The sequence below is a fragment of the Calliopsis andreniformis genome, chromosome 3 (genome assembly GCF_051401765.1).
Source record: "Calliopsis andreniformis isolate RMS-2024a chromosome 3, iyCalAndr_principal, whole genome shotgun sequence".
NCBI classification, from domain to species: domain Eukaryota; kingdom Metazoa; phylum Arthropoda; class Insecta; order Hymenoptera; family Andrenidae; genus Calliopsis; species Calliopsis andreniformis.
This window is the reverse complement of record NC_135064.1, coordinates 15,409,469-15,626,408: the sequence shown is the minus strand read 5'-3', so window position 1 is coordinate 15,626,408 and position 216,940 is coordinate 15,409,469. Positions and strand designations below refer to the sequence as shown.

Sequence of the window (216,940 nt, the reverse complement as noted above, 5' to 3'; positions counted from 1 at the left end):
AAATGGGACGACATAATGACACATCAAGGAAATTAGTAACTCATCTCACCTACATAAAATTTGTGTTCATAATCATGTCATTGATATATTTTGTATAACTTTATTTAAGGATTGAAAATCTATCATACTTATGAATTCTACTTTAAATAACAGTAGACTAAAAAAAGTTGCTTTTCTATTTCTATTCCATATTTTTTTTAATTGACACGATATGTAAATAATTTTATTCAATTTTGCAAATAGTTTACTTCGTCTCTATAGACTCCATAAATGAAGCAATTTCGATCATGTTTTTATATTGCAAAAAGATACACACGTGTATTTTACATTGCCCAACTAACGTTATCAGAATGCATTAAATTAGAAGGTCGTCACCGTGTACACGTTGTTTACTACCATTGGTACTGGTCCATCGAATTGCTACGCGGTTACCTCGATTCCGCCAGTGCAATAGGATCGGCTGGCACTTTTTCCTCCATCGATATAAGCTACCAGACCGGTAACAGTCTCTCCTTCTCGTAGGGTGTAAACAGGGCCTATGACGAGCCAGCAACCAGAGGGAAGAGGGGGTGTGCGGTAGCGCGGGCGAGAGTGTCAGTTAAGGACTGTTGTCTAGCAATGTGTACGTTGCCTTATCAGCGATGGGAGCAATACTCTTTTGTTCCATAGTAACTATTTAGAAATTAGATCGATCATTTCACTGGTGGCTTAATCTTGCAAAGCGTTTCAAGTAAACTATTATCTAGACTGTAAATGATCAAAATTCTTTTATTGCTAAATACTTCCTAGATAGCATACGTCTTGAAGACGTCTATTTTATGTCCATTTTCTGCTTGAACGTCTCAGGACATAATTTGAACGTTTTAAAAACATTCGATAACGTACCTCTTAAAGATTTACGAAATTTTGTTTATGTCTTAAAGACACACTATTTTTTGTCTGACCGTTCCATGAATATCTTTGAAGACGTTTTTTGGTCATTTTTAGAACTTTACTGGATGCCTTTAAGACGTTTTTAAGACGCTTTGTTCTGCATGGATGTGAAAAAATTTCAAACCTACTTCTGAAAAGTTTTTCAGTCTGTTTCGCATTAAAAATCGATATCAGAATATTTAGAAACATCGTCCACAAAAAGATACAATATTTTTTCTATCTTTTTCTATTATTGTTTTCTGAAATATAATATTGTTACAGAATATATGTTACCATGAAACCACGTCCGTGAGGAGGGACATCTATGAAGTCCCTTGCACATTAAGAATCGCCATGGGTTCGACCCCATCGCTAAGCGGCGTACATGTGTGCACGCGCTCCCTCGCGCGAGGTGGATCGAGCCTAAGGGTGGCAGAGTGGTAGGGATGACGGCGGCTGGAAGGGAGAACGGTGGAGGGTCAAAAAATGTGTAGGTGCGCGCGCAGCCGCTTTGTCTCTGTTGGTTGCGCACGGCGGTGGGGGGCTAGACGGACCACGAGGGGCCACAGGGGTCCGTGAGCGGACCATGGCGGACCAAAGGCGACTGCATCGTTTCAGTCGGCCGCTGAACCCGCGCGCCGTAAGGTAGCTCGTGTGTGTACCTCGTGCTCCGTTCTCTTCAATTCCGTCACGTTAACGTTCCTCCCCTTTTTTTTTCCGCTACCGACAGCAGAATCACGCGTGTGAGGTTTTTCTATTCGCCAGCTGTCCGTCCGCGTACCTGCCGAAGGTGAACGGGACCGAGGGAAACGTCGAGACGAGTCACTCCCGGAGGAACGTTCTGACACACGCACACACAGGACCAACGGGGCGACACGTTTGCTGGATTTCTTTTGGTGTACGTCTCCCTAGATTGTTTTCGTGCGCGGCCGTAACGCCGACGTGAAGTTCTTCTGCATGGTAAGTACATAGAGCACTTAACAGAGTCGTTGCGTTTCTCGCCGTTTCTATTCCACCGGTTCGCTCTCCCGCGGTGTCGCGAATCCTCGCTCCGCGAAGGAGCCGCTTATTCGGCTCCTTCGTTTCTCTTTCTCTCGTTCCGCTCCCGAGGATGCCTCGTCCGCGCGCGGAAAATTGATTTCGGCGGTCGCTAACGAGGCCTGTTCGTAAGAAAGGGAACGAAACCAGGCAAGGTTTTTCACACGTGTGCGGCGAGCACTCGCAGCTTCGCGGTACAGTGACGCAACGAGGAGGGAGAAAGACGAAGGCTTTTCGTTCTCGCGTCGAAAGGGACATTTCGCGCGAGATAACGAGACTTCACGTGTTTCCGGTCGCCAATTCGCTGTAATACCGTACGAGAACCGCTGGATGCAACGCGCGGGATGCTGTTGGGAAATATCGTCGCTTAACAGCGCCTTTGTACGCGTTCCCTTTCTGTCGACTCTTTCTTCGCTCGTTTTATTACTTTGGTATCACTTTCGAACACGTGAGACGAAAGCAGGTCAGTTTTGCGCCACAAGAGCGCGCGGGGAGAACAATTAGTGGCATCTGGCATACGAGACGATAAATAGAATGTAATGTGTAATTTGCCAGAGGAAGGGAAAGAATTCTGCTCGGGTAACCGCGGCTCGCGGGAACAGGGTGTTGCACTGAATTATGCCATGGAAAGAAGGGATCATTTTCGAAACGAGTTTTATTGAATGGCGAAGGGTTTTAATTTTTATGGGTTGTGCGTGAATGCGTGTGCGAGAGTGTGGAGCTTTAAGATGAGTACCTCGCACGTGTTGAGGGACGTGCAATTGGTGCACGTGTGTGTACAACACTGGTAGTCCTTTCAGCATCATGAACGTTCGAAATTGTGCGTAATTACACGGGGTAATTGCAAGTTAGCTGGCATTATGTCCGAGGTGCGTTTTCAATGCAAGGCATGCTTGCTACTATGTGATCGCTATAGTTGAGTTGTTCGTATCTTTTATGTGGTATTATAGACAGTTTTTGTGATTAAACGGAGTAGGGCAATTTTTCAAGGGGACGACAGTTTAATCCTTTCGTGACTGAATGACTTCTTTTGAGTATCTTTTATTTTAATGTTTTTTGTTAATTAGGCTTCCAATGTTATATTAGATATCATAGCACAAAAAAAGCGAGACGTATATGTCTCATTAGTTATGAAAGGTTTAAAATTTTATGTGACCGTTGGATGAATTAAATTGTCAGGAGTTTGAAGTTTTATTTAAGATTCATTTTAGATACTAGTATTTGCAAGCTTATTTGTGTATTGTGACTTTATAATATAATAGACAAGAATTAGATTTAAATTTCCATTTTTTTTTAGTCACGATTTCATCAAAAACGTAATCTAAACCTAACTTGGATGAAATTTAGATTTAAACTAGTCATTAGATTTGACATAAGCACAAGTTACAGTTTATTCCATCCAAACCTGCATGTGGACAAGAAATGAAAAATTAATATTTTTCGATAGAACCACTAATGTGAAAATCGAATAAAATCATACATTAGACTCTATTCTTAAACAGAACATTCTCTTTCAACGAAACATCCTACAATTAGTTATCCTTATAGGAGAAACTACACGATTAAGCATAAAAGCATACTGTCGCTTTGATAAAGTAATTGTGGTTGTCCAAGAAATATAATGACATGATTGCCACGATTTTTTCCGCGTTCGTTCCGTCTATTTTCTAGTATCTTGCTAATTTCACAGTGTAATTGACTGGACAGGAGATGTTTCGATAAAACTATTTTGCAGCAGTCTCGTAGCCTGAAACTCCTAGTTGTATGCCTTCAGAGTGTGAAGCTAGTTTTATCGCGGTTAGACTGTTTCCCTTTTTTTAAGGGGTCATGATGAAGAGTCGAAAGTCGAGGTACAGAAAAGAGTAAAAAAACTGATAAACAGACGGAGATTCTGAAACACGTAGTCATTTTTGAAATAAAGTAATGAGATATCGTTAAAATAAAGAACGTTCATTATGGATGAGTGAATTCCTGTATATTAACTCTTTACAATAATTTACTATATTTTTATCGGGCGCTTAATGAAGTTTTGGTATTTGTAAATTGCGATCATGGCTCTCCAATTTTCAACGATACGCGTAGAAATATATTATTTGAGATAGTTACGAAGCGAGGAATAATGAAGGGGAGTTTCAGAGTTGGTGAATAATTCAAGAGAATTTATAGGGAATATGAAATATATGCTTTAGATTTAATATGATAATACACTGAACATGCAATAATATATTATTGTGAAATATTGATATTCAAGTTAATTGAACTCATGTGTAATTATTTTAAACAAAGGATCTGAGAGTTTAATCAAGAATTGAATAAGACTGAAAATACTCATAAAAAGAAACAATTTGTGACTTCATTTTTTATTTAGATGCGCTTAAATGTCTTTATCTACTGCTATTCACCTATTCATTTAAAGATAATAATTGTTCGATGCAAAAGAAAATAACCGATAGACTTCAGTTGACGACACTTTATTTCCCATGCTTCACTATGAATTTCTTTCAAATAAAAATGCTAGTGGGTGAAGATAGATACAGTAGTACTTACCTTAGAAACAATGTCATTTGCAATACTTTCACCCTTTTCGCTCGAGTACTATTCTGGTTAGAGGGTTAGCCTGGTGGGGAAGAGTGTTTCTAAATTTGATCAAACTTTACTCTTGAACGTAGACAGCATCTCAGAGGTCTCAGTGTTTCGGAGTTTGATCTCAGGGCCAGCCGCGTACGCCAACCCTCAAGTTGTGCCAACTCTAACACTAGTGTCGCAGTACGACAATCGATCTCAGCTGGAACACATACACCGAACGCATTTTTAGGTCTCGTTAATCTTTACTGTCGCATCTGGCAGATCGCTAAATTTATTAGCCCCCTGGAAGTCATAATAACATCATTAATTAAAAACTACTTATCTCTGGAAACAAATGAACAACATACGTATATCAATAAAGCTTTGAAAGCTCATAACCCAATATCCTAATATTGGTACGAGTTGGTTATTGCAAACTTGGATAATTGATAAATGCAAGTATGAGAGGGTTAAAAAATTATTTTAATATATTTTTTTTAAGTTTTCGGTATATTAATAAATTCGGTACCTATTTGAAATATTATTGTTTCGGAAGGTCAATGAACGTAGTGCAATTGCGATTGTGACGTTCTTCTTTAGTACAGCGATACATGTTTCATTGGCAGACGTTACTCTGTATGTATTTCTGAACTCTTATCTTCGGAAGATAAATTCAAAAGGCTCGTTAGATGGTTACTCATCTTTCTTCCGAGTTCTCCGTGCTTCTAGGTTCGTTACACGGTAGGGTTATAAAAGGGCGACTGTTTGTACTGATGACCTCATTTTTCTTGATCCCAAGTTTTACGACTTTCCGTGTTTTCCTGGGTACACAAGATACACGGAGAATTATGATCGCCACGGTGTTTGACGATTGTTCATGGCGATAAAAGGCAAAGTCAGTGTTTATACTCGTTATCGATTGACCCTTAACAAATCGAAGAATTCAGACGTTCTTGTAGACCATTTTTGTAGACATTCTCTATTATTTTCGATGTACTGAATAGAATCTCTTCAAAATTTTTCAGTAATAGTAGCTAAAGTATTTTCTTAGTAAAAAATTTGAATTTTTTATTTAAATTTAATTTAAACTGAACGTTTCATCTTTGGGTTCAAGTTCAGCTCAGTTGCAAGCGGAAGTATATGAAACCGAAGCAGATCCTGAAATACTGCTTCATCTATTCACAGAACCTATTACGTTTTAAAAAAGCTTACCTTCACGAACTCGTTTTTCAACTTTTAACTTCACGTCGCGACGTGTCCTCCTTTTTTCTTTACTTTTTAAACTCTGCAACATTTTTACGAAAATAAGTTGCATTCAACGACGCAACACGAGGCTAGATGGTAAATCTTCGAAACCAGTCTTAAATCTCGATCGTCCCACGTGTCTGCATGTGTGCACGTTTTCTTGGACCAGGCCTGGAAACTAAGTAGTGACAAAAAGTAAAAGGAATTGGCTGATGGGCGCACTGATATAAAAAGTTGCTTTTAGAATTAATTGCATTTGATTTACCCAGTTGATAGGAAATATACTCTTGGATTTTTCTGCTGTAAAGTTCCTGTTCTTCCGAAAGAGTTTATAAATCTTTGTGTTTCTAGTCTAACTGTAAATGTAGCTATCATATCTGATACAAGTTTAATTCCATAATGGGTCTAATCTGTCTCACCTTTTATGCAGATTTTGCATACTTCTTTTGTTGGCCTCTAAAGGAGAATGGTTTCAAATGCAGGCACACAAAGAGCGATCAGATAAAACTGAAAAAGAGTCAACTGCCAAGATACTTGGCGTTCAAGAGAAAACAAATGGGGAAAGTCGACGAGGCCGTTCCATCTCGGATTTGTCAAGCGAGAATACACTCGGTCCTCACATTCAGCTTTGTGTGGGTCCTTAATTGACCATATTTTTAACCTCACCGTGTCTGGCTCGCAGCGATAATTTTTTCTTTCATTCTCTCCAGTTAGTTTGCATTTCTGTCTTCTCGCCGTGAAATTTGCTACGTGGCTCGAGCGTTTCAATCCGTAATTAAGCATGAAATAACAATTGAAAGAGGGAGGAGGATAGTGCATCAGTGTATATAGAAACGCATATATTTGAACTTTTTAGTACTTCCTGCGAGTAATTGTTGCCTTTATAATTTTTATTAACAATTTTAATTATTTGTTCAAGTATTTTCAATTGCTGAACTTATGAGAATTATTGTATATAAAAATTGCTACATTCGAAAAGAAAATTAATTTTATAGTTAATCTACTATTTATAAATATTTGGAGAATGAAAAGAATTTGTTTTTTTAATTGAATCATATATTAGGCTTTCATCTAAACTTAGATTAGGCCCAGAAAAAATGTTTAAAGAGATGGGGATTTGGTAGTAAAGGATTTTGAAGTTCGCATCCTGTTAGTACAAGTGTTTAGACAATTTTGAGATTAGTTTACCTTCAAGAAAGTAAACTTATGTTTCCCGGAAGGATGGATGAATCATGTGTCGAGGGAATAGGGCAGCCGTGAGAAGAGTATCTTGACCTGTTTAATATTTATGTTCACCTACATTAGAATTCGGGGTACTATGGACATGTGTGGAATGTAGACCCTATTGTTTCTTGTCCGTCATACTGTGGACAGTTGTAGAGTACCTATATAAATAATTTCCTCATACAATTTACAGGCTATTCAAACAGCGCCCATATTCCCCACACACTCATATTACTCTAAATGCTTTAAACAGATTAATCGGAACTCGAAATCCAACTACATACATGTAATCACCAAATCAGCTAGCAATCTATCAAATTGCCCAGTAATATTCAATATCTAATTAGTAATAAAGATTCAATATAATAATACCTAAAATATAATTAATCTTTTCCGATTCTAGTTCCGACTCGATTTGATACTACAAATGGAAAAATTCAAAAATTGTATTGCAAAGTGTTAATTTTTCCAGATACAGACAAAAAATTACATTTTACTAGGAGTTACAGTATTCATGTCACCGAATAACGACTTTAAAATAAGAGTAACACAAAATTACAATTTTGAATCAACAGTGGTACACAAATTACATCACTGTGACCGAAAAAATCAGTCAATTTGCCTTTAAATTCACAAATCTCGTTTTGCATCTCGCGCAATCACGCCAGCCATTTCTCTCTCGAAATTCTCGAATCCCAGTCTCCCCAGGGAAATTGGCCCGCCAAATAGCACTTTCGCTAATCAACCGTTGGATGAAATAAAAGTACCTATCTTAGCGTCGCCAATTAAGTAAGACCCTGTTCCATGTGCGTCCCACGCACACCTGCATCCCTTCGGTCCCCTGTTATCGATTGCGTGCCTCTGACGTCACATGGTGGCAGCGGCGGGCACAGAGCTCCCTTATGGTTTATCGGTGACCGGTCGTGTACGCGTTTATACGTCTCGTTACCTTGTACCCTCGCAACAGGAATCAGAACAGGATCGACGTGTCTCGGGTAGGCGGAGGGGCAGGGACGTGGAAACGGGCAGAGCGGGATATTGTCGAGGCGTAACAGATCAGAGTGAAAGTTGAGGCACGACTCGGGGAGCTGGCTCTCCGCCGTGTTTCTCTTTCTTTCCACGGATTCCGGGCACGAAGAAGAGGCCCCGGGAATCACGAGACGATCGGGCCCCGCGGCACGTTTTTTCGTGCCTTTGACTTCCATCGATGCAACGATTACACGATTATATCATTCCCTCGCCACGTTACTCTTGAAAAGGAAAACTCCTCTTTCTCTGCCCCCTCTTCTCCACCCTCTCAGCTTCCATCGCCGCTCTTCTGCCCCCTTTACGTCTCTCTTTCTCTCGTGACCCCTTTGCATTTTTCCCCTCCTGCAACCAGTTGCATCCTTTCGTCACGATCCGTGCTGACATCCCCATCGAGCGAGTTGCGTGCACTTCCGACCAACCGGTCAACCACTCCACGCCACTTACGCACTTAGGCCCGACGAAAGGGTCCTCACGCGTGTGTTTCACCGTCTATTTTTATCCCGACTCCCGCGTATATATCTCGTCAGTTCGATACCATTTCGTTCCACGAGGAGGCCATCATCGTGGCTCGAGAACGTACAGTGGACCTTCTTTGACTAGATCAGCCTAAAAGTGTGTCTTTGCTGACTTTGCTCTCTTTTATACGCTGGTATAAGTGGAACCTTTGCGACGCGAGGAATATTGGAACAGTCTCTAGATGTGGATAAATAAACGCTTTTTCGCGTTTTGAGGGGATCTGAGGTTGAGGAGTTGTTTGAGTTTATTAGAATGACGATTTTGGGTTTGGTTCCTTTTCGTAGGTTGTGTAGTGTTCTTGTACTTATGAATATTTATCGCGAAATTCCTTGTCGATGAAATGAGATATCCCGCTGATAATGTAGATATGGGATTCTTCGAACTAAGTGAATTAATTTTTGAAGAGGTTTATTAATTAATCATTTATGGTGATTTCCTTGTAGGATGTATTTTCTAAATAGACCTAAGTGTTGTAGAGGGAAATTCGAAAAGTGAAAGGATAGTATCTTTCTGTTGAGTGATTTGTTTCTAGCAAATACAGTTTTTTTATTTGTTTTTTATTTAGTAATGAAAATATTAATCGTCACGCCTTGTCAATCTTCAAAATACAGGAACAAAGCAGATTTCTCGAAATGAAGAACAAAGACCTGACCGAATAATGTTTCTTCTCCTGCTCTGAATGAATCAGACAAATCTTCTGTCGGAAGTGCACGTTGCTTAATGGAGCATCGAGGTCTGCAACGAAGTATTTAATTGCTGAATCAGAAATCGGACAGCTGTTGGGTCTGATGAGTCACGATGACTATATTCAGATTTGACAGTGACACGGCAGTGCGTGGTCTCTCCTATGCCAAATCCAACATAGTACGTAGGTCGTTGAGCAAAAAGGACATGATTTATTCGAGCGCTTGGAGACATCGCGGATTTCGAGTTCTGTTTAAACAGGTGCGGCGTCGATGACAGGATTGCCATTGAAAAATTTGTTTTTGAATCGAAAATTCTCAACTGAACAGATTTTGAATGAATTAAATCACCTCGACGAATATGTTTCCATTTTTATGTAAAGAGTGAAGCCAAAAGAAGAGTTGAGAAAAACATGTTTTTACTTTTTAAATAGAGCTTGTTTTCTCATTCTCAAGTGGGAGAGATAGTCACTGGTTGTAGATTGAATAAGTAGAGTGACTCACGGATTCGACGGCGTAAATTTAAAAGAATAACTAAAATAAGAATCACTGTTGTCTTTATCTTTTCTGTCATGTTTATCTTTGGTGTTTAACTATTATCTAGCTTTCTTAGCTTTATTGTGAAGGAAAGTACAAATAGAAAACGGTCCATTTATATATTTGGTTTAGGTTCATAGATGAACTTTGAAGTAATATATCATTTTTAACTTCAGTATTATCGGTAATCTACTTTAACATTTTTATTAAATATTAAAAATAAAAAGTAATGAGAGAAATAGCAAACTTCGGACATTGCTGATTTATAGACCTAGGTCAACCACACACAGGCACTATCTCTATTTACATAAGCATCGTGTATGCTTCAATTATTTCCCCTCACTACACAGTCATTAACCTTAGCATACAAAGCACTATAATAATAATAATCGAGGTTCCTTACTCTCCATGAGGATATAATAGCCAAACAAGAATAGCTTATAGTCTATTTAACCTTGGAATATATGCATGGTTGCCTCATAATCTCAGACACAAATTTCCAGGTTTTCTTACACTTCAAAAATAAAATTTAGCTTCAAATTTCATGTCCTCATTGACTTCAGTATTTCTAATCCTAAAGTCTCCACTTTGGCATTTGAACCACTATGTACTTTTTCACAGTTTCACGTTGACTATCGCAATAGAAACGAAAGAAACATGGATATATCGGACAGCTGGCTAAGGCTAGGTAGATTTGTGTCTTTTCAAATGCTGGGTCATTCTCTCAGGACGTATACATATATCAACACGCCGAGCGCAGTAAAAGGGACAAGAAACAGGGCAGTACTTGCGAAGTCTTTGTCACTGGTTCAACCAGCGGCCAATGTTTGTTTTACAAAAGTGCCCATAAGTGGTTGCGCTGCTGAACGAAACAATGGTTGGTATTCGGAACGTACATTTATTTAAATCACGGAGAGCAAGTGTTGCTCCTTGCGAACTGAGTGCGCAGCGAAGAGGTTAAATATATCTGGCCTGGCCTAACCGTGCCTTCTATCCTCATTCCTTTCGAATGCCCAGCCTGGGCTGACTCGAAATCGATTCAAGTGCGGTTCTCCAGTTTTGGACTCCGAAATCTTTCGGTACTGAAGGATAAGTGGTAACTGTACTACTGAATGACCGTTTTAGGGGTTTGTCAAACTTTCTTTTCGGCAAGTCGGTAAGCACCTGGGACTGCCCTTTGGTCAAGTTGTTCTACTGAACTCAGTTTCAAGATTCTTTTATTGAAGTTGGAGTGATACAGAAGTAGATAATAATATTGGGAACTTTTTAACATTTTTCAGTTCTGTTGCATCGTTTTCAATACATCTATACATACATTATTTCTAGATCTTGCGTTATGATTGTTACATTTTTTTATAGACACAATTATTTTTTGTAGTTTCTGTGCCACTTATCCCCATCTGATAAAATATCTAAATGAAGAGTGAATATTCCAACAGCTTAAATATTAGTAATATCTAGATTTTCAAAATTGATGAGAAATCAATTAATAGAAATAATAGTTCCCTTTCATCCCCTTGCAAATATCCAAACACAAACCAACTCTCCTATCAACAATCATCGAATAAACGAAAGTGTTTAATTTACACCATACACGCTGTAATTGAATATTAAACTATAAAGTCTCGAACGTCGTCGGGTGCGTTAACAGAGGTTCGTAAATAAGATCGGCACTTATTTAATCAGTGTCTCTAGCGTTCACAGCGAGCGGAGCATCTTCCGTGTTAAAATATTTAGGCTGAAGATTACGCGCGATATTTTCACCCCCGAGCAATAAACTAAACTACGCGGTGAGGCCGTTAGCGAAACACAACGTATAATGGCCGGTAAATTGGCTCTGATGTACGGCGCGATCGACACAGCCGACTCGTCGTGCTCGTTTCATTTGCAATCTCGACTCGCCTTTGTCTCAATTCGGACGAGGGATCGAACGAGAAACACTTTCAGACGGATTGGTTCGCTGTCGAGGAAATAGGGCCACCGATCGCGGGGATATCGCTCGAATTCAGTAGCGTTCACGGATAAATTGCGAGTTATTAATAAGACGTTGATACTTCAGTGTTCTGTGCAGACTGCTTTTAGACCAGTGGATGAAAGCTTTGATCCTTTGGCTGGAGGATCTCGCGCAAAATATGTAACTTCTTCTTTGAAGACTATTGGTAATCTAAAAAGGCGGTGGTGCTATCTTGAGCTTCTATGGTAGACTTCTACTGTACGGTATCTTTTAGCCCTGAGAAGGCGAGTGGTCATTTTGACCAATAATAGAGTTTCTATTGCAAAGTATTTCTGAGGAAGAATTATATATAAAAATGTAGTTTGAAATTCATGTACATAAAACGGTTTGCGCAATGATGCTCTACTCTACATGTATCAACTTGCGTCAGTATTAACGACCCACAGTTAATAACTTCAGAGTTACCTCAGACATGTTCTCATGTAGCAAGAATACTGCAATCGTTCCTCAGATACGAAAGATTTTCTTCTAAAAGAGCTTTATCTCGTGAAGTCACGTTTTACTAATAAAACTTGCTCGCGAGTTTTCCACTCGTTGATAAGCGTTGACCATGTCTTTCCGTGATTTTTCCTGCCGCTGTTAGCATAATCAATCCATCATGGAATATCCGCGGCGAGGTCAAGAAACACCCTATATTTGCATCGACGCCGCTCGCGATAGATAGTGCGTATTAATGGTTTGACGGTCGTGTTCTAAGAACAACATTTCTCGTAGGTATAAGTATAACGTGAGCGTGGATTTACGAAAAAATGGCAACGAGATGTGCACCGCGGGGCGAATGAGTGGGAGGTGGGTGCAGACGGTAGTGGGTTGATTGCGCGCGTGCACGATGCGGGAAGAAAAAAAAAAGGCAATACGAAAGTGCAAGTCGTTTGCGTAACGCAATGTGTTACTTAAGGCGACGCTCACACCGCCGATTAAAACGGCGACGTTGGGTTTGTATACCGTTGTAAACTGACGTTAGCGTGGACCCTGATAACAGTCGGCCTCATTGATTAACGCTGCAGATAGTGCGTCTGAGCAGTGAATAGAATCCAGAATACGGCACGCGTGTGTGAGAAAAATGGCAGATGTTGGAATGGAGAAATAGAGATAATCTAATCTGGTGTTTATCTGCGTTAAGTGTTTTTAAATGATTGTTATTGGGGATGAACTACTGGTGCAGTAGAATTAAAAATTTCCTGTACCATTAATTCTTAGAAAAATTAGTCGTCAGATTGGAGATTTATTGAATTCATCTAAGTGTTTTAGTATGAGATATGTAAGTAATAATTCTGAAAGTCAGTGAGACTAAGTTGATAATTCAACATTTTTTAGAAGTGCTATGATTCTGTTTCCAGTGTTTTGTTTATAGTCATTTGTGGGAAATATGACCTGATGTAATATAGAAGAAATATTCATAGCAACTATTACCATTATTTTGTGTCCTCAATTTACTTGGGAACAGTATTCACATATTCTAAAAGATGCTTAGCGTTAACACTGAAAAAAATCAAATTAGCCTCGATTCCTCACGGTTATATTTACTCACCAAACGTGATAAAAGTCATGTAAAATGTGCGTAGATATGTATCCTCTTCCAATGCAAACGAGTTAAAAGTGCGTGAAAAGCATTTTATTAACTGCTCCATTCTGATGCGTGTGTTAACCATCATCATAAACTGGGAACATTATCCTGCAGACGCGTAAAGTAGGTTCACGGTGCATACGCGAGAGAAGCGAATTTCCCATCGGTACAGGTAGAAGTTTTTCGATAAAACAGTACACCAGACATCCCTAACGGTGTATGTCCAAGGCTGAAAGAAGTCCTCGCTGCGCTGAGTATCGTTTTACGACATAATTTTATCGAGCACGTCCAGGGAAGGACGACGATTTTTCGATTGGTATCGCTTACTTCCCACGATTCCCAACTCCTTGCGCGACAGGCGCGATATCTTTATTCTGAGGTTGAAAGGACAGATAGGAGGCCAAATAAGTGCACGGCCTGTTTCTAGAGACAGCGAGGAGAGAAGCAGTTGAACTGTTGAACTCTACTGGAAAGCTTATTCTTAAATCGTTTTAAGTTCGTATTTAGGGAAATGGGGATTACGTATTACAAAGCTGCTTGTGGTACGTTAACGTGTTGCTTGTTAAGCTACTGTAATTTCTTTTCTTTATTTGAGTCTTTGTTAGAAATTTCATAAATTTACATTTAAATTTACATTACATTTTACATTTATTCTAAATATAAAAAATTAAGCCTCAGTAAAATTTTAAAAACTTGAAAAAATAGAGTTAATCACTTTGTCCTCTGAGTGACTCAATTTTGTCAAATTATATTATTACCATCAAATAAGACAATCTTCGAAGCATCCTCCTCAACAATAAAATTCCTTCAGGCACTGTCAAAAAGTGACTAGTTTCAGCTTCTTATTTATCGAATACGAAGCACTTAGAAAACAATCTACCCAATTCCCTCCAAATCTATTACGCTCAACCGTGTCTCATCTCGTCGTCAGATGAGCTGTCAGCGCGCACGCCATCCAAGCTTTTCACGAGAGCCTTTCGGTGGGTTCGTCAGCCTCTTTCTTGAAATGTAGTTTCGAATCCACCGAGTCGCGGGCGAGATTTTAAATCACGGCGTTGTCAGAAGCGCGTGAGTCATCGTGGCAGCGGCGGAGCTCTACCTCTGCTGGTTACCGTTAACTTTTAGCACTGATGACGCCGTCGTATCCACCAACACGTGAGAAAACATTCTTTCCTTTATGTCGAGCACTGGGTACGGCGTTAATTGCGGACATTCGCTAATAGCGTCCGGGCACTGCGGCTTATTTGTTGTAACGCGTGTAATTAAATCGACTACGGGTTCGTGGATGATTCAATCGGATGGGTCGGGGAAACCAAGTTAGGGAAAACGCCGCGTGCCTCGAGTGAATTGCGCTTCGCGGTTTACGCGAAAGTGAAATTCGCCTGGTTGTTGGTTAATTGATGGATAATTGTGCAGCATTAATTAGAGGGACTGTTATCGCGAAAGGTACAGCTTGTGTTTCTTGATTGTGTAATTATAAAGTGTTTCTCCTGATTCTCGAGGAAGTAGAAAAGTTACGATTGCACAACAGGTGTCATAGATGAAAATCTACGACTGTTTTCTTCAATTTTGTGCTATTCAAATTGGCAAACAAATTATATTATTTCGGTAGAATAACTTTGTAACAATTCTTTAGTACAATATATTTAAAATTATATATAGTATTATTCAGTAATAATATTAATTTTTATTGCGATAATCAACAGCAAAATTTTAAAGTTAATTCTTCTCTCAACTCAACTCTAATTGCACAAGAAGATTTCATAAAAATAATTTCTATAAATCCTATGTCTGTGATCGAGTTTTTAAAAAATGTGATATAGGTCATTTTGCCTAATAGCCACATGTACATTTTAAATCGTTGGATAAATCGATATAAACGATTCCAAGGACAATGACATTCTCCGTAAGGAAGTAGCCCCCATCTTGCAGGTTGAATCCATTCCACGCACCATTGCCAGGAAGAATAACGCGCGTATTGACAATCGTCGAGGCTACTGGCAAGCCAGGCGAACCGCGTGGGACGTGACGCTCATAGAGGTAATTGAACGCGTGTCGCGAGGCGAGATGAGCCGTTACAAGGATCGTTGCAGATCAGTCATCCTTGGAGAACTGTCTCTCTGTCTGGCAGCCAGTCGACTGGATGTTCAACAACGAGGACGTTACGCGTGGAGAAGTATCGTGTGTCACCAGGATGACAGTGAATGAAACCGGAGGAAATTACGCGATCGTTTCACTTTCGCACACGGAAGCTGATTACTCGAGACATCGCGACGATTGACAATTATAAACGTGTGCCCCCTTTCGGTTATCGATTCCGAATGCAATGAAACCTCGACGCTGCTGGGGTAATTGGGAACTGAATATCTACTACATTGGTCATGATAGATTTATTGTTAGAGGGAAATAATTTTAACGCAATTTTAGTGCTATCTTTACGTTACATCTTTGCATAATATTTGTCTATATTAAGACCTATGTTACATTTTAAAAAAATTCGAGTTAAGGCCTTCATTGGGATCTAGAATATATCATTTATCTTTCGAGTGTATTATATAAAGGGCATTAAAAGAACTTTGTCACTCAAAAATAAGGGTTGAAGAAGACACCCATCCATAAGACTGTATTGAAGTTGAAAACTTAGAACTCCATATCTCGAAGACCAAAGTACGTGATTGAAGTAATTCTATTTTACAACAGCAGTATGGTTCAACCTCCCTATCAAAGTTATTGCATTCGGTAATTTCATTAACTTGAGTGATCCAGTGGAATAATCCTGAAATGTTCCAATTTTTTACAACTCTCGGTACGTCTATCTGTACAATCCAATCTTCCACATGATCTGTCAGACCCATCCCATACCTCATTCTTGATAACAGTAACAACGGTAACGTCTGAACCGCAGCTTTATCGCGATCGTAAACCCTGCGGGCCATTAATACGCGGGAAACGATTTTTGCGAGCGACGCTTTGGAAATTATTCTCGCGGATTTATTGTTGCGCGCAGGGAACAGGGAGCGTGGGGGATGAGAGCGGATTTATAATAATTACAAGCATGCGAAGAAGCTCGAACGCCCACACGCGTGTGCGTGTGCAGCGCTCGGTGCATCCTGCAACACGTGCACCACGATGCACCACCGCAAGACGCCTCTGATTAATGCGCGTTCCTCGCGGATCTTTTCTTTTTCCCTGTGCCCGGCGATCTTCTCGGTTCCCTCTCCTTTTTTTCTTCTCTTCGTGCCACGATTTTACGTTACGACGTCCAGCAGGGGGACCCGTGGATCGACAACAGGATAGTCTCTGTGTATCTGTGTAATTAATATCGCGTTTGTACTACGTGCGAATAATTTCTTTATTTCATAATGTATCCTGGCGCGCTCGTGGACCATTATGTAATCCGGCTGCGTGTGTGTCCAGAGATAACGCGTGTAAAATTTATTTCATGACCAGATACATTATTTGTGGGTTGAATTTTCACCGCTTTCGTGTCATTTCGTACAGCTTGCGCGTCGTTGAGAAATGTTTTTAAAAGCTTTCTCCTTTGTGTTGTAGGAAGAGTGATTTCGATCTTCGTGTACTCTGAACTGGACCTGGGATATTTGAAATGATTTGTTATTCGAATATTTTTGTAGCATTTGAATTGTATAATTTTGAATATTTAAATTGTACCGTCAAATTCGATTTGTGTTTTGTTTCTAACAATCTGAGTGTAACATTGGACATTCATTAATGTTACAGAAGTTAGGAAGAGAGAGTATGTTAAAGTCGTTTGACTTTATCTTCGTGTTAGAAGTAATTTTGTGTTTCGTTGTGTTGCAACTCGTTCGTTCGTTTGAGTTTTATTTAGGAGACAAAGCAGCTGATAATCGTAGGGACTTATTTCGGAGGGTGTCGCCCTTCCCTTTGAGCAGCTCCAATTCATTTCAGTTTAAATTCCAGTCGCAGGTCAGAGTTCAGTCGATTACAGTCCCTTTGATCACCGCGTCTACTGCGGAAAACGTTCTCACGAAACTGGTTCTCTGTGTATCTCGCACGCTAGCCTCCATTTTGGTCCCTTCTCAGGCACGCTGCGCTAGTTAACCCAATTTACCCCAATGAAAGGATAATATATATTTTTTACGCACTAATGAGCGCACCGATGCCGCGACGTTGCGTTAAACTCGCGTGCCACGCTTTGATTGCTAATCACCACTTCGAAGGGAACTTTTTTGCATTTTAGTTTCGCCAATACACTGTGGAATCACGGAGAGAAACATGGAGAAAAGAAATGTGACTTGTATGTTTCTCGTAACTGCTAGTCTACTCTTTATCGTCTATCTCGAAAGCTAGTGCTCAAAATTCGATCATTATTTGTGCACATGGAGTGGTCTTGAGAGCACTACCAAGAGAGAAAACACTGTTATTTTTTTCCAAGGGAAAGTTGAATAAAATCTAGCTTATTACAATTAAAAATATATCTAGTATTTGTAAATGGAATAATATACTCTTAACTTTCAATTGCACTTTAGATTTTATTAGTATACACAGAGAGATTTTGTTTACCATCAAAATTACTTACAATTTACTTTAGTTTCTAGGGTTATATCATCAAAATACTTCTGAGATAAAAAATAACGTTATCCTTACATATTCCATTGGAAAGCAGTCTTTCTCTATAGTCAGTTCCTTGTATTCTTTAAAAATTATGGTTCACAACACCTGGCTGCAACTGTTACCCAAATTCTCAAAGAGAACCTCCTGAAAGTGCTACCTGGCATGTTCTATTAAAATATGACATTACCTTCCTTAATTTACCACCAGAAGTATCTGTCAGGTAGTAATTACGATGGCACGTATGTACCTGTTCCTCAAGCACGCGCGTCGGACACCGGATGTTTACAGAGTTCAAACATATGCTGGGTAGAAATTTGTCTCTTGATTAAGGAAACTCGGAACTTTACAGAGTTGTACATAAATTTTCAAATTGGTATTTCAAATTCTACTTGTACGTATGTTCTCTTAGCTAAACATGATTTGTAGATGGTTTAGCAGAATTTGTACACAGGGAATTATACATACCTCTAGGAAGAAATATTTCATAGCTGTCTCAAGGGCTAGTTGGTAATCCCAACGAATCGTCTCTAGAACGAATTTGACAAGGAAATTAGAAAGTCAAAGTTAAAATGCAGGAAATATCTACGCTTGACTTTACAAAGGCAACTGCATATGTCATTTCGGAAATTACGTGAGCTTATTAAGAGATTGCAAGAGATTCGTAAAGTAAATTTGATAAATATACTGGGTAAAACGAGTTAAATATTAGCTTATTTTCCCATAGTTTGTCGTCAACATTCCAACTAATCTTTTCACTATATGGCCTCATTTCACTTAGGAATTCCAATCATCTCTATCAAATAAGAGCAAAATTCTGAAACCATAAAAAGGATCCGTTAGAAGAATCAATCGACACGTGACCTCAACTCAAACAATATCTAACTCACAGTGCCATCAACCGTAAACCGTTGCGTGTTCCCATCAGCAATTGCACACAAGTATAACCAGAATAACCAGCATCTTGTTCCCGGTGAACGGTGCGTGAGGGTCCACCTAGGCTCCTCCGTCACAGGAGGAGCGGAAATATTTGACTTCTGCCCTCGCAGAGGCGTGCATACAGAGGCGATCTCCTCCTCTGGCGCACGATACGGTGTGTTCATCGTGCGGGCTCTGTCGAGCGCGCACGTAACATACGGACGAACAAATACGTTCAGGAACACAGGTATATCGGGGGCCCTCGCACCAGGCTGGCGTCCGTGGTCCCGGATGGCACGGTGGCTGGACCAAGCGAGCGGAGCGGGCACGCACGTACCTGCGGGTCGCACGTGTTGTGTGTTGGGACTTGACTTATGTGTGCAGCAGCTGCGTGGCTGCAGTGTCATTGACATCAGCGCGCGCGCGGCGCACACTAGTTTCCACGAGGCGAGCTCACTCGCTCACGGTGAAGAAACCCAGTGGGTCTTGTCCTCGTACCGATCGTACATAACACGCGAGGACGATTATAACCGGGACCAGCACGCCAACCAGCCCCGTGTGTGATGTTCGCTGTTCGCGCGAACGAAGGATTCCTCCCCTTCTCCCTCGGCCCCAGCCACCGCTCCTTAGGACACCGCGAGTCCTGCGTGGCGAATTAAGCCCATTACGGCCGGTGACAAAAATGAGAAATAAGGCACACCGAAGGCTCCCTCGCGATGCATATTCAAAGGGATGCGTTCGTTCGAGCGTGCGCGGAGGCCGCATCTTCGATAGCGAAGTCGAAGATGCTTGTCGGGGGATCGTTGAGTTCAGATCCGTTGCGTGTGATGCTTGCGAGGGTTGATGGTATGGTTGAGTATTTTTTAGGGAACTTGGACTTGATATTTTCGTCTGGAGGGATGGTTATGTTGTTAGATGTAGTATACCGTAGGAAGTAGAGAGGTGCTTGGTTGAGAGAAATTAAAGTGAGCTTAAAAGATTTTGAAATTTCAATATTTGGATATTTGAGAATGTATATCTTTTTTATATTTTACCAAAGAGGTGTTGTGTTATTTAGATGCACTAACTCAGTGCCTACCCAGGTCATAAAGCGGACTAACGGGAGTAGTATATTATAGATGAGTAGGTTTAATAGTCCTTGAATATCTAGTAACTGAAAAGCTACTGATTATCGTGATCCCCGATTGAAGGGAGTTAGCGCGATGGATGATGAAGCGCAGGACTGTCGCTCGTGCTCCAAATTGTGCTCATGTGTTCCTTAAACGTATGTAATAAGAGGGTTGTCCTTCCTATAAAATAAGAGTGAATTACAATTTAGAATGTAATCCAGCTGATACATCGTAATGGCAAGATCATGCGGCCGCGGAGTGCATTTTCGCGAAGAGCCGGAAACGCGCGACCGATTTCGCGAGAATTTCAAGTAGCTCGACCCCCGTCGCTCGTTCAGGATTTGAGGATTTACAGACAGTAATTTTTCAAGTTGTTCCACCGTGTTACTCTTGCGGTCGCGTCCTCTCTTGCTTGCTCGAAAGTCAGTTGCATCTAGTCGCTTCTAACGCCTCTTGAGAGCCTCCTTCGGGCTCCTTCAGCATCTCTCTTCTCTTCACCTTCACTCCAGCCTGTCTTTTTTCCTTCCTCCTCCCTCTCACTTCGCATCTATCATGCCGTCTGTCTTCTTCCACCTGAGCCCCTCTTCTATCCTCTACCATCACTCTCTCCGTTCCCTGATCTTTCTCCCTTCACCTTTCTCTCTGCTCGTTCGACTAGTGGCTCCCATCCACCTCTCCCGTTGCTCGTTCCTATTTCTGCCTTTCCTTTTTCCCCGTCTTCCTCCTTCTGACTCTCACCTCGACTCCTTTCAGCGCAACCCTCTTCGTCCATCGCAGCGACACTCCGCTCTTCCCTCATCCAACGGGTCTTCCTCTTATTCTTATTCTTACGCGGACCCTCATCTTCCTCCTTCCTTCGTCGTCCCTCTCCTAACCTTGCTCCTGTTTTATCCTCTCCCTCCGCGGGGTTGTGTCCCTTCCCCTCTCGCCTCCCCGATCCACTATCCTTTTTCCAAGTCTATTCCCATTCGCCAACGGCGGCGCGGCGGCAGCACTGCCGGAACTGGTCCATCGAGGAAAGATTCTCTGAAGAGGCAGCCAACACCAGCAACGGCGATGCCAGCGGCTGCCGCTGTTGCTGCCGCTGTTGCTGCCGCGTTGACCTGCGACTCGACTTTAATCTTGTCGGGTGCACTCTGGATTCCAGTCGCTCTAGGGGCCCTCCCTTCGCGACGGCACGCCTGATTTCGCCAATTTGGCTGGATTTAGGAAAGAAAGGGAAATTAGCGAGCTCGGAGCTCTCTTTTGAGGGTTTTTTTATTCTGGTTGTGAGGTTTCAAATTAAGCGGGGACTCATGTGTGGGTATCTTGGTTTTGGTGCTCTTGTAAAGACGTTGGCAAAGGTAAATTAAATTGTGGTTAGAAAAAGTGGGAGGTCCAAGTACACTCGGATGAGCGACTATTTAAAATGATCAGTATTCATGAATGTTGTATAGTTTATTAGTCATCAAGCTAGGTATTCGATACTGGAAGAATTAGGTATCAGGGTTTAAGAATATGTAAGAAGCTAATAAAGATCAAACAAAACAGGTGTTAACATGTCCCAAAAACTATTTTTCACATTTTCACTAATCGTTTAAGATTTGATATGTAAATACATCTTAGCAATCCGAAAAATATATTTAACAACAGTATGCATTAGAGTTAACAGTACTTTGCATTGAATTTAAATCCATTTCCATTAAATTAATTAATTGTTTAGACTATTTAGCATTCAGATTAAATTCGACCGCGGCACAACGACCTCTCGATGCAACAGAAACTCGAGTCTCTCTCAGCGATAAAAAATGACTCGGAACACTTTGAGTCCTGCCGCTGCCACCCGCTACAAATGACCAAACGTTAAAAATCTCGGTGAAAGTGCGAGTCAACGAAGAAAGGGCGTTCATCTACGGTTTCTTGTCGAAGCTGCCGTAGTCGTTAGCTCAGCCGAAGGTTAAAGCCTGTCGTTTCATAATTGACTTAATTGGGTAGGATAATGCGGCGGCCGATGGGGATCAGAGACCAGAGGGAGCCGCGTCAGGTTGCGTCTTAGCGCGGGACGCCTGAAATCGCGACGTCTCCGGACATGGTTATTCGTTTGAAAATTGTAGAACCGGTTCCTCGTCGCTTCTTCCTCCGCGTCGAAACTTATATTGAATTCTGTGATACCGTATTGCTGGACGGGCCAATGGCATCGTGTCTTTGTCCAACGAGAGGCCATTCGCCTGGTCGGCGATGAAGAGGAGAAGACAGGTCATTGTTGGCATCGTCGACCGATTTCGAGATGCCGTTCCGATTACGCGCAGCCAAGCAGGCCGTGATGAGAGTCTAATAAAAGGAATTTTTGGCGGGACATCGGTCGCTGGTATGTTGTTCGATACGTGTTGAAAGAGTGACAAGCCAAGAAAATTTGGACGCGTAGAGATATAGTGAAATCGTATGATTAAGTGGATGTCGAAAAGTTACCTTTCAAATATTGGAGCAGGTATTATATTATCGAAGACAGAGTTTATAATACTGTACATGTCCCATGAGAAGTCGCCTGGAAAGTATTGCCCCTAATGTATTCTCATGACTTTTCGTGAGACACGTATAGTACTTCGTTGGATGGCTGAAAAAAGAGCCAGAGAGACTGTACCTACATAGTTTATGGTTTAATAATTTATCTGTTAAAAATTATTTAATTAGTTATTGAGACATTTATTTTGTGCTAACTTAAGGGAAATCGTAAAGCAATGTGTTTTTCCTTATTTTATTGAAGCATAACTAATGTTCTTCAATATAAGAGTAATTAAAGTAACTAAAGGGTCGCATAAATTACTCTCTTCGACTAACTTCCAACTCGCACATCTCTCTTAACTGAAAGGGTCAACAGCCAGGAGCGTGAAAATCGCAGAGAATCATTGAGCGTTTGAGATCCGCAACAAAAGTGCACTCTCGATAGGGGATTTCGCTAGACGTGTCATCTCGTTGCTTTCGGCTCACTCGTCACTGGCATCAATTACACCATCATTAACAGGCTTCAGGTATAATTATGAGTCTGCATATCAAACGATAATGCGCAAAAAAGAAAGTGCACGTATCCTTCGCGCGATATTTATAGTAGTAATCACCAGTCAGACTATTGCACCTGACGACCGACATCGAACACACTAACAGGCTATTAAGCCGCATTCGACGAACCAGTAGGAAAGTGCGCATGAGCGTAAAGCGTCGCGATGCGATTTCTGTCGCTCGAAACACGAAGGAAAAACGTATTAGTTGTATTACGTACGTAATGTGTATTTATAATACATAATATAATTTACAAATTTTCAGCTAACTTTTCACCTAACCCAGACCTGACCTAATTTCAACTTCGAGTGTCCGAACATTACGAACTTTTAGGTACCGATCCGATCCAGTGATTGTCTTATCGAACTCGAATCTTGGATACCCGTAATTTAGGGTACCAGCACACCTCTAAATAGTATTTCTTAAATAGTTCCTATTTCTCAGTCTTAATTTTGGACACAGCCAATTGTTTTCGAACTACCATACTTTAGTATTGCCAGAGAAGAGTGTTTCCACGATTTTCATTTCACCTGATTGTAACCTTCTATATTCACTCGTATGGACTCGCCTGCACGCACGTACGCATTCACGTTCACGCATGTTCTGCCGCGTAAATACTATCCTCGTGTTGGCGCGGTAGTGGTACAGCTGCTACCACGACACACTGATATTTCGAATGAATTTACGGAAAATATCGCGACAGAGTCCATTAGTTTCGCTGTTCGAACCTGGACATTACGATTCTGAAATTGCACACCCAGCGAATAACGCTAAATCTTGGGGGAGGTTTTTCCAACGGTGGATGGCGTGTGGATGTAGTCGCTAGGCCCATGGAATGATGGGACGAGCAAAAGAAAGGAATATTGATGAGCCCTCCGTGGAAAAGCCATTCGACGAATGTGTTTGTAATTGGCGGATCGCCGTTTAAGACCGCGAGAAAAATGTCGAGCCTTGTGTACGTCTTCGTTAGGTGGTTTCGAGAACTGCCGCTGCCAGCCACCTTTACCACCTTGCCATTCGTCGCTTGACGCGTAAATGCTCAAGCAATTAACGTTGTTTAGCTTTTACGGTGATTGTTCTCGTTTCATAAAAATACCTGAGGAGAGAACATATAAATTCTAGGATTTATATTTATCTATGTGCATAAAGTTTCGAGAGGAATACAATGCCAACATGACTCTGAATTAGATATCAAACTATAGGAGTAGGTACCCAAACCTGTAGAGTTTACCACCGAGGTTATTCTCACATTTTCTATAAAAGGCTGCTCCTGGATAATTTATGTACGATCCGCTTTCCCTTCTTGCGTTACTTCTCCTAATTGATTTTGAAAGTATTGTTCTCTAATTAATAGCCTTACTTTAATACAGCAAATCTGGCGTTACTCGCCGATTATGATCTCTTTTTACTTACTTTTCAAATAGATCCAGATTGTTCAGTTCGACGGCTGGCCCTCTAAATTGTTTTTCGTGAGGATTGTCGATGGGTCACTGATCGTGATTTTTCTCGAGGTTGGCGTAAAACTGAACATGATTATGCGCCGACGGAAATAACTGTCTACGTTAACTAGAACCGCGTATAAAATTCTTGCCTAAACCTGCCGCAGGGTAACACAGCCCTTCCACATTTTTTCCCATTATTCTGACTGTGTTACTTCCTATTCGAGGCACACATTTTCAGACAGCTCGCATTTATATCTTGCAGACTTCTGGTATGTTCATTAAATCTCAATTGAGCTCGGATGGAGTTACAATAGTAGGACCTTCTTTTTTTTTTACAAAGTTTTTAAATAAAACGTGTTTTTAAAAGCTTATAAATATGTATGTTTGGTAATTTTATCTTTATTTGTTTGTAAGCAATGTTTTGAAATATGAATTGATTTGTCATATTGTTTTTATATTATTTTGGAAGGTACTTTCGTTAGATTATTTTTTCGTAATACACAAATGGTTTCTGTAATTGTAAAAACATCCTATAAAATATACATACGTTGCTATGAATCATGAAACCGTAGCTAATGTTAGGAGTTTCCAATTTTTTCATGAAAATTAAATCGTCGAACCTGTGATAATTTTAGGCTTTTGCAAGTTCCAAGGTTTATCGCATCTTTGCGTATACACACGTTTTACTACGTTTCTTAATGGATCCGAAAAAGGGTCCCTGGCCCAAGAAGAGATGCGTTCTTGGTTTACGACGACACGGGAATTTCAAGGGATGTTTACTGCATGATGTCTGCTCCGAAGGCAGTCGTAAAATTTTGCTATAGCGTTTTAATTATTAATAAGTTGAAGTAACTAACTCGAGGAGTTCGATACTGTCTTTTTATGAATGATCAAGAAACTGCAATTCCACTTTGACGTGGAATGATCCATCGACTATTTAAAGGATGGTAGGATGCTGAGGCAATTCAGATTCAGACAAGGGCTCTGTCGTTGGCTATTTAAAGTACAAGTCAAACAATGGAAGTTCTGGAGGGATCAACTTCAAGCTTTCAAGATGTTCGGAAGGTTTCATTATTGTCCAACTTCTGAAGTCAATTTATACTTTATCTTTAATATCGTCGAAAATGGATTTTTATATAGGGTGGTTTTAGAAGCTGGGACAAGGTGCATTTCATTTTTAAAGGAAATGCACTCTGAAATACAATTCTCTTACTTGATAAGTTGTTACTTTGTGAAACTTTTTATCTGTACATTTCGAAGGAGAACTATATTCTGCTGACAGAAACATTCGTATGGCGAATACAAGTGTCCAATATTGTATTTGCAACATTTTATTTGTGGACATACATTCATGTTCTTGTACATGTATATTTTTATTAGTGAATTCGGTCTCGGAAAGAACCAGATTATCGAGTAAGGTACCTGTTAGGGCCGGGTTTACGATGCAAACACAGGAATGTGCTGTTTCTGAAATCAAAGTATCTCGTAAAATGTTCGCTCTTCAGTGCCTTGATACTTTAACGCGGAGATTTAGTGGAGGTATTGATTTGTATAAAGAAATTACATGTTTCAATTTCGAAGAAAAGAAAGAAATGCATTTGCACTTTGCAAATGCCATATTCCATCTGGCAATTTAGCTCAATATTTAACAAAAGACAACGATCCTTAGAATTGACACAATTTCTGATTAAAATTGCTATTAATTTATTAATATATTAAAACACCATAAAACTTTGTTGAGAAACGACTAATACTGTTTCCAAATGATACCTTTAACAGAAGATTTCTCCTTGAAAATCTTGCCATTTCGTTCACTCAGCCTCTGGCTCCAATTCCAACTCCACCCTCTAAACGTGTCAATACGAGGGGAAGCCTCTGAAAGACAGTATGTATACAAGACCGTGGCGTTACTCAAATTTCGGAAGCAGGTGGTTAAAACGTTTTGAACTTGGTAAGAGAATCTTGCTTCTCGTTCACTTAACCAACAGTCCACACACAAAGGCTTCTGGCCAGATTCGTCGGGGTTCATTTTGCCTGGTCTTCAATCTCTTTAAGCGCGTCCCACAACTCCAGACGTTCTTCATATTTTTCTTCTTACAAGGGCTTCTTCGTTGGTCACTTGGCCATTAATAACGCTCATTGGAAATCACATCATGCTCGAGTTATTTAAAAAGTATCGCCTTGACATAGAAAAAACGTGGCAACAATATTATCGGGACAACGTTGTAAACAGCCACGGTATTGTCTGCTACAGTGTCCCACATGTTCGTTTTACCGCGAACGATAAGTGATAATGAAAGAGAAAAGAAGAAGAGGATCGGGAATCGTAACTTCAAGGATTCTGTCGTGTGCTTTGACATTTAATAAATTGTCTCTGAAGAAAGTTGTGGAATTTAATGTTCAATAAAAGTTGAGTTACCGTGGATATCAGGTTAGGTCAAAGACAGAGTGAGATTAGTTTTAGATAATTCATAGTATTTAGAATTAGTAAAACTTTTTCTTGTATTGAAATTAAGAAACTTCTACATTTGAATGTTCGATTATGACTATGCGAGAATTTGAAGATTTTAAAATTTGAATATTTGGAAATTTGAAAAGTTACAGTTTCAAAAATTCAAACATTTAGAAATTCAAAAATTTGAAAAATTACAATTTCAAAAATTCAAATATTTGAAAATTCAAATATTTGAAAATTCAAAAATTTGAAAAATTACGATTTCAAAAATTCAAACGTTTGAAAATTCGAAAATTAAGAATTTTTAAAATTCTTCTGTGAATTATTACTTATAAAAGAATCATGAGAACAGAATATTTCTTTGTCTTCTTGGCCTAACAAGTAACCGCGCGACTAAAGACGGAGAATTCGAGAGAGAATGCGATGGTAGATACAATCGTCGATTTTTATCGTGTCCCGAGAGCCCAGGATACCTCACAGAAATTTCAGAGTTAGTTTCATCCTAATTAACGGTAGTCAAGGAGACTGAACCTCTCGGTCTGGTTACTACAGTGGCCTATTTTAATGATCAGTACTGTTCACTTTCCATTTCAAGGACTTCGAAGTCATTTATCTAGAAATTAAGGACAGGGATTTACTATTCACTTACTAAATGCAATAATAGTTGAAACGATAGTTTACGATCCTTTTTTACTACAAAGTGCATTCTTCTTCATCTTACAAGTATGTCCACCTTCTTTGGACTACTAACTACTTCATACAACACTCCAAAGCAAGATCCTCTTAGATACCATAACAAATTCTCAAAGAACTAAAAACCTGAGAGAATTTGCTTAAGAAGAATATTCCTCAATAATATCCCACAATCTCCAATAACGCAACTCTGAAAAAAACTCATTCAAATCTATCCAAGCGATTCAAGAACACCCTCCATAATCGACCTTGAAGTTAGTCGGTCGGATTCCAAGCACAGCGTCCAGGACGGTCAGTTGCCAAAGCCAGGCGGCGCGATCTATAACCGATCAGAGGCTGGGAACGCGAAGACTGAACTGTCCGTGTTTAAAGGAAAGGGTACACTATACCGTGCACGAAGGTCAACTCCCATGGAGCGAAGTCGACCAACGTTACCTCTGCGTCTGCGGTTACACGCGAGACGCAGATGTCGTGGTATAAAGCGTTTTAAACCGTCACGTACCGAGACCGATTCTAAAGTAAGGTCGTCATCGTCGTTGTCGATGGTTTTATTATTTCCCTCGGTGGTGTGGTATTAATGATACCGGCAGACACAGTACACCCGTGGCGCGTTAAAAATACAAAGTGTCTCGGATCAGACGCAAAGTATCGGCGGCGCACCATGGACGATGATCGATGACCCGCGCACTGTAATTTCGAAGTGAAGCAGAATTACCTATGACTTAACGATATTGCAGCGAAGACACGCCGAGGCGAGCGTATATTTAGCCATCGGACCAGTTTGCTGGACTTGCTCGTAATTTGAGCTTGTTTCGCACCCGCCGCGATTTTACGTTTTGTCACGTAATTATTATTGATTAATGAAGATTATACGCGTGCGCCCGCGGCGGTGCCCGAAAGAGCGGACAGGCCGTGATCCAAGGCCCATGGGGACCTCTTCCGTCAGTTTCGGTCGCCGGCTGAATAACGCCGATTATGTAAGTCGCCGCGGCTGGCTGACGCGCGTGGATGCTAGAGATTGAAAGTTCCTTGCGCGAGGTCAGTGAAAGAAAAGCCATTGATACCTTTCACCAGCCATTGACACGCTCGCGTCAGATGCCGCGCGGTCGTCGGATTGACATTACGTATGTTGCTGTATGTAGGCTGATCGAGAATAGAAGCGAAGAATGTAGGAGCGCGTGCTTATGAAGATAGACGGAAGAGGCTTGGGCAACTTTGGGCTGAGTAGGCCTGTTCTGTTCGAGTGATTTGTGATTTCTTCGACGTTTCACTTTTATCGTTCTCTTTTATTTGATATCGAGTTGGGAATTGTGCTTGATGGTTTGGTGAAAGTTGTACTGTTGATGTTACATTAGTTAATGTTTCTTTGCATACATTTCAAGAAAAACATGTAACTGGATGGAGGGAGAGAATAATACGAGTTCTCTGCAACAGTGAATATAGATGATTAATCGTGGGTACACGTGTAAAGACCATAGGGGAAGAACTTGATGAGTCCATTTTTATCGATCTTTTTTTTTTGTGATATCTGCTAGCTAAAAGAGGGTATTATTTGTCAGAGTTGAAAAGATGGAAATCTGACAGGTTCCAATAAGGTATACAAATTATTTTCCTAATGGATATAACTTAACAAGCGAATGTGAAACAGGAGAATAATTTTATAAATCAACAAGGAACTCAAAGTTATTAAATAGTTTCTTATAATTTTGTTGAAGAACGTTGTCTACACTGTTGTAAAATTACTCTCCTACAATATTTGGAAAATATGACTTATCAAGTTCTACCCCTGTGATCTTCACATGGAAACTAATTTATTTGCTAAAGTAAACCTCTAAAGGTTTTGATAATTCCTGCAGTCTTATGTTAAAGTCATGTTCATCTACACATTTTCAACTATCTGCTTGAACTTGGGAAATCCTCAAAAGTACTTGATTCTAAAAGCCTGAAGGAATATTTGTCGCTTAATCCACGAAGCTGATAACGCGAGGAGGGATTAGGTATGCAGATTGTGGGCGACAATATGAGCAACGACCAGTTCTATCCTGGCAATTCACTGTGGTGGAAAAGAAAGTGCCATCTAGCCTTAGAGGCGGTTGCTTAAAAATAAAACCGCAGAGGGAAGGCCGTTGACACTGAAGTGTGACGAATCCGTGAATGTTGAGAACTGGCAACCTTGAATTCTGACAAAGTGCGAGAGTGAGTTCGTCGCTCTTCGCGAATTTAAATCCAGCCAAGTAGACAACGGCAACTTCTGAGCCACTTGCTGCTTCCTGGATGTATTCGCAATGAAAGTTCTGCAGGCCCAGTTGATTAAAATAATACTATGTAGGTAATGCAAAAGGAGGAAAAGTGGCTGATAACTAAGAGTTGAGACTAGGGATTGACAAAAGAGATTGAAGGATTAGGATAGGAAAAGGGATAAAGGAACTATATGTAGATGTGCCTGGTTTTATTATTTAGTTTTTCTAGAAATTAATTTGTTTAAAGATGTGAAGATTTGAATTTTCGAATTCTTGAATTTTTGATTATTTGTGTATTTCAAAATTTCAAATTTTATACATATATTTATACCTAGGGATGAAAATCACAACTATACTCAGGTTCCCCTATACTTTCTCCTTCTTCTCCCTTGTCCGTATTTCATAGCTCCATTACTTATCATGTAGTTTCAGCGATCACATTATATTTCCTCTATTCTATGTGTCTTTCTGAAACTAAGTAATCGTTTAACATTCAACATGTGTGATTCACAACTCCGCGGCGCGCGATCACTTAATGCTAAAGTATGTTAATGGAGTGCGTTTCGTGCTCCTACGCTGTTGGCAGATTAGAGATGAATTGCTGTAATATGCTCTATTATGGTTCACGTACGTTTTCTATGGTCAGGCAGGCATGGTCTCTAAGCTGACACAATTTCTAACACGATAATCGTTCTTAAAGTTGTATTTACTTTAAGACGTAACCGCGTGTTCCTGCATTCCTCCTCATAACGCAGCCTTCCTCGGAAATTGTATTACGAGAGCCTGTGTCCACCTGATCCATCATCATTCTGCTCTATTTATTGCTGTAACGAGATTCTACGAAATAAATGGTTCTTGACTTTATGATACGATTCGTGCTGTAATTGAACATCTCTGGCGTATTTAATTTGTAGAATATTTTCACTGTTCTGGAAACCTACTACGCTCTTTGATTCATGCTAATTGGAATCACCGCTTGACGGGTTTGTAGCAAACAGTAGATGCTCGACAAGTTTTCATTTTATCATTTCAGAGGGATTGCCTAATGACAATTCGATTGAGCAAAGGACTGGTTCTAGTATGACATTCTGTACCAATTTATTCATATTTGACGCATATTTTACAACTGAAATAAATTTCCTCAGGAAAACAGCCTCCTGACGTGTTGACTAACAGATTTGGAACTTCTACCATTTCTCAAGACTTATCAGATTTTTCTTTGTGATTCCAATTTTGTGTAAAGTGATCTATAATGAATGATCTCATCAATTCTGTATTGTATATTTCTTCCAATAGTCTCCCTTATGAATTCTACCTTCTCGTTGCCAACTATTATTTAATTTATACTAGTCATCGTTCCCTAAATAGGATTACTCATACATGGATGACTCAGCAATCAAAGTGTCAACGAAGGAGTCAGATCGATGTGACTCGAAAAGCACTCGGTTCACCAGAGTACATTTTGCCATAAAGGTATCTCAACCAAATGGAACGTCAATATCCGATATTCCCATGCGCATAATGGCTCAATAAATCCGAGATAGTTCGAAGCTTATTGGGTAACGATTCTTGATCCTCGGCTGTCTGCGTTTGTTTTCATCTGGCGAACGGGGTTTCACAAGGCGGTGATCTATTAATAACCGGATACTATATCCTGACATTATCTAAACGGGATCATCGTCCGAGTTCTCTTCATATGAATGATGTCAACGACGGGTCCGCTATTGTACGTTCAAATTGGCGCGGTTCAATTATAGTTGCTACCGCGACTCGAAGCAGGTGATGTATTTACGGCGGAAAGTTTTGCAATTGGTCTTTATATAAAATGACCGTATGCTGCGACTTATGCAATGTATACCGCCTGACGTAATCGAATTTATCAGTAGGACGACTTATCCGAATCGAAATTCGGGTTGGGCAACCTTAGGCACGTTTCACAATGAATCCACGATCGATCTCTGCGCTCTGGAAAGCGCATAAAGTCTGTTTACCGTGTTCTGTAATAGATTCTTAGCCGAACTTCCATTGTCAGACCAGCCCAGTGTTCCAAGATTTTCTTATCGAAGGTTACCGCTCTGACTATGTACGGCCAACTCAAACGATTCTGGCCGCATCGACATTTCCTATCTCCCTTTCTCCCTTATTTAATGGCTCCTGTGTGAGAAAGAAATAGAAAGTATCAATGCAGCCAGACTCTTCTGAGCTAGGTGTGCATACTGACAAGTTAATGTGAGATCTTTGATACATATCTACGTTTACTTATAATATTGTTTAGAAGTATTGAAAGGATCTGATCGAAGCAAAGATTGTATCTCTTCGTGTTTCTACGCAATGGTAGTAAATTATATAAAAAAAGGAGGATATTGAGTCTGATAGAATCTACTACTTCTAGTGTCCATATATTATTTCACATAGATAATAATGTAATCCATAGTTGCATATATGTTTTAGGGAATTGTCTGTCTGCTATGAGTTAACTTCATTTCCTTCTACGCCTCACTTAAAGGCTTGCTAAAGGCAAACTGTGATGAGATTGTATCGTTGGTAAATCACGGTGAAGGGTGCAAATTTTGAATAAATTTCAGCGACATTGTTGCGGAGTCCAGCACGAGGGCACGAATTAAATCATACGAGAATGATCGCCTATTTGCTGCGATGGATTTTATTAAATAGCCTTTATGTTTATGGTCGCAATTATACGGGACGGCTTGCATCCTCCGGCGACCAATCACGGCGCAACTAGCGCCCGGAGCACAACAACCTGGATCTTTCGGATAAAAAGCAGATACCGTTCTATAAATCATTCATCGACTGTGTATTAGACCGTTGCTTTACCGCAACGCTCGTTCTCTCATACATAAATATGAAGATCTCCTTTTTCCCCCTCTTGTTCGACAGTCACAGCCGAACTCTCGCACACTTTTCTATCGATTTTTCGGAGCTCGCCAGTGAAAGTAACGACGATCCATCCATCGATACGCATCGCTCCGAGGATTCTCGAACGTCGACATGCTTCGTCTACACTTGGCTGATGTCAACTTTGTTCGAGATTTCGACAAGTTTTCTTTGGAAACGCGCTTCTGCTCCTACTTCGATGTGAAAGCGTTATAACTAGGAGATATCTCGATTGCAGGGAAATTTTTATTCCGGTTCGTTAAACAGTTGAAGTAAACGGCTGTTTGTCTCGTTCTTTGATGCTTTTATTCTGATTACAAATTGAGAAATAGACGCAGTTTTTTGTGTAATTTGTTGCTCGAGTAAATTCTACTTACTTTGAATTTTAATTCTATGGAAGTAATATAAGACGTAATACTACTTGAAAATTATTTGAAGAGAAATAACACTAATTATTATTACAGATAAAATGTATGTAAGAAGTTGTAAATAGTAAATGATATTCAATTTTGTATTAACAAAAATTATCACTGTGTACTTGTACACTTGACTCCTGGTTACTTTATAGACTCACACAGACTAAATCCACTAGAAATAGTTTCAACAGATAAACCTGTTTGTAGTATCTGATTTTTCATCAAAATAATACAGCATCTTTTGTTTCGCGGAGACCTGTCTGCATCAATAATCCCTGATTTCATCTTCCTTCATCAAGAAGAGGAAACATTGTAACCAAATATGATCCAGCACCCTCAGAATCTATCGATCAAATATTACCCGCCCATTTACGAGCGGATATTTCATACGCGTCCACGGTAGGGTATCGTGCAGGGTATCGCGCTTGTCTCGCGTTGTTTGAATCTCCTTAGCCCGAGCGATCGCTGGTTCAACGGCGATCCATAAAGTATCGACGGGAATCTCGGGCGTATCGCCGCTGAAATTTGTAATCTCGCAACACGCGGGCAAGGTACGCGCGTTCGGAAACTCCGCAATTACTTGGCCGAGATACACGCCGGTTAGCTGCGGGGTTAATTGTGCGATCGAGATAAATATCGCGATCCTATCGGGAAACGATTAAGCCCAAAGAGACCTTAAGCTTTTTCCGTGATACGCGATCTCGCTGGCCAATGCCCAGTTATATTCCTCCCAGTTCTTGCTTTCTTCTTCTCTCCCTCCCCTCTGTCGATCTATTCAGCAACACCGACGTTTGTTGGCCGATTCTCCTTTTCCCTCCTTCGGCTCGTTTAAGAATTCACGGCGCGTGCTGCTCGCGCAGTCACGAAGGAACAGTTTCTTCGACACAATGACCAGCAGGTCTGCGCTCGTATTTTCAGCACGACGAGGGGGGGAGCCAGACAAACGACGGAAAAAGGAAGGGCGAGAGAAACAAGGGGTGAGAAATAGAGTTAGGGGGATCCTAGGGGACCGAGGGAAGAAATAAAATGTTGAGGAAAACCCGCGGCGATGCCCAGGGGAGGGGAAGATGAGAAATGCACTTGGGGACGAAGATAGAGAGGGATGCTGGGTGAGGGAGAGAGGATGGGGAAGAGGAAGGCGAGGAAGGATTTAACTGAGCACATTTGGCTAATCGAGGCTGAAGGCGTTTTTAGATGAGACACTTTGGTGGTTTTGTTAGCTGGAGATATAATTACCTGTTTCGTGTCTATTAATGTTTTCTCTTCGTTTAGACTCTAAGCCTTAGAGGGTTTTGTTTTAGACAGGTGGCACATGTCAGAATGTTTTGGCTACTATTTAGCATGGATTTAGGTGGTTGGTTCGTCAAGGTGTGGGGCTTGAAATACATGTATGCTATTACTGCATATGTGTCAGTTTTAATTAATAATAAATTCGCATCGTTCTTAGCATGGTGTCCTACTATCTTTTTTTGTCCAAGATGCATCAGTCTTGTTTGAGAATACTACTTGATGCTTTTATAGAAACCCCATTGTATTATTATTAAAATTAATTTACTTCTAAACTCTTATGAATATCTAAATAACTAATACATACAGAGATACAATTCAATTTATTCTTATCGCATATGTACAGTAAGTTAACGTAAAAATGCATATTTTGATCAGTAACAAATTCTTATACAAAAAGCATTCAATATTAAAGTCATCTTTCATGTCAAATTGAATAATGCACGAAAGTTAATCTTCCAATGCATAGTCTACGGTGTCCTTTGACTATCTTCCATGACAGTCAGCTTATTTTTCTCAGTCGGTCGGAAACTTCATGCCAAATGCGCAATGTGACTCTAATGTCACAGACTGTCGCAGTGACAAGCTGGTGACGCGTCCCATTCGAAAAGGCTCTAACGCGATACAAGCAAATAGAAAATCGTCCCCCTAATGAAATGCGACAGTGATGTACAGGGCGGAAAATTAAAAGAAGCGCCGCGTGAAGCGGCACGGTTTCAGCTCGTTTTAGATGCGTTCCACTCGCGTGCTCGACGCAAAGGAATGCAGATGCGCCTTTACGAAATTTTCGTTATTTATAACCTGGCGTGTACTCTGCCATCCTTTCGTTGTGCACAATGAAGCTGCGCGCGGTGTAACGACCCAAAGGTGCTCGAGAACAGAAATTTTGAAGTTGTGGAACAGTCAAGGCCATTAATGAAAACGTAGTGTTGGGTCAAGAGCTTTAGACGAAAGGTCGGTGAAAGAATGATTTGCATCTTGCTCAGAGATCCATGAAGATCTTTTCAAAATGAACACCATTAGTTGGCTTTCGAGAAACTTTTAATTACATCAAGCGTGAAGAAAAGGTACAACTTGTTCGAACGTTGAGTCAGTATTGGTGTCCTAACAAAGGTGGATGCATCATCAAGTAAATCGATTTTGCTAAAAAAATTCTGACCCTTCTAATCTGTAGAGATTAAAGATGAAATATTCTTCTGTATCTTTAGCTCAAGTTTCGCTTTTGTTTAACTTTTCATCTAATTCATAACTTCAAGTTTTCTTTATCTGAAGCACAACTCTCTAAGCGAAATTTACTTAGGCTCAGGTCATTTACTTAGACTTGGCTCAGTTAAGTTCGAACGATAAGTCGAGCTTCAGTCAGTGATTTGTTAGGATGTTGATCCCTGTGGAACAAGACTATGGAAGTTCACGTAGTTGCGACGAGCTTCGAACGTTCTGGCCTAACTTGTACTTTAAATGGAGTGGTGTTCGCATTCATTGAAGCGTAGTTATCTTGGAGGGAAACTCCCCTGATACTGGGTATACGTATGGACATGTACGAGCTGCATGTCCTGTCTTAATGCTATTCAACATGAAGTAGATTAAAAGTTCCCCCTGTTGAATAATCCCCCAAGTGAATGAATCTTTTTATAGTCTGGCAGCCGCGGAAACCGACGTCGTAATTACTTCTTCTGATAAAACCCATTGAAGTTCGAAACTGTATTTCTTTATATTACATTATTTTTATTTCTAAAATAGACTAGTGGAAGGAATTGAAGAGTGTAGGGTACTACACAGTAGTTTTCAATTGCAGAAATCTCCTCGTACATCTAAAATCTAAACAATCAAATCGCAAAGCGCATACATCAAAAGTGCATTGCGAAAAGGTCGACGGAAAGGTTAATATCGGTATCACGTGGATAATCATTGTTTCCTTCGTGGGCCATTTCGACTGACGTAACGGTTGTAACGACTCTCGAGGAATACTCGGAGCAGCGCTCGAAATGATACCGAGAGTATGAAACGTGCAGACGTGACTAACGCTGTTTCATTAACGTGGCATGGCGGGGGTCCTTTCTTTTCTCTCACGCTGCCAGTTGATATAGTAATTCCTGGCCGATACCACGATGGGACGTGGGAGTTGCAAAGGAAAGGGCGTCGTTCTGCACATTGTTGCAACTGTCTCTATTCACTTTGCCGAGCATGGAGTTCTTATTTAAATTCTTTTTTGTAAATCATGATATCGTTTCTGTGGATTAGGCAGGTTTAGTCCCTTGAAAACAAGTTCTTCCTTAGTGGATGCAGTTCATAGTCAATCATATTTTCTGTAGAGTTTCATGTTCTATTGAAAATCTGACTCAACGTAGATTTAGTACATTATTTACATAGTAACTTCTTCTGCACTGGTTCAATGCATATTGCCAATATTTTCAGAAATATTTCTGTATGTCAAAATGAAAGGAAAATTAAGAATGTTGAAATTGCGTTTGAGGCTTCCTTTTCAAATTATTAGTCATTGAGAAAACACCTAAACATCAGTAGAATGAGTTCCAAGCCAGACGCATCGAAATCAGTAGTATCAGTTCCAAGTCAGACGCACGGAAATTAGTAGAATCAATCCCAAGTCAGACACAGCGAAATCAGTAGAAGTTCCAAGTCGGATATAGGAAAATCAGTAGAGAGTAGATCTCAAGCCAGACACAACTCTCGCGCATTTTAGTATTCCTTTTAATCACTTTTTAACATTTTTGTCACCTCTTATCGAACACTCTGTCTATTCATTGATACCATCAGTGTTAGTCGAAATAATAAAAAACGAAGATATTTCTTCGACTTTTTCTTTACTTTTACATTTGATATAGATAAATAGTAATTTCTGGTCGATACCGCGATGAGACGTGGGAGTCAGGCGAGGAACGGGCGTCGTCCTGCACGCCGCTACGACTATCCCTATCCAGTCGTTGGGCAGTCATGGGTCAGTGAATCTCAGTTCCTAGTCACGAATCTGAATACCGGTGGGCGTGAGCTCCTTTGAGCGAGCTTGCGTTTTACGCGATAGCAGGAAGCTCTACGGAGCGATACGCGCGCGTACCGAGCAAAATCATGGGGCGCAACAAGTTTTTCCGCGATTACGATAGCTCAGCTCTGGTCTCCACTCACTTCCTTTTTTATTGAACGCGTGTTTAATCGCCGCGAGCGTTCATATCGCCAGCGTAAAAAGCATTTTTAATACGTCTTCCTTTATAGAGGAAGTTTAAATAGGGTACAGCAACTTCATTAGACTTTTTTCCAAGGTTTACTCGTTGTGTCTGTTCTGTGTGAGAATGTCCAGGGGAGGAAACGTTGAATCTTTATGGTATTAGAGGAAATTGGATTCGAAGAGAGCCAGGGTTTATTGCCTTTGATAATCGAGCGGATGGGACGTGTTTTGTGTGTTGGTATTGGGAAGTATTACTTAACAGAAGATGAAACATTAAAAATTTTAAATATAGAACGTTCTTATAAACTGAATTGCCTGAACGTGTGAGGATACAGGGAAATAGAGTGGAATAGTGTATTACGAATTAAAATATTCTTCAATGAAAGTGGCTTAAGATTCTAGGGACTTAGCAAGAGACTTATACCTGCAATCTTGGGACAGTTTCATTACCAAATCGCAATATTTACAGTTTTCTAGTTAATTAACATGATTTAATCACGAAAGTCTCGAAATTTTTCTTATTTCGCAAATTTCACAGAATCGGTTTTTAAGTGATTGTTAAAGGTGCCTATTTGTTATTTGGTTATTATAATTCACTACAAACAAATTATGTTCATAAAAACAGAATCTACTCTGATAGGGACCCATAAAAGCGTATCATTTTTCATCCATTTTATAGTTATCTGGCATTTAATACTCATTATGCTTGGTTTAGTTTCCATTTCACACATATTACACAACCCCCGAAGCCAAACAGTGCCTTTTTTTGCACTGGACCAGTAGTTGCTTCCGAGTTCGATTCTACCATGTGGTTAGAACCAATTATAATTAGGGTCTTCTGTAAAATGCATACATCCATTCTGCACGCAACAGTCTCTTCGAGTTCGCTGCCGACCCGTGTAAAATCTCGACGTTTATGCTTGTAAAAATAATACATCAAGTTGCAGTTTATCGGACATTTGTGTGTTTTTAATAGTGCACCAATGTAGGAGTTCGATGACTGTCGATACCATAGGAAAAGTGATGTACCGAGGTGCTCAGTTATCATTACTATTTTTTGATCAGCGGGCGAAATTATTCGTGGAGTGATAGGCAATTTCGATTTTGGAAAATTATAATAATCAAAAATTTGAACATTTGAGAATTAAGAAAAAAATAGATCTCTCAACTGTTGTGAATTACAAGGCAGTTTCTATAAATTTGAAAGTAGACACCACACAATGTAAGTTTACTTCATGTTCGAAGAATATTATTAGAAATCTAAAATTTGTTTCTTACTACAATAACAAAGAATTACATTTATGCTCTATACATGTATAATGGAGCTCTATATACACGTACAGTTAATATGTAATAGACTTCCCACTGTGGAACAATACGCAATCAAGATTTATAAATCTTCGTTGCATTATCTTATCCCTTTTTCTAAAACTTTTACCTACCATTTCTGATAAATTCGCGCTAAAAGCATAAACTGTTTCTCCGAATTCACAACAATAATTATCTGCTTATCTACCGTGAAGAGAACAGTAATGAAAATCCATTAATGTAATAAATTGTCTGTAAGGGTCGTTAGTTTCTGTAGAAAGGGTTACGATTTTCATCCTTGAAGTACTGAACAGTATAAGTACACGTAGGAAATGAATAGTCATAAATCAGTGTTTTATTCTTGCAAGTAGTACACTTTACATACTTGCAATTAAGTATTTACGTTTTAATTAGATAGTACTTCAAAGACGCCAGCAGTAACTAGCAGAAAATAAATTTTAACATAAAACACATATTAGAATCACTTAAAGTTTGAACATAAATATCCACTTACTATCACTGCACACAATTTCTATGAAATCCATTTCATGTTTTCCCCAGCTCTGTTAGCTCAAGCATCACCGCTCATTTTCCTGGCGTGTCTCCCAAAGCGTGAAGGAAACATCGCCAGCTTTAACAGCATTTTTTACCCGATTTCACAAGCTCGCGAGCGGCGAATCCCCCGTGCCCCCCGCGATGGGTAAACAGGGGGCAAAATTATTCTCGATCTCGTTACGGATCTGCATGATTCGCGTAACGGGCGCTCTCGCCAGCATGGAAAACTCTCGGGAAAGACCACTTGGCCAAGGTAGCAGCTCGAAGGGAAAGATTCTGATATTAGATTCGAGTCGCTCGCCGTGCTCGTTAGATACGGCATACGCAAGCTGCGTGTCTCCTCCTTGGATTCCGCCTCAGCGCTCGCCTACCTTCTGTGTCACCGATCCTAATGACTCCTGCAGCTTCACCCCGCCGTCATTTGAAATTTAAATGAAATATCTTCGCCGCTACCGGCTAGCCATTCGAGAAATTTGTAGTAATGTACGGTAGCGGATAGTCTGGCAAATAATAGTCTCGAGAGTAGGGTAATGGAAATATGAGTAGTTCTACTTTTTACACGAACATACTCTGTACTGTTTACCATTGCAAAATGTATGAGGAAGTATGTCGAATTTCACGGTACTGTTTTTATTGTGATTTCATTACGAAAAATGATTAATATCTAGTATACAAAAAATTTACAACCCTTCAAATATTAAAAATTGAAATAAAAACTGTGATCTCACTATTTCACCTGAGAGTACATTTACGACCTGAATTTAGGTTTTATTTTTCTCTGAAGAACACGTATCTAGTATTACATAAGAAATTAACAAATAGTTAAAGAACTAATAAGCATGTTAGATCACTATTCCTACAGCGATTTTTAATGGACTGATCGATCAACTTATTCAATCAAAAGTAGACGAATGCATTATTTCTAGTTGAATGATTAGGAATCGTTTCAACCTAATTGAAATTATGTTTACTAGAACAGCTTTGATCGATTAAAGACTAATCAATTCGGTTGCCCGATCAAAAGTTGCCTAATGTATACACACCTGTAATGAGTTAATCGCTCGATGCTCGGCACATTGAGTGCACGCGTTAAAAAGTGTTATCACTGGGCATCGATGTCGTCTAATAGGGTCGTTTACCTTAGCGAATAAATTCGCTGCCCCGACAGCGTTCGAGAGGTCGTGAAACAAAGGAAACACGCGATACATCACGGAAGTGCTTAAACATCGCGAGTATCCTGTTATGGGGGTACGCGGTGCGTGTCCCCTCTTTCTTCGTAATCCACGTGTCACGGCCGCCGCGCGGCGAGCCTTCGCCATCCTTCAACGGCGATTTCCCTCGCAGCGTGTTTCAGCAATAATGGAAAACGCGTTTTTTCTCTCCCTGGCTAATAGTCCCCGCGTAGGTACTTTCGGCGCGTGTAATGTTCACGTTACCTTTGAACGGTCTATTATAGTAATATCGGTAATTCAATAGGATGGAGGCATAAAGTCACAAGTAAATTGAATGCCGGTGCCGCGTGGGACTCGGGGGATCCTAATTATGTCGTACATTCCAATGTCAAGTATAGCCAGGACACCAGTCGATGGAACCGATTAATTTTTCAAATTGCGAAAGCGGTTGGATAACACGCCTCGCTCCCTTTCTCTCTCTCTCTTCCTCTCTCGATCTCTGTTCCTGCGCTGATCGTTCGCGTAATACGTTGGCGTTCTTCAGCTGGCAAACGACTGCATAATTTTTACTCCCTCGCGGTTAATATCCTTTTTCAAATGGTTTTTCGTCGCGGCGAAACCTCGGGGATAGTAATCTCGCTGGACTCTCGGGTCACGCTCGACCAGTTTCACCTCTTAGATACCTAGCCCAGACTGTACTGATATAATACTCGCCACTCTTCCATCCCAGACGGGGCTTCATAACCTCTGTAACCAGCATAACCACCATGACCATCGCGCGCTAGCGAGGACTTGTGTGGGGAGTCGGTTTCGTATTATATAACACATAGACGAGGCGGCGAGCAGGTACGAGCCGCGTCCAAAGTGGCGTATTGCGAGAGCAGGTGTTGCACCCGAGGATGTATCATCATGGGCTATCTCTGGGGAAATTTTGCCGGGACATCGAACGTGAATCTCGACTCCATGGTCTAAACTGTATCATTAACACTTTGCCTCCGATCTTGACTATGCTGAGTTAATAGCGTGTGGGCCTTTTGGAGTGGTTTTGTGGTGAACAGAGTGATTTTTTACTGTGGGTCTTGTATTGTTGATGAGATGCTGGATGGAATTTTTGGAGCATAGATAATTATTGGTTTATGAAATTATTGTTATTCAGTGTTTAACTTTCTTGGGAGTGGATTTGTTAAAGCTGAGAGAAATTGATTAAATTCTGTTTGAATTATATCAAATGTGTTGCCGAAAAAGATGGTGAATTTATATGTTAAGAAAGAATCGAAAAATCGAAAAATTAGGTGCTTTTTGTTGTGGAAAATTGACTTTGAATTTTAGACGAATATACGTCCAGCGAAGTACGAAATTTCATTTTAGGCGGTGGAGAGGTATCAGAGCCGATGCGAATGCTGCTTTGTAGTAGATAGAGTCAGTGGTCAGACTGTGTTCCTACTTCGTGTACTCCCCAAGCGCCTGAAATTGGACCTCGGTATATTTGTGCTCAGACAAAATTCAAACTCAATTTTCTTGAAAAGGAAGTACGGTATCGAAAAATTTTATTCTATCATTGCAACTTATTCCTTTATATAACGTTACCACTTTTCCACTATCACCACCGATTCTCGAGCACTTCGTATTTAATAAATGTGTCGAAATTTCTTATTTCCTCGATGAAGAAATTCGGGGTCAAGAATCCGTGGTTGAAGAAAATAATTAACCTCAATAGCTTTCACAATTAATATCCAGAATGCATATGCACGAATCTATGAGTCACTCTACAAATCACACCTGATTTTTCTATGTTCAACTACATTTAAGACTAACTAATATATAATTACACCATCATCCGCAAGCATCAAATCTCCTTAACACTCCACTAAAATATATTTTCACTCCCGTACAAATCCCCACTCTCCCATTCAATTAGTACACGAAAGAACAAAAGTTGCACTCCGATCGGCACCAATAAAGTCCGAAGACGGTTCCATCGTAGCCGATACGGGGAACCTCCGTATAAATCTGTGGTGTAATGTGGATCCGGAATGGAAAAAGGGCGGTTGTTGGCAAGTGTACTGGGATCGTATCGCAGTGAGCACGACGAACTGAGAAAAGGGACGATGGTTAAATCGAGGGAGAAAGGGGGGGACGATGGAAAAGGTAGGGAAAAGGGGAAAGGACAGGGACGAGGGGAAACGAAGCGAGAGACAGAGGAGGAATAAAATGGTGGAGCGTACACCCCGGGCGGAAACTGGTAAAGACTCCTACGCGACAACGTGGACAAGACCAGGGTTCACAATATATCGCACCTTCCAACGAGATAGCGCATAAGGCGCTATTTCACGTATACGAATGCCCGCGGTGCACTTAGCGCGGCGCGGGAACGGGTTCGAACACCGCCTAACACCCACGCCTTTGGTTCACTCACCGAGCCTTATGCAGTAACGCTATCCTTGCGCTCTCCCCGAAGTATCCTCCTGGGACCTCGGCTGCTCGGTGCGCGCACTACACCTTTAGAGATTCCCTATCTGCCCCCATGGAAATTCGAATTCCGTGTATTACCGAGCCATTTACCGGCGAATGATATTTTAATTCCGAATCGATAGGATCTGGCGACAGTCGGCCTGTGGCTCTTCTTTGAATCGTGACCGTGCTCCCTGTCTCGTTCCCAGCCTGAACGCTTTTGTCCCTCCTTTTTGGCGGGTCAGGTGACGTACGATGGTACACGAAGTTTCGGGGTATATGAAGGTTTATAGTTACTTAAAGTTTGCTTCATAGCGAGAGTGGAATTTGTGCATTCTGTGATTTTAATGTCTTCCATGGGATTAATTTTGATTTATGAATGGAGCCGACTTTGGAGCAGGTTAGTTGAGAGGATAGAAAATACAGATATTGGTTACTTTCATTCGACTAAGATAGTAGCCTTGAAACGTCCCCGACTCGTTTATCTACATCACAGCACATACCTTCGCTTTCTTTTAGTTTCTGGTGGACTTTCTCGACCTGACCCACTCACGGATGAAGCTGTATTGCTCCCAATGAAAGTTGGTAATAGAGTATTTATAATAGTTGGTAATGAATATTTAACTTACTTGGCTTGGATTGGTCTGTGCAGCAGAGTCGGACATGTTGCTTCGCGTTGGAGCGATCAATTGCGAAACAGCACTTAGATCACCCGGTATGTAACGATAGTCATGATCCTAAGTACAGTGATGGTCGGCTGTACACAGGCTTATAAGTGGAAGAGTAGGTGCACCACACGGACGCGTAGGCCAGCGTGCGAGGACGAAGCTCGCATGACGGCAATGACCCAGGACTGGCCTTGCGTTTCTTTCATCTTTCCGCCTTCTCCGAATTACATTCGATTAAACCGTCACGTTGAGACGTGTCCCGCTATAAACCCACTATATTCTGGAACTGGTAGAGCAATCTAACCGGTCATCCTGCTCGTACATACCTTCTACACAAAATCACTACAGGAAATCGTTTTATTGTGAAAATGTTTTCATTAGACTGCGAAGGCTGAGATTAGGAACTATTCCATGCGTTCTAATGTTAATAGAACAAGTATGAGGTCTGAAAATAAAGAGTGTCCTACTGAAAGAGAAATTCCTATTGCTTGTATAGAGGGTGATTCACTATTACAGAACACTTTGTGGCATTTATCAGATGTTTATTGGAGAGTCGTGGGGAAGAACTGAAGGGACATTTTTTATTTTTGTGTAGTTATTTGTGAAGCTGTTCTGAGATGTTTGTTGGTACGTACGTAACTTGTAATGGAGTAGCTGAAGGGACATTCGTGACTCACGTGAGCTTTCAATGAGGATTTAATAATAATAAAAGTATTCCTTCTATCTTCTCCTATTACTCTTATTATCTCGATTTTTATTTCTGAATTACCTTGTAGACATCAAAGTAGCATCTATCAGATATGAGCATTAGTCGAGCAAATAGTTATCTGAGATAATTACTTAAACGCATTCTCTTGGATATAATTTAATAATAAATAATAATGCATATGCATTCATAGAATGTATATTACAAAATTATTCAAACAATGAATGTACAGAGAACTACAATCAAGATTCATCCAAGTTATTTCAAACAAATATTCATGTAGATTTCTATCTATTGAATATTTTATTCCAATAAAATTGTGTTCGCTTCTAGCATTTAGTATATGGAGTATAATAATATTGCTCACACGGATTTCTGGTAATAAGTAATACGGTATGTGTTCGAGGACTGACGCCAGGAGAGGTAATTGCAAACGGTAGAAGAAACAGCGGAATAGGCCGTCAGTCTCCCTTATTGTCGTGTTATGAATTACAGTTTAATGGAGCCTAGTGCAAAGCACCGTTTCCCTCTAAAGGATTAGCTAAATGAACCGCTACCTGAGGGTCCTCGGGTCAAGTAGATACTGATCTCGATTTATGACTCGTATAACAAACCGCTGTGACAGATCGCAAAAGAAGATTGCGTGTACACCGACTACTCGGTGCTGTCGGTGCGCTCGTACAATAGCCTACTAATTATCCACATACTCAAGTCGCTGATCTAAAATTGCAGCAAAAAAAGCGTCGACGAAAACCGCTCCCCCTGTAGTCGCGTTTCATACCCAAGGCGCAGGGCACTCAGAATACAAAGTTACAATACGCTAATATTACAATCGCAGGGAAATCATCGAACAAAGGTATCCGCAGCGTAGGTCCCATTAGAAACGAAAACCACAAAGCAACCTCGCGTGTTGTGCCAGCTCTGAATACATTTGTTTATGGCTGGCCAAAGGATTCGGTGCGCCAAGGTAGTTTTATTTCAGTCTACACTTCGCCCCGAAGTGGACCCTGCATGCTCTCTTTCGCATTCATCCGAGTCCTCGTGCCACTTCGTCCAGGGGGAAAAGGAACCATTGCAATTATGCACGGAACAATGATCGGAAACTCGAATGTGGCGATTGAAGGGATCTATTAACGCAGGACAATGCGCTTGGATGTTGTTTCACCCTTTTATTGCCGAGCAGGCTTTTGTCTCGATCGCTGTAAACGAGAACGACGTCTACTCGCGAGGTTAGATTAATATTAATCGATGAAAATCTGCAGTTGGCCGAGTGGCCAGGCCTGAACGATTTAACTGTGAGCAATTTGCGGCGGCGAGGTCGACGAAGCCTTCGATCCCGCTTAAACGTTTCTCGGCCACTGAATGGACGCTACCGTCGCTGGTGTCGCGTTCGCTGTTGCCTCGGTGAGCGTGGGCTGTCTGACTAGGCAGACAATGGCCAATCTATTCTTGCCGCGCTCTCTCGCGAGGTTGCAAAGAATTGTCAGTTTTGTAACTTGCTCCTTTCCGGCGAATTAGTAGGCGACGTCATTTCTATTTCTATTTCGAGGCTCTGGCTATGATAGGCACAATAATTCGGACATTTATCGACGAGCCCAACAAACAATTCGTGATTTGTTTATGGTGACTTATAGGTGACTATGGTCGTTCCTTTAGTCTTGACAGTCGTTTCTTTGGAGGATAAAACGATTCTACACGTGGAATACTTACGTGCTGTTCTGGGATAAATGGTTGCTATCAATAGTAGATTGACAGTTTAGTGCTGGGTGATAATAAATAGCGACAGGTGGTTATTTATTACAGAAGATTAATATTTATGGATAATCTAGTCGCTAATTTAGTTTCCAATTTTAGCTAATAATGCATTTACTGAAATCCTTGTATGTCGCCTTCGATGAGAACATTCAAAGGAAGAATTACTGTGAGCTGGGAAATGGTTTCTAATCCTTTCGATACTTATTTTCAATTTTAATAATTATGAAAAAGTAATACTAAATTTGTTACTAGTAGCGTTCATATCTTTTAAGGAAGAAGCTGCTAGATACAGTTGCACGCAAAATAGGAAATTCGAATGTGGGAAACCGTGGAAGAAAATTGCACGAGACTAATGGTAAACGAGTGGCGATGTTAAAGATGCATAGGCATAGGCTCGTATTGGTCTTCGTGAATTTCTCACCGACGACGCGTTTCTTCGTAGGAGCATATAAAACCGGCAGAAACGGCAAGAATTCTTGCGTATATCTGGTCTGCCCACGCCTCTCATCCGCGCACACCTGTGATGCGTTTTCTCTCGATACAGTATCGTGGGATACAGGAAACTCAAAGAGCTAACAAAATTATTGGCTAATATTTAAGCAGGTATATCTTTACTAACGTGCACCAATCAGTTGACTGCTTAAAAAAGAAACGAATAACAGATTACTAAATGATGATTTTCTTCGGAGGAGAGAGAGTTGCGTCTCATAAATTATATCTATGGGTTTCGTTTGGAATATCATCATAATTCATTTATCAATTTCTCAAGTGCAAGTTTCGACCAACCTCTTTCCAAGTTTACTGTGGTAATCCATTGGAGAACCTAGACTGTTATTTTTGTTTACAAGTTTATTTTTGCTTATTTTTGTTTATTTTGTTTACGAAGTTTTCTTTATTTCGTTGATACTGCTATCTATAATCAAATTACAAGCAATTTACCGGAAACAAAAACCGTCTTTAAGTATCAAAGCGATTAAGCCATGTAATTCCTACTGCATCGATATTAAAGTTCCACCACTTTTATATCTGAGGTTCTTATATTTCCTTTAAACAATGATTTCTCATTTTACAAGGCCCGCAATATCTACCTCCATTACAAGACTAAGGATGCACTCATACAATTACACGCCCAGCGATTGCTTATTACCTATTTAAATCTTCCGTGTCCACAGATCATTGATCCTTGCCCGCAGTTTTTAATTAACGGTTTAATTTCACCGTAATTTCTCCATGCGAGGATCGGCGTATAATAAACGTACTTCCCAATGGTATAACTCTTTTCCAGGTACATTAACAATTTTCTCCCTAGTCAGATCGCGGAATGACAGTCGAGTTCCGCGGTATCGAACGACCCGAAAAAGTCGCGTCGACGTCGCAGCACGCGGGACTCGTTACCCCAAGCGTGGGAGGACACCAGTTGATCAGAATGACTGAGCATTAGAGTGCTTATCCAGTCGGCAATCGTTACTCGGACAAAACGAATCGCCAACTGCTACTTCGGTTATTTAACTGGCCGTCTTCCTCACGCAGATTATTAAGGTCAACGTTTCGTTCTTGTTAGCCTGCTACTCCGTTTCTGACACATCATCGTTCGATTATCTCGGATTGCCGCTTCTAATCGCTATGCTGCTCTATATAATTACGCACTAGACGTTTGTGTCGATAATTCGTGGTATTTTGAAGTCTTGAGTGCTGGTGTAAAACGCGGAAGCGTGACTGCCGGGAATTAATATTGATCCTTAATTACTTGACCATGGGCGTCCTTTATAATGTTAGGTTGAGGCTAATGAGAGTAACTTAATGTAGGATTGGATGTGGTTAGCAGAAGTTCAGGGTATCGCCTTGGTGGGAAGCTTTCTAAGTTCATGGGCAGGGTTCAGCTGTGATTATCATGAACAGTGTCCTTGTATAATTGAGGTCTTGATGAAGGGCTTCTTTCGTTGAAAGTTGATTGTATGGTTTGTCGTGATGGGTGATGGATGATTCGATTGATTTACTTCATTTAGTGAGAGACTTAGGTGATTTGGGTCTCGAAGGGGGCATTAGTGGACGTTTAAGAGACTATTGAAGACTTTCGTTTGGCTTGGGGTGTTCTAGTTTTAGCACATGTATGTTACATATTTTACAGTATTTTCAGTGGCATGAATATTAGTGGATGACTGACAAATATTAATTGTTTACTTAGGAAACATTGTTAGTCCAGAGCGCTAGTCACTAGCAACCCCAATGTCAATTAACGTTTCAATAAGAAAACCGACTGACATAACATGTAGAAGTCACATAACGTGCTAGTTGGAAGTTCGTTATACAATTTTAAGTACCTGTATAATTTGGTATACCAATTTCCATCAAATTAGAAAGCACTTTTATCACAGCTGAAAGTGGCTTCAGTACAAATAGCATCAAAATTAACATTTCTTTCTAACAAACAAGTATACTCATACTAAAAGAATAAGTGAACAAACACTTCAACGCAGAATATCGTTTACAATCCCTGCAGTAAATTCCCACATTCCAAAGTATCAAGTCTAATCACGTACTAATTAAATCAGTTGTCTGATTCCAGATAGAAACCCATTCTTTTCTTTCAAATATCATAAATATTGCATCTACCTATTCATCAAAGCAACACTTTCCCCCGAAAGCAACACGAAAGATGACTAGTCCCTTTCATTCAGCAGATTACGACGCGTGTGAATCGCGTATTACGTCGAGGCGTCCCAGGTAACAGAACTTTCATTCCAGACGCGAACATAAATTATTTCGTCCTTTCCTATCCTCGCTTCCTCGCGCTGATGGACAGTTTTCACCGTCGCGACGAGGTCAATAATCACGACTCCCATTGGTGATCGTATGCTTGCGCTTGAATCGGCGGCGATATAATTAACACGGCAATCAGTAACAAAGGATCGGCATGCGAGCGCGCACCGCGCTAATGATCGTCGATGCTGGATCAACGGCGCGCCAGCAATTAATGATTGTAATTTATATAGTACCTAATTATATAAAAGTTCACGCTTTCTTTACCCGCGGCACGCGTCGTTTCTCTCGTTCTCTTTCGCTCTCTTCGCCGCTGCCCTCGCGTGCTACGCTCGCGCGATCTTCGTCTAACAAGCTCCACTTTCCTGTCCCTGCTTGTCGTCCCTTCGGCCGTTCCAGGCCTCTGCTGCTTTCTTTTTCGCCGTGCCCACCTCGGGAGCCGTACGTATAATTGGCTCCTTACGTTTACCGAACGGCGTATTTGGGCTTGGTTGCGTGTTCGCCAGCGCCGCTTTAAAAGTATCCCGCGGAATATCGCGACGATGCATCATTATCGGGCGAAAGGCAGACGCTGCGTCCAGGTCCAGGATGCGACGATCCCTTTGAACGTAACCAGCTGTATCGTGGATCGTGTATTGGAGATACGTGTTCCCCGATACTTCTTTTTCTATTCCTTTCCCTCTGTTAAAGATATTCAGATAGGGAACGTATACATATTCTGATTCATTTCTGGAGGGATATTACATGTATGAAAGCCTTCAGAAAATTGTGATGTTGTTAGAGGATTTGAAGGTATAGATCCTGCTTCGTGTTTGATGTTTGACAAATGGAGATTTAGGTTGGTGCAGTTGTAGATATTATTTATGATAATTAGTTATCTCCAATAACCTGATTTCTACTCGTAAGATTTGTAATAACCTGATATCTTCTATCTTAAACTTCAATTCTATTTTCATCCTGCAAAAATATTTCACTTTTCTTAAGACTCTACATACACTTTAAATTAGAAGAATAGAAGCTATGTACCATTCCTAGCAGTATATTTAGAAGTACTCAGCCAAAATGAAAACATGCAATCCAACCACTAATTATCCAATTCATGCGCTTAAGTAAACATAATATTAATTCAGGAAGGACTACTGGGAAACGACAGTGTAATCAGGAAACGTTAAAACGCGCTTGGTTCCATAGACGCTAAGAGCGGCTGCGACTACCGTCAGCAATAAAGTTGATACAATGTTTGTAGCCACAAGAAGGATATAAACAACCGTGTGTATCTAAAACCTAAGATGGAAGAAAAAGGTCCTGCGGTAATCGGAGACATCCGAAGGATTTTGCCTCGTTACGGGAAAGGCGAAGCCTCTTCCTCCTTCGCAATCAAGATCCATCCTCATTTGCGTCGTCCGGTTTGCCCGACAACGCAGATGGGAACAGGGGAAAAATGCAGGTCCTCGCTGGTTTCTCTGCGTAACTCTACGCTCGTCGCGTGGGTGTACGCAACTGGAAGGTACACGCTTCGTCCCCTAAGCCTGTGTGCGTGCACCTACTCGACGACCCTTGAAGATGGCGCGTCGAAGAAAACGGCGTAACGCGGATCCTCCTGTTCGCCTCGCGAACTGGATTTGACAAGGTGCACGTTGTCACTTTGTCACCCGTCTTACGTTACGCGTTGCATTCAACGAGCGCACATTGTGTCACGATAAAACTCGAGAAACGTACTGTGACGACCGTCGGGTTTTTTGCTGCTTGGCGACTGTGACAACAGTGAAAGCTTCTGTTGCATTTCGTTCAACGTGAGTATTGTTTCTCGTACACTATTATGAGATTATATGGCCAAACAGTTTGCTAGATATTAATAAAATTGGAGTTGGCACTCAGTTCTTGAAAAATTGAAGGTTTGAGAACTTAAAAATTTTAAATCTATTGTATTTCTATTTTCAAGTTTTCTAACGTTCAAGTATTTGAGTTTCAAAATTTCCAGTTATTCGAATTTTCAAATTTTCAAATTATCAAATTTCAAATTTCATTCTGTTCACGGACCATCCGCGAGTTTGCATTCATCCCATTGGAGATTTCGTTCAGTTGATTCATGAGAGAAAGCAGCTCGCTTCAACGCGATTACTGCGAGCACTCGTCAGCATGGATCGCGTCACTGCGTTCACTTTCGGTTCATTAAAGGATCCCTCATCAGTTCGATGGTCGCAGGCAACAAAACGATCGCAATTCGGTAATCTGGATTATAGACCAAAGAATACATCGTTGCAAATTCATCGTTGCGATATTGGTATCGCGCGATAATTGTTACTCCTTCATTTTCGCTGAGCGCTCGGCTCGATCTCATCGCGCGATAGCGCCCGCTTAAGCACAACGCGTACAACGAGCCTGAAAATTAGAGTAGGTTATAACCGCGAATTTTCGGTTAACTATCGGTTGCGTGTAACGCGGCGTATATGTATGACGCTCCAGATAGTCACCGATCATGAAGCGTAACATTATGGACCATGTTCGCGCTGGGAATATTTTAGAAACTTTGAATAAGATGGACGATGTTCTTGCGGTGAACGGGATTCGTGATATTCTCTGCTTTCAATCGCGAACATTTTCAATGAATACTGCAGCTCATTGAGGGTAGTAATTGGTTAATAAGCGACATGCGAAAGCAGAAGTTTTAAAAATACTTTTTGTGGCTTTTAATCAACTTGGCTTTTGCAACGAGTCAGATTTGCGGTAAGTGGCTTAAAGTGAAATCAAGTGGGCACGTAATTCGGTATACATATATTTTGTTTATGCCTACACTTATATCGTATTTAAAGCAATAACCTTGTTATTGTTTTTCTCATATTTTGGGATTATTTTCTCATTTCTTTCTCGCTCCCATTTTAGGTGATATAAAAGAGAATTACTTGTTTTCACTTTAGAAGTTCGGTTATGAGCTTACTATGATATACTAGAGATATAGGTATTATAAATTTATTGAACTGGGATTGTTCTATGTAAATTGTGATTATTCTATTCGGTATTGTGTAAAATTTACTGGATTAGCCTCTCCATAATTAATAGAAAAAGTTTCTGTCATTTCGTTGAAAAGGGGTATTGCGTGTATTGTTAAATTTGCTTTAATGCGACTGATATTCGCGATCGATACTTGGAGTTTGCCATCTACATACATATAATTCCGGGAATTGGTAACTGGCGTGTTGTTTAGAAACTACTTTAATGGCCGCATGGAATTTACTTAATGAGTTCACTATTGCTGTGAATAGTTCGTGCTTCTAATTACCATTTTGAAAGTTGATTAACAAAATTGAAGTATACATAATATTCAATTATAGAATAACAGCAAGTGCGTTCAATCTTGAATATTTTTAATGAATTACAAGTGAAATTCAATTTCTCTAATTTCTACGTTCTGAATTCTTCATCCATTAAATTAATTTTTGCAACCAGGCACAACCTCATATATCTGAAAATAATTAAGGGTAATTTATCTCACCTTTCTACTCACGGCGTGCCATTCTATTGTTTTCATGTTTTGCACATAAATGAAATAATTAAACTTTTACGAGTCAACTCTACAACCTAACCGACCTAATATATCTCTAATAATTTATTTTATGATAGATATCAAAGTTTTCAAAAGCAATACATTTTCATAAGAATTCTATATTGAAACTTCTAACACAGAAACTTTTAAATATAGAATTCACTAGCTTAGAGCACCGATTTAATTGTCTATCATATTTGTTTTTCAAATAAACATTATTTCCTCGAGTTCTGATATTTCTAAACACGATTATTTCAATTACTTCAGTAAAAATGTAGAATTTAATTATCGCTACTACTACTACTAACCTACCTTCTCGTATAAAGCAAACCCTAAAATACTCCAAGCTTACGCTCAACCAAAACCCACCATCCTCCCCATTCACAAAACTCGAGCCAACCTTCGATCGGTCTGCGGGTTCCACGCTGCTCTCATGCAAGCCTGGAAGCGAATCTCGCTGATACATCGGCCAGGCACGTGACAGACACGTGCATACCCAGGACGTAAGCTCGTATCGATTTCGTGAACAGCAATTATTTTCTTCTTTTGTCGGGGACGTTTACCCCTGTGCCCCGTTGGGTGGGCGCCGCGAAGGGGATGCACAGCGAATGGTGTAGAAGGAGGAAGGGCGTCGAGGTCAAAGTACCTTCAGCGGTGAAAATCCATTAGCGAGCGTGGATGTAATACGCGAAATGAAAAATATTCGCGTAATTGCACTGTAATTATATTATTGCATGCTGTCCTCGAGGGTGTCGAACCTAAGGGTGACGACATTGCCCGCTGGCTGTCGATCGATGCCGGAATAGGCAGCGATGCGCGCGTCGAGGAAATTGTGCAGCAACGCCGTGTAATTACTCGGCCGAGGTGCAGATCGGCCATTCGATTCAGGCATTCATCGATTAAGAATGTACGACAAATTGGATAGTGTAAATACACGCGCCCGTCTGTATCATCAGTCCGCCTGGGACGCCTCATCGCGTTAATCGGGCCGATTCCTATCGAGGCTCGAAATTACGAGCTACTCGGTTGTTCGACGACCGATTACTACGTTTGATAAGACCGCAGCGCGAATGAGTAGAGCGTATGAGCATAGAAAAAGCGAGCACCGATGCGCCAGAGAAAATTGAAAAGCTTCCGTAATCCGAGGCGATTCGAGGGATCCCTTTCACCTGGCAATTAAACAGGAAACAGACGGAAGTTGTGGATTCCGTTTTTATCTCTCTTTCTTGCGTTGCTCGTTGCTACTTAAGTCGGTGCATTTAAGTAATCAGACTATTAGTCATGGATCTTTTATACCCACCTGGATGGCTCATTATTTATGCTGTAATTTCGCGCTTCATGGTAGCCCTTTGATTGCCTAACATGTGTTGCTCAGTGCACGTGGAAATTAACCAGGAACAGCAGCGTGATTCGCGGGCAATTTGGAATAGACCCCCTGGCTGGGTCTGGATGTTGAGGGCGCGTATAATCCCGCAGAATTAAAAGTTTCACTCTCGAGTAATTAGTTGCTCGGCGTTGCGTTAGCCACGTTAACGGGCCAGAGATGAAACGTGTGCCGAGTCATCGTCCCAGCCTCCCCAAGACCTTTCCCACACTGCTATCACGGCATTGTTTTGTTCCGCGGCCTATCGGCGTGGTTTCTTTTTCAGTTGGGCGAATTAATGGGAACTGGGATAATAAGATTCAACAGCTTCGACCGTTGCCTGCGGACGAACATTATCCATGATATAGAGGACGACCAACACAATGGTAAATTCCGTGAACGTATTACCTATCCTTTGTACAATCTCCCGTTGATACGATCGCGCATACTATTCACGGATTCGTCGGATGTAGCACTGCCTCCTCTTGTCGATAGGTATCTATCGACGAACGTTATCCACGATCGTCTCAATAGATATTAATAGGTGGATTCTATACTTGTAGATGAGTTTCTGGCTATTTTTGAGGGGTCAGTGACACTAATTGTTGATTATTGTTGTATATTTTCGGATATTGTTTAATTGTTAGGTTCAAGAGTATTACTTTCGTGAAAATTGTGAATGCTACACAGCATTCAAATTTTCAAAATTGTTGCTATTCAAATATTTGAATATTGAAATAATCAAATATTCAAATTTTCAAACTTTCAAATTTTCAAATATTACTGAACTTTCCAAGTATTTGAATATTTAAATTTTCAAATATTCAAATCCTTAAATTGACTAATTTTAAGATTCAAGGTTTCAATTTTATTTATTAGATATCAATTAGTTTCAATATTAGATTCCAATTACTAGAACAAACTCCTTAGAGGTCCTTTCATATCCTGACTCGCAATACGTACTCATAATCAGCACCTCTATACTCTGTAACTTGAAAAACGTTGCATATTGATTCCACCAGCTTAGCCATTAGAACTCTCAAATTCCATCGTAGCGGAGAATTCCCTAAAATATTCAAAAGAGAAAACGTTTCCTTACACGTGGCCCGTCCTCACATAACATATTAAAACAACCCACCCTGTGCCCGCGCGCAGAAGACAATCAATCGGGTTCTCAGAGAGTTTCGCATCGCGTGACCGTGGCGAACGTCTGCCTCGGCGCAACGAGAAATGTCCTAGTCCATAGATCTTCCTCGAACGATGTCTCTTTAATTCAGCCTTCTACCAGCCGATTACGGGTTTCCCTCTTCGCCACGGGCTCCGTGCATCGTTGTCTACCCGTTCGACTAGCAATCGTCTGTTACCGCTTCCCGTACTACCTACTCTTATTGTTCCTAATTACCTCGGCATACCGGCGACCAATTATCGTTTGGTCGGAAGTTTCGAGCCGAAGCGGGTACTCTCGGCGTAATACACGAGATCCTCGCATGGTACGACCGGTCTTCCAGCCCTTGGTCGCAATATAATGCCTCGGCTCAACTCGCCCGACGGGGCAGCGTGAATGTTTCATTAGCGAAGGCAGAGATATAACTTATGCCGCTGTCGGACACGGAATGGCTCGTTCCGCCGTGCTCGATCGACCATCGACGAAAATTGTCAGGGCTCGCGACAAAGTGGACGACGGGCTCGATGGGTCTGCGACGTGGACTATGCCTGGCTGAACGAAAGCAACCAGCGACCGTGTTCCGCGGCGCAAATGGAATCGAACGGGCCTGAACGTTGAACTAGAAAATGCAGTTTTCTCGCTGCGACCCCACCCTTCCTCGATGGAATTGAAGTCGATACTGGTCTTGTGTCTTCTCTCCCGTCTTGCTTCGATGAAACTGCCTGCGCATTTCTAATTATCGAGGGAAACTTTGAGGAGAGATTCTGCTCGTTCTGCCTCTCAACGCGACCATGTACGGTGGCGGAGAGAAGAAAGTCGAAAGTGAACAAAGCGTTGCTACTTACGATTAATGAGAAGGAATTATACGGGGTGGTCAACAGGTGTTAGAAATTTTAATAGATGATTCTGCTTGTTAAAATAGGATGTAAATCTAGAATGATGAAATTGTGTTTAGGGTTTCGTTTGGGAGTTATTTATTGGTGCAAGAACATCTTAACTGCACGTGGACCGTGTCTGTCTCGAAACTTATTCTACTGCCGATGTGTACTAATCAGGTCAGGCACAGCGAAGATAGTAGAATAAGCTCGAAGTCAGACACGTTTTACGAAGCTTGAAACGTAATTTCGTCTATCTTCATTTTCCTTTAATTTATCATATACAATCCTCCTTTCAAATTATTGACACATGGAATGTGTAGAAAAGTGTTGAAATTATTTTACATTAATAAATGGTATAATCGACAGTCTACAGGAATTCGAACTGAAATGAACATGCTTGATTATGTGTCTAAGTGTACAGAATATAAAGAAACTATAGTTCTACTACAGAAGGAAATGTAGAAATTATTTAAAATACTTATCTTAGAAAAATCCCCCCAAAAATTCCCTATTTGCTACGAAACACAGATCTACAGACAGAGTGATTTCAACTGAACTTATCCTTCAAAAAGGAATTACCCATCACCAGGGCTGTAGCCCAAAATTTTTCTACGAAGTGGCTCTTCCGTGAGTAATCGAATCGCGTGGCGCTTTGTGGCTGCAGCTGCAATTGGATTTATCCGTGAAAGTAAGAGGAAATAAATTGCAGGCGTGCGCGCGTGTTCGTGGTGTAATCCCGTTGCACAGGAACCTCCTCGGTTTGCCGCGCATTTTCCTTAGTCGCGTTCACGTAACAGCCCGTCGTCGCCTTTCAAAATTAATCAGTCCCCAGACGGACGCGAAGGAAGAGCTTTCAAATTTCTTTCGCAACGAATCTTGAGCAAGGGAGTGCGAACGAAGCGGGCGAGTGGAGGCGCCCGTGCGCGTTTATTATACATACTAGGCGTACAATTAGTCACGGACCCAAGATTCTGGCCAATTACGTTAACCAAGTTGACGGGACGTATCCAGAGCGCGAATACGAGACTACGTTTGCATGGGTCGTCGTTGATATATTAGAGACGCTACTGATTATTATTGATGAGGGATCAACGGGATGGCTTATGCGTACATATAGGGGTGGATTTGGTACTATGTATCGAGAACGCAGTAATATGGTTAGGAGGGAGAAATTACAGGGGAATCTTGATTAATTGGGTCTCAATTACTCGCAGATTGGTTCATTCAGAGTTACTGTTATCTATTTGGTAAAATTATAATAAGAATAAGGTAAATGTCTCAGTACCTGGACACTTAAGATGTCAAATGTCCTAGTAATTGGACAATCTTTTTAGTTATTTTTATGCACTTCGAGATACTTGAAATGCACTAGTTAAATATACTATTTCATGATAAAATTTTTTTAGTTCAATTCAGTTTTAAATTTCGCTTCACTAAATTCCTGAATATTTTCTTTCATACAAAAAGAAATATAATTAAATTTGAAGAGTATTACAATAATTGCAATGAATTTTGTAGGATTGAAGTTTAGTAGGCTTCTCGAAGTCTGCGGTGCGTTACAATAACCGCCTTTATCGTTCACAGAAATGCCAGCTGGTAGTTCCTTCAACTCGCCGTTCGTGCGCGAACAATGCCAAAAGAGTTTCAAGAACCGCGTATAAGGCGATCGACGCGCATATGCATGAGACATCGTGTAGACATCCGTTGCTCGAAAAGCACCACGCTCCTCTTTCTTCTTTTCCTTTCAATTGCCTTGGAAGATCCTCCCCGACATACCGCAGCTCACGCGAAAACGTATGTCCCTATATTTTATCGGACTTACGCGCAGTGATAGGGAATGAAGTACCGAAGGTAATGATATACAACCTTGAGGGCAGGTGCTTAATGATTTAGGAGGTATTTAATGTTAAAAATATTGCATTGGCAGATTAATGAGTGGCATGGTTGATAAAGTGTTTGCCAGTAGAATATTTCTTTGTTGCATTAAGGTGGTCAACGAATTTTTGTTTTTCTATTATTATTAGTAATGATGAGTGATTTGTAGTTCCATGTTAGAGTGTTGTGTCTCTTCTTTTCTCGAATAATATTGGTCTGAGTTATAAATAAATTTCGATGCAGGGGTCTAGTTGACAAATTGCCTAAAAGTTGGCAAGAAGTTGTTAACAATAACGGCGAATCAATTTTATTTCAGAGTGGAACTTATTTATGGTTGAGATCGATAGAATTCTGATGATCCATGAAGCTATATTCTCTGACAATGTGTATTATTTTTGCGGAAGAATTCTATTATCTGTATTCTATTAACTCCAACTTAACATCTTAACTGAAAACTCCAAAAGTATTGACTGCAGAGAGACGTAAATTTCAGGCTCTGGTTCTCAAAGTGTTAAGAGTAAACTACTCAAATTAAATGAATATTCCTTTGAAACCTGTCCACAAATCAGAATAAAGTTTATGAACGCTCGTTTCGCGTCAGCGTTTGCCTCGTTCCATACGTTTTCATGCAATGAATGCTATACGGTTCTGCGATTTCCAGGATGATCCGCATCGCGTTGAAAAAATCCGGTCAAGTCGGCGGATTAATTAAACGCTGCCTTCCGTTTTGCCGAGCAAAACTTGACGAGTTTACGGAATTTCGCCGACTGGAAATAGAGTGAACGAGGGACAGAGAGTGGGGCGTTTTTCCATTTAAACGCTGCCAGTTAATGACTGCATTAGCATTGCAAGCAAGGTTCGCTCAGGACTACGTACCGTCCCGAACGAACGTCGTTCGGCGTCGAACCGCAGGAAGTGGTGGCTTCAGACGAGATCGAAGAAGGGAGAAACGCGATTCCACGTTTTCCTAAGCCGCGCGAAGCGAATCGAGGGGCTTTCCTTCGCGATTCAATGAAGTGTTCGCACGCAGACCGAGCGTGTGCGCTTTATTGAAAATATCCAGCGCAAGGACGAAGAGATTGCTCGTTTCTCCGCGTGTTGAAATCCCCCTCCTGCGAAAGAACACACTGAGGCAATAATAGCTCGCGCTGGTACCGAGCTCGTAGAAAGTATAGGCCTCGTATCGGCGTCTAATTGGTATCGTACAAACACGAATTAAAATAAACGTCTTTTTCTCTCTGCCTCTCTGTCTCTTTTTTATTCCTAAGCGGCTGGATCCGCTGTTATCCCATTAGGTGTCATTATTGTTGCAATAGCGCGATCGATTTCGCAATAACGCAGCGAACTTTTATCCGCGCGAACGGCCTTGCCTTTTTACATTAGCATAGGCCGTCGCTGCGTGTAGGTGTCACTTACTTTCCTGCCTTGAAAAACCTTTCACTGTTTTGCACCTACATAGACAGCTGGCAGACAGCCGCGTGCCGGTGCCATAAAGTCAGAGAAATCTTGGGGAGCCGTGTGACTCGTTCCATGTAGTCGTTGCGTTCAATAGATTCCATTTCGTTGGGCTAGAGTGCGGCTGGAACAGAATTGTCTTTTCTTTGGGACACTCGAATGAAAAATAGCTGGCGCGAATAGCTAGGAAATGCAGCATGTCCTTGTTATAGCTTCGTTGTTTCTTTCGCAATAGTTTCAAGTTATTTAACTCGGGCTGAATGATACCTGCATTTAAGTGGACCCAGATCTGGTATATTGCCTTCCCGAAGTATAGCGATATCATAAAACGATCAGGGTTTTAAGTTCTTTCTGTCTAAAGGCTCAAGAACGTACTAGTTCTTTGGAGCAGCGTTGTCCAAACGTGGGCTCGCGAGACCCATGGGGTCTAAGAAAGTAAATGTCGCCCAGTAAGATACAACCCTAAACTAACTACCAGAGATTATATTCGTCGTTAGTATAATTGTTTTGGGGGGTACTATATCTACTACCTACGTGGATACTTGATTCGTTATCACTATGAGTACCTACTACCTACTACCTACTACCTACTATTTGAGATCCACTTTCTATGGAAGTTCTCTCACAATTGTGTTGGACTAGAAGACAATTTTGGGTTTGGGTAAAACCGGTAATAACGATCAACTGTTTCAGTCAACTTGCAAATCGTACGAAATTATCCCATCACAGGATTATCTACGGATGATATAGCGTCACGTCGATTCACATCTCCGTGATTGAACAGGTACGGTTCGTTTGCTAGAGATGGGACGGTCGAAGATGATGTGCGAGCGATAGAAAGCTAGACGATGTCAGTCGTCTATGACAGTGAAGAATTTATAGTCTTATGTTGATTAGTGGAATAGAAACCAAGTTTCAATAAACTCCATACCTTTGTGCCTATTATTTTCTCGTTGGTTTTATATTATCTGTAAAATATCACTACTTTCCATTGGACTGTATTGTTTCATCTCATTCTGGAAGCTCATGGAAAAGAAAGAAAATATTCACAGAATTTTAATATTATACATCACTTAATAAAGGGATTGTTAGCTTGACATATCATCTTTGGTCATTTCAAACGTCACCAAGTATTACAACGTAACCGTACCGACGAATCTACTAATACATGGACCCGCCTACAGTCGAGGGAATTTTAATTAGCTTTCGAGATGCCCCCTCGACAACCATCTCGATAGAGCACGAGAACTCGACATCCGCTCAATGTGTCTTCCCTTCAGAATCCGCTCAGAAAAAGGCCACGAAGTTCAATGAAGCACGAAAGTTACGAGCGCGCTTCCCTCGCTTTTTAAATGGGCCTCTCAAGAACGATGCGAGACCTCGCATCGCGTAGTTAAACGAGCGGTTTTGAGCGGTCACCAGACTATCCTTGCGACTGTTAATCACGTTAAATGCGGCCCAGACTCTGCTAATTAGGAAATAATTATGTGTACGGATTAATATCCCGAACCCGTAGATATACCCCTGACCTCACCCCTCTTACCTGACGTTTATTTATGACTTTTGGTTTCTAGTTTCTGTTCTTATTCCCCCAGTGCTTCTTTTTAATGCTGCCAGTCTTAAGTTGAAAAGCATGGAAGTATCGCTGTGAGCTATCTCGAAATGCTCACTCCATACGCATCATACTTGTCAACGATATTTGTCATTGTAGTTTACATGAAGTCTACTGAGATACATATAATTCATTGAAAATTTGTATAGTACTATGTTACGAGAAATTATGTTATACGCAGTAGTCTAATTTTCATATCTTGATCGGTATCTGGAATAATTACAATTTTTCGAAAGTTTTATAGCTTTGTCTAACTTTGATGGTCTCGGAAGATAAACAGTTTCTTTCTTAATTGGTTCCTTAAAGCAAAACTTAAAGTCTAGTTTCTTAAATTTGTTAAATTAATGGCCACACTTTAACTCACTCTTAAAAACGTTTAAAAGTCGAACATTTACTTATCGTTAAGTATGACATAAAAGATGAAAGATTAAATAATGGTACTTAGAAGGCAAAACTATGTTAGAATAATGTTAGTTTAAAACTATGTTAGATTAAAATCCTATGTTGTTATCATCATAGATAATCGATGTATAAAAACAGAGAGACCTCAAAGTCAAGCAAGGCCATAAAACGCATTTCTTAAAAAAATATGTAACATAAAACCGTGTCGTACAAAAAACATTTGAAATTCAATTAACCATAAAACCACATCAGACGTGATTTTCGTACAATCGCATGCATTAGAAGGAATCGTAAATTTCTCAAGAGAATCTCAGTAGACATCCAGGTGCTGGCCTCAGGCATCGGCCGCAGAACGACCTTCATCCTTCACCGATCTCCAGCAAATCGCTCGGTGTCCCTCGCTCCGCTCTTTTTCTTTCACCTCCACTCTTTCTTCCACCCTTGACGCCACGTACATTTCATATTTCACAACGAGGAGACCCCCTCTGGCTTGCCCTGAACTACCACCCCGCCTCCCCACGTCGTCAGCCATTTAATTTTTCACGGTCGTGCTTCGTCGCTTCGATTCGTTGTAGCCGTTTTCTTTTGAGTTGCTCGCCCCTATCCTGTTCCTACTTTCTGTTCCAGATTTCGTACGAACCGTCGTTGTACGGTACGAAAGGCACCGAGAGCGACGAGGATGTAGCCGAAGGCAGGCTGCCGCCGTCTATTCACGTGAGTCGTCGATCAAGAATGCGCACGAAAGCACAGCCAACGTCGAACAGGGAAATCAGTATCACTGAACGAGCTTACCGTCGCTTGTTATCGAGAAAGAAGCCGACAGAGGTCACTGCCACAGTAATGACAAGCTAAACCTTCGATTCCGTCCCCGAGCCGTCCATCGAATCGCTTTAGCGAGCCTCGCTCTCTCTACTCGAGATCAAAGACTGTGTATCAAAGAAGAAAAGATGTTGGGCGTGAGTCAGCCGGGAAATCCGCCCTCGAGCTTGCGACACTCGGCGAGCTTCTCCTGCCTGCAGCGTAGCACCGCCAGCGAGGGACACCGAACCAGAACCTCGACGCTGCTGCAGCAGCCGAGCCTGCAGCTCAGCACCAGCCACCATCAGTACTCTGGTCAATCGTCCCTCCTGCAACAATCGACCAACAGCGTCCAGCACCGCGTCGAGGCGTTGGAGGCGATCCAGGACAGCAACGACTACGGTTTCGTCAAGATCAGGCCCCGTCTGCGTAGCACGAACGCGACTCTGTACCACGAGGAGGAAGTGGCCGCGCAGAAGAGCGCGCTATGGGATCGCGACGCCTCGGCATTCAGCGATCGCGAGTGCGACACGAACTTTAGAGACTGCTCGCTGAAGGTGAAGGACCGCGAGCACTCGCCCAAAGGCTCGACGAAGAACCAGAACCCTCTGAGGGGCGCCCTGATACTCTTCACGTCGACGTCGTCCTGGTGGAAGGCCAGGCAACGAGAGGATCAGCTGAGCGCATCCACGGAACGAGCGCTGACTTCGACCACCTCGTCCGAGCGAAAGTGGTCGAGCACCTCGATGGCGTCACCGTCGAACGAAAGAAAGTGGCCGACGGTGACCTCGCCCACGAACGACCGGAAGTGGTCCGTGGGCAACAGCGCCCTGACGTCTCCGGGGAACGAGAGGAAGTGGACCAGATCCTCCGTGTCTTCGAGCTCGACGGGGCAGCAAGACAGGAAGTGGCGGTCTCTCGGTGCCCTGCTAAGGGCTCCCACGACCAGTGGTTCGCACGCTGTTCATCACTCGCTGTCTCACAATATGAGCGTTTCCATGATCGAGGGCGAGCACTTCCGCGAGGAGCTTCGAGGATCTAGTTACAAATCGACGCGTTACCAGCAGCCAACGTCCTACTCCGCTAGAGTGTCCAGAGTCAGTAGAGACGTGTACAGGGAGAACGGGGAGTTTAGTCAGACGGGCAGGTCGAAGGTCAGTCGTAGGTTGTATCAAGACGGCGCGGAGTCGACCGATAGGGAGGTCGAGGAGAGACATGTTCCGACTAGACATCAGTTCGACGAGGAGTGCAGAGGTAGAACGAATCGAGAGAGCATCTGTAAGGCTGAACACACTGCCAGCGAGACGCGAGCTACGTCTATTAGGTCTAGCAGAGCGCAGAGCTTTTATCTTCTGGATGATTTCCTGCGGCCTCAACCGCAGCAGAACAAGTGCATGCTGAACGTTTATTTGTCACCCTCCCACTCGAAGTCTGATCACGGAAGATCAGTGGCGGAGGTGAAGCAAGCGTCGCAGGGGAATGTCACCAATATTACACCGCCGCGACGTCATAACTCCAGCTCGGATAGCCTCGAGGTGGCGACCAGCCCTCTTCCGCCGCCTGTGCCGCCACCGCCACCCCAGGTCACCGCCCGGGACAGAGACAGGAGCGAGAATTTCAAGGAAAAGGACGTGTGCCCATGCAAAATGTGCTGGACCAATATGCAACAGAGATCTTTCGTAGACGAGGTAAGTCCTCCGAGAGAGGAATACTTCCAATGGGATAACGTGTATCTTTTTCGCATTTCTTTTTGCCCACGGTGGGCTTCATGCGCAGTCTGTTGTAAAATATTAATGAAGCCCTTTGGGTCGTGCAGGTTCTTAGGAAAATGAAACTGAACCTTTGTTCCTTGGTTCAGATTTATACTACGGGGATTTTTACGGTGATAGTTATAGGTGACGAGTTTTAACAGTTAAACTCTAAAGATTATGAATTTTTCAAATATTCAACTTCTCAAACGTTTCAATGCTAAATATTAAATATTAAGTATTTTCATTTCTATTTCAACTTTCAAAACGTTTCTATTTGTTTCAATTTGTGGATTCCATTTCCTCGAACAGAATATATTGTACGTTAATTTATTTCATTACGAAGGGATGGGAATACTCACAAATTCTTATCTTATTTTATTGTACTGTATATTGTGACTCTTATCATTATTGAAGTAAAGCTCGACGAAGTTCGTTGAGATTACATTTTCAGGGGCCGAAACGTCGGTATAGAAGTAGCGGAATAAATTGAGATCGCTTGTATCGTGTAGTTATAGGAAAATTTCTCTGAGGGAATTCCCTAGGTAGCTCGAAATATGTAGCCAATAAATCAGGCGATGCATGCTTATGCTTTTCAATTTTACTTCAGCCAACAAACTTGTTTTCTACACCGCTGCATTTGCATTATAAAAGTCGATTTATCGATACTTTGTGCATTTTACGTGGAATATTTTGCTATTATATTTTGCAAATTCTGTTGTTACATAGAAAAAATATACATATATTATTAGATATAAATATAAATAGCGCGTGAAGATAAATAGATGATTGAATCCATAGAAAATCCATAGAAAATAATTTAGTTAAATTTCTATTTTTTGACGAATTATGGTAGTGTAGCAAACTTGTTGGTACGGTCAATACCATAACAGAGAATGTTCTATATTCATAGCCGCAGTAGACGCAACTGGGTATCGATCTAGCCCCGACTTTTGACTTATAGCTCGTGAACGTCTATAAAAATGTCTCTACAGTAAGCTATTTAACATAACCGAAGCGAAATATTTACGTCAGTCGTACAAAAAAAAATTAGAAATATTTCCAACTATTCGACATTTCTAACATTAGGTACTTATTCGAAACAATCACAGTTCACTTGTCATTAAAATATTTTTCCTAATTTTAAAGGATAGTTTTACACCTAAATATTAAATTAGCTGCAGTTAATCATAAATACCTAATATCTTTCACGAAATATCACTCGTCACTATATCGTGGAGTTTAAAATAATAATAAAAAGTAGAAAGCAACGGTGTGACAAAAATCACCGATGCAACACCATGACACAAAGATTGTTTGTTGGGTTCAACGAGTTCACACGCTCGTCGAGTCACCCGACCGATAGTGGCAGTTCACTTATTGTCAGAGATAAGTAACAGCACGTGCTGACGGCCTCGTGTCCAATAATGGGGTTGATCCACCGTTGGTAATTTTCGCTAACTCAATTTGAAGGTGGTAGAATGTGCGATCACAATCAGGCGCGGGTATACATATCGCGGAATCGAGCGTGGGACGATGGGTATTAAATTTCTAGATCGATGCAAATAGAATTCGCTTGTCTGACACACATTGATTTCTTAATCAGAGGAAATTGATTGCTAGACGTTTCATTGAGTGAAAGTTTTGGGGGAGATTGATACCTGCTGTGTATGTTCATAGACAGCTGAATGTAAAAGATGATAAAAATTGGAAAACTGTTTTTTCGTTTCGTGTTTGTAGTTTAATCATTTTTAAACTATTAGGATTGATAGGAGTGAGATCTTGTTAAAAGATGGTTCTTAGATTCATTTCATTTTAGTCTTGCTGTTCCTGTTTTTCTGTACAACAGCCTAGTGGGAACATACTTTCTCAATTCCTGTTACCAGAGGAAAATGTATTATATGCTACTACTTTTCATCCCTCAAGTGGGCTCCATTTCTCTTCCCTGTTTTGGAGTTTCTGTGTTAAGTATACAGTTCTGACAAATCGTCTATCCTTGACATGAGGATCCTATTATTAAACCCTCAAAGGCGTTCCCCACTTTCAGTGTAGGCTCTTAAGATTACAAAAACAGGGGAGATTTTCGTAGTACAGCTTGTTTGTACAATACAGTAGTATTCAATTTTATGCAAAGTACTAATTATCAGTTTCAGTCTTAGAGTCCCAAATTTTCAAATAATTAGTAAAATATTCCAAATTTTAAGTTTATAAATTATCGAATATTCAAGTCTTCAGACATCAAAATCGTTATAATTTTATCAAAATCTCGACACTACTCTATAGTAAGCGTAGTACCGACATCAGCACTTGTGGAAAACCCTGTAGTATAAAGGGAGGAAAGTGACTCATCGTAGGCAGCAGCAGAGGGACCATATTTCGACCGACTCGGGGTTCGCTGTATCAAATATTTGAATTAGGTTGCCGCCCCTGACCCCTTATTTCGCTGGTCGCGCGTTGTATCGAACGAAGCCCGTTATTCTTGGGACGCAGAAGGGTACAGAGTGCCGAAGGAAGTCGTATTTCTATCCTTCCAGTATCTCCTCTATTATTAGCAACCGCTGCAACGGCGGTAGACGGTTCGACTGGATTTCCGTTCGATTTTAAACACTGCCGTATCCTCGTGGCCGCAGGCTCTCTCTTCTCAGCCTGTTTCTAGGCTCGTAGCCTCGGCCTTATTGCGGATTTTCAGCACGTAGGCTCGCGGTAGCGCGATTTTCGCTCGGCGCATCGAACTCGTGCGACGAATTTACACGGGAGCCTCGCCGCGACATAAATTCTACGTCCTATACTCTTCCATCGTGGTGGGAACCTCCTCTGGAACGCACAATATTGCGGTATATCGATCCGTGCTCGCTGGAAGCAAATTAGGGACTCTTGAGGCATGTTTGTTGAAAGTTCTACTAGCATCTTATGTGTTAAATTGGTTCCGCGAGAACAGTTGAGGATTGTAGGGGAAACAAAGGAGTTTCGTTGAGTAGAAGTGCTGCTTGCGAGATGGTGATAGAGCATGCGACGGGTGATTCATTTGAAATTTTATATACTTGCGTGACTAATGTCTTTTGTTGAGTAGCTGAATGTCATGACTAAGTTCAGTTTGGGAATTTTAGAGTTTCAGAAGAAAATTTTTGTTTTGGGCAAAGCGATCAGTAGATTATGTTCTACATATATACACGGTCTAGTTGATTGTTGAATTTGTTCTTTAGCATATTAGGAAGCATATAGCAGTTATATAGCAGAAGTTTATTACTTTTTTTAGCCTAAATGTTATCCCAGAAAGTGAAACTTGAAGAACCTATTCCTAATTACTACTTCTAGGTACAGATATTTTGTAACTGAATATCCCTGCTTATAATACTTCCTCATAGGCTTCCAGCTCCAATCGTGAGTCTCACTTTTCCAAATCATTCTCCATTTGACAACCTTCATTACAACACCATAGTTCTTCAAGATATATTTACGATTTCCCAGTAAATTCGCAATAGCTCCAACGTTCACAGTCTACTGACCCACATGTGATCAAACTGTGAATAAATTTTTAGTGACAGCATATCCTTTTCATTCTCTACTTCATTTAACAGTTTTAATAACTATATAAAACTTGCATCACTTTTCTAAATATAAAACTGAATTGGTTCGCTTTTAACGCGCTGTGAATGCGTCTAAGTCCCATTCAAAACACCAAAACTCAATTCACCTTTAATACCCCTGTGATCCAAGCTCTAAATCAGTTCCAAATTCAGGAAAATATCCTAATATTCGTCTCCCCGCGGAATAAAATTTATCCCAACATCCATTCAATGCACAGAAGCTCCGCACAGAGGCCTCAGCGTTGCACCTATCCATTACACTGTTGGCGCTCGCCATTCAAAATGTCCCGCTTGATATTTTTATCCCCGCGATATTTCGAGCAGTTCGTTGCACGAAACGGTGTCTGTTTACGAACTGTGTCGCAGATTTTCCCGCTCATCGGCCACGAAGATCTAAATCACTGGGCAACCGTGTCTACTCGCTCAACCCCTCAGGCATGGGATCCATACATAACATATACATTAAACTTTTGCCACTTAGCCGACTGCCATACGTCACAGACAGTTTTCTGTCCTGTCGACTGGAGTCCATACACCGCAGGTTTTGCATAATTGGTTCCTCAGAGTACACACACTAACGCAAAATTCTTGGAGAATCTAGACTGTAGAGCTCGTCTTTTGAGCAAGTATTGAAATTGAGAGAGTAAGGTAAATGCCCCAATACCTGGACACTTAAGATGTCAAATGTTTCAGCACGTGGACAAACTTTTTAGCTATTTTTATATATTATCAGTCACATGAAATGCACTTCAGTAGCTGAATCTATTATTTTAGGACACTATTTTTGTTCTTTTATTAAGTACATTAGAAATCAAGCTCAAAATGAAATGAAATTAGCATTTGAGTCTCGGTACGGAGACATGGCTAGCTACTGGGACACTTACCTTACACAAAAAATTTGTGGTCTGTCCACGAAAAATCAGCTCCAGCCGATAAGACTGGAGAGTATCCAGTGTTTACCGCTTATTTGAGAGGTTAATGAGACAAGACGCTCCGCGACGATCGTTCTTTTGTCTCGCAGCCCTTTGTTGCCTCCCGATTTTAGCGACGATGCGTAACTTCGACGGCTTCCCGCAATTCTTTCAGTCAGCTCCGTCGCTCGTTTTTCTTTATAATATCGAGGCGTCCTAGGTCAGGGACGCGTAACCTACGCATCCGGTTTGGATGGCGCGCGATTCCTCTGTGCGTCGGGGAGCACGTAGACCGCGGCTAATACTAACGTCTGCCACGGCAAATTGCCGCCGTTTCTTTCGCTACTAGTCGAGAATGTGGCGTTAAATTCGTGGGATTTCAGGTTTTCAAGAACTATGCGATGCTCGACGCGTCCTCCTGAACACGCGTGCGGCGGCGGTTCTCTGAAGTCGCATAAATTCTGTCGCTCGATTAAATGCTTTTGTATCTTGGGAACCCTTAGGAACGCTCGTTTGCAGAACACGCATTGTGATTCAGCTGTTTATTCGAATCTGTCGAAAGAGCTTTATTGTGCAGTGAGGGTTTTGAAGCTTGAAGTTTAAAACTTGTTGAGAAGTGGTTGGTAGGTAGGTAGTAATTCAGTTAGTAGGATTAACTAGAAGTGTTTAGAATTATGCTATTATCGACTTGGAGAAGTTAAAATTGATTGTCGATCACCTTCTAATTATGACTGCACGCGAAATGTGGGAATAGGAAATAAAAATTTCTAATTGGGATGTTTGGAAGAAGCTTGAAAAAGAAAGCGAGGAAAAGAGAGTAAGGAGTCCGCAATCTCTTAGTACCAACTCAATAGCATCTTCAATTTTCCTCGTTCCTCAAAGGAAGACCGTTCCTATCGAAACGGAGCAAACTGGATCGTCCTTCACCCGTGTTATCTTCCCCTCGGCTCCGCCAGGGCATCCGTGATTTCCGTCGACCTTAATCTATAAATACGTCCTTAAAAGATTCAATTATCTCGCCATCTATTCCCGACGAGCTTCTTTTCGCACGTGCATGAACGATGTTTCGCCTGTCACGATGATCAGCCTGGAAGAGCGATCGGGTCCTCGCGAATCCCGAGATCGCGTTTACACTATCTCGCGGTCCCTCCATCTGCGATGCATTATCGTTGATTTCTCGTTTGCTGAGCAATCGCCTTGCCTCGGTGTATTTTTATTCGACGCCGATATCGCGCGTCCTGGCAACGTCCGCGAAAAGAACACGATCCAGCCTTTCTGATCGCGGTTACTCGCGGGCGGACACGAGCAGGCAGACGACGGACCTTTTATTCTGTAGAGCCGCGGGGGGAACGTGCGTTTGAAGCGCGACGTGTAACATTTGACGACCCGGTTGGTCGACTCACGATGACGTGCAAAAGTCCGCGACAGCCCCGAGGGGATGCCTGCAAGTGCAACCGCGGCGAAAAGAACGCATCAGGTATGCGGCAGTCGCGCGTCAAAAACATTCGCCGGATGCAAGAGGCGGGAGGGTATTTTAATGCGCAATCGAAAATAAACGGCGAATAGAGTGGTGAAACCTGCGCTATCACCGTGTCGTTTTTCTGTCTCCTAACTAGGGATGAGATCGAGTTCAGTAGTACAGGCTGCTCGAAGTCGAGTCGATTTCAGTAGGTGCTGTATAAGCAGTACACATATTCGAGCTTGTGGGATAGGAATTGTTTTACATAGAATATATTTGATAGATTAAGTATACTTGCAAGATACTTGGTTTACATTTCCAAATTTTAAACTTTTGAAATCTTCAAATTTTGAAATATTCAAATTTTCGAATATTTAAATCTTCGAATTTTCAAATTTTCAAATCTTCAAATTTTTCAATTTTTTGAATATTTAAAGTTTCAAATATTAAAATACTTTTCTAATAACCATATATTCCAATATCTATTTTCTAGAGGGTGTCAGCGGCATTAAATTTTCAAAATACTACATCACTAAAAAAGTACCTTTACCTTTATCGTTGTTCAAAGTACTCTTTATGAAGTGTTTCAAACAATCTCACACCTAGTCACCTATCTCAACACCTAATACGTTTCTCTTCTTTACTTTCTCACGTATCTGTACCGTACTTTTCAAGTTCAGATTCATCACTGTAATGACACGTTTCGATGAGGGATATTTATTCAGCGCTCGACCGCAGCGGCTGATACGACGTTTCCCATTGAACTCGAAATTCAATCGTAAATCCACGCGGGACCAAAAATCCTCTTGGCGATCCTGCGGGTGATCGTCTGTCTCTATTGTAGTATTGCAGCGAATCAACTGTCACCGGTATTGTAACGAAGTCGATGGGTCCCGTCTTGTCTCCTGTAAAAATTCCCACATCGTACAAAAGGGAACGTTGTTGCCAGTCACTCGGTGGAGAGTGATGCGTCTTTTCAATCGATCCCGCATCTCGGAGTCTATCCCGTCCCTTTCAGTCAGGGAGATGTACGCGCGTTGTCCGCAGTCTAAGTAATCCCTCGCCACCCAGCGCATATATCAAAACATAATATCTTCATGTAGGAGCTATCTCGTCCGTGATTTCTCTGCGCGCCGGCTGCACGCGAAGGGAAACACGCCGCGGGAGCACGTAAGATATCACTGTGAAGTATGAATAGTCCTGGGCAAGGGACGATCGTTTCTTGGAAAATTATTGAGAACAATCTCGCGAGGTGCAGAGTGCTTTTTAATCGACAAGTAAAGATGATTCCTCTGTGGATGTTTCTTAGAGAAGGGTGTTTGAGAATTGATAAGGGAGAGATTCGCATGAAATATGCGATTGGTTTTCTAGGAAGAATTTAAGTGGTTAATTGTTAGGTGAAAATAATTTTTTTATTAGAAAGATTTAATACTTAGTAGTCTGATTGAATGTAAAATCGAGTTTAGAGTTGAAATGGACTTAAAGTTAAAATTGAATGGGATATTTATATGTTTTAAAATATTAAGTTTCTATGTGGTATTTAATTGTATGTATTACCAACTTTGTATTTGGTATGTAAGTATCCAATTTTAAGTTCAATTTTAATTTTGAGTACCTACTATGATGTAAATTATACCTTTCTTGACTACACAAATAGTGTATATGTATATGTACTTTATATGTACATGAAATATAGAGTTTGAAAATATGTCTATCGCAGCTGTTCCTCTTCAGGAAGTGATTCAGTTAACAGCTTAATCTTTAACCTCGCTTGCCTCTGACCAGTTCCTTTAAAGCTCTCATTGTTCACAATTTCCTGAAGTTTGCTGGCAGAATTTCCAATAACAGATTACAAAGCATTTAAGCTTCTGCAGATGGAGTTGTTTTTTCACCGTTTTGGCAGTAGTACTAAATTCAACTGCGAACATCCTGATTACTCATGATGTGGACCAGGAAATTTTCTCTTTCATTAGCTTCTCCAAGCACATGTGTCTTAACACATAAAACGTGCTCTGTCAATATACAATGGAACGGAACTCATATATCCATAGACGTGAAACGTTTAGTGCCGCGTTGTTTTTCCGAAATTACTAATCTCTCTGTTTTTACTGCCTTCAAATTCCAATTTCCCTCTTCGAAAATATCCACTTTTAGCAATCTTGAAAACTTAATAGCATAAAAACTTCGTCAACAGAGCCTTAAAAATTTTAGTTTCATGAATCACTCGCTTCATCTTTATCTCTTCAGAAAATGTCGTATCAGGAAGTATTACATATGACGGATCAATCTACAAAGACTAATCCCCTGTGATCTGAGGGAACGTGTTTACGAGGGTACTTCTGAAAAGAATTCCTTCACGAATGAGAATCATGAGTAGGTTTTGGAGCGTCCTGTAGGGCACAGGAGGAGACAGGGCCGTATAAGATAGAAGGCACGAGATAGACCCCTGACGGTGATATCTCGCGGCGAGATCTTCAAACCGGCCATGTCTGTCGTTGCGTCGAACCAGGGTGATTTATCATTATTGAAATACGGACCATTTGAGAGCCGTCGTTGCCCATTCTATGCTTCCGCACGCCTGTGCCACGTTTTACCATTTTAAAAGACCTGTGGTGGGGATGTCATTTTCATGTTATCCATCCTTACTGTATTATTATCGTTTCATTCACTTCGTTCTTACTTGGATCGTTTAATATTTAGTACTTTCTACTTTTATTGTTCTTCTCTTGCGTATCTTAAATTACAGAAGAGACTCCATTACGTGGTTTCTACTAACTGTAAAATTATTTATAGTGATAACTTTAATCTTTGTAATCCTTTTTTCATTGAGATCTCAACATCATCTGAGTACTGTAGGAGCTTGATTAATCAAGTCATAATAACTCATGTTACTTGATATGAAAATCTAACCTTCTTTGCAGATAGTAATAAAATTATACATTAGTAGAGAGTTGCAATTTTTAATCTAATACTAAATCAACTAATTGAAGTCCTATTGTATGTACTTTCACAAATCGAGCTATAATCGAGATTTAGCTCTAAGTGAAAGTTCATTTAATAAATGGAATTACATTTTATGATCTTATATTTGTTCTTTAAAACAAACTAGAGTACTTACTTTACCATTAGCAATAATGAAAATACATAAGAAAGATGAATGAAGCAAGACATTCTATATTTATAATTATTAAAATTTATAGAATTTTGTGAAATGATCTTCCTTTGCAGAACGTTGTCATCTTAAACGAGGCATAAATTTTAATTACGAGACACAGCGTTTTTACCAAGCAAACAGATGGTGTTCCACCGCAAATACAATTTCGTTCAAACCGGATCTCCAGCACGTGGTGTGACATCCTGCCACAGGCGAGGTATAAGCCAGACTTATCGTCTTATCCGAGTTTATGTCACACGATCTAAAATTTCAATATTTCTGAAAATCACTGGTTCTAAAACATACAATAAGACTTAATATATATGATATAGAATACAATACGGCGTTATAGGTACATAGAGGAAGTTTGATCGATATTAAATATATTCGCGTTCGAAAGTTTCCACTCCAACTTCCTGGAAAGGGATGTTACCAAGAACTTGATGGTTTTTAAGATTTCGAAAGTTTCAGAAACGAGCGACCAGTGGGGCAATAAAAGTTTCTACTGCATATAAAATTTATTTCTGAAACTTGCACGCGTTTCTACATGCAAATTGGAGCAGTACAAAGTCGCAAATGAGTTTCTTATAACGATAGAATTTCTTCACCTGTGAAAGCTTCTACTTGCTCAATGAAGAAAGCCGAATGAATAGTAATCAGCCTTTATAAAATATTACAATATGAAAATCGTAAGCTGTCATTAAGTAATCTACTTATAGATTCTTCATTTCTGTCAAAATAAAAAGTTCCGTCAATCTAGTGGAAAGCAGGGTTAAAGCTATTTAAATGATGTATGTAACACTTGAATATTTTATAGATATCCACATGCTACAAATCGATTATATAAATTCAATCGTTAAATTACACTTGCAGAAAGCATTCAATCATTTTTACACATGGAGTATCATTAACATTCTCGATAGCAGTGTCTATACTTAAATTACTGAGGTCTCCAAGTATTCAAATACAGAAAGATCCAAGTAGTCCCTCGCTTTCAATAAAAACTTAACGCGAGACATTTGTGCAGTAAAATTCGCATGGTGGTCGCAATCGCGTAGTCGACACAGCAGTTGCGGGAAAGAAGTATCCTTTTAAGCCATTTTTTTTCTCTTTGAATTGCGGTTGCCGCGTTAATCATCTGATAAACGAGACTGGCCGAAGTTCCACTCGTTAAACCGCAGAGCCAGTGTCCTCCTCGTTAGACGTCGGAACCGCGGCGGCAAAAAGACATAAACGATTTCGGTGGTGGTCCAGCCACCAGTCCTGCCATGTTGCGTCAAGTATATTCAAAGTAGCCTCGAAAATTGCTACTATGTCACGGTCAGGCGAGGCTTGTGGTTAGACACCCGAAAACTCCCATTAGCGGTATTATTAATGTTCAGGCGACTACGCGTTCTCCCGATTTTCGTTCGACGATACGATCTTTCCAGGAACCCGCTTTGCGATTACGATCGACGCGAACCCGTGACGAATCTCATTATATCAGCTTCTGGAGATTTATTGAGCGACGTTGTTGGGCCGACTGATGAAGCGAAGGTAGAAATGTCTGCTATTCGCGATAAATATCAATTAAGTTGTAACGTTGACGTACGAACAAGCATTAAGGGCATTTAAAATATTTTACTCGTATTAATGGCAGGTGTATTTTTTTAATAGAATATTATATACTAATTAGTGTTTCTAACATGATTCGGCTGTGGTAGTATAGATCGGTTGTAAGATAATTCTGTATGAAGTATTCGATGAACATAATTTTGTGCTTTTTTCTTCTTACTTCAAGTACTTTGAAGAAACGTAGTATAGAATAGGGAAATTTGTGTGGTAAGATTGTGACTCTATTATTTTTTAAGGAGAGTAGGTAAACAGGATATCATTAACATCGTTGGTTCCTTTCCAAGGCGTACCCGACTTTATCCACTTTCTTTTCGCAACAGCAGGTGTAGCAGGTTTCTGTACCGACTCTCTAATATCGACTCACAGGTTTCTGCTTTACCAGCATTGCACTTAGCTTACTTGATCATCCGATAAGATGACACCACTAGTGAATTTTTCGAAACGATTTAGGGAGAACACTTTTCAAATAATTATAACAAAATTTATTAAGAATTTAAAAAATTGAGTTTTTGAATTAAATTCAAAGTTAAAGAATTGATTAATCTTCTAATAACAAATAAGATAGGAACATTCAGTTTACTTCTAAATTTATTCTCTATCAATTATTAGAATATGAGAGTTCGTGCAAGTAATAATAAAAAAATTAACATTGTTACATATTCTTCGTTAACAAATCCATTAATTACAACCTTGAATCTGGATTTCTCCTTTGTTCTCGTTCTACTGGCGCGATTATTAATCACGGTGCGCATCACATGCGAAAAAGAACAGAAGAATCGAACGTGGATCATATACGCTATCTAAATGGAAATCGTGCGAAAACATTCGAACAATTCGCAGATTATATTCGTCGCCTGCATGTTCGCGCAATTCCTCGCACGTGGTCGACGCGTGGAAAAAGGATGCTTTGTTTATATCCATGAAAAGAGTACTCAGCGTACACTCATGCAAATCACCAGGAATCCATCATAATAAATTTAAGTAGTATCCAAGCAATTAATTCAGGCAAAATAATTGAAAATTCGTCATATTCGTAGACCATAGATTAAAACGAAAATAAATATTAGAAATGTAAATGTTACAAGAATTATAAAGTTATGGTTGATGTTAATTGGGAATTCACTTCTTTTCCATATAACATTATGGAATTATTCTGATATTATTCTGATTTACCCTAAGTCTGAATATCTTATAACGCGATATGAATTAATCGTATTATAGGAGGCTTGACTGTATTTGACAAGGTAATCGAGCTCTATTTAAATAATCAAATCCACATTTAAATACAGTCATTTTCCTTAACAAAAGTATTAATAATTCTATTTTTAAATGATAATTAAACGCAATTGATGGTTCTTTATATTCTAATCTAAACAAAGTATCAGTATCACGTCTCTTAAAGTCGATTCACACAACGGCGTATCTTAATTATAATCGCAGACTGACGCATACCTGCATACACAAATTTTTTCCCTATCGATTCGTGTCAGCCAACACTATATAGAATATAGAGACTCATCGAACTATTTTCCGCACCCCTGATATCGTTGCCCGCGTCGCGTTATTACTGCCTCGGGGGAAACGTCGGATTTGGAACGTGTATCGAACCTATTTATCTCTTCAATTCTTCCTTCATTTTTCTTTATTGCTCCCAGTCGGCTCGAAGCGCTTAGACATCATGCACACGCGAAGCTTTTGTGCAAGTTCCCCGTGTCCTCCAACACGGATGCAATTTAATTAAGGCGTTCAGCTGGCAACCGCCGCTTATTTTCCGTGCGATTCGTTTTCAAGGTTCTTCAATCGATACGATACGTTCATGTCCAACGGTGGTTTACAACAAATTGTTGATGCTTTTGGAAAATGACAGGATTATAATCCAATTACGTGGATTAGAACCGAAGTTGTCATTCGGTCGTACTAGTGGCAATTAGATTTCTATCAGACCTTGATCTTGAGTTACGTACTCTTAAGATTCTGCGATGTTTTTTATCGGTACTAATACAATTTAGATATTGCACTGCAGATAACAGAGTCCTTTAAGGTTTGTCTGAAGTTACTACAATTTTGGAGTTCCGCAAAAGTCTTATCCCCGACATCCTCAGGGTAAATATTGATCGATCTGGTAAATATACTGAGTAGGTTCTCGAATTTACTTACCTGACACAGTGAAGCGTATCTTCAACCCCAGAAACCCATTTCACGGAGGGTTCGCCCCGTGTAGGGCAATGCATCGACATCCAATCAGGCAACGTCTTATTGTTAGAGAAAAGAGTCAATCGATGTTTCAGGAATCACGACGTGCCTTTCCCCTATACAGCCTAAGACAAACTCTTCCTCAACAAGAAGAGCTAATGAAATAAATTTTCGACCTCATCCAGAAGTTTCTCGATGTACCTCATTTTGTTTCTATCACTTATTTAGACGTACTCTCTTGTGATGGGAATTTCTCCTCTTAAATTCTTCCTCAGAAGAAGAACACATAGTTTACTGTATATAAATCACACTTTTCGTGAATCTTAAATTATTATTAAACCCAGATAATCGTATAAGGATAGAAAAAATTAAGACATTAGTAAATAGAATTCTTTAAAAATTCCTTTTTCACCAACCAATTACCCTTCACCTCAACAACCTCAATACTTCAATCTTTCTCAAAGACCTCAAACAATCACACCCCCGTGCAATCAGGAAACATAGAGAACACCACAGAAGCAGTAACTCCAATTACGTGGGAAATTGTCACGAGATGCTCCATTTCCACTCCTCCGCCGCTCAAAGAGGCGTCCGTGTCTCTCTTGTCAACCTGACAGACACAATATGTATCGACCTTTAATCGCGACCGAGAGCCACGCAGAGGCTGCGTTTCACACGCACGTGGAGGGGCGTCGAATATCAGGGGTGTGGGAGCGAGGGCGCGGGCGCACGTGAACGCAAGTTGCCGCGCCACTTAATCACATTGTCAGTCTATCCATTTGTATCGGGAATGCGGGTACAAGTACACAGTTCCTCAGGTGAGTATGTGGGTACTTGGGCACTGGTGAGATTTAGATTCTGGGTACAATTCGCTGTTGCGTCGGCGCCGCTCGACGCCTCACCCTCCTCCCCTTGTACCCTGCTTCCTCGCATGCTAAACACCGCGAACCCACACCCGGATTAACCGTAATGGAGATCCCCGTTGTAGGCGCGGATATTGTCCCCCGTCGGTTGTAAATTCGTGGAACGTTCTGTCTTTAGTTACGATATGCCTTCGCGTTAATTTTCGCGAGCGAAACGGAACGTGGGTGGCTCCGATCGCACCGTTCTGATTTCGAGCGTTCGCTCGGTCGTTTACCGCAGCCGCGGTGTATGGTTTCAGGCATTTTGTCAATTGTCCTCTGCGGGACTACAGGGTGATCAGTTTAACTGGAAACCCTCCGAGTGTTGGCTGCAGTTATTGTAAATGTTAGTAGAGATGGCTGGTACTGCTATCTGTGAATCACGAGTGATTCGATCGTGATCGTTCCCAATCATGGTGGTTTTTTAGAGTGACTCGTGGTTTTTCGTGATCGCTTCTGATTGGTGGAGAGCGTAACTATTCTTTGTACTTGACGTAAGATGTTGGAATTGTCAGTCTGAGTCATGGTTGTAGGAATATTCCTAAATGCATATATACAGTAACTTATATGTTTTATATTTATATATTTCAATCACGTTGAATATATGTATTTCAGATTATTTCACATGTAACATTTTGAATGTATAGAACTCTGTAAACTTATTGTGATTTTTCTCATAACGCTAACTAGTGTAGCATACAAACGAAAATTCGTTTGACACTTTATTTCAGAGTTATTAGTTACTGAGACAACGCCTAAAATTCGTAAATATGAAATGTGTCTGACTTGGAAGTTATTCTACTGCTGACGTGCAGTAGTCTAGTCAGACACAACGAAGTAAGGAGAATAAGTTCAAAGTAAGACATGTTTCTTGCGATTTTCAGGCATTTTTGTAACCATTAGTAATTTCGAAACGAAGTTTTAAATGCAATTTGAGCATTTTTGATTTTAGTTTTATTTTGTCATCTATAGAATCACTCCTTAAAATTTTTAACATCTATTGTCGAATACCTCGTATAGATGTAATACAGGTACTTGGCTACAAGTTGAAAGTAGGTAACGATTGTGGTTGAGCCCTCGTTTGTTAGTTATAAGTAATTATACACAAATGGGTAAAATCTGCGTGAAACTCGATAAATTAAATGGTCCAGTTCGACTATTGGAAAATCGCAATAAACAGATGAAGAACTTTTTTAACAAGTTAGAAAATACATAGGTAGTTAATCTTTGGAAATAAATTAGTTCACTCCGATAAAAAAAGAGGATTAGGTATTTATCGTGGGACACGTGTTTAAGCAACGTAAAAGCTAAATTATTGTAATCCTGCTCCAACCATTTCATTTTCGAAAACAGTTTAACTAATTTTCGTTTTTTCTATATAATCCAAATGTATTGCGAGAAAACGTTTCCTGCATGCTTGTGTGTAGTGTGCGCGGGGATTAGAATTCATCGAGGATAGGATTAACCGTCTAATTAGCTCGGAGATTAATACTTCAGGATTATCATAATAACGTGATTCCACGCAAAGTAATACTATCTCGGCTTTTCATCTTGCATTTTTATTTGCCACTCTAATAATCCGCTTAGGAGATGTGTAAAAATGCTTCTTGATGGCCATAAATCGACTGGAAGATTTCTTTTCATGTATGGAAGAAAAAGTGGGATACATTGCGAATCGTACAATTTGTCTTAGAAAGTTAAGAGTCGAGGGAATGTAATTAATTATTAGCTTTGAGAGATCTTTCACTGTGATTGAATTTTAAGCAGTGACAGTTTTGAATTCATATAGCTCGACGCAGTAGTTTAAAGCGCATCATTCTTAAATTAATAATTTAGAAATTATTATAATTACAAAAATTATATCAATTTATTATTACAATGGTCAATTAAGTAACAGTCATTTACCAATTGTTTAAGTTCCTTGACATCCATGTGAGTGGATTAGAGCAATTCGAATAAAGTTAGAGTGAATCGCAATGAGCTTCATTTGTACTAATACCAATTTGTAGCAAGACTTAATTTTCGATATAATTAATTAAAACTTGCTTAATATAACGAATTAAGAAGGAAAGAAATTGGACTCTGAGGCTTCAAAGAACTACATTTAATATTTTAACGAAACACAATTCAATCTTTTACCAAGATTCATACCCTACTTGGATCATTGGACGACGATGCATAAATTATATCACATTCGAGATGATCTAGCTCAGAAACGTTTCTGTCTCGCATGATAGTCGGAACCATTCTCTAGATTGGGCTAGGTCTACATAACGAGGTTCCTATTACGCGATGCATTTGTGCCTTATCCCTTGTACTCGAACACGTGGACGATACATACCTACATATGTACATGAGAGCGCAAATCATACTACAATGCACATATCGATTGATAGGCATTTGGTACATAGTGTGATGAATTCTTAATTAATATTTTTGTTCCAAAACTCTGATCATGTTACTTCAAATCGTATTAAATAGGTAATTTTCGTTTAAAAATGCTGTATCTCTTCCAAGTATATTACCGTAATTATAAGTTAGTTTCTACTTGTGTAAACTGAAATTTAGACTACCTCATAAGTTGAAAATTGTTACTTACTGTTTCTAGTGCGTTTGTTATTATGCAGCGCGATTCACCGTGGCTATTCCTCACACAGATAAGAGTTTAATGCATCAAAGTTTAGTTTGCCTTAGAATTCCAAGTGACCTGGTGAGATATCTAGCAGACGTGTCTCCCTTTCTAAATTACTTCTACCAAAATGTGTTTCTGCTCTTTCTCTAAAATTACCTTAAAATTATAAGTGATCAACCTTATCAAGTTGGCACTAGAACTATCAGAGTAGTGAAAATGACTCATACGAACATTACTTCAGCAAAATATGTACGTATTTTCCTCGTAAACCTATAATTTTGGCAGTACGACAAAAAGATACGTGACTTGCAGAAGAACCTCGACTATTCGGCTTAACACAAAAGTCACACTTGCAATATCCTATAGATAACTAATTTCATTATTTTCAGTAGACTACCATTAAACCACAATTCTTATTATCAGTAGACTACCATTAAACCACAATTCTTATTTTTATTGCCATTAACACAAATAACGTTTATTCTGCATAAAAGAGACTGCAACTAATTCAGTTCTAATTAATCGAGGTTCTATTATCCATTGATGTCGATACCTCTAGTTTCCTCAACATCGATCAGCATTTGGTTTCGGATTTCTCTTCACTAAAACTTGCTGATAAACCGCAGCGTAATAGGAACAATATCAACAACTTCACCATCAATAGTTCAAGGGAAATCTGTAAGACGTTGTCGACAACGGCCATTAGTTCAGCTACTAATTACTCTCTGGTAGTCAAGCAACATCGTTATCGGATTTCTTTTTATTACAGCGCAGTAGACACTCCGCTTTGCCTGCAAATGGAAAATGGGAATCAGAGAAGTCGGAGGCTGAAGTAAAATCGAGGCGATGAGCCTTCTCGTTCTTGACTGTTGCAAAAAGCAGTTTAATATTGTGAAAAGCGATTCGATCACTGGACAGAAAGGCGCGAGTTATTGTCAACTTCCAGATTCTGTTGATTCGACATGCTCTGCACGTGACAGTAAGCCAGTTGCTAATTACTGTACGATTTTTTACCTGACAGTGCTGGGTTAGAGTTACAGGACTTTTTGCTCGTTCACGACGATTAATAAAACGGAGTTGCAACCGCAAGTAAACCACCCACGATCGAACACTTTCTTTTTTTTTATGATCGATACTTGCATATAAAGTATGTTTAATATACCCGGATTTCATTTCGGGAAACCTGGATTTGCTTGGCGCGAATTAATGAAATATTCCATTTTATGACAAGTTAGTAGTGAGTAAGGATCAAATCAAAATCGTGATTTCCTATTTGATCCCACTAACTCTTCATTTGAATTTTGAAGTTTAATCTTTTTAAATTGTTGTAATAAAATTTGTCCTAAGTTCATGGTTCTATTCATACAAATTTATAAGAAAAAACACTGAAATTCTTCTTTAAACAAACGCAGATGCAATAAAAAAAATTGGAAGTTGAACACATAAATAATATTCAACTGCTTTTTAATTAATTCCTCTGCAGGAATAAAAGTCCTCGGATTTCTATAATTAGCTTCAACAAGTATTCAAAACTATCGATTTTAGAATTCTTCCTATTACAATTATGAGAGAGTTTATTCAAGCTAAAAATAATTTTTAATGAGAGGGAAAACGTGGATCTTCAGTGACCTACTTCATTTCTACTCTAGACTCTATATTACAACTATAATTTGTTCTTATATTACTACAAAATATCTGAACAATAAAAATCGACAAAACAGGAACCAGTGGGAAAGAAACAATCCTAGCTTGTCGTCGAATAATTTGTCTTCCCAATAGGCGACTGCAATAGCCAATTGGCAGCGGCTGTTCGTCCGCAACCTGTTTACCCATTATATCGATAACAGGGTGGCAGGCATTGTAAATTCATCTATGGCCGCAATATTCTTGGGTTTCGACCCCATATACTCGGCCTGGTCTTGTTTGCGATAATAATTACGAGGGTTGTGGCTGCAGTGGCAGGGCCACGGAGATGACGTCATTCATTTACGTTCTTCTGGCTGGATTCCAATTCACCGCTCGAATCTCATCGTCGCCGACATCGTTCGCGGTCCGGAAGGGCTCATTTATTCTCCGAGAGGCCTGCTACGAAAGGAGGTCCGTGGTTTAAAAACATTAGCCGTGGGAGCGATCATTCAGCGCGTACCTGGAAAGTCTCGTGACAAACTTTCCTCGAATTTTACCAACTTTTCGTATTTATCGCGAACTATTTCTCTAGGAACTGCCAAGTGTCATTTATATGCATTTTTGTAGGTGTAACTATGGTTAGATGTATAGTAGTTTTTGAAAATGTAAAATACTACAAACCAAACCCATATAATATTCCTATATGTTTCATATTCGTACTTCATATGATAATATTTTACATTTCAAAGATTATAATATTTTTAAATAACTTCATATTGTAGGGTTTACTTGAAAACTCTTTGTCAGATGTAGTAGTTTAGAATTTTCACAATCTATTTCTATTTTCCTAGGAATTCAAAAGGATTTTAATTGAAGAGCTTCTTAGGTTTTTAGATTCTTAGATTCAAAAATAGGTTGTAGAGTTAATCTTTTTATAAGTTACATTTTTGTGTTGTTTTAGTTTAATATTTCTAATTTCTCTTCTTATGCACTAATCGTTCAGAACAAAATGTATGATATTAGAGAAATAGAACTTTTTATAACTAAAATTGTAAATTTCGATTTATATAGAAACAATCTTTTTTTAGACGTTGAAGTACTTTACATGAACTAAAATTACTTTGTAGTGGTTCAATATTTGAAGCGAAACTTCTCACTGTTCCTTCAAACTTCAACTGAATGCTTAATGAATGCGCTGCAGTTTTTGCCAACACAGCGAGACATTTTGTGCCAGTCGCAATCTTCAGCTACAGATTCCCTCTCAGTCAGCTTCCAAGGCAGATTTTGTTCGCAGTTTTACTGCTATATGGTTTAATGAGAATTTTAAAGGGAATGCTTGGAGAACGTGTGGGTGGTAATGGCGTAAATGTAATCTAACTTCGTTTGATCGTTCCTGGCTGCAGAGCGATTCGAAAAGAGAAGAACACGTTGGTGGTCCATTGCAGCGTGAAGTTCATAGTTCGCAATTAACGCCGAAAGGTCTATATGCCTTCGCGAGAATAAATCATCTTTAGTAATGTAATTGATTCTGGGTAAAAATAATAGCGGTAGAATTTGTTATTTATGCACCTTTATTTTAGCATAGCTTTTGATTTATTCCTGCAAGAGATTACAATAAAAAATACAAAAGTATAGTATAGCTAATGCAAGAGTATAATACGATATTTATTTCGTAAGACTTCACAGAAATACAACATGCGTAAAGAAATTTCACAAGTGTCCACAAAGGGCATACATACCACGAAGTAGAAATTCTCAACTCCTTTGAAAAGTTCACGGTAACACACGCCATCCTCCACAGAAGCACCGCGAACTTTCGCGACAGCTCTCAGCATCCAGGGAAAAGAAAATCACCCTCTTCTCTAAATCCTGTCGCACCAGAATATTGCATAAAATTCCGTTCTAAAACAGAGCCGCAGATATCGATTCCACGAATCATAATACATACCACGGTTCTCGTTACTCTAAACCTCTCTACTGCCTCAAACACCGACTACGCACACAAGCAACAAAGACACACGCATGCACAAAACTCACTCGGAAAAAGAGTTCAACGAAAGCAAGAGAAACAGCACTCCATCGACTTGGAGCTCTCCCCTTCGCCAGAAAAATCAATATCCCCAAAATCATTCGTCCACGATCCCACGTCCTCTTACATCGCCATCAGAACAGAACGCTATAACACGATTTCCCACGAGCCTCCCTGGGGAGCATCGTCGCGAGAGAAGCCCTCCCTTTAGCAGCCTTTACAGCACACAATTCCTCGACCATAGTAAAAGAAAGTCCACGGACTTACTATCCTAGCCGCCTCTGGCGCGTAGGTGTAGGCGCGTGGATGATCAGGTGAGGGTTGGAAGGCAGCTGGAAAGCTCCCCTGAACCCAACTTCCCCGAAGGGCGCGACGCCAGGGACGATCGGTGGCAGAAGAGAAGGAGGCACACAGGGGCCGCAGAAAGAAGTGGGAAGAGTCGCTGTAAGAGGGACGAAGGCAGCGAATCGGGTGGCGAAGTCGCGGACGGTCAGAGAAGGAAGGGTGCAAGCGGCGGAGTTGGGAGGGGAGGTGGTATCGTGGAGGGTGTAGAAGGACCTGCGCGCGAATTTCCCGCGTTCGCTCAACCTCATATTGATCCCACCCCAGTAACTCCCCGCATCCTACTATAGCAGCCTCGCTGTGGGGGTTGAAGCGATGGTGGAGGGGGTCGGCGGGGATGCTAGGTGGTGGGTGGTTGATCGGCGTATACACAGTACGAAGGAGGGAACGACGAGGAGAATCAGAGAATCGTGGACTACGGGTGGTCCAGCGCGTAGCCGTGGTGCTCTCGTCGAAACGCGTTACCGTGCGTCGCCGACGTGTCCCGATACGGTCGTGACCTCGTGATTGGTGTGCACCCTCTTCGACGGGACCCACGGTGATCCTTTACCCGGTGTCGGCGTCGATCCTCGTCGGGATCGACGGAAGCCTGCCGGGAGGCCTTACGCCGAGGACTCAAGAGGATAAAGGAAGACGTCGAGGGAGGAACAGAAGGTGTGAACAGTGGTGGTGGTGGTTGTTCTGGATTTAGCTTCTCGTTCGCTGTCGTCGGAACGGGATCGAGAGAACAGAACGGCGATAGATCACGTGAGATGCCTAGATCGCATTAGCCGCGCGCACTTTCTCCGTTCTCACGCGCGATCGATTACTGGCTAATAAAACGATCACGCGGGCCGATCTATCGGCGGCGTGGTACTCGCTCGCGATTCGGTCTACGTCGCGAACGAGGCAGGACCCTTTTCTAGCCTTGTGTTCGTCGCGCTACGTCCCTGAACCCTACTGTTCGTTATCGCTGCAGGCTGCAGACGAGGACGAGCCACCGCGTCGCGAGTCGCCGCGATGCACACGCTCTCCTCCGACTTCTTGCACGCGTTTTCGCGTAAGCATGCCGTGGCGAAGAGCCTCCTCGAGACTCGCGTGTGCGAGAAAGCCTGGCTTTTTCATTTCTCTGTTGTCCCTTGAAGCGTTTGCTAGTTCGTTGAATCCTGAGCGACGTACCACTGACGTCTTCGTCGCGGTGGTCTGGCTGCTGGGAGAAGCTAGGGCGTGCTCGACCAATCGAGATGTAATGCTAGCTTCCAGATACGTCGCTATGAGATTATAGATCTGAGATCGGGGAGTAGCCTGGTTGAAACGTTCGATGTGTGATGGGTGGATCCTTCGCAAATGTTTGCTTTGTGATTCTTACTCATGACTTGGAAATCTTCTGGAACGTTTCGGGAGACGATTCTGGGTTAAGAATATTCTCGAATGTAAATCTGCTGGTAAATCAGCAGGTAATTGGGGCGTTAGGGTTATGAGGATTCTTTGGAAGGTTTTGGAGTTGAACTGAGGGTATTAAGGTTCGTCATGGGACGAGGGTTGTGTTGGTGTGAAGCAGTAGAATTTATTTAGTTTAACGTTGGCAAACGTTCTGAGTATGGGTTGGGTAAAAACTGCAATATTTATTATTCGATAACTTTCTATCGATTATTATAACAAATTACCAAAGAAGAACATGTATACAAGTGATAATTTTTTGAAACTTCTAAAACTATATTATACATAGATAATATGAACACATGCATAATGGATTACAAGTAGATTTCTGTGGATTCTCTCAAATACCTAGGTGATTTCCTAACAACTGATATCTAAAGATTAATACCTTTATCTTACCTATTCACGATGAGACATAAATGTTTACAAACTTTAACACCTCAAGCTATACCTCTAACGTCTTTCAACCAATGAGCTTTCACCTTAGCCTCTGATGGAGTTTAATAGATCATTCTACTTACTCCGCTAATTATATAGCACGTAAATGAAATGAAAGAAGTTAGGATGATAAAACCTAAGATGAGATCGAAGTGACGGAGAAAGTTTTCTGATACGTGTAGGTATTTTAAAAGAAAATAGGTTGATATCAGGAGTTCGTAGGTCGTGTACATGGGAATGTTGGTTATACTTGATGCTCGTGATCAGACGAAACACGCAGACAATTGTAGTTTGCTATTGAACAGTTTTTTAACACGACTACATCTCTGACTCGTGTTATTCGCAGATAATTCTCGGAGAGAGTTTGATTCTGAAAACAGTGGAAGGTTATTGCACCAAAAGTATGCTTATCGCAGTACGATAACTTCCGACAATGTTAAGAATCGTTCTCGAAGAAGAAGCTTTACAGTATGGTAGGTTGATGGTTGAAACGTTACATTTCATGAATAGTTGAAAATGTCGAATGCAAAGTTGTCCTTTGAGATTGCAAAAGCATTTCCATTTCCTCGATAGAGTTGGTTGCTTCGAGCACCTGAATAAAAACGAGACATTTCTTTTAATCTTTGTGAGGGTGAATTTGAACGTACAGATACCACTTCAGAGGAAAGTTCAGAACATACAAATAAGTGGAAAAAATGATGAATACGCAAGGAGAGTTTTATAGGACAACTTTATCCTGTACTGAATAAAAACTCGAATTATAGTAATATAAACGATACTTCGTTAATTAAATTAAATTTAAATAGTAAGGAGATACTTCAATATTTGAATAAAGAAAAACTGAAAAGAAAACGATTATTCCACCTACGCATCATATAAGTATAAATGAAATCAGTTCCATAATCTTTTCTCTGTAGGGGTCTTCATTTCCTCATAATTTCCTCAGTATGAATAATAACGACGCTAGTAAAATTCTTTAGACTGTCAAAATTCACTAAATGTCCACAAAGTCGCAGCAAAGATTATCTAATGGACCGAGGAAAAACTTCCGAGCGATTTAGGAGGATGATATGTCGCGTGTTCGATTTAACGATCCATAATGCCATATAATGGGGATTGGTACGGTTTAGTTTGCTTCGTTGGCCACGTAAACTTTGCTATCCTCGCGTGATACGATCAGGAATAAAATGTTCGACAGTCACTTTCGATGTAACGTGGCCGCAGTATCAGCGCTCAGAAAGAGAGATACGAATATTCAGGCCCGATTTGTCAATTTGCCAGACGATATATCGCTCGCGATATCATTTCCTTCGCGTGCAACGAATTAGTTTAGGTGTCTCTGCTGTTCTATATTCTTAATCTCCAAAGAGGTGAAACTTGTCTGAGTAATGTAGATACGGAACTCTGAACGAATGAAGTTTAGATAGGTATATAACGTAGTCCAGTGACTATTGTTTAGTCAGATGTCTTTGAAAGTTTAGGAGATGGAGAAATGTTGTTTGAATAAAAGCTACACGGTTCTAAGGGATTTTTATGAAACAGATAATGGTTGTGTAGACTTAAGTGCTTTTAAAGGTAGAAGTTACTTTTACTTTTTGAAGTGAAACGAGATTCTTGAAGCATTACGAGTTGGGTCCTTGTACGTAGTTTGCTGCATGAGTCATTTTCAACCTTACAGATTTAAATTATCTTTCTGGTACACCTGGAATATTAAAATCCATAACAAATATTTCCCTTAGCAAACCTGTCTAACATATAGCCAAACGCTTTACTGCAGATACATAAAGTTTATAGCCAATTTCATGGACTCCGATGCGAGAAAAGATTTTGGTACATCTTCAATACCTCATTATATCGAAACTATCATCATAAATCATAACTATAGAATTAAACGAGATTTCTCCACTTATCTTTCGTCTAGGCTCTCATACTTCGTCGACTAGGATCCCCATCTCTCTTCAGATTCCACTGTCCCATGAAATCCCTCTGAAGCACTCTTGCAAGTAGTCTATACAAACGATAACGAATCCAACGAAACATTCATGCAGCTATCCCTTCCCAACTGCCTCCACTCGATCCAAAGTAGAAACCAATCTAACCCGAAGAAAGCGAGTCTCGATCGAGAAGTCATCGAAGTGCTTCTCGATCAACGTCATCGTGCCAAGTGTAGCAGGCAACTTTCGCGCGACCTCCCATCAATTAGGATCGCGAGAAAATGATTAATTGCATCCACAAAGTTTCGATATCGCATTATGGCTTAATACCCAGAATTGCGTGCGTGCCAGGGCAACCGAGGATTGTAATCCTCGTAAATAGGCTACGCGTAAAAGTTGTCAGACCGACTGTCGCGCGATAAGGCCAGCTGGTGGAGTTCGGTTCCTGTCCGCGCGAATGCTTGGCTATGACTCACAGACACCGCGAAAGAAAGCGTTCTCTCTCGTGATCCGTGGCTAGGAACGGTCAGCGGGGATAAAAGTATGACTCGAATGGGTCGATAGGGAACGGACGTGTCCAGGTATGCAGGAACGTGCGTCAGCCGCAAGATCGCGATAAATCATTAACCAGGCGTGTTTATCAGGCATGCTCGCGCAAATCTTGGCCTGCTGGCGAATTTGTGCCCCGCTGATTTCGATTGCCGATCGATCGGTCGTGACTCGCAACAGGCGACCTAACGATCCATCGCGATACTGCGGCTCGAGGAAGCGTGGCCGCGAGAACGTCAGGTGCTTTTTATTAATTGTTACCAAGGGGAACGATTGGCGATTAGTCTAGCTTTTATTCTTTGTGGCGTTGGTTTCGGTGTCGACTGGGGCAGGGTGCTTTGAATGTCATTTGTGCAGGCGAAGTTTCGGGCGCATTCTGATTCGGTTTGCGGGTTAATGGAGTTTCAGTGTTAAATGCGAGGTGTAGAGAGTGGTTTAAATGTAGAGTTGGGAAATTGTAGCTGATGATTCATTAGAAGTCAGTTGAGAATCTAATGATTGATTTTGTATGCGAGTAGGTCAGTTCTGCGAACGCCGAAATCAACTTTCAGATGTAGAAATCTAGTGACGTCAGCTATAGATGACTAACAAGTAGCAGTAGAGATGTTGGATGTTGCGCCACTTAGAGGGAATATTCAAATAATTTGTACTCTAGTACTAATTACCTATCGCTAGCATTAAAGATTTGTAGATAGGATTCAAAATTAAAAAATAGGTATTTTCTATACAAATCTGTACTTCTATTTCAATTACTGAAATTTACCCAAAGAGGATATCTTCATAATCAGTATAGAATCAATCGGTATAGAACACGATGCTTTCAGTATTTTTACGACAAGTAAATATGCTGACAGTAATTACACTCGAAATATACTTGTCAAAGGCAATAGCTGACTCAACGTTACATTTTGCACGCTTACTATACCACATGCTTCATTAATGGATAGCAGTGTTGTTCAATTGAACTGATTCTGACGCAAAATGATGGCTGATTAACTATGATCATAGACTGCAGGACAGTTACGAAATATAGTAATCAAACGATGAAAACCTTGAAACACAAACGCGATTGAAATTAAGCGGAAGCTCAAAATAAACAAAACAAAATTGATTAATACATACTTATAATCTGTTAATTAAACCGTGTCCATTACGTACTTCTAATTACAACTCCTTTTCTTCATTTTTGAACTCCACTTTGTTATTATCTCCGTATCACCGTCATTCCACTGCCAGCATGCGCGAATGAAAAGTATTATCATTGTAATTTGACCAATCACATAATTAGCGGTGTCTCTCAATACTCAACTTCATCAGAGAATCGTTAAGTTCATGGCCGATATTATCGTCGAGACTAACGTGGCCGCAAGGAAAAAGGTAATGCAAAACCACTGTGTTCGTAATGTCGTCCAATTTACGTGAAAGGGATGGTTATGTCATGAAAGTTGAAACATAAACCGACTGGTTCCCCGATGAGACACGTATCCTTGACGCGAGCCGCATTTTCGGTGTCCTCTTCGATTTCTTCCACCAGGCTCTACAGGTTGCGCAATGTAAATCAGGTCAACCTGCCTGTCCAATATCGAGGCTTTGTCCACTATAGGAACGAGTTGCTTCGTATCCATGCTATCTCTATTCTTCCTTGACATGCGCGCGCGATAATATACACGCGATGCACGGACACTCTTTCACAAATTGGTGCAATTTTAATAAAATGGAAGTTGACATTGGAGCGTTCAGATAGCGCGACATATGTACCTTTTTTTGTCCTTCTGAAGAGAATTTTTTGAATAGGATCTCAATCTCTTTGTCTTTACACCTAGGTAGTTTCGGTGAATATTATCTTTTATAGTTCACTGTGAAGTTTGATAGACGACTTTTTCTATTAAACTGTGATACTATGGTCACTGTTTAGATTTTAAAATTTCACTCAGTTTCACTGCAAAAGCAGTTAAAGTTCAAACCTAAAAATCCTCTTTCTTCCTGTTCTCATAAATGCAACTAACAAGTAGAATTTCTTTTCTCCTTTGCTTACCTACATAGCAAGAGACGAGAACGTAACACGGAAAATCCATGAAGAACCGCCTCGAATATCTCCCAACATCGACCATCGTTCTAGAAGCGTTGGCAACTTTTCATATTGCAATCTCCGCCTCGTGAGCTTAATATTTTTTATAGTACATCATACCGCGTTTGAAAAAGTCGCCTCTGTGCTCCACCTTGCCTCGAATATACTGCGTTCTATATACACTTTATGCATCTGCACTACGATTCTTTGAAATTTACGCGGATTCCATGCAATCCACTCACGTGTGGCACGAAACGCTACAATTCACCACGTTCGTGACGCGTTCCTAGTGTCCAACGATTTGTCATCGTTTCCTCTTCACCAACTGTCTGGTAATTCACCTCTGTGAAACGTGACACCTTGATAACGGCGGGGCGAAATTATCAGCTGCTTTACGACTCGTAGGAGCTACTTTCCTATTTCTTGAGAAAAACTCGCCGCTACGTGACGCGTCTCGTGTAAATCCTTCGAGGAGGCATTACCGCGCCCTCGCTCAGACGTTATTACGTCGTGGATAGATTGTGTGCGATTTATTATCGTCGAAGCGTTTGTAAGACAGCTACGACATCGTATTTCCGATAATTCGCGAAGTAGCTACGCGATAACTTTATCATACCTATTTACCGAATCGCTTTATTGGCTTGAACACGACATCCTCGTGAAATGTTTCATAAGGCCTCTAAGGTAAATGTCCTAATACCTAAATGCTTAAAATCCCAATATCCTAGTAAGTAAACAACTTAAAACTGTATGTCCCGGTACTTTAATTATGAGGTCCTAGAAACTGAGGATACTATATTTTATTACACTAGTTTTTATTTTTAATTAGGTTACCTTATATATTAGAATCGAAACCTAAAATTGAATAAAATTAACATTAGTGTTTAGGTATTGGAATATGTTTAACTACTGCGACATTTATCTTAGCTTGCCTGATCTGTGGGCCTTTGAACCGATTTCCTAGGAAACAAGAAAGGTGAAAGGGGATCGTTTCCTGCAACTCGTCAGACGTCCACGTGTGAGGAGATTTAATGCTAAGGGTCTTGGTCTCTTCTAGCCTCTCTGCTTATCCAGGCGAGGTGTTTTCCTTTCAGCTTGTTAGTAGTGCATTGTATGACTCGCTTTATGGTTATGACAGTGCTTCGAAGTTGGTTGATCGTAACGTAACACTTGAGAAAGACGATTGTGTCAATGAGGATTGTATTTACCCAGCACTTCGCGATCTACTCGACTGTGCCAGTTTTATTGGGTTCAGGAAATGAAGTGGAGGATTGGAATGTTCTATTATTCCTCCGTTCGTATATGTTATTCTATGTGAATTATTGTGTTAAGCATTTTATGCTGGTTTTGTATTGGAAAAACGTTGCGCGTGTAGCCTATGTCAAAGGTTAGTTTATCTGAGGATTTGAATGCTTGAAGGTTTACGTATTGAAGGAGGTATTTCAGTATTTAGAGAGTTGGAAAGTTTAAAATTTGAAGATTTCAAGATCTGAAAATTTGAAGACTTTAAAATCTGAAAATTTTCAAATTAGAATAAAATCCCAAATAAGTACTGAACCTACTAGCTCCTTGCGATCTACTGACGCAAGTTTCACAATTAACTCAACTTAAGGCGTGAAAGAGAAACAATTGCTTTTTATCTGAAATGAACAATTTTCGTGTCATTCCCGAGTTTTTTTTCTACCATCGTCCAATTTCTTCTCCTCGACCTACTCGAGACCCTAATCGTCGCTAGGCTCAGTTGTCTCCAGCAAGATTCGTTCGCCCGTTATCAACGGTGTCTGGATTGTGACCGAGTTTACCTTCACGATTTGCAGCACCATTTTCCTGGTCGGTTAATCTCGGTCGATTACTGACGCAAAAACGGCCACGAAGACAGAGACAGCAATGCACTTCTGACTCCAATTAATAGGGATTATTAAATCACAAATTGTGCAACTGGTCGAGAATAAAGGACAAAAGTTCATGTTACGCGTGAAGAGTCTCTGTCAGGTGGATCCACGTTTTTCCATATATTGCTGCGTCACTTCCAATTAAACTAAGATCCAAGTTAACCAAGTAGAGCAGCTAGTCTGATTATTTTACCAAAGATGTGAGGATTCTACTTCCCTCTCCAACGCACCTGTTGTTCAGATCAAGGATCCATCTTGACATTTTGGTTCCAATTCAAAGTTCATTTGTGTCGCACCATTAGTCAGAGATCTACATACGTTCTCTTCGCCTTTCGTGCCTCCTCAATAAATCAATGTGTCCTATAGACCACCTGTGATAAGGCATCTCTAGCAAACAGTTACAAACCTTTAAACTCTCTTTATTTCCCTGAAAATGCCTACGTCTAGTATCCCACAGTCCAGTCATGAATCACGATTTAAGTACTCAGTGACCCGCGAAAGATATACAACACAACCTGGCTTGTATATGTACAAGCATCCCAGGATTTCCCTAATCCAAAACGAGCGAAAAGAGGAGCACCGCGTAAAAGGAGTAATGAAATGTTGAAGCAGAGTTCGATTCAGACCGTTGCGCTCGCTGGTTATCCATTCAGACTAACGAGTGATCTCTAACTAGATCGATGCCAGATTACCGGTACTGTCTAAAGTGCAACTTCCCGAGTCTAAGCATAAACGCGCAGGTTGTGTGTCGGGGCGGAACGTCGTCTCCCAGATTGGCGGGATAAGAGAAAGAGGCTGTTCAGCTTCGTTATTACTCGATTATTGCTGTTGCTGGGCTAATCTCTTTGGTGACCCTGTAGCTTGCACTTAGCACTTAGGTGGATAATACTGTATGGCAATAAAAAGTGACCCTCATCTGGTAACCCCACTTAAGTTACTATAGACCACTCGCTCGACGGAGCATCGAGGAAGAAAGAGAAAGATAAAAGCGTACGCCCCATCGTTACGGACGAATAACCTCGACGATTGTTACCTCACCTTTTGGCATCTGACAGTGTGTAGAGAGGTTGATAGAAAACGTGAACTACCGTTGCCGACCTGTTTATCGATGTCTGTATAGCGCTGGATAAATGGCGTGCTGCGCGCACTTGGTCCTCAGTGGTATTGAATTAAGTAGAGCAATACTGTTTGAGGTAGACGAGCCTTTGGTAGGTGAAGCTGAAGGATTTGGGAAGTTCGATTATTGTGTTACAGTTGGGGAGGGGTTTCGTTGGTTTCTACGACTGGAATTGGTCCTGGAGGTATCGAATTGGTATTATTGATTTCTAGGCTGCAGAATGTTGGAGAAATATATAAGATTAAGTACTCATATAAATCTAGTAAACAACTATATGAGCGTATAAAATGAAATACGTGTCCACAAGCAATATTTGTATAGAATATTGCAATATATTCTCTTAATCTTATACAGTACAAAATATAACGTACGAATTTTTTTTTAACAAACTTTTAAAAAGATAATTTCATCAATTATTCCGACCAGCTAGTTGAGTTCAACAGATTTACAAAAATAATTACTCTAACAACTACTCCAGCATACGCTTCTCTTACTATACCTTACACTTTTACCTTTTAATTAATGTGGAATTATGAAAGATCCTACTGAAAAGAAGAACGGATGAAAAAGTAAGTTGCCTTAAGGTAAGCTAATTAGAAGTTTGACGAAAACGTAGCTGAAATGATACTTGACTTCATTAGCACAAGCTTCGATTGGTTTGCAACAATTTTCTTCATTCACTCGCTTTACTTACGATCTTTCTTTCTTTTCAACTTGGAGCTTGAAATTTTACGCTGTTATTTCACAGGACAATGCAATATTGTCATTCAACGTAATCCCACATTTAATAGTTATAATTCAATATTCAATATTCATAATATTCTCGCGTGAACACTCATCGTGCTAGAATTAAGCCACTTCAAAGTACGAGTTCGATCTCCATTAAAATAAAACAATATTTCCCGTGCATCATCAATACAAAGCATAAACGAAACAGTCAACCTAAAACATCAACGTTGGCATTTCCAATCGTTAATGCGATTATCTCCATTTTCTGCCCACGATGCGTTATCCCAATCGAATTAAACACATTACACAAGTTCATTCGCGCCTAAAAATTCATTCTCGCTATTCATCATTTGCTCCACGTCCCGAGCGCACAATACTCCCAGCATTAATCACCCACAGTGAAAGAAAATATCTTAACAATAACCAATAGAACGACAAGTGAATCCACACTTCTTCATTAATTAATTTCATCGCCGACTGCAACGAGTTATTATCATTCAATGCAAACAAAGGCCCATCCACGCTACGAATTTTCTCACTATTCAGCGAAACTGTTCAGAAACGCGTTGCAGCACGCAACGGAGCGTTCCCCATCATGAACCAAAAGAAAAATGCCCCAGTGATCCGTCCTCGCCACCTAGTTTCCATGCCCTTTAATTACCTCCAGCCAGAGGCAGCGCCATCAAGTAGTAAACTTGTCGTTAGTCCCGCGAGCAAGCTTTCACGCTCTCACATTTTCCTCTCGCGACGATACGCAGAGGTCGCGGCTCCACGCGCTGCGCCTAGTGTCATTGTCCAGCCCGCGGTTCAAGCCCCTTTGTTCGAGCTACTACTCGACGGCACTGTCCACCTTTAACGATCGGCTTCGTCATCGGGAACGTCCGACGCGCGCGATCCAAACGAGAGACGGCGTCGGGACCGCGCGATCGACTCAGTTCGAAGACAATGACGGACAGTGGGCGCGAACAATAACCGCGGCTGAGACCAGGAACACTCCAGGCGTCGCTTCCCGTGGGCGTCCTGGTCCCAGCCGGTTCCAAAGGCCTCGCGAAAACGGTTTAGGAACGCGGCTGAATCGCACAAAGGAGCCCGGAGGTGCGTTGTCCGTCCTTTCGAGGCCCAGACCCGTGCCCTTGGGATTCCTTTCACGAATACCTGCGCGCACCGTCGCTCCGGCTGCGCATAAAGCAAGATAAAGCTCCATAAAGCGGGTATAAAATTTTTCCGCCGCCGGCCAGCGAATAGGCGACCCGCGGAATAGGCGTTTTTAATTGCGCCCTCGTCGCGGTTGCGGCGGCCTGTGGGCTTCAAGGACGACCTGCCTCTGCCGGAGGAAACGCCTGGTGCCTGGGGGGGGAGAGGGGGATTCGGCAGATAATGTTTGCACCTGGACTTTTTGATTGAGATCCTTTTGCTTTGAGAGTTCGAAGAGGGCGTGGGAAGAGGCTGATGCAGCGCGTTGGTTTCTTCTTTTCTTTCGGGATGGCAGGAAAGCGGGGTACGCGACAGGTTTGGGTTAATGGAACTAATTCATTCTTTTCGTAGTGATTTGTTATACTCGGATGGGATACGTGAGTAGGATGTGTTTTTAGTAAGTTTATTCCTTGCATTGTGGTTAGTAGCGCTGTAGTGACATACTTACGTATGCAGTCAGTCATTAGGTCATTTCATAAGTATCTAGTGTTTTTCATGTTACATTCTGCTTTGACAGATTTTTTTGAATAAAGAATTGAGAAACTTTTTTAAGAATTAAATATTATTTTCCTTAATGATTCTTCATTTTATCAAACATGTACATTTATGAACACCATTAACCCAAGATCACTGAACATTCATAATCTATCTACTTTATAGTCTACCTTCTCTTACCTTAACTTTTAAGTTTTGCGCTTCAAAGTTAAAATTACGTGCATTAAGAAATTCATACCGAAAAAAGTTCTTTTTGATCACACAAAGTCCTGTTAAAAAGAATATCTCCAACACGCTGCACATAAAAAAGTGACGACCGCAAAGGGTTAATCCGTGAAGGACATTCACAGGCTTCATTAGCTCCACGTAGTTCCACATTGTGTATAACTCCACCTTTTTCGATCATCAACCATCTGAGCCGATTCCTCGAACTGCTGTTGCTTATTCATTGTTCGGGACACTGAGCGATTTCCGTTGCAACGCGGCAGGCTAGATCCACCCACAGATGCAAGGGGTCTCGGGTTTCAGTCGATCCTTCCTTTCCTTCCGAAAAAAAAAGCGTCAGCGGCGCACCGATGTCTGCCTCCTAGATGTTGTATGCAAATTTTCTGCCTTCTATCTGCGCCGGCGGACATCGGACGTATGAATCACGCCACGCTTCTCGACACGAGCGTCTCCAGTTGCAAACAGGAAACAACATCCGACGCCGCGTTCGAAATGATTAAAGCGCGGAGATTTTTGCATCGTCACCTGCATTTTCGTCGTCCTCTGTGTTATGACGCTGTCATGGACCCGGGTAATAAATATTCCTGCATTATTCCAGAGACCAGGATGCTGGTAATTTGTATTAAATTATGCTGCAGGCGAAAGGTGGCCACTCGAGGCCACTTTCGATCGTGAATCATGGCATTTAGAGTCTTGTCTTTTTCACTTGTCCCTCTTAAGAGCTGCGTTTTTTGTATTCTTAAGAATCTTCAAATAGGGTAGATAGAGAATTTAGTGACGGTGAGTATTAGTTCACGCTCTGAGTATAGTGGCTTAAAGGCTGACGTTGGTTTCAACTTGTCACATAGAAATGAGATGCTTCGTGCTGTTACACTTCATTCGAAGAACTAACATGCTTGATCTCCTTTTTGTAGATGTATGGTTTGAAGGAAGTGGTCAATCGTTTTATTTTAGGTGTCACTTGTGAATAAGGTCTTCCTTGACCTATTAGTCTACCGTTAACGTTGAAATTTTTGGCAACTATGAAATGTCATTTGACGTCGTTTGTATCGACTTTCGTAAATGTAAGATTGTGCAACATATTCTACGTCGAGGTGTTTTCGATTTTGTTTTAACTTTATCGTCTACTTAGCTAGGGTGTTTTTAGTTGAATTTTCATAGATTTTGCCTACTATTTGTTCACTTTTCGTGAATATAGAAAAATGTGGAATTGATGTAGTACAGTCATTCTGATTTCATTACTAACAATAATTCAGTGTATAAAATCTACCTAGTATTTCAATTTCATAGTTATATGGACGGTGAATAACATAACCTTAATAGTAAATGAGTGAAATTAAAATAATTCCACATTAGTTAAGGGTTAATCGCTACTTGATCATCAAGCCAACTACTCAAAGTATTTACATCTTTCACTCAAACTACCCTTCGCTTGGTATTTCATCTATTATTAGCATTTTCATCAAAGAAAATTCAGCTCCTCTAATATTGTCTTATCTCAGCAACCCAAGATTAAAGTCCTCTATTCCACTAGATACCTCGTTGTAAGACGTATCGTATTAATACAATCAATATCTCCCACGATCTCGCTACTAATCATCACCGCTTAATCGCGAGCATCGCTCAAGAACTATCTGCTTTGCTAGCTGCAACGTACAAAAGTATCGAATAATTGTTCAGTGCGTGTCTCATTGCTCTTAGGTTCCAAGGCCCAGGTGTAACGAACTCGAGGAACGCTAGCTTTCCATTTCATGCCAGCAACATCTTACCACCGTTCGAGCATAAACTCGTCTATCTTACGTACAACCCAAACGCGAGTAGAACGATAAAATACGTGCAGGCTTCCCGATAAATCTCAAAGATCGTTCGCCAACGTGTCACGAGACAGTCACGCGATCCTGTGCCAGAGAACTAACGACCACCACGACCGTCTGTGCCCCGTTAGCCATCCACGCCCGAGTTTTCATTGTCGCAGTCGCATGCAGCCTGCAAGGAAACGTAAACAAACCCCACAGGAAACCTCTATTATAATATGTAGTCTCGAATCGTTTACAGTCGAGGCGAGTCCCTGTTTCGTCTCCTTGCGAGGCTTCTCCACGTCACCCATTCTTACAGAAGCTAATCAGCGGTGTCCTGGATACCTCGAGCCACGACTCGTTCATCAGAATCAAAAGTGAGAAATCAAAATCGCCGCGAGTGAGAGGCAGCTGGGCGAACAATCAAATGGAAGACTCATCCTCCGCGGGAAGTCCGTGAGCAAGAGGGAATTACACGAGGAAGAGCGAAAAAAGTGGGAGACGCGTGCCAGAGGGGCGTAAAAATAGGACATTTTTGTGTGATGATTCGATGCTTGACGGAAGAGTGTCCAAGGGTCAAGCTATTTTTCTATGATTCCATCTCGCGGCTGAAAATATCCACGTGAAGAGCGCGGCGCCGTTTGGTAACAGGGGCCTGAGATAAAGGCTGAAAAACGAGACGGTAATTGCCTCAAATGGAAGAACTAGCGTTCTCACTCAGCGTCACCCGATATCCCGACGATAAGTCAGCGTACTGAGTGCTCCTTCGATTTTTTGACGGATCGGTGGTAGTCAGCCGTCCCAGCGTATCGGTCGATACGCCTCCTCAGAGGTCACGAGGCTGGATCGCTCTGTCGCGCGACATGGATGCCCTGGAATTGCAAGCGGCCCTGGTGAAGCTGGACCCGGCCACCACGGTGACGCCGATCGGCTCGAACGTGAAGATCGTACCGCCCCATCATCGCATCGCGTTCGCCGTCGACCTCGACGAGAACAACTTGACCCTGGACAACGCCCCGCAGAACGAGGAGAAGCCTAGCAGCGGGGCGACGGTGCAGGCTAGCGCTGGCAGGAAGCTGCACAGCAAATGCTCGGCGAACCTGACGGTGCCTGGCCACCAGAACCACCAGAACTCCCAGCAGATGGGGGTGTCGAAGTGCAACGTGGCTGAGGTCAGGTGACGCCAGCCTTGCTTCGACCTTATCTTTTATTACACTTACCCGCCTCACAGAAGCAGCAAGCATCTCGCTAAGCACCATTCTAAGGAGAAGAGACATAGATCTCATGTGGTGAGTCTGTGGATGTACCAGTGTTCGATGTATTATTTAGGTGGGAAAAGGGTGGGGGTTTAGCTGTTAACCGTAAGCTCGTCGATTCCGTGTATCCTTTTCGATAGGAGAAAACAGTAGCTTTATGGTATGGGCCTTTGAGAAAGTCCGTGGGAATCGATGGAACCGTGTGAATGTAATCGGGTTTATCGTTCAGTCTGAACGCCTAATTGTTTCGCGAGTTTGTGTCTGTGTATGTTGTGTTTGTGATCGCTTTGCAAGAGCATGCATGCACGTAGCGGGAACATTGTTAATGTTTCATAGTCTTGCGAATGACTTCGTATTCTTTTGGAAAGTTATCCTACGACGTCCTCGAGTCGCTAGTAAATCAGATGGTTCGATCGAAGTTTCGAGGACACGAGGATGAACCCAGTTCCTTTCTGAAAGGATATCGCCCAGCGAAATGCATTACACGTCACTCTACTGGCCCCTCATTAGTACCCATCAATATTTCAGCTTCATTCACTCTATCCAAATCAAAGCCTACTTCTGTGGAAGCAGACGCGTGAAAAATAGATACAGAAACTTGTACGCTTAATCCAGTGACCCAATTCAGTCAATTTACTTCGGACGTCGCTCAGAACGTGGCCAACTTTCCAAAATCGATACGTTCACCATCACGCTGATCGTTTTGCTAACTCAAGTAACACCCTAGCTACGAGACTTCTTCCATTTGAAGGGTACCTATACAGTTCGAATAACTACCGTGCGGAGATAAGAAGAGGTTTTGCGGAAGGAATACGGGTCTGATTGCTTCTAGCACAATTTCCTCTCCATGGCCCACCTTTTCTTGAATCGGATACACTAGTCTGTTCTTTTAGTGTGTATCCTATTTTCCATTGTGTATACGTATGAGATAAGAAATTTGTTACTGTAGCGATGCCTGTTTTAATGTTTCCAATCTGGGACCATATCTGAACACTTATCTGGGCAGGTAGCTTCTGAGAATTCGGTCAAGTGAGAGAAAAAAAATATCAAACTTCAGTATCGAAACATCTCTAAGAATTTCATTTATCTTAAATCTAGAGCACGTTGTTCACTCTAAGACCGCATTTTCAAGAATTGATGGGGATAGCAGCAGACGCTAAACTGAGCAAAAATCTAGTCTCCAAGAAGGACACCACTGAAATTAAATCAGTCAATTGAAGAACAGTACAAGTCCAGTATTAGCCATCATCAAAGTCTGGACCCTGGAGCCAAAGTGTTTTAATTTATTATGTCCCACAGAGAACACGTGAATTTAAAACACTCTGGCTCTGGGTTAAGTATATAAAGAGTCCAGATATGTGAAGTGCACAAAACTATACATTAGGATTATCTTTACAGACTATAATTACAGATTAGAAGTATCTTAGAATTTTTTTTTTGGACTAGTACTATTCTTCAACCTACCAATTCAATTTGTAGTTCAGTTGTCTTGCCTCTACGCCATTCAATAAGACTGTCCATCTCCGTACACTAGTTACTGTATCGTTGTTGGTATTCCATCATCCGAATCGGCCAATGGTGCAGTCTGACATATTCCACGCCTCTAGCCCCCATATAATTCAATGCACAAAGAGAGAAGCAGGTTTCATGACAGTACATACCGATGCATTCTGTCATCGCGCGCATTTGCACAGCCGACAGTACTGTCGGTGCCGCTTTAAACGCACCACCCAGTGCAGAGGCAGCCAGGCAGGCCTGCACTTGCTGCAAAGCAGCGCATAATGGGCCTATCGCGAGCCACTTACCTACTACGCCATCAGGCTATCGCTCGCAGCCACGGTGCGGACATTAATGGACGTATTTCCGGAACGACGTTGCCCTATAGGGTAAATGAAGCAACGTTGGGTGTCACTGTATTGTGACCTGGATTTCTTAAGGGCAACGTTTAACTATTTCTGAATGCGGCCTTTTGGGGGAGGGTCCTCTTTCCTTCGATATTTAGAGACGCTTGATGGTGACACTTATCTTGATGGAAAAACAATGTCTGTGCAATGTTTGTATACATACAAGTCGAGTGAAAGAAAAATTGGCGATTGAGGAAGTCATTCATGGAAACTCTTTGAATTTTGAAGGTGACGAATGTTTGAAAATTAAAATAAAAATAAATGAGAGGACTAAATATTTTCGAAGTACTAGAATTCTAATATTTAAAAACTAATGAATTGAAAAATTCGAAAGAATTAATGCTTAAAAATTTGAACACTTGAAAATTAAAAATTTGAAAGTCTGCAAACTTGGAAGTTCGGAGGTTTCAAAATTTAAAAGTTTGCAAGTTTGAAAGTTTAAAGATTTGAATATTTGAAAGTTCAAAGCTTGTAAGTTCAAAAGTTTGAGAATTTGAAATTTTGATTACCTTCTTGCCACGACAATATACCGATTCATCTTCTGTGTCCACACGCCACTGGCATCATTGATAGTGACTTTGTACATGTACTCAAACGCATCTTACACTCCTCTATAATAGTGCTTAAGATCACATTCGACCTATCAATAAGCTCTATTATCGTTGACAACACCCTTAGCATAAACCAGTCGATCACGTGCACTGCTGAGTTACATTTAGTCCCAAAGGATAACCCACTTAAGACGTCCATTGAGAGGAAGCTTTTGATGAGCTCGACGCTGAAAGTCGCAGCGGTGCATCTAGCCTGCAATTGAATTCATTCAACCGGTCGTCATATATAAAGGAATAGTAATTACCGCAGGGGAATGCAAACGTTATTGCTGATGATATTCTCTCATTGTCTTCTATAGACGGATCGATAAATTTTCCAACAATTATGACGCATGAAATGCTCGCCATTTTAGATTAAAATCACGGGAACTGCTGAATTATTAACGGTTTGTCTGTCACGTCATATTCGGTAGAAATTCAGTTTGGACCAGCTCAGTGGTTTGAGTTTGAAACGAAGTTATCTTTTATTTCGTTTCCTGTTCAGTTTACAATATTTCGTCTTTCACCAAATTTTCATTGAAAATTCTTTCTAATGCTTATACAATATTCAAATAATAATTATATTACATTATCGAAAGTTCAGTTCCTAACAATACTCTACAAGAAGCAGCATTATCTCTCATTAAACCTTTCACCCAATTTTCGTAATACTCTTTTACAACCCTGCTATTTATTAATATTTCAATTCAGGAAATCTGTGAATTTCGAATCGTCCTCGAGATCAACCTATGGCCGCGTGAAAAGGCACCAAGAAACGATCAGTTATCACGCGATACGCGTCGCATGAGCGTGTAGTAGCTCGCGTGAAATCAAAACCCAGTTCTGGTAGCTCACAAATATTGTTGCGTTCACTTTTGACAGGAGCACCGTTAAACCTTCGCCACGGCAGCGACCAGACGTGATTCATATCTATCCGACATTGAAGCATTGGCGTAACGTTATACTCTCATTCCGGGTGTACGCGCGTCTCGTGAAAACTGTTCACAAAAGTAGCATTGCCTCTAGCTGTCTACCTGTCCCCAGCTCTCATTTCTGTCTGCTGGAACAGAATCCACCAAGCGTGTTCCATTCGAACAACATTGAAATTTTAAACAGTCGTGGACAAATGATAGCACTCTGTTGGTTCGAGGTATCTACTTGGGTTTAAATGCATAAAAGAAGGTTGACTGCATTCTGTGGTATTGATATACAGGAAATATTTTTTGTGACAGGTAGAACCTTGGTTAACAGACAAAATCTGGAAGTGTACTTGTTTTGAGGTTTGATAGGGAGTTAGGTTATTGGATTCTCTGTTTTTGAGTTTTGTTTTGTCTAGGTAGACTGTGTATTGGTGTTATTAATGAAATTATTTTCCCTGTTTAATTTTGGTATTATGGTTTTATTAAAATCAGTACTTCGTAAATTGTTTCTTCATCAGGGACACTTATTCTACTGATAAGTAGAAACGCTCGTTATCTGGTCAGACGCGGTCAATATTTCACGACCTGGGTGGGTTTAGTTTTAGGCCTCAAATTGGGTCACAAATCCACCCTCGATAAAAAGGTAGCTTCAATGTCCATCACAATTACTCTAATATTTATCACAATCAAAGGTTATTGTAGAATAGAAAGTATTCATGATCTCAAAAACTCGTTAAAGAATTATCCTGCTTCTTTTTTTCAAGTTTAATGTACTTCCTACGCAAAGTGCAATCAATATATACAACACACAATTAGTGCCAAGGTTCTTCAATCGATACAAAACACCCGTGAACCTCATAACAAGCGCGTTCAGTCGAACAAGTTTGTCATGTGCCCCATCAGCGTCTACAAACAGGCACATTACGCTCAAATCGATTGAAAGTTACAAGTCAAGAATTGGATCAAGCTCACCCTCCCTCGAAGCACGTGTAGTACACGAAGAGACAATACGTCCTCATTGCTAGACATTTCCCGTGTACAGGCTAGTCAGATCGATAGCGTGGACCTGGTAACTCGGTCGTCGGCTTCCCCTACTGTCACCCTATCTACACAGCGGTCCTAAATGTGTTGTGCAATTAAGAAACGAATAAATTTGCCCGTTTATACGCATTCAATTACTACGGTTATATTTCCTTCAATCTTTTTGAAATACGAAGTCATCATGCAAGTGAATCATTCTGCAATCTGTAATGTGACTAGTTTGTTCAGTGAAAAATTTCTCAGTATTAAGGATATAAGTAAGTTAATTATTGTTGTATAGTTAGTAACTTCTTTGGTCCAAGTGTAATCACTTTTTTATGAGTGGAGTTATAGAGGAGATTAAAGATCGACTTAGCTTTTCTTTTGGCGAAGTTTGCTAATATTTCTCGTAAGAGGGTTTCCTCTTTAATTCTTCCTCACATTGATGAAGATGTTCACAATATATTGTTGAAGTTAATTTTCTACAAAGTGAAACATTCATGTTTAGATATACAAACTGTTTGGCGTCTTGAGAAATGATAGTCTAAGTGTGAACTATATATGAAACCACTTTGCCAGTGCAAATATGCGCGGATTTCTAATAACACACGTGCATGCGTGCCTTTATCTTCGTCTCTATCCTCGATGGAATGCAAATCGATCAGCCAGCCGTGGCGTATCGGCCGCAGCGTATGCGAATTTCTAATCACACTCGCACGAATACGCCTGCATCCAGTCGTTCCTTGGTTTCCTCGAGCATTGTTTGCAGCACCGAGTTTCACGTGTTTCAGTAGAATGTAGGAGTACGTATTGGCGTCTGGTCAGATGGTAGTCAGGGCAGATGTTCCCTCGAGCTACTGGCTGTCGTGAACGCGCATTTGTATGATCGTATTAGGCGTTTACGTGTGTGGCCTAGCGATTGGAAAGCTGTGAAGTCAAGTGGAGCGGATCGAAGAGTCTCAGAAGTTAGAGAAGTCGGATGTCAAGTTCTGATAGTCTAACAATCGAGGTCTGACATGTTAAATGACTTGTTTCAAGGCTGTGGGTCAGAGCTTGAAATGAAGGTTCTAAAGTCAAAGTAATGGTAAATGTAAAGTAGATATCTATTCATAGAGAGGTCAACGTTCAGTGTGGTTAAGTCAGCTCAGGTCAAGTGAATGTTAATGATTTTTACTAAAACAAGCGTATTCATAATTCTGAGCTTTCAATTATTAAAAATCTTGTGTTTTTAATATTTTTAACATACTTAAAAAATAAGGAACATTGTCATGGATATTTTTTAAACGATACAGAGCACAGAATTTTAAAATATGAACCACTTGATAGCATTACAATCTAGAAGAAAAATTACATAACTTGAAGCTCAATTAAAATGTATACTATAATAATTGTGTTATCGAATTTTCCAAGATCGATCACGTCGCCCACAGTCGGTCGGAGTTATTACCAAATACCACGAAGGAAATTCAGAGTTCTATATTCGAAGCCAGATGTCGGAAATCGACAACCACATTCCCGCTAATTTCCAAATTGTACTGACCACGAGACTTCATCGTGTGCTTAATGATCTTATACTTCATCTACAATACTATATCTCAATTTTCCAGTGAAGTCCCTTTAAAAATACAACATCGTTATTAATTCAGAATAAATGACCCTATTATCGCTATTAAAGAACATACCTCTATAAAATTCCTGGTAATCGAGTTCAGACCTAAATGAAATTCCACTTAAATGAAAATCTCGTGGAAAATGAGTAATTTCAGTAACAAGAACTTTGAAAACATGACAAGTTAATTCGCACGCCTCCACAAAGGGTAATCAGCCAATAGGGTCATTGTTGTAACCCTTCATGGATGAATGTCGAGTGGAAGCTTTGTAGGATCCTTGGACAAATTTAAATCGCATTCACGAACCATTTCCACGTTTATGCGAGTCACGGAGCGTAACGTGCACGCGCGTTTCTAACGCGTCCGTATTCCACGCGCAGAGAGTCCGCTTCTCCGTGTTATTTGTACCTCGCGACGCATGCGGAAATTACTGACCGCGTACGCGTTGGTGTCTGGATGTCAACGAATTTTGTGGCATTTGTGTGATGGTTCTGTCGGCACGGGGGTGTTTAACGTGCTTCTGTCAACTGAATTCTAATTGTTTTCTGTGCAAGAAGCAAGAGGAATTAAAAATATATAAATGGCGCAGATGAAAATAAGTATTCTGTGTCATTATATTACCCCTGTTATGTCTAGTGCAATAATAGAACATTATTTTATTCGTGTATTTGCTGGTGATAGTACCTTTTAGTGGCAGTGATTAAACAATATAAAAAATAGAAAAGGGGAAGAGCAGAATAGAAAAAAATGAATTTTTCAAGGAGGAGAAATGACAGAACTCTCTGAAAAATGAGAGTTTGTGTTACTAACTCTAAGGAAAGTTATTCAAGATTATTGGATAATAGTTTTGTAGCAAAATCTAATTTCATCTTTCAATTTGTGAAACTTCTTATTCCTATAATTCTGTGTATATTAATACCTACTATACATAAAACATTACTAATCTGAATATGACATTTCAGGCACAGTTCTACTATTAAAATTTCCATAGAAATATTATCAAACATCTCAACTGTATCAGATCACGTACTTTGCGCTTGGATGCACGTACCCTATCGTGATTTGAAAGTTTAATAATATTTTCGAGGCGCATTACGCAAACTATATTCATAGCTCATTCTTGCATTCACTCATAAACCCTTCAGCCCGTGTTCTTCATTTTCCAATGCCGCTTTGCCATCGTAACCACCCTCGTCGCGTGCGTGCTTTTTCCCGTAATTTCATTTCGCCCGCATTAGGGGATGCTGCAGCGATACACGCATGCAAATATGAACCGTGTATATAACCGCATAAATTTGACGGGATTCGCACGGCTCTATATTACCTTCGTACTTGTGCGCCCTGGCCACGTGCACGCAGGATACATCGTCGTCTATAAATTTCAGACAGCCTTTTTTCACGTTGCATTCGGGATAGAGGACGTCCCATAAATAAGTGCCATAAATCGGGATAGTATTTGTACATGATTATCGTTTATCTTATTTATTTCCTCTGGAATTATATCCCATGCTCGTTCGAATGTTCAGGCTCCACAAAGTATCCGAGGACAAGAAAATTCGATAGTTCCAAGTGCAGTTTAAAGGACGTAATGTGAACTGTTATGAAGGCAGAAATAGTCGTCTCAACGAGGGTAGGGTGAAGATACTGTTATGCATAGCAAAATGAAATACTCTTGTTTAAAAATAATAGTTTAGTGCTAGGAAACGTTTGCTAGATAGAAAATACGATTATAGTGTGTAGTATACATAATATTCATTAATGAGTAATTTCGTTTCTCATCCTGTCTATTAACTTAGGAGGAATTTCTTAAGGAAGCGATTATAGGATCTTTGGAGAGATAGAAGACTGCCATAGAAAGTAGTGATCAGTGCATGAGTAATTAAACATAATCTTAAGTACTTATTATCATAGGTACTGTTACATAAACTGAAGATGCAAGAGTACTTACAGAATAACCTGATATTATGGTGAAACCGAAATCAGTACTGGCATACACTAAATTAGTAAAATATGTATATGTATACAGAGATGACAGAGAAGTAGAACCAGCTTTCAAGTAGAAACGCCCAGTATCTGTCCAGACGCCCGAAATAACCTCATGAAATTCAGGTCACGAAAGTCTTCAATCTCACACACTTCACAGTGACTCAGAAATTTATCCCCAATAAATACACAACTCCAACATTACAAACTTGTTCCTTCGACAACTGATTAAAACTTTAAAATCACACAAATCATTTCCATTACATGAGACCCTTAAACTCCCCAAGTAACCGTGTCGAGGATGGAGCTCGTGACAGTTTCAGCAGGGGATGATCTTGAACTTTATAATAGCCAGTATATGTATCTCTCACGGGTGCACACGTGCGCTCGAAATCCATGTAACACCCCTCTTCGTTATCATTAAACTCGGCGGCGAAGCGACCCCCGTTGGTCCAGCACCCTCGTGCTTCGACACATGGCTGACACCCTCAAACGATGAAAAGGGCCCACCAACAGGGTCAGTCTTTTCAATTAAGGCTTGAACCGTGGCTTAACGAAGCTGAAAAAAAGCTGGACGAGAAAGCCAGGAGGTAAGGTATACGCGTGCTTACACGCCAGACTAAGATTTAAGCCGGCTCTGGGAGGGGGTGTGAGGATCTACTTAAGGGCTTCTGTTGCGACCGACGTAATATAGACGGGTGTGTTACACCTCGAGCCTGTGTGTTCATGTGTGTATACGTGGCTGAGTCTGGATCAATCGACTTAGGAGGTTTTGCCCTAGAAATTGGGTGAACGGATTAAAGGGGGATGCTGCGGTTCGATAAAGTCGCCATCGTGGATTATCGACTATGAATTCGTTACAAGGAATATTTATAGCTTGAATGCGGTGTTTTATAACTGTTTGGGCTAGTTTTAATGAGTTTAGAAGGGGACATTCATTGGCGATGTAGATCTACTTGGTTATTTAGATCCATTTGAATAGGTATAAAGAGACATAAATTTCTTTAGAAAGGATTATTAAATTGTATGTTCAAATTTTGACAATGTTTTATTTGTGTGAAAAATGAGGAAATTTGGAGCAAAAGAAACGTAGAAGCTGAAGTTGAGATACACACAAGAAGAAAATACAGCGCAGTAGCTTTCAGAATTAACTGGAGATTTGAAAATTTGGAAATTTTCAAATAAGTATTCAAATTTTCAAATTTTTAAATATTTAAAAATTTCCAAATTTTCAAATATTAAAAAATTTCCAAATTTTCAAACAAGTATTCAAATTTTCAAATTATCGAACTATTAAATATTTAGATTTTTGTGTTTGAATATTCAAATCTGAAAATCGTATTTATCGTAATATTGGTTCACTATTATGTACATCCGTTCACGATTATTTCCATCCCTCACTAAAATCGCTACGTTCGCAATTAACTTCCCATCGCGTTATGCCTCATCTTAACAACCAGTAGCCTCGAAGAACGCAGCGTGATTCAGATCAGTACCAGACGTGATCGATGAATCATTCCCAATAGCCGCGGCGATGTTTCATCCCACTTCCAAGATTGGCAGTTATTCAGAGACTGTAAATATCCACGTCCGGTTTTTACAATCCTCAGGATGTGCGTGATGGTAAATTCGATGGATGAAACGGTCTCACGCGAGTGGCCTGGCCGAAGAATGAAGCGAACCATAATTTCTCTTGCAATCTTGTTAAACATCCCCTTAGACGGTGCGACGAACGCTACTCGAGGTCCAAAGAACTGGAAAAATTTGATAGCGTTTATCGCGCGCGTGCACTCGCTCTAAGGCCCGAGACGAGGGGGAAAAGCAACCTGGAAACCTTGACCACGAGCCTCCTGCATCGACGGGGTTATATTTATTCGAGGAACGGAGAGCCAGCCTTCGAGAGGAGAAATTGGTATTAATAGATGGCTTGTTCGTAGACTTCGATTAATTTCAGATCTCTCTCATGATTTTCCAAGGCATCCGCGGAGAGCCATCCGACACGCGGGGATCGTGTATCTGACCCTTAATAAGGTAGTCCCCTAATGAATATTAATTATATCTTTGCCAGGCACGTACACACAGGCGATACCGCGACCTTACTTATCGCTGGATACACGTATCACTATAATTTGTCTCCAACGAGGACCGTTTGACGTTTAATGAGACGCTCGTGAAATATTTTAGCAGACCAGGTCGTTTGACTTTCACGTTCACGTTTTCTGCGCACGGTTGTCGATGAAGAAGGTACAATTACTCGAGAAAGAACGCGAGGAGTCTTTCATTTTGATCGAACTTTGTGGGTACACTTTCTGGCTACTGAGTTGTGAGTTGAAGAGTCAATCCTTCTTTTTAACTTGAGTTCTTGGCGATACTGTATTCAATTATAGAGAAACCTCATGTTGGTGTAGTATTTGGGGAAAGTCGTGTAGGTGAGTGTTTTGTGATTTTTATTGAGGATCGTGTATACAGTGTATTCAATGAGAATATATTCTATATCACAAAGATCTGTATCATTACATGTACTTATTTTGAAAATTATGAATGACTGTGATGGATTTTTCAGGGATACCAAAATTCACTTGCATATTTCTTGTACCACATCGTCGAAATACAGTAACCCTAACTTTACCCTAAATATTAGACACTAATTCTAATAGTACCTAGAAATAGCTAATATCTTATAGTGGTTTCCAATGAAATTTAATATTTTACCGTGCTTCGTTCATTTCTCCAATATTATCTGCATTGACCAGTTAAAAGAAGACACTATTTGCACAGTTAACACCAAACTTCAACAATATTAATATTTAACAACCAATAATATGTAACAAGACCCTCATTTTATTTTACGTTCAGTTTTCCCATCGTCCCCCAACATAATCGTCCTTTAAAAGTCCAGTTTCTTAATTATTGCCAGTTATACAGACAAGAATATCGTTTCTATCTTGAACCGAGTAGTTTCACGACAATATTTATTGAACCTCACGCAGCACTAGCATAACGCTGGAAAGCATTCCATTTATCAAGCAAATTACGCTCGTGTTGCGCGACACAGGTCGGCGTCGCTAATTCAAGAAAGTGATTTAGATTAGGCGGGCCATGAAATAACGTTTCAAGTCATACGGGGATCGTTTGGGGCGGCCCACGCGCCGCGATACGTTTACATCGAACACATAAAGAAGATTAAGCAAACAGGATTGCCCGAAGCCCGAAGTTTCAAGCTGACCACGTGTTGCAGTCCCATACGCGAATTAAGAACTCTGTTACAATTTTATTGGTCATCTATTGTACCAAAAAACAAATACATAGGGGATTTACTGAAGTTACTAAATAACGGTTCCATGAAGAGGGAAAACTGTGATAGGGAATGATAAAAGAATAAAATATTCGATCACCAAAATATAGGTTTGGGATACCTGATAGTGAGCAACCCTTTACATTCTTGTCATTTAGAGGGATGTTCGCTGTTCGCAGTACTATAGAGTTTAATGAAACTTGTAAGTATCTAGTAAGTTGTAAGTCACTTAATGTGAATACCATACAATATCAACCCTGCATTTAAATTCTAATAATAGTTCTACACTTCAATAGAAACTCAATTTTTATTCAGATTAATAAAAATTTGCTTATTCTCGTAAACATCATAGAGAAACAAGAATACACTTAAAATATTTTTTCGACGTTAGCTACTGCTCAAGTGACTTCAATTTTGTGTAGACCTATGTAGAGATCATAGAGAATGCTCAGCATTGAAACAGTTTATCGCGAGGTTCGAGTGCTTCCTGGCCTTCGAGGAATCGCGAGATAGTCAACTCGTCTGTCGTTCTCCTGCACGATCGAGGAACACGCGCACGTTTGAAGATCATGACCTCGCTCGAGACACTAATCCTCCTCGCGTGTCACGTGCTTGCGCTCGATTAATTTATCCGTGAATGTAAAAATAGAGCTTAGTGGGATTCGGTATTAAAGAATGTCAGGCGGAAGAGCATGTATAGGCTCTTTTGACGTCAACCAAATGCGACCGTTGTTTTTGGTCAATACAAGAGTGCTCACTGAAGTGCTTACCTTGAAATGAGACAAGGATTACTATTTAGATACTTGTAACTATGCACGTGAAACCCCTGAGACATGGGTCAGGGTTGGAAGGTCAAGCTTCTTGGAAATTCTTCCTAGATGATATTAGATTAGACTGCTTTTAGTATGAATTAGGAACTAGGGAAAGAAAGGAGGGAAAGTAGATGGGGAATCTGGAAATTGAAATTTAAAAATGTTAATACAGTAAATCTTCCTATAACGCGGTACTCTCGTAACACGGTTTTCATGTAACACGGAGCAAAAATTGCGACAGACCGTAATCTTAAAATCTATCTTTATTTTTATAATATGTCTTCATAATATGTACACTTCTATGATTAAAATTAATAGGGAATTCCCCTCTTTACCATATAACACGTTACGAATTATTCTAATTTAGACTACTCTGAATTTCTTATAACACGGTTTCCATATAACGCAATACGAATTAATCATGTTATAGGAGTGTCAATAGTATTTGAATATTGAAAAATTTTAACATTTGTCTACTACAAAATTTTAATATTCAAATATTTGAAAGCTTGAGTGCTCAAATATTTAAATATAAGAAAATTAAGAAGTTGGAATATTTCAAAATTCAAGTACTTGAAAATTTGAATATTGGAACATTAAAAAGTTTGAATATCTAAAGATTCAATTGCTTCAAAATCTGAATACTTAAATCAAAGATGAGTCGACTTAAATGCTGGAATATTCGAAAATCCTACTTAATGCTTGAATATTTTACTCAGTGTTCCGTTTCAAAGTTTGCACAGAATACAAGAATCGTACCAAGGTATCGTACTCGAGTTCGATCAAGACAGGGAGAAGGATCTCGTGCTGATACAGACACCGGATGTAGATACCTTCGTTGTGTTGCGCGGGCGTTCTCGAACGATGCTCTTCCAGAGTTCTTGCCGCAGACAAGGATACTGCGCAGATAGAACTCTGCGTCTGTTTCATACGTTTATTCCGTTCGTCGTTTAAATCCGTCGTATGATGCCCTCGACTCGCGACCGCATTTCCATGCAAATACTGTCGTACACCATGATCTGTATTCGCGAAGTTCGAACGGAACTTCGCTGGTTCTGCGGCGCAGGCGTCACTCCATGAGGAAAAATACGGGACGGAATAATTTTCAGGATACTGGTTATTTTTAAAACACGACCGCAAATACGTCCGTTTGAGGCGAACAGTTCCGAGCAAATAAGTGGAGGATGTCGGAAATTGATAAAAAGAGCGCACATTCTTGGGATTAAATGAAAGAGAAATTCTTATATCGTACTATTGTTACTGGATAGGAGGAACGTACTACAAGAGAGCTTATGTTGAGAGTGAATATGGGATCAATGATCAAAATTCATTTATAACGTAACTTCATTAAATTCCTATTATTCCAATAAAATGAAGAAAAAGCAATAAGATTCTGGAAAAAGCTTAATTTTGAAAAAATAAGCTTGGTTTAGGATTACTTGGAGGTACAGAATTATGAACTGGTATTAGAATAGGGTAATATATGTCTGTTTAGCAAATTTAAAAAAATCATGTTCCTGTAACATATATTTTTTTTCCAGAGTTTAATGTCACATTGTCTGCTAGGTCATTAGCGACTTCATTAGTGGCTCATATTCTTCTAAATAGATTGGTATCTTTTAGGAATTGTATGGTATCCTTGATGTGGTTCAGTGATGTTACTATTAAGATTGGGTTTAGCTTGTATTTTTCTCTATAAGTTTGATGCTTTCTCCACTCGAATAGAAGCTGGTTACTTATCAGTTTTACATTCCACGAATTGCAGTCTGGTGCTTCTATTTTTTTAGTATATGTTCATGTTCAAATTTGATATTAATACCATATAAGAAAAATGAATTTCCGTCAGGCTCTGATCGAAAATTCCTCAACTATTCAGTGCATTTCAAAATTTGTCAGTTTCCGAGTTCACAGTTCGGCCCGAATAAACACAGCTACAGCCCACTGAGCATCGTGGCTCCCACCCTCATCTTCCTTCCTCAGTGGGAGCAGAGTTATAAGAGCTGACGTTAGGGTGAAACTGCAGTCTGCGTTGGATAGGAAGCTGGCTGGTGCAAACAATAGTGTTCCGCCGCCGACTTGGCTGGAAATTATAATACGCGTGCACGCACCAGCCGGATGAGCGCAATATTTGACCGTGGCGATGCCAAGGCATATCGGCGAGCTGACGAGTATATACGCGTGAACGCGAGGCTTGCACGCGCTTCGTGCATCCGTCATCAGTGGCTGGCCGACCATCTGTCTCTAAAGGCGCGTGTGCACAGTGTATCGCGAAAAAATTCACTGCCCTTCTCATCCCCGTGACAATCCGTGGCACGAGGCGGAAGTTCTCGATACGAATCTGTGAAGAGTAGAACGTGGATGTTGGTCTTTGAATAATTTTGAAAATGAGGATTAGGTGAATTTTTATTGTAGCTGTAGTGCTGTCAGCGTGAAGCAGTATTGGGTTTTTGTTTAGTGTGTGGTGTGGGTTCTCGAGTGGATCAGTAGTCACTGACCGTGCGTGGTCAGACGGGGCTGAAGTAGAAAGGTGTGCGAATTGTTTGATGAAAGATCGAGGTTTAATATTTTAGTATTCTTGTAATTAATGTAATGTGTATCTTACTTTGTGTGTTTGGTAATTATATTTCTTGTCGAGAAGGAACATGTGCAGCTCTGTGAATCTAATTATTTGAACACATTTCTGATGTGATTCATTTTTTTGATCGATATTTAGAATTTTTTTTACCTACTTCAGATGTTGTAATATCTGTGTGTGTTTCTTTAGATTGATGAGTTCCTGATTTATTATAAAAATAATTGTTTTCTTTATAGTTTCTTTTACGGTTCAGTGCAATTTCCTACCATTGAAGTCCACTTTTTCTTTTCTTGCTTTTATCACATATTCCGTTATTCAATTATATGAGAAGGAATTGAACTCTAGGTAGGTTCAACTATTTGTGTAGGACTTTAGAGTCACTAACTGCTCATATCTCATGGTTATTTAAAACATTACGAGGCAGTATACGTCTCTACTTTGTCTGCACGCAGTAAATTGAAATAAACGTGTCATGTTTGAACAGCTTGCGCGATAAGCCGTCGCTAATGCTCGACACTTGATATTCCTGCTAATTTATTAACAGGAACGCTAGTTTCTACCCGATTCACAATGGAGTCAATACCTGGAACAGGGTGGAATTGTCTGCACCTTTATTTCTGTCCTTCCGAGATAACAATAGAAAATCGAAACTCTTGAGACTATCTTCATCCTCTAAACTTACGTCGAAATACTTGTTCCTTACGTTCGATCGCCCCAGAAATCCTGCGTTAAACACATCTTGACCTTTCTGAATATAATCTTCCATGATGTCGTTTGTATCTATAGATCCGAACTGTTGAACTTTGAATTCATTTCTCTTCAGAATAAGAACGAAGGATATGGCTAATTTAATACATCCTAAGTATGCGTAGTACCATTTAACCCATTTACATACTTCATAAATAATTTAACTAGCAATGTACTCGCTATAATAACATCTTACATTACTTTGAATATGGTATCATTCAGACATATTTGATCCATCAATTTCATCTTTGCAATGGGTTCAGAAGGAATAGTAAAATTCCTACAGAGATGTAGAATTCTCTTTACCTTAAGCTTCAAGAGTACCTCAGTACATATCTCATAACTCAAGAGAGAAGAACGTGAAAAAGAGATAGAAAGTGCTTTTTCTCGTTCGATTTTATTTTTTAGTTTGCAGTTCTTCGTCATGTAAAGGTCCCAGGCTACATTCAAATACCACCCAGTTCTATTTTATGCTTAAACGCGAGGGAATGCTATTAACGGGCAACATGCAGCGATTCCACCCTTATCCTGATCATCGTTCTCGCTCGAACAGCGAATTTAAAGGATATTTTTAATCTAGAACCGGTTGCATCAAAGGAAGAGTCGCTCCTTTTATTTTTCATTTCATTAGCTCACGCCTCGAAAGTAAAACCGAGGGATTTCAAGGTAAAGAGAGTCGGCTGGTTGCTCTTAAATCAGACTAGTTACTAGTTGCTCGGGCTAGTTACTCGCAGTTAATGGCTCGCAACGCGAAATTAACCGTGGCTTCGGCAACGAGATTGAATCGAATCGTTTGATGATTCCTCTAACGCGAATCATCTTCTGAGAATGAAACGGCTCCCGAGGTCGCTACGTCATCCAAGATTTTTACAATCCTCCTACTTCCAAGGGTATCTTGAAACCCTGCTGGTTAATTTTCGTGATATTGCGATTTGCGAATTTTTACTCTATTTTCTTGGGTTGGCTTGGAAACCTTGCAATTTTAACGCGATATATTTCTCTGCTTTAAAGGGAAAACGTAGATAGCTCTGTCATATGGTTTTTCTTGCTCTTAACTCTTGCAATAAGGATTTCTTTACTGTTTTATAAGGACTTTTGTTTTGATCTTAAATTCGTTTCAAAATCAAGTAAATATTTTCAAAATCTCCAGTTTCTTGAGCCTTCAAAACAAATGCTTTTTTATACAATTCTATTTGCATTTTATGTTTCCACATTTTTTATTTAAAATTCTGCAGTTCATTTAAATATGGTACTTGTAACGAAAGTACCCTTTAACCTCCGAACTGGCTCGGTTTTCAACCAAATGTGCATTCAGTAGTTGTACTTCAGATTCCATATTTAAACCCAAATAAAACCAAATTACCTCGTTTCGTTCACATATAATAAACTGGTAACTTAAATACAGACCTCTTTATAGGCAGAAAAATTAATTTGCCAGTAAATGATTTCACTTCCAATTAGTTTGAATTCTATTGAAAAAAAGACATCATCATAACCATTTGCCAAAAGCATTGACCTCGAACTCTTTTAAAAAAGTATTCTATCTGAAAATAAGCAAAACAAAGCAAAACAGTGTTTTCAAACTCCGGTCATTGTTCTCATTATGCTCAGAGCAAAATTCTGTGATTAGAAGGCAAAATTACCTACGTTCAATTTTCAAAAAATTCGTGTTAAGATCTTAATTAACATCTAGAGTATAGTCTATATTTTGTCTAGAAATAAAGGTTTAAGTTCAGTAACTGTAATTGACGTTCTTTGAACTTGTTCTTTCCCTAAATTACACATTAATTTATGCATTCCACGATGCACACCGTACCATACAGGGCAAATGTCAAGTAAATCGACAAACATGAGAAACAAGGAAGCTGTCGAAAGTACATGTCTCGTTTGGAAAATACATAACCAAATAACCAGTATCAATTTTTGCATGACAGCTTGAATTCAAACCACTTGAATCCAAGTAACTTGCCTTATGTAAACACAAAGTTGACATCAAGTTACTTAAATTCAAGTGGCTTGAATTCAAATAACGTGACTCACCTGAAGAAGGCGTTAGATCGTTTTGCCTTAGAACCACAGAATTCTGGTACAATTTATTACCTAGCCATTCTCGGTCGAAAGGTTAATGTCGCCCGACCCGTGGAACGCAGCGATACACATTTAGGAGTCCACGTCTCGGTTCTATTGTCGCTCGTCGTTCACCTGCGGAATATATTGGATTATGGCAGCGCGCTGGCTGTACCGCCTCGCAGCGTGGTTTAATTTAATAACGCGCGAGGGAGTCTTCCGCGGAATCGGGACATGCCAGTGCTGAGTCTGCCTTCCGATTGCGAGGAGATCGGTCCTCTCGGCGCGGCGAATCAAACGCCACGACCAGTCGGTCTCGTTCGCTTTTAAACGTTCCACGTTCTATCTCTAGCGCCGGTGAATGCTCTATCGATTACTCAATCGTTCGTACGGGAACTTCCGCTTGTAGTTTGTTTGGACAACATCATTACCCGAGATTCTTCGACTCCAATGATCGCGTGGATTCGAAAGTGTTAATCGAACGCTGTCTTTGATCGCTTTGGACGATACGCGAGTTTTTATCGTTCGTCGAACTTTGCTTCGATTGAATTTTTCTACTGTCGGTTGAATTGGACTACTGTGTCGCGGTAGAAAATCGACTTCGAAGAGTGGTACAGATTTTGGTGTCTGGAACTTCTCGGAGTACATTCAGCAAGCATGTCGACGTGCTCGTTGATGCCAGTGTCTCTTCAGGATATCCTGGTAAATATCATCTATCATTTCACGGAGAGCTTTTGGTGTAATATTAAGTGGGTGAAGGGAAATGTGAAATTGTGATCTGTATGAAATGTGTGAGTGGTTGGGGTGTGTCAAATGTGAGAATTAAGAGACAAAGAGTGCTTGGTTGGCGATGCTCGGTTACTCGAATTTCATGTTGAGTTATCATTTTGCGACAACGTTTTTACTCACATTATGGTGTCGAATATCGTAAAAAGCTGCGCTCACTTGTAGATGTATCGCTATACTTAGCTTTTTTACTTTGAAACATTTTTACTGAAAGGAAGTTAAAAATCTCCATCAGATGCTGCAGGTTTATTTGTGGTACTTATTTTATGAAAGTTTCTCTGTTTGTGTGGCTAACGTAAAACGAAAATGTTGGTTTGAAATCCCATTTCAAAGAGTCACTTTAAAATCTATTGAGTTGACTTTGTTGGGAATATACCCGCAAAAAGTAAATCGCCTCAAGGGACTCGATGGTAAACAGTTGTAAAGTTACGTTCGAAAAGAAAACAAACGAGAGGTTAAAGCACTCTGGTTTACTTTACTGAATTGGAGATATGTATAAAACGAAATGAGAAAATTGCTTACAACAAAGTCGTATTTGTTATTATTTTGCTAGCCATATTTAAAAATTAACTTCCTTCTTTTTAAAACATGTTTCAAACATTTATCTCGTTAATAAATATTCGAATTATATGTAAAATCCATTTCAATTTTTAATTCTTCAAACATAGAACTTCAACAAAAAAATCCTGAAAAATCTTTTATTTTGTTATAGAAACCTCTTCAGATTTCCAACTTTTGTATTTCTGTCTCGCCAATATGCATTCGTGTGAAAAATCGAACTGTACTCGCGACTCTGTAAGAGGAAATTGAAATCAATTTTTCGCCAATGTTTTTCTGTCCGAGTTGAAGCACTTCATCAATATATTTCACAAACTGTGAATGAAAGATTTTATATGAAGCGTGTCTGTCATCGGTTGTTATTTGATTTCAAGTAGTGCCTGCCAGTGAAAATTTTGCCTAGGCTATGTGTGCAATCCAAGAGAATAACGTTGATTTCGTGATAACAGCCGGTGCAAAGGAACTGCTATACAGTTTCAGATTGTTCACGCGAGGAAAAGTTCCGTGTAATTGATTTTACGATTTATTAAAGTTCCTCGAGTACAATGAAAATGCGACTTTTTACAAACGCTCGCTTTCGCCGACGTAACAGAATTAATTACATCAGTTTTATGAAAAACATGTGGAAATGTAGGACGTCCCAGTTTCGTAAGTTTTTTTTGTAACAGAACGACTGATTGAAATATTTGGATAACGTAATTAACAACCTAGTATGAAGATTCAACATATGCAAATATCAGAGGGGAAAATTAATGTCCTAATTTTCGGAATAGTTACGGAATATTCGAAATGTCAAACAATGCTCGAGTTAGTTGATTGTTTGATTTAATTCCAATATTAAAGCTTCGAATTTGGTATGTACAAAAATTATACGAATAGATCTAATTATTCGTAATACCAAAGCATTAGTGGAACTTTTTGTAGATTTGTGGAACTTAATACATTTGGTTACCAAAAGCAATATCCTGTTTCTAAGTTTTTAAGACAGATTTTGAAGTTAATAAAGAAAATAGAGTCCTTTGCTTAGTGTTACAAGAATGAAACGCCTGTGACAGTTTAAAACTTTTGAATATATGAAAATTTGAAAGTTTGAATATTTGAATATTTGAAAATTTGAATATTTGAAAATTTGAATATTTGAAAATTTGAATATTTGAAAATTTGAAAATTTGAATATTTGAAAATTTGAAAATTTGAATATTTGAAAATTTGAATATTTGAATATTTCAATATTTGAAAATTTATTATTTGAGTGAATATTCGAATATCTGAATACATTTACATTTATCTTCATCACAATTTCAATCTTACAAGTCTGTAAACCCTTAGATCTTATAGACCCTGAAGACCCTTAAATTTTCATCGAAGAAGTTTGAAAGCTAACTGAAGCACAAAATTCTCTAAAACTTCTCGTAGAACACCACTCACTACTCAAAGGGTTAAATATTGAACATTAGAGTACAACATACCTCGACAAGCAAAAGTATAAAGTAAAAGCGAGTCGAGGTTGACGACCAGCCACTTTAAAAGCACTTCATCCCTTCGTCAATTATTGATGTCTATCGATCATAGACTTACCCAGGAAAATTACTTCTTCTGGAATGAAGGTAAGCAGCCAGAAACGACATTGTCGATGGTGGAACGTGGGTCGAGACTCGACCAAGTTCCACGGAAAGTTGTAAGCTACTTAATTTCTGCTGGCCCGGTAAATTGCCATAAAACAGGCATGTATATGGGCGAAACGGCGCAGCATAACTCGCGTAGATAGCACTAGGCCCGCGACGTACTATAAGTGCTCGAGTCGCGAGCGTGGGATGAAAATAGGCGCTTACTTAAGGAGAATGTCTTTACCATTAACACCACCTGACATCGCGGCCTTGCTAATGCTAACGCTATCAGCGCCATTCGACGGGGATCGTTAACGTCATCAGACGATGGCAGTTTCATTCACCGATGACTGTATAGATAGCTATGCGACACACGATCGGTGTAAAGAGAACGCGAAAGAAGTAGCGTGAAATATTAGTAGCTACACTTGGCTGAAAAATGTCCAGTTGATACATACTACTACTGTTACTACTACAGGGACATTGCTTGTCTGACCAATCGTATGGAATGGCTAGTACCGGGGGTTGGATAGGTTGGAGAAGTTTTCCATGAGATTAGCAGTACTTTTAATCTAGATTAAATTAGAGTGAATTGATTAAAGTTGTGTGAGTAATCCACATAATTTCTGGGATTTTAGGGTAGGCTAATTCCTGATAAGAAAATGTAATTACTTTAAGAGAAAAGTATTATCTATTTTAAAGAGTATGTGATGCTTTTTACGGATTACTTAATTTTTAATTAAGTATTTCATAGTAACTTCCAGAATATTTACAGTATTCAGTCATGACTTGAAGTATTTTTAATCTATTTTTTGGTCACATTCCTAAATCATTTGTAAGCCCTTTATTATATAAAGTGTGGTATAGAAATCGTCTAATATCGTTTCAGGATAACAAAAGACTGTAATTATTGTATTCTATATCACAACGTGGTCTGTGTCAATCCAAAGTTGTACTGGAATTCTATTGTCCCACTCTTTCCCACCGCCGCTTCTGCGAAATGTTCCATAAAATTGAAGCACAATTCCAGAGAGTAACTCAGCATGTAAAAATAGTAAAAAAGTCGACACCAACGTTTGTCTCAGACGACCTTGTCTGTGAATTACAACCATTTTTGCGCTTCAACAATTCTCGTTTGAAACGGAGCGAATCGTAACTAATTCCAGTGAAACGTCTACGCGTTTCCGTGTGTCTCATCGGAAGATGTTCCTATTTACATATAAACGCTTTCATAATACTCTGTGAGTCATTTCAATCGATTCCATCTATGGAAGTGAAACGTATTGAAAGTTTTTAATGTCGCTTTCCGCAAAGACAGGCAGAATAGAAGATACAATAGAAGAAATGTTGTAACTGAGAACGAGAAACGAGGTTAATTGGAGCGAACCTGCACGTGAGTTTTCACGTTATATTTACCAACTGATTTCACGTTACATGGCACGATCTCTGTGTGCACAGTGAATTAATAAAATTACCGCGTGGTCGTGCGTGTGCATTGTAACCCGAAATCGGATCAATTCAGGGATTAATTTGCTTAAACCCCGCGTCTGGTGGTCCACTCGTCGACTGGCCTTTCTGGAAATGTGCAGTAACTTCCCACGTAATAATGTAGAGGTTTAACCCCATGAATTAAATCCTCTTAAAACTGGCTGCAACTGTGGATACTCTAAGGATGAAATCTGTTTTGTTGCTTTATCCTCTATAGTACTTTGTTCTTAGCACAGCGTTGAGATTATAAAGTTTCGTAGAAACAATCGTAGTTGGGTACTATACATATATTTTCACCGCATATAGGAGGATTCATTAATGATACACCAGAGAAAAAGAAGTCTATATATAACGCGGTGCAGTTTTCTAAACTTCTGGTTCCTGAGAAACTTTACTATTTTTTAAATTTATAAAGTGATTATGTTAGACAGTTTTGATCTAGATGCAGAAAGTAAAAGCATAAAAGCTACCTTGAACACATAGTACAATAAAGTAATTCAGTAAGTTATAGGTATATCTCTCTTGTTTCTTTTAAGATGCAGAATTTATTTTCTAGTAAAAATATTCCAGTAGAATTCAGATAATAAGTTAACAATAGTCTAATAAAATTTCAAAAATTATACATTAAAAGGACACTAGCTTCGAAGTGAATCCTAGACTGATTAGTAGGTTCCACAGTATGCAAATAACTCCAACCCACAAAACTCGTTACACATTTCACTCCATAAAACCTCCCAAAATCCTTCTTTAAACCGCACCAAAGAACACCTGGAATTGCAGCTCTTGCACGTGTCGCAACCTCAATAAAGCCCCAGTTCCACTTAATCTCTCGAATTACGCTTCCACGAATTACGTTTCGAGGTGCCTGTGATTAGTCGCGATTCTCGCAAACGCATTTCACTTTCGACTCACACAGATGACCATGGAAAACAGGAAAATAGGAAAATAAATAATATAACAGCCTGAGCATGGAAAGCCACGAAATTGTGTATGCAATGAGAGAACGAGTTACTCTCTGCGCACGCACACTCGTAGCACAGATGCTTATCATTCGAGCGTGGATCATGGTGGACACGTAATCATTAACACTTGCATAAGAATATCTCGTACAATGGGATTCGATCTCGTTTTCTCTCCTCCCCCTCGTCTTGTTCGTGCTGTTACATTCTACGCGGTAACACGTGTCCCAGTGCATACGGTTTTGCGGTTAAAACTATTAGATCCGTGTCAGACGGCTGGATGCAAACCAGAGGCCTTCCAAGATATCAACCGAGGTCTTTCCGCGGTTAATTCCATTACACGCTTAGGGGCCATTGGTACTGATGGCCGTTCGAATCTACGACCTGAAAATTGTTGGACGAGTCTATCATAGGAGGCCTCAAATGTTGGTACCATTATTAGTGTTTATTAGTGGTATTATTAAATAACGTGGTTTTAATGATCTTTGTAGGAAATCGTTGTAGATTAGAATGACAATACATAGAATCATTTTTTGAAAGTGTAACCTATGCTGTTTTGCCTTTTACTAGCAGATTTATCTTCTTTATATCCATTACCAGGGGTAATGGACAAGACTGGGCAATACTCTTAAAAAATTCTCTCATTCCCACTTCACCTCTACTAACAACCTCTACTAGAAACTGAATATATTATATAATATACGTTGGCGAACGAAGTACGATTGCAAATACAATGATTTATTAAGATACTCGCTTTACAACAAATTCTTCAGATTAGATCAACTCTACGCGCAAGGAATCGCATAAAACGAACAACGAAGTTGAAAACAGTCTTGGGAAACTATGCAAATGAAGGAATTCCAAATAACAGTTGCGCCTCAGGTTGGGGCACGACGTTGTCCGCAGAGAAACACAGCAATGTGTATGATCTCCCAGCAACGACGCGCAGCTGCGCATGCACTTTATTGCAGTTTTATCGACCGACCTCTGTCACGCTCCGCGGGGCAGACACACACGGTTCCCTTTCGCATTCCTCTCGGACCGGAAGGAATTTTCGACCTGATCCTTTGGTCAACCGTGAACGATGACGTGGGAACGTGAAACACAAACCAATTACTTTCGTACAAAGCAATTATGTACTAAGATTGCTGCTATCGATATCGATTGTTCGGTGAATGATCAAGGATTGATGGGAACTTTGCATCTCAGACGACTGGAGTCTCTTTCTTGATGGATTGATATAAGCATGGGAATGAGGACAGATTATGAAGTTATTCGTGGTTGTTTATTATAGATATTGAATGTGGAGGAAAATGATTGGTACAAGATTTCTTAATTTTTTTAACATTAACGCTTTTGGGGTGAATGAGGTATTGTTTCTTGAATTTTTTTAATGAAAAGAGGGTTTCATCTTATCGCTACAAAATTTTGAAATTTTTAGCTTACTTTAACTTAATTTTTTGCACTTAAAAAAGTCTGATATTTTACACTCAATATCTCTTCGAATTATCGATCTTCGTTGAAGAAACATGTAGCTCACGCAGACTGCATATCTACAGACTGTCAAAGTATATATTGGCCGTATCATAACAAGCTCGAAAATCAAACAGCTTTAAGCTATTTGCCTTTAAACTACGACTAACCCCAGAGGTAATACCCAAATGACTTCTCTCATTATTCTACATTAATTTACGAAAAAAATTCTCTGCTAACATTCTTCCATAATTTGCACATAATATGACGCAAATACACATTGCGTCCTCTCAGCTTACTCATCGCATAAAATAAGGAAAAAACACATTTTTCGCTCATGCAGCCCAATTCCAGAAACCAGTGAAAGCTGTCTTGACTCAGTTCTTCAGCGCACTCCGAAAAGGCGACCTCCTCAAACTTTCCCTTTCTTCGCGCGTTCTCTCCTACCGTGACGTTAACGAGGAAGCACTTGAAGGTGCGTGGGAATTCCACGTAACCCTAAAAGAATACAGGCTATCATGTAGATCGTTCACCCTTCCGTACGAAAACATTGTCACACTAGCCTCGACGTTCAAGTCGGCCCTGATTTCGATCTAGTCCCATCGTCGAGGGAAGTGTTCGCGATTTTCGGCTGGCACCGAAGTATTTTCGTTTCTGGCACGTCGCTGAGGCCTACATCGTGCGGTTAACGAGCCGATTATGCAATCCACCTAGGCTCATGTGTTCTTCCTTGTAATTCTCATTGCATCGACGATTAACACGTTAATTGCCTGTTAAAGATGTTAAACGAGAGACTCTCACGAGAGGTAATCGTTCACCCTGAGTATATGTGATGTGGTGACAATACCTATATTAGGCCACCCCATAAAGGGTGTAAACGATAGCATAAAGGATTGATAATTCTTGCTAGTGAATTAGGTGACCATAATTTCGCTTTAGTAATACTTAAAGCGTTTTATAAGCACTTGTTTAGTGAAATTGACAAATGTCTCGTAAAGTTTAAGGTTTTGTCTGATGTTTAGGACATTAGTACTGTATTGTGATTTTAATTACTAGTTCATGGATTTCTTATGGCTGGCGAATTTTAAAACATCGGCGAAATTGTGGTCATATACTTTACGATCACAGTATGCTATAATGCTGACACTATATCAACCAAAGTCTAGCACCGATCAAGTGAGAATAGTTCACTTATGACGCGTAACGACGAAGTTTCTCTTCTCTCGGCCACTTTCTTCTAATAATCCACTTTTCTCCCAATTAATAGCGTGAATACGCGAGCTTTATCGCGACGCTCGATCAGATTCCCTTGAACCGACCCCTTTTACTCGGGTCTTGTTACGGCGAGAGTTTCTTCAGAAATTAATTCTCAATTATCGTCGAGCATTGTTTGCGAGAGGTGCAATGAAGAAGCATGATTACAGTGAGAGATAGAGAGAACTTGGGTATGGGCAACACAGTGGGAACACAGTATCTTCTAAGATGCTCAGGAATAACTTCGAAGTGTCTCTGTAGGCATCAGTAATAAGGTTTCCGCGAGGATTCATATTGGGATCTTGTGCATCTTGCTGTTCAAGGTGCTACCTCGTCGTAACGAAATTCATTTCCGCCAGGCAACCTAAATGAGATGAGTTCGCTCCACTCAGCCTAAATGAGATGAGATCAGATCTCTGATGAAACGTACACCTTTCCTTTTTACGCTAGTCTAACCTTCGTTTTTTGACCGTCTTATCGTTCTCCCTTTGCTGCAGTGTCTTCGTTATCGTTTTATTCGTTCCACCTCTGGAAACGCTAATTTTTCGCTGCTTTATTAGAGACAAATGTTTTGCTCGTAGTTTAATTTTTTAATGTGACCATAAAATTGAACATAAACTTCAGAAATTTCCAACAACCTATTTAAGAGCTTTGTAACCTTGGAGTCTAGAGTCTAAACATCTGATAAATTATTTTTGTGGCTAGCATTGTGATAGAATTTGTTGAGTAAAATCTATGCAAGCCTAAAAACTACATGAAATATTGTCTTAGGTAATAAACAACAAGTCAAGATTCAGAGAATTATACAAAGACACGCCAGGTAGAAAACTATAAAAGCCTGACTGGCAAACTTACAAGAATGTTGTTTCGTTTGAAAAAGTAAAGGTAGAGGTCTGCATTTGGAAGAACATGTCTACACGATTATTATCACTCTCGTAAAAACTCTCCTTTAAGTCATGTAACTTCTACTTATATATTTCTCTATTTTCCAAGATCTCAGACTTATCTACCTGTACCTAAGTAGATAATAGCTGCCGAACTACTTTATACATAGACATATCTAATCTTCATCGGCTTAAAGTCCATACGAAAAGATATTTAAAGAGAGTCATCAGACATATTTCTAACAAAGACAAATCGACACGAGTCACATTTCCAAAAGATTTAGATCCATATTTTAATTGAATTTAGAAAAATAGAATGTCTATTTTTTACCAAACAGAAATTTAATTAAAGGTATCATTCCTTTATAAAACAAGAATATAGTGAACGTAAGTCCACAATATCTCCAGACTTAAGATTCAAATCTTGGAACCTTGCTCACAAATTCAGGAATCACCCAGGTTAACCACCTCTAAAGTTCAATTCCCAAATTGCAACCCATTCAAAAACGATTCATCAATAGCACTCCGAAAATCTCAGTTTTCCCAAAAGACAGATCACCCACTCGCAAACTGACGTATCACCAAGATACATCGATCGCAACATATTGTTCAATCTTCCAGTGGACAGTGTGATCAATGCACCTTCCCGATTCTTCTTCTTCTTCCCAAGCTGTCGTTCCTCAGACCCTGCCAATATTCGTTCGAGGGTAGATTTTGACCGATTGCGCTAGAATCTCGCTATTCCTTGGCTGCCGAAATGCGACGGTTGCCACAAATAAACGCGCGGCCCCCAGAAGACACAAGAGGATTGCGTAAGCCCGCGTCGTAACGCGGCACGCACGAGAATGCGTGCACATATCCCCTCGGTTCCTCGTCGGTCGTCGCGGCGAGTCGGCCGAATCAACGCGTGTGAAACAACGCGGATTGCGTAACGATCGACCGCCAGGACGTCGATCAGCTGTTTGCCGCGTCTCTTCCTCTCGCGAGGGATCCAACGAGTGGCTCTCTTTCCTTTCAGAACGAAACTCTTCCACTGAGAAACTGGAATCGTCGAAAAGACGACTTGGTGATCGTATCTTGCAAGATTATTCCCCAGCCAGATCTCGTTCTCTCAGTGCACCCGGAAAGTGAGCGTTCAGTGTTGTCCACCTGGTCAGAGACAATACTAGTTTTCTCTCCCGATCGGGACACGATGAATCAATCGGCCAGGGGATTGTGTCGCTGAAAGAGCTCGTGTATCGTCCGCTTTGTACGATCGTCGAGGAAGGAACGAGTTTCCGGTTATTGGTGCGTGACGTTGAAACGCGTACGCGGGAATGGACCGTGCGAAAATCTGTCGGGAAATTGCCACCAGCGACAATTCGAACGAAAGCGATGCTCCTCTCTGTTTCAGTCGGAACCTTCGGCTGGTTAGGTGATTGACAACGTTGCGATCAAAGCTTCCCTAGCCAGTGCAGCTGATTAGAAAGCAAAGGAGATTTGAAATTAATTTGTACCCTTGACAGTTCAATTTATTTTTCTCGGTTTTAATAGCCTTGTCCCTACTATTTTGTTCGAATCTTTCCAATTCATTCTTGCCCTAGTAACTTCGATTGATTCTTCATGATTTTATACTTCAGACTTCTGTACAGGGTGCTCCACTTAAATAAGGCTATCTACATATCTATTTCAATTGTAATGATATTTTTTTTGAAATTTGGAAAAAAAGAAATTCCTTGCAGTGGTCCCTGAATACCATTCGAACTTCATGTAAAATATTTTTTGCGTCATCACAATTAGATAAAGAGTTATTTAGCACATTGGAGACCCAGTGTATTTTGCTAAGACTGTCCTTAGCAGTTGGCAACAGTCTTTTCAGCATAAAAATGACTCACATGTGTGTCCTTGGCTAATGAGGAGAACTGTCCTTTGACCCAGTGGGTGGGTCACTGGATTCAAATGTATTAGGTAGCTTTACTTAAGTGGACCATCCTGTATAATACACTTGACTGCTGGCTTCTGTCTCTTAGATGTCCCAACTTTTATCTACAAGTTCTGTATATAATCTAGAAATACTATATAGAAGTCTATGTATATAATACATACACTGTACGTATAAGTATCTATACACTTGCCCCTTTTCGCCACGCAAGCATCAGTTTAGTATATATTTTCTTGATACATTCGTCCTGCAGCTATATACAAAGAGCTAGCAGTCCAATGTATTATATAAAAGTCTGTGTTTTATACACTACATAAATGTATCAGTAGGTATATTGAGTCATGCTCAACGTTAGACTCGATGCAGTGGTATATCACGTCTAGTCACATTCGACGTTGGACTGCAAAGGGTTAACATTTGAACTCGAACATTCTTCGAGCTTGTGTTAGTTAAAATTGAATACAAAACAGCTTCGATTCTAGCTTTGATCGTCTCAGTCGAGAGAAATCGTGAATCACGGGTGTTGACTCTATTAATCGTCGATAGAGTTAGACGCTAGTCATTCACATACACGAGTGCAGAGATTCGCCAGTGGAGGAGAAAATAGTTGGCTCGAGTCACTGGAGCAACTCGGACCAAGATTTTCCACGGCAATAATTAGCGTCTCTCGCGCGGCCTGCAGCTTGATAACGCAATCCCCGAGGAGATAATCGAGTGATAGACAGTGATCTTTGCATCTGCGCGTGCGACGCTCGGGAAACGGGAGGAGATTATCTCTGATTCAATGAATGTAAATCGCGCGTTCGTTTTGGTTTTGCCGTGAACGAGCCTCGGGACGCGGTTGAACGTAATCGGGGTGTGCGTCACGAGCGCGATGATTAATCAGCTGTTCGGTGTAATTGTCTGCGAACGATTTACCGCGGGATGAAATGTTTTTTGGTGAATTACGATTTCTCGGGTACGCGAAGTTTAAATGAAATTGATAGCAAAGTAACGAGAGAAAACGCTGAGTGATGGAGTAGTTAAATGGTCTAATGTCGTTTGCAGATGAAAGTGGCGTTTGATAAATTCCAAATGCAAATACAGAAAATGAAATTTGCTTGCTGTGTAATTGAACGTCGTTAGTAATTACGACTGCTGGGATACGTAGATTCAATTTTTATCGAAGAGGATAGAGTGTCATTAAATGATTTCACACAGAGTGTAAGGAAATTGAAAAGAGAAGCGTCGTTTGAAGAAGTTTGAGTAATTATAATTATAATTAACGAGCAGATGGAAGTGCTCGTACAAAAGCTTAGAAACTAGTATACCTATCTATATTGTATATCATTAAATTCCATCGATTACCCATATATTTATCTACTTTGCTCGCATGCATATCGCGAATAATTACAGTTTCCAAGACACAGTGATTCAAGTCGTATCACATTAAATAAATTCAAGTCAACAGGAAAGTGAAAGCGTTCTTCAAACAACTCTAGTCCAGACTATTAAAAAAATGAAGCTAGAACTTCATTAACCTGCACGAACACGCCCATTATAGTCGAACAATTCTAAAATATATCTATCCCTCGTGCTTCCTCAACCAAATCCATCAGCCAAATGAAACAATAAATACTAGCAAACGACGTAACTGTCCTCTCGTGAAGCGAATGAAACTGAATGCATGTATCCTCGACGGAAAAGTAAACCACGAAGGAAAAGTCGCACTCGCCATTCGTCGAACGACTATCAATAACTCGCGCAAATTGCGCGTGTAACGATGCAGTGAATCGAATTTAGCTACATGTAGCTCCCGAGGCTGGACGTCGCACGGCTGGACCGATAACAGGCTCGATCGGAGATCTATGAAGCGTTTCTCCCGATTTCCCTCGCGTCTTCGAGACGAGTTAATCGAAGTTCGCGGCTGTCAGGAGCGGGCCCGCTTCTAATTAACGGACCGTTTGTGCGTTACCGCGTGTACAGGCCAGATGCGAACGAAAGCCACTCCCGACAAGTAGAAAACGCATGCTGCTTAAACGGAGCCAATTACACCGGCCGCATAATGAAGTTCCTGGTGAAATACTACGACTTCCTAACCGTCAAGTTTTCCACGGTGAGGCTTCAACCTGCTAGATAAGACCCTTAGACCAACGGTAGCCTTGCAGCCAGTAACCCCGTGAATCATTTGTGTGTCTAGCATCCACCGCGAAACGAGCTGATCCGAGCGAATTCGTTAATGCTTGAAATTGTTGCCTGGATAAGCGCACAGTGGTTTTTCGTTTATGTAATCGTGGCTCGGTTGGTCGTGTCGCGTGGAGCCCCAGACGGAAATGTTTCCTGGGAATTAAGTCTCTGGGGTTAGAGAAACATTTCTGCTGGATTAATTAAGTCGATGAGTTGGAGAATAATGCAAGTCCAAAATTAACCATTTTGGGGTAATCTTAAAACTACAGGGTGTTGAAAAAAGTGTTTTAAGACTTTGAGGACTTATAGTATTCAGCGAGAGAAGTAAAAAATGTCGAATCAATATAAGTCTAGAAGTCAATCTTTTTGACGAAAAATTGAATTTTAATATCTAAGAATATTCGATAACGTGAGTGAGTTTCTTCTATGTTGACTAGATATTTTTTACTCCTCTCGGCGAGTACTATAAGTCCTTGAAGTCTTGAACCCTTTTCTTTAACACTCTGTATATCTGTAATCCAAAGTGTATTAAGTCACACAGGAGACAAATGGAGTTAATACACTTTGACTTTAGGATTCAGATATGTAAAATGAGAGAAAGAGAATAAAACCAGAAATATGGTTTTTGGACTTTGTACTGTTCTTCAGCTCATTAATTCATTGGTAAACGAGGTGACTGGAAAATTGTATTGTAGATTTTCTTTCATTTGAGACTTTTAAAAGGTCGAATCGATTGATATAGGGGGTGAGTGAATATTTTATCCATATTTGGTATTGCTATCAGAGATTTTGTTAAACGTAGCTGGAGTTTTGAGTTTGATCCATCATTTGCTTTCTAAGGACTTTCAACGTGATTTCTATTTTGTTTAGTTAAAGCATCGACTCTGTTGCTACTCGTAGAGGGGAATAAGAAATGCGTAAACTGTCATGAACGTGGGCCGACTTTCTAAGCCTTTGAACGCTGTTACTATTCTTCCTTCTCAGTGGGAAAGGTTTTTTGTTCGTTCGGGGAACTGCATGTCGCTTATGAATCATTGCTTCTCAACTTTGCGAGTAGACGTATCGTAGTGAAAATCGTTGCGACAGGTTCGAGTGAGTTGCATGCATATTTGATCGATTTCCTGAGTCGTAGACTGTTTTACTTCTAGACTCTTCGACAGTAGAATTGTGGTCATTACATTCTACACATTTACTTTTACTGAAACTAAGAACTCGATGAGTCTTCCACATTTTCGATCCTTTTACTTCTCATCAATCTTCACATTTAAGTTATAGGTACTGTGTAGCAAAGTATATTTAGGTCAAAGTTATTATTTTCCACTATAACTACAGCGTTCTTTGTACCAGAAGAATGCAATAAGTTAGAACTACTGATTGTGTATTTGACAGAGTAATTTATATTTTCTTTAATTTACAAAATTCCAAACTTCAACTAGTAGTATCTGTACATCAAAAAGAAGATAATGTATCTTTTCAATCCATCAAAAACAAGATAAAACCCTCAAAATTCATTACCTCCTCAATCTATCAATATTATTAAAATTTTTATTTAAACAGTATCTAAGCAATTCTCTTCCTATCGTCCTTAAGTCTACCTCGCAACTTACCACTATGTCTTACACCCTGTGCGCGACACCGTTACGTGAAACAGGCAATCCTGTCATCCGCGTCGCGAGCAGAAACAGAAGCACCACCCCACAGAACCCAGCCCCACGTCTAAACCATTGCAAACATTCCATTAATTAAATTTCCTTGCGCCAGGAAACCGATGTTTTTACCAGGATAGACCTCTAACATCGAAAAAAAAAAAAACACATCACTGCGATACCTAAAGAAGATTCTCAAGGATACCTTGACGTAAGCACTTAAAGGTGCTTTCATCGTAAAACACTATGGCCAAGAGGCAAAGGGGACGCAAGAGGCAGATGCAAGAGGGTGGTTTGATTTTTATTACGACGACTGACAGGCTGACATTATCGATAATTAGCCGCGTAAGAAGCGGCCAGCGATAATGGAGCATCCGCAATACGCGACGACCTTTGCGATATCCCCATGAAAGAATAGCATTATTGCGAGTAGCTGGCCGCGAGACGTGGCGTTCGACGGCCACGTTATCGAGGCCTCTTATCGCGGCCAGCGCTACCGTTAAACTGCTTTCATTTGCCACTGATAATTGAGCTTCTCTGAATCGCCGCGGCCCGAATCGTGACGTGGAAACGGCGATCGCGATACACAGACGAATCGTAAAAATTCGGGGGGTCGTTGCGCGGGCCCGTTTTATCGGGATCGCGGGCGATTCCCCCAGAGAAACGGTGCACAGATGTTTCTGCGTGGAAAATATTTGCGATCGCTCTTCGCGGGTCGTTGCCTGGTTAGATCCGTCTTCCTGCTAATCGCGGATTGATTTCGCGCGTTCTTACTCTGATATTGGGGCGTTGAACACATGTACGTACACTGTTGGTCAAAAGTATGGGACCACACCCATACAGACAGCAAAAGAGTACAAATAATTTAGTAGAAATTCAATACGTAACAAGAAACATGTCTAATAATGAAAAAAGGTAATATATTAAATTTAGATAAAGACTAAAAGGATTGGTATACATTAGATAACCGAATAGAAAGTTGCGAGAAAGCAGGTGGTACCATATTTTTGGTTGACAGTGTACCTATGGACCCAGAGTGAACATATATTTGAAGATTAATGATTATTTTTGAAAATATTGGTTAAGTTTTAAAATATCGAGAGTTGAAAGTTGAAGAAAGGTACAAACACATAGATACTCAGATAACAGTCATCCATTTGTCAGAAGCATCTCCTATTCTTGTACATATCTATTCGTAGATACAGCTAGAGCCAATTAACTGTCAATTAATTATCAACCTCATTCCGTTTATCAGAATACAAAATCTAAGAATAGTAATTCTTGATTGATACGTTATCCAATATCATACACGTGAAATGATTATTTATAGTCACGTGTTGCGTAGAAACCTTCTATATATTCTCAAAACCGATCGACCTTCATCTGCTTCCATCCATTTTACGTACCCATCCTATATTAAATTCTACTACTATGTAATTGCAAAGTAGTGTCACACGATAAGTTAAGGGTCAGTGAGTCAAGGTCAGTAAAGGGTCTAAAATAAAAAGCTTCTATTACAGTAATCAACACGAATCACCGAAAAAACCCACGCAGTAACAATTTTAACGCGAAAACGCGTGGCAAAAGGGTTAACATTTACGCAACACACGCAACAGACGAACCGAGAAGAAAGCGAGGAAAAGTTTCCAGCCTGATGAACCGCGTCGCGCTTGAATCGTTCGATCTGCCACAATGACTTGCGGGCTGCGCGATTAGATCGCGGGAGATCTATCGTTAATCGACTGTCAATTTGCAAATAAGCGCAGCTCGCGCTCCCCGCGACTCGTAAAAACCGCGGCAGAGGGTCTCGTTAGCTTTCGTTTTGTTGAAACGCATTGGGATGCGCGCCGACGTGGCTTTTATGAACGACGTCGAAGTTGAAGAGAGTCTCATTGCAGAGAATCGAAATGACAGCGCGATACGTGTTTCAGATAAGCTTCCCCATTCGCCTGGCGAATTATTCACCGAGGCTGATTGTTGTCGTTAATGACGACGCGCTTGCAGAGATTTTTCAATCGAATTGTCAATCAATCATTGATACTAGCCTCTTAATTGCTCCTCTAATGCAACGATTGTGAATGAGGAATTCTTTAGGTATTGTAGGATGCATTTCTTATTTCATTGCTGGAATGACTAAAGTACTTACTCAGGATTCTCTGCGAGGTTAAATTTAATACAGAGAAGAGTACTGATGGTGCAAATAATTGAGATCTCGTGTTTTTGGAGATTTTATCAAGTGTACGAATGTTCTCTAAAATTTTTAAAAAGGTATGTTAATAGTTTATGTACTCTTTTTTATTTAGTTGCATACTGTTGCATTAAACGCTAAAGTATAGAAAATAGAATTCACGTTTTCATGATTTCATGTTCAGAATTAGCCACTTTTAAACAATCTCAAAACCATGTCTGAACCCCAGAGCCAAAGTGTATTAAGTCACATAGGAGACAAATGGATTTAATACACCTTGGCTCTGGGGCTCAGATATGTAAAATGAACAGAACTACACGTTGGGATCAAACATCCCAAAATGTAGTTTTGGACGTGTACTCTTCAACTCACCGATTCAAAATTCGTCTCATAAAACAGAACGCATCAATAATTTCAAGAAATACGAGCACTAATGAATCTATAAGAAATAATTACTGCACTTCAGTAGCTTCCAAACGTCTCCACTCTCGCTTTCAAAACAAATCCCGCCAGTGAAACCTTTTCTCTCGCGTGTTTGTCAAGTTAATCGGTCGACAAGCACACGAGGTGAGAGCGTCTCACGTGGCCATCGAGTAGTCTCGCGATCGAAGAAAGCTTCCTTAGGATTAACATTTCCTTAGACACGCTAACATCGAAACGACCAATGAAAAGCAACCACTGACCGACCCCTCTGTCGACCGATTTCTGTTTCTCTTCCACAAGTGCTTGCCGTCAATTCGTTCACCAAGGAGCAGTTTTATCGAGCATGGTCATTATTCTTTGCGACGAAGGCACAAAGAGACGGCGGGAAATGACAAAGGCCCAATGAACTCTATCAGTGTGGCGGGAGTGCAGTGACACGTCGATGCAATTTGTCAGTCGTTGCACCGCGCCTCCTCTATGAAAATTATCCGGCTGGAACGTGGCCAATAAAGTAACTGGGGAGGAGTTTCACCACCGAAACGAATATCAAACGTCCCTACATCCCGCGATGTGTAAAACGAGGCCAACGGTGAATACGGGATTCTTTTCGCGACTTTGACTCTCTAATAACTCCGACGTTGTCTAGATAGATCGTGAAATTGATCAAATGCTGTGAAAATAGTCGATTCACGAATTGTTTTTTTAAAGAGTATTAAGGGGTTGTATTCACTTAAGTAGCGATAACGAGGGTCGTTTGTACATTTTTTAACACATTAGCAATTTTTATCGAGCAAATTTGTATGCGTTCAAAGACATGCAGGTCGAAGTATTTTCATTATCATTGCCGAACGTGCTTCGAATAAGCCATTCCTGATAATGGTCATTGGGTTCGTTTCGATTTGGTGTCAATTAAATGATAAACAGTAACTGAACGGTATGAAAATTTGGATGAAAGAGAAATTAAAAAATTAAAAATTAGAGATAATAATTACGAGCTTCGTAAGGAACATTTTTTTCGAGAGAATAAGTAACGAAAATATCCTACTGTTGCAGAAGGAACCTGAGAATTGTACCTGTAGGTTAGTTGGTATATTTCGCATTTTTCGTCAAAAATACATACTTAATCACCAGTGACAGTGCTCATTAACTCTTCAAAGAAATTTACGCGAACACAATACAACGAATCCCCAGTTTCACACGATTTGACTACGCTGTGCATTCACCATTCACTTTACATCGTTTCTAAATGCATGCATGCATACTTTGAATCGAGGATTCTTTTGTTGCCAACCGGCTGTCAGTTTCTTTAGTTAGTTTAGTCCGAGGGGGCGATGATCTAACCTTTGTAGTGGATGTCTACGAAACGACCATAACCGAGGGCGTTCCTGTACCTTTTTGCTGAGACGGAACGCGTTCTAGAACCTTTTTCTAAATGTCATAACAGTTAAAGGTCACACATACGAATCAAATATTCTTATCTTTGAGTTATTTATTTTTGCAAGTGAAAGGAACGTAGATAATTACTTGTAGTTACCATATTTCATGTTGACGCTTCGTATTAGGTCAAATCGGCGCCAAAATTTTATCCAATCGTAAATTAACGTGTTAAGAAGTGAGGTGGTATATGTATGATCGAATACTGTTAGCATCTTGAAAGAAGTCCCCTGAAACTCATTAGAAGCAAGGCTTTTCATGAGACTTCTTTTAGGACTCGAAGAATATTTTTATTACCTCGTAATGTTATATGCCATTGTTAGTCTGGAACATAGTAATCGACGAGCTTTCTAGTACACAGAATCTGGTAGCAATACATCCTTGACCATAACTGGATAGATTTTCCATACACCGAACGACTGCGTTATTACATCATTATCGTTATTCACAATTTATTCGGTCTTCAGTATTCACAATAGACGTTGGCCAATCAATTAATGGTTTTATATTGCTTGTTTCAGGTGAGTAGGCGATCCAAAGAACGTGCATCTCTCTACCAAGAGGCGGGGAGGGTGAGTTAACTCAAGTTGAAACTTTAGCCTCAGTAGACTGTAGGCAACGATCATCTTCACGTGTCAGATGGAGAGAACGAATTTGTCGATTGGTTTAAAAAAAGCAAAAATTATCGTTAGCAAATTAATGCTACGATTTTTTTGATGACGGTATGAAAAATAATATTCATTAGTAGAATCGGTTATATTCATCGATTCAATTAAATCCTAAATGAATAAATAGTAGTAAAGATTAGGACGATTAATACTGGCTGCGAGACTCAGAGAAAACTGAAAAAGAGTCTTAAGTATTTACCTAACAAACGAAATATCCAAATACAAGTCTCAATTGAATAACCCAATCGATCGATTCCTTTATCTCTCTGAAACATCAGAGGCTGCGTGGAACAAAGTGGACGTAAAGTTTATTGCCTCGGAAGGATCAGCAATTCTTGGTGTTTGAGAACCGCTATCCTTCCAGTGATATACGTTTACGTACACAATGTCTTCCACCTACGTAGGGAAACGTCGATACAAGCCCATTCGATTATCATGCATGTTGCGTTACATCGAACAGGAAGGGACTTTTAATAATACGTTCGTGTTCGATCGACACGTATCCGCTCACGAATGCGTCGAAACGCTTATTGAACGACAGCGACGTGCTCACAGCCGTGTATTTACGAGGGAAAATTGAATATAAATGGAAATACACCTCGGTTAATTGATTTCTTTCTATTAACTCGTCCCACGTCCCACGATTTTGGGATGGACCTTGCTGCCCTTTCATTCGCTGCTTTACAGCGTAATGCAAAATGCAAAACTAAACGGGGGAACCTTTCCCTTGGAATAATTGGTGATTTGATACGACAGTATCGTTAATAGTAATTGCAGTGAAATGGAATTGGTGGTATCGCTTTGGATGCAATTTCACTTCCTAAAGATCTTTAATTAACTAAGGGGTCTATAGAAATTAGCTCCACAAAAAGAGCAAATAGGATAAATGAATGAACACGAACATGAGGGAAACGCAAAATGTAAAAGATTTGTATGGGTAGCATGGACTGGAAAGCAAATACATAGAGTTTTGAGATTCTACGCGTAACTTGTTTGATGGATCATGCTTGGTGTTCCCGATAGTCACGTAATTTCGTTGCATCGTGACGGTGCAACGAGAGTTGCGCTAACGAAGACGAATCAATTATGTAAGCAAGTAGGTCAGAAAGGTTCACGGTCAATTTCGCCCGTGGGATTGTGTACATACTGTGGCGACCGTGATCACACTGCACCAGTAACTGGATCCTTGATACTCTCTTCGCGAGAGCTAAATGATCCAATTCCTTGAACCTCTTTCTCCGCACCTTGAAACGACAACCTCGAAATGCGAACTTCAATGGACACCCAGTTGACTCGTTCCACTAACGAAACTCTCCTTTTACACCTGCCACAACTTCCTCTTTGCTTTCATCTTTGTTTTTTTATGCCTTTGTATTTTCTTTAACGATCTCAGTGGATTGTTCGTTGCCTAGAAATCTGTCTGTGTAGGTATCTAGAATTGTAGGATTTAAAAATGGTAAAAGAAAGTTCATTTTAATCGAAATAAATAGGTACATACTATATAGAAGCTGACAATATATTTTTTCGTTTTGTACAATTTTCAATAACACATTTTATGATCGATAAATTAATATAGGGCAGAATAGAGTAGTTTTCATCTGGTAACTCATTCTTTCGATTAATGGATTAACGGGAGTATTGGGTTTAAATTGATTAAAAATATTTATCATTTGATATTGATACATATGTACAATGTTATTCTATATGACATAATATATGCACTAGGAATTTATTGAAATCTCAGAAAGCAATTTTGTCGGAGTACAAATTTAATTCATAATTTGAAACGATGAACTCACTGGTCGCAATCCTGATTCGTTTTAATCTAGAATATTATATACGTTTCTATAATCATGAAACTTTTAATAACGAATCGATGGAATATAGAGATAGGAAAAAGTGGAGTCAAGGTTTTGTAAATATGTAACGCTCAGTAAGAATAGAAAAGGTGTTAAACGGAATAAAAAATTCGCAATTAACGTTAATTTGCAAAGTAAATCCTTACGAGCAATAATTTAATTTGCTTTTGCTTAGCAAACATTTCTGAATTATTTGAAAGGTTTAATACGAAGCTCTCACGTCCCTTGAACACCGAAAATCTCCGCAGAATGTTTGTTCTACGTAAATAACACGTTGCAATAATCATTCGCAGAAATGTGGAAATAACCGAGCCGGAAATTCGCGTTCCTCGAGTTTCCTGCTTCCTGGATCACGTTTTCTACCTCTCGCGAAGATATTTCCTATTTCATGGCTACAGTAAATCTCCGTTGCGCTTATCAGTTTCCTCGTTCACGAAAAAACTGGTATTTACATGCGTTTTTCTTCGGTTTTTAACGAGGATATCATTCCACGTAATTGGGAAATATATGATACGTTGCAACACGATGGGTTATTACCATGAATTGGCAGGAAACAGTTGTGACTAAGAAGGCGTCTGTTTTCATAATTTAAAATCAATTTTAAAAGGATTATCAATTAAGCCTGTAACCGTTTCTTTCAAGTATTTAAAAATTCAAGTGTTTAAATATTCTAACGTTTCCGAGTTCAAAATTTTAAAAATACAAATTTAAAAATCTGACAACGTTATTAGAGAAGATGAAAATGTTATTATGAAAAGATACAACTAATTTCAATGGTTCTTGGAAATGGTACGAAGTTAGTTGCACCAATGAAACCATTTTTATTTCTCTTCTAGTCGTTAGTCTGAAATATGCAAACCTGTAAGTCAGAAATGATTAAATAGTAAATTGTAGTATTTACAATGTCATTGATACGCGCAGAATCGAGACTGTCGTTTAAATCGCCACGAACGAGGTTCCCACTGTCGCAAAGGAATTACGAAACAAACCGCGGAGGAATGGTAGCCAACAATACAGGTTGTTGACAAAACGTACCTGTTGCTGATCGAAATCAGGGTTTCCTCCGCGATCGATACGTTTGTAAATATGGCGGGCAGATTCAGTGTCACTAGAGCGCGATATTTGATCAGTCGTGAATAAAGTTTACCGCGTCGCCATGAGATAATGAACGTGTCTGATTAAACCAGCCTTACCAAGAGTGTCTCGTTAACCCAACAATCTCGCCAGTTTCTTTACCTCTTCTCACGCTTATCGAATGGTGTGTACACGCGAATGTTTGCGATTAATTCGGACAATGAAAGGCACCGATGAACAACACTTGGTCTTCGAGGATCGTGTTCTTGATTTGAAATAGAGGCCATTAGCCATTTGAGCGCTTGTTGACGCTTTCATGCATGCATGGAGAATGTTAGTTGATATTACTGACGAAAATAGGTAACTATGCTTACAGAAACGAATTTGTATTGCAAATTCTTGTATCTTCACCTGATCTTAATGGGAATTCGAAATGCAACACAGATATACTGATGAGTTATGTATTGTTACGAAAGTCAGAGTGGCATATATAAAATTGCAATTCGAAAAAAGGAAAAATGGAATTCCAAATCTAACTTAATAAATTGAAGAAAGATATGTGATCCACCTACGCCTCTATAATAAATGCTAGGAGTGTTATATCACTCGTCAGCATTCATAAAATCACTTTCTAAGTACCAAATCAAAAGTTTCCAAGAATAAAACTGTTCAACTCAGTCTAGAACCTTTCGAAACACATTGCTCGGCAAGAGAATTTTTCTTTCCCCAGAAAGTCACTTTAGACATCGATTCATAAATGCTTTCTACAATGAATACGTATTTATTCAATCCTTAAAGCCAATCGTGCATACGTCAACTCAGTAAACCAAGGCAACGCGATAAAAGTGAAGTGAACAGTAAAGAACTGAAAAATTCAGCGAAGTAAAACTTCAGATACGCGAGCGCCATTTGGTTGCGTTAAAAATACGTTTCTACGTAAACAGATAAATTTTATCAGTGCTGACTGTTTAAGTAGCAACACGGATTCCACGCATGCCGAGCAACAATTTTCCCCCGTTAATTCTACGACTCGTTTCGACCTTTCTCATTTCCAGCCTCTTCGTCCGCGGCTTGCAGCCGCCAATAAGATGGCGAGCGATCGTGCGAAAAGTAGGTGCGCCGGTTTGATTCGGCGTCAATTATTCTCCGACTTCAACACTCGTCGAACCTATTAATTAACGGAGTTGTCCTGTAACTTTCTCCAAGCGGTCGTGATTGTTCGAAACGTTTTCGAAATCTGGCCGAGACGCAGAACGAGCCATTGGTTGTGCGAATGGCTCGACTCGAGGCTGGTGGATGCAAAATGATTAGCACTCGAACAGGAAGCATGGTTCTCACCAATTTGGTCCAGCTGTCTAATGAGTAACGTGGAAAGTGATCCTCGATGGGCAATTTGCGAGTTGGTCGCGTGAAATTTCTCGTTTTCCATGTATCTCCCGCTGAGGTTACTGATGGCCTAGATTAGAATTGCAATGTTAACAATGGAACTGTGATGTTGTTTTTTAAACATCGTTACACGTGTGGGGTAGCGTGCGTGAAAGAATCTGAGAGAGTCACGGTTGGCAGGGGATGTTGATGCTTCCTGAGGATTCTTGCGCGATTATTGGACGTTCTGCGATAGGTACAGTGGTTCCGCGTTAGTTGGCCATTGTTCGAGACTAGATCTGGCCAATTATCTTGGAGGTCTGCTTCTAGGAATTCTCGAGTGTCTTCTTTCTCTGAGTCGTTTCCTTCAGAATGGATAAATAGATGGAATAATAAAGAATAAGTGCAATTGAAATATTGATATACGACATAATAAGCAAAGGATCTTGTTCAGAGAGGTCATGCTTATTTATTTTAAATTCGTCACACTGAAGACACTTGGTGAAGTCACTTCCAAGAATTGGTGAGGATAGCGACGGTCAACTATCCAGGAAAAATTTCGGTCAACTAATCTGAAGCCCGTACTGTACTGTGCTTCGCTAACGAGATGAGTCCCAAAATCAGTAGATGTGTATTGCTGGCAGGGTTCATCTTGTCAGCGGAGCACCCTTGGAATTTAGAACGAGTCTGAGGATTGTGAATGTTGAGAGAAAATTGTTGTGTTTTGCACAGGTTTTCTAGGATTATTTTAAACTTCGACGCCTTACAGAAAATTTAGTTGTGTCGAATAGTTATTATGTATTTAAGTTCTGTCTTTTCCTCTCCTGTTTAGTGTCCTGTTCAGACGATTCATATTATCAGACGTTGGCATCGCTTAGTACTTACTTTATTCCCGATTCCGCCCTCGTCTCCATTAATTGGTAATTGTACAGGTACGTCGCAATTGTGCAATTACGACGGATCGTTAAATAGTAAATTGTACCGCTACTTGTTCATATAAATTCACTAGTTAGCCGCGAATTCGCGTTGATTGGACGCGTGGCTCCCCGCGGGCAATCGCAGCCTTGACGTTAATGGAATTTACAAGTTCCACCCGATGTTTCAACAAAAATCTTCTTGGACGTTGAAACTCATCTTCTGTATCAGTATTCACCGTTCATTATATTCTTATCTTATGTTTATTTTTAATAAACAGAATTTGATGTCCTTTCTTACTTTGATATACTTTCTTCGAATATGAGTTCCTAAATAAACACTGTCTAATTAGAAATTAAACCAGAAAATTAAATTCCTTAAATGACATTTTCAAGTATTCGAAATTTTCACTTGCCACCGAAAGTGTATTATTAATATCTTTGTATTGCATTTAATTTATAATTATATCATAAACAGAATCGCCGTGATCACATTTGAAAAGAAGGTCGTAGTTTAACGATCATGCAAAAAACACATGAAAGAGCCATAAATAGAACCATAAACCACTTTTGCAAAGTAGGTAATTTAAAAATATAGTCGAATGAAAATCTGTCCGGTAATTAACCCTGAAAACAAGTTTAAGTGCACCTCTGATGTGGGTCAAAATTAACTCAGCCTTCACCCTGTTCCAGAAGGGTTAAGGAACTAATAAAAGGTGCAGTTCGAAGTACTGATGAATCACAGAATTTTCACGTATGCAATAACCGAAGTCTCTGAATTGTTGCATTATGATGTAGCGACGGGCGTGGGCCGAGAAGATTCGCAAATCTAAGATGCGTGGGCGCTGTGCGTGGATGCGATATTAATCGCTCGTAAATGAGAATTTCGCTAGATTAGACACTAACTCGCAAGGACTATTGCATATGAATATTGTAGAATCTTGTTCCCTCCGAGAACTTGACAATCTCATACTTCGTACTTCTCATTCATTTTGTATTAAATTCCTTTGAGCTCCAGATTAGTTATGTCGCCCTTGTCATTTAAATCACTTTACCATTTCTGTCTTAAACATAATTCCAAAAAAGTGACCATGTTTTATACCAAGATTTGGCAGAAAAAAGTATAATGACTCAGGAGTCCATTTTCATAATTTATATTTATAATCAATTTTAAAAGGATTATCAATTAACGTGATATCAGTCCTGTAACCGTTTGTTTCAAATTTCAAGTATTCAAAAATTCAAAAATTCAAGTGTTTAAATATTTTAACGTTTCCGAGTCCAAAATTAAAAACGTAAGGTAATTTAATAGAGGAAATTAATTGAAAGATACAACTAATTTCGATAGTTCTTGAAAATAATACGATATTGCTTGCACCAACGAACCATTTATACTTCTCTTCTAGTCATTGGTCTGTAAAAATATACAAACCTGTTTTCAATGAGACAAAAAGATGAAGTAGTAAATTGTAGTACCTAAAATGTCATTGATATGCGCAGGGTCGAGATGATCGTTTGAACCGCTTTACCATTTCCGTCTGAAAAATAATTCCAAAAAAAGTGACCACGTTTATGCCAAGATCAAAGGCATATTCTCATCAAGTAAACTAACACACACCAAAAAATTCGAAAATTATGTAAATCACCGTATGAATAATCATTTTCAAATAACGCCCAAGTCTGCTACGAGCGACTCGAATAACCAGTTTTACCCGAAGAACAATCTGCAAAAAGCTTGCATTCAGAGATGTTTATCTATCCCCTATCGTCTCAAAGTTGCAAGCAAATAGACTAACCGGGGGCGCGTGCATCGAACAAAATAGCAAACGGAAATCTGGCATCGTTTCGCTTATCGCAAACTACCAGTCGCGCGATAAGGACACGCAAGATCCTTGGTGGTCTCGAAGATGCACAGTTGAGAACCACGGCGAGATTCTCGAGTGGGCGCTAAACATGTTTACCTACAAGATGCACCGATGGGAGAGCATTCACACGAATATACAAAGTCCATAAGTGGCCACTCGCGGCGAACAGTCTCTGATAGGATAACCAGCCTTTCGTTTTTCGCTCATGATTTCGACGTCGTTTGCATACAGTCGCGCGCGGATCGCGCATGAATGTGGCCGCTGGCTAATCGACTGTGTAATTCCTTTTATCACAAGCCCTGTCCGCTCCGTCGAACGTTTCTGCGCAATATTTCCGTGTCTCGTTGTGTAATTCTAATTCTATCGCTATAAATGCATCCAAGTACAACTGTACGATAACACGTTACAAGTTTAACGCTCTGATACTTGTTACGCGAGGAATCGCGGTGTCGCTGATTCGATCTTGATCTGATGTATGGGATATCGGGATTTTCCTGGGGGAACTTTGTGCGCACCTATATGCGATACGTATATCTATTTTTTGATGTTAATGAAACGGCTTATCTGGGCTTGGGTGAGAAAGTTGTTCGAGTTTTATTTATTCTGGTACATTGACGTTCGGAGATTGAAAAACTTGGAATAGTTAAGATAGTGGGATAGAGGTAGAATTTAGAGTATCTTAAGTGGCGGAATTTGTGGAAGATTTCATTTGATCTGACACCTCAGTGAAATAACGCACATATCATCTTGTTATTCTACGTATTCTATACGAATATTTTACGTCCGACAGATATTTTTGAAAAATCTTTAAAATTAAATTCAATATTTTGCCACTCAACTGTTCTAGAAAAGATTTGGAATAGATGAAACTTCAGAGATCAATTTTTAAGGAAGCGATCGCGGTCTACCACCACCACCAATCGACAGCCATTGACCAAATTTCAGACGTAGAAATTACAGATTAAATACAGTAATTATATCTAAGAAATAATACTGTTACTTGAAAATAATCTCCTGTGTGTTATTTCTTAGATATAATTACTATATTGAACCTGTCATTTCTATCTTTGAAATTCGGTCAGTGCCAGTTCATCGACGATGATATCTGAGCATGACTGCTCCCTAAGAATCGTGAAAACTCATTTCCAATCTCAGCCTCATAGCTTCTAAATCGAAGTAAACAAGGAAGCAGTAGAACTTTGAAAGTACCTATATTTCAACACTTCACACTCCACTTACTCTTAAATCACTTTAACACGTTCCAAGCTACTACAAAATTTTTCAAACTAAAAATTAGTAAACAACAAAGTACTAAAATATCGCTTTAATCATTACTGTACACATCGTTAAACATTCTCTCGAGCATAACGTACATGCAACAACTTTATCTATGGTTTTCCACGTGCACGATCGTGAACTTTGACCGTCCCTCGTGGACGGTGAACCCAGACATAAGCAACCTGCTCGCAGAGGTGCTCGCGTGCTTATACGACAGATCGCTTTTAACACGTGCCAACGACGCGAGTTAATGCTCGAACACGTATGCACCGCGAGCGTACCTGTGCTCGTACATGTGTTGTCGTCGTTGTTCATTCATAAAGGGGAACTTCGCGAAGTATGCGCGCTCCTCTCACCTGGTAGTCATGACAACGAGTATTTTCATTCATACTAGTCCGCGCACTACACACGTCAGAAGAGATTTCCTTGGAACTCGTGACTCACGTCGCCGAAGACATTGACTGTCAACAGACTCGACAGACATTAGCGCGACACAGAAATCGTATCACTGCGTTACGTAAAATTGACAAACCACATGGTATCAGCGGAACGTGATGCCTTTACCTCGTTCGCGTGATAAGGGAAGGGGAAATACGCTAGTTGGAGATTGATCTACTCACGGAATCCGGAAATATGGTTTGAGACGTGTAACTGTTGCAATAGAATTGTGAGTAAGCGTGACTAAGTATAATTAATTCGTTGTATTCTGATTACCGTTGAGTAGGAAAGAAGAATACTAGTTACGTTATAGTTTTTCTAATGCATATTCAAGCATACAAATTTTCTAGTATTCAAATATTAAAATTTTTAAGTATTCCAGGATTTGAATTTCAAACATGTAAAATACTTTAAATTTTGAAATTTTTTAAATTTTCAATCTTTTTAGAGATTTCAGATTGAATAAGTTCTATTCGTCTATCTGCTTTCGAATAATTTTATCTGTAGGCTCAAACATTGTAACTGCACTCAAACAGCTTGGTGAGTGTAATTATGTATGTGCTTATTCCTATCTACCTTTCATACAAGATAGCCATTTGCATTCCTCAATATTTAAAACAGTTCCTTGCAAAACAAAAACTTATCGTTCCCCTAGACAATCCATCAGTCTTTCCCCACAGCATGCTTACCATCTCCAGACTGCAGTGCAGTGGCACAGCAGGCCGAACTTCGCAAAGGCACACAATTAATATTTATCAAGCAATAATCTCCAATTATCCTCCATCTCCGCGGCCGAAAACTGACCATCGACGAGGCCAACTGTTCTCACCCTAAAACCATGTCGCGCGAGTTGCCGATGTTTCTTAATAGGTGCCCCGCATAGTGACTCACTTCCGTTGCAGCCTGGCCAGCTAATGCACAATTTGCGGCTCTAATCGCGTGTAGTCATTCCTTAGTAATCGGTGCACGTGATCAGCGTGTTTTCCCGATATATTTCGCTAACATTCGAAGCCTCTGCACGTACAGGGTGGATGAATAACCGTAGTACAACCGACGAGGGGGCAATTTTACGTAAAAAAATAAGGAGATACCCTGTATTTCACTCGTTCCTTCACCTCACATTGCCACTGGCGAACAGACATCGCTGGCTACAGACATCGCTTATCTGTCACGGGGACAATCTCAGGCAGACGAAGTCCATTAGGACAGGATCACCTGGCCGAGATATCGATCTCGCGGTCAGCAAACCCTCTCACCTTGGCGACTCTGTGAAATTTGTGTCACTGAATGAAGGAATCGAAAATGAAAGGTGGCTTCGAGCACCGAGTAGCATTTACTATCGCGTTCTCTGGTTTCTTACCATTTTCCAGGGAATCCTGGTGAGGGACAATTACCCGCGCGATATTACGCGCGTACGGGAGCGTAATTGTGGGAGCCGATATGGCTAAGCATGGACTTTGCAATATCCTGTTTTCTTTGTGTCCCCTAAGCGGTCGACGTCCACGACGACGCTCTGTATTATGGCGCGCCGCTAAGAATCCAATTCCGTCAGAGAGTATTAACTCTTTTGCGTTGGATACTAGTCGCTCGTAGGAAAGTAGGACAGCAGATATTGATACGCCTTTGTTAGAAAATTTGTAATATCCTGTTAGCTTCTCGCAGCTTTGCCTATCCCGTGTTTATGTAACCTCTCGACGCAGTCCTGAGAGAATTAGCTGTTCAACCGTGATACGAGTTGATTAGGGGGAAACGGAACACTTGGGAGTCCCGGTGTTAGGAAACATGAGGGCTTAATGTTAGAGATTAGGTGAATTAATGCGGAGACTTGGGCAACGTGAGAGAAACTCGCGAATAACATTTTTGCAAGGAAGCTTTGTTTTAATAATCGGAACTAGTCTAGTGTTCTGATGGTCCCTTCTTTGCTTCTCTTCCTGTGTTGGGGTTTACTATGCTAGTAATGATTTATCTCGAATGTATATCAGTGAATAATTTTTAAATTTTTATCAGTGAATTTTTCTTCCTTTTGAACTACTTCTTTTAACTTTTACCAAATTCTATATATATATAAAGTAGGAAGAAATGAATGAACAGAAATATTTTGCTACTTCCTTCATCCTAAAATTTGATTTCTCAGCTTGAATAACAAAACTTTCCCTTAGAGTAGTTTCTTCGCGCCGCCCATCTCCGTGTTACGGAACGTAACAAAAGTTGCGCTCAAACGACTTCCTGAACCGCGAAGTTACCCATCAAACGGAACAAAAATGCGTGCTCCCTTCTCCGATTGTTAGCCCCGTCGGTTTCACGATTCCATGACGAAGTTTAACCGATGAGTTCTCTCGATTTGCTCCATTTCTCCCGCACGGCGCTCGAGGGCCTTTCATTTGCACGCCTCGTTTCTCCTCCTTTGCAGCTGTCGTTTTTGCGCATTGAACAATTTTCTTACGTATCTTCTACGCTGTTTCTATTTCTAAACTACTCGTCTGGGATGATGAACCGAGAATTCTACGCAGCTGAATACGATCCTAGGTGGTTCGTAGACAGAAAATAACCAGGACACGTGTTCTGGGGTCCTTATCGTTTGGCCTCGAATTTACGAGTATTTACCTAAAGAAACAATTTAGCCATGACACGCGATTGACTCCTACGAAAAAAACACACAGGTATTATTTCGATTGTTCGTGGAAGTTTAATGTAAAGATAAATTTGGACACGTTTGTTTAGAGACCAGCATACTCTCGTAACAAAGTCTTCCTTTCATTGGAATTTACATAACTTGAAGATTCATATCGTTATCGAGGAACCTTTCCTTGAAAAATTCTACACATTATTATCCTCACTTTTATTTATTCATATTTCCTTATTCGAGTAAATTCCTTGGTTGCATAATTCTCTCCTCCGTGAACAGTTGTAATAAAATAAGCTGTAGAGAAATTTACGAGAATTCAAGTCCACAATTTACGCTTTAATGGTGTAATAGTACACTTACGAGACGTAGAGAGCAGTTACTCCTCTTTTAATTTCTCGACCAAAATACATGTGAGGTTTCATTAAATTAGGGATGCATAGAAGTGCTCTATCAAGACTATCGTGGCTTGCGTTACTCGATTAATTTACAATGGATCGTGTTAATATTCCCTAGTCCATTACGTCGAGGTGTGGACGTTCTCACCCCTCATTCGAACGTGAAAACGCTATATTAATAAATTTGAATAAAAGCGGCATTCTTGATGCACACCGTGCAGCATTAGTTACGGTCGATGCACGGTATAATGTGTTTTACGCGTGATAGGATTCTACGACGAAAGCCTTCAGAACGATAAAACATACATAAATATGGATCTATGTATTCTTTAAATGATTAAGTGAGTCGTATTTGTATCGTTCATGGCAACCAACTGGAAAACTGGAGGCTTTCACAATCCTTGTTAATTAAAGCAAAATGGAAAATGTACAAAATGAAGGCCGTGTTAAAAAATGTAATGGAATAAAAAATGTAAAAATAAATAGACTCTTTATGAGGTTTACCGAAATAAACATATTTCCGTGGAATTAATTTATAATGTGCGTAAAATTTATAATTAATAATGTTTAATTCTGAAATTTATAAGGGAATATTTCATTATCCTAATCCTAGCTGTATAATCTTTTGAAAACATCCTAAATGTAATAATAGATTATGGGCTGACTTGTGCCTAATTTATGAGCAATTATAGTACGAGTTTCAGAATTAGAATTAAAATCGCCGTATCAGCTGAAACAAGAACGACAGTAAAAATTGAAGGAAGAGCCACTTAATGAGTTTTTTCTCCCAAGAAAATTATAGAGGTATTAGAGAAACATTATTCAAATTTCTTACAATTGGGCATCCTTTAGTAATTTACCCTCAATTAGCGAATACACTATTGACTATCGCCAGAATTGCAGTGGAATCTAAATTCAAAAAATGCAAGTAGCCCCAGGCTGCATCGACTCGTTTTCCCATCGAACACTCCGCCATTATTCGCGACAGAACGTCACGCAAGCACTGCACAGGCAATAACGATGAAATTTCAGTCACTACCATTTTACGCGAATTCGCGGAAGCATAAAGTGTGCCAAGTATCTCGCTCGGCAGGTATCTCTCGTAGAATCGAAGTTCTCTGTAAATCAGGAAACTCACGTTGACTCACTGGTCAGAATTTTACATCCAGTATTTTGCTCTGGGAAGCTTTTCATCTGCTTCAAACGAAAATAAACTATCGATGAAATATGTAGGTATTCGTTTTAGTATCAATATTAAGATACAAATCAAATTTTTACATTTTTAAATAGGTATTGTATTATTCACACCTTTACAAGTTTTCACATATTAAAATTCTGTCATGTTAAAATTTTGTCAAACCGTTTAATATCATAATACTGAATACACACTGTGTGGCATACAGTGTCTATTAGTTATAGACTCGACACTAAAGAGTCTCCTATTTTCTACAAGCTCGTTCCTGGTAGCAAGTTAGAATAAAGACTGTATCAACCACAAATCTCTCTCATTCATCTTCTCCACACCCATAAACGCTCTTTTGACCACACCGATGCTTCAGCTACCGAGAAACAGTCTTTTCCATCCGTCGTGAAATCAGCTCAGTCTCGATTAAGGAACGTGAAAGTTCGCCAAGTCGCTACGCGGAGATAATATACAATCCAATTTTCTGGCTCATTCTTGCACCTAACTGGTAAGATGCAAGATTAATGACGGCACAACCGATCGCGATGGCGAACAAAAAAATAATCCCATTTACCTTGTGCCCGTTCCACCAGAGTCTCTTGTGATCGAACAAAAATTAATCTTCATTTTTACGCGACGAAGAGAGCAATTGTTATTTTACGGAATATTCTTTCGGTTTCCTTTCTGTGGATTATGTAATTTTTACGTTGCTCGTTACGCTTCGCGCGCGGGTCAGTGAAAACGCTAGAGCGAAATGTAATTTCGACGCGTTTTACGTTGCCTATGATGCCCCTTCTGATCATTACAGAACATCGAGCTGGCTCGCGATTGCTAACGAGCTGCCGCACGACTGTTATCGAGGCAAGTATGGATTAGATGGACTCGAACCCGGTAGGAATGTTCGCATCCTGTGGAATTACTGAGTCGTCGATCCGAGAACGATATGAAGGCGTGAGCTGACTTCGGAAGCAATAAAACCAAGCAAACTTAGCTACTAATCAGCTAGGTCGTTTCTAATATATTCCCGACGAATGCGATTGTATCGAAGGACTCAACAAATATTCTTTTGGAGAGTGAAACGTGAAAGAAATTTTAATCCACATTTAATGATTATTGATATTTTGTGAGAATATAAGAAAATGGAAAGAAATCGCAAAAATAGTAGGAATATAAGGAAATGAAGAAACAATATAAGAATATAAAGAAATGTTGTTTCAGTATTATAAAATAAGAAAATATTAGTATTAGGGAACGATGTGAGATAGGGTACATACCGAATGGGAGCAATGGAAGAGTCAAATTTTAAATTGGAGAGAAATTTACTAGTGGTCCAGAAATGGTCCAGAAATGGTCCAGTAATGGTCCAGTAATGGTCCAGTAATGGTCCAGTAATGGTCCAGTAATGGTCCAGTAATGGTCCAGTAATGGTCCAGTAGTAGTGGTCCAGAAATGGTCCAATAATGGTCCAGGAATGGTCCAGTAGTGGATCCAATAGTGGATCCAATAGGGGATCAATAGTAGGACCAGTAGTGGGTCCAGTAATGGGTCCAGTAATGGGTCCAGTAATGGGTCCAGTAGTGGGTCCAGTAGTGGGTCCAGTAGTGGGTCCAGTAATGGGTCCAGTAATGGGTCCAGTAATGGGTCCAGTAATGGGTCCAGTAATGGGTCCAGGGAGGTCCTCCAGAGGATCGCCAGGGTGATCCTCATCCTCCGGAGACTTCGGCAGGAATGAGAAATTCGTTGTCCCCTAGGGATATATATATCTTGCAAGACAAGAAGAGGGGGAATCAATGAACCAAATTCTTTGGGTGGTAGACGTTAGAAGATAAATCGAACAAAGAGTAATGTATTACAAATTGACATTTTCAATGAAATACTGATGGTAGTAACAATTTATGTAACATTTTTCATTAGCCACAATTTGGCATACTGTCTCGTGCAAATTATTAACAATAATAATTGTTTTAATTGTGACATAATATCTTTAATCTGACAGGTTTTATTCTTTTTTTAATGATTCCATGGTCATCATATCGTTAGGTGAATGGTAGTTGTTGGTTTTATAACTTGATAAAATTCTTATGGTGATTACGATTTCTCGGTAGTACTGCAGTTTCATTTAAGTTATTAATGAATTTCATAAGAGATTGAATCATGAATACGTTTATAAGTGAAGGATAATGGATTCCAATTTTCAGCTACTTGTCTTCATGTATCTGTGTATCCATAACTCTTAATAGACAAATAAAAGCAGAAGCAATTGTCTTTTTACTGTGGTATTCTTAATTGCTGAAACGACACACTTAATTTCTGGTCTATAATCATTTCATAAATAGAAAATAGTAACGATTGTTATGTTTTTTAGCATCTGTTTACATCATCAGTCTTACTTTCATTTAACAAAACTTTACAACACGACTGTAGCCCTCGTTTTTTAGATTACTCAAATTTGAATAATTTTCCTGTCAATGCTAAAAAATCGTTTATACATACGCTAATAATTTTTCAAACTTTAATATTCCTTACCTAAAATATTAAGCACATAATCTCAGGTTGTCCTTGTACGAGCAATAAAAGATTGCATTTTTATCGGCCTGGCCTTTCGTCAAATCTTATTATATTCCGTACTCTGTCTCCGAGAAAGCGATTCTTATCCGTAGACGATGTACATGTCTCATTTACGATAAGCGCGTCTTTCTCCGAAAGTTTTCGAAAGGTCTGTTTTATGTTTTATCTTAATTGCGGAAAGTCACATTAAGAGACGGAAGCGTGAAGGCAGTTTTATTACGTTTAGCGGCATCCAGAACACAGAAAGGTTTCGTTCTCAAGAGGACAATTACGTCTCACCGATCGCAAGTATTCTCACTGAACGACCGATGCTCTCCCCTTTCTTTTCTGGGCGAACTGCGCTAACTTTACGACGCCAAAACCTGTTGCTCTTCAATCATTGACACTGGACCCATTAACGCTTAACTGTTTCTACCGGATCAATCAAAATAAGTTTTCGAAAAATATGTGAAAAATATTCGTTTATATCTTTTTACTGTTACTCGGATTTAATTCGAAATACATACACTAAATACTTTCACATATATTAAATACTGCAAAATAAATTTCTTAAGTTCCTGCTAGTTATTTAGAAATTCTGAGATCGTCAGATATCATATCTCCTTTTATTTCAATATTAAAAGATAAGTGATAATTTTCAATATAAATAACTGTAACAGTTGCTTTAACTGTTTCGGTAATTCCAACGTTGAGTCAACAATAGCATGGAACAACTGCGTATTTGATCTTTCATTGGACTCTTCAACCACCTGGTCCAGACACAAGGGGAAAAAGTTCTTGTACAATGGCCACAGAATAGGTGGTAATTTAATTAGTCAACCGTGTTGCAAACTGTTGTACCGTTCTGTACACTCATGCAGATTTCCGATAGTGAGTCATTAACGGTCGGTCATGTCTGTGGTAGAGCGTACAGGTGAAGTCACGGTTACCTCTGTGTGCCAGATAAACGCGCGTTTCTTGGATTCTTTCGAAATTCTTCGCGCTCGATACTCAATCTCCGAAGATGACGTAGATCGTGATGGGAATCTGAAATCCAATATCCATTGACGTAATCATTAGTTTTATGCTCTTTACGGCTTAATAAGCTTAAGTTTATTTAAATCCCTCGTTAGTGAGATTCTATTGCCATTCTTATTCACTATGATATTGGAAACTGACAATTAAGATTATACGCAATGGAAATTTTATCAAGTAAATATATATCAAGGAAACACTGTATTAACACGTTATTCTAGTCTACTGACCTTCAGCAACATAACTATCGCTAAACATCTCAGCAAACGAACCCATGCACTCATTTCCAGATCTACGATCTAAATTCTGCAACATGAGATAACTGAAAGTTCCCCAAGGAACAGTTTCATCCCACTCAAATGTCACAATCCCCCTTAACGTTTCGCACAAAAGCCCTAACGCAGTCTTTCATAACGTTTTACAGAAAAGTCGTCACTCAGTTTTTCTCGTCAGACAGAAAACGTGGACACGTTTCTCATGACTGCATCTGGCCAGTGCACCGTCCTCTAAAACGCTCGCCCACCTTGTCATTATGATTGGAAACCCTTTCGGGGAATCAGGTCAGACAGCTGTCTCGTCGGGCGTGCTCGCACACCTCGTCCGTCTCTTCCTCCCAGCGTCGCTTTCTTTCATTTTCTTTCTCCTCCCGAGCTAGCAACAAAGGCCAACGTCGGTGAATCTCGCCTCGCGTACACGTTCAACGCCCACGCGTGTACACCCTCGTAAACGCGGCGACATAATAGGATCCGCGGTCCTCCCTGTTGTCCACTTATGCTCCGAGTCTCACGGTGAATCGTCGGCTGGGAAGAAAAATTCGATAAACTAAATATGTAGATAAGGTGAGTCACGTGCTTCATTGTATTTCCATTTTCTTTTGTGCCCGTTTCAGCTCGGTCTTCTTTGGCCACGGACATTTTGTGCGCTTTGTTCTAAACGTTTAAAGGGAGGTCTCGAGCGTTGCTTCTTAATGGCTGACGATGCTAGGGAGACTTGAGACCTGGCCAGAGGAGATAGTCGCGGATGGGAGCACGTTTGTGCGAGTTAAAGTGGATCGAAGCGTGTTGGAGCGAATCGAAACGTGTTGAAGCAGATTTGAACTCTTCGGAGCGGTTGGAGCGAGGTGAAGTGAGTTGAAGGTGTCGGGATGGATTGGCAGGAGTTGAGAAGGGTTGGAATGAGCTTAAGATAGATATATTTAAAGGAAGGCTGGAAGTTGTTTAAGAGCAATCAAAATAAAGAAAGTCATACCTAATTTATGGTTATATCTATGTATACTAAGATAATTCTTTTTTTTCTTACATATGTATTAGATGCACTTTTTGTAAGTCGAAAATATTTTTGTATTATATTTCTATAAATAATCGAGAATCGAAAAGGACTTAATCGTAGTTATACGTAAGATGTACTCAAGGTACCTGAAAAAGAAGATTGATGGTAATTAGTGATGGTAATTAGAACCTTCACACGATGAACGATACATTCTATTTTATTGGTAATTGACGGTCTCCATAAATTATTCAAGGTGTTCTCAAATTAGAAATACTTTCCATAAACATTAGCGATAACGTTATCTACTTATGTTCCTCATCTTTATTAACCTCGAATGCTATCATTTTGTACCGTAAATCATTATAATTAGATACGCATAACTAAACCCTTGATGAAGTCCTTGAGAGTATGAAGCATTAAATAGTCATTATCGCTCTTAATGCTTCTCCCCGCTGTAGTATTTGAAACTTCAATTGATCATCGGACTCGAATGTGTTAAGCGTCCAAGTATTAGGACATTTACCTGCATACCCTCAAGACATGTCGCCTCTCAGATCTGTCATCGACTAAGATAACACGACAGCCTCAATCTAACCAACCCCAAACCCTCGTAATCAAAATTTTCACCAAAATCTCAAGCACTCAAAACCAGAGAACGTACCGAGTACCCAAAATAAAGAAAAATACTCAAATCTGCGCCACATAAATATGAAAATTCTGCCATGTCCCTCTAACACCGATTTATCTAGTCCAGTCACGTTCGCCGTGACAACGCAGTTCAAATGCAGCGTCCAGCGAAGCGCAACCGATCCTTTCCCCAAGGGCGAAAATAGCGGTGGGCTGATGTCAATCGGTGTCGTGCGAAAAAGCATCCCGTCCCTCCCGTGAAAACGGTTTATCAAACGCGAGAGATTCGAAAAAAATTTGTCACCTGTCGCGTAACTAGAATCTGCCCGATCGATCGAGTTGTCTGCGGTTTTCGCCCGGTGCGGTCTTGTTGAATAACGTCCAGCTCGGATCACCTTCGGCTACGAATGCGTGGCATAACTTTGACACATTGATATTAAGCCGATAAATCGCGGCGAAAGAGCATGTAACGTGCGGTCGAGAGGCGGCTTCGGAAAAATCCATGTCCTGGGTCGGTTCTTCCTGTTCCACGAGTGGACAGACTGCTGCGCACAGTGTTCGAAAACAGCGATTTAGACACGAAAACTTATGTTTCACCTTAACGGTGTATAAATTCTTGTGAACAAATTTATTAACACTATTAACATCAATTTTGCTTAATATGTTTTCATTATTTTACGTTGCAAGAAAATGAAATTATTTAATTAAAGGAAAAAACAAATATGGTTGGGTATTAGAAATGTTTCAGCGTTACATAGCAGTTGTAGTTATAAAATGTGTGAATAATGGAGAAAATAATAAAAAAAAATAATGCATAATGATAAAAAGAGCAATATCGTACCGCTATAACTGGATATACACCAGCGAACACTTCGCGAAAACAGTGTTCGCAAACAATGTCTGCAAACAGTTCACACAAACTTTTTATCACTCTTGCTCGATTTTTCTAAGCACACTAAGAACACTTTGCGAACAGATCGTGAACTCTGGTGTATTCATACCTTTACTTTAAAATTACATTATAAAAGAAATAGCAAAAAGTAGTGGCTGATTTTTAGGAAAATTGTAGAACTGAATTGTAGTTTAAGTTCGTGGTGGAATTTTGACCAGTACTTCAAAATCAAAGATAACTGTACTAAAAAATTGGCTACTTTTGAATACGTTTAATCAAAACGGTCATACATTTTTTTAAATCTGTTTATTACAGAAATAGAGTATGCACCTTTTTTTACAAAATTCATGAAGCATGAAGTAATTCAGTGTTAACATCATTGCTTGCTAGAAGGAGAAACATGAACCATTAAACAACACTTTTAAGGATAGTGTAAATTACAGATTTCCGTGTAAGAATTATCTTATGTAAACAATTTTCAATCATAAATAAAATTTCAAACAACGATCGTAGAAAATGTAGAAACTCTCCCCAAAAATTATATAATCGAACATGGTCAAAATTTGGATTTTTTCGCAGCCAGATAGCCATTTCCGAACGCTGCGCGACGTACGCGGATACGGCGGCTGTGTTATCATCGCTTCGCGCCTTGTCGCCGCACGCATAACAATGTTAACAGAGACGCAGTTGGTCGTGACTTTGGACCGCCTTCCGTTCGCCTCTCAAGGAAAAAAATGTGTCCTCTGATGTTCCGTTTCCCTGGTTATCGAGTATTTTGCAAGAATAGAGAAGTACGCGCGCAGTAGAGTCGCCGAGTCTCGTAGCGCGTGGTGATCGTTTGCAATTGGGAGCATCGGGTTCGTGATGCAACTTCAGGCTGTCTACAATGGTATTTAATTTTCCTTATATTTTCGAACGATTTCTTTTGGTGCTCTACAAGGTGTCGCTTTACTGGCAAAATTTATTGTGGCGTAGAGAATGTACGCGTTCTGATGGTTAATTGTTCGATGGTGTGTTTAGTATTTGCAGCATTACCATCACGTTAATATTGTTTGGAAGTTTGGTAGGACGGGAGTTTTAATTAGGTTCTGTGCGTCGTGTCAATCACCGTGGGACCCCGCAGCAGGCAACGCGTTAATTGAGATTCTGTACCTCATTCGTTGGTAATGCTTATTAGCAAAGATTAATGGTTAACCATTTATTTTTAAACATCTACATTATAATTGTTTATTGAAAGCAATGGCTTTCTATGTAAATTCGATTAGTGATTTATGTGTCTTCGAAAGTGTTTCACAGAAATGCTGTTCCACCTTTTCTTTTGTGCTTCTAAAATCAAGTTCATCGAAGCTTTAGATAAGCTTCATTGTTAAAACTGATTATAAAGCCGTCGTGAATGAATCGATGAATCATCCGTTCTAGCAAATCGAAATAACCGTTGATTCTCCAGGAAATCGAATTAGAATCCGGTTGCTCAACGTGACCAACTGTGTGTAACGGTAACGTCATCGATTTGTTCCAAAATGAAAGCATTTCTACTTGAAACATTTTTCTTCGACGTAAACCAAGAGGAAATAGATCTGATCAGATCCGGAACTTCCTTCATATCATGTAATCAGAAACGGTAGATGACAGTGAAAGCGCATTATTTGCTTATGCTGAATCTTACATAACATCCCGTGCACACGCGCATAATGCCGCGATTAGGTTCCATTAATCTAGTTTCTTTTGTGCGGTTCCACGTACGTATCTGCTGCCGCACATTCTTTTAGAAATTGCACATTTTTTACGGGAACTAGTTCCAAATGAAATGGACATTCATCTTTGGGGGCTCAGAGAAAATAAAAATCTGGAAATTAAACTTTAAAGAAGTTGGAAAAATTAAAGACTTTTAGAAATTCAATTTTTAAAGCTTGGAGAAAATTAACTTATCTCCACAAAAAACTTCACAGAAGTAAAAAAATTACGCCAAGTACATGAAAAAGTCGAGGACAAAAAGGGGGGTACTACAAAAAAATAGAAGACCCCGCAAAAGAATAAAAAATTACAATATAAAAAAAATATATGCAATCAATATGAGCTGCAAGTACATATCCCCACAAAAAAAATAGAAGATTGCAACATATCCCTTCCAAAAAATATACTTGAAAACGAAATTTTAGAAACTTGCGGAAAATAAATGTTAGTAAGAATGAGAAATTAAATTTTGGAGAAAAAGAGAAATGCAGAAAACTGAAACTTCACAAATTCGATAAATTATGTTTACTTAATAATAATTTCTTTATCTCAATTCTGTACAAATTGTAAACAGAATGCAATAAATATCTCCCAAGCTCGATAAAGTATATCCCCCAAATCTTCATAAAAACAATATTAAAAATTATAAAAGAAAAAGATAGCACAAGTTGCTTGAACGTACAAGCTTCGTTTACCCATTAATTTACATTACTATAATCTTCAATATAACCACTATCTTACCATGTAACAAGCCACATCAAAACCCCTCAAACCATACACTAAAATCGCTCTCTCATTCCCGGACTTCCGCGTGTCGTCACGAAAACCCCGTTACCACTTTCATACGTAGCCAAAGAAGCGGTTCTCGCGTCACGCGTTATTCATTTCGTCCTAACCACGGTTTTTCGGCGAAATAAATCTCACTTGTTATCTTCCGTACTCTCTTCACCTCCGCGCACACGTACACGCGACGCGCAGAGCCGAGCGTTGCAGCTGCAGCACACAGGGAAGCCAGTCCCGCGTGCATCGGCACCCGATGCATCGACACGCGTCCCACACGCACGCAGAGCGTTTTTCGAGCACGACCGTCGACGCACACGCGTGTGCGTGGCGTTTGCTCGGGGATTGGCTCGGCCGTCGCTAGAGGGGATAAGGAAACGCTGCGCGGTGGGGAGAGATGTGCCTACAATTCTACTTGGTTTCGCGTAGTGAGCGAGTGAGTGAAAAGCAGTCAGTCAGTCATCGGACAACGCGGCGGGAGTATGCATGGTGTGCGGGAGCTCAGTCGGTGGGCACCCTTAACCGAGACACGTTTGCTCGACTCGTGATTATGGACCGAGGGGATCGCGCACGCGTCGTCAGTCGTTGAAACGAAGCGCGCGGAACGTGGCGATCGACGCGTACACGCGATTCTGGAGGAACGATAACAGTGCACTGCCAATTGTCCACTGCCACTGGACGGGGATCCTCGAGGCCCTCGGGATCGGAGAACAGATTCTTCGCGGTGTGTTCAGACCAGAAACAGCATTTATTTACGCTCGCGTTCTCTCGCTGGGAGAGGTCGATCGGTGACAACTCTACGCTTCGGCTCTATGGTCTCTCTTTATGGTCACCGATCCAGCGTTTTAAGGCTCGTGTAAAACGATACGATAGATCATAGTCGGCGGACACCAATGGACGTTTCCCACGGTAGTGACGTGCCGTCAGTTTCCTTGCAACACGTGACTAGTGGAGAGACGCTCGCAAGATGCCCAGCCAAACTACCACCATACTGCTCAAGTGCTCGATGGTGGACGTGCCCGCGCTCAACCACGTTAAGCTGAAGTCCCTGTACGGAGTAAGTAGCCTAGCCTCTCGATCGGCCGTGCCCGTGTATTTTAAGTACGCGCCGCTGTCGTGCAATACCGTGCGTTTGATAAGGACCAGCCTCTGGGGCGAACATAACGGTATACACGCGGGCATACGGCGTGTGTCGTGTTTGTTAGTGACCCGAGACCGATGATGTACGGTCCTCGGTGATCGGAGGGACTCCTGCCTTCGCGTGTATGTATATGCATATAGGAAACGTTTTTCTGCCGCCTTTTGTCTCGTTCACGGGGAGGCGCTTTTGTGACCCAGGAGGATAATGGACCCTTGCGAATCTCTCGGAGATCCCTACTGATTTCTTGGTACCGTTCTGTGGGTTTTATAATGATGCTAATTGCACTATCTGATTCTTAGGTTGATCGTGAGTTGTAGTACATTTTTTATATGTTGTTTCCTGTGGTTTTCGTTTGATGGGTCGAGTGTTTGTGGGATGCAAGGTAAATGTCCTAATACCTGACACTTAAGATGTTAAATGTCCCAGTAGGTAAACAGTCTAAAATTGTATGTCTCAGTACTTCAATTATGAGGTCCCAGAAATTGAGGATACTATTTTATGACACTAGATTTTATTTTAAATTAGATTACCTAATACGTTAGAATTTAAGCCTTAAGTTGGATAAAGTTAACGTTAGTGTTTAGCATGGTCAACTACTGGGACATTTATCTTACAGTGCTGGTTAGAAGAGAGTTTGAAAAGTAAACAATTACTGAAATACTGGTGGAGATGGTATCATAATGCTTCACGCGGAGAAATAATAGGGATTTGTTGTGTATAGGAACACCTTTTAATGCAGAATTGAAAGACATTCTGTTTATATTGTAATTCTCTTAAAGTTGGAATTCTTCTGTAATTATAAATATAGCATTACTTAAGATTAAGTGTTTTGATAGAGTTCTTTATAAAAGGGGGTTAAAAAACTACATAAAATTATACAAGTGAAGGTTTACCTCATTAATCGTATTTACGAAAATTGAATTCTCATAAACTTTTACTGTCCAGCTATAATACTGACAGTATACTAGTTGAAAGTTGAACTTTTATCCCTTATTAAATAGAGGTTATAGTTAACTCACTGAAGCACCATAAGCGTTTCACATATAATTTATCTACAGTACCGTTCAAGCAATAAAACATATCCTGTAAATACTCTTCAAATTCAGATTCAAGTATAATCTCTGCGGTCCAAGGTACATATGTACATTAAGAAACCCTAAATCTTCGCAGACGTAAATCAAACCCCAAGTTCAAGCGTCTTAAAAGCATGATTGATGTCGCCTCGTCTTCCAGCCACAGAAATACGTATTCTAATGTCTAATTTCGAATGCTATTCTCAGCGAAAGCGAAGGAGGATCCTTGGATCGCGTTCCAAATCCTTAATACCGATTTCAAAATTATTGAGAACCTTCCGATGCCAGAAGTTCGCTTGTTCCGCAAAGTCGCGTGCATTGACCATCGCCAGTTCATCGGTCGAGTGGAACGAACCCAACGGTCGGTGGAACAAAAAAAAAGTCTCATCCCTGGCCGCGTGCACGCGCAGCGTAGCCGCGAGGGCTCATGACAGGGTGTATAAAGGGGAAGGTCTGGCCACGGTGTCTGGAGATGTTTGTGCCTCATTAACGTTAACCTCGTTCGACGCGAATGCAGATGCATACACGAGCTGGGAGGCGTCTGTCCAGGAGTCTCACGCTCGTCGACTTGTAATATGCACTTGTGTGCATACGTGTGCACCGATGAATACGGTTTTGTGACGCACGGGGCACAGTGCGCTATTGTGATGTTTTTGGACGAGTGATGTCAATTCGAATTACTCCTGTACAGAAATTTCTCTAAATTCCATTCATCTTCTGGAACTAGAGCGTTGAGGTTTTGTGATTTCTTCGGCTAAGGGACTGCTGAGTTCGTGATTCTCTACTTTTTGGAAAGTTTGAAGTTACGAGGCCTGATATTTTTAATTTCAATTATAGTTCAGAAAGTTATATGCTTTTGATTATTAACTGTTAGTGGGAATCGTAAAAAAGGCTGTAAAATAGTTTGATTTTAGAGTTTGCGTTAGGTGTTCTTCAGACTGGTACGAGAAAAAAAGTGTGGCGCCAACGTAGGGGCGGTGGGTGCACATGTGTGCGACAAAAGTGCAGGCTGATCGCAATGGCGCGCATACGGTACTTCGTATTGACAAACGGACAATGGACTCGCGCGTTTACGGTGTAAAACCGTACCAAGAAAAGTGTCACCGTGTTGTTTGCAATTGCCTCGATAAAGTGTACCTTAACAGAGGAGGCCAATGGTGGCAGGGGCACGAGGGACAAGGGGAAATGTGTATTCTGAAGAGTCTCCAAGTAATATGCAGTGTCGCATTTACCACGAATTTCGAGCACAGTTAATGAAGTATCGCATTCGCTATAAAATTACAGGTCTCGTGTCGTAGGTACTATCTTATTAAAGATTACATGAAAATAACATTCCGAATGTGAGTTTTAGAATTTATATTCACTCAACCAGTGGCTTATCATTGTTATCTATCAATATTGTTTGAAATAAAAAGTGCTTCATTCTAGATGAAATTTAATATCCTGTATATCAGTTTAATTATCGATACACCAAGCGCCATTTCCACGTATCTACATACTGCGAACAGAATTAGATAAATATACAGCACTATTGACATCTATCTAAAAAAGATAAATTCAATTGTTCTTGCTTGTTATTTAAAAAAAAAAAAAAAAAAAAGAGAGAGAAACGCACGATCAATTATTTATCTCGATGAAAAGTAGTATTCTTGCGTAGAGAAAGCAGACGTTTAATTTACATAATAATCACTTGCTTGATCGTACGTAGCAAATCGCGAGGCGTAAAAATGAGTCGATCCTTATCGATAGCACAACAATAACTTTCATTATCGGATATCAAGTCGGACGATCGATATCGTGTAACGTTTCGAGCAACGTGACTCCCTCTGGCCACGAATGAACAGAGAGGGTAAAGAAGAGGTGGAGATGGTCTCGCGTTTTCCTCTGAGTGCATCTACGTTCTAAATATAAATAGACGCTTTTAATTCACTGTCACTGCTGCAGGGGAGAAAAGGGACACGGTGTGTGGGAATAGACACGCAGAAAACCACTCGAAAGTGACGAAAAATTCAACGGGCATGGGACACGTGCATACACGTGCAACGCATCGCCACATGTGCCTCTTGAGAAGTATATTTCGTCTCGGGAGAGAGGCTTCGCTATTCTCAGTCGCCAGATAAATAAATCGATTCACCTCGACGAGATAACCGATCGATATTGCAACAGTGCATAGTACATTGTGTCGTAATTGCGCGCACTGTGCTCACGATAAAACTGACGGATAATCTGCGAGCTAGGTGACCTACGAGAGAACACGTAAAATCAATTTTTACGCTTTATTGCTTTTATCGTAACCCGTTTTCTGGTTAAAACACAGTTTCTCTAAAGGCAGTGGATTTTTCTTTTAGACCTCACCATGTCAAGTTGAGGTCACACAGGGACCTGAACACAAGCTTTTAATTTTCAAACTCAAATTTTAAATTTCTCCACTTTCAAAATATTTTTATACATTGATTACAATTTTCTAACTTTCAGTTCTTGGAAATCTATATTTGATCGAGAGCGCCTATTCTCCTCAAAAGTTGTTAAACTTTTTTTTACCAGCATTTGAAATGTTCCCAGTCTGCCATCTAGTCTTGTGCTAGACTTGAGACGCCATCCGTGATTGTTAGTAAATCGAAAACTGTAACCCGATGCCAGAGTGGAGCTTCCCCAAGTAAACGAAAGCAGTCTAGCTACGTAGCAAACGTTTTTTGTCGGGATTCCGACAGAAAATGGCCGAGGAGGGGTCGGGGACGTTAAACAAATAGGATCCGCTATTTCCTCTTCATAGAGGCGTTACATTTGGGATAAAGAATCGAGAATCGAGGATCGAACATTTCAAAACAAGTTCATTTTTCCCTCAGGTATATAGGGTGTCCTAGAACTGATGGTACAAGCAGAAAGGGGCTGATTCTATACGAGAAAATGAAACGAAAATATAGTATAATTCCACATACAAAATTAAAAGTGTCAGAAAAAAGAACATGATATACTACACTAGCAGTATAATTTATTCGAGCCTTTATTCGATACATCCACCACACAATTTTACGCGAATGCCAAAACGTTAACTTGTGATCCTTGTCGTAGGATCCTCTTCTCGACAGCCTGTTGACCATTTTGGGTCTCAAGTGCCCTTGGGTTTTCCCTAGATAGAGGAGTATTTTCAGGTACAGGCTACGTGATACTGCTTCGACTATCATCTGTAGCGTGCTAACATTACTTCCTCGTACAATTTCGTACAAAAGACTTTGAGAAAAATAATCTTCATTCAGTATTCGTTGACTTGTGTACAGCACGATAGCGAAGCTCGATCTTAAGACGATGGAAAGATCCTAAGCAGAGGTTACGCAGAACTACCCCTACTTCTAAAGAGTGGGGAACGTCAAGTGGTAACAAAAAATACATTCTAGCTCGAGGTCGAAAATGACCTAGTTCAAGGTAAATTATGAAAGTACAGACCACCAGCTGAGAAATGCTTCTCTAACGCAAATAAATAAGCTTCTAGCAGAGCAGATTTCCAACACGATATCGTGCTTTGTTTTTGAGAAAATTGAGTTTGAATTATGATCGAGTACAAGCGTATGGAAGTACAGTTTTGGGTGCTTGAGGGGTATACAGTGTAAGAGGGCCTCTCGGTCTGACCACTGACTGTCTCTTCGGTAAGCTAGAAGCATTTCTCTTTTCCTGTTTATCCCTCAATTATCTAAAACTGTACTTCAATACACTTGTATCCGCTTAAAATTCAAAATCAAGTTTGATCGAAACCGAAGCACGATATCAAGAAATTTAATTCTATATCTTCGTCTTATTTTCTCGTCTAAATTCACCTTTGAACCACCAGTTCTGGGACACCCTTGTACATGTACCGTTGCCTCCGAACATCGAATTGGACCAGCTCGCAGACAGAAATGACCAGAGGCTAGTATCCGATCGACAGTGTCGCTTTAATTCGATAACCTGTTTCCTTTTTATGCGTCGATTCCGCTCTCACGGAGAGCAGCCATGGGACACAGTTGCTGGTGTTGGTTTTTTGCTCGATCTCCCCGTACGTGCGCTATATATACGCACGCGTGTGGCAGCGTACCTGGAATAAAGTGACCAGGTCGAGCCCGTGGCCGTGAAAGTTCCACTCGTGTGTTACAGGCCATCAGGGCTGTCTCGCAGCTTCCCGAGGAGCAGACGGGGAAGAGGGTCCCTCGCTCGCCTCGAGGAAAGGGAGAAATTTTCGAAAGCGACCGCGACGTACCTTTTCGAATCGTGCTGCGCGCGCATCTTCTCTCGTTGATCTGCTTTTTCCATCGTACACACTGACCCGCTCTTCTTTCTTCTTCTTCTTCTCGCTCCCTTTGTGCCTTAGCGTACGATCGGGGAGCAGCACGATCCCGATCTCCTTTTATGCAAAACTGGAAGCAGTTAAAATGTCGTCTTGGGTGGCTCGGGGTGTAGCTTTTCCCTTTTGAGTAAGAGGCGAAGCTGGCCTGCTTTACTCTCCGGCGAACTTTGGTAAATGTTTTCTTAAGTAACTCCGCCGGTGTCTCGTTAACTGGCCGTGGAGGTATTATCATTAATCACCGGCTATCTCGTCGACGTATCTTTTTCATCCTCTGAGAAGTTACGTTCGTTTTGTCTCTTTTTAGCGGTAATGTTCATTCTTCGGAAATTTCAGAGAAATTTATCTTAAATTAAAGGGAACCGAGTGTCGCTCGCAGTGTATGCCTTCTTTCTCTTTTTCAAAAAGATTGTATCGTTAAAGGATTGTATGTCCATTGTTAATTATTCGTTATTAACACTTTGATTGTCACACGATGATAAAAATTATGAATCATTTTTAGAATTTTTATGTTTGGTTCGGCCAGAAATGAATTAATACTATCATGAGGATAGATTCTACGATGAAGAAACATTTTTACTAAATTTTGACGTTTGTCTTCATATTCATATACTCAAATTTCCCGCGTCACTTTCGTTAGAGATACACGGCACAGATAGTGTGTAACTGGTTTGTACCTGAGGCGAACGTAAACAATTTTCACAAATGAAAGAGCAACTCGACCCATCGGTCGGATAAAGTCGTCTAATATCCAGTATTTCTGCTGATCAGTTACTGAAAGAGAAGTTCCACGTTACATTGAAGTGTTCTCGGAGCATACGCATCGCGATTGATACTAGGCGTGATATGGTCGTTAGACGAGCTTGGACACTGTATACTTAGGGGGCAATAAACGTTCAGCGTCCAGGAGGACGGGTTAAACAATTTCCGATTAATAAGAAAGAACGCTGAAGCAGGTTTCTCTTCGCCTGCAGCGACAGAGCGAATCACTTTGGACATACTCACACGCGGATTACACACCTTCGTGCGTTTATCTGCGCATTCCCTTCCTAGATCGCGTCTCACGCCTATCTGCGCCACGTAATTATTTAATTCTATAAAATTTCTGTTATCCCTATATTTTTGAGTTTACAGGGGAGTACGGTACTTCGCATAATCTTAATATACGCGAATTGTAGAGTGATGCGAAGTAATTAAGCAAGGACTGAGAAGTTTGATTGAATTAGAAATTATTGACTATAAAATTTCTTATGATTGAAAGATTGTTCTATTATTATTATAGTTTTGAGCATTAGAATTCTATCAAATTAGCTTTCAGTTATCACTTTATTGCTTGTTTACATTTGGAATGGAATTAGAAAGTGGTAGGAATATAAAGGTTTAATTAGTGTCTTTATTATGACGACGTGCACAGTATGTACACAGCTTCAGGCCAATGCACATGAGCGATATTTTGAAGCACGATCTCGTTGCAATTATAGGTCTGTATTCGTTATTTATAATTGAGGAAACAGACAAACATACGATCTCAACGAAATCGTGCGTTAAAGTATCATTCGTGTGCATTGGTCCTTCATAGGTTTACAGAAGCTCCTAGTGCACAATGCCTAGCAAGTGCCCTTCTTTTATCAAAACAGCACCGATTTCCCCATAAATCCTCGCAAAGCCAGCACCTGCGTCCCTTGAAAAACACACGACTCGAAAGACCCGCAGGGTCCCTGCTGAAAAGTCCTCGAATAGTCGACGCTCCGAGCATTTCTCGCAATCCAATTCGGTTTCCTCGGCAGTGAGCGAAACGAGAGTCACCAGAAGGCGTGGCAAGTGGTTCGACGTAGCCTTTCGCCAGTCGGCAATAAAATAATTCGAGCAAACACTCGACTCCTCTCCCTGTCCTTCGGCCGGAAGAACAGACGTCGCCTCTTGAGCACACACAACCCCTTTTTTCGTCCGCTGCTGCGTGGCGGGTCAAAGCGAGCAAAGCGACGCGTGTCATTCGCCTCCTACACTTGTGTGCGCGCGCGTTCTTCGCGTTACCCCAGGGAACTGGCAGCCCTTCTTTGCCCTTTTCGACAGCCATTGCGAGTCCTCTCGAGCTCGACTCGCGCTCGATACGCGCTATGACCCATTGTCGGTCGGTCCACTCCCTGGGACCAGTTTCCTCGGAGCCCAATGGGAGATGCGTCATTGCGTACGTGCGCGCGCGAGCGCAATTGTGCTCCACGCGAAAATCGCGGCTAGTCGAGCGAGAAGGCGACGCGCGGCGTTTTTGCCATGGGGACGAGCTCTGGGAGTTGAGAAAAAGGTCAGTCGCCGCTGTTATTACCGTAAACGAGGTCTCGTTTTTCGGGCGAAGTCGATCGCGCGCGCTACTTCCTTCGTACCATGAAAGCAAGACGCTCTTATTGGTCGTGTGGAGTAATGAACCTGGGTGGTGGAGATGTAGAAATCGTCTGTTCTATAATCTACTTTTATTAAGCTCTTTCGATAAAATTACGTGTATCAAAATTGTAGAGATTAATTTTATCGTTTCGTTCCTGGAGTAATTACTTCGACAGAGTGTCGTTATTACTTTTAACGTAAATAAGTTTGTGGAATAAGAATTCCAGAATTTATGTACCTTTTTCCTCTTGAATCTTTTTTAACTTCACCTTGCTGGCGTAATAAAATTGAATTTAGTAATTGGTTAACTAATTTCGAGTACATTTGTCGAAATCGTACGTTTATTTTATACAGCAAGCTGTTCATAAAAGAAAGTGTTTTCTTAGAAATCACGCGATTAACGAACAGGAAACTAAAATTTAACTGGATTTGCAGAAAAATGCCAAATTGAATCCGTACCAAAGTGCTTAATAACAGTCTTAACGCGTACACCCTTCTTGAATAGGATCGTTAATTAGTAGTTGCGTGTCGCGAGTTGGAAATAAAAAAAGATTGCTTACGATTTTTCGTGGCAACCGGACGAGTGCGGCTGTCGCAATGTTCTGAAATCAGTCGAGAGTTAACCGTCTGTCGCTAATACCAGAAGCAGTTTCACCGATCAATGACCACCGACTAATTGGTACTTGTGAAAACGACCCCGACTAGGAAATCCTTCGTGTCGTGCTCTTGCGTTAACGTCACGGCGAACGTCGAAGAGTGCAGCTTGCGTTTGCTCGATGCACAAGAACTTTTACTGGCTATCAGAAAATGGTTAATTGATTAGAAAACGTGCGACAGTAAATAACACACGTTCGAATGGAACAGAAACTTTAACTAGTTCCAGAATTCTACTTTTCGAAATATTTGATCGTTAACAAGAAAATGTTTACAAGCTTCTTTCAAAGATAATTTATTTTTAAATAACGTCGCTGTTCAGTTTGTCAACCATGACAGTCACGATGACGAGCGTGCCTGTCTGTCGTGTTTGAACATATTTTCCAGTAACGTAGTAAGAATAATAGAGGAAACGTAGTTAGAATCGTTGTCTAAAGATTGCGTTGTAGTAGGCCGGATATATGTATAATTAATGATGTGTGTATCACGGCTGTCATTAGTCGGGTTGCACGCGTACCGCATTCTGGTGCGTCAACTAACGAGACAATTGACAACCGACCTAGATCTTAGAACTTACGATTCCTTGTGTTGCGTTCCAGCTTCTTGTGTACACCCATTCCGCGGACCACTTGTGAAATATTCACCGAGTCGTGACTCGAGTTCATAAAAATCATAGCGGGAAAAATTGCGGGACGAAAAGCGGCGAGAAACTATGACTCGAAAAATGTCCTGGCAGCGTTGGTTTTAATTTTAATGAATAGAAACCAAAAAGGGGACATAAAAATAGTTTCAATTAAAGATCTGGGTTACAACTCCGTTTTTAAAATATAAATAGTCGTGCAAATGTAAACAGTACAGTAGACAAGTGTGTGGATATAAAACTTCTTCATTAAGTAGATTTTTAATTACTTGATCCGAATATATTTCATCTGATGTAGGTCTAAAGTATTGGGACATAAAGTCAAGGGTATTAAAAACGTATAGAGGGTTAAAAATCCTCATGATTTGCATCTTTTTTTATTCGTTTTTTACTTATATAATTAGTCTGCGTAATTTCTTTTCAAGTAATACATTTGGCCACGCCCAGTTTATTCACGATTCGATTTGGTCAGAGTGGATCTTTTCAGTGTCTAACTCGATTGTGCAGACCCAATTTCTTCGTGACTTGATTTTACCGTATCGAATCTTCTCGTGATCTGACTCGACCAGGTTTAATCTTCTCGCCACCTGACTTGACCAGACCAACCTTTACGATCTAACTGGACCATAATGAGCTTAATTTCCCTGAGAGTTGTCCGGACTTGACCGAGTTTTCCTGCAATACGACTTGATGAACTATTAAATTGACTTAAAGGAGTCTTCCCGCAGTTTAACTTGATCTGATACCTTTCCGCGATCTTAATTAATTCGATGTATAGTGTAATTTTTTGCTACACGACAGGTTCAATTTTCCCCTAATTCGATCATCCAACAGTCCAATATGGATCTAATTCCTTTACAATCGATTCGATTAAACCGAATTTTCTTGCACCTCTATCGAACAATCCCAATCTCCTTATAAGCGAACTCGACCAAAACAGATCTGTTCACAATTCGACTCGACCAGATCCTAATCCCATCGTGACCCAGTCTCTTCACGAACCAAACTGACCCAATTTCCTCGCGAGTGAACTCGATGCCACTCGACCCAATTCCTTCGATTTGAAGTCCATCACCCTGGCACACCTCTATCGCGCAGCAAAATCCTAATAGTCCGATAAATCAGGTTTTAAGGTTTCCCAGTATGCTATTTACCTTGGAAAAACAATCGAACGTACTCTTCTGAACCGAGGAACAATAACTCAGGCGCCTCGCGGGCTTTATGGGTGGGCCTTGCACCTTTCCCACAAGTAAAAGCGAGTCAGTCGTTGATAAGTCGGTCCCACGGGTCACCATAGAAAAGTGAGCCAGGAGCGATCGTCTTACTGGCATCCTTCGAGATTCTCATGAAATTTCTCTGTCCTGTGGAAAGTATCCCTGATTTCGTCGTAATCAATGGCCATGGGCTGTCAGGCGTCCCCGCGTATTCAGTGGAATTAATTCTATTGGGAAAAGGGAAATCGCTTCAACGCGATATCATCCTGCGTTTTGCGAAACGTTGCCAGTAATCGTGACCAGCTTTTACTTCGCTACGGAACACCTGTTCTCTTGCGGATTTCCGTCCACACGTATTACTTTTCCTAATTGTTATCCTTCTACAAGTCACTTGAGTTTGAAGATTGCAGTTTGTGATGACACTGAAAACGCTGGTTGGTTTCATTTGCGTACACAGTCTTCTGCTGTTTGGAGAGGGATAAGGGATTTAATAAGCACCTACTGTAGGTATATGTTCTATGAGAAGGTGTTTGGAAAGTATTAGGAATAATGCTTTAATTAATACATATAGTACCTATTAAATTTTTTAGCCCCATCGAAATAGCAACATGGGTAATGCTATTCATAGTACACATAGATATAGTATCTATACAATTCCAGGAGACTTCTCATGGTGCACGTAGGTATAGTTCCTACCTACGTTCATAATCTACCATAAGCATACTGTTTTATTACTAGATTCAGGAAAATGATAGAAGTTTAACAAAATTATTTAAAACTTGAATTGCAAAATAATAAAGGATTATCCTCTACTCAATGCTGAAAGGGTGTCTGAGAATTTCTCGACGTTAACGCGTGGTGCTGTCTTTTAACTTGGTTCTAAATATTCGATGATTCCCAATGCGTCTCAGAATCAGTAAAAGCGTTTGCTCGAGCGTCGGGAATACAAAAAAGCAACGAGAATTCCATTGCAATGATCATAGAGACGATTCGTGGCATTAGAATGTTCTTTAGCGTTCATTCTGTCGTTATTGCGATCGTCATTTTCCATGCAATCATGATCGCCGCGTTCTTCAAGAGTCTGTTGAAATCTGAAGATCTGTTGCAGTTGCAGGTTACGAAATAATTGATTTAAACTGAATCAAGGTAGATAGCGCGGCCTAATTTCTGGAAATAAACGGTGCACGAGAAGTATTTGATTAGCAAGTTTACTGTAAACGCTGGTGTTATCTTTGATTGTAGAGCGTTATCAGTTGTTTGAAGACAGGTTTGTATTGTATCGCCGTAATAAAAGTAGATCTTTGTAATCGAATCACTGTATTTAATGCGCCAGGTATTATCGAGTATAAATCTTTTTTGCATATCTATATCGTGGAATTTTTTTTAATCGTTCGAGCATTAATATTGGGAGAAATGAGTTGTCCTAGTGATAGTGAAAGTGTACAGGGTGATGCAAAGTTAAGTGCACTTTCATATTTTTGAATTTTAAGTCTCTGTCTTTTCATATTATGCAGTTTACTATATCTTTTTAATATTTTTATGTGGGGGATAATGTATGGAAGATCTAAGATAAAATTTGTTTACAAGTATTTTCGTCTTCCAAAAATTGAACTGGAATATTCTGCAGGTACACGTGCACCTAGTTTGTTTATAAATACATATTATGACATACTCTGTTACACGTTAATATATTTACATTGTAAATGAAGTCACGCATACTCAAATTACTCATCAGCAGAGTGTATAAAAGGGAGGTAGAACAGAAACAAGATGTATTCAACATCTAAACGTCCGTTAGTAACAAGTGGAACCTTTATTTTTCTTATTCGTCACTGCATTGTATAATATGTGAAAGAAGCTAATTACACGAGTTTCTTAAAAAATGTATTGCATTCGGAAAGGAAAACTAAAATTCAAACTCAGGGTACAAAAAATATACTCCTTCTTAGAAGTGATAATCTATAATAAATACACACGTAAATGTAAAATACATTGTTCGTTGATCAATATAAATATACATAAGTATCTTTCTCTATCAAGAGCTTCACAAAATCAAAATGTCTGTGCGTGCCTAAACGAAGGATCTTCAAATATAAATTTTTCAAAAACTGTTAAGGTTCGTATAAAAAATTGTATTTCATCTTTTGCTAACATCATATTGGTCGTGAGGTTATTCTCTATATTTTGTAACATATCTTGCTAATTTATAAAATAATAAACACGTTGAATTTCTATAGTATCTCGAGTATTTTTACACTCCCATTTTTACACCCCATATGAGTTATCAGCGAAAAAGAAGGGAATACATTCAGTAATCGTCGTACAGTAATTTTCGTTTTAATCTAACTAATTACAAGTTAAATGCACAAATCATGGATTTTTACAAATTCATAAATTGTTAATTTACACTCCGATTAGTCGTCCAACATTTTCACCAGACTAATCAGTGATTAATAATCACAAATTCACCCCAGTTCACACGAATCAAATACCTACCCAAAGTTAGCCGAAGCAAATGACGCTAACCAATAAATAATCAACGAACAATTCATCCTTTCTTTGTGCCCACTGGCCAGCATCCGAGCTTTATACGGTCGGTCGCCGTCTGGCGCGCAAGTTTCCAAAACCGTGTAGAAAAAGGAGCTTTTATCGATCGGCTGGCAGTAAGGAGCGAGCGGCTGCTCGGCGCAGGAAGTCTCGGTCGTCCGTGGATTCCGTTTTATCGGCGTGCTCGCCCACGCACTGTGCACACTGTTCTGGAACAAAAGTAATGGTCCAGCTCCTCAAAAAGGTTTCCTCCCGGAAAAAGGTCGTTTTTCTATGCGAAACTCCGCGAGGGACGCGGCAGCTGCAGCTGTCCTAAGCCTCTAGCCTCTTTTGTACCTGTGCAGGTTAGCAGGTGTTTGGACCAGATACATCTGCTAACCCTCACGTGTCTCGAAGGGATTTCTGCCCGCGTGTCTCTGCTTGTGTACGTGAATCCGTGCAGCCAGGTAGTATCCCCATCGTGTTCCCCTTCCCTCGAGCTGTCCTGCACCGTGCGTGCGAAAGGTGGAACCGGTGCTCTCGATTGGAGCACCGTACATGTTGTATCGAAAAAATTTCACGATTTAAATCACCGTGCTCGAGTGATTGATAAATCTATGCGTTTGCTCCTCGCGGATGTTGAATATATAAATTTCTTCGAGACTCGCGGAAGGTACTGACACAGATGTTAGACTACGTGGCAGCTGGTCATTCTTCTTGGCGGATTGAGAAAGTTAAGAGAGGGGTCTGTAAATGAGAATATTGTGTTCCGAGGTTATACGAGGTGGAATCGACTGATTTGTTAGGGGAACGAATTGTATGGGTTGCTGAGTTTTTGAAATGAGTTAAAAGTTCTTCTAGTTCTCACTGAGGTGCTGGGTTTAGAGGGATTCAGATATGACATGATTTTGTCGATACGTTATTGTGGTCGAATTTAGATTCAGTGAATACTTGGGTATGTTACTCTAATTACATGTCGTACAATTATCGAGAAATATAATCTTTTTTAGAAACACGATTTCGAGGACTGATCCTGATATTTATCTCTCTATCACTGTCATTTCATAAGACAGATAATCTGATAAAAGTTGGAATTTACGCCGATACATAATCAATATTCTTGTGAAATATAAAATAGTCTCTCTCAGCACCTGTCTGTATCCCAATCTACCTGTGTATCTAAAAAATATCTCCAAGAAAAATAAACCGTAGTTTGCGAGGTAGTCCTTGGCCAGTTCGTTTCTTTTTTCTTTTTTTTTTTAGAGCATAAAGTGATCTCGTTGTCCGCGAAAGAAACCTCAAAACTTTCTGGGCCCAGCTTGTGTACCAACAAGGCGAATCCGATCACCTGCTATATCACGTAGCCAGGTGTCTTGAGAAAAATGGAAAAACGCGAGGGGTCGGCAGAAAGATTAAGGTTCGACCCTTGGCTGAGAGCCTAATGATAGGGTTCACGAACAGCAGCTACAGCCTCAGCGCACTCTTCTTCTCTCCCTTTCTTTCCTCCTTGGCCTGCACTCTCGCTGTATATGTATCTTATCCCGTGTTCTTTTACCTGTTCAGAAGTACCAGCACGCATCTGTTCCGAAAGGATTCTCAATGAGAGATTGAGTTCCTTTATGGTCTACTTCCAGCTCTCGGAACAGCTTCACGGTGCTAGAGAAATTATTGCTTTCGATCGGGTATCTAAAACTCAATGGAAATCCATACGAGAAAGTTGTTTTGTGAAAATAGATACAGAACAGTTTTTTTAGTTCAAACAATTGTAATCTCTGAGTTCTGAGTGTTAGAGAATATGTAGGTATATATACAGGGTGTTTCATAACATGTGAAACAATGAAAAACAGTCATATAGACATGTCTTATTTGTCTTAAATTTCCTATTCAAAAATTCCAAGAAATGTTTTTTTCAACAGAAAATCGAGTTCACCTTGAGTTTTTTAAATGGCATCATTTATTTTTGATTTTATATTATTGTATCTGATGTCAAGATGAATTCAACAATATACTATATTACTGTTAAAGGAACCTTAAATTTGGAAATATGCTGTAGATCAACATAATCATTAATTACATGTTAAAAATGATAAACCTTCAGCTGAAAAAATGATCATTAACGTTCAGTTTTTTAAGGCCAACTCGGTATTTCATTGAAAAAAAAATGTTGGGAATTTTTGATATTGCAATTTGTAATCTATTTGTAGCTGACTATCTTTTGTTGATAACATTTTTTTTTTAAATTATCGGAGAAGCCTGAAAAATCGTAGCGATAGTTACGCGAGACACCCTGTACATGAACAATTCAGATATTCGAGCGTTACGTCTGTTTCGAGACACGTGCAGGTAATTTTAGGGTTGAATTGGAGCGGAAAATAATGAAATATCCTACTTGACTTTGTTTTTGAGTTGTCAATTTTGCGTCTCAGTTTTACCTTAATAATTTTCGTTATGAACTGGGTTAGTATAACATTGAGGGAAATGCTTTAAATGATCACTTCGGACTTCAATAGAAGAGCACTCAATTCACTGTGCATGTCTGGTACTTCTGCATTTGTGTAATATGTAGATATACTATTATGTTCGAAGTGGAACTACCTCAGAACTCTATTACACAGCTTAACAGAGTCAGCGAGGTCACACGTGGGAAATGTAGTATTAATTGTAAATAGCTTAGTGAAATCAATCCTACATTCTGTGTGGTTTAGTACGAATCGAGAACCACTAACTTCGAAACAGAATCAAACAGAGATGTCTACACTGTTCCCCTAATCACTCTCAATACCGCTCCCATTTGAAAGGGACTGAAATGAAACACTCATTAAAAAAGATTCTGATTTAATATTAATATAATTTCAACCCACCCTTACTACCATTTTCTTTATTACAACATTTGCTAATATACTTGCCCATGAATGGCTTCTTAAGACCGACTGCATTCTAAAAAAAAGAAACAATGAAAGAAGGACGAGCACTGTGCGATGAACACGCACTCAAGTGTTACTCAGCGCAAGACGTTATCGCAAGAAAGGAAAAACGCAAATGAGCATCTCACGCGACGTGAAAGTTGCATAATGCTCTCTGACAAAGGTCAACACGCGTAACCTTGTTGTAGTTTACACGATCTTCGGCTCTTCATCCAGAGCCCTTGGCTCGGTGCTTCTCGCCACCGGAAAACAAACGTGTCTCGTCGGCTAACTCGTTATTTCTTCCATAATTAAGACGGGTCACTGTGGGAGGGCGAGGCAGGGAGGAGAGTTTTTAATTAACGAATAATCACGGGCTCGCCCGAAGACAATGGCTCGTGAAAGCGATCCCCGAGGGCTGTCAGACCGGAGGAACATCGATTGGAGATCATTAACGGAGGGTAAACCTTCGTGATTTTCTTCGAGCGCGGTAGTCATTGCTTGTGCTCCATCGTATTTAGATCTACCTTCGCCTTCGCGATCTTGGAATCGTTCCTCTGTGTAACGTCGCTTTTACGAATGCATTGTCTGCCGAGAGACCTAAATAGGATTTCACGCGTCGGTTGCTCTGGCTTTAACATTTTTGTTCAGCGCGGCTGTTACTGTCCTATGGACTCCATTTCGCTCGTACACTTTTCCGTATCGTGTTTCACTGGACACGCTCTTGGACCACTGCGCCAAATTCGACGGCACGAGCTGGGGCACTGGCTGTGATGCAAATTATGTCAGGGGATCGAATTTCATAATATCACGCTGCAGACTTGCGGTAGACTGTGGCACCGCGTTGACACTCTTTTTCAGATTTCTTGGGAATGCGTTTGTCACTTGATATTTATTTGAGACCTGAAATTCTTTGGGTGTTTAGTAGATTATCGAGCTAGAAATAGAAGCAGCATTATTATAACCAGTTAATGTTTTTTTGTTTGGCTAGAAAAAGATGTATTTTAAAAGATAAATTAGTTTTAGTAATGAGCTAGATTTCATTGAAACAGGAAGGTGGAAAAATATATTCATCGAATTCTTCGTGGTATTATAATGAGAAGTATATGAGCATATTTGAGGACAAAAACAGTCGCTCTAAATTGATAAGCGCAATGGAAAGTCACCAGTATTATTGTAAATATCGTGGAAGCGGAAGTGGAGCTTCACCGAAGCGCGCAGGATATGCGTTGTGTTCCAGTTCCATCGCGTTGCTTTCAAAGAAACACGAACAAAGGCTTGGAAACACTTTACTCTAGGTACGTGCATTGACCTCTGATCTCACGGCGAGCAAGGTCATTGTGCAATTCAACATTGATCATGAAGCACAGGTACATCAAACCAATGGCGATGGTTCGTTACTTCCGGTCACGCCTAAGTTCGTTTAGCGAAATAGCGTTGTGGAGAAATTCGTTTAGCACCGTAAATGAGAACCCTCTTCTTTAATTACCCATCTCACGTTGATAATTATAATCGATTTTCCTTGAAGGCTACACAAAGTTATAATTACTGATATCTTAAAATGATAGAATCTTGCTGCGTTTATTGATTGAGTATTGTTTTCTTATACGAACAAATACTCAAACTCCTGCGCTTTTTTTTATTTATTGGACTATGTAGTTGAGGTAGTTGAACATTGAGTTACTTTTTTTAAAATATTTAGTTCTACTTTTTATGTTCTACGATTATTATGTTAATCATACCTACACGGTAGTAAGATTCTTGTATAACTGATAAAATTAATAGTTTCTAATAAAGTGTGAATGCCTATTTTTATTATAGGCATATAACACTTTGAAAGTTTCCTGATGGACAGAATGTTAATTCAGACCTGACAAGATACCTATAAAGACTCGTTACGCCTTGTTTCCACTTTAAGAAAATTTCCATGCGTTACTTTACGGCGTGAAAGCGTGCTCGATGCATCGATATCTCTCGCCCCTTTCAACTCGTCGCTGTTCCGATTTCAATTGTGCTCGTAGTTGATCTGTTCGCATTCAAAATGCTTATTTGAAATTGTAAGCAATACTTCAGAAGTAATACAATTTTTATAATATGTATTCATGGTGAAACTTTCAGAAATAAATGATCACTAAGCAATTTTATAATAAATTGCAAAGAAACTTTATCTATGCAGTCTCTGCATGGACTTTCTAAATTTTGTAAGAAACCCTTTGGAACAAATAAGTTTGAGTAATTATATGAACATCGAACATGTTATCTTTTCTGGAACATAACATTTTTACAGGACAAATAGAGTTTAGAAGTGCAAGTAGAGTTTTCAGATTGATTTTAGTATATAGGATCACTGAAGATCCTAGAAGCCCACCTAGGGTTAATCAAAATCGCAAATAAACAATTCCAGCGATAAACACAACGCTGTCACGGACCCTGAACGATGGTAACAGTAGCTGGTTGTCCTGTTTGGATTTCTACGAGCTTATCAACTTTTTATCAGTCGCAGTCGACGTGGTCTCTTTGCAGGGACGAGATATTATATCCACACGCATGGGGATCGCGCAAGAGATGCTCGCGTGTCTGTGCACGTGTGCGTTGGCCACAGATACGCGAGTTGCATCCGAAACCACCCACGTCATCTCTTTGTCTCCTATTACTAAATCGTTCGTTTAATCTGCCGCGGCAAGACGCAAATGAGACAGCGTTAGATGGCAGAAGTAGCAGCAGGGGCCCTTAATTAACAGAAACGAGCCAGCTCGCGGGACTGATGGCATTAAACCGTGCAATGTACATACGCGTTAATTGATGTGAAATGAATAGGTCGCGTTAGATTAATGTAAATGTCATGGGGACTCTCTCCTACCAAATGAAACGCCTTCTAATGGAGTAGATGGCGCGATAGAGCAATAAGGAAGTCGAATGTTGAAGGCTATGAGTGGACAAAATTGTTGGAGAAATTATGAGCTTATTATATTAATAAGTGAAACAGTGAATGATGAGAGGACTTTGAAATCCACGAGAATAGAGATATAGAGATGTAACGTTTGTTAAGCTTGGCATGCGTTTGATGCATTTCGTGTGGGTGATACTACTGCTACAAACACACGAGCGAGCTAATTAATCACATGTACTCGAAAACACGCTGGATCGATCGTAAACCTTCACGTACCTAATCAATTTGATTAAACTAAGGATTCATAGTAACAGTAAACGTAGAATTACTACGTGCCATATATTCTATACATAGATTAGAACCACTTTGACCATTCAACACTGATTTAATTTCAATTCAAATCACCTTCAATAGTATATCCCACGCTACATGACGAAACAAGGAACAGTAGCCTCAAGAATCGTCACCATAAGTCTCTTAGATTGAAAAGTCAACAGCGAATACTGCACAAGAATTCTGTATTTAAATTAAAGTACATTCGAGCGTCGATAAATAAAGGCATCGATTCCCTCCCAGGCATTTATTCCCAATCCCATCGAACAGGTGCCCGGTTTCCCGAACGAGCCGCGGCCATTCATTTTCCTTGAGCCGCGTATTTCATCCACGATTTAACGACGGACAGGTTGCATCCTCATTAACATTGAAAAAGTTCGCCCTCTCGGCATTGTCCTAACGCCAGCCGATATTTCATTTCAGAGTCCTGGAACGCTGCACAAAGATGTCGGTGGTGCTGGTACCAAGGTCAGCGGAAAGACGGTCGGTGGTGTCGGCACTGCAACCCTCACCAAGCTCTCCTCCATTAATAATACATCCAACACCAGCCGGAACAAAAACAACTCCGTACTTCAAGAGGTAAGTCGAGGAGCGGAGATAGAGATAGAAAAAGACGCGTGTGCGCATCGCGCAAGAAAACAGTCTCTTAGATACTCGACAGATCGCTCAGCTGTGGATTCCACCGGCAATTAATCGCGGTCGCGTCGAGAGACGCAGGCGTTCTGTTTCTGTGGCTGCGTGCTTGCAGAACTGTCGGTGTACAACTGGCTTCGACTTTTTTGGCCTTCTGCTAATAATTTATTCGCCGCGGTCCCGACTGAACGCTTACACGAAATTATTCAGTGCATGACTTATTCGCTTGCCAGGGTACCGTTCACGGGTCTAGCTCTACTTCCATTTTAGGCGCGTTTTGTACTCGCGAAATACACCTGACGTGATTTGGAGGCGATATTTGTGTCGTAAGTTACTAGTGAGGTGAACCTGCGGATTAGTTACAACACCGTTGATTTCGATGATCTTTGGATATATTGTTAAGTTCGTCATTCTGAACAGCTCTTTTTTATACATTTTCAAATTTTCTACTCGTGAAAATGGTATAATTACATGAACTGCAGAAAGAGAATTTGAGATTTATGATAGTCCCAAAGGGATAACAAAAGGAAAGAAGGATAACTGGTTTTCGATGTAACTGGTTTGAGAAGCAGTGTTGTAGAAGGATATCGATAGTCTCCGAGATGGACGCAATAAGTGCACATTGATTTCATACATTTGCTAAAGACTTATTACACGAAGGTTTCATTCACATTCATAGTCGTATTTAATGCAAACGTATCATTACTTGTGAATGGAACACAGATGAAAGAACAACAGTCTTCGAAAGTACATCTCCTTATTTCGTCGTTCGCAATTCAACTTCATTTCACAATGTAAATTGCTTATACCACCCAAGCTCGACAGCACTCTCCAGTAGCACAAGGTGATACTCACGAAAAATTGCCCTCGCTCGGTATCGCGTCGTGCACAAAATTGAGAGTAACTCGCCTTGATTCATCCACCATTAAATCTGGAACGAACTGAAGCTCGGTAACTTTCGAAAGGTCTTAAATCACTAATGGCGTCAATTTCGATATTCCCATCGAAGACTCGATCCTCCACGTTACTGTCGCGAATTTCGCGCGAAATTACAATTTAATCGAGGCACGCAGACGTCGATCAACGATGCACGAAAGAAATTGAAAGTCACTCTTCTGGTCTCCTGAATGAATTCAATCTGTCAGTACACGCGGTAATATCGTGTCTGCTGAATGGCTGAATCGTCCGTCGATTTCGTTTCGATGATTACACATCATCTTTTCGCTGAGCGATTCTAGCACAGCACCTGTACTCACGGACGACTATTCTTTCTCCCTCGTAACCCTGGGAAAAAAGAAGTGTTGTGAATCAGACTCTCCTCCCTCGCGATCAGTTATATCTCATCCAGCTCGATCGACTAATCCCAGGGCGACGGTGGCGATTATTTCTTTCACTTATCGTGACCTCACGCCGCGAGCTACGGTTTCCAACTTCGCCGTGCCACGAAACGCAATTTGTTCTCCAATGTTCTCCTTTCCTTCTTCTTATTCAAGGGTGTTTAAGTGACAGATATGATGAAAAAAGCTAGGACAGAAATATGAGTATATTATATAAATATGTTCAAATTGTTTATTGAAAAGATGTTTGATCTGTTCACAGGCCAAAGTCATTAGCTCTACTGCTTGAATTTTTTAAATTTTAACGACGAAACATTTGATTGGGGCGTAACATTTTTATATTTAAAATGTATCTATTTTTTGTGGAATTAGTTTATTTAATTAACAAGTAAAAATTTTGAGCTGCTTGGTATCTTTTCTACCTTCCACATATTTACGAAGTAAATGTTGGTAGACTTTCCAGCGCGATGCAGTTTTGCATAACACGTTACAAGCTTATCGAGTCAACTGTGTTTTCTGTTTCCTTTCAACAGAATTTCAATGTACAGGAAAGTACTCAAGGTGTAAAAAGTGGGGCTAATTATGGAATTTCTTGATAATTGAAAGTACTGCAGTAAAAAGAAAATAGCTCCACTTTTTGTTTTTTAATCTGTACGTACAGAAGATGGAGTTGCCTTCTTATCGCTGTAGATTCTTCAGCTGGTATTTCTTCCCGACAATTTTCGCTTTTTTCACAAACCAGGCGTGATTCACGCGAGCAATTTCTTCGACATCGAGCTGTGCGTAGCGTGACAACGATAAGACCGCACGCTGGCCGCAATGGATTGAGTAGATTATCAAGAGAGTGGCAAGGGACTAATCTGAACGTTGTCTCCTTGAGACGTCATGCTGATCCGTCATGCGATTCTCTTTTGTCTACTCGTGACCATGCAGTCTAGATCGCTGCTTACATAAACGATCAAAGATACTTTGTTTCTCCTCGCTGCTGCAATGTACAGTTAGAATTTCCGACCTTGTACAATTTTTAGTCTCTGGAGATCGCAAAAGCAGCGTCACCTTTGATCTCGCAAAACAAATCCGATGAAACACATTTTCCACGCACTATTGAACCAGGTCGAACACAATACAATATTTTACGAGCAATCGGGCGCGATTTCGCGAAGCAATGAAATAAATGAAATTTCTAACTCAATCTGCTCGAATTCGTCGAATCCCAGAGTCTCTTCCGATGCCAGGTGTTGGTCTGGATAAACCTGATCGATGCACCCGCTTTCCAAACTTTCGAAACTCAATGAAAACGGGAACCATTCAGTATTTCACGTGCACTGTCGTCGATAATCTCGTGAAGTGTTGAAGTTACAGTTTGTTAAATCTGCGAGTGAATTCCTGCGAAAGGAACATCGTATATTTCTTTCATTTTTTTTTCATAAATTACATGAAGCTTTGCTATGATTTGTATTAATGTAGTTGATGTCACGAGGCAAATGTATCGAAGATCGTGCGCAATATCGTTGAATGGATCCACTTAGCGTTTTTCATGTACGAGGGATGAGAAAAAGCATGATCGATTGCGGTGTGGCGCTTGCGATTAGCTCGAATCAATGGATCGCTGTGGAATTTTTGCAGGGATTTCGAAATCGTCGGGAAAAAGCGTTAATGGACATATTATGCAATTACGAATGGCTTATTCTGGACGTCAGCAGATGATTGTTTCGAATTTCTCGGTGATGCGAGGATATTGCTTTCAGCCGAGTTTAATCGGTTTTATCGCGCCAATTACGTTTCACGAGTCTAGTAATTTATATTGAAATGGACTGCCGGTTGGATAACACAGGGACGATAACAGGACGTAAACAATATGTTGGTTTGGTGACACATTTATAATGGAGTTGTGCAACTTTTAGCGAATGACAGTTCGAAAATATACAGAGAAAATTTAACTGGAAGGACACCGCCAGATATAGGTATTCATTTTACAAATATAGATCAATGTTACGGTGCATGTGTAATGCAAGGTGGATAAAATATGATTAGTGAAGATTGATAAAAAATATTACAGAATTTGAATCGAGATTTTATTCAAAAATGAAATTTTTTTAATTATTTCAATACGTTTAATTTGATAAAAAATGGGCAGACTTTTTTGAAAAGACTTTAAATTTAATTGTAATCGAATTTTCAGATTATTCTTCCAGAGATAAAACAATACATGATAAATATTTTTGTTTTCTCATCGAGTAAAGTAATCAGTAACAAAAAAGGATGAAAATTAATTCTACCAAAAATTTGTATCCTCGTCTCTCATACAGTTACACAAAATCATCTGTGAAAAGTGTATAGATATTGTTTTTTAACTCATATTTGAAATTTGCACAGTTTCAACAGTGAACACAGAAATTAATATCCTGTCCAATATACACGCAATATACACATATCGTTTGTAAGAACAAAGGAAATTTAATAATTGTTGATTGTTTGAATACATTCCATTTAATATCGTAACCAATACAACAATTTCATTAATGGACTGTAATATTGGCTTCACAAGGTTTTAGTGGAAACAGAAACATCTTCGGTACCATGTCATTAATGGTCTCGTTGCTTTACTCGGTGTGTCGCGAGCGTCATGCAAGCGTAAAGAGGGCTTCGTGTAAACTATAAACGCGATGGCAGTGTAACTCGATCGGGCAGCATTGTATCTCGGATTTCGCGATAGCATAAATATGCTACCTGCGGGCCAGCTTGGTGTTAACGATCCTAGGTAAAAGTAACATAATGCCTGGTAATCCTGCGCCCTGGTACATCTCAGCTGTGTCAAAAATTTCTTCGTTTAGTCCATTTCCTCAGCTGGAACTATTAGGTAATTCAAACTTCTTAAGTTTAAGAAATAATTATTATTAAATACTATATACAAAAATAAGAGAGAAATAAAATATTAAATACGTGAAAGTTTCATATATGAGATTATAATGAAATTATCGCTGCTTATTAATATTTAGTAATACTACATGCCCACAAAATGGCAATTATTTTTATTGAACGAAGAAGTGAAATAAGAACGAAGAATCCTATTTATTTTTGAGCTTTCGCACATAACATAATGCTTTCATATGCACGTAACCCAATAACCTGCGCTAATGCACTTTAAGTGTAGCAATTTCTTCAGACACGTTCCTATGTAAGCACGAGTCTCCACGTATCACAGCAGATTACGAAAATCGTTGCCCAATAATTTGCCACCGTTTGCGTCGGGTTTCCCTCTAAAGTAGCGCATAACTTCGAAGCGTTGAACAATCCTCGCGTTAAATACTACGTTGTATGGTACGCGATATGCTTGGTGGCATACATCTAGCAGGGGAAACAAAAGGCTTCCCTGCGAACGTAATCTAAAACTCGCCGCATTATTCATTGGACGAACCGTGTAATAAATGTAATCATAGCTTGTAATTCGCAGAACAGGTTGCATGAAATCGTCAAGAGGACGACTTGTGCAATTAATCCTTGGCTGGCAGATTGCTTTGGCATTAATCATGAAATTTTGAAAGGTCATTCGGTGTTAATGAGTTGCACAGATAGGAAACACTTTACCGCTTTTACGACTGAGAATGGCAGAATGTGTGAAGTAGGGCGTTAAAAAAATAGGGCTTCGTTTAACGTGTACGCTTTGCAGCTGCACATATGAAAGTATAATATTGACATAGAAAGTTGGAACGTGCAGCATCGTTTAATTACGCTCCCAACTTTTTCCTTGTACCTTGGAGATTTTAGAGACGAAATTTCTGGGTCGAATTTCTTTCAATTTGAATGTTTCTGTATTAGGAGAAAGTAATAGTTGCGGTGTATTTTTGGTATTCAATGATCTCGTTTAGTTTCTTTACGCTACGAGTTGTAGAGTCCTTCGAATCTAAGCAGCTTCCGAGGCTTTCAGGTAGATACTCTATCTCTGACAGTTGCCATCAGAGTTCTAACAATAGTTAATCTTTCGAAATTTTCCATCAGATACCAACTTCGTTGAAATTAGATTTCTCTACTCGGGCCAAGATTTGTGTATTCATCTCATAGTGAGTTCATCTAGCATATCTCAATTAAAGTGCAACAATCTTAAACTATTTAGCAAGCTTCATTTTCTATTCTCTGTTTTCTAATTCGTCATGTATTTTTCATGGCTTTTTTATTACTACTAACCCAGACCTAAGCGTTTTCTCGACACAAAATCGTGATTTGAAATCAGTTAAGAGTTTATAGTCAAAACTGGTAAATTATGAGAGAAATTATGATAAAAAATGATAAATGGGCACAGAATTTTAGAGACTTTCGAGAGTAATTACCGCAAAAATCTTTCTGGGCATCAACTGGGCATTTATCCTAATATCAGTTTGCGAAAGTAGAATACTTTCAAGAAAGCATGAGTATCTTCACATCTAATTTACATGAAAAAACTGTGCATCTCTTTCTCCGTGTCAATAATAAATAGACTGCAGATGTTTATTCAAATTCAAATTTTTTACTATTAAAATTATTACAATAATTAGAAATTCAGAACAAAATATTTTGTCTCTAAATATACACCATAATTTGTATTTTATTTTTTCTATTTTGTATATCTCTTATTTCACTGTATACTTTTTCTTTACTTTTCTGCACTTGAATTTTCCATAAACGTATAAAGGTTCGCAGTCTAGCAATAAAACATACCCGACCATTTTCACCAGTACATGCCAATGGTATTCCAATCGATCTAGCGCTCGAAGTTTTCCTCGATCACCACCTTCGAACCATGGACTCCTGCGATCGTATCGCAACCAATGAGGCGCAAGAAGTAAGCCAATTGCAGGCGGAACGGCGCGTAGCTAGCAAAGCGCAAGTCTGACCGATAGACAGGGCCCGAGGCGGTGTCAGAGAATCACGGCCACGCGAACCGTTGCGTTGATTAGCCATTTGCAGTGTCCATCGAGTCGTCAGGATCCCTGCGAACGATTCGCTCGAACATCGCTGTTTTCTCCTCACCTACGCTCTCGTTCACGCGTGTACGTGCCACGCCGTCGTACCGTTATCTCCACACGCACTTTGACTTTATGCGACCGTGCATATGTGGGTCTCTCGGGTGCGCGTATACCTATGCTAATAGAGATATCCATTTGTCCGCTTGATTATAAGGTCGACGAGAGAAACCACGTCTGCGACTCGGCGCGACCCTCGTCTGCCTCCTCGTCTGCTGCAGAATAGACGAATTACGCGTTTCACGGTTATTTAATACTGGACTAGTCGCTCGTGGACGATCTCGGGGAGACCCGAAGAGTTGTCTAACGACGAAGCAAATTTCTGCGCGATGGATGTGTGCATTCGCTTTCTCGAGCTGTAGGAAACTGTACGTTTTATTCTTTGGCAGAGATGGTTCTTTAAATTCTTAGGTTTGTGAAGGGGTTTATTTGGGTAAAGCTGATGATGAGGACTTTCATCGATTTCGACGATTTTTTAATATGTTATGAATCCCGACATTTTGAGTAACTTGACTAAGTTACCTTTGACTAAGTTCGCGATCGATCTTAGTTTCCCAGACTTTCGTGTATAAAGACTCTATAGTAGTTGTCTGCAGCAAGTGTATGTAAAGGTGGGTCTGCATTACATGTTATGTGACAAAGTTATGTAACTTTTTAGGAAGTAGGAAAGATATATGTATAAATCGTGTCATTGATGAACGTTGAAATGTTTATAATATTAGTGCACACAATTTCATACACAATTTTACACACAAGCTCGTAGTTTTACATACACCAGTACATGGATAGGAGCCATCAACCTAGCTTTCTTATACATACATATACTTATGCATATTTTATCAGATACAAAAATTCCAAAAAATAGTATTAACTGCATTAAGTATTTTAGTCTCGTACTTAGACGTCCTTCAAAAAGATACTGATAATTTTACTATACACATAAATACCTGCACTACTACCAAAACACTGCATTCCTACGATGTACATTAACTTTTGTGGCTGACTGTACGTAGCACATCGAGTCTCAAATCACGGAAAATACAGACTTTATAAAGCATGAAGCATTTTTCTGAAACATGAGAAGATATATTTATAGAACGGTTACTTTGTTCCAATAGTCTCCGCTGATAAACGAGAAACACGTATAATGGAACGGGTTTGATTCTCTGGCTGTAATAATGACGATAAGCTATCGACGCCGTATCTCCGCGGCGAAAGAAAAGATACATCGGTAATAATTTTCAGCCGACCTGAAATCGCGACTCTGTTTGCGTAGGTATCTCTTCGTTCTTTGAACCAGGGAAACTATAATCAATAGAAAATTCCGAGTACTTTCGACGCACGAGAGACGATGGAAATTATACAGCGAACAGAGGCGTGCGTCGCATTTACGATTCGCTAGGAAAATTGATTTTGAAAGGTCGTCGAAAGTTGATCCGCGGCTAGGCTATCATTGAATTCGTCCGGCCACGCATTATCTATGGTGATTTGCACTGTACCGATAGCTAGTACCTCCTAGTTAGTTGTCGATTTGGTTCTTCTTGTTCTTTGCGACAATTTGCAGGCTGTATCTCGTTTCAGTGAAAACGATCAAGTACTTTTTCTTCGGTGAAGCATTCCTATATTTAAATTTCCAATGTGTTATATGCAGTAGATAAGATCTTATTGAGTCACGATATCGAATATGCTTGAGAATTATATGAAAGTATTACCGTGAAATGGGGGGAATTGAAAAGTAATTCTAGGTGATAGTAAATACTATATTTAAAAAGTATTTACAGTTACTAATGTTATGTAAATAATATTTATTATTAATAATACCTAGATACTATTAAAATAGTATTTACTGTTACCTAGAGTTTTATTTCTTAACTTTCGTACTTAAGAAGTATAGATATCGCATGAAGACTCCAGGAGAAGAATCCGATAAGTCCATGTTTTCCCATTTTTTGTTTTTGATGTCATTTGGTAGCTCAACTCGAGTATTTTAATTAACCAAAGCGAAAGAGGAGTTATGCGATTCTTTCTATCTTTATTTGATATTCCAAAAATAAAGTGTTTTATTTTAAGTAGTAACTTTATTTTTCTGTATAAGTTGTTCGAATAAAAGATTATTACAGTATCTACTATATTAAGTTGCGGCGTCAAATTTTCCATATCATCAATAAAATCCCTGTATAAACCAAACGTCGAATATTAAAACAGTTTTATAAATATGAGATCGATTTAGAACGTTCTGAACAATGAAATCGACCCTCTAGAAAATTACGAAAATGTGACATATCTAGTTCATCCTCTGGGGTCTTCACATTGAACATAATCGAAACATTATCGAAGAATTTCGAGGTGATATCGTTTCTATGGGACAGAGGCGATCCAAAATAATTAATTCAATAATACGAGGTCATCAATCAGGAATCAGAATCGCACTCTGCATTCCTCGTTATTGCGCATGCGATGAATGCACGGATACGTAGATACAAATCACAATTACGCCTTTGTAAACGTCGTCTGATGCTGGTAAGTGGAGGCAGGCGTGTGTGGCCTAACGCCTAACCGACAAAAGGACAATGAACTATACCAGTAGCTTCTCCTACTGTCCGGTGCGCCGTGATAACCAGTTTCGGTTATCAGCGAAATTGCCCCCGCTATATCCGCGTTCGACGCAACGTCTCTAAGCTCCTCGGACCTCGAGCAGAACCGACAATGCAGGACAGAACATTTGCTCGATTATGGGAGAGTCTTCGCTGGCAAATTGAATCTCAATTGGCGAATGCGTGACAAGTAAACGGAGATAGGGGTTGCCTATCGAGGACTGTGAGTGAGTGAAACATCTTCTAGGAGGATTGGACATTGTTTTGTAGGAAATATTAAGGGGTTGCACTTTGACAAGTAGAAATTAGAAGACACTTGTGAAATTAAGATTTAGCTTTTAATGTCTGTGTCATTGGTTTTCTGTTGACTCTATTAATGAAAAAAGAACTTAGTGTAAAAGAATTAAACTGTCAATTAAGAATTTTTATCACCTTCAAAATTATGGAAAACGAAAACTACCTTTTGATGAATCGCTTGATTAAAGTAATAAGTAGTAAACAATTATAAACAGTATTGAAAGTACTAACTTCAACTTGAAAATAGCTATACAGATTATAGCATGTAACTTTATTAAGCATTCTCGAGTGATTTGAAACTTCAGCCCGTAACGTGCATAATGCTATTTCAATTTAGCAATTTCCTACCAGTTACTTCTTGTATTATCGTTAGATTATTCATTTCATAGCCATACATATACATAAAGTGTACCTCGCTATTAAATTTAGTGGCGAATTAGTTACGGAATAATGGAATCACACACTAGCTAAAGGTTAACATGTTCCTAGAAGAATCTTTCGCTACCAGTTCCAAGCTCGAACGAAAAAGGGGCATAAATACAGACAAAGCAGGATCATAGTTTTCTCATTTAACGAACACGGAGCGGTCGAATAAATGACATCGATTCTCCTCTGCGCGCAACGGGTCAAGTGGTTCAGCAGTCAGCCTGTCCGCTAATTAAAGACCAGAGAGAGCGAGAGAGAACTGATCTCTGTATCTGCCGATACGGCTGAACGCCTTTCGAAATTACATCTTCCTCGTCCTATCGTTATTAAAACTGTATACATAAGTCTTGAGTTCCAGAGCTTGCTAGCTTCGACCATCTTGGCCCCTCGTCGTTGTCAGCCCCGATAATTGCGTTTTTTTTGCGCGATCCTTAAGCAACGAGGGACCACGTACCTAACAGTTTTCTTTCGTGCAACGTTCGATCACTGTTACTCGTGTATTATTCTCGCTCCGCCTAGATCGCAGACCGTCAGGGTCGCGCGTGTCCCGTTACCATCCCACGAGTTCACGGGGTTAATAGAATCGTCCCGATGATTCGTCGATTCTCGATCCTGAAAACAGATAAGCTGGAAGCTCGAGTCGAATTTTCCCCCTAAATCGACGCTTCTTCTTAGTTTCTCCATTTCTTCTTCTTCTTCTTCTGCATTGTGACACCAGGGACGTCGTTTGTTCGTATCGACGTCGCTTCCGGTGGGCCGTACGACAGACTGTCACGTGACTTCCGCCACTGCTCGTTCGCGCGCGTTTACACGGCGAACAATGTGCATTTCCATACACAGCGCTCGGTGCATACGAAAGACGCGTTCCTCGAGCCTTACCCACCTGGATGGCAGCCTGTGTTTACGTTCACTGGAACGAAAACATCATTGTGAATTCGATGATATACTTGGCCGATGAATGCATGACGTGAAATAGTATCGCAGAAGTATAGCAGGGTGGTTGTTTCATGCGTGGTGTCTAATGAGCGAAGATTGTGAGAATAGGCTCGTAATAATGAGCATACTAATGTACAAGGTGTTTCATAACATGTGGGACTGACTTTGGGAGTTGATTGTGTGCTTCAAAACAATGAAAAAAGTCATATAAACATATGTCCTATCTGTCTTCGTTTATGAAACATAATGAATTTTATAAACTTCGTATGTGGTTTATGCATGATGGTGCTCCGCCACGTTTTAACTGAGTAGATAGGCAATTTTTAAATCAACGTTTTGCAAATAAATGGATTGGTCGTGGGAGTCCTATCAGATTTGAAATCATTAAATTTTTATTTGCGGGGACATTTAAACTCTATTGTATACGCAACATCGACTGAAAATGCTGGAATATTACGAAATAGAATAAAGCAAGGCTTCCAATAAATTCGAGAAATGCTAGAAATGATAGTGTAACTAGGTCGATGACAAAACGAGTGCAGAGTTGCAGAAATGCAAGGTGATCATTTTGAGCATCTTCTGCAAAAGTAATTAAAACAGAAAATTCTTGCTCTCCTATAAAATCTCATTTTTGTCAGAAGTATTAGACTAAAGGTATTGATGTAGCATATATATATAGAAAATTATAGATATAGATATAGAAAATAATGACCTAAAACTATCAAATTATCGATAACATCTCTAAATAAACAATATAACGATTAGCTGACTTGCTATCTTAATAAGATCTCATAATCACTGAAAAGTGAAACGTAGAAAGCCGAAAGATGCAATAATTGTCGCAATAAAGATCAATTTTACCACCAGCCGTGATTTAAAGTTTTGTAACACGTAACTGATGATGCAGTAAGTCGTCCAGTTCTTCTAATCTAATATATCAGATCGGATTGGTATCGTTTGTGCTATTTTTGCGGCGATCAATTCTCTCGAGCTCTTTTTCTGTCAGAAAATTTCGTTGCAACGAGCATTTTAATTGCCCCGTCATGGATAATTGTGACATAAACACACCTTGCATCAGGGCGCAGACACGTAATTGCAAAACAACTTATCGTTAGCGGGACAGAGCGTGATCAACGTTTTCCGGCTTCTGGAGTGAACGTCTCCTTGTATGTCAAGGTAACCAGGCTCCGCAGAGCTATGCATTTTTTCGCGAAAATCGTCGAGTCAGCGTTTCAGACCTTTGATGAAAACGCGACATTGTCCCGAACTTGCACCGTGCCATGCAGATCCAAGTAGGTCGTATCAGTGCGTTTACTGCCGCTAGCATCTTATTATTGATCACCTGCAATACTGCAATTCTGTCACAGTAGTAAAACTTTTCATGAGGTCGTACATAATACTTAATTATTCCTTTGGAACTATTTTACTTGAGAAATCTTAATTTTATTCCTTCACGAGCTGTCTGTATAATACTCTGAAAAGAGTTCATAGCATTCAAGGTACTCCAGTCATCATTGTTTTCGAAGATCACAAATTTCTTTTGACACTAAATAAGGTCAAGAACAAGAAATTTGAAACTCAGAAATGTTGAAGTGCATACTTCTCCGCATAAGAATTTGTAATAGTACTCTATTGCCTGCAGCATGCAAATTGGATATTTTAATGTAGTACCGCCCACTGAATTCACGAACTCAGTAATCCATTACTGAGCAAAAGGATTCAAATATTTATTAATATCTCGGTACAAACGTACCACATCTGCCACTGTTCTCCATTTCCTCCACTCATTCGCCATTTCCTCATCTCTGAATGCTATCCAAGACGAGACCCTTTTTATCAATCGCCGCGGCTGAGGCAAATTGCAGCAGAGCAGAATGGAAGAGTCCATCTGCTCTCACTTCGCGAACACTTTCTACAGCGCGCGTTACCATTGTCTTCGCTTTTGTCTGAACATTTCTGGCCACGTTCCCAAATTCTTGTCGTCGTTTAATCGCGACAGAGGAGGCGGTGTACGCATATACCTCCGTGGAACAAGTTAAAAGGAAGAATGCACCGAGAGGTTTGAAGCATTCGATGCCTTTCTCGCGTTCCTGCGTTTCGCTCGCCGCGGTTACATGTGTCAACACGACACGATACGCCGAACCCACGTTGTAACACGTGTGCACAGTGTTCACGTGTGCAAGAAGGACGTGTACGACTTCTGCGCGAGACGCATCCGGTTGCTTCCTGGGGTCAGCTGCTCGAAATTTGGGGCGTTAAGAGAGCTGGACAGTGGTTTCTTTTCGGTGTATTTTTATGTATGATCCTTTTTAACCTCAGGGGGTTTTGTGAATTATAGGGCAATTTTCTTTTATTTTTCTTTATTACCAAGTAATTTAATAGATTGAATTTAGGTGGTATAATATATGAACGCTGAAGATGAGGGAGATAATTTGTGTCTTTCTTTATAGCCTTGGTTTTCACTCATTTTTAAATTTGTCTTGAAAGGAAATTAGATTTTATTTAGTACCGCGAAGGTGATCGAAGATAGAACTGAAAATGAGGTTGAATCTGTATTTTAAATTGATTTGAGATCATGGGACAGAATATAGAGAGATATTTAGAAATTACATGCTACAAAAGTGAAAGATTTCTGTGTGTAGAAAATAGAGAAATTGTAACCATATGAAATTATCGACGCGCGTCGAAATGATTTTGGTAATCTCCAAATCTGAATTCCGCGAATTTTTTTATTGTTAGATATCTTGGAATATTTTTTTCGAAAATTATTCACATTACGTATGCCTGTCACAGTACATACTGGGTACTTCAGGAATCTTTTAACGTATTCGCAAGTCTGCGCTGTAAGATCTGTACCGTTACTCCATAAGATCCTACACATCTTTCCTCTAGTATTTAATTTAGTAGACAGGTATGAACAGATTCAATTATACTTCGTTTATACGCATGAAAAGTCGAGAAAATTGCTAAGAAATATTAGCTGACAGGAACAATAGCTGTCTGAACTACTATATTTTTCTTGGTAAATCTAAAATTTTAAGAAATCATGCACGTGGTATCGCTTAAAAATTGATAATTAAATATTTCCTATCTAACAATATGAATACGAATATTTCTCCTAAGTTAACCACAATTAACGATCAATTAAAGGCAATCGATAGCAGATAGAAGAGATTGATACGAAATGTAATCACATTCTCCGATTCGGCGAGATTTTATGCTCCACGCTGTTTCTTATCTCAGATCGAAGGGGTGTCCATGGAGCGAGCGTTTGCAACAATTAGCCGCGATCTAATTATGGGCCGAAGCGTGTCTTTCAGTGAAAGTTGCGGGACCCATTAACTAAATACTCGATAATTAGAATTCACCCAGTAATTGCTTTCGCTGATAATCGGTTATTTACGCGTCGAGGATTGATTAACGCGTTGGTAACCATTACTTGGTTTAATGGAAGCCTTTATTACTTTTCTCCTTCGGTAGATTAGAAAGAGCCATAATACCTTACAAATTAGTGCATTAAAGTGCTTATTTGCTCTCTTGCACTTCCCGTCTACTATATTAATGCGAATGACTGTACAGAGGGCACATGTATCTGTATATGAATTCTTGCTAACTTCTCGCAATCATGTGGCAGTTAAAGATAATTGTAGTTAGGAAATTCGTGTGGGAAATACGAGCCAAAATTGTTTGCAATTTGTGAAAAATTCTGTTTTGTTTTTTCATATATGCTTTCGCTTTACTGTGAAAACTACAAGTCGAAATATAAGCTAACTTTGATACGAACTATTTGTCACACGCATAAATGCGTTATTTTATCTCTGTAACTCAATTTCGGTGTAACCCAGTCTCTGCAAATCGAAACCTACCTCTATATTATATTTTATCACCGCTAGAGGTACTAGAATTTTTAAACAGGTCTGCATATCGAATTTTCATTTTCGATTCATTAAGAATTTTCATTATCAACTCGTTAAGTCATTCTGTATAATTGCTGTTGCTGAGTGACTTGCCTGATCTTCCCGCAGAATAGTAGAAAAAAGGCGGGAGTTTAGGCGTTCGAAGTTGCCCCGTGGCCGAAACGGAAATTGTGTCGGCGCGTCCTACGAGGCGCGCGGACGACAAAGGCATCCGAGATGTGGCAGCACGATTGAATTTCAATACGCAGGCAGAAGCTGCTGTGTTGTTGAGCAACGAAAGGCTTCCACGGGCTTGACGTTCGATTGTCTCTTTCCCGTTTCTATTGTCTTCGATCGGGGCCCCGTTTACACAAGTATCATGAGGAGGGTCTGTCTCCTCGTCGCTCCTCCGATGGGAGAGGAGCGTGTAACGGAATCTTTAATGCGCGTTGTAATAAAATTGCTGTTTCCAGAAGACAGTTTTATGATTTAAATGGAATCGGCAGGCACAATAGCCGATGGGGAGAGTGATGGACACTCCTTGATGAGAAGTTGGAGAACCGTGGGACTGTAAATATGAAATTATTTATGTAGATTTTCGATTTGTGAAACTTTAGCTCGACTAAGGTTTCAGGAACACGATTCTCAGACGTGCTTGAAGATTGTTTAGATTGTCTTCGTTGAATATCCGCGCTGGACTCTCCTTCGCTGTGAATATTCACGTCTGAGACAATATAATCGTCACTTTGTGCCTTGTTAGCATCAGCGGGAATCAACTTGTATACTTTTTGTGCTAATACATTGGCAGTCGGTCAGATAAAATTAGATTCCATTCTAAAAAGGAAGATTAGGTTTAATTTGAAGGTAAAATTAGGCTTTCCCTGCGCGGAAAAACACAGAAAGACGGCAAACACGCATTCCTCTTATTGGCTAAATTGGTCACACCTATTACTATAACTTGTAAGTTGTAACGAGTCGAGCACTCTCCATCCTTCCACAAATAAAAATGACCACAAACCCTCGCAAAGATATAAAGAAAGACTTTCACGTAGCCGAGTCCCAACAAGCTCCGCCACCGCTCCCACTTCCACTTACGGATGCAACCTCTCCGCAAAGTTCGTCCTGACCCCGTGAAATCGACCCCGAAAAAGTGTCCCCGATATTTATTTGCGCCCTGTATATGGCTTGCGCCGATTGCCCTCGTCGAACAGGTCCTCGATCGATCAAGGAGGATGCTCGTACACGTTGGAATGCGCGATGGAAAGACGCTAGAGAAAGATGTAGACGCCTGGGTCGCGTCTAGTCTCTCCATCTATGAGCATAAAGGTTTCATTGCCTTATTAAGGTCCACGCGCGCGCGTGCACGCGGGATATCCCTGGTAATGGCAACCGGGTGTATCGAGACGAGAAGAAAGACGGAAAACCGGAACTTCGAAACCAGTTTATTATTCGAAACGTAGGTTAGTCCTGCGAGAGTGCGAGCGCGCACGCGTCCACCGAGCAGAGAAAGAAGCTGTGCCTTCGGTATTTTCTAGCAGGTTTTATTCGAGGCCAGCCTCGTCGGCAGATAATGCTGTGGATCGCTTTTGTCGGCCACGAGTACCCTCGACATTGTTATTTTCTTGAGAAATTGCTTCTCATCCATAAATGTAACGCTGCCGGTTTTTATCGATTCCGGCTGGTCCACCCAACCGTCGGCAACAGCGGCTGGCTTTAAATAATGAAATATGCCATTTAAATTCATGGATCGGGAAAACACTCCATCCTCGTGTTTCCTGCTCGGTGGCTCGTTTGTCGGTTGAAACTCGCGTCTTTATTTTTTAATATTTGGTTCCCGTCTGCGGAGTCGCAGAACGGGAAAGATATTTTAATCCTTTCCGCTTCGACTTGTACGTGATCTGCGTCACTCGACTGCGGTCGAACACGATACATCGTTTCAATATTTGCGGTGCGAGGGTACCTCTGTGACTGGAGGAGGAAGTGATATTTCCTATATAAACAGTAAGACAGCAGATAATCGAGACATTCTGAGGATATTGAGACCCTAGGTGACCAGTGAAGTTTTAACCCCTTAGAATTAGTTTGACAAGAATATGAGCCCAAAGTGGTAGAGAATGGCAATCCTGATACTGGTACCATGAATCAGACTTCTTATTGTATTTTGAAAGGGTTCAACTCTTTAAATTATGGAGTTATTAAGATTTAAAATCTTGAAATTTAGAAGCTTCCCAGTTTTGTGTTTCAACTTTCAGAATTAAATTTTATATCCCAAAGGTGGGTATATACCAGAGCTCGCAAACAGTATGGAAATTAAATTTCCTAGAAATCGTCTGTTGATGTATCTGTTCGAACACTGTTTTTAGTATTCGTGAAAAAAATTGAGTAAGGAGGATAAAAAAACTCTGCAAACATTGTTTACGAACAGTGTTCGCGAACTATGTATTGGTGTAGATCCAACTTAAGTGCCCTAGAATCTCATATTTCAAAAGATTCCAAAGCTTTCAAGTTTCATTTCAAGTTCTTAACAAAATCCCAAGATCCAAAGACATTAGAGACTTAACTACCCCTACGAAAGCTTTCAAAATTCCATCAAAAGTATCAGAAGCCTTCAACAACAATCTTCATCATCTCTCCAGCTCTCTTCTGAATATTTCCTTCAAAACACTTACGTAATTTCTTACTCCACATATTCCACTCATCTCATACATTTTCCCAACGTGCTCAGAGTGTGCTCACAATATTTATAAAGCCTCCTATCCACAGGGAAGCCTCCACCGACGCATCCGTGCGCCTTCTAAAAAGGACGACCGCTTAGTTTGACGCACGCGAGCCAGTTCCGTTTTCGCATCTCGGCTATTTAATATTTAACGTGCGTCGCTATTTTCGTCGCGAATCCTTCGGTCGTCTATTCACGGGCCTGCTTCGTTCCCAAGACGAGCAACGGTCGTTCTGGACGTAGGAAAGCAGCGCTCGTTGCCGATCGACCGTTGAGCAATCTGCATAATTCGTTGAGAACCGTTGGCGAGCAGAGCGTATGGCGGTAACAATGTGAGATGAAGGTATGACGAGATGAAAACCGAAGGTGCTTGGTAGATCTCGTTCGTCGCTTTGGTTGCGTTACGACTTCGCGGGCTAGTTTGCTGCGCTTCGACAACCAGTCGGGTAACTTGCTCTTTTGCGCAGTTCGTTTAGATAGCGAGGCAGGATATCGCCTCGTTCTGTGGCTATGGTGTTGATAGGGAACCGACGATGTCTCTTGACACAGTTTTTTTCCTGTTTTTGTATAAGATAGTCGTTCTTTTTTTATGGAAATAGTACATCTTTTGATAGTAGGAAGTTGTTCGAAGAAATGAGAGTTAAATTTAGAAGGTTTTTATGTTGAAGAAAAGAGGGTATCTGAGTATCTAGAAATTTTGAAGTTTTAACTATTTAAATGTCTAGGTTTTTAAATTTTCAAATTTTTAAACGTACAAAATTCGAATATTCAAATTTTCAAATATTCAAATTTTCAAATATTCAAATTTTCAAATATTCAACATTTCAAATACTCAAGTTTTTAAATATTCAAACTGTTTTTATTTACTTCATCTGCTAAAGTAACACTTCTATACCTACATCAATAGTGCACTTCACATTGCAACCCAAGTGCTCATAATCAGAGCTCACAGTGTTCCTCAGTACCATTGCTGACGCGCGTCCCAGCTGTTCTCCGCAGAAACCTGCAATAATAACGGGGCCCAAGACTGTTGCAATTCCAGGTTCGCGCGTTTCTCTCGCTCGATTTCATTAGCATCGCGCAATTATGAAATTCAGCCGCGGGTTTCGAGCGTGCCGCTGGCCAGCAGTGGAAACTCGCGTTGGAGGCGAGTTCCGTGTGCGAAACTCCTTCTCCCCTCAAATATAGAAGAAGGAAGCAGTAGTAGCACCAGTCGCGACTGGAGCTCACTCTTACTGCATCGTTATGTAAACGCAGGCTAATTTCCGGTCGGGATGCGACTGAAGTGAACGTAAATCCATAACTTTCGATTGTTGCGAGAGATGGCAAGTCGTGGGCGAATCGATACCACTCACCTAGGCTTTCGTGGGTTTTGAAAGTGGGTCAATGATAGCGTTCGAACTGATATCGATGGTGTCGTTCCCTTGGCGCATCGATTTCGCGTTCAATGAAGGTCTCTGTCCAGTGGATGGTGAAGAATTCGATGAACACTGACCCCTTTCTTCCGCTAATGGAATGGGAAGAGGGTCACACTTTGCAGTAGGTTACTAATTTTGATTTCTTAGTTCCTTTGAGTTATTAGGTTGTCCCGTAAGTTCTTTTTCTTTCTTTTTTTATCGTAATATCAATAAACTGAGTGTAAAAATTACGAAAAAGACTTATGGCGCAATGTAATATAATAGTCCTTCTTGTAGTTTATGGCACGCTTTTTTTCTTTTTAATGAGATTTAATATCGTTTCTTTAGACAGCTTCTGTAGAAGCTAATTCCAGCTAACAAAGAGTTTGAAAGAGACATTTTTCGTAGCAAGTTGTAAACCTCATGTTAACGATTGTGTAATCTTAATAAGAACGTAGATCGCTGTTGCGGATTGTTAAACTTAATCCATTAGTTCTCTTAATTCGCCATGGTCTGCACTGTCTAATGTTGGGTGCTGTATTTCTTTCCCCCTCATTTTGTATAGGATTAGAAAATGAAGGATAATGCACTTCATGTTAATTGGCTTCCATGCTGTGTTTCTAAACTTACATTTGTAAGAGTAGTATATCATGAAACACTTTATATCTGTCTTTCCTATAAAATATTTCCTGCTTTTTATTTTTTTATGGAAACAGGTGACAGATAACACTATCGTGTTAAATTAACAATCAATAATTTTCTATGAAACGAATTTTTCTCTTTCGTCGCCGAGACTATACCTAAAAAGTCCCTCGTCTGATTAATATTTAATCGTGTCCCAAGACCAGTCAGATCCCAGTTATTGCGTCGTCAAAGGCACCGATAAATTAGCTTAACTACAGTCCGAAATTCTAATGGACCACCAAGGACCAGCGAAGCAAAGTTCAAGGAAGAACTCAGGGATGAAGATCTCGAGCCACGTCCAATTTTACGCCTGTCCTCGATGGTCCAATGAGCCCTAACACTTTTGAGCAATTAATCAAGCTGGCGTTGAGTTGATACATAGCCAACCTAGAAGCGACCATTCTAGGCGTACAGAACGCATCCCTGTTTAAATAACTGTCTCGTTGGCGCACACTTGACAAGATGCATCCCTTTCGTGGTCCATTTACAGCTTTATCTCACAGCTAACCCAGAGTTTTACCCGAAGAACAGAATGGCCCGATTTAATTTTAACCTTGCGCTAACAAAAGCTGCTACGATCATCTACTTGGGGATCTTGTTGCAGACGATGCCTTTAGAAGTGGCTTTTGAAAATGTTAAATTTAGTTCGTCCGTTTAGTACAAGATGCTCTAGAATCTTGCGAACGGTTGGGGAATAAATATTTTTCCTAATAAAAACTCGAGCTTTGAACCTAAGGCTCTTTTATAAATTCTTAATACTTTTTTATTAATAGAAAATTCGTGAAAACGGGAAATCTATTATCTATACCCTTGTGTATGTTCAGTTATTATTTTAGAATTTTCCTCTAAATGGGAATGTTTTCTGTGAATCTTTCAATAATAAAAAGACATTGTTAAATGTGTATTTCACGTGAATAAGGTTTTGTTTTATCCTTCACCAAAGAAAGCCTGCACCCTCATAGAAACCTGTCTATGATTAATCAAACGAAACTTCAAGTAACTTCTTGCCCCATGAAGTACTTCCTACTAAGCCCTCTTATAAGAAGATATCATTAAAAGTGTAGGCGAAAGAACATAACTCTCCAGACTTCATCGTTCGCCGCTTCAATGAACTTCAAACTCATCAGTTCTTCACGCGAAGCGTCGTCGACTCCCACGCACACGAGCCCCTGAAAATCGATTAGCGTCGATCGCCATCACTCCACCGTTTTAACACCGAAGATTATCGGTCGAGTTGTCTCGCGAGCAATTGTGAATAGTTACACGCGGCATTGTTACGTCACTGTGTTACGCTGTAGCGGACTATAAATAATGTGATTTTAATTCGCGAGCCGGTCGAGCGGGAGCAGATTGAATTAACGCGCGTCTCGACGCGTTGCATTTGATGAAGAACGCTGTCCCGAGGCGCGCAAACGGAGAAATTTTGAAAGCGTTTTTAAAGTTTCAAGGATGCAGATTGTCCGAGAGACGAGAAAAGGTATTCATGAGAAACATGAAAATTTCAGCTCCTCGGGAGGCTTCTTCGGTCGTGCCCTTAAAAAATTCAGTTTCTTTTTTTTCAACGTCGGCCCGACGCGGTGTAGAATAACACATGCACATATGTAATCTCGGTATGTCGACGAATCAGTCTAGACCGCAGGATTGGTCGGATTACGTGCAAACAATCGGCCAATGATCTAGTGTAAACAACAAAATACGTCTGGTTGATACAGTGAATTATTCAGTCGGCTGGGTGGCGGCCTTGAAATAATAGAGTTACTTTTTAATTACCCGCTTGGATTTGTATGCGGCCACGCGGTCGTTGATCTCAAATTCAGTACATGCGGGTTTACGAGTAGATGTATACGTGTATTTATATCCCCTGGGAATAATTATTACCCTGCTACTAAGATATTTAAAGTTTATGGAAATGAAACTGGACACTTGTTAATCTCTAAAAACAGTCTTGAAATACCTATGTATCTTAGTGCATTTAATATTATAATGAAGTTCGTCAACTTCGACCAGTTGGGGCCATTAGGGGACAACTCCCACTCTGCTATTCATCTACTTTCTCACACTCCTGGAGACTTGCGCAATTCTCCCAGATAATGTCGTGGTGACTATTAGTGTCTTTTATTCATTTCTGTTCGAAACGTGTCTGAGCAACCAGGACTCGCGAATTGTAATATAGCAAGTACACTTAGTGCACCTAGTGCACCTGGTACACCTAGTACATCTAGTATGTCTAATATGCTTAGTATACCTAGTGTACTTACTACACCTACTGCACCTAATATACCTAGTATACCTAATACACCTAGTAGATAGAAGAAATATTCATTTCGAAAAGGGACGCTCCTACCTATATCTAGTACACCTTGTATACCTAGTACACCTAGTATACCTAGTATATCTAGCACAACTAGTACACTTAATACACCTAGTACACCTAGTATATCTAGCACAACTAATACACTTCATACTCCTAGTACACCCAGTACACCTAGTGTACCTAGTGCATCTAGCGTAGCCACTGCACATAATATACCTAGTTCATCTAATGTACCTAGTGCATGTAATACACTTAGTGCACTTAGTATATCTAGAATACTTAAGTGCACCTAGTGCACCCAATACACCCAGTATATACAATTACTACAAACTACTACAAACTATAATTGTTGGTGCAACTCATCCAGTGCACCTAACATGCCAAATGCAAGCGTGTCCAACAATCCCACGCGTCAGGCACTTTCATACTTGCCCAAAGGTTCCGTGTGTCACTATGACCAGCACAGTGGCTAACTGTTGGCGCACGGTCGCGCGAGTAACGGTGTTACTTTTATAATTACTCGAGGCGATCCGTCCCACCTGGCCAACAACTGTGCGCGGCACGCAGGTTAATGAGCCCCTGTTCTCCGCTCGGTGACGTTTCTAATGTGCTTCCGAGATACCTGGCGCACGCCCACGTGTCTCCAGTCCCACGTAACTACGTGGGTAACACGCGTGTACCGCGTGTCCGCGAAATAAACGCTCGTTCCCTAGTTACTGTCGCCGTGGCACGGGTGAAGGGAAACGGTGGTGCGTCGATCGGGGATGAGCGTGAATGCCGATGGCCAATGGCCGATGGAAAACGCGCCGTTTTGTTTACACTGGAAAGGAGAACGGACTCGCGAGGCGCGCGTGGGCTTAGAATTCAACAGAGGGTGAAAGTTGCATTGTGTCTTAAACGACGGTTCCGGAGTCGGTGCGCGATTCCAATCTGCGAACAATTTCTGCAATTGACGAGGTTTTTAGGATCGAATGAATGTATTGTTTATGGGCGATTGACGACGACGATGTAAAAGGCTATCTGGAAAGCTGTTTTCAGTGAAAAATGGAGGACAAGTCTTTTAGAATTTATGAGGTTCTTGTGGACGACTGTTTTTTGGAAATTTTCTGATCTGAAATTTGTATAGCGGTTGAGGAAAATTAATTATGGACAGTTTTCTCAAATTGTTTGAGATGAAATATCGTTTACAAGTGGAGTGATCGAAGTCTCAGAGGCGCGGTATTTAAATCTCAGGTCAAGCGTGTATTATTTAATGGCTTATCCATTTATGCATCATCTTTAATGAAGCAGTCTAGTAAGCCCAGTAAATGCCGACGATCAACAATAGCACACACCAGTAATTGAATTTGTAATACAATCCACGTCTAAACTTTGATGTAAACTAGAATAAAATTCAAATTAAGTTCAGCAAAATTGAATTTGAATTTCAATCTAAATTTAACATCACACAGCATTCTGTAGAAATTCATTCCTACAATAGACAATTTTATTAAAGTCTCGTACGTGTATCTAAACTTACTAAAAACAGTATTAATATTTTTCTATTGCAACATAGAGCAAATCGTATATACTAGATACGCTGTGGGATAAAAATATGCGACTACAGTTTAGTAAAAAGGTAGACATTTCTGAACATTTAATAATAAAACATTTAGTAATAAAAAGAAGAATGAATAATAAAGAAGTCACCATATTAAATTTGCTTAAAGACTACACCGTTATAGGACTAGTTCACATTTGTTAACGGTACAGAAGGTAATAAATAATCAGATGGTCCCATACTTTTGGCCTGCAGTGTATATGAGTAAAGGTTCAATTACTTTCGAGACACCCGTCGAGTGATAGATCGAGGCAGTAGGTACGTTGCGTTCGAGAGGTGTATCGCATTAGAAAGGCGCGTGGCTGTAGCCAAGAGATGTCACAAGGCAAACCGCATGCATAACTTGGATGTAGGGAATTATTGTACGTAGGTACCTATCTCCCGAAGATCGAAACACCAGCATTGCCGAGTTGGAACGTTCTGTCGTCCTTGGGAAAAATCCGCCGTTACGAGAGATATCTATTCTTCCTCTGCACTCTGTTCTCCTTTGTTTCGTTTCCTCTATCGACGCGAAATGAATCTTTCCCTGGGGAAAACATGATAGAAAATACTGTTTGTCGAGTGTCCCGATGCGATCGTGTAACGCTATAAATTCCTGGAATACGTTCAATATAATTCATGACTGAACTTTTTAATCGCTGCTTCTTATATCTGGAAAGCCACCGGATGAAGCTTGAGACGTTGCCAGTATTGTAATTAAATTACACTGTTTTTTTTTCTGTGGAGCATGTTTTATTTAGCGTTATTGAGATTATACAATTCTTTTTTTCTTTCCTTGAAATTATGCTGGAAATGGAAGTCTGTACTGTAATTCCAATTAAAGAATACTTATGATGTTTGTGACGTAACTAAACATCATAATTTTATAGAATACTAGAGAGTATTACCATTTCTTGCAGTAATCGCTCTTTCTATACTAATAACTAAGGAATGGTAAAATTTGGAGCTGTAGCAATAGATAAAAAATTTAAAAAATAGTTAATTTTAAGAATAACCATCAGAGTGTGCATTAAAAAATTCAACAATATTTCTTACTGAATCTAATACTTATTATATTAAGTATACAATAGCTAGCAGCTACTCTCACCAAAGAAATCTCATACTTCACGTTTCGCACACAGAATCGCGACGAAAAGTCATCCACGCAGCCAATCTACAACACCTATCCGACACTCTGTTGCACGTCTCTATTTAAGAAGCACCTTGGTTTAAATCACGAAGTCGTGCGACCGTGGCACCTAGGACTACCCCTAGTTGCATCACAAGATCTTATTTAAAGCTCGAAGAGCCCCAGAACCAAGGGATCTTCTCAAGGGAACCGATCCTCGAGGGTCAGCCACGGATTTTGGCTTGCGGTGGCTTGTCGCGTGAATCTTGGCCACTCGTGATTCTCGCGTTTTATTTATGCTTGCGAGCTGTTACAGCGCCGCGCGTTTGTCGTCGGCCAGAAGCTCGCCGAGGCTCCGAGGAGAAATGGGGAAAAAAGGGGGACGAGGAGGAGTCAGAGTACACGATTACAATTTATACACGAGCAGAGGGAACTCGAGAGAGGAGCTGAGAGATGCTTCTTCGTCCCCTCGGTTATTCCACTCTCTACTTTTTATTCGCGCCGATGCCGCGGCGCGAGTCATGCGATGGCCGGCCGATAATAATTTTTCATTACACGAGGTCGATCGAGCGAGCCGCCTCGTTGTGAAACGCGAGTCCCGAGCTCGAGCTGCGAGGCGTCTTCTCGCGGCGATTTTTAGCTCGACCGCGACACGGGGATTGTGGAGATTCCTTCTTTCGTCTTTGCACCCGCTTCATGCTCGCTGTTCCCTTCGGTGTCTCGAAGAACGTAATGAATTCTAAAATATTCAAGACGCTTTCTATGTTTTTCTCTGGAGTATTTAGAGCTGGTGTTTGGATAGCCATGAGGAGAGGTCATGGAAATCTTTAGTAAAACGCACACTTAAGTCAGGGCGCTGTTTATGGGATTAATGGTAGATACAATTTTACTCAACTATGTATTTTAGTGGCAACTTCTTAACCATAGGTATAGTGAAAATTGCCAAGGCAATATTTATCTATTTTTCATGTATCAGGAAAGGATTCTGTACTCCTCACGCGTGTTGTGTTATTGATGAATGAAATTTTTTCCACACGTAGACAAATCCTTAATCTCTCGAGAGTACACCATCCAAAATAGAATAATTTTAAACTAGATATCGATAGTAATTTTAGAATATTAATAGTATAATATATTATGCCTCAAATGTAGTAATCCACATTCTCCATTATTCAATTCATCAAAAAGTAGCTTGGAAAATGTCACCAATTCTAATTTCTTACTTAACACCCGTTCCTTCTCTTTCGCTTCAAGTTAACCCTCCACAAGCTTAACAGAGATGGTAATTAATTAATCGTCTCGCTAAGGAGACCACGATTATCGATCCTGATAAACGAAGACAAACCCTAAAGGAACATTCATTTCGATAAGGGACGTTCCTCCATCATGCCAGTTACGCACGCTCTCGGCGACCCTTTAATAGAAATTTATGTCAACATTCGTCCACTCTTAATCGTCGTTAACCCTAATCAATTGGCGTCGAATCGTTCTGGTTAGAACGTCACGAGGCTCACGTGGGCTTGGAGGAACCTTGTCCCATGGAAAGGAAGGCCTCTCCACGGCTTCTTGGTTGCATTGGGATCGATGGATCTAATCGTGTTACGGGACGATAATGTCTACGTTGCGTTGCGATCGGGCCTGTTGCGTGATCGCGAATACGGTTCGATCGCATGATCCTGCGATTGCACGTTGCTGCAATGAATCGTTCACTGGCCATGGTCTCTTTATGGATTTCGAGTTCACGAACAATAGACGGTCGGGGCAATAAATGCATTTTTTTCGACCTTCTGTGATTGATCTTGATTTTCGGAAATGGGGCTCAGCTCTTTTTGTATCCTATTGTACTTTTAAGTTATGATCGAGTGACTTAGCTCACATGTTTGACATTAGTAGGTTTGATTTCATTTTAATAGATATTAAGTGGGTGTTATCTTGATTTCTTTCATTAGTTTTTTTTTAATTTTTGTATGTTAGAGATAGATCGATAGGAAAAATATTGTACTAAGTATTTTGTATTTCGTTAATTTCATTTGTACAATAGTTTATTATCTCCCGTGATTACTTAAATAATACATTAAATACCTAGAATTTGTTCTTAAGTGCGGTTATTATGCATGTCAACAAGGGTTAATGCAATGCAAACATTTCATTAATGCTGAGGACGTATTTAAGTATCTACATGCTACCTTAAAACCAGTCCCTGTTCAAGGTAAAGTACACAAGTAGGAAAAGTCAATTTGTAGACTAGTTAACCAATCACGTATTTCTTGAATCTCCCTCTGGCCCATTCACTCAAACCTCAGATTCTGCTGAACGCGGAAATATTGAAAGCAAAAATATTTTCTATAATAAACCCGAAAATATTCATTTCGCCTCATGCTACCCTTCACTTCTCTAGATTTTCCTTTTAAAAAAACCCATTGAAATACATCTACTAATACGTTTCCCCTAAATAGAATATTAAAACCGATATAACCGAATCGATGTTTAACGCTTGCCCTAAAGAAGAATAATCTAATCCCCTTTCACACACATGAATACCAATCATTCAAATTAATCAAGTTATTCTCGTTCCTTTGAAATTCAAACTAGTCTCACGGATCATGAAAATTAACCTGTCGAAAAGAAAAAAAACTGTCCGATCAAAAGTCATTCTTTCATCCTCCTCAGAATCTAATAGACCGAATAGACGCTTTCTACGAAAGTGTGCCGATTCCCGCCGACAGCGAGATGTCCAGAGCGGCTGGATATTGACCCTCGGCTCAGGCTCAACAAGTTTAACGACACCGAGTGCCGCGACGCCGACAATTATGTCTCCTCTTTCAGGCATTAAAGCGTTTCGTTTGCGAAGCGTCGCCTTTCCGTATGGCCAAGGGCAGTCACCGGTCGCCTGTGCCGTTTGAATGACAATCAGCCGTCGGTCTGGCATCATTGTTCTCCCTTTCTCTGGAGTTACACGAAACCGCGTCCATTAATTTTCCTCGCGTATTTTCCCCTGCCCTCTCGGGCGAATCTCGAGATCCGCCTCGTTGTTACGTCTCCAGGCGTTTCGCCCGACTTACGAGCCCGTAAAACGCGATCGATCGCGGAGGAGTGCCCTGGGAATCGACGAACCGAACCACCTCGCGATCCTCGGGGTTCGCGCGAACGAAGGCAGGGTCCGCGGGGAAGTGGACGCGCTGTTGCACTGTCAGCTCATTTGACTCTGCCCTCACGATTGCAGATGCACCGGGAATCTAAGAAAAGACGACTACTGGAACTAATCCTGGATGTTTTCACTAGCATGCGTTTGCTGTTGCGTGGCTGGAATTAATTGAGCTGAGTGCACAGTTGCAGGAGTTCAGCTTGGGCTTGGTTCTGGTGCTCGACATGCAAAATCTGGCGGAGGGCATCGGCTAGAGGTTGATGCTTGCGTTTGGCTGGGGTTTCAGAATGCTTGGGGATGTGGTAATAGTTATTTGGAGCGTGGAAAGTTGTTCTTCTCTGGGACTTGTGATGGATTCTCTTTATCTCGGAGCCTATTTACAGGGTAACTTAGAGGTATTTCAGGGTTTATCTGAAATACCTCTAAGTTCAGTAGGAGTCCAGGAGCACTAACAGTGCTGACAGCATTTACGAAATAAATGCTGCTAACACTCGGAAGATTTCCAGATAAACTGATCACTATATACAGTACTGGTCAAAAAAGAGTTCAAAGATTGAATGATAACAGGAATGTTATAACATTTGAGATATAAGTGTTCCAAGTGTTAGAAGAACGGTTATCACTAATGTAATTTGCATTCTTGCCAAAGTGCATCGTCGAATTTATTGCAAGCTCTCCGTTCCCCACTTTCCCTACGAGAAACTTGCCGATTGTAAAATACCGTGACGAAAACGTGACTTTCTTTATGCGTCGTAGATAAATAAATTTGAAAGTCGCGAGAGAACTGAACAGGGAAAAACTTGCTTGCGTCGACGATGGAAAACTCGCCGCTTGTAGGCTTTCGTTAAACGGGACATAGTTGTTCCACTGAAAGTAGACTTCGACGGTAAAAACTTTCACTGTTAATCAGTACGTGTAATATCGTACTAATATTTTCTACTTTTAATGGCATGCGTTGTATTTACGATGCATACAATGCTCGTTGGTTTTCTCTGGCTGAGCCCTCAGGCACGACGTAAATGTCGCGGACATAATGCTTTCAGAACGCTGAATATGTGAATATTATAAACTCTTGTTAACAACTTGGTCATCGTTAATTGCGTGAGATGGAGTTTACCAACTTGAGATTGCTGAAAGCGTGTAAATCCCTGGCGCGCGCAGGGATCAATAGTTAATGCTGGAACATGTAAGATAAAAACATGAATGTGAGTGTTTTCTAGACTCTCATGAGTTTTGTGATGATTTTTTGTTTCAGAAGCTAATCTTTTACCCCATACAACCGATACGAGTGGATAAATCGAACAACAATAATACGAACAATTCGACGACCAACAATATCCACAATATGCCAATCCATGAGCCCTCAATCAATGCCACGTCTCACGACGTTTTTCGTAAGTATCATTTTACTCTAGACGATAATGTTTGTTAGCGAATACTAAATTTGAAATTGTTGGTTATTCTAAACTACGACACTTACAATAAGAGTTGCTCATTCAATATATCGATTAACTCGACAAAATGAAAATATTTATATTTATTTTAAATATGAAAAGTTAAGCAACAATCAAGTGGTTTGGCGCTCAAATTTGTCCAAACTTATAAAAATGAAGTTACTATTTTAGCCAAAAATATTGAAGTTGGTCTAAATAAAATACCTGTTCACGTTTTCCATTTGTCTATTCGGTACGAAGGGATCGATCTATCTACTTTACTATAAATAAGAGAAGAGATAGATGTCACATTTTCCTGTTTTATTGAAAACAGCTTCGAAATTGCCAATGACACCTCAAGAAACCCTCAAGTTTTACGGCTCGAGGCTCACGGAATTCGAACGCGCCGAAATTGGAAAGTACTCGGAGATTTGGTATCTCGGGCTGTCAGCCCACAAAATTCACGGCGAGGAAGGTTCGTCCCAAAACTGCGGCTACGACGACGAGGATGGTAACTACAATAAAGTCCCCCACGATCATATCTCGTACAGGTGCGTTTCCCCTTTTTTCTTCTTCAGCCTTCCCCTCGAACTTTCCTTTTAATCGCCACACTTAGCGAGCTTGCATTCGCGTCGATTTCACGTTCTTACGCATTATAATCGTCATTACTGTTGGTTAATCCATTAACGTCCTTTTAAAGAGACACTCCGAAAGAACAAATTTCTATAGTTACCTTTAATTCAATGACAAACTGATTTACGAAGAAAACAAACTCTAAAAGAAACTATTGACACGCTAATAAGCCAAAGAGAAGAAAATCCTGCCACTTATTCAGATCCTTGTAATTACACCTCGTTCAGAATATAGTCACAGCCTTTAAAAAAGTACCTTTACAATCTCTTTTCATTACCAACGATTACATTTGCATATCCCAATTATAGTACTTCTTGCTCAAGCACTTATCACTGTAATTGCTACACTCCTATAAATTAATTTATAAACCTGAACGCGTGGCTGAATCAGTCATTCAGTGACCAACAATAGAAATCTCAACAATGGTAATTGTTTGCGCAAGATAGCACGCTGCAGATTGAAATATCTAAACGTCCGTGTGTTATACTCATAATAAGGAAGCATTGTACGGTCGTTTGTCCAGATATGAGATCCTGGAGGTGATAGGGAAAGGAAGCTTCGGCCAGGTGATCCGAGCGTTGGATCACAAGACGGGACAGTACATCGCCATCAAGATCATCAGGTGAGCAAACGTGTCCTGAAACGAAGTCAGCCACGTGAATCACTTTCAATTACAAATACGGATGCGCTCCTCTGCGATTACACGCGCTTTCGTCGTTCCCTGCATCCGTTGCTCTCTTTGTTCCTTCATTTAAATGACGCATTCCGGCTTGCCGTCCTTGCAGGAACAAAAAGAGATTCCATCATCAGGCGCTCATCGAGGTGAAGATCTTGGAACACCTCAGGAAGAAAGACTTGGCCGCGAACGCGTCGCACAATGTGATACATATGCTAGAATACTTCTACTTCAGGAACCACTTGTGCATCACTTTCGAACTAATGAGGTATGCGGGTACTTCATTCATGTCTTGTTTCGGCAATTGGGTCTTTTGTGTGTTGAGCTGAGGGTCCAATCAATTATACTCAATTATATTAAACCTTTTAATGCCAACCGCCTAACTACAGATATAAGTAATGAGAACATTTACCTAGTTTTCGTGGATAAAAAAATTCTGTATGTGTCACAAATATTATTGAGAAACGAAACTTTTTCCCCATATTGATGAGTCCTCCCAGAGTACATCAACTACAAAAAATTATATTTTTTCCCATAACAGATCAGTACCTTGGCACTAAAGGGGTTAATTTTATGAGTCTAATTATAAGATAAATTATTGTACAAGTACGAGTAAAGATTGTATTCTCTCTATTCTTCAATCCTAAAAATGACACAGCAAGAATTTGCTTTAGGATTTCACATAAATTCTCAACATGATTATTGCGAATGGACATTTACTATCCGTAACTATTTTTTTTTATTGAATTAATATTTATTGTTATAGACAAGTCTTAAATCTCATCATCATTTCTTGTCGCTGTTGCAGTTTGAATCTGTACGAGCTAATCAAAAAGAATAACTATCAGGGATTTAGCCTGAGCCTAATACGACGATTCGCCAATTCGTTAATTAGCTGCCTGAGACTGTTGTACCGAGAGAACATCATCCACTGCGATTTAAAACCCGTGAGTACCGCACGCATCTACACTCCCAACAGTATCTATCTACCATCTTATGCTTAAATTATATAAACCCACATCCTGCGTGCAAAACGCAATTAAACATTCGAATCTTCGTCATTAGCCATAACAGATAATTCTTATCACCGCTATGATCTCGCCTTCGAACGTCGACTATCTCAACATTTCTATAAAATTTCAAACCGAAGTTCAAATTGCTTTCGAAGTCCCCTTTTCACGGGCCTTTAAGTGCATCGAGAAATCGTTAAAATTCAATATTAAACAAATATTACAAAAATGATCGGAGAAAAGAATCGTCGAGCGTGGAATTGCAAGTTTCCTTTAACGATCGTTCGCTCATGAACGAAATAAACGAACGCGACGTAAAAGCGGCGAAGTATGCGTCAGGAGGGTGGGTTTCATCGAGGCCTGTTCAGTTTAATGCCGGTTTCTGATAGGGCGTTGCTTTCGTTCCAGGAAAACGTGCTTCTGAAGCAGCGGGGCAGCAGCTCGATTAAGGTCATAGATTTCGGATCATCGTGCTACAGCCACCAGCGTGTATATACATACGTTCAGTCCAGGTTTTACCGAAGTCCAGAAATACTTCTGGGTCTTCCATACGGCACGCCGATCGATATGTGGAGTTTAGGTTGCATTCTGGCTGAGCTTTACACCGGTTGCCCGTTATTCCCAGGCGAGGATGAAGTTGAACAGCTTGCCTGCATCATGGAGGTTCTTGGACTCCCGCCCGACTACATCATCAATGACGCGTCCCGAAGTAGGCTTTTCTTCGGTAAGAAACGCTACGTAACCTTCCACAATACTGCCTTCTGTTGGCGACAATGGAACTGGCGTCGTAGTTTTAAGAAGACCTTGTATCGAAGAATCGAAGCATGCGAATATTAATGCGTGATAGTGTCCTATTATTTTTCAAGCCGAAGGATGTTTTCGACAGGAAGATTCTCAGATCTGTTATTATGCTTCCGAGTGTTTGTGATCGTGGTTGGGTTCCTCGATATTATAGAGCACCGTGGGGATATGTAATTTTGCTGATACTGAATAGCCAAATTATGGTTTCAGACCAGAAGGGAAATCCACGATGCATGACAAACAGCAAGGGCAAGAAGAGGTGGGTCGGTAGCAAGAATCTTGAGATAGCTCTGTGCTGTTCGGATACCCTTTTCGTCGACTTTGTGAGCAGATGCCTCGAGTAAGTTTTCCTCTGACTATATGTAACATATATATTAAGTATGATTAAGTTCTTAATACTGAAATTGAGACAAGAGTATACCAAGTTCCATCATATTTGGAAAATGACACTAAAGTGATGTTCCTTGTCAGTAGGCCTTAAGACAGACATTTAAACTCCAAGACCTACTGAGGATAGGATACTACATTTATGCCGACACCACTGTACTTAAAACATTCCTTACATCCACTAGCATTACATACAGTTCAAAGCTGGTAAACTTGCATCTGGAAAGTATGCGAGTCTAATTGGTCTCAGTGGTTAGGCCCCGCCTAATCTCACACGTACTTTCGACTTATTATTACTATTGGTCGAAGCGGTCACAACTACTAGACGAAAACGCGAAGTCAATTGGTGCCATCGAGGGACCCCTCTTGCCCTTGTGCCCAAGTGTACCAGCTCTGAACAGTACAAGAACGAGCAAGTGAAGGGATTAAACTTCACCCTAAAGACAAAAAAAGGAAACCACAGACATCCTCGATCCTCTGATCTGAAGCATCTCGTTACACGCAAAAGTTCTCCACGTCGAGTTCCTCTAATCACAAGTGGATGCTCGTTTTCCGCAGGTGGGATCCAAACAAGCGGTTGACCCCCGACGAGGCAAGGCGTCACGAGTGGCTGAACCCGTCCTACCCCTCTCACGTGAGCTCCTCATCCTCGACGATGGCCTCGTCGACGGTGAACGCGAACGCCAACTCCAACGCGAACGCGAACACGACCACGGTGGAGACCTCCTCGCAGTCGGCACACGCGCAGACGGTGAGCGTAACCGTGAGCGCGCCTCGGCAGCGAACGACGACCTTCGAAGACCCTCCGTACAACATGTGCCGCTTGTATGGAGGGCGGAAGAACATGCTGAGGCTGTTCACCGCCGACAACACGGACAACGCGGGCCTCGTGGTGAAGAGCAAGCTGAACGGCAGCGCGAGCAGCCACGCGCTCGCGAGCAACACCCAGAGCACCACTACCTCCTCGAGGCACGCCTCGACCGGCGATATCGTCGCGAGTCTGGATCCGAATCTCGACGATTCCGGTACGTTTTTACCGCCGATATTGTGAAGTCGGGTCTGCGCTAGCCACTTCTAGATGCTCTCGCGCGGAAGCTTGTCGCGATTGACCTCCCTCTCGCGCGTACCATCGGGATTAAGGGAAGAATCAGGCTAAACGCGTTGCTTCTTCCAAGGAAGAGGGAATAGAAGGTTCCTTTCCTTAAAAGAGGATATTCTTGAACGATCGATTTTGGTCTCGACAATAAAGAAATGCGGGTTTGCTGTGAGAGCCTGAAGCCAATCGATTTGAAAGTAGAGTTTGGTACTTGAGTACTGTTCTTCGATCGTGGTAGGTTCGTTTTATATGGTGTACGCGGAGAGTGGAGATTTAGAACATGAACATACTGAAGCATGTAGAACTGGCTGGCTGGATCGACCCCGGTCGTGTTCGACGCCCAAAAGGCTAGGCTAGAACGTCGCTAGTCTCGGCATGCATCGAGCCATGAGGCCAAAACGATCCGACGTAGGCACACACTGGACGACCAGTAGCGGATGAGACACGGTCGTTTCCAGTTCTCGCGTTCGGTTCACCCGAAATAAGCAGTCTAGCACGCCGATGTTGTCACTCAGGTAATCGTAACGACGTGCACGTATGCACCAATCTCGTAGTCGATCGAAAGTAACGAGTAGAGAGATAGAGTTTCGTTCCTTCCCCTTGTCCTCCAGGAGATAGCGAGTGAATACTTAGCTGTTGTGCGATTTTGCGCGTCGGGGGACGGGATCGTTTGCTCTGTCGATGATTTAGGGTGAATATTCATAGGAGCAAACGGTCGTTTCGGGGTCGTCGTCGTTCGACAGTGTCACGGAGAATGGTGTTTGAGATTTAGGTGAACGGCGCGATGTCCGATTCGCGGAATTATACGATTTGCTGTAAAATGTACGGGGAGAGTAGCGTTAAGGATGAATGTGTTTTAACAACGATTCCCGCGCGATATGATACATATGTATATTCCCAATGAGGAGTCGGAGCATCGAACGTGGTTTTTTTTTGGGTTTGTGTTTGTATCCACGAGGAAGAGGGAACCTGAGTCGTTTGATAGAAGTATCCCGTGGCCGACGACAGGGTCGTGAATAATTAGTGAAACGTGAAGGTGAAGCGGAGGAGTAGGCAAACTTTGTGAAGGAGGAAAGAAATTGTGTGCCCCAGTTTCACGAGGCCTGATTAGTCTTATTGTGATATTAATCTACCACTGTCTTATGTAGATCTCTTGATATTAAGATGTAACTGTTCGCTAATGGATAATTATTTCATTACTATTAATCATTTATTTTCTTAAATATTTGATTATCACTCTCGCTATTATTGCAAGGTTACGACTACCATTAACAAACGTTCTATTCTGAGTAATAACACAGAGATAACATTATTATTATTATTATATTATTATATATAATGTAGTAAGGGTTGTATATACAGATTTTAATTAAGCTTCCCGAAGAGAAACGAGTTATGAGCACATGCATTTGCCTTTTTCTTTTTTCGTGATGCAGCCAAATTTTTAAAAAGTGATCATTCGCGCATACATTTTTCGTAATTTTCATATGCACGCATTTCGCTCGCAAATGTACTAAAATTATCAATATTATTCTTTATCGATTAGCTGTCTTATTCTTTACTTCCAATATTTTGACTATTAGTGGTTTTATCTATTAGATATCACCATTTGTGTCGAAGGTTCTGGCAACCACTGCCTTTTAGGTGCAAGAAGGATTTGAGGGAAAACTAGTATCGTGTAAAGAGAAAAGAAGAGAGTATCGTGTTGCCGGAATACCCTCGCAAATAGGAGTTTCTACTCATGTTCAGAATATCACCGAACGAAAGTTTAACTCAACGAGAGATAACTTGAGCTCGTAGCTATTTTTCAATATGGTGTAGTGTATGTTCTTCTGCCCTATTAGCGATCTTCTGCATATAGTTTTCATTCGCTTGTTTCGATTGACTCTGATGAGAAGAAATTCGAGTCTTCGAGCATTTCGTCGCTGAGCAACAGATGCAACGACGATTAAACGTATCCAAAGTCGCGACTTCATGTTCAAGAAATGAAATCAGAAAAAAAAAATAAGACAACATTCACGTGACAAGACTGAAATAGCTCGTCGTCGTAGAATTTCATTTAGAGACTTCTCGTATGAACGACGGCAAGTCGAGAGGTACCTAATGGTACATTTTTCACGTTATACAACTTGTATACGAATGCACGATCACATCCTAAAACGCATTTTCTTTTCGTAGCAGTTGACCTTTCAATGCAACTCGATCGCGCTAGCGGCGATGTTGGTTTTAATTGATCGTGGTCAAAAGCTCTTTAGAAATGTCGTATATTTCTTCTTTCCTTTGCACGTGCTACAAGCATGTGAGTCGTCGTGTTACGCACCTTTGATATGCTTAGATATCCTCAGAAAATTCACATAGCTGAGAAAACTTTTCGTCGCATGCCTTTACATCGATACACGGGATTGGAAACTCGCACGTTAAGATGCTGGAAGATAGATTTGCTAAAGATAATGCACGTAGAAATAATGATAAAAAGCGTAAATTGTACAGGGTGAGGTATTTGAAGAATATATGAGTATCTCGCAAAGGAAGATAAACAGTGATATAAAAATATGCATGAGATATGCTATCGTGTGAAATAAAAGAATATACATATCTACTAATTTTGCTCGTTAGAACACTTTTGATACCTAAGAACTACGTAATTAATAGGATATAGTAATAATTTAAGTAACAAAATTGCATGAAAGTCTTTTAGTTCAATTGTCGGCCTCGTTTTTTTTACAAAGAAAAGGAATACGTATAAAATGAATAAACCAGTATTTTTATTTATTTCTTATATACATTTTTTTCTTCATGTTTTTGAATATACTTACACAATTTTGCATGATTTTAAGCCTAAAATACTGACTTCTTGTGTTTTATAGAATAATAGAGATATTTAAATACTTCCTTCAGATGCCTCATCTTGCTACAAAATGATTAAGAAATAGATAAAAAGTACGAAAAATGAACCCGCGTTAAAATGACTGACAAAATCATCAAAATCACATTGATAACCAAATGTAATTCAATCATTCATTTAATATATGAACAGTGTCCAGTAAAATGTGATTAAGGAGACAGTATATGTTAATAAATTTCATTTCACTTCCCACGAACTTTTATCGCTTCTCTGAAAACAATTAACATCATCTAATACTAGTATCATATTCACAATCATAAAGTCTGTTATATTTTGATTTCTTTTAACAAGGAAAGATTATTTTCCCAAGTCATGTATCGCAGTTTACTCGACACGCAAGAATGTTTGAAATAATTCGCGGGTTCGTGAATCGTTCGCTCTGATTGGTTCATTGGATCACGTGACAAATAAGGATATAAAATTCGCAGGCGTCAACGGCGCGAGAGGCAGAGACAGGAAGCTGCCCACGGAAGAAGCACTTCACACGACTGTAGTCAGAGCGAAGAGTCAAACGTTTAAACGAGCGTAGTGTCTAAGGCAACAAACCACACAAACACATACACAGGTTTATATAGCGAACAAGAATATCAAATCGTGTATAATAACTAACATTAATACGCAACGCGTGTGCATGTACGATTATGCGTGAGAGAGTGTGCACGAGAGAAAGAGAGAAGAAATAAAAGAAAACGGGAGGCAGAAGAAAAAAAAAAAATTATACACGGGGAGAATGCATCTGGTGAGAATGCGTCAACATTACTTGCATATACGTATACATATATGCATATACAATTTTACGTGTTAAGAAACCCACGCAGAAGCAAAAAAACGAGTTAAATATAGGATATTCAGTTAGAAATAAATAGAGACGAGATCGTTCGAACAACGTAGCTCCAGTTCTTGGAGTCCCCGCTACCCCTTTACTCCTCCCCCTGGTACTGTTCGAGTGTACAGTCGCGTCAATTGAATCGTTCTCGAAAAAAAGGATGCGTGAGGGATTCCTCCCCCGAGCATATTCGCATAGGCGTTCGATGAACCGAGTTAGGTCCAGCGTTGGCGCTATCCCGCACACCAGAGTACGCTCAACGACCAGAGCCGCGTAGCATAGAACGATCAAAGCGCTCGAATGGTCGGTTAGAGAGCACTCGATCGAATAAAAAAACCACTTTGTCTTCGCGTCAGCTTTTACGCGAACGGTTTAATCGAGTCGACTGCACATACTTGGCGCGAGGAATTAGCGAGGAGTTAGTATAATGGATTATACGAAAGAAGAGACTCTCGTAGGCTTCTCGTCCTTGCTGAATCGTTCGCGCCAATTGTACAGTCCTTGAGTTTTTAGTTGTGTTCACTATTGTATACAGTGGGATCAAATTACACGCGTTTAGGATCGACTAATCTCTACGTAATTGACCGTTGCGTCGCGTCCTATATGCGCGCGCATGCGTCACGTGATACGGTACGCCTAAAGTTAAACGAAAAGGATATCGAAGTTAGACACTTTCTTGGGGAAAACAAAGGAACGATATGGATCGAAGAGAGGTGTTCGAGCTTGAGTAATTGAACAACGTATTATTATATAAATGAAAGTTTTTAAATAGAGCCGAACGAATATTAGAATCGG

The 216,940-nt window shown here is 40.3% G+C and overlaps 1 protein-coding gene and 2 long non-coding RNA genes across 3 annotated transcripts; 2 read left to right on the top strand and 1 right to left on the bottom strand.

The window, feature by feature from the left end:
- The first annotated feature begins 1,508 nt into the window (after window positions 1-1,508).
- LOC143188710 (uncharacterized) lies at window positions 1,509-62,120 on the top strand. Its single transcript, XR_013003566.1, has 2 exons — window positions 1,509-1,872; window positions 61,889-62,120. It is a non-coding gene; the product is annotated as an uncharacterized LOC143188710 (long non-coding RNA).
- A 19-nt stretch (window positions 62,121-62,139) lies between these two features.
- Window positions 62,140-212,369, top strand: LOC143188708 (uncharacterized). The gene is made up of 10 exons (XM_076393115.1): window positions 62,140-63,747; window positions 178,719-178,874; window positions 207,634-207,772; window positions 208,146-208,362; window positions 208,968-209,066; window positions 209,230-209,388; window positions 209,929-210,067; window positions 210,539-210,854; window positions 211,142-211,271; window positions 211,877-212,369. Exons 1-10 carry the CDS (start codon window positions 62,209-62,211, stop codon window positions 212,367-212,369), a joined length of 3,387 nt encoding a protein of 1,128 aa, XP_076249230.1. The 5' UTR covers window positions 62,140-62,208.
- Window positions 153,374-158,263, bottom strand: LOC143177189 (uncharacterized). The gene is made up of 2 exons (XR_013001545.1): window positions 158,189-158,263; window positions 153,374-153,725 (listed from the first exon to the last, which is right to left on the bottom strand). It is a non-coding gene; the product is annotated as an uncharacterized LOC143177189 (long non-coding RNA).
- Window positions 212,370-216,940: the final 4,571 nt, after the last annotated feature.

Coding starts and splice junctions, on each gene's coding strand:
- LOC143188708 (XM_076393115.1), top strand. CDS start 62,209: ATGTTGGGCGTGAGTCAGCCGGGAAATCCGCCCTCGAGCTTGCGACAC. Junction 208,363..208,967: donor CACGATCATATCTCGTACAG/GTGCGTTTCCCC, acceptor TCGTTTGTCCAG/ATATGAGATCCTGGAGGTGA. Junction 211,272..211,876: donor TTTGTGAGCAGATGCCTCGA/GTAAGTTTTCCT, acceptor CGTTTTCCGCAG/GTGGGATCCAAACAAGCGGT.